At 54.6% G+C, this 243,793-nt stretch overlaps 3 protein-coding genes across 3 annotated transcripts in view; all 3 read right to left on the bottom strand.

Moving 5' to 3' along the window:
- Positions 1 to 341: 341 nt before the first annotated feature.
- gars1 (glycyl-tRNA synthetase 1) lies at positions 342 to 168,684 on the bottom strand. The gene is made up of 17 exons (XM_072508051.1): positions 168,444 to 168,684; positions 155,612 to 155,713; positions 149,487 to 149,589; positions 145,900 to 146,041; positions 143,641 to 143,729; positions 142,545 to 142,621; positions 141,680 to 141,825; positions 139,111 to 139,260; positions 134,663 to 134,825; positions 134,009 to 134,173; positions 131,294 to 131,406; positions 120,354 to 120,494; positions 113,782 to 113,867; positions 107,655 to 107,764; positions 14,734 to 14,827; positions 11,400 to 11,590; positions 342 to 650 (listed from the first exon to the last, which is right to left on the bottom strand). Exons 1-17 carry the CDS (start codon positions 168,660 to 168,662, stop codon positions 534 to 536), a joined length of 2,208 nt encoding a protein of 735 aa, XP_072364152.1. The 5' UTR covers positions 168,663 to 168,684; the 3' UTR covers positions 342 to 533.
- A 29,694-nt stretch (positions 168,685 to 198,378) lies between these two features.
- Positions 198,379 to 223,562, bottom strand: LOC140424724 (E3 ubiquitin-protein ligase TRIM7-like). The gene is made up of 6 exons (XM_072508050.1): positions 223,032 to 223,562; positions 219,393 to 219,488; positions 215,720 to 215,950; positions 214,066 to 214,088; positions 207,530 to 207,663; positions 198,379 to 199,480 (listed from the first exon to the last, which is right to left on the bottom strand). Exons 1-6 carry the CDS (start codon positions 223,518 to 223,520, stop codon positions 198,960 to 198,962), a joined length of 1,494 nt encoding a protein of 497 aa, XP_072364151.1. The 5' UTR covers positions 223,521 to 223,562; the 3' UTR covers positions 198,379 to 198,959.
- Positions 223,563 to 234,327: 10,765 nt separating this feature from the next.
- The window catches only part of cyldl (cylindromatosis (turban tumor syndrome), like), a 144,744-nt gene continuing 135,278 nt past the window's right edge, over positions 234,328 to 243,793 (bottom strand). Inside the window, 2 exon segments of the mRNA XM_072508049.1 lie at positions 234,328 to 235,708; positions 240,061 to 240,271. Coding sequence (XP_072364150.1) covers positions 235,524 to 235,708; positions 240,061 to 240,271 — 396 coding nt within the window. The 3' untranslated portion in view covers positions 234,328 to 235,523.

The raw sequence follows: 243,793 nt of genomic DNA, 5'->3' as shown, positions 1-243,793 counted from the left end.
ACTCCCGAGTATCCATTATTCTGTATATAAACCATCTAAATTGCTTGATTAAATGTATTATTCATCATTCTGTACGCATATGTATCAGTTTTAAAGGGGAACTTTGAAATATGAGCGCCCATTAGGGAGTGTTATTGTTGTGGTAAATGTGGAGTTTAAATTGAATGGGAGAAGTTTGTTCAGTTGGTTGGTGACCTTTTCTCCAATCATTTAGTAAATTGCTCAGAAAGTGCCTGTTACCAGAGTCATTAAACTGAACAGTGTTCCTGCAGAGCTGGTAATCCGTTGTAAAAGCAACTAGAGTTCAGGGTTGGCGGAGCAGAAAAAACACAAGCAGCCAGTTGATTATCAGGTTTTACTGTACAGAATCGTTTTTAATTCTTCCATAATGCTGCAGTGACGGGCTGGCGTTCCATGGGAAGAACAGTCACTGGTTCGTGAAGGTCCTTTCAATCAGGCCTGTGCGAGCAGAGCTCACTGTTCCCGGGCTGTATCGAGGACGGCAGAGAGGGGGAGTTCCTAGGAGACCCCATTCAAATTTCTTTCTTGCTTGTTTCCTGCCCTTCAAACAAAGGGTACTTGGCCTCGATATCAGCCCAGGTGAGGGAACCATTGGCTAAATCTCGGACAACTTGTGGCAGTTCCGAAACCTGCAAAGAAAAAGTAAAAACAATGAATAGTCCGAGTGGAGGGGCTCACGCTGAGATTCAATCCTCCAATGACAGCAAGCTCGGGGCTGGCTCATTCCGCGAAATAAATCATCCAGGTTGCAACTGAGGCAGGCCCGGCTCAGCTCGTGTGTGTGCCAACGACACCAGACCCCCGCCAAAAGGCAGCATTGCGAGCAGTCACTTCAACTATCTGATGCCTTATTATTTCACAGAGGCTTTTAGACAATCTTAAAGGTATAGGAAGTAAGGGCAGCACGGTGGCGCAGTGGGTTAGCCCTGTTGCCTCACGGCGCCGAGGTCCCAGGTTCGATCCCGGCTCTGGGTCACTGTCAGTGTGCCTTAATTGGAAAAAATGAATTGGATACTCTTAATTTTTTTTAAAAAGGTATAGGGAGCTGGAAAGGGAACACTGAACAAAGAACAAAGAACAAAGAAATGTACAGCACAGGAACAGGCCCTTCGGCCCTCCAAGCCCGTGCCGACCATACTGCCCGACTAAACTACAATCTTCTACACTTCCTGGGTCCGTATCCTTCTATTCCCATCCTATTCATATATTTGTCAAGATGCCCCTTAAATGTCCCTATCGTCCCTGCCTCCACTACCTCCTCCGGTAGTGAGTTCCAGGCACCCACTACCCTCTGCGTAAAAAACTTGCCTCGTACATCTACTCTAAACTTTGCCCCTCTCACCTTAAACCTATGCCCCCTAGTAATTGACCCCTCTACCCTGGGGAAAAGCCTCTGACTATCCACTCTGTCTATGCCCCTCATAATTTTGTATACCTCTATCAGGTCGCCCCTCAACCTCCTTCGTTCCAGTGAGAACAAACCGAGTTTATTCAATCGCTCCTCATAGCTTATGCCCTCCATACCAGGCAACATTCTGGTAAATCTCTTCTGCACCCTCTCTAAAGCCTCCACATCCTTCTGGTAGTGTGGCGACCAGAATTGAACACTATACTCCAAGTGTGGCCTAACTAAGGTTCTATACAGCTGCAACATGACTTGCCAATTCTTATACTCAATGCCCCGGCCAATGAAGGCAAGCATGCCGTATGCCTTCTTGACTACCTTCTCCACCTGTGTAGCCCCTTTCAGTGATCTGTGGACCTGTACTCCTAGATCTCTTTGACTTTCAATACTCTTGAGGGTTCTACCATTCACTGTATATTCCCTACCTGCATTAGCCCTTCCAAAATGCATTACCTCACATTTGTCCAGGTTAAACTCCATCTGCCATCTCTCCGCCCAAGTCTCCAGACAATCTAAATCCTGCTGTATCCTCAGACAGTCCTCATCGCTATCCGCAATTCCACCAACCTTTGTGTCGTCTGCAAACTTACTAATCAGACCAGTTACATTTTCCTCCAAATCATTTATATATACTACAAAGAGCAAAGGTCCCAGCACTGATCCCTGTGGAACACCACTGGTCACAGCCCTCCAATTAGAAAAGCATCCCTCCATTGCTACCCTCTGCCTTCTATGGCCTAGCCAGTTCTGTATCCACCTTGCCAGTTCACCCCTGATCCCGTGTGACTTCACCTTTTGTACTAGTCTACCATGAGGGACCTTGTCAAAGGCCTTACTGAAGTCCATATAGACAACATCTACTGCCCTACCTGCATCAATCATCTTAGTGACCTCCTCGAAAAACTCTATCAAGTTAGTGAGACACGACCTCCCCTTCACAAAACCGTGCTGCCTCTCACTAATACGTCCATTTGCTTCCAAATGGGAGTAGATCCTGTCTCGAAGAATTCTCTCCAGTAATTTCCCTACCACTGAAGTAAGGCTCACCGGCCTGTAGTTCCCGGGATTATCCCTGCCACCCTTCTTAAACAGAGGAACAACATTGGCTATTCTCCAGTCCTCCGGGACATCCCCTGAAGACAGCGAGGATCCAAAGATTTCTGTCAAGGCCTCAGCAATTTCCTCTCCAGCCTCCTTCAGTATTCTGGGGTAGATCCCATCCGGCCCTGGGGACTTATCTACCTTAATATTTTTTAAGACACCCAACACCTCGTCTTTTTGGATCACAATGTGACCCAGGCTATCTACACCCCCTTCTCCAGACTCAACATCTACCAATTCCTTCTCTTTGGTGAATACTGATGCAAAGTATTCATTTAGTACCTCGCCCATTTCCTCTGGCTCCACACATAGATTCCCTTGCCTATCCTTCAGTGGGCCAACCCTTTCCCTGGCTACCCTCTTGCTTTTTATGTAAGTGTAAAAAGCCTTGGGATTTTCCTTAACCCTATTTGCCAATGACTTTTCATGACCCCTTCTAGCCCTCCTGACTCCCTGCTTAAGTTCCTTCCTACTTTCCTTATATGCCACACAGGCTTCGTCTGTTCCCAGCCTTTTAGCCCTGACAAATGCCTCCTTTTTCTTTTTGACGAGGCCTACAATATCATTCGTCATCCAAGGTTCCCGAAAATTGCCGTATTTGTCTTTCTTCCTCACAGGAACATGCCTGTCCTGTATTCCTATCAACTGACACTTGAAAGCCTCCCACATGTCAGATGTTGATTTGCCCTCAAACATCCGCCCCCAATCTATGCTCTTCAGTTCCCGCCTAATATTGTTATAATTAGCCTTCCCCCAATTTAGCACATTCATCCTCGGACCACTCTTATCCTTGTCCACCAGTACTTTAAAACTTACTGAATTGTGGTCACTGTTACCGAAATGCTCCCCTACTGAAACATCTACCACCTGGCCGGGCTCATTCCCCAATACCAGGTCCAGTACCGCCTCTTCCCTAGTTGGACTGTTTACATATTGTTTTAAGAAGCCCTCCTGGATGCTCCTTACAAACTCTGCCCCGTCTAAGCCCCTGGCACTAAGTGAGTCCCAGTCAATATTGGGGAAGTTGAAGTCTCCCATCACCACAACCCTGTTGTTTTTACTCTTTTCCAAAATCTGTCTACCTATCTGCTCCTCTATCTCCCGCTGGCTGTTGGGAGGCCTGTAGTATACCCCCAACATTGTGACTGCACCCTTCTTATTCCTGATCTCTACCCATATAGCCTCACTGCCCTCTGAGGTGTCCTCTCGCTGTATAGCGGTGATACTCTCCTGAACAAGTAGCGCAACTCCGCCTCCCCTTTTACATCCCCCTCTATCCCGCCTGAAACATCTAAAACCTGGAACGTTTAGCTGCCAATCCTGCCCTTCCCTCAACCAGGTCTCTGTAATGGCAACAACATCATAGTTCCAAGTAGTAATCCAAGCTCTAAGTTCATCTGCCTTACCCGTAATGCTCCTTGCATTAAAACATATGCACTTCAGGCCACCAGACCCGCTGTGTTCAGCAACTTCTCCCCGTCTGCTCTGCCTCAGAGCCACACTGTCCATATTCCCTAGTTCTCCCTCAACGCTCTCACCTTCTGACCTATTGCTCCCGTGCCCACCCCCCTGCCATACTAGTTTAAACCCTCCCGTGTGACACTAGCAAATCTCGCGGCCAGGATATTTATGCCTCTCCGAGGATTAAAGTTAGAACAGAGAGCTGGTGGGATAGAGACATAGGCCGGGATTCTCCGAGCCGCAATCGGCGCGGGGATGGAGCGTCAGATCCGCGGTCGGGTCCGACGCATTCGCACAATTCTCCAGGGACCGAAGAATCGCTGCCCATCGCGTGTGTGCGGTTGACGCAGCGCCGGTTGGGGGCCATTGAAAGAGGCCCCCGCGGCGATCCTCCGCCGACAACTGGCCAAGTTCCCGCCGGCGTGGTTCACTCATGGTTCCACCCGGCGGGCACAAGAGTGTACGCACCCCCCCTGGTGGGGCCTCTGGGATGGCCAGGCTCACAATCGGGTGCCACCGATCGGCAGCCACGCGCAATCTGGGGGGGGGGGGGCTATATTGTCGGGACCAGCCCGCAGGAGCTCTCCGGGGCCCCGCGTGGTGCACTCCGGGGCCCCGCGTGGTGCTCTCCGGGGCCCCGCGTGGTGCTCTCCGGGGCCCCGCGTGGTGCTCTCCGGGGCCCCGCGTGGTGCACTCCGGGGCCCCGCGTGGTGCACTCCGGGGCCCCGCGTTGTGCTCTCTCCGGGGCCCCGCGTGGTGCACTCCGGGGCCCCGCGTGGTGCTCTCTCCGGGGCCCCGCGTGGTGCTCTCTCCGGGGCCCCGCGTGGTGCACTCCGGGGCCCCGCGTGGTGCACTCCGGGGCCCCGCGTGGTGCTCTCTCCGGGGCCCCGCGTGGTGCACTCCGGGGCCCCGCGTGGTGCTCTCTCCGGGGCCCCGCGTGGTGCTCTCTCCGGGGCCCCGCGTGGTGCACTCCGGGGCCCCGCGTGGTGCTCTCTCCGGGGCCCCGCGTGGTGCTCTCTCCGGGGCCCCGCGTGGTGCTCTCTCCGGGGCCCCACGTGGTGCACTCCGGGGCCCCGCGTGGTGCACTCCGGGGCCCCGCGTGGTGCACTCCGGGGCCCCGCGTGGTGCACTCCGGGGCCCCGCGTGGTGCTCTCCGGGGCCCCGCGTGGTGCACTCCGGGGCCCCGCGTGGTGCTCTCCGGGGCCCCGCGTGGTGCACTCCGGGGCCCCGCGTGGTGCACTCCGGGGCCCCGCGTTGTGCTCTCTCCGGGGCCCCGCGTGGTGCACTCCGGGGCCCCGCGTGGTGCTCTCTCCGGGGCCCCGCGTGGTGCACTCCGGGGCCCCGCGTGGTGCTCTCTCCGGGGCCCCGCGTGGTGCACTCCGGGGCCCCGCGTGGTGCACTCCGGGGCCCCGCGTGGTGCTCTCTCCGGGGCCCCGCGTGGTGCTCTCTCCGGGGCCCCGCGTGGTGCACTCCGGGGCCCCGCGTGGTGCTCTCTCCGGGGCCCCGCGTGGTGCTCTCTCCGGGGCCCCGCGTGGTGCACTCCGGGGCCCCGCGTGGTGCTCTCTCCGGGGCCCCGCGTGGTGCTCTCTCCGGGGCCCCGCGTGGTGCACTCCGGGGCCCCGCGTGGTGCACTCCGGGGCCCCGCGTGGTGCACTCCGGGGCCCCGCGTGGTGCACTCCGGGGCCCCGCGTGGTGCACTCCGGGGCCCCGCGTGGTGCACTCCGGGGCCCCGCGTGGTGCTCTCCGGGGCCCCGCGTGGTGCACTCCGGGGCCCCGCGTGGTGCTCTCCGGGGCCCTGCAAGCCCCCTTCAAAACGGAGAATCACTTTGGACTTTCTCCAGAGGAAATGGGCGAGGTACTAAATGAATACTTTGCATCAGTATTCGCCAAAGAGAAAGAATTGGTAGATGTTGAGTCTGGAGAAGGGGGTGTAGATAGCCTGGGTCACATTGAGATCCAAAAAGACGAGGTGTTGGGCATCTTAAAAAATATTAAGGTAGATAAGTCCCCAGGGCCTGATGGGATCTACCCCAGAATACTGAAGGAGGCAAGAGAGCAAATTGCTGAGGCCTTGACAGAAATCTTTGGATCCTCACTATCTTCAGGTGATGTTCCAGAGGACTGGAGAATAGCCAATGTTGTTCCTCTGTTTAAGAAGGGTAGCAAGGATAATCCAGGGAACTACAGGCCAGTCAGCCTTACTTCAGTGGTAGGGAAATTACTGGAGAGAATTCTTCGAGACAGGATCTACTCCCAATTGGAAGCAAATGGACGTATTAGTGAGAGGCAGCATGGTTTTGTGAAGGGGAGGTCGTGTCTCACTAACTTGATAGAGTTTTTTGAGGAGGTCACAAAGATGATTGATGCAGGTAGTGCAGTAGATGTTGTCTATATGGACTTCAGTAAGGCCTTTGACAAGGTCCCTCATGGTAGACTAATACAAAAGGTGAAGTCACACGGGATCAGGGGTGAGCTGGCAAGGTGGATACAGAACTGGTTAGGTCATAGAAGGCAGAGAGTATCAATGGAAGGATGCTTTTCTAATTGGAGGGCTGTGACCAGTGGTGTTCCACAGGGATCAGTGCTGGGACCTTTGCTGTTTGTAGTATATAAATGATTTGGAGGAAAATGTAACTGGTCTGATTAGTAAGTTTGCAGACAACACAAAGGTGGGTGGAATTGCGGATAGCGATGAGGACTGTCAGAGGATACAGCAGGATTTAGATTGTTTGGAGACTTGGGCGGAGAGATGGCAGATGGAGTTTAATCCGGACAAATGTGAGGTAATGCATTTTGGAAGGTCTAATGCAGGTAGGGAATATACAGTGAATGGTAGAACCCTCAAGAGTATTGAAAGTCAGAGAGACCTAGGAGTACAGGTCCACAGGTCACTGAAAGGGGCAACACAGGTGGAGAAGGTAGTCAAGAAGGCATACGGCATGCTTGCCTTCATTGGCCGGGGCATTGAGTATAAGAATTGGCAAGTCATGTTGCAGCTGTATAGAACCTTAGTTAGGCCACACTTGGAGTATAGTGTTCAATTCTGGTCGCCACACTACCAGAAGGATGTGGAGGCTTTAGAGAGGGTGCAGAAGACATTTACCAGAATGTTACCTGGTATGGAGGGCATTAGCTATGAGGAGCGGTTGAATAAACTTGATTTGTTCTCACTGGAACGAAGGAGGTTGAGGGGCGACCTGATAGAGGTCTACAAAATTATGAGGGGCATAGACAGAGTGGATAGTCAGAGACTTTTCCCCGGGGTAGAGGGGTCAATTACTAGGGGGCATAGGTTTGAGGTGAGAGGGGCAAGGTTTAGAGTAGATGTACGAGGCAATTTTTTTTACACAGATGGTAGTGAGTGCCTGGAACTCGCTACCGGAGGAGGTGGTGGAAGCAGGGACGATAGTGACATTTAAGGGGCATCTTGACAAATACATGAATAGGATGGGAATAGAGGGATACGGACCCAGGAAGTGTAGAAGATTGTAGTTTAGATGGGCAGCATGGTCGGCACGGGCTTGGAGGGCCAAAGGGCCTGTTCCTGTGCTGTACCGTTCTTTGTTCTTTGTTCTTTGATTCGCGCCCGTTTTCTCACGGGTGTGGGGACATAGCCCCATTATCAGAGAATTCCGCCAATAGGTTCAAAACCTCCATTCGGAGTCAGGATCCCTGTGCCCGACTCAGATCAGACAGAAACCACCGGCTTCTGCAGGACCTTGAAGCCTGTCCTGGAAGTTACGTTCGGTGTCTGACGATCCAGACACTGGAAAGGTTTGAACCATAATGGCTGATTTTGGGAGGTGCTGCCTGTTCCTCTGAAAACACCAGAGTTCTTGCTGCTGATCTAGAAGCTATCAGTAAAATAACCAAGCTGCTTGGTTAGAGGATCAATCCCACGACCCACAGTCTGAAATAGTCGCGCTGCACACTGGTAAAACCAGCTCTCTCACTCTCGTTACTGGGTCAGAAGAATAAGCTCAATACCTCATGCGGCATTTATTAGCCTCTCGGCACGCGGTCAGCGAGAACGTGGGAAAGTGGCGTGAGGGGCAGGTGAGAAAATCCAAGTGTAGAAGCACCCCCCCCCCCGCCTATCCTCCCTCCTCCCCCCCGCCTATCCTCCCTCCTGCCCCCCCCCATCCTCCCTCCTGCCCCCCACCCCCCCATCCTCCCTCCTGCCCCCCCCCCATCCTCCCTCCTGCCCCCCCCCCCCCATCCTCCCTCCTGCCCCCCCCCCCCCCATCCGAAACCATCAGCAGCCGAAGAGACGGCGGGAACGCAGCGGGACAACAGCGAGAAGCCGGGAAGGGAAGATTCCACAAATACCAGGATGGTTCAGGAGATCTCAAATGGCAACAGCCCAGCCGAGCTCCGGGAAATGTAACCTTCAACAGGCCTGTCTGCCTCAAATCACAACTGCTGAGAATCAGGGCGGATCGTTCTTTCTATCCATTCTGGGGAGGTGGGCACCATGGCCACAGCCAGCACTTGTTGCGCACTTTGCCGTGGGTCTGGAGCCACACGTGGGCCTGACCAGGTAAGGTCACTAGCGGCAAGATGGCTTGATGATGTTTCATGGTCACCATCACTGACATTAGCTTAAAATTCCTGATGTATTAATTTTATTTAAATTCCACCAGCTGCTGGGGGGATGGGGGGGGGGGGGGGGGTTGAACTCATTTCCGCAGTGTTTAGCCTGGGCCTCTTCATTACTTGTCCAGTGATATTACCGCTACACCACCATTTCCCCTAAACATCAGACTGGAGGCTTGTGTATCTGCCAGCCTCACTTACCCGGAGAGGCTGAGAATGATTGTGCGGCGGTGCAGGTTGTTTTGGATGATGGGATTTCCCACTCCACCATGCAGAGAGTCAGCAGGGAGCACATTGCTGCCAGTACGGGCAGCACGGTAGCATAAGTGGTTAGCACTGTCGCTTCACAGCGCCAGGGTCCCAGGTTCGATTCCCGGCTTGGGTCACTGTCTGTGCGGAGTCGGCACGTTCTCCCCGTGTCTGCGTGGGTTTCCTCCGGGTGCTCCGGTTTCCTCCCACAGTCCGAAGGCGTGCAGGTTAGGTGGATTGGCCGTGCTACATTGCCCTTAGTGTGTCCAAAAGAAAAAAAGTTTAAGAGGGGTTATTGGGTTACGGGAATAGGGTGGAAGTGAGGGCTTAAGTGGGACGGTGCAGACTCGACGGGCCGAATGGCCTCCTTCTGCACTGTATGTTCTATGTTCTAATACTGGTTGCCTGGCAGCCCTTTAACTCTCCAAGGAGCATTCATTGACTGGAGACGAAGTTCCTACCCCTCACTCGGGAAGAAGCCAGGACTACAAGCAGTCCCCAGGTCCAAAGTCCCGGAGTCCAGGACCAGGTAAATGGTGGGTGGTGGAGGGGGGGGGTCCTCACAATGGGGAGGGGACGCGAGGCCCAAAGCGGGGTGAGGAGAGTAAGGGGCTTCTTAATGGATGCCACTGAAGGAAGTGCAGCCCCGCGCAGTCTGAGCAAGGTGATTTTCCAGGCGTCTCACCAGCCCCAAAACACCTGCCGTCAGCCTCAAGATTGAGGCTGGGCAGGAAGCACTTCAGGCTTCATGTGGGGCAAGCGCCCTAGGCCTGGGCTTCATCTGTCACCTTGTAACATTACGGACAGGCAGGAGGGCGGTGCAAGCCAGCCAGGAATTTTACAGAATTTTAAAGCAATGATACACATCCGAATGAGAAAGGAACAGAGGGGTCAGGGGACAGGGTGTACACTAGTATAGAGAGTCATAGTGCTTTACAGCAGAGAAAGAGGCCCTTCAGCCCATCCTGTCTGTGCCAGCCATCAAGCACCAATCTATCTTCGTCCCATAAATCCAGCACTCTGTCCGTAGCCTTGTGCGCTACGGCATCTCAAGTGCTCATCAAAATGCTTCTTAAATGTTGTGAGGGTTCCTGCCTCTACCACCCTTTCAGGCAGCGAGTTCCAGACTCCCATCAGTCTCTGGGTGAAAAAGATTTTCCTCAAATCCCCTCTGAATCTCCTGCTCCAGCTTAAAACTCAGCCTCCTGGTTATTGACCCGTCCACTAAAGGGGAAATGTTCCCTCCTACCCACCCTGTCTATGTCCCTCATATTTTGTACACCTTGTCTAGTTGCCAGCAATGAGCAAGCAGCCCGCTCCTCTGTAAAGCAGTAATACTCTGCTTCCCACGCTCTGCAGTCAAAGCTTCCCATATCCGGACACCAATACTCCGCTTCCCACGCTCTGCAGCCAAAGCTTCCCATATCCGGACACCAATACTCTGCTTCCCAAGCTCTGCAGCCAAAGCTTCCCATATCCGGACACCAATACTCCGCTTCCCACGCTCTGCAGTCAAAGCTTCCCCATATCCGGACACCAATACTCCGCTTCCCACGCTCTGCAATCAAAGCTTCCCCATATCCGGACACCAATACTCCGCTTCCCACGCTCTGCAGTCAAAGCTTCCCCATATCCGGACACCAATACTCCGCTTCCCACGCACTGCAGTCAAAGCTTCCCCATATCCACACACCAATACTCCGCTTCCCACGCTCTGCAGTCAAAGCTTCCCCATATCCGGACACCAATACTCCGCTTCCCAAGCTCTGCAGTCAAAAGCTTCCCCATATCCGGACACCAATACTCCGCTTCCCAAGTTCTGCAGTCAAAGCCTCCCTATATCCGGACACCAATACTCCGCTTCCCACGCTCTGCAGTCAAAGCTTCCCCATATCCGGACACCAATACTCCGCTTCCCACGCTCTGCAGTCAAAGCTTCCCCATATCCGGACACCAATACTCCGCTTCCCAAGCTCTGCAGTCAAAAGCTTCCCCATATCCGGACACCAATACTCCGCTTCCCAAGTTCTGCAGTCAAAGCTTCCCTATATCCGGACACCAATACTCCGCCTCCCACGCTCTGCAGTCAAAGCTTCCCCATATCCGGACACCAATACTCCGCTTCCCACGCTCTGCAGTCAAAGCTTCCCCATATCCGGACACTAATACTCCGCTTCCCACGCTCTGCAGTCAAAGCTTCCCTATATCCGGACACCAATACTCCGCTTCCCAAGTTCTGCAGTCAAAGCTTCCCTATATCCGGACACCAATACTCCGCCTCCCACGCTCTGCAGTCAAAGCTTCCCCATATCCGGACACCAATACTCCGCTTCCCACGCTCTGCAGTCAAAGCTTCCCCATATCCGGACACTAATACTCCACTTCCCACGCTCTGCAGTCAAAGCTTCCCTATATCCGGACACCAATACTCCGCTTCCCACGCTCTGCAGTCAAAGCTTCTACATATCCGGACATCCTCAACTGTATTAGTAAAGTAGGTGTACACCCAGCGATGGAAGGGGGGGTGGGGGGGAATGTGAACAGTGAAGCTGCTCCTTGCACCTACCTCAGCACGGATCTGCCGCATTGAGTCGCGGTCCCTCAGTGTGGCTGTGTGGGGCACCTTGTTCACCGTGTCGAAGTCAATGGTTATGCCAAACGCCACACCAATCTCGTCTGTTCTGGCGTACCGTCTTCCAATGGAACCGGAGGAGTCATCCACTTTGTGGGAAACGCCATGTTTGGTGAGTGCTTCAGCTGCAGGGAGATGGGGGGGGGGGGGGGGTCATTAGGGGAGGGTAACAGACACAGTGAACACCACAGGCACCTCGTTATCTCCTTGGTAACATCCCCGCGGCCTCAAACTGTATCCCTCCCTCCCTCAATTATAATGTTCACAAATCAGGGCTAACTCGGCTGGCCCTCTCTGCCTCAGCGACTGAGCAAACTCTAGCCTCCATACAAATTCATTATGTCACAAAAATGATCACATTAAGCAGTTAAAAATATTAATTCTCAGGGCGTGGGTATTGCTGGCAATTGCCCATCCCTAATTGCCCCCGAGAAGCTGGTGGTGAGCTGCTTTCTTGAACCGCTGCAGTCCATGAGGTGTATGTACACCACTGTGCTGTTAGGGAGGGACTTCCAGGATTTTGACCCAGTGACAGTGAAGGAACGGCGATATTATTCTACGGCAGGACAGTGAGTGACTGGGAGAAAAGCTCCCAGGTGAGGGTATTCCCAGGTATCTGGAACATTCGCCTTTTTAAGCGACTGATGCTACGTGGAGCCTGTAAATAGTAACCAAGACTCACTTCCATTCACCAGCACTCTTTTTAAAAGGGACACTGGTTTATTCCCAGGGGCTACGTGTACAGTGGAAACAGCAGAAATCTTCAGTCAGATCTACCATAACATAAGAAATTATGGGATGGGCCAGCTGCCTCTTCGAGCCTGCTCCACCATTCAATAAGATGGTGGCCGATCGCACTGTGGTCTCAGCGCCACCTCCCTGTCTGCCTCTGCCACTGCAGCCCCCCCCCCCCCCCCTCCCCCCAATCCGGCCTCCCATAACCCTCAATCAACTCCCTTCTCCAGTGACCCAGTCTCCACTGCTCTCTGGCGAAATGTATTTGCCTAAACTAAAAGATCCCTTAAGTTTGAAACTGGGCCCACTAGTTCTCGGGCAGCACGGGAGCACAGTGGTTAGCACTGTTGCTTCACAGCTCCAGGGTCCCAGGTTCGATTCCCGGCTTGGGTCACTGTCTGTGCGGAGTCTGCACGTTCTCCCCGTGTCTGCGTGGGTTTCCTCCGGGTGCTCCGCTCTCCGACCACAAGTCCCGAAAGATGTGCAGGTTAGGTGGATTGGCCGTGCTAAATTGCCCTTAGTGTCCAAAAAAAAGGTTCAGTGGGGTTAGTGGCTTATAGGGATAGGGTGGGCTTGAGTAGGGTGCTCTTGCCAACGGCCAGTGCAGGCTCGATGGGCCGATAGACCTCCTTCTGCACCGTAAATTCTACGATACCCCAATGAGGGGTGTCATCCTCTCAGTGTCTACCTTGCCAGGGAAGAGATTGCTGGACCTTTGGCTTTGATTTTTATGTCATCATTGGCTACAGGAATAGTGCCAGAGGACTGGAGGATAGCAAATGTGGTCCCCTTGTTCAAAAGGGGGAGCAGAGACAACCCCGGCAACTATAGACCGGTGAGCCTCACGTCTGTAGTGGGTAAAGTCTTGGAGGGGATTATAAGAGACAAGATTTATAATCATCTAGATAGGAATAATATGATCAGGGATAGTCAGCATGGCTTTGTGAAGGGTAGGTCATGCCTCACAAACCTTATTGAGTTCTTTGAGAAGGTGACTGAACAGGTAGATGAGGGTAGAGCAGTTGATGTGGTGTATATGGATTTCAGCAAAGCGTTTGATAAGGTTCCCCACGGTAGGCTATTGCAGAAAATACGGAGGCTGGGGATTGAGGGTGATTTAGAGATGTGGATCAGAAATTGGCTAGCTGAAAGAAGACAGAGGGTGGTGGTTGATGGGAAATGTTCAGAATGGAGTTCAGTTACAAGTGGAGTACCACAAGGATCTGTTCTGGGGCCGTTGCTGTTTGTCATTTTTATCAATGACCTAGAGGAAGGCGCAGAAGGGTGGGTGAGTAAATTTGCAGACGATACTAAAGTCGGTGGTGTTGTCGATAGTGTGGAAGGATGTAGCAGGTTACAGAGGGATATAGATAAGCTGCAGAGCTGGGCTGAGAGGTGGCAAATGGAGTTTAATGTAGAGAAGTGTGAGGTGATTCACTTTGGAAGGAATAACAGGAATGCGGAATATTTGGCTAATGGTAAAGTTCTTGGAAGTGTGGATGAGCAGAGGGATCTAGGTGTCCATGTGCATAGATCCGTGAAAGTTGCCACCCAGGTTGATAGGGTTGTGAAGAAGGTCTATGGAGTGTTGGCCTTTATTGGTAGAGGGATTGAGTTCCGGAGTCAGGAGGTCATGTTGCAGCTGTACAGAACTCTGGTACGGCCGCATTTGGAGTATTGCGTACAGTTCTGGTCACCGCATTATAGGAAGGACGTGGAGGCTTTGGAGCGGGTGCAGAGGAGATTTACCAGGATGTTGCCTGGTATGGAGGGAAAATCTTATGAGGAAAGGCTGATGGACTTGAGGTTGTTTTCGTTGGAGAGAAGAAGGTTAAGAGGAGACTTAATAGAGGCATACAAAATGATCAGGGGGTTGGATAGGGTGGACAGTGAGAGCCTTCTCCCGCGGATGGAAATGGCTGGCACGAGGGGACATAGCTTTAAACTGAGGGCTAATAGATATAGGACAGAGGTCAGAGGTAGGTTCTTTACGCAAAGAGTAGTGAGGCCGTGGAATGCCCTACCTGCTACAGTAGTGAACTCGCCAACATTGAGGGCATTTAAAAGTTTATTGGATAAACATATGGATGATAATGGCATAGTGTAGGTTAGATGGCTTTTGTTTCGGTGCAACATCGTGGGCCGAAGGGCCTGTACAGCGCTGTATCGTTCTATGTTCTAAGTCCACTCAGAATCTCTCAGGCTTCAATAAGGTCACCTCTCATTCTTCTAAACTCCAAAGAGCAAAGACCCAACCTGCTCAACCTTTAACCCCTTCATCCCAGGAATCAACCGTGTGAACCTCCTCTGAACTGCTTCCAAGAATATCCCTTGTTAAATGAGACAACCCCAGAGTGTACGTGGAGAACAGGGCTCGAGCAGCTGACGTCTCTGCTCCCATCATTGAACTGCTTTACAACAACCTCAGTCAACATCAGAGACACCGAATAGATCAGAGGCTGATCGAACAGATTTGATTTGAGTCGTTTTCACTAGTTAATATCAATGTGCTCTTTAAACATTGACTACTCACCAAGCTCTTTCACAAACGGAGCAAACTCATGGTTCTGACTGAGGGGCAGAACAGAACATTTATAGGGAGCCACTGTTGCTGGGAAGCTGAAGTACTGTCAACAGAAATGGAAGGCAGGGTGTGAACATTACATCGGTAACAGAACAAGGAGCTGAATTCAGGCCTGTACTGGTGATATTCCAACAACCCCACATCACCAGCACATTTCTCGGTCTCACATTCCCCCCCAATCTCTATATTTTCTTGTTAAAAATCTACTGAAGTGTGATGCCTCTCACTGTGCCAGCCTGCCTCTCGCTCACTCTCTCGCAGTCTGCCCATCTCTCTCTCTATCGCTCTCCCTCCCGCAGTCTGCCTGTCTCTCTTTCTCACGCCTTCTCCCAGTCTGCCAGTCTCTCTTTCTCGGTCCTCCCGTCCCTCTCTGTCTGCCCGTCTCACTCTCTTTCTCGGTACATCTCTCTTTCTCTCTCGGTCTGCCCTTCTCTCTCTCGCTCTCTTTCTCTCTCTCTCTCAGTCTGCCCTTTTCTCTCTCTCTCGGTCTGCCCTTTTCTCTCTCTCTCTCTCTTACTCAGTCTGCCCGCCTCTCTCTCTTTCTCTCTCATTTACTCTGTCTGCCCGTCTCTCTGTCTCCCTGACACTCTCTCTTGGTCTGCCCATCTCTCGGTCTGCCCGACTCTTTCTCTCGCGGTCTGCCCGTCGCTCTCTCTCTCTCTCTCGGTCTGCCCGTCTCTCTCTCTCTCGGTCTGCCCATCTCTCTCGGTCTGCCCGTCTATCTCTCTCTCGGTCTGCCCGTCTCTCTCTCTCTCGGTCTGCCCGTCTCTCTCTCTCGCGGTCTGCCCGTCTTTCTCTCTTGCGGTCTGCCCGTGTCTCTCTCTCTCTCTCGGTCTGCCCGTCTCTCTCGGTTTGCCGTGTCTCTCTCTCTCTCGGTCTGCCCGTCTCTCTCTCTCTCTCGGTCTGCCCGTCTCTCTCTCTCTCGGTCTGCCCGTCTCTCTCTCTCTCGGTCTGCCCGTCTCTCTCTCTCTCTCTCGGTCTGCCCGTCTCTCTCTCTCTCGGTCTGCCCGTCTCTCTCTCTCTCGGTCTGCCCGTCTCTCTCTCTCTCGGTCTGCCCGTCTCTCTCTCTCTCGGTCTGCCCGTCTCTCTCTCTCTCGGTCTGCCCGTCTCTCTTTCTCTCGGTCTGCCCGTCTCTCTCTCTCTCGGTCTGCCCGTCTCTCTCTCTCTCGGTCTGCCCGTCTCTCTCTCTCTCGGTCTGCCCGTCTCTCTCTCTCTCGGTCTGCCCGTCTCTCTCTCTCTCTCTCGGTCTGCCCGTCTCTCTCTCTCTCTCTCGGTCTGCCCGTCTCTCTCTCTCTCTCTCGGTCTGCCCGTCTCTCTCTCTCTCTCTCGGTCTGCCCGTCTCTCTCTCTCTCGGTCTGCCCGTCTCTCTCTCTCTCTCTCGGTCTGCCCGTCTCTCTCTCTCTCTCTCGGTCTGCCCGTCTCTCTCTCTCTCGGTCTGCCCGTCTCTCTCTCTCGGTCTGCCCGTCTCTCTCTCTCTCGGTCTGCCCGTCTCTCTCTCTCTCGGTCTGCACGTCTCTCTCTCTCTCGGTCTGCCCGTCTCTCTCTCTCTCTCTCTCGGTCTGCCCCTCTCTCTCTCTCTCGGTCTGCCCGTCTCTCTCTCTCTCGGTCTGCACGTCTCTCTCTCTCTCTCGGTCTGCCCGTCTCTCTCTCTCTCGGTCTGCCCGTCTCTCTCTCTCTCGGTCTGCCCGTCTCTCTCTCTCTCGGTCTGCCCGTCTCTCTCTCTCTCGGTCTGCCCGTCTCTCTCTCTCTCGGTCTGCCCGTCTCTCTCTCTCTCGGTCTGCCCGTCTCTCCCTCTCGCGGTCTGCCCATCTCTCTCGGTCTGCCCGTCACTCTCTCTCTCTCTCGGTCTGCCCGTCTCTCTCTCTCTCGGTCTGCCCGTCTCTCTCTCTCTCTCTCGGTCTGCCCGTCTCTCTCTCTCTCGGTCTGCCCGTCTCTCTCTCTCTCGGTCTGCCCGTCTCTCTCTCTCTCGGTCTGCCCGTCTCTCTCTCTCTCGGTCTGCCCGTCTCTCTCTCTCTCGGTCTGCCCGTCTCTCTCTCTCTCTCTCGGTCTGCCCGTCTCTCTCTCTCTCGGTCTGCCCGTCTCTCTCTCTCTCGGTCTGCCCGTCTCTCTCTCTCTCTCTCGGTCTGCCCGTCTCTCTCTCTCTCTCTCGGTCTGCCCGTCTCTCTCTCTCTCTCGGTCTGCCCGTCTCTCTCTCTCTCGGTCTGCCCGTCTCTCTCTCTCTCGGTCTGCCCGTCTCTCTCTCTCTCGGTCTGCCCGTCTCTCTCTCTCTCGGTCTGCCCGTCTCTCTCTCTCTCTCTCGGTCTGCCCGTCTCTCTCTCTCTCGGTCTGCCCGTCACTCTCTCTCTCGGTCTGCCCGTCTCTCTCTCTCTCTCTCGGTCTGCCCGTCTCTCTCTCTCTCGGTCTGCCCGTCTCTCTCTCTCTCTCTCGGTCTGCCCGTCTCTCTCTCTCCCGGTCTGCCCGTCTCTCTTTCTCTCGGTCTGCCCGTCTCTCTCTCGCTCGGTCTGCCCGTCTCTCTCTCTCTCTCGGTCTGCCCGTCTCTCTCTCTCTCGGTCTGCCCGTCTCTCTTTCTCTCGGTCTGCCCGTCTCTCTCTCGCTCGGTCTGCCCGTCTCTCTCTCTCTCGGTCTGCCCGTCTCTCTCTCTCTCGGTCTGCCCGTCTCTCTCTCTCGGTCTGCACGTCTCTCCTTCTCTCGGTCTGCCCGTCTCTCTCTCTCTCAGTCTGCCCGTCTCTCTCTCTCTCAGTCTGCCCGTCTCTCTCTCTCTCGGTCTGCCCGTCTCTCTCTCTCGGTCTGCACGTCTCTCCTTCTCTCGGTCTGCCCGTCTCTCTCTCTCTCGGTCTGCCCGTCTCTCTCTCTCGCTCGGTCTGCCCGTCTCTCTCTCTCTCGGTCTGCCCGTCTCTCTCTCGGTCTGCCCCTCTCTCTCTCTCTCGGTCTGCCCGTCTCTCTCTCTCTCGGTCTGCCCGTCTCTCACTCTCTCTCGGTCTGCCCCTCTCTCTCTCTCTCGGTCTGCCCGTCTCTCTCTCTCTCGGTCTGCCCGTCTCTCTCTCTCTCTCTCGGTCTGCCCGTCTCTCTCTCTCTCTCGGTCTGCCCCTCTCTCTCTCTCTCGGTCTGCCCGTCTCTCTCTCTCTCGGTCTGCCCGTCTCTCTCTCTCTCTCGGTCTGCCTGTCTCTCTCTCTCGCGGTCTGCCCGTCTCTCTCTCTCTCGGTCTGCCCATCTCTCTCTCTCTCGGTCTGCCCGTCTCTCTCTCTCTCGGTCTGCCCGTCTCTCTCTCTCTCGGTCTGCCCGTCTCTCTCTCTCTCGGTCTACCCGTCTCTCTCTCTCTCGGTCTGCCCGTCTCTCTCTCTCTCTCTCTCGGTCTGCCCGTCTCTCTCTCGCTAGGTCTGCCCGTCTCTCCTTCTCTCGGTCTGCACGTCTCTCTCTCTCGCGGTCTGCCCGTCTCTCTCTCTCTCGGTCTGCCCATCTCTCTCTCTCTCGGTCTGCCCGTCTCTCTCTCTCTCGGTCTGCCCGTCTCTCTCTCTCTCGGTCTACCCGTCTCTCTCTCTCTCGGTCTGCACGTCTCTCTCTCTCTCGGTCTGCCCGTCTCTCTCTCTCTCGGTCTGCCCGTCTCTCTCACTCTCGCGGTCTGCCCATCTCTCTTTCTCTCGGTCTGCCAATCTCTCACTCTCGCGGTCTGCACGTCTCTCTCTCTCTCTCGGTCTACCCATCTCTCTCGGTCTGCCCGTCTCTCTCTCGGTCTGCCCGTCTCTCTCTCTCTCTCGGTCTGCCCGTCTCTCTCTCTCGGTCTGCCCGTCTCTCTCTCTCTCGGTCTGCCCGTCTCTCTCTCTCTCGGTCTGCCCGTCTCTCTCTCTCGCGGTCTGCCCGTCTCTCTCTCTCGCGGTCTGCCCGTCTCTCTCTCTCTCTCGCGGTCTGCCCATCTCTCTCGGTCTGCCCGTCTCTCTCTCTCTCGGTCTGCCCGTCTCTCTCTCTCTCGGTCTGCCCGTCTCTCTCTCTCTCGGTCTGCCCGTCTCTCTCTCTCTCGGTCTGCCCGTCTCTCTCTCTCTCGGTCTGCCCGTCTCTCTCTCTCTCGGTCTGCCCGTCTCTCTCTCTCTCGGTCTGCCCGTCTCTCTCTCTCTCGGTCTGCCCGTCTCTCTCTCTCTCGGTCTGCCCGTCTCTCTCTCTCTCGGTCTGCCCATCTCTCTCTCTCTCGGTCTGCCCGTCTCTCTCTCTCTCGGTCTGCCCGTCTCTCTCTCTCTCTCGGTCTGCCCGTCTCTCTCTCTGTCTCGCGGTCTGCCCGTCTCTCTCTCTCTCGGTCTGACCGTCTCTCTCTCTCTCGGTCTGCCCGTCTCTCTCTCTCTCGGTCTGCCCGTCTCTCTCTCGGTCTGCCCGTCTCTCTCTCTCTCGGTCTGCCCGTCTCTCTCTCTCTCGGTCTGCCCGTCTCTCTCTCTCTCTCGGTCTGCCCGTCTCTCTCTCTCTCGGTCTGCCCGTGTCTCTCTCTCCCGGTCTGCCCGTCTCTCTCTCTCTCAGTCTGCCCGTCTCTCTCTCTCTCGGTCTGCCCGTCTCTCTCTCTCTCGGTCTGCCCGTCTCTCTCTCTCTCGGTCTGCCCGTCTCTCTCTCTCTCTCGGTCTGCCCGTCTCTCTCTCTCTCTCTCGGTCTGCCCGTCTCTCTCGGTCTGCCCGTCTCTCTCTCTCTCGGTCTGCCCGTCTCTCTCTCTCTCGGTCTGCCCGTCTCTCTCTCTCTCGGTCTGCCCGTCTCTCTCTCTCTCGGCCTGCCCGTCTCTTTCACTCTCGGTCTGCCCGTCTCTCTCGGTCTGCCCGTCTCTCTCTCTCTCTGTCTGCCCGTCTCTCTCTCTCTCTGTCTGCCCGTCTCTCTCCCTCTCGGTCTGCCCGTCACTCTCTCTCTCGGTCTGCCCGTCACTCTCTCAGTCTGCCCATCTCTCTCTCTCTCTCGGTCTGCCCGTCTCTCTCTCAGTCTGCCCATCTCTCTCTCTCTCTCTCGGTCTGCCCGTCTCTCTCTCTCTCGGTCTGCCCGTCGCTCTCTCTCTCTCTCTCGGTCTGCACGTCTCTCTCCCTCTCGTTCTGCCCGTGTCTCTCTCTCTCTCGGTCTGCCCGTCTCTCTCTCGGTCTGCCCGTGTCTCTCTCTCTCTCGGTCTGCCCGTCACTCTCTCTCTCGGTCTGCCCGTCTCTCTCTCTCTCGGTCTGCCCCCCTCTCTCTCTCTCGGTCTGCCCGTCGCTCTCTCTCTCTCTCGGTCTGCACGTCTCTCTCCCTCTCGTTCTGCCCGTGTCTCTCTCTCTCTCGGTCTGCCCGTCTCTCTCTCGGTCTGCCCGTGTCTCTCTCTCTCTCGGTCTGCCCGTCACTCTCTCTCTCGGTCTGCCCGTCTCTCTCTCTCTCTCGGTCTGCCCGTCTCTCTCTCTCTCGGTCTGACCGTCTCTCTCTCTCTCGGTCTGCCCGTCTCTCTCTCTCTCTCGGTCTGCCCGTCTCTCTCTCTCTCGGTCTGCCCGTCTCTCTCTCTCTCGGTCTGCCCGTCTCTCTCTCTCTCGGTCTGCCCGTCTCTCTCTCTCTCGGTCTGCCCGTCTCTCTCTCTCGGTCTGCCCGTCTCTCTCTCTCTCTCGGTCTGCCCGTCTCTCTCTCTCTCTCGGTCTGCCCGTCTCTCTCTCTCTCGGTCTGACCGTCTCTCTCTCTCTCGGTCTGACCGTCTCTCTCTCTCTCGGTCTGCCCGTCTCTCTCACTCGGTCTGCCCGTCTCTCTCTCTCTCTCGGTCTGCCCGTCTCTCTCTCTCTCGGTCTGCCCGTCTCTCTCTCTCTCGGTCTGACCGTCTCTCTCTCTCTCGGTCTGACCGTCTCTCTCTCTCTCGGTCTGCCCGTCTCTCTCTCTCTCGGTCTGCCCGTCTCTCTCTCTCTCGGTCTGCCCGTCTCTCTCTCTCTCGGTCTGACCGTCTCTCTCTCTCTCGGTCTGACCGTCTCTCTCTCTCTCTCGGTCTGCCCGTCTCTCTCTCTCTCTCGGTCTGCCCGTCTCTCTCTCTCTCGGTCTGCCCGTCTCTCTCTCTCTCGGTCTGACCGTCTCTCTCTCTCTCGGTCTGCCCGTCTCTCTCTCTCTCTCGGTCTGCCCGTCTCTCTCTCGCGGTCTGCCCGTCTCTCTCTCTCTCGGTCTGCCCGTCTCTCTCTTGCTCGGTCTGCCCGTCTCTCCTTCTCTCGGTCTGCTCGTCTCTCTCTCTCTCGGTCTGCCCGTCTCTCTCTCTCTCGGTCTGCCCGTCTCTCTCTCTCTCGGTCTGCCCCTCTCTCTCTCTCTCGGTCTGCCCGTCTCTCTCGGTCTGCCCGTCTCTCTCTCTCTCTGTCTGCCCGTCTCTCTCTCTCTCTGTCTGCCCGTCTCTCTCCCTCTCGGTCTGCCCGTCACTCTCTCTCTCGGTCTGCCCGTCACTCTCTCAGTCTGCCCATCTCTCTCTCTCTCTCGGTCTGCCCGTCTCTCTCTCAGTCTGCCCATCTCTCTCTCTCTCTCTCGGTCTGCCCGTCTCTCTCTCTCTCGGTCTGCCCGTCTCTCTCTCTCTCGGTCTGCCCGTCTCTCTCTCTCTCTCTCGGTCTGCCCGTCTCTCTCTCTCTCTCTCGGTCTGCCCGTCTCTCTCTCTCTCTCTCGGTCTGCCCGTCTCTCTCTCTCTCTCTCGGTCTGCCCGTCTCTCTCTCTCTCGGTCTGCCCGTCTCTCTCTCTCTCTCTCGGTCTGCCCGTCTCTCTCTCTCTCTCTCGGTCTGCCCGTCTCTCTCTCTCTCGGTCTGCCCGTCTCTCTCTCTCGGTCTGCCCGTCTCTCTCTCTCTCGGTCTGCCCGTCTCTCTCTCTCTCGGTCTGCACGTCTCTCTCTCTCTCGGTCTGCCCGTCTCTCTCTCTCTCTCTCTCGGTCTGCCCCTCTCTCTCTCTCTCGGTCTGCCCGTCTCTCTCTCTCTCGGTCTGCACGTCTCTCTCTCTCTCTCGGTCTGCCCGTCTCTCTCTCTCTCGGTCTGCCCGTCTCTCTCTCTCTCGGTCTGCCCGTCTCTCTCTCTCTCGGTCTGCCCGTCTCTCTCTCTCTCGGTCTGCCCGTCTCTCTCTCTCTCGGTCTGCCCGTCTCTCTCTCTCTCGGTCTGCCCGTCTCTCCCTCTCGCGGTCTGCCCATCTCTCTCGGTCTGCCCGTCACTCTCTCTCTCTCTCGGTCTGCCCGTCTCTCTCTCTCTCGGTCTGCCCGTCTCTCTCTCTCTCTCTCGGTCTGCCCGTCTCTCTCTCTCTCGGTCTGCCCGTCTCTCTCTCTCTCGGTCTGCCCGTCTCTCTCTCTCTCGGTCTGCCCGTCTCTCTCTCTCTCGGTCTGCCCGTCTCTCTCTCTCTCGGTCTGCCCGTCTCTCTCTCTCTCTCTCGGTCTGCCCGTCTCTCTCTCTCTCGGTCTGCCCGTCTCTCTCTCTCTCGGTCTGCCCGTCTCTCTCTCTCTCTCTCGGTCTGCCCGTCTCTCTCTCTCTCTCTCTCTCGGTCTGCCCGTCTCTCTCTCTCTCGGTCTGCCCGTCTCTCTCTCTCTCGGTCTGCCCGTCTCTCTCTCTCTCGGTCTGCCCGTCTCTCTCTCTCTCGGTCTGCCCGTCTCTCTCTCTCTCTCTCGGTCTGCCCGTCTCTCTCTCTCTCGGTCTGCCCGTCACTCTCTCTCTCGGTCTGCCCGTCTCTCTCTCTCTCTCTCGGTCTGCCCGTCTCTCTCTCTCTCGGTCTGCCCGTCTCTCTCTCTCTCTCTCGGTCTGCCCGTCTCTCTCTCTCCCGGTCTGCCCGTCTCTCTTTCTCTCGGTCTGCCCGTCTCTCTCTCGCTCGGTCTGCCCGTCTCTCTCTCTCTCTCGGTCTGCCCGTCTCTCTCTCTCTCGGTCTGCCCGTCTCTCTTTCTCTCGGTCTGCCCGTCTCTCTCTCGCTCGGTCTGCCCGTCTCTCTCTCTCTCGGTCTGCCCGTCTCTCTCTCTCTCGGTCTGCCCGTCTCTCTCTCTCGGTCTGCACGTCTCTCCTTCTCTCGGTCTGCCCGTCTCTCTCTCTCTCAGTCTGCCCGTCTCTCTCTCTCTCAGTCTGCCCGTCTCTCTCTCTCTCGGTCTGCCCGTCTCTCTCTCTCGGTCTGCACGTCTCTCCTTCTCTCGGTCTGCCCGTCTCTCTCTCTCTCGGTCTGCCCGTCTCTCTCTCTCGCTCGGTCTGCCCGTCTCTCTCTCTCTCGGTCTGCCCGTCTCTCTCTCGGTCTGCCCCTCTCTCTCTCTCTCGGTCTGCCCGTCTCTCTCTCTCTCGGTCTGCCCGTCTCTCACTCTCTCTCGGTCTGCCCCTCTCTCTCTCTCTCGGTCTGCCCGTCTCTCTCTCTCTCGGTCTGCCCGTCTCTCTCTCTCTCTCTCGGTCTGCCCGTCTCTCTCTCTCTCTCGGTCTGCCCCTCTCTCTCTCTCTCGGTCTGCCCGTCTCTCTCTCTCTCGGTCTGCCCGTCTCTCTCTCTCTCTCGGTCTGCCTGTCTCTCTCTCTCGCGGTCTGCCCGTCTCTCTCTCTCTCGGTCTGCCCATCTCTCTCTCTCTCGGTCTGCCCGTCTCTCTCTCTCTCGGTCTGCCCGTCTCTCTCTCTCTCGGTCTGCCCGTCTCTCTCTCTCTCGGTCTACCCGTCTCTCTCTCTCTCGGTCTGCCCGTCTCTCTCTCTCTCTCTCTCGGTCTGCCCGTCTCTCTCTCGCTAGGTCTGCCCGTCTCTCCTTCTCTCGGTCTGCACGTCTCTCTCTCTCGCGGTCTGCCCGTCTCTCTCTCTCTCGGTCTGCCCATCTCTCTCTCTCTCGGTCTGCCCGTCTCTCTCTCTCTCGGTCTGCCCGTCTCTCTCTCTCTCGGTCTACCCGTCTCTCTCTCTCTCGGTCTGCACGTCTCTCTCTCTCTCGGTCTGCCCGTCTCTCTCTCTCTCGGTCTGCCCGTCTCTCTCACTCTCGCGGTCTGCCCATCTCTCTTTCTCTCGGTCTGCCAATCTCTCACTCTCGCGGTCTGCACGTCTCTCTCTCTCTCTCGGTCTACCCATCTCTCTCGGTCTGCCCGTCTCTCTCTCGGTCTGCCCGTCTCTCTCTCTCTCTCGGTCTGCCCGTCTCTCTCTCTCGGTCTGCCCGTCTCTCTCTCTCTCGGTCTGCCCGTCTCTCTCTCTCTCGGTCTGCCCGTCTCTCTCTCTCGCGGTCTGCCCGTCTCTCTCTCTCGCGGTCTGCCCGTCTCTCTCTCTCTCTCGCGGTCTGCCCATCTCTCTCGGTCTGCCCGTCTCTCTCTCTCTCGGTCTGCCCGTCTCTCTCTCTCTCGGTCTGCCCGTCTCTCTCTCTCTCGGTCTGCCCGTCTCTCTCTCTCTCGGTCTGCCCGTCTCTCTCTCTCTCGGTCTGCCCGTCTCTCTCTCTCTCGGTCTGCCCGTCTCTCTCTCTCTCGGTCTGCCCGTCTCTCTCTCTCTCGGTCTGCCCGTCTCTCTCTCTCTCGGTCTGCCCATCTCTCTCTCTCTCGGTCTGCCCGTCTCTCTCTCTCTCGGTCTGCCCGTCTCTCTCTCTCTCTCGGTCTGCCCGTCTCTCTCTCTGTCTCGCGGTCTGCCCGTCTCTCTCTCTCTCGGTCTGACCGTCTCTCTCTCTCTCGGTCTGCCCGTCTCTCTCTCTCTCGGTCTGCCCGTCTCTCTCTCGGTCTGCCCGTCTCTCTCTCTCTCGGTCTGCCCGTCTCTCTCTCTCTCGGTCTGCCCGTCTCTCTCTCTCTCTCGGTCTGCCCGTCTCTCTCTCTCTCGGTCTGCCCGTGTCTCTCTCTCCCGGTCTGCCCGTCTCTCTCTCTCTCAGTCTGCCCGTCTCTCTCTCTCTCGGTCTGCCCGTCTCTCTCTCTCTCGGTCTGCCCGTCTCTCTCTCTCTCGGTCTGCCCGTCTCTCTCTCTCTCTCGGTCTGCCCGTCTCTCTCTCTCTCTCTCGGTCTGCCCGTCTCTCTCGGTCTGCCCGTCTCTCTCTCTCTCGGTCTGCCCGTCTCTCTCTCTCTCTCGGTCTGCCCGTCTCTCTCTCTCTCGGTCTGCCCGTCTCTCTCTCTCTCGGCCTGCCCGTCTCTTTCACTCTCGGTCTGCCCGTCTCTCTCGGTCTGCCCGTCTCTCTCTCTCTCTGTCTGCCCGTCTCTCTCTCTCTCTGTCTGCCCGTCTCTCTCCCTCTCGGTCTGCCCGTCACTCTCTCTCTCGGTCTGCCCGTCACTCTCTCAGTCTGCCCATCTCTCTCTCTCTCTCGGTCTGCCCGTCTCTCTCTCAGTCTGCCCATCTCTCTCTCTCTCTCTCGGTCTGCCCGTCTCTCTCTCTCTCGGTCTGCCCGTCGCTCTCTCTCTCTCTCTCGGTCTGCACGTCTCTCTCCCTCTCGTTCTGCCCGTGTCTCTCTCTCTCTCGGTCTGCCCGTCTCTCTCTCGGTCTGCCCGTGTCTCTCTCTCTCTCGGTCTGCCCGTCACTCTCTCTCTCGGTCTGCCCGTCTCTCTCTCTCTCGGTCTGCCCCCCTCTCTCTCTCTCGGTCTGCCCGTCGCTCTCTCTCTCTCTCGGTCTGCACGTCTCTCTCCCTCTCGTTCTGCCCGTGTCTCTCTCTCTCTCGGTCTGCCCGTCTCTCTCTCGGTCTGCCCGTGTCTCTCTCTCTCTCGGTCTGCCCGTCACTCTCTCTCTCGGTCTGCCCGTCTCTCTCTCTCTCTCGGTCTGCCCGTCTCTCTCTCTCTCGGTCTGACCGTCTCTCTCTCTCTCGGTCTGCCCGTCTCTCTCTCTCTCTCGGTCTGCCCGTCTCTCTCTCTCTCGGTCTGCCCGTCTCTCTCTCTCTCGGTCTGCCCGTCTCTCTCTCTCTCGGTCTGCCCGTCTCTCTCTCTCTCGGTCTGCCCGTCTCTCTCTCTCGGTCTGCCCGTCTCTCTCTCTCTCTCGGTCTGCCCGTCTCTCTCTCTCTCTCGGTCTGCCCGTCTCTCTCTCTCTCGGTCTGACCGTCTCTCTCTCTCTCGGTCTGACCGTCTCTCTCTCTCTCGGTCTGCCCGTCTCTCTCACTCGGTCTGCCCGTCTCTCTCTCTCTCTCGGTCTGCCCGTCTCTCTCTCTCTCGGTCTGCCCGTCTCTCTCTCTCTCGGTCTGACCGTCTCTCTCTCTCTCGGTCTGACCGTCTCTCTCTCTCTCGGTCTGCCCGTCTCTCTCTCTCTCGGTCTGCCCGTCTCTCTCTCTCTCGGTCTGCCCGTCTCTCTCTCTCTCGGTCTGACCGTCTCTCTCTCTCTCGGTCTGACCGTCTCTCTCTCTCTCTCGGTCTGCCCGTCTCTCTCTCTCTCTCGGTCTGCCCGTCTCTCTCTCTCTCGGTCTGCCCGTCTCTCTCTCTCTCGGTCTGACCGTCTCTCTCTCTCTCGGTCTGCCCGTCTCTCTCTCTCTCTCGGTCTGCCCGTCTCTCTCTCGCGGTCTGCCCGTCTCTCTCTCTCTCGGTCTGCCCGTCTCTCTCTTGCTCGGTCTGCCCGTCTCTCCTTCTCTCGGTCTGCTCGTCTCTCTCTCTCTCGGTCTGCCCGTCTCTCTCTCTCTCGGTCTGCCCGTCTCTCTCTCTCTCTCTCGGTCTGCCCCTCTCTCTCTCTCTCGGTCTGCCCGTCTCTCTCTCTCTCGGTCTGCCCGTCCCTCTCTCTCTCGGTCTGCCCGTCTCTCTCTCTCTCGGTCTGCCCGTCTCTCTCTCGGTCTGCCCGTCTCTCTCTCTCTCGGTCTGCCCGTCTCTCTCTCTCTCGGTCTGCCCGTCTCTCTCTCTCTCTCGGTCTGCCCGTCTCTCTCTCTCTCGGTCTGCCCGTGTCTCTCTCTCCCGGTCTGCCCGTCTCTCTCTCTCTCAGTCTGCCCGTCTCTCTCTCTCTCGGTCTGCCCGTCTCTCTCTCTCTCGGTCTGCCCGTCTCTCTCTCTCTCGGTCTGCCCGTCTCTCTCTCTCTCTCGGTCTGCCCGTCTCTCTCTCTCTCGGTCTGCCCGTCTCTCTCTCTCTCGGTCTGCCCGTCTCTCTCTCTCTCGGTCTGCCCGTCTCTCTCTCTCTCGGTCTGCCCGTCTCTCTCTCTCTCGGTCTGCCCGTCTCTCTCTCTCTCGGCCTGCCCGTCTCTTTCACTCTCGGTCTGCCCGTCTCTCTCGGTCTGCCCGTCTCTCTCTCTCTCTGTCTGCCCGTCTCTCTCTCTCTCTGTCTGCCCGTCTCTCTCCCTCTCGGTCTGCCCGTCACTCTCTCTCTCGGTCTGCCCGTCACTCTCTCAGTCTGCCCATCTCTCTCTCTCTCTCGGTCTGCCCGTCTCTCTCTCAGTCTGCCCATCTCTCTCTCTCTCTCTCGGTCTGCCCGTCTCTCTCTCTCTCGGTCTGCCCGTCGCTCTCTCTCTCTCTCTCGGTCTGCACGTCTCTCTCCCTCTCGTTCTGCCCGTGTCTCTCTCTCTCTCGGTCTGCCCGTCTCTCTCTCGGTCTGCCCGTGTCTCTCTCTCTCTCGGTCTGCCCGTCACTCTCTCTCTCGGTCTGCCCGTCTCTCTCTCTCTCGGTCTGCCCCCCTCTCTCTCTCTCGGTCTGCCCGTCGCTCTCTCTCTCTCTCGGTCTGCACGTCTCTCTCCCTCTCGTTCTGCCCGTGTCTCTCTCTCTCTCGGTCTGCCCGTCTCTCTCGGTCTGCCCGTGTCTCTCTCTCTCTCGGTCTGCCCGTCACTCTCTCTCTCGGTCTGCCCGTCTCTCTCTCTCTCTCGGTCTGCCCGTCTCTCTCTCTCTCGGTCTGACCGTCTCTCTCTCTCTCGGTCTGCCCGTCTCTCTCTCTCTCTCGGTCTGCCCGTCTCTCTCTCTCTCGGTCTGCCCGTCTCTCTCTCTCTCGGTCTGCCCGTCTCTCTCTCTCTCGGTCTGCCCGTCTCTCTCTCTCTCGGTCTGCCCGTCTCTCTCTCTCGGTCTGCCCGTCTCTCTCTCTCTCTCGGTCTGCCCGTCTCTCTCTCTCTCTCGGTCTGCCCGTCTCTCTCTCTCTCGGTCTGACCGTCTCTCTCTCTCTCGGTCTGACCGTCTCTCTCTCTCTCGGTCTGCCCGTCTCTCTCTCTCGGTCTGCCCGTCTCTCTCTCTCTCTCGGTCTGCCCGTCTCTCTCTCTCTCGGTCTGCCCGTCTCTCTCTCTCTCGGTCTGACCGTCTCTCTCTCTCTCGGTCTGACCGTCTCTCTCTCTCTCGGTCTGCCCGTCTCTCTCTCTCTCGGTCTGCCCGTCTCTCTCTCTCTCGGTCTGCCCGTCTCTCTCTCTCTCGGTCTGACCGTCTCTCTCTCTCTCGGTCTGACCGTCTCTCTCTCTCTCTCGGTCTGCCCGTCTCTCTCTCTCTCTCGGTCTGCCCGTCTCTCTCTCTCTCGGTCTGCCCGTCTCTCTCTCTCTCGGTCTGACCGTCTCTCTCTCTCTCGGTCTGCCCGTCTCTCTCTCTCTCTCGGTCTGCCCGTCTCTCTCTCGCGGTCTGCCCGTCTCTCTCTCTCTCGGTCTGCCCGTCTCTCTCTTGCTCGGTCTGCCCGTCTCTCCTTCTCTCGGTCTGCTCGTCTCTCTCTCTCTCGGTCTGCCCGTCTCTCTCTCTCTCGGTCTGCCCGTCTCTCTCTCTCTCGGTCTGCCCCTCTCTCTCTCTCTCGGTCTGCCCGTCTCTCTCTCTCTCGGTCTGCCCGTCCCTCTCTCTCTCGGTCTGCCCGTCTCTCTCTCTCTCGGTCTGCCCGTCTCTCTCTCTCTCTCGCGGTCTGCCCGTCTCTCTCTCTCTCGGACTGCCCCTCTCTCTCTCTCTCGGTCTGCCCGTCTCTCTCTCTCTCGGTCTGCCCGTCTCTCTCTCTCTCGGTCTGCCCGTCCCTCTCTCTCTCGGTCTGCCCGTCTCTCTCTCTCTCGGTCTGCCCGTCTCTCTCGGTCTGCCCGTCTCTCTCTCTCTCTCTCGGTCTGCCCGTCTCTCTCTCTCTCGGTCTGCCCGTCTCTCTCTCGGTCTGCCCGTCTCTCTCTCTCTCGGTCTGCCCGTCTCTCTCTCTCTCGGTCTGCCCCTCTCTCTCTCTCTCGGTCTGCCCCTCTCTCTCTCTCTCGGTCTGCCCGTCACTCTCTCTCTCGGTCTGCCCGTCTCTCTCTCTCTCTCTCGGTCTGCCCGTCTCTCTCTCTCTCTCGGTCTGCCCCTCTCTCTCTCTCTCGGTCTGCCCGTCTCTCTCTCTCTCGGTCTGCCCGTCTCTCTCTCTCTCTCGGTCTGCCTGTATCTCTCTCTCTCGGTCTGCCCGTCTCTCTCTCGCTAGGTCTGCCCGTCTCTCTCTCTCTCTCGGTCTGCCTGTCTCTCTCTCTCTCGGTCTGCCCGTCTCTCCTTCTCTCGGTCTGCACGTCTCTCTCTCTCTCGGTCTGCACGTCTCTCTCTCTCTCGCTCGGTCTGCCCGTCTCTCCTTCTCTCGGTCTGCACGTCTCTCTCTCTCGCGGTCTGCCCGTCTCTCTCTCTCTCGGTCTGCCCATCTCTCTCTCTCTCGGTCTGCCCGTCTCTCTCTCTCTCGGTCTACCCGTCTCTCTCTCTCTGGGTCTGCACGTCTCTCTCTCTCTCGGTCTGCCCGTCTCTCTCACTCTCGCGGTCTGCCCGTCTCTCTTTCTCTCGGTCTGCCAATCTCTCTTTCTCTCGGTCTGCCCGTCTCTCTCTCGGTCTGCACGTCTCTCTCTCTCTCTCGGTCTGCCCATCTCTCTCGGTCTGCCCGTCTCTCTCTCGGTCTGCACGTCTCTCTCTCTCTCTCAGTCTGCCCGTCTCTCTCTCTCGGTCTGCCCGTCTCTCTCTCTCTCTCAGTCTGCCCGTCTCTCTCTCTCGGTCTGCCCGTCTCTCTCTCTCTCGGTCTGCCCGTCTCTCTCTCTCTCGGTCTGCCCGTCTCTCTCTCTCGCGGTCTGCCCGTCTCTCTCTCTCGCGGTCTGCCCGTCTCTCTCTCTCTCTCGCGGCCTGCCCATCTCTCTCTCTCTCGGTCTGCCCGTCTCTCTCTCTCTCGGTCTGCCCGTCTCTCTCTCTCTCGGTCTGCCCGTCTCTCTCTCGGTCTGCCCGTCTCTCTCTCTCTCGGTCTGCCCGTGTCTCTCTCTCTCTCGGTCTGCCCGTCTCTCTCTCTCTCAGTCTGCCCGTCTCTCTCTCTCTCGGTCTGCCCGTCTCTCTCTCTCTCGGTCTGCCCGTCTCTCTCTCTCTCGGTCTGCCCGTCTCTCTCGCTCTCTCGGACTACCCGTCTCTCTCTCTCTCGGTCTGCCCGTCTCTCTCTCTCTCGGTCTGCCCGTCTCTCTCTCCCTCGGTCTGCCCGTCTCTCTCTCTCTCGGTCTGCCCGTCTCTCTCTCTCTCGGCCTGCCCGTCTCTTTCACTCTCGGTCTGCCCGTCTCTCTCGGTCTGCCCGTCTCTCTCTCTCTCTGTCTGCCCGTCTCTCTCTCTCTCTGTCTGCCCGTCTCTCTCCCTCTCGGTCTGCCCGTCACTCTCTCTCTCGGTCTGCCCGTCACTCTCTCAGTCTGCCCATCTCTCTCTCTCTCTCGGTCTGCCCGTCTCTCTCTCAGTCTGCCCATCTCTCTCTCTCTCTCTCGGTCTGCCCGTCTCTCTCTCTCTCGGTCTGCCCGTCGCTCTCTCTCTCTCTCGGTCTGCACGTCTCTCTCCCTCTCGTTCTGCCCGTGTCTCTCTCTCTCTCGGTCTGCCCGTCTCTCTCTCGGTCTGCCCGTGTCTCTCTCTCTCTCGGTCTGCCCGTCACTCTCTCTCTCGGTCTGCCCGTCTCTCTCTCTCTCGGTCTGCCCGTCACTCTCTCTCTCGGTCTGCCCGTCTCTCTCTCTCTCGGTCTGCCCGTCTCTCTCTCTCTCGGTCTGACCGTCTCTCTCTCTCTCGGTCTGCCCGTCTCTCTCTCTCTCGGTCTGCCCGTCTCTCTCTCTCTCTCGGTCTGCCCGTCTCTCTCTCTCTCGGTCTGACCGTCTCTCTCTCTCTCGGTCTGCCCGTCTCTCTCTCTCTCGGTCTGCCCGTCTCTCTCTCTCTCGGTCTGCCCATCTCTCTGGCTCTCTCGGTCTGCCCGTCTCTCTCTCTCTCGGTCTGCCCGTCTCTCTCTCTCTCGGTCTGCCCGTCTCTCTCTCTCTCGGTCTGACCGTCTCGCTCTCTCTCGGTCTGCCCATCTCTCTCTCTCTCTCGGTCTGCCCGTCTCTCTCTCTCTCGGTCTGCCCGTCTCTCTCTCTCTCTCGGTCTGCCCGTCTCTCTCTCTCTCGGTCTGCCCGTCTCTCTCTCTCTCGGTCTGCCCGTCTCTCTCTCTCTCGGTCTGCCCCTCTCTCTCTCTCTCGGTCTGCCTGTCTCTCTCTCTCTCGGTCTGCCCGTCTCTCTCTCTCTCTCGGTCTGCCCGTCTCTCTCTCTCTCGGTCTGCCCGTCTCTCTCTCTCTCGGTCTGCCCGTCTCTCTCTCTCTCGGTCTGCCCGTCTCTCTCTCTCTCGGTCTGCCCGTCTCTCTCTCTCTCGGTCTGCCCGTCTCTCTCTCTCTCGGCCTGCCCGTCTCTCTCTCTCTCGGCCTGCCCGTCTCTCTCTCTCTCGGTCTGCCCGTCTCTCTCTCTCTCTGTCTGCCCGTCTCTTTAACTCTCGGTCTGCCCGTCTCTCTCTCTCTCGGTCTGCCCGTCTGTCTCTCTCTCTGTCTGCCCGTCTCTCTCTCTCTCTGTCTGCCCGTCTCTCTCCCTCTCGGTCTTCCCGTCACTCTCTCTCTCGGTCTGCCCGTCACTCTCTCAGTCTGCCCATCTCTCTCTCTCTCTCGGTCTGCCCGTCTCTCTCTCAGTCTGCCCATCTCTCTCTCTCGGTCTGCCCGTCTCTCTCTCTCTCGGTCTGCCCGTCGCTCTCTCTCGGTCTGCCCGTCTCTCTCCCTCTCGTTCTGCCCGTGTCTCTCTCCCTCTCGTTCTGCCCGTGTCTCTCTCTCTCTCGGTCTGCCTGTCTCTCTCTCTCTGTCGGTCTGCACGTCTCTCTCTCTCTGTCGGTCTGCCCGTCTCTCTCTCTCTCGGTCTGCCCGTCTCTCTCTCTCGGTCTGCCCGTCTCTCTCTCTCGTTCTGCCCGTCTCTCTCTCTCTCGGTCTGCCCGTCTCTCTCTCTCTCGGTCTGCCCGACGCTCTCTCTCTCTCGGACTGCACGTCTCTCTCCCTCCCGTTCTGCCCGTCTCTCTCTCTCTCTCGGTCTGCCCGTCTCTCTCTCGGTCTGCCCGTGTCTCTCTCTCTCTCGGTCTGCCCGTCTCTATCTCTCTCTCTCTCGGTCTGCCCCCCTCTCTCTCTCTCGGTCTGCCCGTCTCTCTCTCTCTCGGTCTGCCCGTCTCTCTCTCTCTCTCGGTCTGCCCGTCTCTCTCTCTCTCGGTCTGCCCGTCGCTCTCTCTCTCTCGGTCTGCACGTCTCTCTCCCTCTCGTTCTGCCCGTGTCTCTCTCTCTCTCTCGGTCTGCCCGTGTCTCTCTCTCTCTCTCGGTCTGCCCGTCTCTCTCTCGGTCTGCCCGTCTCTCTCTCTCTCCGTCTGCCCGTCTCTCTCTCTCGGTCTGCTCGTCTCTCTCTCTCTCGGTCTGCCCGTCTCTCTCTCTCTCTCTCGGTCTGCCCGTCTCTCTCTCTCTCCGTCTACCCGTCTCTCTCTCTCGGTCTGCCCGTCTCTCTCTCTCTCGGTCTGCCCGTCTCTCTCTCTCTGGGTCTGCCCGTCTCTCTCTCTCTCTCAGTCTGCCCGTCTCTCTCTCTCGGTCTGCCCGTCTCTCTCTCTCTCTCGGTCTGCCCGTCTCTCTCTCTCTCGGTCTGCCCGTCTCTCTCTCTCTCGGTCTGCCCGTCTCTCTCTCTCTCGGTCTGCCCGTCTCTCTCTCTCTCGGTCTGCCCGTCTCTCTCTCTCTCGGTCTGCCCGTCACTCTCTCTCTCGCTCTGCCCGTCTCTCTTTCTCTCGGTCTGCACGTCACTCTCTCTCTCGGTCTGCCCATCTCTCTCTCTCTCTCTCGGTCTGCCCGTCTCTCTCTTTCTCGGTCTGCCCGTCTCTCTCTCTCTCGGTCTGCCCGTCTCTCTCTCTCTCTCGGTCTGCCCGTCTCTCTCTCTCTCGGTCTGCTCGTCTCTCTCTCTCTCGGTCTGCCCGTCTCTCTCTCTCTCGCGGTCTGCCCGTTTCTCTCTCTCTCGGTCTGCCCGTCTCTCTCTCTCTCTCTCGGTCTGCCCGTCTCTCTCTCTCTCTCTCGGTCTGCCCGTCTCTCTCTCTCTCGGTCTGCCCGTCTCTCTCGGTCTGCCCGTCTCTCTCGGTCTGCCCGTCTCTCTCGGTCTGCCCGTCTCTCTCTCTCTCGGTCTGCCCATCTCTCTCTCGGTCTACCCGTCTCTCTCTCTCTCGGTCTGCCCGTCTCTCTCTCTCGCGGTCTGCCCGTCTCTCTCTCTCTCGGTCTGCCCGTCTCTCTCTCTCTCTCTCGGTCTGCCCGTCTCTCTCTCTCTCTCTCGGTCTGCCCGTCTCTCTCGGTCTGCCCGTGTCTCTCTCTCTCTCGGTCTGCCCGTCTCTCTCTCTCTCTCTCTCGGTCTGCCCCCCTCTCTCTCTCTCGGTCTGCCCGTCTCTCTCTCTCTCGGTCTGCCCGTCTCTCTCTCTCTCTCTCGGTCTGCCCGTCTCTCTCTCTCTCGGTCTGCCCGTCGCTCTCTCTCTCTCGGTCTGCACGTCTCTCTCCCTCTCGTTCTGCCCGTGTCTCTCTCTCTCTCTCGGTCTGCCCGTGTCTCTCTCTCTCTCTCGGTCTGCCCGTCTCTCTCTCGGTCTGCCCGTCTCTCTCTCTCTCCGTCTGCCCGTCTCTCTCTCTCGGTCTGCTCGTCTCTCTCTCTCTCGGTCTGCCCGTCTCTCTCTCTCTCTCTCGGTCTGCCCGTCTCTCTCTCTCTCCGTCTACCCGTCTCTCTCTCTCGGTCTGCCCGTCTCTCTCTCTCTCGGTCTGCCCGTCTCTCTCTCTCTGGGTCTGCCCGTCTCTCTCTCTCTCTCAGTCTGCCCGTCTCTCTCTCTCGGTCTGCCCGTCTCTCTCTCTCTCTCGGTCTGCCCGTCTCTCTCTCTCTCGGTCTGCCCGCCTCTCTCTCTCTCGGTCTGCCCGTCTCTCTCTCTCTCGGTCTGCCCGTCTCTCTCTCTCTCGGTCTGCCCGTCTCTCTCTCTCTCGGTCTGCCCGTCACTCTCTCTCTCGCTCTGCCCGTCTCTCTTTCTCTCGGTCTGCACGTCACTCTCTCTCTCGGTCTGCCCATCTCTCTCTCTCTCTCTCGGTCTGCCCGTCTCTCTCTTTCTCGGTCTGCCCGTCTCTCTCTCTCTCGGTCTGCCCGTCTCTCTCTCTCTCTCGGTCTGCCCGTCTCTCTCTCTCTCGGTCTGCTCGTCTCTCTCTCTCTCGGTCTGCCCGTCTCTCTCTCTCTCGCGGTCTGCCCGTTTCTCTCTCTCTCGGTCTGCCCGTCTCTCTCTCTCTCTCTCGGTCTGCCCGTCTCTCTCTCTCTCTCTCGGTCTGCCCGTCTCTCTCTCTCTCGGTCTGCCCGTCTCTCTCGTTCTGCCCGTCTCTCTCGGTCTGCCCGTCTCTCTCGGTCTGCCCGTCTCTCTCTCTCTCGGTCTGCCCATCTCTCTCTCGGTCTACCCGTCTCTCTCTCTCTCGGTCTGCCCGTCTCTCTCTCTCGCGGTCTGCCCGTCTCTCTCTCTCGCGGTCTGCCCGTCTCTCTCTCTCTCTCTCGGTCTGCCCGTCTCTCTCTCTCTCTCTCGGTCTGCCCGTCTCTCTCGGTCTGCCCGTCTCTCTCGGTCTGCCCGTCTCTCTCGGTCTGCCCGTCTCTCTCGGTCTGCCCGTCTCTCTCGGTCTGCCCGTCTCTCTCTCTCTCGGTCTGCCCGTCTCTCTCTCTCTCGGTCTGCCCGTCTCTCTCTCTCTCTCTCGGTCTGCCCGTCTCTCTCTCTCTCTCTCGGTCTGCCCGTCTCTCTCGGTCTGCCCGTCTCTCTCTCTCTCGGTCTGCCCATCTCTCTCTCGGTCTGCCCGTCTCTCTCTCTCTCGGTCTGACCGTCTCTCTCTCTCTCGGTCTGACCGTCTCTCTCTCTCTCTCGGTCTGCCCGTCTCTCTCTCTCTCTCGGTCTGCCCGTCTCTCTCTCTCTCGGTCTGCCCGTCTCTCTCTCTCTCGGTCTGACCGTCTCTCTCTCTCTCGGTCTGCCCGTCTCTCTCTCTCTCTCGGTCTGCCCGTCTCTCTCTCGCGGTCTGCCCGTCTCTCTCTCTCTCGGTCTGCCCGTCTCTCTCTTGCTCGGTCTGCCCGTCTCTCCTTCTCTCGGTCTGCTCGTCTCTCTCTCTCTCGGTCTGCCCGTCTCTCTCTCTCTCGGTCTGCCCGTCTCTCTCTCTCTCGGTCTGCCCCTCTCTCTCTCTCTCGGTCTGCCCGTCTCTCTCTCTCTCGGTCTGCCCGTCCCTCTCTCTCTCGGTCTGCCCGTCTCTCTCTCTCTCGGTCTGCCCGTCTCTCTCTCGGTCTGCCCGTCTCTCTCTCTCTCGGTCTGCCCGTCTCTCTCTCTCTCGGTCTGCCCGTCTCTCTCTCTCTCTCGGTCTGCCCGTCTCTCTCTCTCTCGGTCTGCCCGTGTCTCTCTCTCCCGGTCTGCCCGTCTCTCTCTCTCTCAGTCTGCCCGTCTCTCTCTCTCTCGGTCTGCCCGTCTCTCTCTCTCTCGGTCTGCCCGTCTCTCTCTCTCTCGGTCTGCCCGTCTCTCTCTCTCTCTCGGTCTGCCCGTCTCTCTCTCTCTCGGTCTGCCCGTCTCTCTCTCTCTCGGTCTGCCCGTCTCTCTCTCTCTCGGTCTGCCCGTCTCTCTCTCTCTCGGTCTGCCCGTCTCTCTCTCTCTCGGTCTGCCCGTCTCTCTCTCTCTCGGCCTGCCCGTCTCTTTCACTCTCGGTCTGCCCGTCTCTCTCGGTCTGCCCGTCTCTCTCTCTCTCTGTCTGCCCGTCTCTCTCTCTCTCTGTCTGCCCGTCTCTCTCCCTCTCGGTCTGCCCGTCACTCTCTCTCTCGGTCTGCCCGTCACTCTCTCAGTCTGCCCATCTCTCTCTCTCTCTCGGTCTGCCCGTCTCTCTCTCAGTCTGCCCATCTCTCTCTCTCTCTCTCGGTCTGCCCGTCTCTCTCTCTCTCGGTCTGCCCGTCGCTCTCTCTCTCTCTCTCGGTCTGCACGTCTCTCTCCCTCTCGTTCTGCCCGTGTCTCTCTCTCTCTCGGTCTGCCCGTCTCTCTCTCGGTCTGCCCGTGTCTCTCTCTCTCTCGGTCTGCCCGTCACTCTCTCTCTCGGTCTGCCCGTCTCTCTCTCTCTCGGTCTGCCCCCCTCTCTCTCTCTCGGTCTGCCCGTCGCTCTCTCTCTCTCTCGGTCTGCACGTCTCTCTCCCTCTCGTTCTGCCCGTGTCTCTCTCTCTCTCGGTCTGCCCGTCTCTCTCGGTCTGCCCGTGTCTCTCGGTCTGCCCGTGTCTCTCTCTCTCTCGGTCTGCCCGTCACTCTCTCTCTCGGTCTGCCCGTCTCTCTCTCTCTCTCGGTCTGCCCGTCTCTCTCTCTCTCGGTCTGACCGTCTCTCTCTCTCTCGGTCTGCCCGTCTCTCTCTCTCTCTCGGTCTGCCCGTCTCTCTCTCTCTCGGTCTGCCCGTCTCTCTCTCTCTCGGTCTGCCCGTCTCTCTCTCTCTCGGTCTGCCCGTCTCTCTCTCTCTCGGTCTGCCCGTCTCTCTCTCTCGGTCTGCCCGTCTCTCTCTCTCTCTCGGTCTGCCCGTCTCTCTCTCTCTCTCGGTCTGCCCGTCTCTCTCTCTCTCGGTCTGACCGTCTCTCTCTCTCTCGGTCTGACCGTCTCTCTCTCTCTCGGTCTGCCCGTCTCTCTCTCTCGGTCTGCCCGTCTCTCTCTCTCTCTCGGTCTGCCCGTCTCTCTCTCTCTCGGTCTGCCCGTCTCTCTCTCTCTCGGTCTGACCGTCTCTCTCTCTCTCGGTCTGACCGTCTCTCTCTCTCTCGGTCTGCCCGTCTCTCTCTCTCTCGGTCTGCCCGTCTCTCTCTCTCTCGGTCTGCCCGTCTCTCTCTCTCTCGGTCTGCCCGTCTCTCTCTCTCTCGGTCTGACCGTCTCTCTCTCTCTCGGTCTGACCGTCTCTCTCTCTCTCTCGGTCTGCCCGTCTCTCTCTCTCTCTCGGTCTGCCCGTCTCTCTCTCTCTCGGTCTGCCCGTCTCTCTCTCTCTCGGTCTGACCGTCTCTCTCTCTCTCGGTCTGCCCGTCTCTCTCTCTCTCTCGGTCTGCCCGTCTCTCTCTCGCGGTCTGCCCGTCTCTCTCTCTCTCGGTCTGCCCGTCTCTCTCTTGCTCGGTCTGCCCGTCTCTCCTTCTCTCGGTCTGCTCGTCTCTCTCTCTCTCGGTCTGCCCGTCTCTCTCTCTCTCGGTCTGCCCGTCTCTCTCTCTCTCGGTCTGCCCCTCTCTCTCTCTCTCGGTCTGCCCGTCTCTCTCTCTCTCGGTCTGCCCGTCCCTCTCTCTCTCGGTCTGCCCGTCTCTCTCTCTCTCGGTCTGCCCGTCTCTCTCTCTCTCTCGCGGTCTGCCCGTCTCTCTCTCTCTCGGACTGCCCCTCTCTCTCTCTCTCGGTCTGCCCGTCTCTCTCTCTCTCGGTCTGCCCGTCTCTCTCTCTCTCGGTCTGCCCGTCCCTCTCTCTCTCGGTCTGCCCGTCTCTCTCTCTCTCGGTCTGCCCGTCTCTCTCGGTCTGCCCGTCTCTCTCTCTCTCTCTCGGTCTGCCCGTCTCTCTCTCTCTCGGTCTGCCCGTCTCTCTCTCTCTCTCTCGGTCTGCCCGTCTCTCTCTCGGTCTGCCCGTCTCTCTCTCTCTCGGTCTGCCCGTCTCTCTCTCTCTCGGTCTGCCCCTCTCTCTCTCTCTCGGTCTGCCCGTCACTCTCTCTCTCGGTCTGCCCGTCTCTCTCTCTCTCTCTCGGTCTGCCCGTCTCTCTCTCTCTCTCGGTCTGCCCCTCTCTCTCTCTCTCGGTCTGCCCGTCTCTCTCTCTCTCGGTCTGCCCGTCTCTCTCTCTCTCTCGGTCTGCCTGTCTCTCTCTCTCTCGGTCTGCCCGTCTCTCTCTCGCTAGGTCTGCCCGTCTCTCTCTCTCTCTCGGTCTGCCTGTCTCTCTCTCTCTCGGTCTGCCCGTCTCTCCTTCTCTCGGTCTGCACGTCTCTCTCTCTCTCGGTCTGCACGTCTCTCTCTCTCTCGCTCGGTCTGCCCGTCTCTCCTTCTCTCGGTCTGCACGTCTCTCTCTCTCGCGGTCTGCCCGTCTCTCTCTCTCTCGGTCTGCCCATCTCTCTCTCTCTCGGTCTGCCCGTCTCTCTCTCTCTCGGTCTACCCGTCTCTCTCTCTCTGGGTCTGCACGTCTCTCTCTCTCTCGGTCTGCCCGTCTCTCTCACTCTCGCGGTCTGCCCGTCTCTCTTTCTCTCGGTCTGCCAATCTCTCTTTCTCTCGGTCTGCCCGTCTCTCTCTCGGTCTGCACGTCTCTCTCTCTCTCTCGGTCTGCCCATCTCTCTCGGTCTGCCCGTCTCTCTCTCGGTCTGCACGTCTCTCTCTCTCTCTCAGTCTGCCCGTCTCTCTCTCTCGGTCTGCCCGTCTCTCTCTCTCTCTCAGTCTGCCCGTCTCTCTCTCTCGGTCTGCCCGTCTCTCTCTCTCTCGGTCTGCCCGTCTCTCTCTCTCTCGGTCTGCCCGTCTCTCTCTCTCGCGGTCTGCCCGTCTCTCTCTCTCGCGGTCTGCCCGTCTCTCTCTCTCTCTCGCGGCCTGCCCATCTCTCTCTCTCTCGGTCTGCCCGTCTCTCTCTCTCTCGGTCTGCCCGTCTCTCTCTCTCTCGGTCTGCCCGTCTCTCTCTCGGTCTGCCCGTCTCTCTCTCTCTCGGTCTGCCCGTGTCTCTCTCTCTCTCGGTCTGCCCGTCTCTCTCTCTCTCAGTCTGCCCGTCTCTCTCTCTCTCGGTCTGCCCGTCTCTCTCTCTCTCGGTCTGCCCGTCTCTCTCTCTCTCGGTCTGCCCGTCTCTCTCGCTCTCTCGGACTACCCGTCTCTCTCTCTCTCGGTCTGCCCGTCTCTCTCTCTCTCGGTCTGCCCGTCTCTCTCTCCCTCGGTCTGCCCGTCTCTCTCTCTCTCGGTCTGCCCGTCTCTCTCTCTCTCGGCCTGCCCGTCTCTTTCACTCTCGGTCTGCCCGTCTCTCTCGGTCTGCCCGTCTCTCTCTCTCTCTGTCTGCCCGTCTCTCTCTCTCTCTGTCTGCCCGTCTCTCTCCCTCTCGGTCTGCCCGTCACTCTCTCTCTCGGTCTGCCCGTCACTCTCTCAGTCTGCCCATCTCTCTCTCTCTCTCGGTCTGCCCGTCTCTCTCTCAGTCTGCCCATCTCTCTCTCTCTCTCTCGGTCTGCCCGTCTCTCTCTCTCTCGGTCTGCCCGTCGCTCTCTCTCTCTCTCGGTCTGCACGTCTCTCTCCCTCTCGTTCTGCCCGTGTCTCTCTCTCTCTCGGTCTGCCCGTCTCTCTCTCGGTCTGCCCGTGTCTCTCTCTCTCTCGGTCTGCCCGTCACTCTCTCTCTCGGTCTGCCCGTCTCTCTCTCTCTCGGTCTGCCCGTCACTCTCTCTCTCGGTCTGCCCGTCTCTCTCTCTCTCGGTCTGCCCGTCTCTCTCTCTCTCGGTCTGACCGTCTCTCTCTCTCTCGGTCTGCCCGTCTCTCTCTCTCTCGGTCTGCCCGTCTCTCTCTCTCTCTCGGTCTGCCCGTCTCTCTCTCTCTCGGTCTGACCGTCTCTCTCTCTCTCGGTCTGCCCGTCTCTCTCTCTCTCGGTCTGCCCGTCTCTCTCTCTCTCGGTCTGCCCATCTCTCTGGCTCTCTCGGTCTGCCCGTCTCTCTCTCTCTCGGTCTGCCCGTCTCTCTCTCTCTCGGTCTGCCCGTCTCTCTCTCTCTCGGTCTGACCGTCTCGCTCTCTCTCGGTCTGCCCATCTCTCTCTCTCTCTCGGTCTGCCCGTCTCTCTCTCTCTCGGTCTGCCCGTCTCTCTCTCTCTCTCGGTCTGCCCGTCTCTCTCTCTCTCGGTCTGCCCGTCTCTCTCTCTCTCAGTCTGCCCCTCTCTCTCTCTCTCGGTCTGCCCCTCTCTCTCTCTCTCGGTCTGCCTGTCTCTCTCTCTCTCGGTCTGCCCGTCTCTCTCTCTCTCTCGGTCTGCCCGTCTCTCTCTCTCTCGGTCTGCCCGTCTCTCTCTCTCTCGGTCTGCCCGTCTCTCTCTCTCTCGGTCTGCCCGTCTCTCTCTCTCTCGGTCTGCCCGTCTCTCTCTCTCTCGGTCTGCCCGTCTCTCTCTCTCTCGGTCTGCCCGTCTCTCTCTCTCTCGGCCTGCCCGTCTCTCTCTCTCTCGGCCTGCCCGTCTCTCTCTCTCTCGGTCTGCCCGTCTCTCTCTCTCTCTGTCTGCCCGTCTCTTTAACTCTCGGTCTGCCCGTCTCTCTCTCTCTCGGTCTGCCCGTCTGTCTCTCTCTCTGTCTGCCCGTCTCTCTCTCTCTCTGTCTGCCCGTCTCTCTCCCTCTCGGTCTTCCCGTCACTCTCTCTCTCGGTCTGCCCGTCACTCTCTCAGTCTGCCCATCTCTCTCTCTCTCTCGGTCTGCCCGTCTCTCTCTCAGTCTGCCCATCTCTCTCTCTCGGTCTGCCCGTCTCTCTCTCTCTCGGTCTGCCCGTCGCTCTCTCTCGGTCTGCCCGTCTCTCTCCCTCTCGTTCTGCCCGTGTCTCTCTCCCTCTCGTTCTGCCCGTGTCTCTCTCTCTCTCGGTCTGCCTGTCTCTCTCTCTCTGTCGGTCTGCACGTCTCTCTCTCTCTGTCGGTCTGCCCGTCTCTCTCTCTCTCGGTCTGCCCGTCTCTCTCTCTCGGTCTGCCCGTCTCTCTCTCTCGTTCTGCCCGTCTCTCTCTCTCTCGGTCTGCCCGTCTCTCTCTCTCTCGGTCTGCCCGACGCTCTCTCTCTCTCGGACTGCACGTCTCTCTCCCTCCCGTTCTGCCCGTGTCTCTCTCCCTCTCGTTCTGCCCGTGTCTCTCTCTCTCTCGGTCTGCCTGTCTCTCTCTCTCTGTCGGTCTGCACGTCTCTCTCTCTCTGTCGGTCTGCCCGTCTCTCTCTCTCTCGGTCTGCCCGTCTCTCTCTCTCGGTCTGCCCGTCTCTCTCTCTCGGTCTGCCCGTCTCTCTCTCAGTCTGCCCATCTCTCTCTCTCGGTCTGCCCGTCTCTCTCTCTCTCGGTCTGCCCGTCGCTCTCTCTCGGTCTGCCCGTCTCTCTCCCTCTCGTTCTGCCCGTGTCTCTCTCCCTCTCGTTCTGCCCGTGTCTCTCTCTCTCTCGGTCTGCCTGTCTCTCTCTCTCTGTCGGTCTGCACGTCTCTCTCTCTCTGTCGGTCTGCCCGTCTCTCTCTCTCTCGGTCTGCCCGTCTCTCTCTCTCGGTCTGCCCGTCTCTCTCTCTCGTTCTGCCCGTCTCTCTCTCTCTCGGTCTGCCCGTCTCTCTCTCTCTCGGTCTGCCCGACGCTCTCTCTCTCTCGGTCTGCCCGTCTCTCTCTCGGTCTGCCCGTGTCTCTCTCTCTCTCGGTCTGCCCGTCTCTCTCTCTCTCTCTCTCGGTCTGCCCCCCTCTCTCTCTCTCGGTCTGCCCGTCTCTCTCTCTCTCGGTCTGCCCGTCTCTCTCTCTCTCTCGGTCTGCCCGTCTCTCTCTTTCTCGGTCTGCCCGTCGCTCGCTCTCTCTCGGTCTGCACGTCTCTCTCCCTCTCGTTCTGCCCGTGTCTCTCTCTCTCTCTCGGTCTGCCCGTGTCTCTCTCTCTCTCTCGGTCTGCCCGTCTCTCTCTCGGTCTGCCCGTCTCTCTCTCTCTCCGTCTGCCCGTCTCTCTCTCTCGGTCTGCTCGTCTCTCTCTCTCTCGGTCTGCCCGTCTCTCTCTCTCTCTCTCGGTCTGCCCGTCTCTCTCTCTCTCCGTCTACCCGTCTCTCTCTCTCGGTCTGCCCGTCTCTCTCTCTCTCGGTCTGCCCGTCTCTCTCTCTCTGGGTCTGCCCGTCTCTCTCTCTCTCTCAGTCTGCCCGTCTCTCTCTCTCGGTCTGCCCGTCTCTCTCTCTCTCTCGGTCTGCCCGTCTCTCTCTCTCTCGGTCTGCCCGTCTCTCTCTCTCTCGGTCTGCCCGTCTCTCTCTCTCTCGGTCTGCCCGTCTCTCTCTCTCTCGGTCTGCCCGTCTCTCTCTCTCTCGGTCTGCCCGTCACTCTCTCTCTCGCTCTGCCCGTCTCTCTTTCTCTCGGTCTGCACGTCACTCTCTCTCTCGGTCTGCCCATCTCTCTCTCTCTCTCTCGGTCTGCCCGTCTCTCTCTTTCTCGGTCTGCCCGTCTCTCTCTCTCTCGGTCTGCCCGTCTCTCTCTCTCTCTCGGTCTGCCCGTCTCTCTCTCTCTCTCGGTCTGCCCGTCTCTCTCTCTCTCGGTCTGCTCGTCTCTCTCTCTCTCGGTCTGCCCGTCTCTCTCTCTCTCGCGGTCTGCCCGTTTCTCTCTCTCTCGGTCTGCCCGTCTCTCTCTCTCTCTCTCGGTCTGCCCGTCTCTCTCTCTCTCTCTCGGTCTGCCCGTCTCTCTCTCTCTCGGTCTGCCCGTCTCTCTCGGTCTGCCCGTCTCTCTCGGTCTGCCCGTCTCTCTCGGTCTGCCCGTCTCTCTCTCTCTCGGTCTGCCCATCTCTCTCTCGGTCTACCCGTCTCTCTCTCTCTCGGTCTGCCCGTCTCTCTCTCTCGCGGTCTGCCCGTCTCTCTCTCTCTCGGTCTGCCCGTCTCTCTCTCTCTCTCTCGGTCTGCCCGTCTCTCTCTCTCTCTCTCGGTCTGCCCGTCTCTCTCGGTCTGCCCGTGTCTCTCTCTCTCTCGGTCTGCCCGTCTCTCTCTCTCTCTCTCTCGGTCTGCCCCCCTCTCTCTCTCTCGGTCTGCCCGTCTCTCTCTCTCTCGGTCTGCCCGTCTCTCTCTCTCTCTCTCGGTCTGCCCGTCTCTCTCTCTCTCGGTCTGCCCGTCGCTCTCTCTCTCTCGGTCTGCACGTCTCTCTCCCTCTCGTTCTGCCCGTGTCTCTCTCTCTCTCTCGGTCTGCCCGTGTCTCTCTCTCTCTCTCGGTCTGCCCGTCTCTCTCTCGGTCTGCCCGTCTCTCTCTCTCTCCGTCTGCCCGTCTCTCTCTCTCGGTCTGCTCGTCTCTCTCTCTCTCGGTCTGCCCGTCTCTCTCTCTCTCTCTCGGTCTGCCCGTCTCTCTCTCTCTCCGTCTACCCGTCTCTCTCTCTCGGTCTGCCCGTCTCTCTCTCTCTCGGTCTGCCCGTCTCTCTCTCTCTGGGTCTGCCCGTCTCTCTCTCTCTCTCAGTCTGCCCGTCTCTCTCTCTCGGTCTGCCCGTCTCTCTCTCTCTCTCGGTCTGCCCGTCTCTCTCTCTCTCGGTCTGCCCGCCTCTCTCTCTCTCGGTCTGCCCGTCTCTCTCTCTCTCGGTCTGCCCGTCTCTCTCTCTCTCGGTCTGCCCGTCTCTCTCTCTCTCGGTCTGCCCGTCACTCTCTCTCTCGCTCTGCCCGTCTCTCTTTCTCTCGGTCTGCACGTCACTCTCTCTCTCGGTCTGCCCATCTCTCTCTCTCTCTCTCGGTCTGCCCGTCTCTCTCTTTCTCGGTCTGCCCGTCTCTCTCTCTCTCGGTCTGCCCGTCTCTCTCTCTCTCTCGGTCTGCCCGTCTCTCTCTCTCTCGGTCTGCTCGTCTCTCTCTCTCTCGGTCTGCCCGTCTCTCTCTCTCTCGCGGTCTGCCCGTTTCTCTCTCTCTCGGTCTGCCCGTCTCTCTCTCTCTCTCTCGGTCTGCCCGTCTCTCTCTCTCTCTCTCGGTCTGCCCGTCTCTCTCTCTCTCGGTCTGCCCGTCTCTCTCGTTCTGCCCGTCTCTCTCGGTCTGCCCGTCTCTCTCGGTCTGCCCGTCTCTCTCTCTCTCGGTCTGCCCATCTCTCTCTCGGTCTACCCGTCTCTCTCTCTCTCGGTCTGCCCGTCTCTCTCTCTCGCGGTCTGCCCGTCTCTCTCTCTCTCGGTCTGCCCGTCTCTCTCTCTCTCTCTCGGTCTGCCCGTCTCTCTCTCTCTCTCTCGGTCTGCCCGTCTCTCTCGGTCTGCCCGTCTCTCTCGGTCTGCCCGTCTCTCTCGGTCTGCCCGTCTCTCTCGGTCTGCCCGTCTCTCTCGGTCTGCCCGTCTCTCTCTCTCTCGGTCTGCCCGTCTCTCTCTCTCTCGGTCTGCCCGTCTCTCTCTCTCTCTCTCGGTCTGCCCGTCTCTCTCTCTCTCTCTCGGTCTGCCCGTCTCTCTCGGTCTGCCCGTCTCTCTCTCTCTCGGTCTGCCCATCTCTCTCTCGGTCTGCCCGTCTCTCTCTCTCTCGGTCTGACCGTCTCTCTCTCTCTCGGTCTGACCGTCTCTCTCTCTCTCTCGGTCTGCCCGTCTCTCTCTCTCTCTCGGTCTGCCCGTCTCTCTCTCTCTCGGTCTGCCCGTCTCTCTCTCTCTCGGTCTGACCGTCTCTCTCTCTCTCGGTCTGCCCGTCTCTCTCTCTCTCTCGGTCTGCCCGTCTCTCTCTCGCGGTCTACCCGTCTCTCTCTCTCTCGGTCTGCCCGTCTCTCTCTTGCTCGGTCTGCCCGTCTCTCCTTCTCTCGGTCTGCTCGTCTCTCTCTCTCTCGGTCTGCCCGTCTCTCTCTCTCTCGGTCTGCCCGTCTCTCTCTCTCTCGGTCTGCCCCTCTCTCTCTCTCTCGGTCTGCCCGTCTCTCTCTCTCTCGGTCTGCCCGTCTCTCTCTCTCTCTCAGTCTGCCCGTCTCTCTCTCTCGGTCTGCCCGTCTCTCTCTCTCTCTCGGTCTGCCCGTCTCTCTCTCTCTCGGTCTGCCCGCCTCTCTCTCTCTCGGTCTGCCCGTCTCTCTCTCTCTCGGTCTGCCCGTCTCTCTCTCTCTCGGTCTGCCCGTCTCTCTCTCTCTCGGTCTGCCCGTCACTCTCTCTCTCGCTCTGCCCGTCTCTCTTTCTCTCGGTCTGCACGTCACTCTCTCTCTCGGTCTGCCCATCTCTCTCTCTCTCTCTCGGTCTGCCCGTCTCTCTCTTTCTCGGTCTGCCCGTCTCTCTCTCTCTCGGTCTGCCCGTCTCTCTCTCTCTCTCGGTCTGCCCGTCTCTCTCTCTCTCGGTCTGCTCGTCTCTCTCTCTCTCGGTCTGCCCGTCTCTCTCTCTCTCGCGGTCTGCCCGTTTCTCTCTCTCTCGGTCTGCCCGTCTCTCTCTCTCTCTCTCGGTCTGCCCGTCTCTCTCTCTCTCTCTCGGTCTGCCCGTCTCTCTCTCTCTCGGTCTGCCCGTCTCTCTCGTTCTGCCCGTCTCTCTCGGTCTGCCCGTCTCTCTCGGTCTGCCCGTCTCTCTCTCTCTCGGTCTGCCCATCTCTCTCTCGGTCTACCCGTCTCTCTCTCTCTCGGTCTGCCCGTCTCTCTCTCTCGCGGTCTGCCCGTCTCTCTCTCTCTCGGTCTGCCCGTCTCTCTCTCTCTCTCTCGGTCTGCCCGTCTCTCTCTCTCTCTCTCGGTCTGCCCGTCTCTCTCGGTCTGCCCGTCTCTCTCGGTCTGCCCGTCTCTCTCGGTCTGCCCGTCTCTCTCGGTCTGCCCGTCTCTCTCGGTCTGCCCGTCTCTCTCTCTCTCGGTCTGCCCGTCTCTCTCTCTCTCGGTCTGCCCGTCTCTCTCTCTCTCTCTCGGTCTGCCCGTCTCTCTCTCTCTCTCTCGGTCTGCCCGTCTCTCTCGGTCTGCCCGTCTCTCTCTCTCTCGGTCTGCCCATCTCTCTCTCGGTCTACCCGTCTCTCTCTCTCTCGGTCTGCCCGACTCTCTCTCTCTCGGTCTGCCCATCTCTCTCTCTCTCTCTCGCGGTCTGCCCATCTCTCTCGGTCTGCCCGTCTCTCTCTCTCTCGGTCTGCCCATCTCTCTTTCTCTCGGTCTGAACGTCTCTCTCTCTCGCGGTCTGCCCATCTCTCTCTCTCTCTCTCTCGCGGTCTGCCCATCTCTCTCGGTCTGCCCGTCTCTCTCTCTATCGGTCTGCCCGTCTCTCTCTCTCTCCGTCTGCCCATCTCTCTCTCTCTCGGTCTGCACGTCTCTCTCTCTCTCGGTCTGCCCGTCTCTCTCTCTCTCGGTCTGCACGTCTCTCTCTCTCTCGGTCTGCCCGTCTCTCTCTCTCTCGGTCTGCCCGTCTCTCTCTCTCTCGGTCTGCCCGTCTCTCTCTCTCTCTCGGTCTGCCCGTCTCTCTCTCTCTCGGTCTGCACGTCTCTCTCTCTCTCGGTCTGCCCGTCTCTCTCTCTCTCGCTCTGCCCGTCTCTCTCTCTCTCGGTCTGCCCGTCTCTCTCTCTCTCTCGGTCTGCCCGTCTCTCTCTCTCTCGGTCTGCCCATCTCTCTCTCTCTCGGTCTGCACGTCTCTCTTTCTCTCGGTCTGCCCGTCTCTCTTTCTCTCGGTCTGCACGTCTCGCTCTCTCTCTCGGTCTGCCCGTCTCTCTTTCTCTCGGTCTGCACATCTCGCTCTCTCTCTCAGTCTGCCCGTCTCTCTCTCTCGGTCTGCCCGTCTCTCTCTCTCTCTCGGTCTGCCCGTCTCTCTCGGTCTGCCCGTCTCTCTCTCTCTCGGTCTGCCCATCTCTCTCTCGGTCTACCCGTCTCTCTCTCTCTCGGTCTGCCCGTCTCTCTCTCTCTCGGTCTGCCCATCTCTCTCTCTCTCTCTCGCGGTCTGCCCATCTCTCTCGGTCTGCCCGTCTCTCTCTCTCTCGGTCTGCCCATCTCTCTTTCTCTCGGTCTGCACGTCTCTCTCTCTCGCGGTCTGCCCATCTCTCTCTCTCTCTCTCTCGCGGTCTGCCCATCTCTCTCGGTCTGCCCGTCTCTCTCTCTATCGGTCTGCCCGTCTCTCTCTCTCTCCGTCTGCCCATCTCTCTCTCTCTCGGTCTGCACGTCTCTCTCTCTCTCGGTCTGCCCGTCTCTCTCTCTCTCGGTCTGCCCGTCTCTCTCTCTCTCGGTCTGCACGTCTCTCTCTCTCTCGGTCTGCCCGTCTCTCTCTCTCTCGGTCTGCCCGTCTCTCTCTCTCTCTCGGTCTGCCCGTCTCTCTCTCGCTCGGTCTGCCCATCTCTCTCTCTCTCGGTCTGCACGTCTCTCTTTCTCTCGGTCTGCCCGTCTCTCTTTCTCTCGGTCTGCACGTCTCGCTCTCTCTCTCAGTCTGCCCGTCTCTCTCTCTCGGTCTGCCCGTCTCTCTCTCTCTCTCGGTCTGCCCATCTCTCTCTCTCTCTCTCGCGGTCTGCCCATCTCTCTCGGTCTGCCCGTCTCTCTCTCTCCCGGTCTGCACGTCTCTCTCTCTCTCTCGGTCTGCCCGTCTCTCTCTCTCTCTCTCTCTCGGTCTGCCCGTCTCTCTCTCTCCCGGTATGCACGTCTCTCTCTCTCGCGGTCTGCCCATCTCTCTCGGTCTGCCCGTCTCTCTCTCTCTCTCGGTCTGCCCGTCTCTCTCTCGGTCTGCCCGTCTCTCTCTCTCTCTCGGTCTGCCCGTCTCTCTTTCTCTCGGTCTGCCCGTCTCTCCCTCTCTCTCGCGGTCTGCCCATCTCTCTCGGTCTGCCCGTCTCTCTCTCTCTCTCGGTCTGCCCGTCTCTCTCTCTCTCGGTCTGCCCGTCTCTCTCTCTCTCTCGGTCTGCCCGTCTCTCTCTCTCTCGGTCTGCCCGTCTCTCTTTCTCTCGGTCTGCCCGTCTCTCTCTCTCTCTCGCGGTCTGCCCATCTCTCTCGGTCTGCTCGTCTCTCTCTCTCTCTCGGTCTGCCCGTCTCTCTCTCTCTCTCTCTCGGTCTGCCCGTCTCTCTCTCGGTCTGCCCGTCTCTCTCTCTCGGTCTGCCCGTCTCTCTCTCTCTCTCTCTCGGTCTGCCCGTCTCTCTCTCGGTCTGCCCGTCTCTCTCTCGGTCTGCCCGTCTCTCTCTCGGTCTGCCCGTCTCTCTCTCGGTCTGCCCGTCTCTCTCTCTCTCGGTCTGCCCGTCCCTCTCTCTCTCGGACTGCCCGTCCCTCTCTCTCTCGGTCTGCCCGTCCCTCTCTCTCTCGGTCTGCCCGTCCCTCTCTCTCTCTCGGTCTGCCCATCTCTCTCTCTCTCTCTCGCGTTCTGCCCATCTCTCTCGGTCTGCCCGTCTCTCTCTCTCCCGGTCTGCACGTCTCTCTCTCTCTCTCGGTCTGCCCATCTCTCTCTCTCTCTCTCGCGGTCTGCCCATCTCTCTCGGTCTGCCCGTCTCTCTCTCTCTCGGTCTGCCCGTCTCTCTCTCTCGCGGTCTGCCCATCTCTCTCGGTCTGCCCGTCTCTCTCTCTCTCTCGGTCTGCACGTCTCTCTCTCTCGCGGTCTGCCCATCTCTCTCGGTCTGCCCGTCTCTCTCTCTCTCTCGGTCTGCCCGTCTCTCTTTCTCTCGGTCTGCCCGTCTCTCTCTCTCACGCGGTCTGCCCATCTCTCTCGGTCTGCCCGTCTCTCTCTCGGTCTGCCCGTCTCTCTCTCGGTCTGCCCGTCTCTCTCTCTCTCTCGGTCTGCCCGTCTCTCTTTCTCTCGGTCTGCCCGTCTCTCTCTCTCAAGCGGTCTGCCCATCTCTCTCGGTCTGCCCGTCTCTCTCTCGGTCTGCCCGTCTCACTCTCTCTCGCGGTCTGCCCATCTCTCTCGGTCTGCCCGTCTCTCTCTCTCTCTCGGTCTGCCCGTCTCTCTCTCTCTCGGTCTGCCCGTCTCTCTCTCTCTCTCAGTCTGCCCGTCTCTCTCTCTCTCGGTCTGCCCGTCTCTCTTTCTCTCGGTCTGCCCGTCTCTCTCTCTCTCGGTCTGCCCGTCTCTCTTTCTCTCGGTCTGCCCGTCTCTCTCTCTCTCTCTCTCGGTCTGCCCGTCTCTCTCTCGGTCTGCCCGTCTCTCTCTCTCTCTCGGTCTGCACGTCTCTCTCCCTCTCGTTCTGCCCGTGTCTCTCTCTCTCTCTCGGTCTGCCCGTGTCTCTCTCTCTCTCTCGGTCTGCCCGTCTCTCTCTCGGTCTGCCCGTCTCTCTCTCTCTCCGTCTGCCCGTCTCTCTCTCTCGGTCTGCTCGTCTCTCTCTCTCTCGGTCTGCCCGTCTCTCTCTCTCTCTCTCGGTCTGCCCGTCTCTCTCTCTCTCCGTCTACCCGTCTCTCTCTCTCGGTCTGCCCGTCTCTCTCTCTCTCGGTCTGCCCGTCTCTCTCTCTCTGGGTCTGCCCGTCTCTCTCTCTCTCTCAGTCTGCCCGTCTCTCTCTCTCGGTCTGCCCGTCTCTCTCTCTCTCTCGGTCTGCCCGTCTCTCTCTCTCTCGGTCTGCCCGTCTCTCTCTCTCTCGGTCTGCCCGTCTCTCTCTCTCTCGGTCTGCCCGTCTCTCTCTCTCTCGGTCTGCCCGTCTCTCTCTCTCTCGGTCTGCCCGTCACTCTCTCTCTCGCTCTGCCCGTCTCTCTTTCTCTCGGTCTGCACGTCACTCTCTCTCTCGGTCTGCCCATCTCTCTCTCTCTCTCTCGGTCTGCCCGTCTCTCTCTTTCTCGGTCTGCCCGTCTCTCTCTCTCTCGGTCTGCCCGTCTCTCTCTCTCTCTCGGTCTGCCCGTCTCTCTCTCTCTCGGTCTGCTCGTCTCTCTCTCTCTCGGTCTGCCCGTCTCTCTCTCTCTCGCGGTCTGCCCGTTTCTCTCTCTCTCGGTCTGCCCGTCTCTCTCTCTCTCTCTCGGTCTGCCCGTCTCTCTCTCTCTCTCTCGGTCTGCCCGTCTCTCTCTCTCTCGGTCTGCCCGTCTCTCTCTCTCTCGGTCTGCCCGTCTCTCTCGGTCTGCCCGTCTCTCTCGGTCTGCCCGTCTCTCTCGGTCTGCCCGTCTCTCTCTCTCTCGGTCTGCCCATCTCTCTCTCGGTCTACCCGTCTCTCTCTCTCTCGGTCTGCCCGTCTCTCTCTCTCGCGGTCTGCCCGTCTCTCTCTCTCTCGGTCTGCCCGTCTCTCTCTCTCTCTCTCGGTCTGCCCGTCTCTCTCTCTCTCTCTCGGTCTGCCCGTCTCTCTCGGTCTGCCCGTGTCTCTCTCTCTCTCGGTCTGCCCGTCTCTCTCTCTCTCTCTCTCGGTCTGCCCCCCTCTCTCTCTCTCGGTCTGCCCGTCTCTCTCTCTCTCGGTCTGCCCGTCTCTCTCTCTCTCTCTCGGTCTGCCCGTCTCTCTCTCTCTCGGTCTGCCCGTCGCTCTCTCTCTCTCGGTCTGCACGTCTCTCTCCCTCTCGTTCTGCCCGTGTCTCTCTCTCTCTCTCGGTCTGCCCGTGTCTCTCTCTCTCTCTCGGTCTGCCCGTCTCTCTCTCGGTCTGCCCGTCTCTCTCTCTCTCCGTCTGCCCGTCTCTCTCTCTCGGTCTGCTCGTCTCTCTCTCTCTCGGTCTGCCCGTCTCTCTCTCTCTCTCTCGGTCTGCCCGTCTCTCTCTCTCTCCGTCTACCCGTCTCTCTCTCTCGGTCTGCCCGTCTCTCTCTCTCTCGGTCTGCCCGTCTCTCTCTCTCTGGGTCTGCCCGTCTCTCTCTCTCTCTCAGTCTGCCCGTCTCTCTCTCTCGGTCTGCCCGTCTCTCTCTCTCTCTCGGTCTGCCCGTCTCTCTCTCTCTCGGTCTGCCCGCCTCTCTCTCTCTCGGTCTGCCCGTCTCTCTCTCTCTCGGTCTGCCCGTCTCTCTCTCTCTCGGTCTGCCCGTCTCTCTCTCTCTCGGTCTGCCCGTCTCTCTCTCTCTCGGTCTGCCCGTCACTCTCTCTCTCGCTCTGCCCGTCTCTCTTTCTCTCGGTCTGCACGTCACTCTCTCTCTCGGTCTGCCCATCTCTCTCTCTCTCTCTCGGTCTGCCCGTCTCTCTCTTTCTCGGTCTGCCCGTCTCTCTCTCTCTCGGTCTGCCCGTCTCTCTCTCTCTCTCGGTCTGCCCGTCTCTCTCTCTCTCGGTCTGCTCGTCTCTCTCTCTCTCGGTCTGCCCGTCTCTCTCTCTCTCGCGGTCTGCCCGTTTCTCTCTCTCTCGGTCTGCCCGTCTCTCTCTCTCTCTCTCGGTCTGCCCGTCTCTCTCTCTCTCTCTCGGTCTGCCCGTCTCTCTCTCTCTCGGTCTGCCCGTCTCTCTCGGTCTGCCCGTCTCTCTCGGTCTGCCCGTCTCTCTCGGTCTGCCCGTCTCTCTCTCTCTCGGTCTGCCCATCTCTCTCTCGGTCTACCCGTCTCTCTCTCTCTCGGTCTGCCCGTCTCTCTCTCTCGCGGTCTGCCCGTCTCTCTCTCTCTCGGTCTGCCCGTCTCTCTCTCTCTCTCTCGGTCTGCCCGTCTCTCTCTCTCTCTCTCGGTCTGCCCGTCTCTCTCGGTCTGCCCGTGTCTCTCTCTCTCTCGGTCTGCCCGTCTCTCTCTCTCTCTCTCTCGGTCTGCCCCCCTCTCTCTCTCTCGGTCTGCCCGTCTCTCTCTCTCTCGGTCTGCCCGTCTCTCTCTCTCTCTCTCGGTCTGCCCGTCTCTCTCTCTCTCGGTCTGCCCGTCGCTCTCTCTCTCTCGGTCTGCACGTCTCTCTCCCTCTCGTTCTGCCCGTGTCTCTCTCTCTCTCTCGGTCTGCCCGTGTCTCTCTCTCTCTCTCGGTCTGCCCGTCTCTCTCTCGGTCTGCCCGTCTCTCTCTCTCTCCGTCTGCCCGTCTCTCTCTCTCGGTCTGCTCGTCTCTCTCTCTCTCGGTCTGCCCGTCTCTCTCTCTCTCTCTCGGTCTGCCCGTCTCTCTCTCTCTCCGTCTACCCGTCTCTCTCTCTCGGTCTGCCCGTCTCTCTCTCTCTCGGTCTGCCCGTCTCTCTCTCTCTGGGTCTGCCCGTCTCTCTCTCTCTCTCAGTCTGCCCGTCTCTCTCTCTCGGTCTGCCCGTCTCTCTCTCTCTCTCGGTCTGCCCGTCTCTCTCTCTCTCGGTCTGCCCGCCTCTCTCTCTCTCGGTCTGCCCGTCTCTCTCTCTCTCGGTCTGCCCGTCTCTCTCTCTCTCGGTCTGCCCGTCTCTCTCTCTCTCGGTCTGCCCGTCACTCTCTCTCTCGCTCTGCCCGTCTCTCTTTCTCTCGGTCTGCACGTCACTCTCTCTCTCGGTCTGCCCATCTCTCTCTCTCTCTCTCGGTCTGCCCGTCTCTCTCTTTCTCGGTCTGCCCGTCTCTCTCTCTCTCGGTCTGCCCGTCTCTCTCTCTCTCTCGGTCTGCCCGTCTCTCTCTCTCTCGGTCTGCTCGTCTCTCTCTCTCTCGGTCTGCCCGTCTCTCTCTCTCGCGGTCTGCCCGTTTCTCTCTCTCTCGGTCTGCCCGTCTCTCTCTCTCTCTCTCGGTCTGCCCGTCTCTCTCTCTCTCTCTCGGTCTGCCCGTCTCTCTCTCTCTCGGTCTGCCCGTCTCTCTCGGTCTGCCCGTCTCTCTCGGTCTGCCCGTCTCTCTCGGTCTGCCCGTCTCTCTCTCTCTCGGTCTGCCCATCTCTCTCTCGGTCTACCCGTCTCTCTCTCTCTCGGTCTGCCCGTCTCTCTCTCTCGCGGTCTGCCCGTCTCTCTCTCTCTCGGTCTGCCCGTCTCTCTCTCTCTCTCTCGGTCTGCCCGTCTCTCTCTCTCTCTCTCGGTCTGCCCGTCTCTCTCGGTCTGCCCGTCTCTCTCGGTCTGCCCGTCTCTCTCGGTCTGCCCGTCTCTCTCGGTCTGCCCGTCTCTCTCGGTCTGCCCGTCTCTCTCTCTCTCGGTCTGCCCGTCTCTCTCTCTCTCGGTCTGCCCGTCTCTCTCTCTCTCTCTCGGTCTGCCCGTCTCTCTCTCTCTCTCTCGGTCTGCCCGTCTCTCTCGGTCTGCCCGTCTCTCTCTCTCTCGGTCTGCCCATCTCTCTCTCGGTCTACCCGTCTCTCTCTCTCTCGGTCTGCCCGTCTCTCTCTCTCTCGGTCTGCCCATCTCTCTCTCTCTCTCTCGCGGTCTGCCCATCTCTCTCGGTCTGCCCGTCTCTCTCTCTCTCGGTCTGCCCATCTCTCTTTCTCTCGGTCTGCACGTCTCTCTCTCTCGCGGTCTGCCCATCTCTCTCTCTCTCTCTCTCGCGGTCTGCCCATCTCTCTCGGTCTGCCCGTCTCTCTCTCTATCGGTCTGCCCGTCTCTCTCTCTCTCCGTCTGCCCATCTCTCTCTCTCTCGGTCTGCACGTCTCTCTCTCTCTCGGTCTGCCCGTCTCTCTCTCTCTCGGTCTGCACGTCTCTCTCTCTCTCGGTCTGCCCGTCTCTCTCTCTCTCGGTCTGCCCGTCTCTCTCTCTCTCGGTCTGCCCGTCTCTCTCTCTCTCTCGGTCTGCCCGTCTCTCTCTCTCTCGGTCTGCACGTCTCTCTCTCTCTCGGTCTGCCCGTCTCTCTCTCTCTCGGTCTGCCCGTCTCTCTCTCTCTCGGTCTGCCCGTCTCTCTCTCTCTCTCGGTCTGCCCGTCTCTCTCTCTCTCGGTCTGTCCATCTCTCTCTCTCTCGGTCTGCACGTCTCTCTTTCTCTCGGTCTGCCCGTCTCTCTTTCTCTCGGTCTGCACGTCTCGCTCTCTCTCTCGGTCTGCCCGTCTCTCTTTCTCTCGGTCTGCACATCTCGCTCTCTCTCTCAGTCTGCCCGTCTCTCTCTCTCGGTCTGCCCGTCTCTCTCTCTCTCTCGGTCTGCCCGTCTCTCTCGGTCTGCCCGTCTCTCTCTCTCTCGGTCTGCCCATCTCTCTCTCGGTCTACCCGTCTCTCTCTCTCTCGGTCTGCCCGTCTCTCTCTCTCTCGGTCTGCCCATCTCTCTCTCTCTCTCTCGCGGTCTGCCCATCTCTCTCGGTCTGCCCGTCTCTCTCTCTCTCGGTCTGCCCATCTCTCTTTCTCTCGGTCTGCACGTCTCTCTCTCTCGCGGTCTGCCCATCTCTCTCTCTCTCTCTCTCTCGCGGTCTGCCCATCTCTCTCGGTCTGCCCGTCTCTCTCTCTCTCCGTCTGCCCATCTCTCTCTCTCTCGGTCTGCACGTCTCTCTCTCTCTCGGTCTGCCCGTCTCTCTCTCTCTCGGTCTGCCCGTCTCTCTCTCTCTCGGTCTGCACGTCTCTCTCTCTCTCGGTCTGCCCGTCTCTCTCTCTCTCGGTCTGCCCGTCTCTCTCTCTCTCTCGGTCTGCCCGTCTCTCTCTCGCTCGGTCTGCCCATCTCTCTCTCTCTCGGTCTGCACGTCTCTCTTTCTCTCGGTCTGCCCGTCTCTCTTTCTCTCGGTCTGCACGTCTCGCTCTCTCTCTCAGTCTGCCCGTCTCTCTCTCTCGGTCTGCCCGTCTCTCTCTCTCTCTCGGTCTGCCCATCTCTCTCTCTCTCTCTCGCGGTCTGCCCATCTCTCTCGGTCTGCCCGTCTCTCTCTCTCCCGGTCTGCACGTCTCTCTCTCTCTCTCGGTCTGCCCGTCTCTCTCTCTCTCTCTCTCTCGGTCTGCCCGTCTCTCTCTCTCCCGGTATGCACGTCTCTCTCTCTCGCGGTCTGCCCATCTCTCTCGGTCTGCCCGTCTCTCTCTCTCTCTCGGTCTGCCCGTCTCTCTCTCGGTCTGCCCGTCTCTCTCTCTCTCTCGGTCTGCCCGTCTCTCTTTCTCTCGGTCTGCCCGTCTCTCCCTCTCTCTCGCGGTCTGCCCATCTCTCTCGGTCTGCCCGTCTCTCTCTCTCTCTCGGTCTGCCCGTCTCTCTCTCTCTCGGTCTGCCCGTCTCTCTCTCTCTCTCGGTCTGCCCGTCTCTCTCTCTCTCGGTCTGCCCGTCTCTCTTTCTCTCGGTCTGCCCGTCTCTCTCTCTCTCTCGCGGTCTGCCCATCTCTCTCGGTCTGCTCGTCTCTCTCTCTCTCTCGGTCTGCCCGTCTCTCTCTCTCTCTCTCTCGGTCTGCCCGTCTCTCTCTCGGTCTGCCCGTCTCTCTCTCTCGGTCTGCCCGTCTCTCTCTCTCTCTCTCTCGGTCTGCCCGTCTCTCTCTCGGTCTGCCCGTCTCTCTCTCGGTCTGCCCGTCTCTCTCTCGGTCTGCCCGTCTCTCTCTCGGTCTGCCCGTCTCTCTCTCTCTCGGTCTGCCCGTCCCTCTCTCTCTCGGTTTGCCCGTCCCTCTCTCTCTCGGTCTGCCCGTCCCTCTCTCTCTCGGTCTGCCCGTCCCTCTCTCTCTCTCGGTCTGCCCATCTCTCTCTCTCTCTCTCGCGTTCTGCCCATCTCTCTCGGTCTGCCCGTCTCTCTCTCTCCCGGTCTGCACGTCTCTCTCTCTCTCTCGGTCTGCCCATCTCTCTCTCTCTCTCTCGCGGTCTGCCCATCTCTCTCGGTCTGCCCGTCTCTCTCTCTCTCGGTCTGCCCGTCTCTCTCTCTCGCGGTCTGCCCATCTCTCTCGGTCTGCCCGTCTCTCTCTCTCTCTCGGTCTGCACGTCTCTCTCTCTCGCGGTCTGCCCATCTCTCTCGGTCTGCCCGTCTCTCTCTCTCTCTCGGTCTGCCCGTCTCTCTTTCTCTCGGTCTGCCCGTCTCTCTCTCTCACGCGGTCTGCCCATCTCTCTCGGTCTGCCCGTCTCTCTCTCGGTCTGCCCGTCTCTCTCTCGGTCTGCCCGTCTCTCTCTCTCTCTCGGTCTGCCCGTCTCTCTTTCTCTCGGTCTGCCCGTCTCTCTCTCTCACGCGGTCTGCCCATCTCTCTCGGTCTGCCCGTCTCTCTCTCGGTCTGCCCGTCTCACTCTCTCTCGCGGTCTGCCCATCTCTCTCGGTCTGCCCGTCTCTCTCTCTCGGTCTGCCCGTCTCTCTCTCTCTCGGTCTGCCCGTCTCTCTCTCTCTCTCGGTCTGCCCGTCTCTCTCTCTCTCGGTCTGCCCGTCTCTCTTTCTCTCGGTCTGCCCGTCTCTCTCTCTCTCGGTCTGCCCGTCTCTCTTTCTCTCGGTCTGCCCGTCTCTCTCTCTCTCTCTCTCGGTCTGCCCGTCTCTCTCTCGGTCTGCCCGTCTCTCTCTCGGTCTGCCCGTCTCTCTCTCTCTCGGTCTGCCCGTCCCTCTCTCTCTCGGTCTGCCCGTCCCTCTCTCTCTCGGTCTGCCCGTCCCTCTCTCTCTCGGTCTGCCCGTCCCTCTCTCTCTCGGTCTGCCCGTCCCTCTCTCTCTCGGTCTGCCCGTCCCTCTCTCTCTCGGTCTGCCCGTCTCTCTCTCTCTCGGTCTGCCCGTCTCTCTCTCCCTCTCACTCTCTCGGTCTGCCCGTCTCTCTCTCGGTCTGCCTGTCTCTCTCTCTCTCTCGGTCTACCCGTCTCTCTCTCTCTCGGTCTGCCAGTCTCTCTCTCTCTCTCTCTCGGTCTGCCCGTCTCTCTCTCGGTCTGCCCGTCTCTCTCTCGGTCTGCCCGTCTCTCTCTCTCTCGGTCTGCCCGTCCCTCTCTCTCTCGGTCTGCCCGTCTCTCTCTCTCTCGGTCTGCCCGTCTCTCTCTCTCTCTCTCTCGGTCTGCCCGTCTCTCTCTCGGTCTGCCCGTCTCTCTCTCGGTCTGCCCGTCTCTCTCTCTCTCGGTCTGCCCGTCCCTCTCTCTCTCGGTCTGCCCGTCCCTCTCTCTCTCGGTCTGCCCGTCCCTCTCTCTCTCGGTCTGCCCGTCCCTCTCTCTCTCGGTCTGCCCGTCCCTCTCTCTCTCTCGGTCTGCCCATCTCTCTCTCTCTCTCTCGCGGTCTGCCCATCTCTCTCGGTCTGCCCGTCTCTCTCTCTCCCGGTCTGCACGTCTCTCTCTCTCTCTCGGTCTGCCCATCTCTCTCTCTCTCTCTCGCGGTCTGCCCATCTCTCTCGGTCTGCCCGTCTCTCTCTCTCCCGGTCTGCCCGTCTCTCTCTCTCTCTCTCTCTCGGTCTGCCCGTCTCTCTCTCTCCCGGTCTGCACGTCTCTCTCTCTCTCGGTCTGCACGTCTCTCTCTCTCGCGGTCTGCCCATCTCTCTCGGTCTGCCCGTCTCTCTCTCTCTCTCGGTCTGCACGTCTCTCTCTCTCGCGGTCTGCCCATCTCTCTCGGTCTGCCCGTCTCTCTCTCTCTCTCGCGGTCTGCCCATCTCTCTCGGTCTGCTCGTCTCTCTCTCTCTCTCGGTCTGCCCGTCTCTCTCTCTCTCGGTCTGCCCGTCTCTCTCTCGGTCTGCCCGTCTCTCTCTCTCGGTCTGCCCGTCTCTCTCTCTCTCTCTCTCGGTCTGCCCGTCTCTCTCTCGGTCTGCCCGTCTCTCTCTCGGTCTGCCCGTCTCTCTCTCGGTCTGCCCGTCTCTCTCTCGGTCTGCCCGTCTCTCTCTCTCTCGGTCTGCCCGTCCCTCTCTCTCTCGGTTTGCCCGTCCCTCTCTCTCTCGGTCTGCCCGTCCCTCTCTCTCTCGGTCTGCCCGTCCCTCTCTCTCTCTCGGTCTGCCCATCTCTCTCTCTCTCTCTCGCGTTCTGCCCATCTCTCTCGGTCTGCCCGTCTCTCTCTCTCCCGGTCTGCACGTCTCTCTCTCTCTCTCGGTCTGCCCATCTCTCTCTCTCTCTCTCGCGGTCTGCCCATCTCTCTCGGTCTGCCCGTCTCTCTCTCTCTCGGTCTGCCCGTCTCTCTCTCTCGCGGTCTGCCCATCTCTCTCGGTCTGCCCGTCTCTCTCTCTCTCTCGGTCTGCACGTCTCTCTCTCTCGCGGTCTGCCCATCTCTCTCGGTCTGCCCGTCTCTCTCTCTCTCTCGGTCTGCCCGTCTCTCTTTCTCTCGGTCTGCCCGTCTCTCTCTCTCACGCGGTCTGCCCATCTCTCTCGGTCTGCCCGTCTCTCTCTCGGTCTGCCCGTCTCTCTCTCGGTCTGCCCGTCTCTCTCTCTCTCTCGGTCTGCCCGTCTCTCTTTCTCTCGGTCTGCCCGTCTCTCTCTCTCACGCGGTCTGCCCATCTCTCTCGGTCTGCCCGTCTCTCTCTCGGTCTGCCCGTCTCACTCTCTCTCGCGGTCTGCCCATCTCTCTCGGTCTGCCCGTCTCTCTCTCTCGGTCTGCCCGTCTCTCTCTCTCTCGGTCTGCCCGTCTCTCTCTCTCTCTCGGTCTGCCCGTCTCTCTCTCTCTCGGTCTGCCCGTCTCTCTTTCTCTCGGTCTGCCCGTCTCTCTCTCTCTCGGTCTGCCCGTCTCTCTTTCTCTCGGTCTGCCCGTCTCTCTCTCTCTCTCTCTCGGTCTGCCCGTCTCTCTCTCGGTCTGCCCGTCTCTCTCTCGGTCTGCCCGTCTCTCTCTCTCTCGGTCTGCCCGTCCCTCTCTCTCTCGGTCTGCCCGTCCCTCTCTCTCTCGGTCTGCCCGTCCCTCTCTCTCTCGGTCTGCCCGTCCCTCTCTCTCTCGGTCTGCCCGTCCCTCTCTCTCTCGGTCTGCCCGTCCCTCTCTCTCTCGGTCTGCCCGTCTCTCTCTCTCTCGGTCTGCCCGTCTCTCTCTCCCTCTCACTCTCTCGGTCTGCCCGTCTCTCTCTCGGTCTGCCTGTCTCTCTCTCTCTCTCGGTCTACCCGTCTCTCTCTCTCTCGGTCTGCCAGTCTCTCTCTCTCTCTCTCTCGGTCTGCCCGTCTCTCTCTCGGTCTGCCCGTCTCTCTCTCGGTCTGCCCGTCTCTCTCTCTCTCGGTCTGCCCGTCCCTCTCTCTCTCGGTCTGCCCGTCTCTCTCTCTCTCGGTCTGCCCGTCTCTCTCTCTCTCTCTCTCGGTCTGCCCGTCTCTCTCTCGGTCTGCCCGTCTCTCTCTCGGTCTGCCCGTCTCTCTCTCTCTCGGTCTGCCCGTCCCTCTCTCTCTCGGTCTGCCCGTCCCTCTCTCTCTCGGTCTGCCCGTCCCTCTCTCTCTCGGTCTGCCCGTCCCTCTCTCTCTCGGTCTGCCCGTCCCTCTCTCTCTCGGTCTGCCCGTCCCTCTCTCTCTCTCGGTCTGCCCATCTCTCTCTCTCTCTCTCGCGGTCTGCCCATCTCTCTCGGTCTGCCCGTCTCTCTCTCTCCCGGTCTGCACGTCTCTCTCTCTCTCTCGGTCTGCCCATCTCTCTCTCTCTCTCTCGCGGTCTGCCCATCTCTCTCGGTCTGCCCGTCTCTCTCTCTCCCGGTCTGCCCGTCTCTCTCTCTCTCTCTCTCTCGGTCTGCCCGTCTCTCTCTCTCCCGGTCTGCACGTCTCTCTCTCTCTCGGTCTGCACGTCTCTCTCTCTCGCGGTCTGCCCATCTCTCTCGGTCTGCCCGTCTCTCTCTCTCTCTCGGTCTGCACGTCTCTCTCTCTCGCGGTCTGCCCATCTCTCTCGGTCTGCCCGTCTCTCTCTCTCTCTCGGTCTGCCCGTCTCTCTTTCTCTCGGTCTGCCCGTCTCTCTCTCTCACGCGGTCTGCCCATCTCTCTCGGTCTGCCCGTCTCTCTCTCGGTCTGCCCGTCTCTCTCTCTCTCGGTCTGCCCGTCTCTCTCTCTCTCGGTCTGCACGTCTCTCTCTCTCTCGGTCTGCCCGTCTCTCTCTCTCTCGGTCTGCCCGTCTCTCTCTCTCTCGGTCTGCCCGTCTCTCTCTCTCTCTCGGTCTGCCCGTCTCTCTCTCGCTCGGTCTGCCCATCTCTCTCTCTCTCGGTCTGCACGTCTCTCTTTCTCTCGGTCTGCCCGTCTCTCTTTCTCTCGGTCTGCACGTCTCGCTCTCTCTCTCAGTCTGCCCGTCTCTCTCTCTCGGTCTGCCCGTCTCTCTCTCTCTCTCGGTCTGCCCATCTCTCTCTCTCTCTCTCGCGGACTGCCCATCTCTCTCGGTCTGCCCGTCTCTCTCTCTCCCGGTCTGCACGTCTCTCTCTCTCTCTCGGTCTGCCCGTCTCTCTCTCTCTCTCTCTCGGTCTGCCCGTCTCTCTCTCTCTCTCTCTCTCGGTCTGCCCGTCTCTCTCTCTCCCGGTCTGCACGTCTCTCTCTCTCGCGGTCTGCCCATCTCTCTCGGTCTGCCCGTCTCTCTCTCTCTCTCGGTCTGCCCGTCTCTCTCTCGGTCTGCCCGTCTCTCTCTCTCTCTCGGTCTGCCCGTCTCTCTTTCTCTCGGTCTGCCCGTCTCTCCCTCTCTCTCGCGGTCTGCCCATCTCTCTCGGTCTGCCCGTCTCTCTCTCTCTCTCGGTCTGCCCGTCTCTCTCTCTCTCGGTCTGCCCGTCTCTCTCTCTCTCTCGGTCTGCCCGTCTCTCTCTCTCTCGGTCTGCCCGTCTCTCTTTCTCTCGGTCTGCCCGTCTCTCTCTCTCTCTCGCGGTCTGCCCATCTCTCTCGGTCTGCTCGTCTCTCTCTCTCTCTCGGTCTGCCCGTCTCTCTCTCTCTCTCTCTCGGTCTGCCCGTCTCTCTCTCGGTCTGCCCGTCTCTCTCTCTCGGTCTGCCCGTCTCTCTCTCTCTCTCTCTCGGTCTGCCCGTCTCTCTCTCGGTCTGCCCGTCTCTCTCTCGGTCTGCCCGTCTCTCTCTCGGTCTGCCCGTCTCTCTCTCGGTCTGCCCGTCTCTCTCTCTCTCGGTCTGCCCGTCCCTCTCTCTCTCGGTCTGCCCGTCCCTCTCTCTCTCGGTCTGCCCGTCCCTCTCTCTCTCGGTCTGCCCGTCCCTCTCTCTCTCTCGGTCTGCCCATCTCTCTCTCTCTCTCTCGCGATCTGCCCATCTCTCTCGGTCTGCCCGTCTCTCTCTCTCCCGGTCTGCACGTCTCTCTCTCTCTCTCGGTCTGCCCATCTCTCTCTCTCTCTCTCGCGGTCTGCCCATCTCTCTCGGTCTGCCCGTCTCTCTCTCTCCCGGTCTGCCCGTCTCTCTCTCTCTCTCTCGGTCTGCCCGTCTCTCTCTCTCTCGGTCTGCACGTCTCTCTCTCTCGCGGTCTGCCCATCTCTCTCGGTCTGCCCGTCTCTCTCTCTCTCTCGGTCTGCACGTCTCTCTCTCTCGCGGTCTGCCCATCTCTCTCGGTCTGCCCGTCTCTCTCTCTCTCTCGGTCTGCCCGTCTCTCTTTCTCTCGGTCTGCCCGTCTCTCTCTCTCACGCGGTCTGCCCATCTCTCTCGGTCTGCCCGTCTCTCTCTCGGTCTGCCCGTCTCTCTCTCGGTCTCGGTCTGCCCGTCTCTCTTTCTCTCGGTCTGCCCGTCTCTCTCTCTCACGCGGTCTGCCCATCTCTCTCGGTCTGCCCGTCTCTCTCTCTCTCGGTCTGCCCGTCTCTCTCTCTCTCTCGGTCTGCCCGTCTCTCTCTCTCTCGGTCTGCCCGTCTCTCTTTCTCTCGGTCTGCCCGTCTCTCTCTCTCTCGGTCTGCCCGTCTCTCTTTCTCTCGGTCTGCCCGTCTCTCTCTCTCTCTCTCTCGGTCTGCCCGTCTCTCTCTCGGTCTGCCCGTCTCTCTCTCGGTCTGCCCGTCTCTCTCTCTCTCGGTCTGCCCGTCCCTCTCTCTCTCGGTCTGCCCGTCCCTCTCTCTCTCGGTCTGCCCGTCCCTCTCTCTCTCGGTCTGCCCGTCCCTCTCTCTCTCGGTCTGCCCGTCCCTCTCTCTCTCGGTCTGCCCGTCTCTCTCTCTCTCGGTCTGCCCGTCTCTCTCTCCCTCTCACTCTCTCGGTCTGCCCGTCTCTCTCTCGGTCTGCCTGTCTCTCTCTCTCTCTCGGTCTACCCGTCTCTCTCTCTCTCGGTCTGCCCGTCTCTCTCTCTCTCTCTCTCTCGGTCTGCCCGTCTCTCTCTCGGTCTGCCCGTCTCTCTCTCGGTCTGCCCGTCTCTCTCTCTCTCGGTCTGCCCGTCCCTCTCTCTCTCGGTCTGCCCGTCTCTCTCTCTCTCGGTCTGCCCGTCTCTCTCTCTCTCGGTCTGCCCGTCTCTCTCTCGGTCTGCCCGTCTCTCTCTCGGTCTGCCCGTCTCTCTCTCTCTCGGTCTGCCCGTCCCTCTCTCTCTCGGTCTGCCCGTCCCTCTCTCTCTCGGTCTGCCCGTCCCTCTCTCTCTCGGTCTGCCCGTCCCTCTCTCTCTCGGTCTGCCCGTCCCTCTCTCTCTCTCGGTCTGCCCATCTCTCTCTCTCTCTCTCGCGGTCTGCCCATCTCTCTCGGTCTGCCCGTCTCTCTCTCTCCCGGTCTGCACGTCTCTCTCTCTCTCTCGGTCTGCCCATCTCTCTCTCTCTCTCTCGCGGTCTGCCCATCTCTCTCGGTCTGCCCGTCTCTCTCTCTCCCGGTCTGCCCGTCTCTCTCTCTCTCTCTCTCTCGGTCTGCCCGTCTCTCTCTCTCCCGGTCTGCACGTCTCTCTCTCTCTCGGTCTGCACGTCTCTCTCTCTCGCGGTCTGCCCATCTCTCTCGGTCTGCCCGTCTCTCTCTCGGTCTGCACGTCTCTCTCTCTCGCGGTCTGCCCATCTCTCTCGGTCTGCCCGTCTCTCTCTCTCTCTCGGTCTGCCCGTCTCTCTTTCTCTCGGTCTGCCCGACTCTCTCTCTCACGCGGTCTGCCCATCTCTCTCGGTCTGCCCGTCTCTCTCTCGGTCTGCCCGTCTCTCTCTCGGTCTGCCCGTCTCTCTCTCTCTCTCGGTCTGCCCGTCTCTCTTTCTCTCGGTCTGCCCGTCTCTCTCTCTCACGCGGTCTGCCCATCTCTCTCGGTCTGCCCGTCTCTCTCTCGGTCTGCCCGTCTCACTCTCTCTCGCGGTCTGCCCATCTCTCTCGGTCTGCCCGTCTCTCTCTCTCTCGGTCTGCCCGTCTCTCTCTCTCTCGGTCTGCCCGTCGCTCTCTCTCTCTCGGTCTGCCCGTCTCTCTCTCTCTCGGTCTGCCCGTCTCTCTTTCTCTCGGTCTGCCCGTCTCTCTCTCTCTCGGTCTGCCCGTCTCTCTTTCTCTCGGTCTGCCCGTCTCTCTCTCTCTCTCGCGGTCTGCCCATCTCTCTCGGTCTACTCGTCTCTCTCTCTCGGTCTGCCCGTCTCTCTCTCTCTCTCGGTCTGCCCGTCTCTCTCTCTCTCGGTCTGCCCGTCTCTCTCTCGGTCTGCCCGTCTCTCTCTCGGTCTGTCCGTCTCTCTCTCTCTCGGTCTGCCCGTCCCTCTCTCTCTCGGTCTGCCCGTCCCTCTCTCTCTCGGTCTGCCCGTCCCTCTCTCTCTCGGTCTGCCCGTCCCTCTCTCTCTCGGTCTGCCCGTCCCTCTCTCTCTCGGTCTGCCCGTCTCTCTCTCTCTCGGTCTGCCCGTCTCTCTCGCTCTCTCTCTCTCTCGGTCTGCCCGTCTCTCTCTCGGTCTGCCTGTCTCTCTCTCTCTCTCGGTCTACCCGTCTCTCTCTCTCTCGGTCTGCCCGTCTCTCTCTCTCTCTCTCTCTCGCTCTGCCCGTGTCTCTCTGTCTCTCGGTCTGCCCGTCTCTCTCTCTCTCGGTCTGCACGTCTCTCTGTCGCTCTCAGTCTGCCCACCTCTCTCTCTCGGTCTGCCCGTCTCTCTCTCTCTCTCGGTCTGCCCATCTCTCTCTCTCTCTCTCTCGCGGTCTGCCCATCTCTCTCGGTCTGCCCGTCTCTCTCTCTCTCGGTCTGCCCGTCTCTCTCTCTCCCGGTCTGCACGTCTCTCTCTCTCCCGGTCTGCACGTCTCTCTCTCTCTCGGTCTGCCCGTCTCTCTTTCTCTCTCTCTCGGTCTGCCCGTCTCTCTCTCCCGGTCTGCCCGTCTCTCTCCCTCTCGTTCTGCCCGTCTCTCTCTCTCTCTGTCTGCCCGTCTCTCTCTCCCGGTCTGCACGTCTCTCGCTCTCTCGGTCTGCACGTCTCTCTCTCTCGCGGTCTGCCCATCTCTCTCGGTCTGCCCGTCTCTCTCGGTCTGCCCGTCTCTCTCGGTCTGCCCGTCTCTCTCTCTCTCTCGGTCTGCCCGTCTCTCTCTCTCTCTCTCTCGGTCTGCCCGTCTCTCTCTCTCTCTCTCTCGGTCTGCCCGTCTCTCTCTCTCTCGGTCTGCCCGTCCCTCTCTCTCTCGGTCTGCCCGTCCCTCTCTCTCTCGGTCTGCCCGTCCCTCTCTCTCTCGGTCTGCCCGTCCCTCTCTCTCTCGGTCTGCCCGTCCCTCTCTCTCTCGGTCTGCCCGTCTCTCTCTCTCTCGGTCTGCCCGTCTCTCTCGCTCTCTCTCTCTCTCGGTCTGCCCGTCTCTCTCTCGGTCTGCCTGTCTCTCTCTCTCTCTCGGTCTACCCGTCTCTCTCTCTCTCGGTCTGCCCGTCTCTCTCTCTCTCTCTCTCTCGCTCTGCCCGTGTCTCTCTGTCTCTCGGTCTGCCCGTCTCTCTCTCTCTCGGTCTGCACGTCTCTCTGTCGCTCTCAGTCTGCCCACCTCTCTCTCTCGGTCTGCCCGTCTCTCTCTCTCTCTCGGTCTGCCCATCTCTCTCTCTCTCTCTCTCGCGGTCTGCCCATCTCTCTCGGTCTGCCCGTCTCTCTCTCTCTCGGTCTGCCCGTCTCTCTCTCTCCCGGTCTGCACGTCTCTCTCTCTCCCGGTCTGCACGTCTCTCTCTCTCTCGGTCTGCCCGTCTCTCTTTCTCTCTCTCTCGGTCTGCCCGTCTCTCTCTCCCGGTCTGCCCGTCTCTCTCCCTCTCGTTCTGCCCGTCTCTCTCTCTCTCTGTCTGCCCGTCTCTCTCTCCCGGTCTGCACGTCTCTCGCTCTCTCGGTCTGCACGTCTCTCTCTCTCGCGGTCTGCCCATCTCTCTCGGTCTGCCCGTCTCTCTCGGTCTGCCCGTCTCTCTCGGTCTGCCCGTCTCTCTCTCTCTCTCGGTCTGCCCGTCTCTCTCTCTCTCTCTCTCGGTCTGCCCGTCTCTCTCTCTCTCTCTCTCGGTCTGCCCGTCTCTCTCTCGGTCTGCCCGTCTCTCTCTCGGTCTGCCCGTCTCTCTCTCTCTCGGTCTGCCCGTCCCTCTCTCTCTCGGTCTGCCCGTCCCTCTCTCTCTCGGTCTGCCCGTCCCTCTCTCTCTCGGTCTGCCCGTCCCTCTCTCTCTCGGTCTGCCCGTCCCTCTCTCTCTCGGTCTGCCCGTCTCTCTCTCTCTCGGTCTGCCCGTCTCTCTCTCGGTCTGCCCGTCTCTCTCTCGGTCTGCCTGTCTCTCTCTCTCTCTCGGTCTGCCCGTCCCTCTCTCTCTCGGTCTGCCCGTCCCTCTCTCTCTCTCGGTCTGCCCATCTCTCTCTCTCTCTCTCGCGGTCTGCCCATCTCTCTCGGTCTGCCCGTCTCTCTCTCTCCCGGTCTGCACGTCTCTCTCTCTCTCTCGGTCTGCCCATCTCTCTCTCTCTCTCTCGCGGTCTGCCCATCTCTCTCGGTCTGCCCGTCTCTCTCTCTCCCGGTCTGCCCGTCTCTCTCTCTCTCTCTCTCTCGGTCTGCCCGTCTCTCTCTCTCCCGGTCTGCACGTCTCTCTCTCTCTCGGTCTGCACGTCTCTCTCTCTCGCGGTCTGCCCATCTCTCTCGGTCTGCCCGTCTCTCTCTCGGTCTGCACGTCTCTCTCTCTCGCGGTCTGCCCATCTCTCTCGGTCTGCCCGTCTCTCTCTCTCTCTCGGTCTGCCCGTCTCTCTTTCTCTCGGTCTGCCCGACTCTCTCTCTCACGCGGTCTGCCCATCTCTCTCGGTCTGCCCGTCTCTCTCTCGGTCTGCCCGTCTCTCTCTCGGTCTGCCCGTCTCTCTCTCTCTCTCGGTCTGCCCGTCTCTCTTTCTCTCGGTCTGCCCGTCTCTCTCTCTCACGCGGTCTGCCCATCTCTCTCGGTCTGCCCGTCTCTCTCTCGGTCTGCCCGTCTCACTCTCTCTCGCGGTCTGCCCATCTCTCTCGGTCTGCCCGTCTCTCTCTCTCTCGGTCTGCCCGTCTCTCTCTCTCTCGGTCTGCCCGTCGCTCTCTCTCTCTCGGTCTGCCCGTCTCTCTCTCTCTCGGTCTGCCCGTCTCTCTTTCTCTCGGTCTGCCCGTCTCTCTCTCTCTCGGTCTGCCCGTCTCTCTTTCTCTCGGTCTGCCCGTCTCTCTCTCTCTCTCGCGGTCTGCCCATCTCTCTCGGTCTACTCGTCTCTCTCTCTCGGTCTGCCCGTCTCTCTCTCTCTCTCGGTCTGCCCGTCTCTCTCTCTCTCGGTCTGCCCGTCTCTCTCTCGGTCTGCCCGTCTCTCTCTCGGTCTGTCCGTCTCTCTCTCTCTCGGTCTGCCCGTCCCTCTCTCTCTCGGTCTGCCCGTCCCTCTCTCTCTCGGTCTGCCCGTCCCTCTCTCTCTCGGTCTGCCCGTCCCTCTCTCTCTCGGTCTGCCCGTCCCTCTCTCTCTCGGTCTGCCCGTCTCTCTCTCTCTCGGTCTGCCCGTCTCTCTCGCTCTCTCTCTCTCTCGGTCTGCCCGTCTCTCTCTCGGTCTGCCTGTCTCTCTCTCTCTCTCGGTCTACCCGTCTCTCTCTCTCTCGGTCTGCCCGTCTCTCTCTCTCTCTCTCTCTCGCTCTGCCCGTGTCTCTCTGTCTCTCGGTCTGCCCGTCTCTCTCTCTCTCGGTCTGCACGTCTCTCTGTCGCTCTCAGTCTGCCCACCTCTCTCTCTCGGTCTGCCCGTCTCTCTCTCTCTCTCGGTCTGCCCATCTCTCTCTCTCTCTCTCTCGCGGTCTGCCCATCTCTCTCGGTCTGCCCGTCTCTCTCTCTCTCGGTCTGCCCGTCTCTCTCTCTCCCGGTCTGCACGTCTCTCTCTCTCCCGGTCTGCACGTCTCTCTCTCTCTCGGTCTGCCCGTCTCTCTTTCTCTCTCTCTCGGTCTGCCCGTCTCTCTCTCCCGGTCTGCCCGTCTCTCTCCCTCTCGTTCTGCCCGTCTCTCTCTCTCTCTGTCTGCCCGTCTCTCTCTCCCGGTCTGCACGTCTCTCGCTCTCTCGGTCTGCACGTCTCTCTCTCTCGCGGTCTGCCCATCTCTCTCGGTCTGCCCGTCTCTCTCGGTCTGCCCGTCTCTCTCGGTCTGCCCGTCTCTCTCTCTCTCTCGGTCTGCCCGTCTCTCTCTCTCTCTCTCTCGGTCTGCCCGTCTCTCTCTCTCTCTCTCTCGGTCTGCCCGTCTCTCTCTCGGTCTGCCCGTCTCTCTCTCGGTCTGCCCGTCTCTCTCTCTCTCGGTCTGCCCGTCCCTCTCTCTCTCGGTCTGCCCGTCCCTCTCTCTCTCGGTCTGCCCGTCCCTCTCTCTCTCGGTCTGCCCGTCCCTCTCTCTCTCGGTCTGCCCGTCCCTCTCTCTCTCGGTCTGCCCGTCTCTCTCTCTCTCGGTCTGCCCGTCTCTCTCTCGGTCTGCCCGTCTCTCTCTCGGTCTGCCTGTCTCTCTCTCTCTCTCGGTCTGCCTGTCTCTCTCTCTCTCTCGGTCTACCCGTCTCTCTCTCTCGCGGTCTGCCCGTCTCTCTCTCTCTCTCTCTCTCGCCCTGCCCGGGTCTCTCTGTCTCTCGGTCTGCCCGTCTCTCTCTCTCTCTCTCTCTCGGTCTGCCCGTCCCTCTCTCTCTCGGTCTGCCCGTCCCTCTCTCTCTCGGTCTGCCCGTCCCTCTCTCTCTCGGTCTGCCCGTCTCTCTCTCTCTCGGTCTGCCCGTCTCTCTCTCTCTCTCGGTCTGCCCGTCTCTCTCTCTCTCGGTCTGCCTGTCTCTCTCTCTCTCTCGGTCTACCCGTCACTCTCTCTCGCGGTCTGCCCGTCTCTCTCTCTCTCTCTCTCTCGCTCTGCCCGTGTCTCTCTGTCTCTCGGTCTGCCCGTCTCTCTCTCTCTCTCTCTCTCTCTCGGTCTGCACGTCTCTCTCTCTCGGTCTGCCGTCTCTCTCTCTCTCGGTCTGCCCGTCTCTCTCTCTCTCGGTCTGCCCGTCTCTCTCTCTCTCGGTCTGCCCGTCTCTCTCTCTCTCGGTCTGCCCGTCTCTCTCTCTCTCTCGGTCTGCCCGTCTCTCTCTCTCTCTCGGTCTGCCCGTCTCTCTCTCTCTCTCTGTCTGCCCGTCTCTCTCTCTCTCTCTGTCTGCCCGTCTCTCTCTCTCTCTGTCTGCCCGCCTCTCTCCCTCTCGGTCTGCCCATCTCTCTCGGTCTGCCCGTCTCTCTCTCTCTCTCGGTCTGCCCGTCTCTCTCTCGGTCTGCCCGTCTCTCTCTCTCTCTCGGTCTGCCCGTCTCTCTCTCTCTCGCGGTCTGCCCATCTCTCTCGGTCTGCCCGTCTCTCTCTCTCTCTCGGTCTGCCCGTCTCTCTCTCTATCGGTCTGCCCGTCTCTCTTTCTCTCGGTCTGCCCGTCTCTCTCTCTCTCTCGCGGTCTGCCCATCTCTCTCGGTCTGCTCGTCTCTCTCTCTCGGTCTGCCCGTCTCTCTCTCTCTCTCGGTCTGCCCGTCTCTCTCTCTCTCTCTCTCGGTCTGCCCGTCTCTCTCTCTCTCTGTCTGCCCGTCTCTCTCCCTCTCGGTCTGCCCATCACTCTCTCTCTCGGTCTGCCCGTCACTCTCTCAGTCTGCCCATCTCTCTCTCTCTCTCTCTCTCTCGGTCTGCCCGTCACTCTCTCTCTCGGTCTGCCCGTCTCTCTCTCTCTCGGTCTGCCCGTCTCTCTCTCTCTCGGTCTGCCCGTCTCTCTCTCTCTCTCGGTCTGCCCGTCTCTCTCTCTCTCGGTCTGCCCGTCGCTCTCTCTCTCTCTCAGTCTGCACGTCTCTCTCCCTCTCGTTCTGCCTGTGTCTCTCTCTCTCGGTCTGCCCGTCTCTCTCTCTTTCTCGGTCTGCCCGTCTCTCTCTCTCGGTCTGCCCGACTCTTTCTCGCGGTCTGCCCGTGTCTCTCTCTTTCGGTCTGCCCGTCTCTCTCTCTCTCTCGGTCTGCCCGTCGCTCTCTCTCTCTCGGTCTGCACGTCTCTCTCCCTCTCGTTCTGCCCGTGTCTCTCTCTCTCTCGGTCTGCCCGTCCCTCTCTCTCTCGGTCTGCCCGTCCCTCTCTCTCTCGGTCTGCCCGTCTCTCTCTCTCTCTCTCTCTCTCTCGGTCTGCCTGTCTCTCTCTCTCTCTCGGTCTACCCGTCTCTCTCTCTCTCTCTCTCTCTCTCTCGGTCTACCCGTCTCTCTCTCTCTCTCTCTCTCTCGGTGTACCCGTCTCTCTCTCTCTCTCTCTCTTTCTCTCGGTCTACCCGTCTCTCTCTCTCTCTCTCTCTCTCTCTCTCGGTCTACCCGTCTCTCTCTCTCGCGGTCTGCCCGTCTCTCTCTCTCTCTCTCTCGCTCTGCCCGTCTCTCTCGGTCTGCCCGTGTCTCTCTGTCACTCGGTCTGCCCGTCTCTCTCTCTCTCGGCTACCCGTCTCTCTCTCTCGGTCTGCCCGTTTCTCTCTCTCTCGGTCTGCCCGTCACTCTCTCTCTCGGTCTACCCGTCTCTCTCTATCTCGGTCTGCCCGTCTCTCTCTCTCTCGGTCTGCCCGTCTCTCTCTCTCTCGGTCTGCCCGTCTCTCTCTCTCTCGGTCTGCCCGTCTCTCTCTCTCTCTCGGTCTGCCCGTCTCTCTCTCTCTCTCGGTCTGCCCGTCTCTCTCTCTCTCTCGGTCTGCCCGTCTCTCTCTCTCTCTCGGTCTGCCCGTCTCTCTCTCTCTCTCTCTGTCTGCCCGTCTCTCTCTCTCTCTGTCTGCCCGTCTCTCTCCCTCTCGGTCTGCCCGTCTCTCTCTCTCTCTCTCTCTCGGTCTGCCCGTCACTCTCTCTCTCGGTCTGCCCGTCTCTCTCTCTCTCTCGGTCTGCCCGTCTCTCTCTCTCTCTCGGTCTGCCCGTCTCTCTCTCTCTCGGTCTGCCCGTCGCTCTCTCTCTCTCTCAGTCTGCACGTCTCTCTCCCTCTCGTTCTGCCCGTGTCTCTCTCTCTCGTTCTGCCCGTCTCTCTCTCTTTCTCGGTCTGCCCGTCTCTCTCTCTCTCTCGGTCTGCCTGTCTCTCTCTCTCTCTCGGTCTACCCGTCTCTCTCTCTCTCGGTCTGCCCGTCTCTCTCTCTCTCTCGGTCTGCCCGTCTCTCTGTCGGTCTGCCCGTCTCTCTCTCTCTCTCGGTCTGCCCGTCTCTCTTTCTCTCGGTCTGCCCGTCTCTCTCTCTCACGCGGTCTGCCCATCTCTCTCGGTCTGCCCGTCTCTCTCTCGGTCTGCCCGTCTCTCTCTCTCTCGCGGTCTGCCCATCTCTCTCGGTCTGCCCGTCTCTCTCTCTCTCTCGGTCTGCCCGTCTCTCTCTCTCTCGGTCTGCCCGTCTCTCTCTCTCTCTCTCGGTCTGCCCGTCTCTCTCTCTCTCTCGGTCTGCCCGTCTCTCTCTCTCTCGGTCTGCCCGTCTCTCTTTCTCTCGGTCTGCCCGTCTCTCTCTCTCTCTCGCGGTCTGCCCATCTCTCTCGGTCTACTCGTCTCTCTCTCTCGGTCTGCCCGTCTCTCTCTCAGTCTGCCCGTCTCTCTCTCGGTCTGCCCGTCTCTCTCTCTCTCGGTCTGCCCGTCCCTCTCTCTCTCTCGGTCTGCCCGTCCCTCTCTCTCTCGGTCTGCCCGTCCCTCTCTCTCTCGGTCTGCCCGTCCCTCTCTCTCTCGGTCTGCCCGTCCCTCTCTCTCTCGGTCTGCCCGTCCCTCTCTCTCTCGGTCTGCCCGTCCCTCTCTCTCTCGGTCTGCCCGTCTCTCTCTCTCTCGGTCTGCCCGTGTCTCTCTCTCTCTCTCGGTCTGCCCGTCTCTCTCTCTCTCTCGGTCTGCCCGTCTCTCTCTCTCTCTCTCTCTCTCGGTCTGCCCGTCTCTCTCTCGGTCTGCCTGTCTCTCTCTCTCGGTCTACCCGTCTCTCTCTCTCTCGGTCTGCCCGTCTCTCTCTCTCTCGCTCTGCCCGTGTCTCTCTGTCTCTCGGTCTGCCCGTCTCTCTCTCTCTCTCTCTCTCTCGGTCTGCACGTCTCTCTCTCTCTCTCAGTCTGCCCGTCTCTCTCTCTCGGTCTGCCCGTCTCTCTCTCTCTCTCGGTCTGCCCATCTCTCTCTCTCTCTCTCTCGCGGTCTGCCCATCTCTCTCGGTCTGCCCGTCTCTCTCTCTCTCGGTCTGCCCGTCTCTCTCTCTCCCGGTCTGCACGTCTCTCTCTCTCCCGGTCTGCCCGTCTCTCTTTCTCTCGGCTACCCGTCTCTCTCTCTCTCGGTCTGCCCGTCTCTCTCTCTCTCGGTCTGCCCGTCTCTCTTTCTCTCGGTCTGCCCGTCTCTCTCTCTCGGTCTGCCCGTCTCTCTCTCTCCCGGTCTGCCCGTCTCTCTCCCTCTCGTTCTGCCCGTCTCTCTCTCTCTCTGTCTGCCCGTCTCTCTCTCTCCCGGTCTGCACGTCTCTCGCTCTCTCGGTCTGCACGTCTCTCTCTCTCGCGGTCTGCCCATCTCTCTCGGTCTGCCCGTCTCTCTCGGTCTGCCCGTCTCTCTCTCTCTCTCTCTCGGTCTGCCCGTCTCTCTCTCGGTCTGCCCGTCTCTCTCTCGGTCTGCCCGTCTCTCTCTCGGTCTGCCCGTCTCTCTCTCTCTCGGTCTGCCCGTCCCTCTCTCTCTCGGTCTGCCCGTCCCTCTCTCTCTCGGTCTGCCCGTCCCTCTCTCTCTCGGTCTGCCCGTCCCTCTCTCTCTCGGTCTGCCCGTCCCTCTCTCTCTCGGTCTGCCCGTCCCTCTCTCTCTCGGTCTGCCCGTCTCTCTCTCTCTCGGTCTGCCCGTCTCTCTCTCTCTCGGTCTGCCCGTCTCTCTCTCGGTCTGCCCGTCTCTCTCTCGGTCTGCCTGTCTCTCTCTCTCTCTCGGTCTGCCTGTCTCTCTCTCTCGGTCTACCCGTCTCTCTCTCTCGCGGTCTGCCCGTCTCTCTCTCTCTCTCTCTCTCGCTCTGCCCGTGTCTCTCTGTCTCTCGGTCTGCCCGTTTCTCTCTCTCTCTCTCGGTCTGCCCGTCCCTCTCTCTCTCGGTCTGCCCGTCCCTCTCTCTCTCGGTCTGCACGTCCCTCTCTCTCTCGGTCTGCCCGTCCCTCTCTCTCTCGGTCTGCCCGTCTCTCTCTCTCTCGGTCTGCCCGTCTCTCTCTCTCTCTCGGTCTGCCCGTCTCTCTCTCTCTCGGTCTGCCTGTCTCTCTCTCTCTCTCGGTCTACCCGTCTCTCTCTCTCGCGGTCTGCCCGTCTCTCTCTCTCTCTCGCTCTGCCCGTGTCTCTCTGTCTCTCGGTCTGCCCGTCTCTCTCTCTCTCTCTCTCTCTCCCTCTCTCTCGGTCTGCACGTCTCTCTCTCTCGGTCTGCCCGTCTCTCTCTCTCTCGGTCTGCCCGTCTCTCTCTCTCTCGGTCTGCCCGTCTCTCTCTCTCTCGGTCTGCCCGTCTCTCTCTCTCTCGGTCTGCCCGTCTCTCTCTCTCTCGGTCTGCCCGTCTCTCTCTCTCTCTCGGTCTGCCCGTCTCTCTCTCTCTCTCGGTCTGCCCGTCTCTCTCTCTCTCTCTGTCTGCCCGTCTCTCTCTCTCTCTGTCTGCCCGTCTCTCTCCCTCTCGGTCTGCCCATCACTCTCTCTCTCGGTCTGCCCGTCACTCTCTCAGTCTGCCCATCTCTCTCTCTCTCTCTCTCTCTCGGTCTGCCCGTCACTCTCTCTCTCGGTCTGCCCGTCTATCTCTCTCTCGGTCTGCCCGTCTCTCTCTCTCTCGGTCTGCCCGTCTCTCTCTCTCTCTCGGTCTGCCCGTCTCTCTCTCTCTCGGTCTGCCCGTCGCTCTCTCTCTCTCTCAGTCTGCACGTCTCTCTCCCTCTCGTTCTGCCCGTGTCTCTCTCTCTCTCGGTCTGCCCGTCTCTCTCTCTTTCTCGGTCTGCCCGTCTCTCTCTCTCGGTCTGCCCGACTCTTTCTCGCGGTCTGCCCGTGTCTCTCTCTTTCGGTCTGCCCGTCTCTCTCTCTCTCTCGGTATGCCCGTCACTCTCTCTCTCTCGGTCTGCCCGTCTCTCTCTCTCTCTCAGTCTGCCCGTCTCTCTCTCTCGGTCTGACCGTCTCTCTCTCTCTCGGTCTGCCCGTCCCTCTCTCTCTCGGTCTGCCCGTCCCTCTCTCTCTCGGTCTGCCCGTCTCTCTCTCTCTCTCTCTCTCTCTCGGTCTGCCTGTCTCTCTCTCTCTCTCTCGGTCTACCCGTCTCTCTCTCTCTCTCTCTCTCGGTCTACCCGTCTCTCTCTCTCTCTCTCTCTCTCTCTCGGTCTACCCGTCTCTCTCTCTCTCTCTCTCTCTCTCTCGGTCTACCCGTCTCTCTCTCTCTCTCTCTCTCTCTCTCTCTCGGTCTACCCGTCTCTCTCTCTCGCGGTCTGCCCGTCTCTCTCTCTCTCTCTCTCGCTCTGCCAGTCTCTCTCGGTCTGCCCGTGTCTCTCTGTCTCTCGGTCTGCCCGTCTCTCTATCTCTCGGCTACCCGTCTCTCTCTCTCTCGGTCTGCCCGTTTCTCTCTCTCTCGGTCTGCCCGTCACTCTCTCTCTCGGTCTACCCATCTCTCTCTATCTCGGTCTGCCCGTCTCTCTCTCTCGGTCTGCCCGTCTCTCTCTCTCTCTCTCGCGGTCAGCCCATCTCTCTCGGTCTGCCCGTCTCTCTCTCTCTCGGTCTGCCCGTCTCTCTCTCTCTCGGTCTGCCCGTCTCTCTCTCTCTCGGTCTGCCCATCTCTCTCTCTCTCGGTCTGCACGTCTCTCTCTCTCGCGGTCCGCCCATCTCTCTCGGTCTGCCCGTCTCTCTCTCTCTCAGTCTGGCCGTCTCTCTCTCTCGCGGTCTGCCCGTCTCTCTTTCTCTCGGTCTGCCCGTCTCTCTTTCTCTCGGTCTGCCCGTCTCTCTTTCTCTCGGTCTGCCCGTCTCTCTCTCTCTCGGTCTGCCCGTCTCTCTCTCTCGGTCTGCCCGTCTCTCTCTCTCGGTCTGCCCGTCTCTCTCTCTCGGTCTGCACGTCTCTCTCTCTCTCTCTCAGTCTGCCCGTCTCTCTCTCTCTCGGTCTGCCCGTCTCTCTCTCGCGGTCTGCCCATCTCTCTCGGACTGCCCGTCTCTCTTTCTCTCGGTCTGCCCGTCTCTCTCTCTCTCGGTCTGCCCGTCTCTCTCTCTCTCGGTCTGCCCGTCTCTCTCTCTCTCGGTCTGCCCGTCTCTCTCTCTCTCGGTCTGACCGTCTCTATCTCTCGCGGTCTGCCCGTCTCTCTCTCTCTCGGTCTGCCCGTCTCTCTCTCTCGCGGTCTGCCCGTCTCTCTCTCTCGCGGTCTGCCCATCTCTCTCTCTCGGTCTGCCCGTCTCTCTCTCTCGGTCTGCCCGTCTCTCTCTCTCGGTCTGCCCGTCTCTCTCTCTCGCGGTCTGCCCGTCTCTCTCTCTCGCGGTCTGCCCATCTCTCTCTCTCGGTCTGCCCATCTCTCTCGGTCTGCCCGTCTCTCTCTCTCTCGGTCTGCCCGTCTCTCTCTCTCTCGGCCTGCCCGTCTCTCTCTCTCTCTCGGCCAGCCCGGCTCCCTCTCTCTCGGCCTGCCCGTCTCCCTCTCTCTCGGTCTGCCCGTAACTCTCTCAGTCTGCCCATCTCTCTCACTCTCTCTCTCTCTCGGTCTGCCCGTCTCTCTCTCTCTCGGTCTGCCCGTCTCTCTCGGTCTGCCCGTCTCTCTCGGTCTGCCCGTCTCTCTCTCTCTCGGTCTGCCCATCTCTCTCTCTCTCGGTCTACCCGTCTCTCTCTCTCTCTCGGTCTGCCCGTCTCTCTCTCTCTCGGTCTGCCCGTCTCTCTCTCTCTCGGTCTGCCCGTCTCTCTCTCTCTCGGTCAGCCCATCTCTCTCTCTCTCTCTCGCGGTCTGCCCATCTCTCTCGGTCTGCCCGTCTCTCTCTCTCTCGGTCTGCCCGTCTCTCTCTCTCTCGGTCTGCCCATCTCTCTTTCTCTCGGTCTGCACGTCTCTCTCTCTCGCGGTCTGCCCATCTCTCTCTCTCTCTCTCTCGCGGTCTGCCCATCTCTCTCGGTCTGCCCGTCTCTCTCTCTATCGGTCTGCCCGTCTCTCTCTCTCTCCGTCTGCCCATCTCTCTCTCTCTCGGTCTGCACGTCTCTCTCTCTCTCGGTCTGCCCGTCTCTCTCTCTCTCGGTCTGCCCGTCTCTCTCTCTCTCGGTCTGCCCGTCTCTCTCTCTCTCGGTCTGCACGTCTCTCTCTCTCTCGGTCTGCACGTCTCTCTCTCTCTCGGTCTGCACGTCTCTCTCTCTCTCGGTCTGCCCGTCTCTCTCTCTCTCGGTCTGCCCGTCTCTCTCTCTCTCGGTCTGCCCATCTCTCTCTCTCTCGGTCTGCACGTCTCTCTTTCTCTCGGTCTGCCCGTCTCTCTTTCTCTCGGTCTGCACGTCTCGCTCTCTCTCTCAGTCTGCCCGTCTCTCTCTCTCGGTCTGCCCGTCTCTCTCTCTCTCTCGGTCTGCCCATCTCTCTCTCTCTCTCTCGCGGTCTGCCCATCTCTCTCGGTCTGCCCGTCTCTCTCTCTCCCGGTCTGCACGTCTCTCTCTCTCTCTCGGTCTGCCCGTCTCTCTCTCTCTCTCTCTCTCTCGGTCTGCCCGTCTCTCTCTCTCCCGGTCTGCACGTCTCTCTCTCTCTCGGTCTGCACGTCTCTCTCTCTCGCGGTCTGCCCATCTCTCTCGGTCTGCCCGTCTCTCTCTCTCTCTCGGTCTGCCCGTCTCTCTCTCGGTCTGCCCGTCTCTCTCTCTCTCTCGGTCTGCCCGTCTCTCTTTCTCTCGGTCTGCCCGTCTCTCCCTCTCTCTCGCGGTCTGCCCATCTCTCTCGGTCTGCCCGTCTCTCTCTCTCTCTCTCGGTCTGCCCGTCTCTCTCTCTCTCGGTCTGCCCGTCTCTCTCTCTCTCTCGGTCTGCCCGTCTCTCTTTCTCTCGGTCTGCCCGTCTCTCTCGGTCTGCCCGTGTCTCTCTGTCTCTCGGTCTGCCCGTCTCTCTCTCTCTCGGTCTGCCCGTCACTCTCTCTCTCGGTCTACCCATCTCTCTCTCTCTCGGTCTGCACGTCTCTCTCTCTCTCGGTCTGCACGTCTCTCTCTCTCTCGGTCTGCCCGTCTCTCTCTCTCTCGGTCTGCCCGTCTCTCTCTCTCTCGGTCTGCCCATCTCTCTCTCTCTCGGTCTGCACGTCTCTCTTTCTCTCGGTCTGCCCGTCTCTCTTTCTCTCGGTCTGCACGTCTCGCTCTCTCTCTCAGTCTGCCCGTCTCTCTCTCTCGGTCTGCCCGTCTCTCTCTCTCTCTCGGTCTGCCCATCTCTCTCTCTCTCTCTCGCGGTCTGCCCATCTCTCTCGGTCTGCCCGTCTCTCTCTCTCCCGGTCTGCACGTCTCTCTCTCTCTCTCGGTCTGCCCGTCTCTCTCTCTCTCTCTCTCTCTCGGTCTGCCCGTCTCTCTCTCTCCCGGTCTGCACGTCTCTCTCTCTCTCGGTCTGCACGTCTCTCTCTCTCGCGGTCTGCCCATCTCTCTCGGTCTGCCCGTCTCTCTCTCTCTCTCGGTCTGCCCGTCTCTCTCTCGGTCTGCCCGTCTCTCTCTCTCTCTCGGTCTGCCCGTCTCTCTTTCTCTCGGTCTGCCCGTCTCTCCCTCTCTCTCGCGGTCTGCCCATCTCTCTCGGTCTGCCCGTCTCTCTCTCTCTCTCTCGGTCTGCCCGTCTCTCTCTCTCTCGGTCTGCCCGTCTCTCTCTCTCTCTCGGTCTGCCCGTCTCTCTTTCTCTCGGTCTGCCCGTCTCTCTCGGTCTGCCCGTGTCTCTCTGTCTCTCGGTCTGCCCGTCTCTCTCTCTCTCGGTCTGCCCGTCACTCTCTCTCTCGGTCTACCCATCTCTCTCTATCTCGGTCTGCCCGTCTCTCTCTCTCGGTCTGCCCGTCTCTCTCTCTCTCTCTCGCGGTCAGCCCATCTCTCTCGGTCTGCCCGTCTCTCTCTCTCTCGGTCTGCCCGTCTCTCTCTCTCTCGGTCTGCCCGTCTCTCTCTCTCTCGGTCTGCCCATCTCTCTCTCTCTCGGTCTGCACGTCTCTCTCTCTCGCGGTCCGCCCATCTCTCTCGGTCTGCCCGTCTCTCTCTCTCTCAGTCTGGCCGTCTCTCTCTCTCGCGGTCTGCCCGTCTCTCTTTCTCTCGGTCTGCCCGTCTCTCTTTCTCTCGGTCTGCCCGTCTCTCTCTCTCTCGGTCTGCCCGTCTCTCTCTCTCGGTCTGCCCGTCTCTCTCTCTCGGTCTGCCCGTCTCTCTCTCTCGGTCTGCCCGTCTCTCTCTCTCGGTCTGCACGTCTCTCTCTCTCTCTCTCAGTCTGCCCGTCTCTCTCTCTCTCGGTCTGCCCGTCTCTCTCTCGCGGTCTGCCCATCTCTCTCGGACTGCCCGTCTCTCTTTCTCTCGGTCTGCCCGTCTCTCTCTCTCTCGGTCTGCCCGTCTCTCTCTCTCTCGGTCTGCCCGTCTCTCTCTCTCTCGGTCTGCCCGTCTCTCTCTCTCTCGGTCTGACCGTCTCTATCTCTCGCGGTCTGCCCGTCTCTCTCTCTCTCGGTCTGCCCGTCTCTCTCTCTCGCGGTCTGCCCGTCTCTCTCTCTCGCGGTCTGCCCATCTCTCTCTCTCGGTCTGCCCGTCTCTCTCTCTCGGTCTGCCCGTCTCTCTCTCTCGGTCTGCCCGTCTCTCTCTCTCGCGGTCTGCCCGTCTCTCTCTCTCGCGGTCTGCCCATCTCTCTCTCTCGGTCTGCCCATCTCTCTCGGTCTGCCCGTCTCTCTCTCTGTCGGTCTGCCCGTCTCTCTCTCTCTCGGCCTGCCCGTCTCTCTCTCTCTCTCGGCCAGCCCGGCTCCCTCTCTCTCGGCCTGCCCGTCTCCCTCTCTCTCGGTCTGCCCGTAACTCTCTCAGTCTGCCCATCTCTCTCACTCTCTCTCTCTCTCGGTCTGCCCGTCTCTCTCTCTCTCGGTCTGCCCGTCTCTCTCGGTCTGCCCGTCTCTCTCGGTCTGCCCGTCTCTCTCTCTCTCGGTCTGCCCATCTCTCTCTCTCTCGGTCTACCCGTCTCTCTCTCTCTCTCGGTCTGCCCGTCTCTCTCTCTCTCGGTCTGCCCGTCTCTCTCTCTCTCGGTCTGCCCGTCTCTCTCTCTCTCGGTCTGCCCATCTCTCTCTCTCTCTCTCGCGGTCTGCCCATCTCTCTCGGTCTGCCCGTCTCTCTCTCTCTCGGTCTGCCCGTCTCTCTCTCTCTCGGTCTGCCCATCTCTCTTTCTCTCGGTCTGCACGTCTCTCTCTCTCGCGGTCTGCCCATCTCTCTCTCTCTCTCTCTCGCGGTCTGCCCATCTCTCTCGGTCTGCCCGTCTCTCTCTCTATCGGTCTGCCCGTCTCTCTCTCTCTCCGTCTGCCCATCTCTCTCTCTCTCGGTCTGCACGTCTCTCTCTCTCTCGGTCTGCCCGTCTCTCTCTCTCTCGGTCTGCCCGTCTCTCTCTCTCTCGGTCTGCCCGTCTCTCTCTCTCTCGGTCTGCACGTCTCTCTCTCTCTCTGTCTGCACGTCTCTCTCTCTCTCGGTCTGCACGTCTCTCTCTCTCTCGGTCTGCCCGTCTCTCTCTCTCTCGGTCTGCCCGTCTCTCTCTCTCTCGGTCTGCCCATCTCTCTCTCTCTCGGTCTGCACGTCTCTCTTTCTCTCGGTCTGCCCGTCTCTCTTTCTCTCGGTCTGCACGTCTCGCTCTCTCTCTCAGTCTGCCCGTCTCTCTCTCTCGGTCTGCCCGTCTCTCTCTCTCTCTCGGTCTGCCCATCTCTCTCTCTCTCTCTCGCGGTCTGCCCATCTCTCTCGGTCTGCCCGTCTCTCTCTCTCCCGGTCTGCACGTCTCTCTCTCTCTCTCGGTCTGCCCGTCTCTCTCTCTCTCTCTCTCTCGGTCTGCCCGTCTCTCTCTCTCCCGGTCTGCACGTCTCTCTCTCTCTCGGTCTGCACGTCTCTCTCTCTCGCGGTCTGCCCATCTCTCTCGGTCTGCCCGTCTCTCTCTCTCTCTCGGTCTGCCCGTCTCTCTCTCGGTCTGCCCGTCTCTCTCTCTCTCTCGGTCTGCCCGTCTCTCTTTCTCTCGGTCTGCCCGTCTCTCCCTCTCTCTCGCGGTCTGCCCATCTCTCTCGGTCTGCCCGTCTCTCTCTCTCTCTCTCGGTCTGCCCGTCTCTCTCTCTCTCGGTCTGCCCGTCTCTCTCTCTCTCTCGGTCTGCCCGTCTCTCTTTCTCTCGGTCTGCCCGTCTCTCTCGGTCTGCCCGTGTCTCTCTGTCTCTCGGTCTGCCCGTCTCTCTCTCTCTTGGTCTGCCCGACCCTCTCTCTCTCGGTCTGCCCGTCCCTCTCTCTCTCGGTCTGCCCGTCCCTCTCTCTCTCGGTCTACCCGTCCCTCGCTCTCTCGGTCTGCCTGTCTCTCTCTCTCTCTCGGTCTACCCGTCTCTCTCTCTCGCGGTCTGCCCGTCTCTCTCTCTCTCGCTCTGCCCGTCTCTCTCGGTCTGCCCGTGTCTCTCTGTCTCTCGGTCTGCCCGTCTCTCTCTCTCTCGGCTACCCGTTTCTCTCTCTCTCGGTCTGCCCGTTTCTCTCTCTCTCGATCTGCCCGTCACTCTCTCTCTCGGTCTGCCCGTCTCTCTCTCTCTCTCTCGATCTGCCCGTCACTCTCTCTCTCGGTCTGCCCGTCTCTCTCTCTCTCTCTCTCGCTCTGCCCGTCTCTCTCGGTCTGCCCGTGTCTCTCTGTCTCTCGGTCTGCCCGCCTCTCTCTCTCTCGGCTACCCGTCTCTCTCTCTCTCGGTCTGCCCGTGTCTCTCTGTCTCTCGGTGTGCTCGTCTCTCTCTCTCTCGGTCTCCCCGTCTCTCTCTCTCTCGGTCTGCCCGTCTCTCTCTCTCTCGGTCTGCCCGTCTCTCTCTCTCTCGGTCTGCCCGTCTCTCTCTCTCTCGGTCTGCCCGTCTCTCTCTCTCTCGGTCTGCCCGTCTCTCTCTCTCGGTCTGCCCGTCTCTCTCTCTCTCTCGGTCTGCCCGTCTCTCTCTCTCTCTCGGTCTGCCCGTCTCTCTCTCTCTCTCTGTCTGCCCGTCTCTCTCTCTCTCTGTCGGCCCGTCTCTCTCCCTCTCGGTCTGCCCATCACTCTCTCTCTCGGTCTGCCCGTCACTCTCTCAGTCTGCCCATCTCTCTCTCTCTCGGTCTGCCCGTCACTCTCTCTCTCGGTCTGCCCGTCTCTCTCTCTCTCTCTCGGTCTGCCCGTCTCTCTCTCTCTCTCGGTCTGCCCGTCTCTCTCTCTCTCTCTGTCTGCCCGTCTCTCTCTCTCTCTGTCTGCCCGTCTCTCTCCCTCTCGGTCTGCCCATCACTCTCTCTCTCGGTCTGCCCGTCACTCTCTCAGTCTGCCCATCTCTCTCTCTCTCTCTCTCGGTCTGCCCGTCACTCTCTCTCTCGGTCTGCCCGTCTCTCTCTCTCTCTCGGTCTGCCCGTCTCTCTCTCTCTCTCGGTCTGCCCGTCTCTCTCTCTCTCGGTCTGCCCGTCGCTCTCTCTCTCTCTCAGTCTGCACGTCTCTCTCCCTCTCGGTCTGCCCGTCTCTCTCTCTCTCGGTCTGCCCGTCGCTCTCTCTCTCTCGGTCTGCACGTCTCTCTCCCTCTCGTTCTGCCCGTGTCTCTCTCTCTCTCGGTCTGCCCGTCTCTCTCTCGTTCTGCCCGTGTCTCTCTCTCTCTCGGTCTGCCCGTCCCTCTCTCTCTCGGTCTGCCCGTCCCTCTCTCTCTCGGTCTGCCCGTCTCTCTCTCTCTCTCGGTCTGCCTGTCTCTCTCTCTCTCTCGGTCTACCCGTCTCTCTCTCTCTCGGTCTGCCCGTCTCTCTCTCTCTCTCCGTCTGCCCGTCTCTCTCTCTCTCGGTCTGCCCGTCTCTCTTTCTCTCGGTCTGCCCGTCTCTCTTTCTCTCGGTCTGCCCGTCTCTCTCTCTCTCTCGCGGTCTGCCCATCTCTCTCGGTCTGCTCGTCTCTCTCTCGGTCTGCCCGTCTCTCTCTCTCTCTCGGTCTGCCCGTCTCTCTCTCTCTCTCTCTCTCTCTCGGTCTGCCCGTCTCTCTCTCGGTCTGCCCGTCTCTCTCTCGGTCTGCCCGTCTCTCTCTCTCTTGGTCTGCCCGTCTCTCTCTCTCTTGGTCTGCCCGACCCTCTCTCTCTCGGTCTGCCCGTCCCTCTCTCTCTCGGTCTGCCCGTCCCTCTCTCTCTCGGTCTACCCGTCCCTCTCTCTCTCGGTCTGCCTGTCTCTCTCTCTCTCTCGGTCTACCCGTCTCTCTCTCTCGCGGTCTGCCCGTCTCTCTCTCTCTCTCTCTCACTCTGCCCGTCTCTCTCGGTCTGCCCGTGTCTCTCTGTCTCTCGGTCTGCCCATCTCTCTCTCTCTTGGTCTGCCCGACCCTCTCTCTCTCGGTCTGCCCGTCCCTCTCTCTCTCGGTCTGCCCGTCCCTCTCTCTCTCGGTCTACCCGTCCCTCTCTCTCTCGGTCTGCCTGTCTCTCTCTCTCTCTCGGTCTACCCGTCTCTCTCTCTCGCGGTCTGCCCGTCTCTCTCTCTCTCTCTCTCGCTCTGCACGTCTCTCTCGGTCTGCCCGTGTCTCTCTGTCTCTCGGTCTGCCCGTCTCTCTCTCTCTCGGCTACCCGTCTCTCTCTCTCTCGGTCTGCCCGTTTCTCTCTCTCTCGATCTGCCCGTCACTCTCTCTCTCGGTCTGCCCGTCTCTCTCTCTCTCTCTCGATCTGCCCGTCACTCTCTCTCTCGGTCTGCCCGTCTCTCTCTCTCTCTCTCTCTCGCTCTGCCCGTCTCTCTCGGTCTGCCCGTGTCTCTCTGTCTCTCGGTCTGCCCGCCTCTCTCTCTCTCGGCTACCCGTCTCGCTCTCTCTCGGTCTGCCCGTGTCTCTCTGTCTCTCGGTCTGCCCGTCTCTCTCTCTCTCGGTCTACCCGTCTCTCTCTCTCTCGGTCTGCCCGTCTCTCTCTCTCTCGGTCTGCCCGTCTCTCTCTCTCGGTCTGCCCGTCTCTCTCTCTCTCGGTCTGCCCGTCTCTCTCTCTCTTGGTCTGCCCATCTCTCTCTCTCTCTCTCGCGGTCTGCCCATCTCTCTCGGTCTGCCCGTCTCTCTCTCTCTCGGTCTGCCCGTCTCTCTCTCTCTCGGTCTGCACGTCTCTCTCTCTCGCGGTCTGCCCATCTCTCTCGGTCTGCCCGTCTCTCTCTCTCTCGGTCTGCCCGTCTCTCTCTCTCTCGGTCTGCCCGTCTCTCTCTCTCTCGGTCTGCCCGTCTCTCTCTCTCTCTCTGTCTGCCCGTCTCTCTCTCTCTCTGTCTGCCCGTCTCTCTCCCTCTCGGTCTGCCCATCACTCTCTCTCTCGGTCTGCCCGTCACTCTCTCAGTCTGCCCATCTCTCTCTCTCTCTCTCGGTCTGCCCGTCACTCTCTCTCTCGGTCTGCCCGTCTCTCTCTCTCTCTCGGTCTGCCCGTCTCTCTCTCTCTCTCGGTCTGCCCGTCTCTCTCTCTCTCTCTGTCTGCCCGTCTCTCTCTCTCTCTGTCTGCCCGTCTCTCTCCCTCTCGGTCTGCCCATCACTCTCTCTCTCGGTCTGCCCGTCACTCTCTCAGTCTGCCCATCTCTCTCTCTCTCTCTCTCTCTCGGTCTGCCCGTCACTCTCTCTCTCGGTCTGCCCGTCTCTCTCTCTCTCGGTCTGCCCGTCTCTCTCTCTCTCGGTCTGCCCGTCTCTCTCTCTCTCTCGGTCTGCCCGTCTCTCTCTCTCTCGGTCTGCCCGTCGCTCTCTCTCTCTCTCAGTCTGCACGTCTCTCTCCCTCTCGTTCTGCCCGTGTCTCTCTCTCTCGGTCTGCCCGTCTCTCTCTCTTTCTCGGTCTGCCCGTCTCTCTCTCTCGGTCTGCCCGTCTCTCTCTCTCTCTCGGTCTGCCCGTCGCTCTCTCGCTATCGGTCTGCACGTCTCTCTCCCTCTCGTTCTGCCCGTGTCTCTCTCTCTCTCGGTCTGCCCGTCTCTCTCTCGTTCTGCCCGTGTCTCTCTCTCTCTCGGTCTGCCCGTCCCTCTCTCTCTCGGTCTGCCCGTCCCTCTCTCTCTCGGTCTGCCCGTCTCTCTCTCTCTCGGCTACCCGTCTCTCTCTCTCTCGGTCTGCCCGTTTCTCTCTCTCTCGATCTGCCCGTCACTCTCTCTCTCGGTCTGCCCGTCTCTCTCTCTCTCTCTCGATCTGCCCGTCACTCTCTCTCTCGGTCTGCCCGTCTCTCTCTCTCTCTCTCTCGCTCTGCCCGTCTCTCTCGGTCTGCCCGTGTCTCTCTGTCTCTCGGTCTGCCCGCCTCTCTCTCTCTCGGCTACCCGTCTCTCTCTCTCTCGGTCTGCCCGTTTCTCTCTCTCTCGATCTGCCCGTCTCTCTCTCTCTCGGTCTGCCCGTCCCTCTCTCTCTCGGTCTGCCCGTCCCTCTCTCTCTCGGTCTGCCCGTCTCTCTCTCTCTCGGCTACCCGTCTCTCTCTCTCTCGGTCTGCCCGTTTCTCTCTCTCTCGATCTGCCCGTCACTCTCTCTCTCGGTCTGCCCGTCTCTCTCTCTCTCTCTCGATCTGCCCGTCTCTCTCTCTCTCGGTCTGCCCATCTCTCTCTCTCTCGGTCTGCACGTCTCTCTCTCTCGCGGTCTGCCCATCTCTCTCGGTCTGCCCGTCTCTCTCTCTCTCGGTCTGCCCGTCTCTCTCTCTCTCGGTCTGCCCCTCTCTCTCTCTCTCGGTCTGCCCGTCTCTCTCTCTCTCTCTGTCTGCCCGTCTCTCTCTCTCTCTGTCTGCCCGTCTCTCTCCCTCTCGGTCTGCCCATCACTCTCTCTCTCGGTCTGCCCGTCACTCTCTCAGTCTGCCCATCTCTCTCTCTCTCTCTCGGTCTGCCCGTCACTCTCTCTCTCGGTCTGCCCGTCTCTCTCTCTCTCTCGGTCTGCCCGTCTCTCTCTCTCTCTCGGTCTGCCCGTCTCTCTCTCTCTCTCTGTCTGCCCGTCTCTCTCTCTCTCTGTCTGCCCGTCTCTCTCCCTCTCGGTCTGCCCATCACTCTCTCTCTCGGTCTGCCCGTCACTCTCTCAGTCTGCCCATCTCTCTCTCTCTCTCTCTCTCTCTCGGTCTGCCCGTCACTCACTCTCTCGGTCTGCCCGTCTCTCTCTCTCTCGGTCTGCCCGTCTCTCTCTCTTTCTCGGTCTGCCCGTCTCTCTCTCTCGGTCTGCCCGTCTCTCTCTCTCTCTCGGTCTGCCCGTCGCTCTCTCTCTCTCGGTCTGCCCGTCGCTCTCTCGCTCTCGGTCTGCACGTCTCTCTCCCTCTCGTTCTGCCCGTGTCTCTCTCTCTCTCGGTCTGCCCGTCTCTCTCTCGTTCTGCCCGTGTCTCTCTCTCTCTCGGTCTGCCCGTCCCTCTCTCTCTCGGTCTGCCCGTCCCTCTCTCTCTCGGTCTGCCCGTCTCTCTCTCTCTCGGCTACCCGTCTCTCTCTCTCTCGGTCTGCCCGTTTCTCTCTCTCTCGATCTGCCCGTCACTCTCTCTCTCGGTCTGCCCGTCTCTCTCTCTCTCTCTCGATCTGCCCGTCACTCTCTCTCTCGGTCTGCCCGTCTCTCTCTCTCTCTCTCTCGCTCTGCCCGTCTCTCTCGGTCTGCCCGTGTCTCTCTGTCTCTCGGTCTGCCCGCCTCTCTCTCTCTCGGCTACCCGTCTCTCTCTCTCTCGGTCTGCCCGTGTCTCTCTGTCTCTCGGTCTGCCCGTCTCTCTCTCTCTCGGTCTGCCCGTCTCTCTCTCTCTCGGTCTGCCCGTCTCTCTCTCTCTCGGTCTGCCCGTCTCTCTCTCTCTCGGTCTGCCCGTCTCTCTCTCTCTCGGTCTGCCCGTCTCTCTCTCTCGGTCTGCCCGTCTCTCTCTCTCTCTCGGTCTGCCCGTCTCTCTCTCTCTCGCGGTCTGCCCGTCTCTCTCTCTCTCTCTGTCTGCCCGTCTCTCTCTCTCTCTGTCGGCCCGTCTCTCTCCCTCTCGGTCTGCCCATCACTCTCTCTCTTGGTCTGCCCGTCACTCTCTCAGTCTGCCCATCTCTCTCTCTCTCTCTCGGTCTGCCCGTCACTCTCTCTCTCGGTCTGCCCGTCTCTCTCTCTCTCGGTCTGCCCGTCTCTCTCTCTCTCTCGGTCTGCCCGTCTCTCTCTCTCTCTCTGTCTGCCCGTCTCTCTCTCTCTCTGTCTGCCCGTCTCTCTCCCTCTCGGTCTGCCCATCACTCTCTCTCTCGGTCTGCCCGTCACTCTCTCAGTCTGCCCATCTCTCTCTCTCTCTCTCTCTCTCGGTCTGCCCGTCACTCTCTCTCTCGGTCTGCCCGTCTCTCTCTCTCTCGGTCTGCCCGTCTCTCTCTCTCTCTCGGTCTGCCCGTCTCTCTCTCTCTCGGTCTGCCCGTCGCTCTCTCTCTCTCTCAGTCTGCACGTCTCTCTCCCTCTCGGTCTGCCCGTCTCTCTCTCTCTCGGTCTGCCCGTCGCTCTCTCTCTCTCGGTCTGCACGTCTCTCTCCCTCTCGTTCTGCCCGTGTCTCTCTCTCTCTCGGTCTGCCCGTCTCTCTCTCGTTCTGCCCGTGTCTCTCTCTCTCTCGGTCTGCCCGTCCCTCTCTCTCTCGGTCTGCCCGTCCCTCTCTCTCTCGGTCTGCCCGTCTCTCTCTCGGTCTGCCTGTCTCTCTCTCTCTCTCGGTCTACCCGTCTCTCTCTCTCTCGGTCTGCCCGTCTCTCTCTCTCTCTCCGTCTGCCCGTCTCTCTCTCTCTCGGTCTGCCCATCTCTCTTTCTCTCGGTCTGCCCGTCTCTCTTTCTCTCGGTCTGCCCGTCTCTCTCTCTCTCGCGCGGTCTGCCCATCTCTCTCGGTCTGCTCGTCTCTCTCTCGGTCTGCCCGTCTCTCTCTCTCTCTCGGTCTGCCCGTCTCTCTCTCTCTCTCGGTCTGCCCGTCTCTCTCTCGGTCTGCCCGTCTCTCTCTCGGTCTGCCCGTCTCTCTTGGTCTGCCCGACCCTCTCTCTCTCGGTCTGCCCGTCCCTCTCTCTCTCGGTCTGCCCGTCCCTCTCTCTCTCGGTCTGCCCGTCCCTCTCTCTCTCGGTCTACCCGTCCCTCTCTCTCTCGGTCTGCCTGTCTCTGTCTCTCTCTCGGTCTACCCGTCTCTCTCTCTCGCGGTCTGCCCGTCTCTCTCTCTCTCTCTCTCACTCTGCCCGTCTCTCTCGGTCTGCCCGTGTCTCTCTGTCTCTCGGTCTGCCCGTCTCTCTCTCTCTTGGTCTGCCCGACCCTCTCTCTCTCGGTCTGCCCGTCCCTCTCTCTCTCGGTCTACCCGTCCCTCTCTCTCTCGGTCTGCCTGTCTCTCTCTCTCTCTCGGTCTACCCGTCTCTCTCTCTCGCGGTCTGCCCGTCTCTCTCTCTCTCTCTCTCACTCTGCCCGTCTCTCTCGGTCTGCCCGTGTCTCTCTGTCTCTCGGTCTGCCCGTCTCTCTCTCTCTCGGCTACCCGTCTCTCTCTCTCTCGGTCTGCCCGTTTCTCTCTCTCTCGATCTGCCCGTCACTCTCTCTCTCGGTCTGCCCGTCTCTCTCTCTCTCTCTCGATCTGCCCGTCTCTCTCTCTCTCGGTCTGCCCGTCTCTCTCTCTCTCTCTCTCGCTCTGCCCGTCTCTCTCGGTCTGCCCGTGTCTCTCTGTCTCTCGGTCTACCCGCCTCTCTCTCTCTCGGCTACCCGTCTCTCTCTCTCTCGGTCTGCCCGTGTCTCTCTGTCTCTCGGTCTGCCCGTCTCTCTCTCTCTCGGTCTACCCGTCTCTCTCTCTCTCGGTCTGCCCGTCTCTCTCTCTCTCGGTCTGCCCGTCTCTCTCTCTCTCGGTCTGCCCGTCTCTCTCTCTCTCGGTCTGCCCGTCTCTCTCTCTCTTGGTCTGCCCATCTCTCTCTCTCTCTCTCTCGCGGTCTGCCCATCTCTCTCGGTCTGCCCGTCTCTCTCTCTCTCGGTCTGCCCGTCTCTCTCTCTCTCGGTCTGCCCATCTCTCTCTCTCTCGGTCTGCACGTCTCTCTCTCTCGCGGTCTGCCCATCTCTCTCGGTCTGCCCGTCTCTCTCTCTCTCGGTCTGCCCGTCTCTCTCTCTCTCGGTCTGCCCGTCTCTCGCTCTCTCTCTGTCTGCCCGTCTCTCTCTCTCTCTGTCTGCCCGTCTCTCTCCCTCTCGGTCTGCCCATCACTCTCTCTCTCGGTCTGCCCGTCACTCTCTCAGTCTGCCCATCTCTCTCTCTCTCTCTCTCTCTCGGTCTGCCCGTCACTCTCTCTCTCGGTCTGCCCGCCTCTCTCTCTCTCTCGGTCTGCCCGTCTCTCTCTCTCTCTCGGTCTGCCCGTCTCTCTCTCTCTCTCTGTCTGCCCGTCTCTCTCTCTCTCTGTCTGCCCGTCTCTCTCCCTCTCGGTCTGCCCATCACTCTCTCTCTCGGTCTGCCCGTCACTCTCTCAGTCTGCCCATCTCTCTCTCTCTCTCTCTCTCTCGGTCTGCCCGTCACTCTCTCTCTCGGTCTGCCCGTCTCTCTCTCTCTCTCGGTCTGCCCGTCTCTCTCTCTCTCGGTCTGCCCGTCTCTCTCTCTCTCTCGGTCTGACCGTCTCTCTCTCTCTCGGTCTGCCCGTCGCTCTCTCTCTCTCTCAGTCTGCACGTCTCTCTCTCTCTCGGTCTGCCCGTCTCTCTCTCTTTCTCGGTCTGCCCGTCTCTCTCTCTCGGTCTGCCCGTCTCTCTCTCTCTCTCGGTCTGACCGTCGCTCTCTCTCTCTCGGTCTGCACGTCTCTCTCCCTCTCGTTCTGCCCGTGTCTCTCTCTCTCTCGGTCTGCCCGTCTCTCTCTCGTTCTGCCCGTGTCTCTCTCTCTCTCGGTCTGCCCGTCCCTCTCTCTCTCGGTCTGCCCGTCCCTCTCTCTCTCGGTCTGCCCGTCTCTCTCTCTCTCTCGGTCTGCCTGTCTCTCTCTCTCTCTCGGTCTACCCGTCTCTCTCTCTCGCGGTCTGCCCGTCTCTCTCTCTCTCTCTCTCGCTCTGCCCGTCTCTCTCGGTCTGCCCGTGTCTCTCTGTCTCTCGGTCTGCCCGTCTCTCTCTCTCTCGGCTACCCGTCTCTCTCTCTCTCGGTCTGCCCGTTTCTCTCTCTCTCGGTCTGCCCGTCACTCTCTCTCTCGGTCTACCCATCTCTCTCTCTCTCGGTCTGCCCGTCTCTCTCTCTCTCGGTCTGCCCGTCTCTCTCTCTCTCGGTCTGCCCGTCTCTCTCTCTCTCGGTCTGCCCGTCTCTCTCTCTCTCGGTCTGCCCGTCTCTCTCTCTCTCGGTCTGCCCGTCTCTCTCTCTCTCTCGGTCTGCCCGTCTCTCTCTCTCTCTCGGTCTGCCCGTCTCTCTCTCTCTCTCGGTCTGCCCGTCTCTCTCTCTCTCTCTGTCTGCCCGTCTCTCTCTCTCTCTCTGTCTGCCCGTCTCTCTCTCTCTCTCTGTCTGCCCGTCTCTCTCTCTCTCTCTGTCTGCCCGTCTCTCTCTCTCTCGGTCTGCCCGTCTCTCTCCCTCTCGCTCTGCCCGTCTCTCTTTCTCTCGGTCTGCACGTCACTCTCTCTCTTGGTCTGCCCATCTCTCTCTCTCTCTCTCGCGGTCAGCCCATCTCTCTCGGTCTGCCCGTCTCTCTCTCTCTCGGTCTGCCCGTCTCTCTCTCTCTCGGTCTACCCGTCTCTCTCTCTCTCGGTCTGCCCATCTCTCTCTCTCTCGGTCTGCACGTCTCTCTCTCTCGCGGTCCGCCCATCTCTCTCGGTCTGCCCGTCTCTCTCTCTCTCAGTCTGGCCGTCTCTCTCTCTCGCGGTCTGCCCGTCTCTCTTTCTCTCGGTCTGCCCGTCTCTCTTTCTCTCGGTCTGCCCGTCTCTCTCTCTCTCGGTCTGCCCGTCTCTCTCTCTCGGTCTGCCCGTCTCTCTCTCTCGGTCTGCCCGTCTCTCTCTCTCGGTCTGCACGTCTCTCTCTCTCGGTCTGCACGTCTCTCTCTCTCTCTCTCAGTCTGCCCGTCTCTCTCTCTCTCGGTCTGCCCGTCTCTCTCTCGCGGTCTGCCCATCTCTCTCGGACTGCCCGTCTCTCTTTCTCTCGGTCTGCCCGTCTCTCTCTCTCTCGGTCTGCCCGTCTCTCTCTCTCTCGGTCTGCCCGTCTCTCTCTCTCTCGGTCTGCCCGTCTCTCTCTCTCTCGGTCTGACCGTCTCTCTCTCTCTCTCGGTCTGACCGTCTCTCTCTCTCGCGGTCTGCACGTCTCTCTCTCTCTCGGTCTGCCCGTCTCTCTCTCTCGCGGTCTGCCCGTCTCTCTCTCTCGCGGTCTGCCCGTCTCTCTCTCTCGGTCTGCCCGTCTCTCTCTCTCGGTCTGCCCGTCTCTCTCTCTCGGTCTGCCCGTCTCTCTCTCTCGCGGTCTGCCCGTCTCTCTCTCTCGCGGTCTGCCCGTCTCTCTCTCTCGCGGTCTGCCCATCTCTCTCTCTCGGTCTGCCCATCTCTCTCTCTCGGTCTGCCCATCTCTCTCGGTCTGCCCGTCTCTCTCTCTCTCGGTCTGCCCGTCTCTCTCTCTCTCGGCCTGCCCGTCTCTCTCTCTCTCTCGGCCAGCCCGGCTCCCTCTCTCTCGGCCTGCCCGTCTCCCTCTCTCTCGGTCTGCCCGTAACTCTCTGTCTGCCCATCTCTCTCACTCTCTCTCTCTCTCGGTCTGCCCGTCTCTCTCTCTCTCGGTCTGCCCGTCTCTCTCGGTCTGCCCGTCTCTCTCGGTCTGCCCGTCTCTCTCTCTCTCGGTCTGCCCATCTCTCTCTCTCTCGGTCTACCCGTCTCTCTCTCTCTCTCGGTCTGCCCGTCTCTCTCTCTCTCGGTCTGCCCGTCTCTCTCTCTCTCGGTCTGCCCATCTCTCTCTCTCTCTCTCGCGGTCTGCCCATCTCTCTCGGTCTGCCCGTCTCTCTCTCTCTCGGTCTGCCCGTCTCTCTCTCTCTCGGTCTGCCCATCTCTCTCTCTCTCGGTCTGCCCATCTCTCTTTCTCTCGGTCTGCACGTCTCTCTCTCTCGCGGTCTGCCCAACTCTCTCTCTCTCTCTCTCGCGGTCTGCCCATCTCTCTCGGTCTGCCCGTCTCTCTCTCTATCGGTCTGCCCGTCTCTCTCTCTCTCCGTCTGCCCATCTCTCTCTCTCTCGGTCTGCACGTCTCTCTCTCTCTCGGTCTGCCCGTCTCTCTCTCTCTCGGTCTGCACGTCTCTCTCTCTCTCGGTCTGCCCGTCTCTCTCTCTCTCGGTCTGCCCGTCTCTCTCTCTCTCGGTCTGCCCGTCTCTCTCTCTCTCGGTCTGCCCATCTCTCTCTCTCTCGGTCTGCACGTCTCTCTTTCTCTCAGTCTGCCCGTCTCTCTTTCTCTCGGTCTGCACGTCTCGCTCTCTCTCTCAGTCTGCCCGTCTCTCTCTCTCGGTCTGCCCGTCTCTCTCTCTCTCTCGGTCTGCCCATCTCTCTCTCTCTCTCTCGCGGTCTGCCCATCTCTCTCGGTCTGCCCGTCTCTCTCTCTCCCGGTCTGCACGTCTCTCTCTCTCTCTCGGTCTGCCCGTCTCTCTCTCTCTCTCTCTCTCTCGGTCTGCCCGTCTCTCTCTCTCCCGGTCTGCACGTCTCTCTCTCTCTCGGTCTGCACGTCTCTCTCTCTCGCGGTCTGCCCATCTCACTCGGTCTGCCCGTCTCTCTCTCTCTCTCGGTCTGCCCGTCTCTCTCTCGGTCTGCCCGTCTCTCTCTCTCTCTCGGTCTGCCCGTCTCTCTTTCTCTCGGTCTGCCCGTCTCTCCCTCTCTCTCGCGGTCTGCCCATCTCTCTCGGTCTGCCCGTCTCTCTCTCTCTCTCGGTCTGCCCGTCTCTCTCTCTCTCTCGGTCTGCCCGTCTCTCTCTCTCTCTCGGTCTGCCCGTCTCTCTTTCTCTCGGTCTGCCCGTCTCTCTCGGTCTGCCCGTGTCTCTCTGTCTCTCGGTCTGCCCGTCTCTCTCTCTCTTGGTCTGCCCGACCCTCTCTCTCTCGGTCTGCCCGTCCCTCTCTCTCTCGGTCTGCCCGTCCCTCTCTCTCTCGGTCTACCCGTCCCTCTCTCTCTCGGTCTGCCTGTCTCTCTCTCTCTCTCGGTCTACCCGTCTCTCTCTCTCGCGGTCTGCCCGTCTCTCTCTCTCTCTCTCTCTCTCGCTCTGCCCGTCTCTCTCGGTCTGCCCGTGTCTCTCTGTCTCTCGGTCTGCCCGTCTCTCTCTCTCTCGGCTACCCGTCTCTCTCTCTCTCGGTCTGTCCGTTTCTCTCTCTCTCGATCTGCCCGTCACTCTCTCTCTCGGTCTGCCCGTCTCTCTCTCTCTCTCTCGATCTGCCCGTCACTCTCTCTCTCGGTCTGCCCGTCTCTCTCTCTCTCTCTCTCGCTCTGCCCGTCTCTCTCGGTCTGCCCGTGTCTCTCTGTCTCTCGGTCTGCCCGCCTCTCTCTCTCTCGGCTACCCGTCTCTCTCTCTCTCGGTCCGCCCGTGTCTCTCTGTCTCTCGGTCTGCCCGTCTCTCTCTCTCTCGGTCTCCCCGTCTCTCTCTCTCTCGGTCTGCCCGTCTCTCTCTCTCTCGGTCTGCCCGTCTCTCTCCCTCTCGGTCTGCCCGTCTCTCTCTCTCTCGGTCTGCCCGTCTCTCTCTCTCGGTCTGCCCGTCTCTCTCTCTCTCTCGGTCTGCCCGTCTCTCTCTCTCTCTCGGTCTGCCCGTCTCTCTCTCTCTCTCTGTCTGCCCGTCTCTCTCTCTCTCTGTCGGCCCGTCTCTCTCCCTCTCGGTCTGCCCATCACTCTCTCTCTCGGTCTGCCCGTCACTCTCTCAGTCTGCCCATCTCTCTCTCTCTCTCTCGGTCTGCCCGTCACTCTCTCTCTCGGTCTGCCCGTCTCTCTCTCTCTCTCTCGGTCTGCCCGTCTCTCTCTCTCTCTCGGTCTGCCCGTCTCTCTCTCTCTCTCTCAGTCTGCCCGTCTCTCTCTCTCTCTCGGTCTGCCCGTCTCTCTCTCTCTCTCTGTCTGCCCGTCTCTCTCCCTCTCGGTCTGCCCATCACTCTCTCTCTCGGTCTGCCCGTCACTCTCTCAGTCTGCCCATCTCTCTCTCTCTCTCTCTCTCTCTCTCGGTCTGCCCGTCACTCTCTCTCTCGGTCTGCCCGTCTCTCTCTCTCTCGGTCTGCCCGTCTCTCTCTCTCTCTCGGTCTGCCCGTCTCTCTCTCTCTCGGTCTGCCCGTCGCTCTCTCTCTCTCTCAGTCTGCACGTCTCTCTCCCTCTCGGTCTGCCCGTCTCTCTCTCTCTCGGTCTGCCCGTCGCTCTCTCTCTCTCGGTCTGCACGTCTCTCTCCCTCTCGTTCTGCCCGTGTCTCTCTCTCTCTCGGTCTGCCCGTCTCTCTCTCGTTCTGCCCGTGTCTCTCTCTCTCTCGGTCTGCCCGTCCCTCTCTCTCTCGGTCTGCCCGTCCCTCTCTCTCTCGGTCTGCCCGTCTCTCTCTCTCTCTCGGTCTGCCTGTCTCTCTCTCTCTCTCGGTCTACCCGTCTCTCTCTCTCTCCGTCTGCCCGTCTCTCTCTCTCTCTCCGTCAGCCCGTCTCTCTCTCTCTCGGTCTGCCCGTCTCTCTTTCTCTCGGTCTGACCGTCTCTCTTTCTCTCGGTCTGCCCGTCTCTCTCTCTCTCTCGCGGTCTGCCCATCTCTCTCGGTCTGCTCGTCTCTCTCTCGGTCTGCCCGTCTCTCTCTCTCTCTCGGTCTGCCCGTCTCTCTCTCTCTCTCTCTCTCTCGGTCTGCCAGTCTCTCTCTCGGTCTGCCCGTCTCTCTCTCGGTCTGCCCGTCTCTCTCTCTTGGTCTGCCCGACCCTCTCTCTCTCGGTCTGCCCGTCCCTCTCTCTCTCGGTCTGCCCGTCCCTCTCTCTCTCGGTCTGCCCGTCCCTCTCTCTCTCGGTCTACCCGTCCCTCTCTCTCTCGGTCTGCCTGTCTCTCTCTCTCTCTCGGTCTACCCGTCTCTCTCTCTCGCGGTCTGCCCGTCTCTCTCTCTCTCTCTCTCACTCTGCCCGTCTCTCTCGGTCTGCCCGTGTCTCTCTGTCTCTCGGTCTGCCCGTCTCTCTCTCTCTTGGTCTGCCCGACCCTCTCTCTCTCGGTCTGCCCGTCCCTCTCTCTCTCGGTCTGCCCGTCCCTCTCTCTCTCGGTCTACCCGTCCCTCTCTCTCTCGGTCTACCCGTCCCTCTCTCTCTCGGTCTGCCCGTCTCTCTCTCGGTCTGCCCGTCTCTCTCTCTCTTGGTCTGCCCGACCCTCTCTCTCTCGGTCTGCCCGTCCCTCTCTGTCTCGGTCTGCCCGTCCCTCTCTCTCTCGGTCTGCCCGTCCCTCTCTCTCTCGGTCTACCCGTCCCTCTCTCTCTCGGTCTACCCGTCCCTCTCTCTCTCGGTCTGCCTGTCTCTCTCTCTCTCTCGGTCCACCCGTCTCTCTCTCTCGCGGTCTGCCCGTCTCTCTCTCTCTCTCTCTCACTCTGCCCGTCTCTCTCGGTCTGCCCGTGTCTCTCTGTCTCTCGGTCTGCCCGTCTCTCTCTCTCTTGGTCTGCCCGACCCTCTCTCTCTCGGTCTGCCCGTCCCTCTCTCTCTCGGTCTGCCCGTCCCTCTCTCTCTCGGTCTACCCGTCCCTCTCTCTCTCGGTCTGCCTGTCTCTCTCTCTCTCTCGGTCTACCCGTCTCTCTCTCTCGCGGTCTGCCCGTCTCTCTCTCTCTCTCTCTCACTCTGCCCGTCTCTCTCGGTCTGCCCGTGTCTCTCTGTCTCTCGGTCTGCCCGTCTCTCTCTCTCTCGGCTACCCGTCTCTCTCTCTCTCGGTCTGCCCGTTTCTCTCTCTCTCGATCTGCCCGTCACTCTCTCTCTCGGTCTGCCCTCTCTCTCTCTCTCTCTCGATCTGCCCGTCTCTCTCTCTCTCGGTCTGCCCGTCTCTCTCTCTCTCTCTCGCTCTGCCCGTCTCTCTCGGTCTGCCCGTGTCTCTCTGTCTCTCGGTCTACCCGCCTCTCTCTCTCTCGGCTACCCGTCTCTCTCTCTCTCGGTCTGCCCGTGTCTCTCTGTCTCTCGGTCTGCCCGTCTCTCTCTCTCTCGGTCTACCCGTCTCTCTCTCTCTCGGTCTGCCCGTCTCTCTCTCTCTCGGTCTGCCCGTCTCTCTCTCTCTCGGTCTGCCCGTCTCTCTCTCTCTCGGTCTGCCCGTCTCTCTCTCTCTTGGTCTGCCCATCTCTCTCTCTCTCTCTCGCGGTCTGCCCATCTCTCTCGGTCTGCCCGTCTCTCTCTCTCTCGGTCTGCCCGTCTCTCTCTCTCTCGGTCTGCACGTCTCTCTCTCTCGCGGTCTGCACGTCTCTCTCTCTCGCGGTCTGCCCATCTCTCTCGGTCTGCCCGTCTCTCTCTCTCTCGGTCTGCCCGTCTCTCTCTCTCTCGGTCTGCCCGTCTCTCTCTCTCTCGGTCTGCCCGTCTCTCTCTCTCTCTCTGTCTGCCCGTCTCTCTCTCTCTCTGTCTGCCCGTCTCTCTCCCTCTCGGTCTGCCCATCACTCTCTCTCTCGGTCTGCCCGTCACTCTCTCAGTCTGCCCATCTCTCTCTCTCTCTCTCTCTCTCGGTCTGCCCGTCACTCTCTCTCTCGGTCTGCCCGCCTCTCTCTCTCTCTCGGTCTGCCCGTCTCTCTCTCTCTCTCGGTCTGCCCGTCTCTCTCTCTCTCTCTGTCTGCCCGTCTCTCTCTCTCTCTGTCTGCCCGTCTCTCTCCCTCTCGGTCTGCCCATCACTCTCTCTCTCGGTCTGCCCGTCACTCTCTCAGTCTGCCCATCTCTCTCTCTCTCTCTCTCTCTCGGTCTGCCCGTCACTCTCTCTCTCGGTCTGCCCGTCTCTCTCTCTCTCGGTCTGCCCGTCTCTCTCTCTCTCGGTCTGCCCGTCTCTCTCTCTCTCTCGGTCTGACCGTCTCTCTCTCTCTCGGTCTGCCCGTCGCTCTCTCTCTCTCTCAGTCTGCACGTCTCTCTCCCTCTCGTTCTGCCCGTGTCTCTCTCTCTCGGTCTGCCCGTCTCTCTCTCTTTCTCGGTCTGCCCGTCTCTCTCTCTCGGTCTGCCCGTCTCTCTCTCTCTCTCGGTCTGCCCGTCGCTCTCTCTCTCTCGGTCTGCACGTCTCTCTCCCTCTCGTTCTGCCCGTGTCTCTCTCTCTCTCGGTCTGCCCGTCTCTCTCTCGTTCTGCCCGTGTCTCTCTCTCTCTCGGTCTGCCCGTCCCTCTCTCTCTCGGTCTGCCCGTCCCTCTCTCTCTCGGTCTGCCCGTCTCTCTCTCTCTCTCGGTCTGCCTGTCTCTCTCTCTCTCTCGGTCTACCCGTCTCTCTCTCTCGCGGTCTGCCCGTCTCTCTCTCTCGCTCTCTCGCTCTGCCCGTCTCTCTCGGTCTGCCCGTGTCTCTCTGTCTCTCGGTCTGCCCGTCTCTCTCTCTCTCGGCTACCCGTCTCTCTCTCTCTCGGTCTGCCCGTTTCTCTCTCTCTCGGTCTGCCCGTCACTCTCTCTCTCGGTCTACCCATCTCTCTCTCTCTCGGTCTGCCCGTCTCTCTCTCTCTCGGTCTGCCCGTCTCTCTCTCTCTCGGTCTGCCCGTCTCTCTCTCTCTCGGTCTGCCCGTCTCTCTCTCTCTCGGTCTGCCCGTCTCTCTCTCTCTCGGTCTGCCCGTCTCTCTCTCTCTCGGTCTGCCTGTCTCTCTCTCTCTCTCTCTCGGTCTGCCCGTCTCTCTCTCTCTCTCGGTCTGCCCGTCTCTCTCTCTCTCTCGGTCTGCCCGTCTCTCACTCTCTCTCGGTCTGCCCGTCTCTCTCTCTCTCTCGGTCTGCCCGTCTCTCTCTCTCTCTCTGTCTGCCCGTCTCTCTCTCTCTCTCTGTCTGCCCGTCTCTCTCTCTCTCTCTGTCTGCCCGTCTCTCTCTCTCTCGGTCTGCCCGTCTCTCTCCCTCTCGCTCTGCCCGTCTCTCTTTCTCTCGGTCTGCACGTCACTCTCTCTCTTGGTCTGCCCATCTCTCTCTCTCTCTCTCGCGGTCAGCCCATCTCTCTCGGTCTGCCCGTCTCTCTCTCTCTCGGTCTGCCCGTCTCTCTCTCTCTCGGTCTGCCCGTCTCTCTCTCTCTCGGTCTGCCCATCTCTCTCTCTCTCGGTCTGCACGTCTCTCTCTCTCGCGGTCCGCCCATCTCTCTCGGTCTGCCCGTCTCTCTCTCTCTCGGTCTGCCCGTCTCTCTCTCGCGGTCTGCCCATCTCTCTCGGACTGCCCGTCTCTCTTTCTCTCGGTCTGCCCGTCTCTCTCTCTCTCGGTCTGCCCGTCTCTCTCTCTCTCGGTCTGCCCGTCTCTCTCTCTCTCGGTCTGCCCGTCTCTCTCTCTCTCGGTCTGCCCGTCTCTCTCTCTCTCGGTCTGACCGTCTCTCTCTCTCTCGGTCTGACCGTCTCTCTCTCTCGCGGTCTGCCCGTCTCTCTCTCTCTCGGTCTGCCCGTCTCTCTCTCTCGCGGTCTGCCCGTCTCTCTCTCTCGCGGTCTGCCCATCTCTCTCTCTCGGTCTGCCCGTCTCTCTCTCTCGGTCTGCCCGTCTCTCTCTCTCGGTCTGCCCGTCTCTCTCTCTCGCGGTCTGCCCGTCTCTCTCTCTCGCGGTCTGCCCGTCTCTCTCTCTCGCGGTCTGCCCATCTCTCTCTCTCGGTCTGCCCATCTCTCTCGGTCTGCCCGTCTCTCTCTCTCTCGGTCTGCCCGTCTCTCTCTCTCTCGGCCTGCCCGTCTCTCTCTCTCTCTCGGCCAGCCCGGCTCCCTCTCTCTCGGCCTGCCCGTCTCCCTCTATCTCGGTCTGCCCGTAACTCTCTCAGTCTGCCCATCTCTCTCACTCTCTCTCTCTCTCGGTCTGCCCGTCTCTCTCTCTCTCGGTCTGCCCGTCTCTCTCGGTCTGCCCGTCTCTCTCGGTCTGCCCGTCTCTCTCTCTCTCGGTCTGCCCATCTCTCTCTCTCTCGGTCTACCCGTCTCTCTCTCTCTCGGTCTGCCCGTCTCTCTCTCTCTCGGTCTGCCCATCTCTCTCTCTCTCTCTCGCGGTCTGCCCATCTCTCTCGGTCTGCCCGTCTCTCTCTCTCTCGGTCTGCCCGTCTCTCTCTCTCTCGGTCTGCCCGTCTCTCTCTCTCTCGGTCTGCACGTCTCTCTCTCTCGCGGTCTGCCCATCTCTCTCTCTCTCTCTCTCGCGGTCTGCCCATCTCTCTCGGTCTGCCCGTCTCTCTCTCTATCGGTCTGCCCGTCTCTCTCTCTCTCCGTCTGCCCATCTCTCTCTCTCTCGGTCTGCACGTCTCTCTCTCTCTCGGTCTGCCCGTCTCTCTCTCTCTCGGTCTGCCCGTCTCTCTCTCTCTCGGTCTGCACGTCTCTCTCTCTCTCGGTCTGCCCGTCTCTCTCTCTCTCGGTCTGCCCGTCTCTCTCTCTCTCGGTCTGCCCATCTCTCTCTCTCTCGGTCTGCACGTCTCTCTTTCTCTCAGTCTGCCCGTCTCTCTTTCTCTCGGTCTGCACGTCTCGCTCTCTCTCTCAGTCTGCCCGTCTCTCTCTCTCGGTCTGCCCGTCTCTCTCTCTCTCTCGGTCTGCCCATCTCTCTCTCTCTCTCTCGCGGTCTGCCCATCTCTCTCGGTCTGCCCGTCTCTCTCTCTCCCGGTCTGCACGTCTCTCTCTCTCTCTCGGTCTGCCCGTCTCTCTCTCTCTCTCTCGGTCTGCCCGTCTCTCTCTCTCCCGGTCTGCACGTCTCTCTCTCTCTCGGTCTGCACGTCTCTCTCTCTCGCGGTCTGCCCATCTCACTCGGTCTGCCCGTCTCTCTCTCTCTCTCGGTCTGCCCGTCTCTCTCTCGGTCTGCCCGTCTCTCTCTCTCTCTCGGTCTGCCCGTCTCTCTTTCTCTCGGTCTGCCCGTCTCTCCCTCTCTCTCGCGGTCTGCCCATCTCTCTCGGTCTGCCCGTCTCTCTCTCTCTCTCGGTCTGCCCGTCTCTCTCTCTCTCTCGGTCTGCCCGTCTCTCTCTCTCTCTCGGTCTGCCCGTCTCTCTTTCTCTCGGTCTGCCCGTCTCTCTCGGTCTGCCCGTGTCTCTCTGTCTCTCGGTCTGCCCGTCTCTCTCTCTCTTGGTCTGCCCGACCCTCTCTCTCTCGGTCTGCCCGTCCCTCTCTCTCTCGGTCTGCCCGTCCCTCTCTCTCTCGGTCTACCCGTCCCTCTCTCTCTCGGTCTGCCTGTCTCTCTCTCTCTCTCGGTCTACCCGTCTCTCTCTCTCGCGGTCTGCCCGTCTCTCTCTCTCTCTCTCTCGCTCTGCCCGTCTCTCTCGGTCTGCCCGTGTCTCTCTGTCTCTCGGTCTGCCCGTCTCTCTCTCTCTCGGCTACCCGTCTCTCTCTCTCTCGGCTACCCGTCTCTCTCTCTCTCGGTCTGTCCGTTTCTCTCTCTCTCGATCTGCCCGTCACTATCTCTCTCGGTCTGCCCGTCTCTCTCTCTCTCTCTCGATCTGCCCGTCACTCTCTCTCTCGGTCTGCCCGTCTCTCTCTCTCTCTCTCTCTCGCTCTGCCCGTCTCTCTCGGTCTGCCCGTGTCTCTCTGTCTCTCGGTCTGCCCGCCTCTCTCTCTCTCGGCTACCCGTCTCTCTCTCTCTCGGTCCGCCCGTGTCTCTCTGTCTCTCGGTCTGCCCGTCTCTCTCTCTCTCGGTCTCCCCGTCTCTCTCTCTCTCGGTCTGCCCGTCTCTCTCTCTCTCGGTCTGCCCGTCTCTCTCTCTCTCGGTCTGCCCGTCTCTCTCTCTCTCGGTCTGCCCGTCTCTCTCTCTCGGTCTGCCCGTCTCTCTCTCTCTCTCGGTCTGCCCGTCTCTCTCTCTCTCTCGGTCTGCCCGTCTCTCTCTCTCTCTCTGTCTGCCCGTCTCTCTCTCTCTCTGTCGGCCCGTCTCTCTCCCTCTCGGTCTGCCCATCACTCTCTCTCTCGGTCTGCCCGTCACTCTCTCAGTCTGCCCATCTCTCTCTCTCTCTCTCGGTCTGCCCGTCACTCTCTCTCTCGGTCTGCCCGTCTCTCTCTCTCTCTCGGTCTGCCCGTCTCTCTCTCTCTCTCTGTCTGCCCGTCTCTCTCTCTCTCTGTCTGCCCGTCTCTCTCCCTCTCGGTCTGCCCATCACTCTCTCTCTCGGTCTGCCCGTCACTCTCTCAGTCTGCCCATCTCTCTCTCTCTCTCTCTCTCTCTCGGTCTGCCCATCACTCTCTCTCTCGGTCTGCCCGTCTCTCTCTCTCTCGGTCTGCCCGTCTCTCTCTCTCTCTCGGTCTGCCCGTCTCTCTCTCTCTCGGTCTGCCCGTCGCTCTCTCTCTCTCTCAGTCTGTACGTCTCTCTCCCTCTCGGTCTGCCCGTCTCTCTCTCTCTCGGTCTGCCCGTCGCTCTCTCTCTCTCGGTCTGCACGTCTCTCTCCCTCTCGTTCTGCCCGTGTCTCTCTCTCTCTCGGTCTGCCCGTCTCTCTCTCGTTCTGCCCGTGTCTCTCTCTCTCTCGGTCTGCCCGTCCCTCTCTCTCTCGGTCTGCCCGTCCCTCTCTCTCTCGGTCTGCCCGTCTCTCTCTCTCTCTCGGTCTGCCTGTCTCTCTCTCTCTCTCGGTCTACCCGTCTCTCTCTCTCTCCGTCTGCCCGTCTCTCTCTCTCTCTCCGTCTGCCCGTCTCTCTCTCTCACGGTCTGCCCGTCTCTCTTTCTCTCGGTCTGCCCGTCTCTCTTTCTCTCGGTCTGCCCGTCTCTCTCTCTCTCTCGCGGTCTGCCCATCTCTCTCGGTCTGCTCGTCTCTCTCTCGGTCTGCCCGTCTCTCTCTCTCTCTCGGTCTGCCCGTCTCTCTCTCTCTCTCTCTCTCTCGGTCTGCCCGTCTCTCTCTCGGTCTGCCCGTCTCTCTCTCGGTCTGCCCGTCTCTCTCTCTCTTGGTCTGCCCGACCCTCTCTCTCTCGGTCTGCCCGTCCCTCTCTCTCTCGGTCTGCCCGTCCCTCTCTCTCTCGGTCTACCCGTCCCTCTCTCTCTCGGTCTGCCTGTCTCTCTCTCTCTCTCGGTCTACCCGTCTCTCTCTCTCGCGGTCTGCCCGTCTCTCTCTCTCTCTCTCTCACTCTGCCCGTCTCTCTCGGTCTGCCCGTGTCTCTCTGTCTCTCGGTCTGCCCGTCTCTCTCTCTCTTGGTCTGCCCGACCCTCTCTCTCTCGGTCTGCCCGTCCCTCTCTCTCTCGGTCTGCCCGTCCCTCTCTCTCTCGGTCTACCCGTCCCTCTCTCTCTCGGTCTGCCTGTCTCTCTCTCTCTCTCGGTCTACCCGTCTCTCTCTCTCGCGGTCTGCCCGTCTCTCTCTCTCTCTCTCTCTCGCTCTGCCCGTCTCTCTCGGTCTGCCCGTGTCTCTCTGTCTCTCGGTCTGCCCGTCTCTCTCTCTCTCGGCTACCCGTCTCTCTCTCTCTCGGTCTGCCCGTTTCTCTCTCTCTCGATCTGCCCGTCACTCTCTCTCTCGGTCTGCCCGTCTCTCTCTCTCTCTCTCGATCTGCCCGTCACTCTCTCTCTCGGTCTGCCCGTCTCTCTCTCTCTCTCTCTCGCGCGCTCTGCCCGTCTCTCTCGGTCTGCCCGTGTCTCTGTCTCTCGGTCTGCCCGCCTCTCTCTCTCTCGGCTACCCGTCTCTCTCTCTCTCGGTCTGCCCGTGTCTCTCTGTCTCTCGGTCTGCCCGTCTCTCTCTCTCTCGGTCTGCCCGTCTCTCTCTCTCTCGGTCTGCCCGTCTCTCTCTCTCTCGGTCTGCCCGTCTCTCTCTCTCTCGGTCTGCCCGTCTCTCTCTCTCTCGGTCTGCCCGTCTCTCTCTCTCTTGGTCTGCCCATCTCTCTCTCTCTCTCTCGCGGTCTGCCCATCTCTCTCGGTCTGCCCGTCTCTCTCTCTCTCGGTCTGCCCGTCTCTCTCTCTCTCGGTCTGCCCATCTCTCTCTCTCTCGGTCTGCACGTCTCTCTCTCTCGCGGTCTGCCCATCTCTCTCGGTCTGCCCGTCTCTCTCTCTCTCGGTCTGCCCGTCTCTCTCTCTCTCGGTCTGCCCGTCTCTCTCTCTCTCGGTCTGCCCGTCTCTCTCTCTCTCGGTCTGCCCGTCTCTCTCTCTCTCTCTGTCTGCCCGTCTCTCTATCTCTCTGTCTGCCCGTCTCTCTCCCTCTCGGTCTGCCCATCACTCTCTCTCTCGGTCTGCCCGTCACTCTCTCAGTCTGCCCATCTCTCTCTCTCTCTCTCTCTCTCGGTCTGCCCGTCACTCTCTCTCTCGGTCTGCCCGTCTCTCTCTCTCTCTCGGTCTGCCCGTCTCTCTCTCTCTCTCGGTCTGCCCGTCTCTCTCTCTCTCTCGGTCTGCCCGTCTCTCTCTCTCTCTCGGTCTGCCCGTCTCTCTCTCTCTCTCTGTCTGCCCGTCTCTCTCTCTCTCTGTCTGCCCGTCTCTCTCCCTCTCGGTCTGCCCATCACTCTCTCTCTCGGTCTGCCCGTCACTCTCTCAGTCTGCCCATCTCTCTCTCTCTCTCTCTCTCTCGGTCTGCCCGTCACTCTCTCTCTCGGTCTGCCCGTCTCTCTCTCTCTCGGTCTGCCCGTCTCTCTCTCTCTCGGTCTGCCCGTCTCTCTCTCTCTCTCGGTCTGCCCGTCTCTCTCTCTCTCGGTCTGCCCGTCGCTCTCTCTCTCTCTCAGTCTGCACGTCTCTCTCCCTCTCGTTCTGCCCGTGTCTCTCTCTCTCGGTCTGCCCGTCTCTCTCTCTTTATCGGTCTGCCCGTCTCTCTCTCTCGGTCTGCCCGTCTCTCTCTCTCTCTCGGTCTGCCCGTCGCTCTCTCTCTCTCGGTCTGCACGTCTCTCTCCCTCTCGTTCTGCCCGTGTCTCTCTCTCTCTCGGTCTGCCCGTCTCTCTCTCGTTCTGCCCGTGTCTCTCTCTCTCTCGGTCTGCCCGTCCCTCTCTCTCTCGGTCTGCCCGTCCCTCTCTCTCTCGGTCTGCCCGTCTCTCTCTCTCTCGGCTACCCGTCTCTCTCTCTCTCGGTCTGCCCGTTTCTCTCTCTCTCGATCTGCCCGTCACTCTCTCTCTCGGTCTGCCCGTCTCTCTCTCTCTCTCTCGATCTGCCCGTCACTCTCTCTCTCGGTCTGCCCGTCTCTCTCTCTCTCTCTCTCGCTCTGCCCGTCTCTCTCGGTCTGCCCGTGTCTCTCTGTCTCTCGGTCTGCCCGCCTCTCTCTCTCTCGGCTACCCGTCTCTCTCTCTCTCGGTCTGCCCGTGTCTCTCTGTCTCTCGGTCTGCCCGTCTCTCTCTCTCTCGGTCTCCCCGTCTCTCTCTCTCTCGGTCTGCCCGTCTCTCTCTCTCTCGGTCTGCCCGTCTCTCTCTCTCTCGGTCTGCCCGTCTCTCTCTCTCTCGGTCTGCCCGTCTCTCTCTCTCTGTCTGCCCGTCTCTCTCTCTCTCTCGGTCTGCCCGTCTCTCTCTCTCTCTCGGTCTGCCCGTCTCTCTCTCTCTCTCTGTCTGCCCGTCTCTCTCTCTCTCTGTCGGCCCGTCTCTCTCCCTCTCGGTCTGCCCATCACTCTCTCTCTCGGTCTGCCCGTCACTCTCTCAGTCTGCCCATCTCTCTCTCTCTCTCTCGGTCTGCCCGTCACTCTCTCTCTCGGTCTGCCCGTCTCTCTCTCTCTCGGTCTGCCCGTCTCTCTCTCTCTCTCGGTCTGCCCGTCTCTCTCTCTCTCTCGGTCTGCCCGTCTCTCTCTCTCTCGGTCTGCCCGTCGCTCTCTCTCTCTCTCAGTCTGCACGTCTCTCTCCCTCTCGGTCTGCCCGTCTCTCTCTCTCTCGGTCTGCCCGTCGCTCTCTCTCTCTCGGTCTGCACGTCTCTCTCCCTCTCGTTCTGCCCGTGTCTCTCTCTCTCTCGGTCTGCCCGTCTCTCTCTCGTTCTGCCCGTGTCTCTCTCTCTCTCGGTCTGCCCGTCCCTCTCTCTCTCGGTCTGCCCGTCCCTCTCTCTCTCGGTCTGCCCGTCTCTCTCTCGGTCTGCCTGTCTCTCTCTCTCTCTCGGTCTACCCGTCTCTCTCTCTCTCGGTCTGCCCGTCTCTCTCTCTCTCTCCGTCTGCCCGTCTCTCTCTCTCTCGGTCTGCCCGTCTCTCTTTCTCTCGGTCTGCCCGTCTCTCTTTCTCTCGGTCTGCCCGTCTCTCTCTCTCTCTCGCGGTCTGCCCATCTCTCTCGGTCTGCTCGTCTCTCTCTCGGTCTGCCCGTCTCTCTCTCTCTCTCGGTCTGCCCGTCTCTCTCTCTCTCTCTCTCTCGGTCTGCCAGTCTCTCTCTCGGTCTGCCCGTCTCTCTCTCGGTCTGCCCGTCTCTCTCTCTCTTGGTCTGCCCGACCCTCTCTCTCTCGGTCTGCCCGTCCCTCTCTCTCTCGGTCTGCCCGTCCCTCTCTCTCTCGGTCTACCCGTCCCTCTCTCTCTCGGTCTGCCTGTCTCTCTCTCTCTCTCGGTCTACCCGTCTCTCTCTCTCGCGGTCTGCCCGTCTCTCTCTCTCTCTCTCTCACTCTGCCCGTCTCTCTCGGTCTGCCCGTGTCTCTCTGTCTCTCGGTCTGCCCGTCTCTCTCTCTCTTGGTCTGCCCGACCCTCTCTCTCTCGGTCTGCCCGTCCCTCTCTCTCTCGGTCTACCCGTCCCTCTCTCTCTCGGTCTGCCTGTCTCTCTCTCTCTCTCGGTCTACCCATCTCTCTCTCTCGCGGTCTGCCCGTCTCTCTCTCTCTCTCTCTCGCTCTGCCCGTCTCTCTCGGTCTGCCCGTGTCTCTCTGTCTCTCGGTCTGCCCGTCTCTATCTCTCTCGGCTACCCGTCTCTCTCTCTCTCGGTCTGCCCGTCTCCCTCTCTCGATCTGCCCGTCACTCTCTCTCTCGGTCTGCCCGTCTCTCTCTCTCTCCCTCTCGCTCTGCCCGTCTCTCTCGGTCTGCCCGTGTCTCTCTGTCTCTCGGTCTGCCCGCCTCTCTCTCTCTCGGCTACCCGTCTCTCTCTCTCTCGGTCTGCCCGTGTCTCTCTGTCTCTCGGTCTGCCCGTCTCTCTCTCTCTCGGTCTACCCGTCTCTCTCTCTCTCGGTCTGCCCGTCTCTCTCTCTCTCGGTCTGCCCGTCTCTCTCTCTCTCGGTCTGCCCGTCTCTCTCTCTCTCGGTCTGCCCGTCTCTCTCTCTCTTGGTCTGCCCATCTCTCTCTCTCTCTCTCGCGGTCTGCCCATCTCTCTCGGTCTGCCCGTCTCTCTCTCTCTCGGTCTGCCCGTCTCTCTCTCTCTCGGTCTGCCCGTCTCTCTCTCTCTCGGTCTGCCCATCTCTCTCTCTCTCGGTCTGCACGTCTCTCTCTCTCGCGGTCTGCCCATCTCTCTCGGTCTGCCCGTCTCTCTCTCTCTCGGTCTGCCCGTCTCTCTCTCTCTCGGTCTGCCCGTCTCTCTCTCTCTCGGTCTGCCCGTCTCTCTCTCTCTCTCTGTCTGCCCGTCTCTCTCTCTCTCTGTCTGCCCGTCTCTCTCCCTCTCGGTCTGCCCATCACTCTCTCTCTCGGTCTGCCCGTCACTCTCTCAGTCTGCCCATCTCTCTCTCTCTCTCTCTCTCTCTCGGTCTGCCCGTCACTCTCTCTCTCGGTCTGCCCGTCTCTCTCTCTCTCTCTCTCGGTCTGCCCGTCTCTCTCTCTCTCTCGGTCTGCCCGTCTCTCTCTCTCTCTCGGTCTGCCCGTCTCTCTCTCTCTCTGTCTGCCCGTCTCTCTCCCTCTCGGTCTGCCCATCACTCTCTCTCTCGGTCTGCCCGTCACTCTCTCAGTCTGCCCATCTCTCTCTCTCTCTCTCTCTCTCGGTCTGCCCGTCACTCTCTCTCTCGGTCTGCCCGTCTCTCTCTCTCTCGGTCTGCCCGTCTCTCTCTCTCTCGGTCTGCCCGTCTCTCTCTCTCTCGGTCTGCCCGTCTCTCTCTCTCTCTCGGTCTGCCCGTCTCTCTCTCTCTCGGTCTGCCCGTCGCTCTCTCTCTCTCTCAGTCTGCACGTCTCTCTCCCTCTCGTTCTGCCCGTGTCTCTCTCTCTCGGTCTGCCCGTCTCTCTCTCTTTCTCGGTCTGCCCGTCTCTCTCTTTCGGTCTGCCCGTCTCTCTCTCTCTCTCGGTCTGCCCGTCGCTCTCTCTCTCTCGGTCTGCACGTCTCTCTCCCTCTCGTTCTGCCCGTGTCTCTCTCTCTCTCGGTCTGCCCGTCTCTCTCTCGTTCTGCCCGTGTCTCTCTCTCTCTCGGTCTGCCCGTCCCTCTCTCTCTCGGTCTGCCCGTCCCTCTCTCTCTCGGTCTGCCCGTCTCTCTCTCTCTCTCGGTCTGCCTGTCTCTCTCTCTCTCTCGGTCTACCCGTCTCTCTCTCTCGCGGTCTGCCCGTCTCTCTCTCTCTCTCTCTCGCTCTGCCCGTCTCTCTCGGTCTGCCCGTGTCTCTCTGTCTCTCGGTCTGCCCGTCTCTCTCTCTCTCGGCTACCCGTCTCTCTCTCTCTCGGTCTGCCCGTTTCTCTCTCTCTCGGTCTGCCCGTCACTCTCTCTCTCGGTCTACCCATCTCTCTCTCTCTCGGTCTGCCCGTCTCTCTCTCTCTCGGTCTGCCCGTCTCTCTCTCTCTCGGTCTGCCCGTCTCTCTCTCTCTCGGTCTGCCCGTCTCTCTCTCTCTCGGTCTGCCCGTCTCTCTCTCTCTCTCGGTCTGCCCGTCTCTCTCTCTCTCTCGGTCTGCCCGTCTCTCTCTCTCTCTCTCGGTCTGCCCGTCTCTCTCTCTCTCTCGGTCTGCCCGTCTCTCTCTCTCTCTCGGTCTGCCCGTCTCTCTCTCTCTCTCTGTCTGCCCGTCTCTCTCTCTCTCTCTGTCTGCCCGTCTCTCTCTCTCTCTCTGTCTGCCCGTCTCTCTCTCTCTCGGTCTGCCCGTCTCTCTCCCTCTCGGTCTGCCCATCACTCTCTCTCTCGGTCTGCCCGTCACTCTCTCAGTCTGCCCATCTCTCTCTCTCTCTCTCTCTCTCTCGGTCTGCCCGTCACTCTCTCTCTCGGTCTGCCCGTCTCTCTCTCTCTCTCGGTCTGCCCGTCTCTCTCTCTCTCTCGGTCTGCCCGTCTCTCTCTCTCTCGGTCTGCCCGTCGCTCTCTCTCTCTCTCAGTCTGCACGTCTCTCCCTCTCGTTCTGCCCGTGTCTGTCTCTCTCGTTCTGCCCGTCTCTCTCTCTTTCTCGGTCTGCCCGTCTCTCTCTCTCGGTCTGCCCGACTCTTTCTCGCGGTCTGCCCGTGTCTCTCTCATTCGGTCTGCCCGTCTCTCTCTCTCTCGGTCTGCCCGTCGCTCTCTCTCTCTCGGTCTGCACGTCTCTCTCCCTCTCGTTCTGCCCGTGTCTCTCTCTCTCTCGGTCTGCCCGTCTCTCTCTCTCGGTCTGCCCGTCTCTCTCGCGGTCTGCCCGTGTCTCTCTCATTCGGTCTGCCCGTCTCTCTCTCTCTCGGTCTGCCCGTCGCTCTCTCTCTCTCGGTCTGCCCGTCTCTCTCTCTCGATCTGCCCGTCTCTCTCTCTCTCGGTCTGCCCGTGTCTCTCTCTCTCGGTCTGCCCGTGTCTCGCTCTCTCTCGGTCTGCCCCCCTCTCTCTCTCTCGGTCTGCACGTCTCTGTCTCTCTCCGTCTGCCCGTCTCTCTCTCTCGGTCTGCCCGTCTCTCTCTCTCTCGGTCTGCCCGTCTCTCTCTCTCTCTCGGTCTGCCCGTCTCTCTCTCTCTCGGTCTGCCCGTCTCTCTCTCTCTCGGTCTGCCCGTCACTCTCTCTCTCGCTCTGCCCGTCTCTCTTTCTCTCGGTCTGCACGTCACTCTCTCTCTTGGTCTGCCCATCTCTCTCTCTCTCTCTCGCGGTCTGCCCATCTCTCTCGGTCTGCCCGTCTCTCTCTCTCTCGGTCTGCCCGTCTCTCTCTCTCTCGGTCTGCCCATCTCTCTCTCTCTCGGTCTGCACGTCTCTCTCTCTCGCGGTCTGCCCATCTCTCTCGGTCTGCCCGTCTCTCTCTCTCTCGGTCTGCCCGTCTCTCTCTCTCTCGGTCTGCCCGTCTCTCTTTCTCTCGGTCTGCCCGTCTCTCTTTCTCTCGGTCTGCCCGTCTCTCTCTCTCGGTCTGCCCGTCTCTCTCTCTCGGTCTGCACGTCTCTCTCTCTCTCAGTCTGCCCGTCTCTCTCTCTCGGTCTGCACGTCTCTCTCTCTCTCAGTCTGCCCGTCTCTCTCTCGCGGTCTGCCCATCTCTCTCGGTCTGCCCGTCTCTCTCTCTCTCGGTCTGCCCGTCTCTCTCTCGCGGTCTGCCCATCTCTCTCGGTCTGCCCGTCTCTCTCTCTCTCGGTCTGGCCGTCTCTCTCTCTCTCGGTCTGCCCGTCTCTCTTTCTCTCGGTCTGCCCGTCTCTCTTTCTCTCGGTCTGCCCGTCTCTCTCTCTCGGTCTGCCCGTCACTCTCTCTCGGTCTGCCCGTCTCTCTCTCTCTCGGTCTGCCTGTCTCTCTCTCTCGCGGTCTGCCCGTCTCTCTCTCTCGCGGTCTGCCCATCTCTCTCTCTCTCGGTCTGCCCATCTCTCTCGGTCTGCCCGTCTCTCTCTCTCTCGGTCTGCCCGTCTCTCTCTCTCTCGGTCTGCCCGTCTCTCTCTCTCTCTCGGCCTGCCCGTCTCTCTCTCTCTCTCGGCCTGCCCGTCTCCCTCTCTCTCGGCCTGCCCGTCTCCCTCTCTCTCGGTCTGCCCGTAACTCTCTCAGTCTGCCCATCTCTCTCACTCTCTCTCTCTCTCGGTCTGCCCGTCACTCTCTCTCTCGGTCTGCCCATCTCTCTCTCTCTCTCTCTCACTCGGTCTGCCCGTCTCTCTCTCAGTCTTCCCATCTCTCTCTCTCTCTCGCTCTCTCTCTCTCTCTCTCTCTCTCGCTCTCTCTCTCTCTCTCGGTCTGCCCGTCTCTCTCTCTCTCGGTCTCCCGTCTCTCTCCCTCTCGGTCTGCACGTCTCTCTCTCTCTCGTTCTGCCCGTGTCTCTCTCTCTCTCGGTCTGCCCGTCTCTCTCTCTCTCGGTCTGCCCGTCTCTCTCTCTCTCTCGGTCTGCCCGTCTCTCTCTCTCTCTCGGTCTGCCCGTCTCTCTCTCGGTCTGCCCGTCTCTCTCTCGGTCTGCCCGTCTCTCTCTCTCTCGGTCTGCCCGTCTCTCTCTCTCGGTCTGCCCGTCTCTCTCTCTCGGTCTGCCCGTCTCTCTCTCTCGGTCTGCCCGTCTCTCTCTCTCGTTCTGCCCGTCTCTCTCTCTCGGTCTGTCCGTCTCTCTCTCTCGTTCTGCCCGTCTCTCTCTCTCGTTCTGCCCGTCTCTCTCTCTCGGTCTGCCCGACTCTTTCTCGCGGTCTGCCCGTGTCTCTCTCTTTCGGTCTGCCCGTGCCTCTCTCTCTCTCGGTCTGCCCATCTCTCTCTCTCTCGGTCTGCCCGTCGCTCTCTCTCTCGGTCTGCCCGTCTCTCTCTCTCTCTCGATCTGCCCGTCTCTCTCTCTCGATCTGCCCGTCTCGCTCTCTCTCTCTCGATCTGCCAGTCTCTCTCACTCTCTCGGTCTGCCCGTCTCTCTCTCTCGGTCGGCCCGTCTCTCTCTCTCGGTCTGCCCGTCTCTCTCTCTCCCGGTGTGCCCGTCGCTCTCTCTCTTGGTCTGCCCGCCTTTTTCTCGCAGTCTGCCCGCCTCTCTCGTGCTCTCTCTCTCTCTCGGTCTGCCCGTCTCTCTCTCGCTCTCTCTCCTGGTCTGCCCGTCTCTCTCTCTCGGTCTGCCTGCCTCTTTCGTGGTCGCTTGGTCTCTGATATTAAAGATTGTGCAGAGAGAATGTCTGGACTTACTGTTCTCTGCTCGTCCCCATCTCGGATGTGAAAGGTGTGCTCAAAAACCGAGTACATGATCCTGCCGATTCCGAAGGACGGCTCAATCACACTGGGAGTAATTTCCTCAACTGAAGCACCAGGAACAAAAAGTAAGATTCATTAGTGCGAGAAAGTAGGAAAAAGTGAATTTGAGGAGAGTGGGTAAAACTTGCTTCCCTCCCACAGAACCTCTGAAAATATTCCCTACTGCCCCAGTGTCACCAGGGCCATTTTAGATTCAGCTTCAGACAAAGTCCCACTCCTGATGCTATATCTGAACACGGTCCACCCATCTCATTCATATTTGTGGAGTCTCGCTCCGCACAAATTGTCATTTGCCTGTGGAGCTTCTACATATACTTTTAAAAAAAAAAAGAATTTTAGAGTACCCAATTTATTTTTTTTCCAATTAAGGGGCAATTTAGCGCGGCCAATCCACCTAACCTGCACATCTTTGGGTTGTGGGGGCGAATGTGCAAGCTCCGCACTGCACAGTGACCCAGGGCCGGGATCGAGCTTGGGACCTGTGCTAACCACTGCGCCGCCCTGAGCTTCTTACGTTTACAATCCAACTGGTTGTGCACAAAGTTCCGGATAGAAGCACGAGTCTCTCAGTCTGGCGACTGTGTTAACCGTATGTGTGAGGCTTTTACAAATATATGGAAACCAAGCCACAGCACAAAGATTAATTATTTTACATTGTGTCATTTATCAAAAACAAAGCCATCAGTGATCATAATGTTGGGGAGCGGCAGCCTGACATCTCCCCATCTTTAGATAACTCTGAACTGGGGGTGTACGTGTATAAAGGACAAGTTGATAAGAGGCAGCTACTGACCATAAATTTATATCAATCGCAAGAAAATCCAGCGCAGGAATTCTCACTTTAAGTTTCTATGTCCCAGAATATATTTTAAATGACTATCTTATTACCTAGATTAATATTGTGGTATATCTGGAGCCTGTCACCTGAAGATTGACATCTACTGGAAGGTTATTCAGTGTGTCAGACTTGGGGTATAACTGACCGGTTTGGAAGCAGAGATGGTTTCAAATATTTACCAGCAAAGGATTACAGAGCTACTAAGGAACAAAGAAGAAAGAAGAAAGAAAAGTACAGCACAGGACAGGCCCTTCGGCCCTCCAAGCCTGCGCCGACCATGCTGCCCATCTAAACTAAAATCTTCCGCACTTCCTGGGTCCGTATCCCTCTATTCCCATCCTATTCATGCATTTGTCAAGATGCCCCTTAAACGTCACTATCGTCCCTGCTTCCACCACCTCCTCCGGCAGCGAGTTCCAGGCACCCACTACCCTCTGTGTAAAAAACTTGCCTCGTACATCTACTCTAAACTTTGCCCCTCGCTCCTTAAACCTATGCCCCCTAGTAACTGACCCCTCTGCCCTGGGAAAAAGTCTCTGACGATCCACTCTGTCTATGCCCCTCATAATTTTGTAGACCTCTATCAGGTCGCCCCTCAACCTCCTTCGTTCCAGTGAGAACAAACCGAGTTTATTCAACCGCTCCTCATAGCTAATACCCTCCAAACCAGGCAACATCCAGGTAAATCTCTTCTGCACCCTCTCTAAAGTCTCCACATCCTTCTGGTAGTGTGGTGACCAGAATTGAACACTATACTCCAAGTGTGGCCTAACTAAGGTTCTATACAGCTGCAAAATGACTTGCCAATTCTTAAACTCAATGCCCCGGCCAATGAAGGCCAGCATGCCGTATGCCTTCTTGACTACCTTCTCCACCTGTGTTGCCCCTTTCAGTGACCTGTGGACCTGTACTCCTAGGTCTCTCTGACTTTCAATACTCTTGAGGGTTCTACCATTCACTGTATATTCCCTACCTGCATTAAACCTTCCAAAATGCATTACCTCACATTTGTCCGGATTAAACTCCATCTGCCATCTCTCCGCCCAAGTCTCCAAACAATCTAAATCCTGCTGTATCCTCTGACAGTCCTCATCGCTATCCGCAATTCCACCCACCTTTGTGTCATCTGCAAACTTACTAATCAGACCAGTTACATTTTCCTCCAAATCATTTATATATACTACGAACAGCAACGGTCCCAGCACTGATCCCTGTGGTACAGCACTAGTCACAGCCCTCCAATTAGAAAAGCACCCTTCCATTGCTACTCTCTGCCTTCTATGACCTAGCCAGTTCTGTATCCATCTTAGCAGCTCACCTCTGATCCCGTGTGACTTCACCTTTTGTACCAGTCTGCCATGAGGGACCTTGTCAAAGGCCTTACTGAAGTCCATATAGACAACATCTACTGCCCTACCTGCATCAATCATCTTAGTGACCTCCTCGAAAAACTCTATCAAGTTAGTGAGACACGACCTCCCCTTCACAAAACCATGCTGCCTCTCACTAATACGTCCATTTGCTTCCAAATGGGAGTAGATCCTGTCTCGAAGAATTCTCTCCAGTAATTTCCCTACCACTGACATAAGGCTCACCAGCCTGTAGTTCCCTGGATTATCCTTGCTACCCTTCTTAAACAGAGGAACAACATTGGCTATTCTCCAGTCCTCCGGGACATCACCTGAAGACAGTGAGGATCCAAAGATTTCTGTCAAGGCCTCAGCAATTTCCTTTCTAGCCTCCTTCAATATTCTGGGGTAGATCCCATCAGGCCCTGGGGACTTATCTACCATAATATTTTTCAAGATGCCCAACACCTCATCTTTATGGAACTCAATGTGACCCAGGCCACCTACACACCCTTCTCCAGACTCAACATCCACTAATTCCTTCTCTTTGGTGAATACTGATGCAAAGTATTCATTTAGTACCTCACCCATTTCCTCTGGCTCCACACATAGATTCCCTCCCCTGTCCTTCTGTAGGCCAACCCTTCCCCTGGCTACCCTCTTGCTTTTAATGTACGTTTAAAAAGCCTTGGGATTTTCCTTAACCCTATTTGCCAATGACTTTTCGTGACCCCTTCTAGCCCTCCTGACTCCTTGCTTAAGCTCCTTCCTACTTTCCTTATATTCCACATAGGCTTCGTCTGTTCCCAGCCTTCTAGCCCTGACAAATGCCTCCTTTTTCTTTTTGACGAGGCCTACAATATCTTTCGTTATCCAAGGTTCCCGAAAATTGCCGCATTTATCCTTCTTCCTCACAGGAACATGCCGGTCCTGTATTCCTTTCAACTGACACCTGAAAGCCTCCCACATGTCAGACGTTGATTTGCCCTCAAACATCCGCCCCCAATCTATGTTCTTCAGTTCCCGCCTAATATTGTTATAATTAGCCTTCCCCCAATTTAGCACATTCACCCTAGGACCACTCTTATCCTTGTCCACCAGCACTTTAAAACTTACTGAATTAGAACATGGAACATAGAACGATACAGCGCAGTACAGGCCCTTTGGCCCACGATGTTGCACCAAAACAAAAGCCATCTAACCTACACTATGCCCTTATCATCCATATGTTTATCCAATAAACTTTTAAATGCCCTCAATGTTGGCGAATTCACCACTGTTGCAGGTAGGGCATTCCACGGCCTCACTACTCTTTGCGTAAAGAACCTACCTCTGACCTCTGTCCTATATCTATTACCCCTCAGTTTAAAGCTATGTCCCCTCGTGCCAGCCATTTCCATCCGCGGGAGAAGGCTCTCACTGTCCACCCTATCCAACCCCCTGATCATTTTGTATGCCTCTATTAAGTCTCCTCTTAACCTTCTTCTCTCCAACGAAAACAACCTCAAGTCCATCAGCCTTTCCTCATAAGATTTTCCCTCCATACCAGGCAACATCCTGGTAAATCTCCTCTGCACCCGCTCCAAAGCCTCCACGTCCTTCCTATAATGCGGTGACCAGAACTGTACGCAATACTCCAAATGCGGCCGAACCAGAGTTTTGTACAGCTGCAACATGACCTCATGACTCCGGAACTCAATCCCTCTACCAATAAAGGCCAACACTCCATAGGCCTTCTTCACAACCCTATCAACCTGGGTGGCAACTTTCAGGGATCTATGTACATGGACACCTAGATCCCTCTGTTCATCCACACTTCCAAGAACTTTACCATTAGCCAAATATTCCGCATTCCTGTTATTCCTTCCAAAGTGAATCACCTCACACTTCTCTACATTAAACTCCATTTGCCACCTCTCAGCCCAGCTCTGCAGCTTATCTATGTCCCTCTGTAACCTGCTACATCCTTCCACACTGTCGACCACCACCCTCTGTCTCCATTCAGCTAGCCAATTTCTGATCCACATCTCTAAATCCCCCTCAATCCCCAGCCTCCGTATTTTCTGCAATAGCCTACCGTGGGGAACATTATCAAACGCTTTACTGAAATCCATATACACCACATCAACTGCTCTACCCTCATCTACCTGTTCAGTCACCTTCTCAAATAACTCGATATGGTTTGTGAGGCATGACCTACCCTTCACAAAGCCATGCTGACTATCCCTGATCATATTATTCCTATCTAGATGATTATAAATCTTGTCTCTTATAATCCCCTCCAAGACTTTACCCACTACAGACGTGAGGCTCACCGGTCTATAGTTGCCGGGGTTGTCTCTGCTCCCCTTTTCGAACAAAGGGACCACATTTGCTATCCTCCAGTCCTCTGGCACTATTCCTGTAGCCAATGATGGCATAAAAATCAAAGCCAATGGTCCAGCAATCTCTTCCCTGGCCTCCCAGAGAATCCTAGGATAAATCCCATCAGGCCCTGGGGACTTATCTATTTTCAGCCTGTCCAGAATTGCCAACACCTCTTCCCTACGTACCTCAATGCCATCTATTCTAATAGCCTGGGTCTCAGCATTCTCCTCCACAACATTATCTTTTTCCTGAGTGAATACTGACGAAAATTATTCATTTAGTATCTCGCCTATCTCTTCAGACGCCACACACAACTTCCCATCCCTGTCCTTGACTGGTCCTACTCTTTCCCTAGTCATTCGCTTATTCCTGACATACCGATAGAAAGCTTTTGGGTTTTCCTCGATCCTACCTGCCAAATACTTCTCATGTCCCCTCCTTGCTCGTCTTAGCTCTCTCTTTAGATCCTTCCTTGCTACCTTGTAACTATCCATCGCCCCAACTGAAACTTCACACCTCATCTTCACATAGGCCTCCTTCTTCCTCTTAACAAGAGATTCCACTTCTTTGGTAAACCACGGTTCCCTCGCTCTACGCCTTCCTCCCTGCCTGACCGGTACATACTTATCAAGAACACGCAGTAGCTGATCCTTGAACAAGCTCCACTTATCCAGTGTGCCCAACACTTGCAGCCTACTTCTCCACCCTATCCCCCCAAGTCACGTCTAATGGCATCATAATTGCCCTTCCCCCAGCTATAACTCTTGCCCTGCGGTGTATACTTATCCCTTTCCATCATGAATTGTGGTCACTGTTCCCTACTGAAACTTCTACCACCTGGCCGGGCTCATTCCCCAATACCAGGTCCAGTACAGCTCCTTCCCTAGTTCGACTATCGACATATTGCTTTAAGAAGCCCTCCTGGATGCTCCTTACAAACTCTGCCCCGTCTAAGCCCCTGGCACTAAGTGAGTCCCAGTCAATATTGGGGAAGGTGAAGTCTCCCATCACAACAACCTTGTTGCTTTTACTCCTTTCCAAAATCTGTCTACCTATCTGCTCCTCTATCTCCCACTGGCTGTTGGGTGGCCTGTAGTAAGCCCCCAACATTGTGACTGCACCCTTCTTATTCCTGATCTCTACCCATATAGCCTCGCTGCCCTCTGAGGTGTCCTCCTGCAGTACAGCTGTGATATTCTCCCTAACCAGTAGCGCAACTCCGCCACCCCTTTTACATCCCCCTCTATCCCGCCTGAAACATCTAAATCCTGGAACATTTAGCTGCCAATCCTGTCCTTCCCTCAACCAGGTCTCTGTAATGGCAACAACATCATAGCTCCTAGGAGACTATGTGATGCTGCGCCCAGACACTATTTACAATCAAAGGAATTTACGCCATTGTCTGTGAGGAGTGGGCGAGAAAGAAATGGTGAGGTAAAGTGTAGGACAGCCCAAGGGTTAATTTGGAAGTAAGAACACAACAGTTCAACAAGACAAAGACACTGACCGTGCACAGTCTTCTGAAACCTTTTCACCCCAACCATGTTCTTCTTCAGCGTGAAGCTTTTCCCTTCTGACTCAAAGGTGAACGCCCTGGAAAGAGAGATAATGGAAGATAAAGCACCACCAGTCGCACACACTGCAAACCCCTGCAACAAGTTCGCTAGCCCAGGATGAAAAATATTTCACACTGCTTAGCCAACTAGTGTGTGCTGTGTTGAACTTGGCAGTTCAAGCTCTAGCGATATGGGGGGGGTGGTGAATACAGTTATATCTTTCCCCGCTCCGTGCTGGGGAGGAGAGTTTTTTTTTGGAGTAAGTTATCACAGAAAGAGTGGGATGGACATCTGAAATGGACAGTCAAGGGCTGATCACAATGGTTATTTTGAGAGGAAGTCTGGGACAGGCATCAGATACGAAAACTAACGGGAGGGCTTTTTAAAAATTCATTCCTGAATGTGGGTAACACTGGCACGGTCAGTATTTATCGTCCATCCCTATCACGGCTGAGTGGCTTGTTTAACCATCTCTGTGACAATAGCTTGGATATACATAGCACCTTTAACATAATAAACTGGGCAGCACGGTAGCACAAGTGATTAGCACTGTGGCTTCACAGCGCCAGGGTCCCAGGTTCGATTCCCCGCTGGGTCACTGTCTGTACGGAGTTTGCACGTTCTCCCCGTGTCCGCGTGGGTTTCCTCCGGGTGCTCCGGTTTCCTCCCGCAGTCCAAAGACGTGCAGGTTAGGTGGATTGGCCATGATAAATTGCCCTTAGTGTCCATAAGGGTTGGGAGGGGTTATTGGGTTGCGGGGATAAGGTGGAAGTGAGGGATTAATGTGGGTCGGTGCAGACTCGATGGGCCGAATGGCCTCCTTCTGCACTGTATGTTCTATGTATGTTCTATGTAATCTATGTAAACCTCCCAATGGCCTGCACCACAGTGCGACAAAGCAACATTTGACACATTTTGGTAAAAGAGAAGCCTGTTAAAGGATGAATGTAAAGGTGTAGCCAGGGAATTCCAGAGCTTAGGCTCAGGCAGCTGAAGCCACGGATAGGCTGGGTACAGGCTGACAAGAGGGAAGTGGACAAATAGGCCGAAAACGGGAAATATTAGATACGGCCCTGGCTGGAATCGATATTGGCTGTCTGCCAGATCACCCAAGTCAGCACAGAAACTTATTATCGCTAAACAGGAGGCAGCACGGTGACGCAGTGGGTTAGCACTGTGGCCTCACGGTGTCGAGGTCCCAGGTTCGATCCCGGCTCTGGGTCACTGTCCGTGTGGAGTTTGCACATTCTCCCCGTGTTTGTGTGGGTTTCGCCCCCATAACCCAAAAATGTGCAGGCTAGGTGGATTAGCCACGCTAAATTGCCCCTTAATTGGAAAAAATGAATTGGGGACTCAAATTTTTTTTTTTTTTTTTTTTTTTTTTTAAATCGCTAAACAGAACTTTATGATTACCCAATTACAGTATTTATCACATTAATACAAAAGGACAAAAGACCACGCTATGAACCTGTAACTAACTTAGAGACAGTAAAGATCAACTTTGCAACAGGAAAGATGACAAACAAAGAGGCCATCAGACTCCATAATGGGCTAATAGCTGGTCGGACAAGAGTGTTTCAGTGGATCTTTATCAAATGGGCAGCACGGTAGCACAAAGGTTAGCACAGCGGCTTCACAGCTCCAGGGTCCCAGGTTCGATTCCCGGCTTAATAAGAACATAAGAACTAGGAACAGGAGTAGGCCATCTGGCCATTCGAGCCTGCTCCACCATTCAATGAGATCATGGCTGATCTTTTGTGGACTCAGCTCCACTTTCCGGCTCGAACACCATTACCCTTAATCCCTTTATTCTTCAAAAAACTATCTATCTTTATCTTAAAAACATTTAATGAAGGAGCCTCTACTGCTTCACTGGGCAAGGAATTCCATAGATTCACAACCCTTTGGGTGAAGAAGTTTCTCCTAAACTCAGTCCTAAATCTACATCCCCTTATTTTGAGGCTATGCCCCCTAGTTCTGCTTTCACCCGCCAGTGGAAACAACCTGCCCGCATCTATCCTGTCTATTCCCTTCATAATCTTATATGTTTCTATAAGATCCCCCCTCATCCTTCTAAATTCCAATGAGTACAGTCCCAGTCTACTCAACCTCTCCTCGTAATCCAACCCCTTCAGCTCTGGGATTAACCTAGTGAATCTCCTCTGCACACCCTCCAGTGCCAGTACGTCCTTTCTCAAGTAAGGAGACAAAAACTGAACACAATACTCCAGGTGTGGCCTCACTAACACCTTATACAATTGCTGCAGAACCTCCCTACTTAAACTCCATCCCTCTAGCAATGAAGGACAAAATTCCATTTGCCTTCTTAATCACCTGTTGCACCTGAAAACCAACTTTTTGCGACTCATGCACTAGCACACCCAGGTCTCTCTGCACAGCAGCATGTTTTAAGATTTTATCATTTAAATAATAATCCCTTTTGCTATTATTCCTACCAAAATGGATAACCTCACATTTGTCAACATTGTATTCCATCTGCCAGGCCCTAGCCCATTCACTTAGCCTATCCAAATCCCTCTGCAGACTTCCAGTATCCTCTGCACTTTTTGCTTTACCACTTATCTTAGTGTCGTCTGCAAACTTGGACACATTGCCCTTGGTCCCCAACTCCAAATCATCTATGTAAATTGTGAACAGTTGTGGGCCCAACACTGATCCCTGAGGGACACCACTAGCTACTGATTGCCAACCAGAGAAACACCCATTAATCCCCACTCTTTGCTTTCTATTAATTAACCAATCCTCTATCCATGCTACTACTTTCCCCTTAATGCCATGCATCTTTATCTTATGCAGTAACCTTTTGTGTGGCACCTTGTCAAAGGCTTTCTGGAAATCCAGATATACCACATCCATTGGCTCCCCGTTATCTACCGCACTGTTAATGTCCTCAAAAAATTCCACTAAATTAGTTAGACATGACCTGACCTTTATGAACCCATGCTGCGTCTGCCCAATGGGACAATTTCCATCCAGATGCCTCGCTCTTTCTTCCTTGATGATAGATTCCAGCATCTTCCCTACTACCGAAGTTAAGCTCACTGGCCTATAATTACCTGCTTTCTGCCTACCTCCTTTTTTAAACAGTGGTGTCACGTTTGCTCATTTCCAATCCGCCGGGACCACCCCAGAGTCTAGTGAATTTTGGTAAATTATCACTAGTGCATTTGCAATTTCCCTAGCCATCTCTTTTAGCACTCTGGGATGCATTCCATCAGGTCCAGGAGACTTGTCTACCTTTAGCCCCATTAGCTTGCCCATCACTACCTCCTTGGTGATAACAATCCTCTCAAGGTCCTCACCTGTCATAGCCGCATTTCCATCAGTCACTGGCATGTTATTTGTGTCTTCCACTGTGAAGACTGACCCAAAAAACCTGTTCAGTTCCTCAGCCATTTCCTCATCTCCCATTATTAAATCTCCCCTCTCATCCTCTAAAGGACCAATATTTACCTTAGCCACTCTTTTTTGTTTTATGCATTTGTAGAAACCTTTACTATCTGTTTTTATATTCTGAGCAAGTTTACTCTCATAATCTATCTTACTCTTCTTTATAGCTTTTTTAGTAGCTTTCTGTTGCCCCCTAAAGATTTCCCAGTCCTCTAGTCTCCCACTGATCTTTGCTACTTTGTATGTTTTTTCCTTCAATTTGATACTCTCCCTTATTTCCTTAGATATCCACGGTCGATTTTCCCTCTTTTTATCGTCCTTCCTTTTCGTTGGTATAAACCTTTGCTGAGCACTGTGAAAAATCACTTGGAAGGTTCTCCACTGTTCCTCAACTGTTTCACCATAAAGTCTTTGCTCCCAGTCTACCTTAGCTAGTTCTTCTCTCATCCCATTGTAATCTCCTTTGTTTAAGCACAAAACACTAGTGCTTGATTTTAACCTTCTCACCCTCCATCTGTATTTTAAATTCCACCATATTGTGATCGCTCCTTCCGAGAGGATCCCTAACTATGAGATCCTGAATCAATCCTGTCTCATTACACAGGACCAGATCTAGGACCACTTGTTCCCTTGTAGGTTCCATTACATACTGTTCTAGGAAACTATCGCGCTCCTCAAGGCTGCCTTGACCGACCTGGTTAAACCAATCGACATGTAGATTAAAATCCCCCATGATAACTGCTGTACCATTTCTACATGCATCAGTTATTTCTTTGTTTATTGCCTGCCCCACCATAATGTTACTATTTGGTGGCCTACAGATTACTCCTATCAGTGACTTTTTCGCCTTACTATTCCTGATTTCCATCCAAATGGATTCAACCTTATCCTCCATAGCACCGATGTCATCCCTTACTGTTGCCCGGATGTCATCCTTAAATAACAGAGCTACACCACCTCCCTTACCATCCACTCTGTCCTTCCGAAAAGTTTGATACCCTCAGATATTTAACTCCCAGTCGTGACCATCCTTTAACCATGTTTCAGTAATGGCCACTAAATCATAGTCATTCACGATGATTTGCGCCATCAACTCATTTACCTTATTCCGAATACTACGAGCATTCAGGTAAAGTACACGTATGGTGGCTTTTTTACCTCTGTTCTGAATCTTAACACCTCGATCAGTAACCTCTCCTAAGTTATATTTCCTCTTAACCTTTCTCCTAATTTTCCTTGCCGTTGAACCCATATCTTCATGTAACAACCTGCCGCGTCGCTTACCATTAATGTTTTCACCTCCCGTTTTATTTCTTTTAGTATTCCTGGTCCTATTCACTGAGCTCCCCTCAGTCACTGTACCTTGTACTGTCGCCCTTTTGATTTTTGACTATGGCTTCTCTGCCTTACACTTTCCCCCTTACTGCCTTTTATTTCTGTCCCTGTTTTACTACCTTCCAACTTCCTGCATCGGTTCCCATCCCCCTGCCACATTAGTTTAAACTCTCCCCAACAGCTCTCGCAAACACCCCCCCCCCCCAAGACATCGGTTCCAGTCCAGTGGCTTGGGTCACTGTCTGTGTGGAATCTGCACGGTCTCGCCGTGTCTGCGTGGGTTTCCAACCGCGCAACCTCAAACAACAAACCATTGTTTGGAGCAAACTACCCAGCCCACCATCTGGCCTGGGGTTGCAAAATCCTACCAACTGTCCCGACTTGAGACAATTCACACCTCTTTAACCTGTGATTATCCCGCTCTCCAGTTGCTCTGTCTGGACCTGCAAAGACTTAATTACCTGCAAAGACTCGCATTCAAAGTATTGTCTGGCATCTTTGACTTTGTCTATATATATGTTTCTCGAACCCACCTCTTCATTCTCCTGAGGAAGGAGCTGTGCTCCGAAAGTTAGTGATTCGAAACAAACCTGTTGGACTTTAACCTGGTGTTGTAAGACATCTTACTGTCATCACCCCAGTCCAACGCCGACATCTCCATATCAGTTTTTTTTTTTTAAATGTTTAGAAGAATAAGAGATCTCATGGAAATATTCAAGATTCTGAAGGAGCTTTCGCGAGTGGGCAATCTAAAACACAGCGGACAGTCTGGGGATATGGGGACAATCGTTTATGAGTGAGATGAGGAGAAATTACTTCACTCAAAGATTTGTGAATCTTTGGAATTTACCCAGAGGCTTGTGGATGCCACATCGTTGACTATATTTAAGGCTGTAACAAACAGATTTTGTTCTCCCAGGGAAACCAGGGATATGGGGAGCAGGCGGGAAAACAGAGTTGAAGATCAGACATAGACTTCCTGAAAGGCAGAGCAGGCTTGATGGACCGAATGGTCTCCTCCTGCTTCTATCTCTTGTGTTAACTCAGGCACGGGTGGGAAAGTTGCCAGGGGTTTAATGACAGGCTTGATGCTAGTTGGACCCTGATATGTAAATGAAAAGGCCCAAACTGGTAGCTCAACACTGGAACATCCCATCCTCGCTGTCTCAAGCTCAATAACAAACCTCGCAGCTTTTTCTTTTCAACCTTTATGGCGCCAAGCCAAAGATCATTGTGCTTGGAACATAGTGCGTTTAACCTAGTGGCCTGGACGGAGGCCAGCAGCTATACAACGCCATTCCCTGCTCTGTGTTCCTTATTACTCTGGAGAAAAACAAGAGGATTTAGATTTGCCACATACATTTATTCCATCGAGAACCCGAATCAGCCAAGAAATTTACAGAATCAGGGAACCATCGATTCCCTAGTGCAGGCGGCCATTCGGGCCATCGAATCTGCACTTACCCAGGCCCAATCCTCCACCCTATTCCTGCAATCCCACCCGAAGGGCAATTTAGCATCGCCAATCCACCTAACCTGCACATCTTTAGACTGTGGGCGGAAACCAGAGCACCCGGAGGAAACACACGCAGACACGGCGAGAACGTGCAGACTCCACACGGACAGTCACCCGAGGCCAGAATTGAACCCAGTTCCCTGGCGCTGAGGCAGCAGTGCTAACCACTGTGCCACCCCCTGGGTGTATTCCAGGTGATAGGTCCCCAAACTAACCCAGTCCTTGCCATGCCAGTTATCCAAATAGATTTGGGAGACTTACCCCTTTTCATTCAGCTCTTTCTCTATATCTACGATGTAACATTCGTCACAGATATTCAAGTACTCCATCACAATTTTGGCCTCCTTCTTGAACTCCTTGCCAATGGCACCCTTGTTGGGTTCGAACTGAACTATGTTGACAGTTTTGTGTACAGAAGTTAAGGAGAAAGCATCGTGAATTCCGAATGGACGTCCGCTGCTCAAACAATTAACCGGTTCCTTCACCTTTCGTCAAAGGGAGCTTTTGAAAAAAATTAATTTTGAGATTTCAGGTATCGCGCACCCACTGGGTGGGGTGCAATTTCATCAGTCGTGGAACAGCATGTGCTGTTTAGCACAGGTCTAAATCGCTGGCTTTGAAAGCAGACCAAGGCAGGCCAGCAGCACGGTTCAATTCCGGTACCAGCCTCCCCGAACAGGTGCCGGAATGTGGCGACTAGGGGCTTTTCACAGTAACTTCATTTGAAGCCTACTTGTGACAATAAGCGATTTACATTTCATTTCATTTCTACACTGCCCCAGGCAAGGCACCCAGGGGCTGCCCCACACGCAGCCAGATAACATACAATTCTCCCAAACAATGCTGCATGGCTGTGAGTGAGATTGCTGAATTAATACCAATCCAGAGACAGTATCCTGTGGGTAATCATAGAATTTACAGTGCAGAAGGAGGCCATTTGGCCCATCGAGTCTGCACCGGCTCTTGGAAAGAGCACCCTCCCCAAGGTCAACACCTCCACCCTATCCCCATAACCCAGTAACCCCACCCAACACTAAGGGCAATTTTGGACACTAAGGGCAATTTATCATGGCCAATCCACCTAACCTGCACATCTTTGGACTGTGGGAGGAAACCCACGCACACACGGGGAGAACGTGCAGACTCCGCACAGACAGTGACCCAAGCCGGAATCGAACCTGGGACCCTGGAGCTGTGAAGCAATTGTGCTAAGCACTATGCTACCGTGCTGCCCAATAGGAACTGGATGGACACACAAATTCAATGAAAGGACCTTGTTGCCAGTAATCACTGGCAGACTGGCACAGCTAGAGGGTGAATTAACCAATGAGTAACTGACCAATCACACACACGCACACAGTCTGCCATAAGAATGGCAGCATCATGCATCTTGGACATCCAATAGGAGTCCAGGCAGAATATAGAAGTCCTCAATTATGAACACTGTTGACTCTGACGTGGAAAGTAATGGTCATTTGCGGAGGACGGCGCCAAGTTGGCTTGTTCCTCACAGTATCAGTAAAGGACTCCTCAGAGTTGGAACATTGTTGGTTCTAGTCCCACCCCAGAGACCTGAGCACAAAGTCCAGGCTGACCACTGCAGTACTGCGGGAGTGTTGCGCTGTCGGACATGCCACCTTTACGGTGATACGTCAAACCAAGGCCTGCTCTGCCCTATCAGGTGATGTAAAACTCCTCTATTTGAGATCAATTCTTCTCAGTTTCCTGACCAATGTTTATTCCGCAAAGAACTGCACTAAAAACCGGATATCTGCTCATTTATTTCACTTTATGGGAGCTTCCTGTCCGCAAATTAGCTGTTGAATTTTCTATAAAGTGATTTGGGACTGCTTGCGGGCGTGCAGGACATTAAAGAGATGCCAGTAAATTCATGACTTTCTCCGGGGTGAAGGGAAGGTTGGAAGCATACACCAGGACGTTCAAATCCAGCATTTCTCATGACCTGGACCCATTGTTTAAATATTACCCGAGTCTAACTGTTAAAATACGATCGATGAGGGCGAAACGGGAGAGGGGCACAGTCACTGTCGTCTCTCACACACACTGTAATGAGAGGGGCACAGTCACTGCGATCTCTCTCACACACACACACTGTAATGAGGAGACGGGCACAGTCACTGCGATCTCTCACTCACACACACTGTAATGAGGAGAGGGGCACAGTCACTGCGATCTCTCTCTCACACACACTGTAATGAGGAGAGGGGCGCAGTCACTGCGATCTCTCTCTCACACTCTATAATGAGAGGGTCACAGTCACTGCGATCTCTCTATCACACACACTGTAATGAGGAGAGGGGCACAGTCACTGTGATCTCACACACACACTGTAATGAGGAGAGGGACACAGTCACTGTGATCTCTCTCACACACACTGTAATGAGGAGAGGGGCACAGTCACTGCGATCTCTCTCTCACACACACTGTAATGAGGAGAGGGGCACAGTCACTGCGATCTCTCTCTCACACACACTGTAATGAGGAGAGGGACACAGTCACTGCGATCTCTCTCTCACACACACTGTAATGAGGAGAGGGGCACAGTCACTGTCGTCTCTCACACACACACTGTAATGAGGAGAGGGGCACAGTCACTGCGATCTCTCTCTCACACACACTGTAATGAGGAGAGGGGCGCAGTCACTGCGATCTCTCTCTCACACTCTATAATGAGAGGGTCACAGTCACTGCGATCTCTCTCTATCACACACACTGTAATGAGGAGAGGGGCACAGTCACTGTGATCTCACACACACACTGTAATGAGGAGAGGGACACAGTCACTGTGATCTCTCTCACACACACTGTAATGAGAGGGGCACAGTCACTGCAATCTCTCGCTCACACACACACACTGTAATGAGGAGAGGGACACAGTCACTGCGATCTCTCTATCACACACACACTGTAATGAGGAGATGGGCACAGTCACTGCGATCTCACACACACACTGTAATGAGGAGAGGGGCACAGTCACTGCGATCTCTCTCTATCACACACACTGTAATGAGGAGAGGGGCACAGTCACTGCGATCTCTCACACACACACTGTAATGAGGAGAGGGACACAGTCACTGTGATCTCTCTCACACACACTGTAATGAGGAGAGGGGCACAGTCACTGCGATCTCTCTCTCACACACACACACTGTAATGAGGAGAGGGACACAGTCACTGCGATCTCTCTATCACACACACACTGTAATGAGGAGAGGGGCACAGTCACTGCGATCTCACACACACATTGTAATGAGGAGAGGGGCACAGTCACTGCGATCTCTCACACACACACTGTAATGAGGAGAGGGGCACAGTCACTGCGATGTCTCTCTCTCTCACACTATAATGAGGAGAGTGGCACAGTCACTGCGATCTCTCTCTCACACACACACTGTAATGAGGAGAGGGGCACAGTCACTGCGATCTCTCTCTATCACACACACTGCAATGAGGGGAGGGGCACAGTCACTGCGATCTCTCTCTCACACTCTATAATGAGAGGGTCACAGTCACTGCGATCTCTCTATCACACACACTGTAATGAGGAGAGGGGCACAGTCACTGTGATCTCACACACACACTGTAATGAGGAGAGGGACACAGTCACTGTGATCTCTCTCACACACACTGTAATGAGGAGAGGGGCACAGTCACTGCGATCTCTCTCTCACACACACTGTAATGAGGAGAGGGGCACAGTCACTGCGATCTCTCTCTCACACACACTGTAATGAGGAGAGGGACACAGTCACTGCGATCTCTCTCTCACACACACTGTAATGAGGAGAGGGGCACAGTCACTGCGATCTCTCTCTCACACACACACTGTAATGAGGAGAGGGGCACAGTCACTGCGATGTCTCTCTCTCTCACACTATAATGAGGAGAGTGGCACAGTCACTGCGATCTCTCTCTCACACACACACTGTAATGAGGAGAGGAGCAGTCACTGCGATCTCTCTCACACACACTGTAATGAGAGGGGCACAGTCACTGCGATCTCTCTCACACACACTGTAATGAGGAGAGTGGCACAGTCACTGTGATCTCTCTCTCACACACACACTGTAATGAGGAGAGGGGCACAGTCACTGCGATCTCTCTCTATCACACACACTGCAATGAGGGGAGGGGCACAGTCACTGTCGTCTCTCACACACACACTGTAATGAGAGGGGCACAGTCACTGCGATCTCTCTCTCACACACACACTGTAATGAGGAGACGGGCACAGTCACTGCGATCTCTCACTCACACACACTGTAATGAGGAGAGGGGCACAGTCACTGCGATCTCTCTCTCACACACACTGTAATGAGGAGAGGGGCGCAGTCACTGCGATCTCTCTCTCACACTCTATAATGAGAGGGTCACAGTCACTGCGATCTCTCTATCACACACACTGTAATGAGGAGAGGGGCACAGTCACTGTGATCTCACACACACACTGTAATGAGGAGAGGGACACAGTCACTGTGATCTCTCTCACACACACTGTAATGAGGAGAGGGGCACAGTCACTGCGATCTCTCTCTCACACACACTGTAATGAGGAGAGGGGCACAGTCACTGCGATCTCTCTCTCACACACACTGTAATGAGGAGAGGGACACAGTCACTGCGATCTCTCTCTCACACTCTATAATGAGAGGGTCACAGTCACTGCGATCTCTCTCTATCACACACACTGTAATGAGGAGAGGGGCACAGTCACTGTGATCTCACACACACACTGTAATGAGGAGAGGGACACAGTCACTGTGATCTCTCTCACACACACTGTAATGAGGAGAGGGGCACAGTCACTGCAATCTCTCTCTCACACACACACTGTAATGAGGAGAGGGACACAGTCACTGCGATCTCTCTATCACACACACACTGTAATGAGGAGATGGGCACAGTCACTGCGATCTCACACACACACTGTAATGAGGAGAGGGGCACAGTCACTGCGATCTCTCTCTATCACACACACTGTAATGAGGAGAGGGGCACAGTCACTGCGATCTCTCACACACACACTGTAATGAGGAGAGGGACACAGTCACTGTAATCTCTCTCACACACACTGTAATGAGGAGAGGGGCACAGTCACTGCGATCTCTCTCTCACACACACACACTGTAATGAGGAGAGGGACACAGTCACTGCGATCTCTCTATCACACACACACTGTAATGAGGAGAGGGGCACAGTCACTGCGATCTCACACACACACTGTAATGAGGAGAGGGGCACAGTCACTGCGATCTCTCACACGCACACTGTAATGAGGAGAGGGGCACAGTCACTGCGATGTCTCTCTCTCTCACACTATAATGAGGAGAGTGGCACAGTCACTGCGATCTCTCTCTCACGCACACACTGTAATGAGGAGAGGAGCAGTCACTGCGATCTCTCTCACACACACTGTAATGAGAGGGGCACAGTCATTGCGATCTCTCTCACACACACTGTAATGAGGAGAGTGGCACAGTCACTGTGATCTCTCTCTCACACACACACTGTAATGAGGAGAGGAGCAGTCACTGCGATCTCTCTCACACAAACTGTAATGAGAGGGGCACAGTCACTGCGATCTCTCTCACACACACTGTAGTGAGAGGGGCACAGTCACTGCGACCTCTATCACACACACTGCAATGAGGAGAGGGGCACAGTCACTGTCGTCTCTCACACGCACACTGTAATGAGGAGAGGGGCACAGTCACTGCGATCTCTCTCTCACACACACTGTAATGAGGAGAGGGGCACAGTCACTGCGATCTCTCTCTCACACACACACTGTAATGAGGAGAGGGGCACAGTCACTGCGATCTCTCTCTATCACACACACTGCAATGAGGGGAGGGGCACAGTCACTGTCGTCTCTCACACACACACTGTAATGAAGAGAGGGGCACAGTCACTGCGATCTCTCTATCACATACACTGTAATGAGTAGAGGGGCACAGTCACTGCGATCTCTCTCTCACACTGTAATGAGGAGAGGGAGACAGTCACTGTCGTCTCTCACACACACACTGTAATAAGGAGAGGGGCACAATAACTGCGATCTCTCTCTCTCACATACACTGTAATGAGGAGAGGGGCACAGTCACTGCGATCTCTCTCACACACACACTGTAATGAGGAGAGGGGCACAGTCACTGTGATCTCTCTCTCACATACACTGCAATGAGGAGAGGGGCACAATCACTGCGATCTCTCTCTCTCACACACACTGTAATGAGGAGAGGGGCACAATCACTGCGATCTCTCTCTCTCACACACACTGTAATGAGGAGAGGAGCAGTCACTGCAATCTCTCACACACACTGTAATGAGGAGAGGGAGACACAGTCACTGTCGTCTCTCACACACACACACTGTAATGAGGAGAGGGGCACAGTCACTGTCGTCTCTCACACACACACACTGTAATGAGGAGAGGGGCACAGTCACTGCGATCTCTCTCACACACACACTGTAATGAGGAGAGGGGCAGTCACTGTGATCTCTCTCTCACATACACTGTAATGAGGAGAGGGGCACAATCACTGCGATCTCTCTCTCTCACATACACTGTAATGAGGAGAGGGGCACAGTCACTGCGATCTCTCTCACACACACACTGGAATGAGGAGAGGGGCACAGTCACTGTGATCTCTCTCTCACATACACTGTAATGGGGAGAGGGACACAGTCACTGCGATCTCTCTCTCACACACACTGTAATGAGGAGAGGGGCACAGTCACTGCGATCTCTCTCTCACAGACACTAATGAGAGGGGCACAGTCACTGCGATCTCTCTCTATCACACACACACTGTAATGAGGAGAGGGACACAGTCACTGCCATCTCTCTCTCACACACACTGTAATGAGGAGAGGGGCACAGTCACTGCGATCTCTATCACACACTGTAATGAGGAGATGGGCACAGTCACTGCGATCTCTCTCTATCACACACACACTGTAATGAGGAGAGGGGCACAGTCACTGCGATCTCTCTCTCCCACACACTGTAATGAGGAGAGGGGCACAGTCACTGCGATCTCTATCACACACTGTAATGAGGAGATGGGCACAGTCACTGCGATCTCTCTCTCACACACACTGTAATGAGGAGATGGGCACAGTCACTGCTATCTCTCTCACACACACTGTAATGAGGAGAGGGGCACAGTCACTGCGATCTCTCTCTCACACACTCTGTATTGAGGAGAGGGGCACAGTCACTGCGATCTCTCTCTCACACACACTGTAATGAGGAGAGGGACACAGTCACTGCGATCTCTCTCTCTCACACACACTGTAATGAGGAGAGGGAGACACAGTCACTGCGATCTCTCTCACACACACACTGTAATGAGAGGGGTACAGTCACTGCAATCTCTCTCACACACACTGTAATGAGGAGAGGGAGACACAGTCACTGCGATCTCTCTCACACACACACTGTAATGAGAGGGGTACAGTCACTGCAATCTCTCTCACATACACACTGTAATGAGGAGAGGGACACAGTCACTGTCGTCTCTCACACACACACTGTAATGAGGAGAGGGGCACAGTCACTGTCGTCTCTCACACACACACTGTAATGAGGAGAGGGGCACATCACTGCAATCTCTCACACACACACTGCAATGAGGAGAGGGGCACAGTCACTGCGATCTCTCTCTCACACTGTAATGAGGAGAGGGAGACACAGTCACTGTCGTCTCTCACACACACACTGTAATGAGGAGATGGGCACAGTCACTGCGATCTCTCTCACACACACTGTAATGAGAGGGGCACAGTCACTGCGATCTCTCTCTCACACACACACTGTATTGAGGACAGGGGCACAGTCACTGCGATCTCTCTCTCACACACACTGTAATGAGGAGAGGGACACAGTCACTGCGATCTCTCACACACACTGTAATGAGGAGAGGGGCACAGTCACTGCGATCTCTCTCTCTCACACACACTGTAATGAGGAGAGGGAGACACAGTCACTGCGATCTCTCTCACACACACACTGTAATGAGAGGGGCACAGTCACTGCGATCTCTCTCTCTCTCACACACACTGTAATGAGGAGAGGGGCACAGTCACTGCGATCTCTCTCACACACTGTAATGAGGAGAGGGGCACAGTCACTGTGATCTCTCTCTCACACACACACTGTAATGAGGAGAGGGGCACAGTCACTGTCGTCTCTCTCACACACACTGCAATGAGGAGAGGGGTACATCACTGTCGTCTCACACACACACTGTAATGAGGAGAGGGGCACAGTCACTGCGATCTCTCTCTCACACACTGTAATGAGGAGAGGAGCAGTCACTGCGATCTCTCTCTCACACTCTGCAATGAGGAGAGGGAGACACAGTCACTGTCGTCTCTCACACACACACTGTAATGAGGAGAGGGGCACAATCACTGCGATCTCTCTCTTTCACATACACTGTAATGAGAGGGGCACAGTCACTGTGATCTCTCTCTCACATACACTGTAATGAGGAGAGGGGCACAATCACTGCGATCTCTCTCTCTCACACACACTGTAATGAGGAGAGGGTGACACAGTCACTGTCGTCTCTAACACACACACTGTAATGGGGAGAGGGACACAGTCACTGGGATCTCTCTCTCACACACACACTGTAATGAGGAGAGGGGCACAGTCACTGGGATCTCTCTCTCACACACACACTGTAATGGGGAAAGGGACACAGTCACTGGGATCTCTCTCACACACACTGTAATGAGGAGAGGGGCACAGTCACTGGGATCTCTCTCTCACACACTGTAATGGGGAGAGGGACACAGTCACTGGGATCTCTCTCACACACACTGTAATGAGGAGAGGGGCACAGTCACTGCGATCTCTCTCTCACAGACACTGTAATGAGAGGGGCACAGTCACTGCGATCTCTCTCTCACACACACACTGTAATGAGGAGAGGGACACAGTCACTGCCATCTCTCTCTCACACACACTGTAATGAGGAGAGGGGCACAGTCACTGCGATCTCTCTCACATACACACTGTAATGAGGAGAGGGACACAGTCACTGCGATCTCGCTCTCTCACACACACTGTAATGAGGAGAGGGAGACACAGTCACTGCGATCTCTCTCACACACACCCACTGTAATGAGGAGAGTGGCACAGTCACTGCGATCTCTCTCACACACACTGTAATGAGGAGAGGAGCAGTCACTGCGATCTCTCTCTCACACTCTGCAATGAGGAGAGGGGCACAGTCACTGCGATCTCGCTCTCTCTCACACACTGTAATGAGGAGAGTGGCACAGTCACTGCGATCTCTCTCACACACACTGTAATGAGGAGAGGAGCAGTCACTGCGATCTCTCTCTCACACTCTGCAATGAGGAGAGGGGCACAGTCACTGCGATCTCTCTCTCACACACACACTGTAATGAGGAGAGTGGCACAGTCACTGCGATCTCTCTCACACACACTGTAATGAGGAGAGGAGCAGTCACTGCGATCTCTCTCTATCACCCACACTGCAATGAGGAGAGGGGCACAGTCACTGCAATCTCTCTCTCACACTCTGCAATGAGGAGAGGGGCACAGTCACTGCGATCTCTCTCTCACACACACTGTAACGAGGAGAGGGGCAGTCACTGCAATCTCTCTCACACTCTGCAATGAGGAGAGGGGCACAGTCACTGCGATCTCTCTCACATACACTGTAATGAGGAGAGGGGCACAGTCACTGCGATCTCTCTCTCACACACACACTGTAATGAGGAGAGTGGCACAGTCACTGCGATCTCTCTCACACACACACTGTAATGAGGAGAGGAGCAGTCACTGCAATCTCTCTCTCACACACTTTAATGAGGAGAGGGGCACAGTCACTGCGATCTCTCTCTCACACACACACTGTAATGAGGAGAGTGGCACAGTCACTGCGATCTCTCTCACACACACACTGTAATGAGGAGAGGAGCAGTCACTGCAATCTCTCACACACACACTGTAATGAGAGGAGCAGTCACTGCGATCTCTCTCTATCACACACACTGCAATGAGGAGAGGGGCACAGTCACTGCGATCTCTCTCTCACACACACACTGTAATGAGGAGAGGGGCACAGTCACTGCGATCTCTCTCTCACACTCTGCAATGAGGAGAGTGGCACAGTCACTGCGATCTCTCTCACACACACTGTAATGAGAGGGGCACAGTCACTGCGATCTCTCTCACACACACACACTGTAATGAGGAGAGGAGCAGTCACAGCGATCTTTCTCACACTCTGCAATGAGGAGAGGGGCACAGTCACTGCGATCTCTCTCACACACACACACACTGTAAAGAGGAGAGGAGCAGTCACTGCGATCTCTCTCTCACACTCTGCAATGAGGAGAGGGGCACAGTCACTGTGATCTCTCTCTCTCTCACACACTGTAATGAGGAGAGGAGCACAGTCACTGCGATCTCTCTCTCACACACACACTGTAATGAGGAGAGGGGCACAGTCACTGCGATCTCTCTCTCACACACACTGTAAAGAGAGGGGCACAGTCACTGCGATCTCTCTCTCACACACACACTGTAATGAGGAGAGGGGCACAGTCACTGCGATCTCTCTCTCACACTCTGCAATGAGGAGAGGGGCACAGTCACTGCGATCTCTCTCTCACACTCTGCAATGAGGAGAGGGGCACAGTCACTGAGATCTCTCTCTCTCTCACACACTGTAATGAGGAGAGGGGCACAGTCACTGCGATCTCTCTCTCTCACTCTGCAATGAGGAGAGGGGCACAGTCACTGCGATCTCTCTCTCACACTCTGCAATGAGGAGAGGGGCACAGTCACTGAGATCTCTCTCTCTCTCACACACTGTAATGAGGAGAGGGGCACAGTCACTGCGATCTCTCTCTCTCACAGTCTGCAATGAGGAGAGGGGCACAGTCACTGCGATCTCTCTCTCACACTCTGCAATGAGGAGAGGGGCACAGTCACTGCGATCTGTCTCTCTCTCACACACTGTAATGAGGAGAGGGGCACAGTCACTGCGATCTCTCTCTCACACTCTGCAATGAGGAGAGGGGCACAGTCACTGCGATCTGTCTCTCTCTCACACACTGTAATGAGGAGAGGGGCACAATCACTGCAACCTAACTCTGCTGAACCCTCAGTCTGGGTTCCTTGCTGTGTGAAGGATATGGGCTCCTTCAGAGCCTTTTCAGCCACAAGAGGCACTTTGGTTGCTCTGGAATGACAGGCAAGGTCGTAGCACGATCGATCAGCACAGCCAACTATCTCGATCCAGCCCTGCAGAGAGAGAGTGGAGGAGGAGACAGGAAGAGAGAGAGAGGGGGGAGGAGAAAGGAAGAGAGAGCGTGTGAGAGGAAATTAGAGCGCAGTGGGTGTCCCTACCCCACATGGACAGACTGCAATGGTTCAGGAAGGCGGCTCACCACCACCTTCTCAAAGACAATGAGGGAAGGGCACCAAATGCTGGCCTAGCCAGCGACACCCACACCCCATGAACAAAATGTTATAAAAGTTATTGTAATGATGGCTGCCTGGGCGGAATGTACTTATATTCATTGAGGGCCAGGGTAGGTCGGGGTAGGCTGTTCAGTTCTATGGGTCTATTCCTCTGCTCAGTCAGGTGGTGGCTGGCCAGTACCTACCTCCATTTACCCTACTCTGGCCACTGAGAGCTTCGCCCAAAAAGAAAATCTATTGGTCACCGTCTTGAAACTCAGTGCTGGGTTCCATCCAGCTGGGACGGCATGGTAGCACAGTGGTTAGCACTGTGGCTTCACAGCTCCAGGATCCCAGGTTCGATTCCTCTCCCCGTGTGTGCGTGGGTTTCCTCCGGGTGCTCCGGTTTCCTCCCACAATTCAAAGCTGTGCAGGTTAGGTGGACTGGCCATGATAAATTGCCCGCAGTGTCCTAATGGGTTGGGTGGGGTTACTGGGTTACGGGGATGGGGCGGAGGTATGGGCTTAAGTGGGGTGTTTTCCAAGGGCCGGTGCAGATTCGATGGGCCAAATGGCCTCCTTTTGCACTGTAAATTCTATGTCTATCCCGGACTGGGGAATGCGGTAGCGAGTCATGGTTACTGCGGTTAAGTTACAGCAAATAGATACTGGGGCAGCCAGTCCCAATAGGGAAACCCGCACAGTTCTGGGGTGGGGGCAATGTCAAACCTCCACGGCTGCCCTGAATCTCCAAGCAGTTCAAGATGAAACCCTGGGAGCAATTCAGGGTGGGGTTTGGAGAGGGCAAGTATAAAAAAAGACAGCGCCAGGGACCCAGGTTTGATTCCCGACTTGGGTCACTGTCTGTGCGGAGTCTGCACGTTCTGCGTGGGTTTCCTCCGGGCGCTCCGGTTTACTTCCACAAGTCCCGAAAGACGTGCTTGTTAGGTGAATTGGACATTCTGAATTCTCCCTCTGTGTGCCCGAACAGGCGCCGGAATGTGGCGACTAGGGAATTTTCACAGTAACTTCATTGCAGTGTTAATGTCAGCCTACTTGTGACACTAATAAAGATCATTATTATTCTCCACCAATTTCCTTTCAACATTTCAATACCGACGATTGGGGTAAATAGCCATCTGACGTTTCTTCGGGGTCGATTTGCAGGACTGAAGGAGCTGGAAGCGAAGTATGGGCTGGAGCAGGGGGAAATGTTTAGATACATGCAGGTTCGAGATTTTGCCAGAAAGGAGATACAGAGCTTCCAGTGGAGCCGGCCTCCACATTGCTGGAGGAGGTGCCGACGACAGGGGGACTGGAGAAGGGCGTTGTGTCAGCGATTTACGGAGCTATTTTGGAAGAGAAGGTACCACTGGAAGGGATCAAAGCAAAGTGGGAGGAAGAGTTGTTAGGGGATATGGAGGAGGGGTTCTGGTGTGAGGTGCTCCGGAGAGTGAATGCCTTCACCTCGTGCGCGAGGTTGGGGCTGATACAGCTGAAGGTGGTATATAGAGCGCACCTCACGAGGGCGAGTATGAGCCGATTCTTTGAAGGAGTAGAAGATGTGTGTGAGCGTTGCGGGTGGGGGGCCGCTAATCACGTTCATATGTTTTGGTCCTGTCCAAAGCTAGAGGATTACTGGAAGGAGGTTTTTAGGGTAATTTCTAAAGTGGTGCATGTGAAGCTGGACCCGGGCCCCCGAGAGGCCATATTCAGGGTATCGGACCAGCCAGGGTTGGAAACGGGTACAGAGCAGACGTTGTCGCCTTCGACTCGTTGATCGCCCGAAGGTGGATCCTGATGGGATGGAGAGCAGCCTCTCCACCCTGTGCCCTGGCGTGGCGGGGGGACTTGTTGGAATTCTTGACTCTTGAGAAGGTTCAGTTTGAACTGAGGGGAAGGACGGAGGGGTTCTACAATTGTTGGGCATTATTCATTATGCACTTTCAAGAACTGGATAACATTGAACATTAGTTGGGGTGGGAGGGTTGGGGGGGGGCTGTGTGTGTTAATGGCGACTATGGGTGACCCCTGATTCCTTTTGTCATTTGTTTATGTGAACATGCAGGCTAATGTTTGGGGGTTTGGTGGGAGGATGGGATCGTTGTTATTGATGTGGGGATTGACATATTTGTAACTGATTATTGTTTATTGTTGGCGGGTGCAAATTTGGGAGAAAATGTGAAAAAGGAGAATTAAAAACATATTTTTTTTAAATAGCCATTTGACCGACTGGAGGCCGCAGCCAACAAAGGGTTAAACCTTCAGGAGGTGATGGTGAGGTTTTTTTTAAAAATGGAAATGGTTAGCTCGCAAAAGGTGAGATGGTTAAGGGGCATTTGCTTACAGAGACACCAAAAAGAATCAAAACTCTTCTGTGGCCCACCCTCAGGGTCCTCTCTCAAAGGCTCAGCTTGGCTGCACCAACAGCAACAGTGCTTACGTAAGAGGTTTTGGCCTCCGCGTCCCAGCAGTCACAGGCGTAGTGCGCCATCTCATTTTCCATGTGCTGCCGAAACCGCAGCTTCTCCGCAGACAATCCCACCTTGACCAGGAAGAGGTAAATCCTTCCGATGAAGTATCCGAGCACAGTGTTGTTGATGATTCCCTGCAGTGGGAGACAAGAAGCCCGCTTCTGGTTAGTATGCGAGTGAAGCAATGCAGGGGGGTCATTCCAATGCATCTAGTGGACCAATCCCACACCTTCCCAACACCTATCCAATCCTCCCAGAACTTCCGACCCTGCACTCCCCTCCCCTCCAACACTACATTCCCAGGGTCCGTCCAGGACATCTTCTGTCGGCCTCGAGTCTATTCTGCCATTCAATTAGTTTGTGACTAATCTGTACCAAATTCCCCCCCCCACCCCCACCCCACCACCCCCATTTCTACACCTTCCGTCCCTTGATCCAGGGCTGGTGACAATCACAATACCTGAACCTCAGATCTATTCTCCCGCTTCAACATTCAGCTGTTGTCGGAAGGAAGGAGTCTTCATCACTTTCCAATCTAAAAAACACTGACCCTTTTTCAGGGCCCAGTTCAGAGCGTGCGTCGCCCGGACCTGAACACACACGTGTTCAGAAACAAACCTCACCTGTTCCACAGCAGTGCCAAGCCGCTGTTTTTGTGCCGACTGCCCGCTGGTCTGGGCTTGGCCGGAGTAGAGCAGTATCTGCAGATCAGCCACAGCGCTGAACTTGGGGTGAATCTTCTCATTGGGATCCACAAAGTGTTCGATTTCCGCCATCGTGAATTCCCTGAAAAGTAAGAGGGATATTTAGTCATTACTCAGGAATTCTCTTTGTAAACTTCAACACGATTCAGTCTCGTTCTCTCTCCAATAAAACTCAATCACATTGTGTGGGATTGGTGCAGCCCAGATCATAGAATCGCCACAGCCCAGGAGGCTGCCATTTGGCTCATCGAGTCTTCACCAACCCTCCAAAAGTGCACCCTATCTAAGCCCACTCCAATGCCCTATCTCTGTAACTCCACCTAACCACTGGACACTAAAGGGCAATTTAACATGGCCAATCTACCTAACCTGCACATCTTTGGACTGTGGGAGGAAACCGGAGCACCCGGAAGAAACCCACGCAGACACGGGGAGAGCGTGCAAACTCCACGCCAGTGACCCAAGGTCAAAATTGAACCTGGGTCCCTGGCGCTGCCATGCAGCAGTGCTAACCATTGTGCCACCGTGCCACCAACAGGACAGGCCTGTTGAATTTACCTGGGCAACTAACAAATCACCAGATTACAGACCTTAGTTTCACAGTCAGAGCACGATGGGTTTTGAGTTCAGTACTAGAACCATTAGGCTGCCATAAGGGTAAGTAACATAGAAATAGGAGTAGGCCATTCAGCCCATTGCGACTGTTCCATTAATTGAATAGCTCGTGCTTTGCATTGGGATCAGCCACATAATAGCAACCATTTATTTAAATAGCAATTCATTTTTTTTCATTTAAGGGGCAATTTAGTGTGGCCAAGCCAGCTAGCCTGGACATCTTTGGGTTGTGGGGATGAAACCCACACAAACACGGGGAGAATGTGCAAACTCCACACGGACAGTGACCCAGAGCCGGGATCGAACCCGGGACCTCGGCGCCATGACGCCGCAGTGCACATAATATCAACCAGAAGAGCATTTTGCAGGTAGTTGGAGGGGGAAGAGCAGGGTGGGATGAAGAGAAGGGGGGAGGAAGAGAAGGGGGGAGGAAGAGGAGAAGGGGGGAAGAGAAAGGGGGAGAGAAGAGGGGGGAAGAGAATGGAGGGAAGAGAATGGAGGGAAGAGAATGGAGAGAAGAGAATGGAGGGAAGAGAATGGAGGGAAGAGAATGGAGGGAAGAGAATGGAGGGAAGAGAATGGAGGGAAGAGATGGGGAGAGAGATGGGGAAAAGAGCTGGGGAAAAGAGCTGGGGGAAAGAGCTGGGGGAAAGAGCAGGGGGAAAGAGCTGGGGGAACATAGAACATAGAACAATACAGCGCAGTACAGGCCCTTCGGCCCACGATGTTGCACCGAAACAAAAGCCATCTAACCTACACTATGCCATTATCATCCATATGTTTATCCAATAAACTTTTAAATGCCCTCAATGTTGGCGAGTTCACTACTGTAGCAGGTAGGGCATTCCACGGCCTCACTACTCTTTGCGTAAAGAACCTACCTCTGACCTCTGTCCTATATCTATTACCCCTCAGTTTAAAGTTATGTCCCCTCGTGCCAGCCATATCCATCCGCGGGAGAAGGCTCTCACTGTCCACCCTATCCAACCCCCTGATCAAGAGCTGGGGGAAAGAGCTGGGGGAAAGAGCTGGGGGAAAGAGCTGGGGGAAAGAGCTGGGGGAAAGAGCTGGGGGAAAGAGCTGGGGGAAAGAGCTGGGGGAAAGAGCTGGGGGAAAGAGCTGGGGGAAAGAGCTGGGGGAAAGAGCTGGGGGAAAGAGCTGGGGGAAAGAGCTGGGGGAAAGAGGAAAGAGCTGGGGGAAAGAGCTGGGGGAAAGAGCTGGGGGAACATAAGAACATAAGAACTAGGAGCAGGAGTAGGCCACCTGGCCCCTCGAGCCTGCTCCACCATTCAATGAGATCATGGCTGATCTTTTGTGCACTCAGCTCCACTTTCCGGCCCGAACACCATACCCCTTAATCCCTTTATTCTTCAAAAAGCTATCTATCTTTATCTTAAAAACATTTAATGAAGGAGCCTCTACTGCTTCACTGGGCAAGGAATTCCATATATTCACAACCCTTTGGGTGAAGAAGTTCCTCCTAAACTCAGTCCTAAATCTACTTCCCCTTATTTTGAGGCTATGCCCCCTAGTTCTGCTTTCACCCGCCAGTGGAAACAACCTGCCCGCATCTATCCTATCTATTCCCTTCATAATCTTATATGTTTCTATAAGATCCCCCCTCATCCTTCTAAATTCCAACGAGTACAGTCCCAGTCTACTCAACCTCTCCTCGTAATCCAACCCCTTCAGCTCTGGGATTAGCCTAGAGAATCTCCTCTGCACACCCTCCAGTGCCAGTACGTCCTTTCTCAAGTAAGGAGACCAAAACTGAACACAATACTCCAGGTGTGGCCTCACTAACACCTTATTCAATTGCAGCAGAACCTCCCTAGTCTTAAACTCCATCCCTCTAGCAATGAAGGACAAAATTCCATTTGCCTTCTTAATCACCTGTTGCACCTGTAAACCAACTTTTTGCGACTCATGCACTAGCACACCCAGGTCTCTCTGCACAGCAGCATGTTTTAAGATTTTATCATTTAAATAATAATCCCTTTTGCTGTTATTCCTACCAAAATGGATAATCTCACATTTGTCAACATTGTATTCCATCTGCCAGACCCTAGCCCATTCACTTAGCCTATCCAAATCCCTCTGCAGACTTCCAGTATCCTCTGCACTTTTTGCTTTACCACTTATCTTAGTGTCATCTGCAAACTTGGACACATTGCCCTTGGTCCCCAACTCCAAATCATCTATGTAAATTGTGAACAGTTGTGGGCCCAACACTGATCCCTGAGGGACACCACTAGCTACTGAGTGCCAACCAGAGAAACACCCATTAATCCCCACTCTTTGCTTAATTAACCAATCCTCTATCCATGCTACTACTTTCCCCTTAATGCCATGCATCTTTATCTTATGCAGTAACCTTTTGTGTGGCACCTTGTCAAAAGCTTTCTGGAAATCCAGATATACCACATCCATTGGCTCCCCGTTATCTACCGCACTGTTAATGTCCTCAAAATTCCACTAAACTAGTTAGGCACGACCTGCCCTTTATGAACCCATGCTGCGTCTGCCCAATGGGACAATTTCCATCCAGGTGCCTCGCTATTTCTTCCTTGATGATAGATTCCAGCATCTTCCCTACTACCGAAGTCAAGCTCACTGGCCTATAATTACCCACTTTCTGCCTACCTCCTTTTTTAAACAGTGGTGTCACGTTTGCTAATTTCCAATCCGCCGGGACCACCCCAGAGTCTAGTGAATTTTGGTAAATTATCACTAGTGCATTTGCAATTTCCCTAGCCATCTCTTTTAGCGATCTGGGATGCATTCCATCAGGTCCAGGAGACTTGTCTACCTTTAGCCTCATTAGCTTGCCCATCACTACCTCCTTGGTGATAACAATCCTCTCAAGGTCCTCACCTGTCATAGCCTCATTTCCATCAGTCACTGGCATGTTATTTGTGTCTTGCACTGTGAAGACCGACCCAAAAAACCTGTTCAGTTCCTCAGCCATTTCCTCATCTCCCATTATTAAATCTCCCTTCTCATCCTCTAAAGGACCAATATTTACCGTAGCCACTCTTTTTTGTTTTATATATTTGTAGAAACTTTTACTATCTGTTTTTATATTCTGAGCAAGTTTACTCTCATAATCTATCTTACTCTTCTTTATAGCTATGGGAAAGAGCTGGGGGAAAGAGCTGGGGGGAAAGAGCTGGGGGGAAAGAGCTGGGGGGAAAGAGCTGGGGGGAAAGAGCTGGGGGGAAAGAGCTGGGGGGAAAGAGCTGGGGGGAAAGAGCTGGGGGGAAAGAGCTGGGGGGAAAGAGCTGGGGGGAAAGAGCTGGGGGAAAGAGCTGGGGGGGCGGGGGGAAGTGATGGGGGATAATCCTCCGGGTGCTCCGGTTTCCTTCCACAAGTCCCAAAAGGCGTGCTGTTAGGTGAATTGGACATTCTGAATTCTCCCTCTGTGTTTCCGGACAGGCGCCGGAATGTGGCGACTAGGGGCTTTTCACAGTAACTTCATTGCAGTGTTAATGTAAGCCTACTTGTGACAATAAAGATTATTATTTTATTATTAAAATTATTATTATTATTCGAGAAAAAGGGGGAAAAGATGGGGAAGAGATGGCAGGAAAGGGGAAAGATGTGGGACAAAGAGAACAGGGGAGGAATTGGGGGGGGGGGAAGAGAAGGGGGCAGTGACGGGGTGGCATGGTTAGCACTGCTGTCTCACAGGGAGTCTCTGAGATGAAGGCGAGAGCAAAAAGCCAACAACAGATGAGAAGGAGCTTATTTACCTGACACGGATGAGGCCTGATCGTGGGGAGATCTCATTCCGAAATGAATTCCCTATCTGAGCAGCAGCAAAGGGAAGCTTTCCCTGATTGAATTCCAGCAGTCGTTTAAAGTTGAGGAAGATTCCCTGAGCTGTTTCCGGCCTGAGGTATCTGAAAATGTAACGTGGGTGATTTTAAAATCGTTTTTTACATGACGACTCTACTAAAAGAAACCCAGCGTGTTGGAAGAGAAAGATGAATTGACATAAACACGCCTCCAGTTTCTGATGCATTGTTCCAAGGTTTTCCCGGCAATATGTTCAATACAACCTTTAGTCATCGGCAAGAGAGACTGGGTGAATGTACAGTCCTTACACTGTACACAGCGAGTATATGGAATTGTACAGTCCTCACACGTACACAGTGAGTATACTGAAATGCACAGTCATTACACTGTACATAGTGGGTATATGGGATTGTACAGCCCTTGCATGCTACATTGAGACTATATGGGAATGTACAGTCCTTACACTGTAGACAGTGAGTATAAGGGAATGTACAGTCCTTATACTGTACACAGTGAGTATATGGGAATGTACAGTCCTTATACTGCACACAGTGAGTATAAGGGAATGTACAGTCCTTATACTGTACACAGTGAGTATATGGGAATGTACAGTCCTTATACTACACACAGCGAGTATATGTGAATGTACAGTCCTTACACTGTACACCGAGTATATGGGAATAATTGGAGGGCTGTGACCAGTGGTGTTTCACAGGGATCAGTGCTGAGACCTTTGCTCTTTGTAGTATATATAAATGATTTGGAGGAAAATGTAACTGGTCTGATTAGTAAGTTTGCAGACGACACAAAGGTTGGTGGAATTGCGGATAGCGATGAGGACTGTCGGAGGATACAGCAGGATTTAGATTGTCTGGAGACTTGGGCGGAGAGATGGCAGATGGAGTTTAATCCGGACAAATGTGAGGTAATGCATTTTAGAAGGTCTAATGCAGGTAGGGAATATACAGTGAATGGTAGAACCCTCAAGAGTATTGAAAGTCAAAGAGATCTAGGAGTACAGGTCCACAGGTCATTGAAAGGGGCAACACAGGTGGAGAAGGTAGTCAAGAAGGCATACGGCATGCTTGCCTTCATTGGCCGGGGCATTGAGTATAAGAATTGGCAAGTCATGTTGCAGCTGTATAGAACCTTAGTTAGGCCACACTTGGAGTATAGTGTTCAATTCTGGTCGCCACACTACCAGAAGGATGTGGAGGCTTTAGAGAGGGTGCAGAAGAGATTTACCAGAATGTTGCCTGGTATGGAGGGCATTAGCTATGAGGAGTGATTGAATAAACTCGGTTTGTTCTCACTGGAACGAAGGAGGTTGAGGGGAGACCTGATAGAGGTATACAAAATTATGAGGGGCATAGACAGAGTGGATAGTCAGAGGCTTTTCCCCAGGGTAGAGGGGTCAATTACTAGGGGGCATAGGTTTAAGGTGAGAGGGGCAAGGTTTAGAGTAGATGTACGAGGCAAGTTTTTTACGCAGAGGGTAGTGGGTGCCTGGAACTCGCTACCGGAGGAGGTGGTGGAAGCAGGGACGATAGGGACATTTAAGGGGCACCTTGACAAATATATGAATAGGATGGGAGTAGAAGGATACGGACCCAGGAAGTGTAGAAGATTGTAGTTTAGTCGGGCAGCACGGTCGGTACGGGCTTGGAGGGCCGAAGGGCCTGTTCCTGTGCTGTACATTTCTTTGTTCTTTGAATGTACAGTCCTTACACTGTACACAGTGAGTATATGCGATTGTACAGTCCTTACACTGTACACAGTGAGTATATGCGAATGTACAGTCCATACACTGTACACAGTCGGTATATTGGAATGTACAGTCCTTACATGGTACACAGCAAGTACATGGGAATGTACAGTCCGCACACCTACACAGTGGGTATACTGAAATGCACAGTCCTTATACTGCACACAGTGGGTATATTGGAATGTACAGTCCTTACACTGTGTACAGTGGGTATATTGGAATGTACAGTACTTATACTGTACACAGTGGGTATATGGGAATGTACAGTCCTTACGCTGTACACAGTGGGTATATGGGAATGTACAGTCCTTACGCTGTCAACAGTAGGTATATGGGAATGCACAGTCCTTACGCTGTACACAGTGAGTATATTGGAATGTACAGTCCTTATGCTGTACACAGCGAGTACATTGGAAAGTACACACCTTACACTGTACACAGTGGATATACTGGAATGTACAGTCCTTACACTGTACACAGTGGATATATTGGAATGTACAGTCCTTATGCTGTACACAGCGAGTACATTGGAATGTACACACCTTACGCTGTACACAGTGGGTATTATATATCACATAGCATAAGTGACACAGGGGCAGGACATTTGGCCCAACCAATGTTGGTATTTATGCTCCACTGGAGCCTCCTCCCTTCTTTCCTCATCCACGTCTATCCGTCTAGCCACCTATTCCTTTCTCCCTCATGTGCCTGATAAGACTCCCCTTGAATTGATTGATATTATCGCCCTCTATTCTTACCCTGGCATGTTGCCTCCTGGTCCAATGGATGTCTGGAACATCAGATTGAAGGAGATGGGAGGAGAAAGATCATTCCCGGTGACTGGGGACTTGACGTTGTACCTCACAAACAAATCCGCCAACTCCTGCTGACTGTAATTATCCAGCTAATAAGGAAAATAAATACAATTAATCACCACTCCTCTGTGGTACCGATTTGACTGAGGAAGTAATCATGCCCAGAGCTCAGAAATGAAGTCTGGAATTCATTTCCCCCAAAGGCTGTAGTTGCTGTGATAACTGAAGCTTTCAATATTGAGGCCGGTGTGCTTGTGTTGGGTAAGGGCAATAGGGATATGGGGTAAAGTAATTGAGATTAACAGATTGTTCACGGTCCAACTGAATGGTACAGCAGATCTGAAGGCGCTGAACGGTCTCCTTCTGTTCCTCAGGCATGGGGTGGACCCCTTGTTCTTCGAACACTAGGACCTTTAGAGACCATGTAAATCAATGGAGCAGGAAAGCTGCACCCCAGTGCAAGTGTACCCCTTCATAGTAAGGGCAGGGCAAGAGAAACAAAGGAAATTAGTGAACCCCACCCTCCAACAACACAGCCTTCAATCAGCCACAATCTTACTGAATGGCGGAGCCAGCTCGAGGGGCCGAATGGCCCACTGCTGCTCCTAGCTCTATCTTCGTAAAGCCAAACTGTGCTGCGCTGGCACCCGATAACGGCATGTGGCTCTCGGTGCACCTTGGATGAGAGGGTTCATGCGATGGACTAACAGGAATGGACGGCGCTGAGTGGTGTCGGAGTAAAATAACAGGGTAAATAGCGGATGAAACAAAGGTGAGAGGTGAAGGTGAGCGAAGCAGTTCCTGGTACCTGAGTGATGATGCTTTCCATCTCGGCTTTCTTCTCGGCTGAGCATTTCTTGTCAGACATCAGTTTCTGCAAATGAGCTTCAACGGAAGATGATTAAGGAGCGTCAAGCATGGGCTGGCAACTTCGCTTTTACACATAAACACTGGATCATCTAACCACACATGATAGAAACCTGCTGCCAGTGGGTGGCACAAATGTCTCTCGGCCTTCTTTCAATGGTGCATTGATAGCACATTCCACCTCGATTGTCTGTGCACTCGGCACCAAGACACCAGTCCAAAGTCCTGTAGCGTTTATATTTAGGAACATGGCTTAGGAGCAGCTGTAAACCATTTGACCCTTCAAGCCTGCTCCCACATAATGGGAAACATCCTCTGGGTGTCCACCCTGTCAAGCTCCCTCAGGATCTTCTATGTTTCAGTGAGATCACCTCTCATTCTTCTAAACTCTTCTAGTCCCAGCCTGCACAACCTTTCTTCATAAGATAACCTCTTCATCCCAAGAATGAGCTGAGTGAACCTTTTATGAACTGCTTCTAAAGCAGTTATATCCTTTGTCAAATAAGGAGACCAAAACTGTACACAGTATTCAGGATGTGGTCAACCCAAGACCCTGCACAACTGCAGTAAAACTTCTCCGCTTTAATATTTCATTCACCCTGCAACAAACGCCAACAATCCATTGCCCTTCCTAATCACCTTCCTGGGGCTGGACGGAGTGGGAAGAGGTGGCTCTTTGGGGTAAGGGAAGGGGAGGAGAGGCGAGGTCTTCAAGGAGGGGGATGGATATGGCTGGGCATTTGGGAAGGTTGTGGATGTGGGGAGAAAGAGGCTGGCCAACGGCGAACGCATGGGCCAGATGTTGAACTGCTCTAGCAAAGGATCATGACCGACCAAACTGGCTTCATTCTGGTCCATATTATTGAGAAATTCATGAAGGCAGGGAGAGTGCCGACAATTTTCTGCTGCATCTCCCATTACCAGAGTCAGCCAGGGCCCAGTGCTGCTTTCAAGCACCAGGAAGGTGGATTGTGGTGATTAGACAAGCAGAGCATTCATAGCCTGACATAACCCGCACACAAAATGGAAACCATTACCTTTCAACAGATGGTCAGCACGGAAACATTCTCCGTTCTTCAGGTCCTTCACCATGTAGTCAGCAAACTTATCCACATGTCCCGATGTTCTGCAACACAGGTCACAAAAGTTCAGCGCCAGAAAGTTTGCAAAACCTCAGGCAGGATCTTCCAACCCTCCCTCCCGCGACATGTATTGCAGCAGTGTCCGTGGCCTGCCATTGGCCGGCGGGGAGATCTCCCGATTCCACGGCAGGGGGTCGCCGTCGGAGGAAACGAACAATCCCTCCGGCGGGACGGGACGGAAAATCCCACCCCACACTTCCTTTCATAAAACCCACCTGCCTTCTGAACCTACAAACATAGCCCTTCTTGAAAGCAATGGGTTAGATGCAAGCATGTACTAACTCTATCAATGCCCATAGATTAATCTATTAAAAACCAAATCTACGCCTCCTGCACGCTATCTTTGCAATTCAGATATAAAATGCTACAGACCAGAGTGGCAGCCGTGCTCAGTGGGTTTCACTCTTGCCCCGGGTCAGAGGTGTGCGTTCAAACGGGGGCCGGTTTAGCTCGGTTGGCTGACCAGCTGGTTTGTGATGCAGAGCAAGGCCAGCAGCGCGGGTTCAATTCCCGTACCGGCTGAGGTTATTCATGTAACCCCGCCTTCTCAACCTCGCCCCTTGCCTGAGGTGTGGTGATCCTCAGGTTAAATCACCACCAGTCAGCTCTCCCCCCTCAAAGGGGAGAGCAACCCATGGTCATCTGGGACTTTGCCGACTTTACTTACTTACTTGTTAACTTGTGGGTTCAAGTCTCACTCTGGAACTGAGCACAGAATCTAATCGGACACCCCAGTGCAGTACAGATGGAGTGCTGCACTGCCTGAGGCACAGGTCCTTTCGATGAGATGTTAAACTGAGGTTCCCAACGGCCCCCTCAAGTGGATGTAAAAGATTCCACAGAGCTGTTTCGAAGAATGGCAGGGGAGATATCCTGACGAATAATTATCCTTCAATCAACAGCTCCAACAAAAGCAGATTACCTGGTGAAATTTTCATTTCTGTTTGTGGAAGCTTGCTGTGCATAAATTGACTGCTGCATTTCCCTCATTACAAAGTAATCAAAGGACATCACCGGCTGTATAGGGCTTTGAAAGGCTCGGTGTGGTGAAAGGTGCTATAGAAATGAAAATACATTTCTTTAGCACTTCTCATTTATATATAAACGGTAAGAGAGAGGCGAAAGTAGACATTGGACCAGTGGATGAGGATAGATTGGAGAGGTTGGGGCTGTTTCCCTTCGAGAAATTAAGGCAGAGAAGGGACTTGATAGAGGTTTTCTGAGGGATATGAACAGGGCAATTAGTGAGAAACTGTTTCGATTCAAGAGAGCATCAAGAACTAGAGGGCACAGATTCAAAATAATGGGCAAAGGGGGTAAATGTGATGTGAGGAAACATTTTTCCACCCAGCAGGTAATTGGAGTCTGGAGCAAACTTGCTGAGAGAGTGGTTGGGGGCAGGTTCGATCGTATTCAAAAGGGAATTGGATTCCCGTACCAGCCTCCCCGAACAGGCGCCGGAATGTGGCGACTAGGGGCTTTTCACAGTAACTTCATTTGAAGCCTACTTGTGACAATAAACGATTTTCATTTCATTTCATCTCCGAAAAGAGGGAATGTTATGGGAATAAGGCAGGGGAGTGGGACTTGGTAGAATGCTCTTTCAGAGAGCCACGGCATACTCGATGGACCGAATGACCTTCTTATGCACTGTAAAGATTCTATGATCACCACCCCCCCTTGCCTTGTAGCATTATCCCTTCTGTTCTCCAATCGAATTAAAGATTGGAGAAGCTGGGACTATTTTCCTCGGAGGGGAAGGTTGAGAAGAGATCTGATAGAGGTCTTCAAAATCATGAGGGGTCTGAACAGGGTAGATATAGAGAAACTGTTCCCATTGGTGAAGGATCGAAAAAGAGGACACGGATATAAGGTAATTGGGCAAAAGGAGCAATGGCGACACGAGGTAAAATCTTTTGATACAGCGAGTGGTTTGAATCTGGAATGTGCTGCCTGATAGTGTGGTGGACGTTGGTTCAATTAGGACTTTCAATAAGTGGATAACTGTCTGAAGAGAAAACCTTTGCAGGTCTACAGGGAGAAGAGGGGGAAGTGGGATTAGTGGAGTTGCCCTTGCAAAGAGTCGGCACAGACGCAATGGCCTAAAGGCCCCCCCCATCTTCCGTCTTCTTATCATTCTATGAATCTACTTACTTCAGGACAGGTTCGGGAGTCAGCATCGTGCAATCAATCTCCAGGATCTGCTCCTCCTGGATGAAGTGCTGCCGCCAGGTCTGGAGGATGTTGTTCTTCAGAGCACAGCCAACAGGACCAAAGTCGTACAGTCCACTCACGCCTGACCAAAGAACAATGAGATCCCGTTTATCCCACTGGCGCAGGTTCCCCCCCCTCACCGCGCACCATGTTTTCTCCCACACCCTTCCCAGAGATGGGGTTCTGGTGAGGTCCACACTGCAGAATTCCCAGCCTCTGTTTCCCTACTCCTGCTGTTTGATATGGTTGATCAAGTTCAGCTTCTGATCAATGGTAGTTTAGACGGGCAGCATGGTTGGCACAGGCTGGAGGGCCGAAGGGCCTATTCCTGTGCTGTACTTTTCGTTGTTCTTTGTAACCCGCAGGATTTTCATAGTGGGAGATTCAGTCAATGAAGATGTAATTGAACGTCAAGGAAAGATGGTTACTCTCCCTGTGGGAGATGGTCATTGCCTGTCACTTGTGTGACACGATGTTACTTGCCATTTATCAGCCCATGCCCGAATGTTGTCCAGGTCTTGCAACATGTGGACACAGACCTCTTCAGTACAGTATCTGAGGAGTCTCAAATGTTACTGAAAGTCTGCAATCGTCCATTTTCTAAACTTACAATGGAAGTAAGTTCATTGATGATGCAGCTGAAGATCATTGGGCTGAGGACACTATCCTGAGCAACCTCTGCAGCGGTGTCCTGGAGCAGAGATGAACAACCTCCAACACCCACAGGCATTTTCCTTTGTGCCAGGTATAACCCCAACCAATGGAATTTCCCCCGATTCCCACTGGCTCCAGTTTAGCCATGGCTCTTTGATGCCATACTCGGTCAAATGCTGCCTTGATGTCATGGGAAGTCACTCCAACCACAGCACTGGAGTTCAGCTCTTTTACCCATGTTTGGACTGAGGCGGTAATGGGGTCTCTGATCAGCTGAGGAAGTGGATCCTGGGTCAAAGAGGAAGCTTTCCTGGTCTCTCGAGTGCAGTGCCACCCCCGGGCAGATTATTTACCCCAAGCTTTCAGGGTAATATGTAAATCTGGCACCAGGTGGCAAAACAAAAGCCATGAAAGCCGCTGGCGTACTGCCCATCGGGGAAGGGATTGGCCACAGCAGCCAGGTCTGGCCTACACGTGCCCGCTGTCCCACACCCGATGGTTGACTCTGTGTCCTCAAACCAACAAGGGAGAAGCAATGGCTACTGTCCTCAGCCTTGCTACCCACACTCTTAGCTGGTCACAGGTGAATAGTCAGCCCTGTTGTCCCTTCAGGGACCTTACTTTGTTACTCTTGGAGCAACAAAGAGCTGATATCCACCAGAAGGAATTGAAGGATTGAATATTTGCCTATTGATAGATTTTTATATCATATGAACAAGGTTCATATATCACACAAACTGGTTCAGTGAATGCTGACTCCCTGCATTATCTTTAAGAGGGAGTTGGATTTGGATTTGTTTATTGTCACGTGTACCGAGGTAAGTGAAAAATATTTTTCTGCGAGCAGCTCAACGGATCATTAGGTACGTGAAAAGAAAAGGTAATAAAAGAAAATACATAATAGGGCAACACAGGGTCCACAATGTAACCACATAACACTGGCATCGGGTGAAGCATACAGGAGTGTAGTGTTAATGAGGTCAGTCCGTAAGAGGGTCATTTAGGAGTCTGGTAACAGCGGGGAAGAAGCTGTTTTTGAATCTGTTTGTGCGTGTTCTCAGACTTCTGTATCTCCTGCCCGATGGAAGAAGTTGGAAAAGTGAGTAAGCCGGGTGGGAGGGATCTTTGATTATGCTGTCCGCTTTCCCCAGGCAGCGGGAGATGTAGATGGAGTCAATGGATGGGAGGCAGGTTTGTGCGATGGACTGGGCGGTGTTCACGACTCTCTGAAGTTTCTTGCGGTCTTGAGCCAAGCAGTTGCCATACCAGGCTGTGATGCAGCCCGATAGGATGCTTTCTATGGTACATCTGTAAAAGTTGGTAAGAGTCAATGTGGACATGCCGAATTTCCTTAGTTTCCTGATGAAGTATAGGCACTGTTGTGCTTTCTTGGTGGTAGCGCCGACGTGGGTGGACCAGGACAGATTTTTGGAGATGTGTACCCCGAGGAATTTGAAACTGCTAACCATCTCCACCTCGACCCCGTTGATGCTGACAGGGGTGTGTACAGTACTTTTCTTTATGAAGTCAATGACCAGGTCTTTAGTTTTGCTGGCATTGAGGGAGAGATTGTTGTCGCTACACCACTCCACTAGGTTCTCAATCTCCCTCCTGTATTCTGACTCGTCGTTATTCGAGATCAGGCCCACTATGGTCGTATCGTCAGCAAACTTGTAGATGGAGTTGGAACCAAATTTTGCCAGGTAGTCATGTGTGTTCAGGGAGTATAGTAGGGGGCTAAGTACGCAGCCTTGCGGGGCCCCGGTATTGAGGACTATTGTGGAGTAGGTGTAGTTTTTTATTCTTACTGGTTGTGGTCTGTGGGTTAGAAAGTCGAAGGTCCAGTTGCAGAGTGAGGAGCCAAGTCCTAGGTTTTGGAGCTTTGATGTGAACTTGGCTGGGATTATGGTGTTGAAGGCGAAGCTGTAGTCAATAAATAGGAGTCTAATGTAGGAGTCCTTGTTGTCGAGATGCTCTAGGGATGAGTGTAGGGCCAGGGAAATTGCGTCTGATGTGGACCGGTTGCAGCGGTATGCGAATTGCAGTGGATCAAGGCATTCTGGGAGTATGGAGGTGATGCGCTTCATAACCAACCTCTTGAACCTTCATTACGACTGAAGTCAGGGCCACTGGTCGGTAGTCATTGAGGCACATTGCCTGGTTTTTGTTTGGCACCGGGATGATGGTGGTCTTATTGAAGCAGGTGGGGACCTTGGAGCAGAGTAGGGACAAGTTAAAGGTGTTCGCACATCTGACAGCTGGTCCGCGCAGGCTCTGAGTGCCGACCAGGGATTCCGTCCAGACCTGTCGCTTTCCGAGGGTTCACTTTCAGGAAAGCCGATCTGACTTCGGAAGCTGTGATGGTGGCTATGGGTGTGTCATGGGCTGCTGGGGCACTCGACAGCGGATCGTTGCTTTCCTGCTCAAACCAAGCATCGAGTTCATCGGGGAGGGGTGCGCTGCTGCCGGAGATACTGCTCGGCTTCGCTTTGTAGCCCGTTATGTTGTTTAGGCCTTGCCACAACCGCCGAGAGTCTGTAACGAGAGTCTGTGACTCTAGCTTGGGTTGGCTGCTGACTGTGACAGAATGCCATTACAGAGGAGGTGAGTGGCTTTATAGAGAACACTTAGTCAATATGATCTCATTGCCTGAAGGTTGATGGGGGGGGGGGGCAGCGCAACAGAAATGTAACAATCTTTTTCCCCTTATTGGCCCTTGATTATTTCTCTCCTAGGGGACTGCATTGTAGCGGGGAAAAGGATCTCTAGTCACTATAGTCTGAGGCAGGCTCGTCGGCTAACTGCCCTTTCCCTGTCTACCAATTTTGCACGTTTGTACAAATATCCAATTGCCCGGCGATTGGCCCTCCTACCTCCATATATAGCAAAAGCCTGATCGTAGAAGAACCTCCTCTTTAGTGTGTCCTCCATTTTCCCTCGGTCAACGATGTCATCCTTTGGCTGCAGAGCCAGCTCCTGTGGAGAAAAGGACGGATGGAGAGCAGTTTGCAGATGACTGAAATACGAATTAGTCAGTGAGGCAAAACAATCGCTGTGATTGTAGGATGTTTCTCTCTGAGTCACGCAGGGTAGAAAACACATCAAATACTCAGATCGGTTTGTTTAGAACTGACAGAAGTGAAAACTGCACACCAGTGAGAGTGTACCACGCGGCAGTGAGCGTACTCAGTGATTCTCATATACCACGCGGCAGTGAGCGTACTCATTGATTCTCATATACTACATGGCAGTGAGTGTACACTCATTGATTCTCATATACCACACGGCAGTGAGCGTACTCAGTGATTCTCATATACCACGCGGCAGTGAGCGTACTCAGTGATTCTCATATACCACGCGGCAGTGAGCATACTCAGTGATTCTCATATACCACACGGTAGTGAGTGTACACTCAGTGATTCTCATATACCACACGGCAGTGAGCGTACTCAGTGATTCTCATATACCACACGGCAGTGAGTGTACACTCAGTGATTCTCATATACCACACGGCAGTGAGTGTACACTCATTGATTCTCATATACATTGATTCTCATATACCACACGGCAGTGAGTGTACACTCAGTGATTCTCGTATACCACACGGCAGTGAGTGTACACTCATTGATTCTCATATACCACATGGCAATGAGTGTACACTCAGTGATTCTCATATACCACACGGCAGTGAGCGTACTCAGTGATTCTCATATACCACACGGTAGTGAGTTTACACTCAGTAATTCTCATATATCACACGGCAGTGACTGTACACTCATTGATTCTCAAATATCATACGGCAGTGAGTGTACACTTAGTGATTATCATATACCACACGGCAGTGAGCGTACAGTCAGTGATTCTCATATAACCACACGACAGTGAGTGTACACTCCGTGAATCTCATATACCACACGGCAGTGTGTGCACACTCATTGATTCTCATATACCGCATGGCAATGAGTGTACACTCAAGTGATTCTCATATACCACACGACAGTGAGTGTACACTCAAGTGATTCTCATATACCACACGGCAGTGAGTGTACACTCATTGATTCTCATATACCACACGACAGTGAGTGTACACTCAAGTGATTCTCATATACCACACGGCAGTGAGTGTACACTCAAGTGATTCTCATATACCACATGGCAATGAGTGTACACTCATTGATTCTCATATACATTGATTCTCATATACCACACGGCAGTGAGTGTACACTCATTGATTCTCATATACCACACGACAGTGAGTGTACACTCAAATGATTCTCATATACCACATGGCAATGAGTGTACACTCATTGATTCTCATATACCACACGGCAGTGAGTGTACACTCATTGATTCTCATATATCACAGCAGTGTGTGTACACTCATTGATTCTCATATACCACATGGCAATGAGTGTACACTCAATGATTCTCATATACTACATGGCAGTGAGTGTACTCATTGATTCTCAGGTACCACACGGCAGTGAGTGTACACTCATTGATTCTCATATACCACACGGCAGTGAGCGTACTCATTGATTCTCATATACCACACAGTAGTGAGTGTACACTCATTGATTCTCATATACCACACGGCAGTGAGCGTACTCATTGATTCTCATATACCACGTGACAGTGAGTGTACACTCATTATCATATACCACACGGTAGTGAGTGTACACTCAGTGATTCTCATATACCACACGGCAGTGAGCGTACTCATTGATTCTCATATACCACACGGCAGTGAGTGTACACTCATTGATTCTCATATACCACATGGCAATGAGTGTACACTCCTTGATTCTCATATACCACACGGCAGTGAGTGTACACTCATTGATTCTCGTATACCACACGGCAGTGAGTCTACACTCATTGATTCTCATATATCACAGCAGTGTGTACACTCCTTGATTCTCATATACCACACGGCAGTGAGTGTACACTCCTTGATTCTCATATACCACACGGCAGTGAGTGTACACTCATTGATTCTCATATACTACATGGCAGTGAGTGTACACTCATTGATTCTCATATACCACACGGCAGTGAGCCTACTCATTGATTCTCATATACCACACGGCAGTGAGCGTACTCATTGATTCTCATATACCACACGGCAGTGAGTGTACACTCATTGATTCTCATATACCACATGGCAATGAGTGTACACTCATTGATTCTCATATACCACACGGCAGTGAGTGTACACTCATTGATTCTCATCGCCGAATACACCAAATCAGCCACCCCCGCCAGCAGCACCTTGTCCATCACGAAAAAATGCGTGATGGTGGATTGTGTGAGGGGTGAGGGCCGTTATTCGAGGGTATGAAATGAAATGAAAAAATGAAAATCGCTTATTGTCACAAGTAGGCTTCAAATGAAGTTACTGTGAAAAGCCCCTAGTCACCACATTCCGGCGCCTGTTCGGGGAGGCTGGTACGGGAATCGAACCGTGCTGCTGGGAGAGGGTGGAGCGAGAGGAGAGGGCAAGGCTAGTGGATGAGGTTTTGAGGATGGATCGGAGGTACTCGGTTGTGTCAGAGGAGGGGCAATTAAAGGACAGGAAGAGGCTCCAGATGAAGTTTGGATTGGTGTCCACGGGGAAGGCGGTAGGGCAATTGCGGAGGGTCAGAGGGGCAGTGTACAAGCACAGGGAAAAGGCGAGTCGCATGTCGGCCCACCAACTGAGGAAGCAGGCAGCGATGAGGGAGATTGGTAGGGTGAGGGATGAGAGGGGCAAGGTGGTGGGGTATTTGAGGCCTTCTACAGAAGGGAGGAGGATATGAGGAGGTTCTAGGACGGGTTGGAATTCCCTATAGTGGAGGAGGGGAGGGTGCAGAGATTGGGGGCCCCAATTGAGCTGAGGGAGGTGATGGACTGCGATGGATCGATGCAGGTGGGAAAGGCCCAGGGGCCGGACTGGTTCCAGCAGAGTTTTACAGGAAGTTTGGTGCGGCACGGTGGCACAGTAGTTAGCTGCCTTACTGCGCCAGCGAGCCGGGTTCAGTTCCTACCTTCGGCGACAGTCTGCGCGGAGTCTGCACGTTCTCCTCGCGTCTGCCTGGGTTTCCTCCGGGTGCTCCAGTTTCCTCCCACAGCCCAAAGATGTGCAGGTTAGGTTAACTACTGCCTTAAGCTATGTTGACATTGCCCTTAGTGTCCAGAGTTACAGGGATCGGGCGGGGGAGTGGTCCTAGGTAGTGCTCTTTCAGAGGGTTAGTGCAGACTCGATGGGCCGATTGGCCTCCTTCTGCACTGTAGAGATTCTATGAGTTGGGGCCTCGGCTAGTGGGGGTGTACAATGAAGTGAGGGGTAGGGGCGAGCTCCTCCCCACATTGTCACAGGCGTCCATTTAGCTGATTTTGAAGAAAGATAAAGACCCGGAGACGTGTGGTTGTACTACCTGATATTACTGCTGTTAGCGACGGTGTTAACTTCATGCTCAGAGGATTTGCGCCGGGGGGGGGGGGGGGGGGGGGGGGGGGGGGGGGGGGTGATAGGTGAGGACCATACGGGATTTGTGAAGGAGTGGCAGTTGTCAGCGAGTGTGTGTAGGCTGCTTAATGTCATTATAATCCCTCGGAGGGGCAGGAGGGAGTAGAAGGCTTTTGATCGGGTGGAGTGGGTGTCTCTGTTGGAGAGCTGGGTCGGTTCGGGTTTGGTCAGGGGTTCGTGCACTGGGTTCACCTCCTGTACAGGCGCCGATGGCTAGTGTCCGGGCAAATAGGACAAGCTCAGGGTACTTCGGGCTGCATCGGGGGACGAGGCAGAGGTGCCTGCTCTCCCCGTTGCTTTTCGCTTTGGCGATAGAGCCGCTGCCAATGGCACTCAGGGCATCGCGTCGAGGGGTTGGAAAGGGATTGAGCGGGGCGGGTTTGATGAACTACTATTGGGCGGCGAATATCACAATGGTGAGGAAACGGGCAGTGGAGGAGGGAACGGTGTGGGGGCAGGTGGAGGCAGCATCATGTAGGGGGATGTGTTTGAGGGCACTGTTGTTGCCGCCCCTTTCGTTCTCGCCAGTCCGGGACTCTAAGCCCAGTGGTGATCTCAGCATTGCGGGTTTGGAGCCAGTGCAGGCAACACTTGGGGTTAGAGTGCATGTCGATGTGGGCACCGATACGTGACAGCACAGGTTTGTGTTGGCGGGGCTGGATACGAGGTACAAGGGGTGACACCAGGTGGGGATAGAGTATTTTAGGGACTTCTTTGTGGGGAACAAGTGTGCCGGTCTGGAAGATTTGGAGGAAACGTATGAGCAGCCTAAAGGGAATTATCATAGATTATCATAGAATTTACAGTGCAGGAGGCCATTCAGCCCATTGAGTCTGCACCGGCTCTTGGAAAGAGCACCCTACCCAAGGTCGACACCTCCACCCTATCCCCATAACCCAGTAACCCCACCCAACACTAAGGGCAATTTTGAACACTAAGGGCAATTTATCATGGCCAATCCACCTAACCTGCACATCTTTGGACTGTGGGAGGAAACCGGAGCACCCGGAGGAAACCCACGCAGACACGGGGAGGATGTGCAGACTCCGCACAGACAGTGACCCAAGCCGGAATCGAACCTGGGACCCTGGAGCTGTGAAGCAATTGTGCTATCCACAATGCTACCTGCAGGTGAGGGATTTTGTGAGGAGAGGGGTGCCATCTTTCCCAGGGCTGCCGCCTCCAGTGCTGCAGGATAAGCTGTTAGAGGATGATATTGGAGAAGAGGTTCGTGTCAGAGACATTTATGGAGAGCTGATGGAGAGGGAGGAGATCAAGCGCAAATAGGAGGAGGAGCTGGGATGGGAGGTACAGGCCGGGACATGGGTGGAGGCTTTGCGGAGGGTGAACATGTCCTCGTCGTGTACGCGATTAATCATCGTCCAGTTTAAGCTGGTGCATGGGGCCCACATGATGTTATGAGGATGAGCTGGTTCTTTGCGAGGGTGGAGGATCGGTGTGGGCGGTGTGCGGGGGGGCCCGGGAATCACATCCACATGTTCTGGACGTGTCGGAAGCCGGGGGGGGGGTTCTGGCAGGAGTTCTCAGATGTCATGTCCGAGATTCTGGGTGTGGGGCCGGCCCCGGGTCTGGAGGTGTGCCGATATTTGGAGTGGCGGAAGGTCCGGGAGCCCAGGTGGGGAGAGAAGCCGGTGTCTTGGCCTTTGTCGCCCTGATAGCCCGGAGACGGATCTTGTTGTGCTGGTGGGACTCAGAGCTGCCGAAGGCGGGGTGTGGGAGAGTGACCTGGCAGAATTCCTGCATTTGGAGACGGTCAAGTTAGCCTTATGGGGGGGCGGAGGAGGAGTTCATCTTGAGGGTTGGGAGTGAGGGAGATAAGGGGGTAGAATTAAGAGGACGGGGTGTGTTGGGGTGTTGGAATTAGGGGATGTTTAGCACAGGGCTAAAGAGCTGGCTTTTAAAGCAGACCAAGGCAGGCCAGCAGCACGGTTCAAGTCCCGTACCAGCCTCCCCGAACAGGCGCTGGAATGTGGCGACTAGGGGCTTTTCACAGTAACTTCATTTGAAGCCTACTTGTGACAATAAGCGATTATTATTTCATTTTGATGTTGGGGTCTGTGTTCTCTGTTCCTGCTGATGTTTGGTCTTCTGATATTTTCATGTACAAATGGAAAACGTCTTTAACAAAAATACTTACTTAAAAAAAAGTTCATGATGGGGACTGAAACCAACGTCTTTGCTCTTCCTCATGATTAATTGGTGGAAACTGCAGCTTGTCCGAGATCGGAATGCTGGGAAGCAATGTAGAACATCAAAGACGATGAAAGGTCTAGAGAGGGGGCGGCAAGATGAAGCTGGATGTGGTCAGTGCAGAAATGGGGCCTAACGGGGTGTGTTCAGGTGAAGTTGCCAAGGTAGATAAGAAACGAGGGATGGGGGGTAGCACGGTGTGAGATTTATTACAGGGCTTTCTCTGGCTACGGTTAGGTATGTAAGAATAGTGTCATGCAGGCAGACTGTGGTTCATACCTTAGCCTCTAGGATTCTTTTACGGGTCTTGAGCTCTGCCACAGCTTTATCGACATCCACCTGTGGAGAATTCTCTGCTTTCAGCTTCCGAACAAGTTCTCCCTGGAAAGCAACAATAGAGAGCTGAATGAGAACATGTTAGATCTATCTGCGCAGACCCGCAGCTGGAGGCTGCGGATTTCAACAATAACTCTTCCTCCCCGGCGAGAGCAACAACGTCACTAGGGGCAGCATGGTAGCATTGTGGATAGCACAATTGCTTCACAGCTCCAGGGTCCCAGGTTCGATTCCCGGCTTGGGTCACTGTCTGTGCGGAGTCTGCACATCCTCCCCGTGTGTGTGTGTGTGTGGGTTTCCTCCGGGTGCCCCGGTTTCCTCTCACAGTCCAAAGATGTGCAAGTTAGGTGGATTGCCCATGATAAATTGCCATTAGTGTCTAAAATTGCCCTTAATGTTGGGTGGGGTTGCTGGGTTATGTGGATAGGGCAGAGGTGTGGACCTTGGGTAGGGTGCTCTTTCCAAGAGCCGGTGCAGACTCGATGGGCCGAATGGCCCCTCCTTCTGCACTGTAAATTCTATGATTTACAGAGAGCCAAGACTGATACACACTGTGCGCGGGTAGTGGAAGGAATGAATGCTCAATGTGCCGATCAAGTTTACAACTGTTTTAAGGGCAGTTCTTTTGGAGAGGAGGTTCTGAAAAAATCCAGTTAATCTTGGGAATGAGGGGGCAGCACGGTGGCGCAGTGGTTAGCACTGCTGCTTCACGGCGCCGAGGTCCCAGGTTCGATCCCGGCTCTGGGTTACTGTCCATGTGGAGTTTGCACATTCTCCCCGTGTTTGCGTGGGTTTTGCGTCACAACCCAAAGATGTGCCGGGTAGGTGGATTGGCCACGCTAAATTGGCCCTTAATTAGAATTTTCTTTTCAAAATCTTGGGTTGAGGTGGGCCGAATGGATCAAGTGTCAGTATGGGAACATTTAGGAAACAGTGATCATTGTATCATAAGAGTTAGGTGACAAGGACAGGACAAGGGATGAGCAATAAATGCTGGCCTAGCCAGCGACGCACACATCCCGTAAATGAGGGTTTAAAAAATCTAGAGTAAGAATAATTAACCGAGGAAAATCCAACTTCAACCAGGTCATAATGGAAACCCACACAGACAATGGGAGAACGTGCAGACTCCACAGACAGTGATCCCAAGCCGAGAATCGAACCTGAGACCCTGGAGCTGTAAGACCAGAAGACATAGGAGCAGAATTAGGCCACTCGGCCCATCGAGTCTGCTCCGCCATTCAATCATGGCTGATATTTTTCTCATCCCCATTCCCCTGCCTTCTCCCCATAACTCCTGATCCCCTTATTAATCAAGAACCTATCTATTTCTGTCTTAAAGACACTCAGTGATTTGGCCTCCACAGCCTTCTGCGGCAAAGAGTTCCACAGATTCACCACCCTCTGGCTGAAGAGATTCCTCCTCATCTCTGTTTTAAAGGATCGTCCCTTCAGTCTGAGGTTGTGTCCTCCGGTTCTAGTTTTTTCCACTCAGTGGAAACATCCTCTCCACGTCCACTCTATCCAGGCCTCTCAGTATCCTGTAAGTTTCAATAAGATCCCCCCTCACCCTTTTAAACTCCAATGAGTACAGACCCAGAGTCCTCAAATGTTCCTCATACGACAAGCTCTTCATTCCAATGAACCTCCTCTGGGCCCTTTCCAAGGCCAACACATCTTTCCTTAGATACGGGGCCCAAAACTGATCACAATACTCCAAATGGGGTCTGACCAGAGCCTTATATTTCCTCAGATGTACATCCCGGGTCTTGTATTCTAGCTCTCTCGACATGAATGCTAACATTGCATTTTCCTTCCTAACTGCCGACTGAACCTACACATTAACCTTGAGAGAATCTTGACAAGGACTCCCAAGTCCCTTTGTACTTCTGATTTCCTAAGCATTTCCCCATTTAGAAAATAGTCTCTGTCTCAATTCCTCCTTCCAAAGTGCACAACCTCACACTTTTCCACATTGTATTTCATCTGCCACTTCTTTGCCCACTCTCCGAGCCTGTCCAAATCCTTCTGCAGCCCTGTTATAACCTGCCTGCTTACCATTGGCTGGGGACTAATGACAATCCCACAATCCTGTGGGAGTATGAGCTTCCCCAATGAGGGGGGCGGAGAAACCATTAGTAAACTCCAAGTATAAATAAAGCTGGATATTGGAACCAGCAGGAAGGAGTGTGCAGCAAGGGAAGTTGCTGCTGCTGTTATATATATAGATATATATATATATATGTTATTGTAAATAAATGTTATTACTTTGTATCCTTAAAACTCGTGCTGGATTCTTCGTGGCCCTCACAAAAAGCCCCCTTGCTTCAATACTACCTGTACCTCTGCAAACTTAGCAACAGTGCCTTCAGTTCCTTACTCAGATTATTAATGTACATTGTGAAAAGTTGTGGTCCCAGCACAGGCCCCTGAGGCACACCACTAGTCACCGGCTGCCATCCTGAAAAATACCCCTTAATCCCCATTCTTTGCCTTCTGCCAGTCAGCCAATCCTCTATCCATGCCAGGATGTTACCCTTAACACCAGGAGCTCTTAACTTATTTAACAGTCTCCTGTGCGGCACCTTGTCAAAGGCCTTCTGGAAATCTAAATAAATCACGTCCACTGGTTCTCCTTTGTCTAACTTCCTTGTTACCTCCTCAAAGAACTCTAACAGATTTGTCAGACATGACCTCCCCTTGACAAAGCTGTGCTGACTCAGTCCTATTTTACCATGCACTTCCAAGTACTCTGCGATCTCATCTTTAATAACGGACTCTAAAATCTTGCCAATAACCAAAGTCAGGCTAACCGGCCTATAATTTCCCGTCTTCTGCCTCCCTCCCTTCTTAAACAGTGGAGTTACTTTAGCCACTTTCCAGTCCTCTGGACCCTTCCTGCCTCCAGTGATTCCTGGAAGATCATCACTAATGCCTCCACAATTTCCTCAGCTATCTCTTTTAGAACCCTGGGGTGTAGTCCATCCGGTCCAGGTGACTTATCCACCTTCAGACCTTTCAGGTTCCCCAGAACTTTCTCCTTAGTGATGGCCACTGCACTCACCTCTGCCCCCTGATTCTCCTGGAGCTCTGGCATCCCTCTGGTGTCTTCCACCGTGAATACTGATGCAAAGTAACTATTCAGTTCGTCTGCCATTTCTTTGTTTCCTATTATTACTTCTCCAGCCACATATTCCAGTGGTCCAATGTCTATTTTTGCTTCTCTCTTATCTTTTATACGTTGAAAGAAACTCTCTTATCTTCTTTATATTACTAGCGAGCTTGTACTCATATTTCACCTTCTTCCCCCCCCTTATTGCTTTTTAAGTTATCTTCTGCTCATTTTAAAAGGATTCCCATCCTTTGGCTTCCCACTAATCCTCGCCACTTTGTATGCTTTTTCTTTTGCGTTTATGCTGTCCTTGACTTCTCTCGTCAGCCATGGATGCCTTGTCCTCCCCTTAGCAAGTTTCCTCCTCCTTGGGATGAATTTCTGTTGTGCCTCCCAAATAACCCTCAAAAACTCCTGCCGTTGCTGTTCCACTGTCTTCCCTGCATGTTCTATGTACAGCACAGTGTAACTGGGAACACAGAGGAGATGATATTACAGCACACTGTAACTGGGAACACAGAGGGGATGATATTACAGCACAGTGTAACTGGGAACACAGAGGAGATGATATTACAGCACACTGTAACTGGGAACACAGAGGGGATGATATTACAGCACACTGTAACTGGGAACACAGAGGAGATGGTATTACAGCACACTGTAACTGGGAACACAGAAGAGATGGTATTACAGCACAGTGTAACTGGGAACACAGAGATGATATTACAGCACAGCGTAACTGGGAACACAGAGGAGATAATATTACACATTAGCACTGTGGCTTCACAGTGCCAGGGTCCCAGGTTCGATTCCCTGCTGGGTCACTGTCTGTGCGGAGTCTGCACTTTCTCCTCGTGTCTGCGTGGGTTTCCTCCGGGTGCTCCGGTTTTCTCCCACAGTCCAAAGACGTGCAGGTTAGGTGGATTGGCCGTGATAACTTGCCCTTAGTGGCTAAAAAAAAGGTGAGGAGGGGTTACTGGGTTACAGGGATAGGGTGGAAGTAAGGGCTTAAGTGGATCGGTGCAGACTCGATGGGTCGAATGGCCTCCTTCTGCACTGTATATTCTATGTACAGCACAGTGTAACTGGGAACACAGAGGAGATGATATTACAGCACACTGTAACTGGGAACACAGAGGAGATTATATTGCAGCACACTGTAACTGGAAACACAGAGATGATATTACAGCACATTGTAACTGGGAACACAGAGGAGATGATATTACAGCACACTGTAACTGGGAACACAGAGGAGATGATATTACAGCACACTGTAACTGGGAACACAGAGGAGATGATATTACAGCACACTGTAACTGGGAACATAGAGGAGATGATATTACAGCACACTGTAACTGGGAACACAGAGGAGATGATATTACAGCACACTGTAACTGGGAACACAGAGGAGATGATATTACAGCACACTGTAACTGGGAACACAGAGGAGATGATATTGCAGCACACTGTAACTGGAAACACAGAGGAGATGATATTACAGCACACTGTAACTGGGAACACAGAGGAGATGATATTACAGCACACTGTAACTGGGAACACAGAGGAGATGATATTACAGCACACTGTAACTGGGAACACAGAGGAGATGATATTGCAGCACACTGTAACTGGAAACACAGAGGAGATGATATTACAGCACACTGTAACTGGGAACACAGAGGAGATGGTATTACAGCACACTGTAACTGGAAACACAGAGGAGATGATATTACAGCACACTGTAACTGGGAACACAGAGGAGATGATATTACAGCACACTGTAACTGGGAACACAGAGGAGATGATATTACAGCACACTGTAACTGGGAACACAGAGGAGATGATATTACAGCACACTGTAACTGGGAACACAGAGGAGATGGTATTACAGCACACTGTAACTGGAAACACAGAGGAGATGATATTACAGCACACTGTAACTGGGAACACAGAGGAGATGGTATTACAGCACAGTGTAACTGGGAACACAGAGATGATATTACAGCACAGCGTAACTGGGAACACAGAGGAGATAATATTACACATTAGCACTGTGGCTTCACAGTGCCAGGGTCCCAGGTTCGATTCCCTGCTGGGTCACTGTCTGTGCGGAGTCTGCACTTTCTCCTCGTGTCTGCGTGGGTTTCCTCCGGGTGCTCCGGTTTCCTCCCACAGTCCAAAGACGTGCAGGTTAGGTGGATTGGCCGTGATAACTTGCCCTTAGTGGCTAAAAAAAAGGTGAGGAGGGGTTACTGGGTTACAGGGATAGGGTGGAAGTAAGGGCTTAAGTGGATCGGTGCAGACTCGATGGGTCGAATGGCCTCCTTCTGCACTGTATATTCTATGTACAGCACAGTGTAACTGGGAACACAGAGGAGATGATATTACAGCACACTGTAACTGGGAACACAGAGGAGATGGTATTACAGCACACTGTAACTGGAAACACAGAGGAGATGATATTACAGCACAGTGTAACTGGGAACACAGAGGAGATGATATTACAGCACACTGTAACTGGGAACACAGAGGAGATGGTATTACAGCACACTGTAACTGGGAACACAGAGGAGATGGTATTACAGCACACTGTAACTGGGAACACAGAGGAGATGGTATTACAGCACACTGTAACTGGGAACACAGAGGAGATGGTATTACAGCACACTGTAACTGGAAACACAGAGGAGATGATATTACAGCACACTGTAACTGGGAACACAGAGGAGATGATATTACAGCACACTGTAACTGGGAACACAGAGGAGATGGTATTACAGCACACTGTAACTGGAAACACAGAGGAGATGATATTACAGCACACTGTAACTGGGAACACAGAGGAGATGATATTACAGCACACTGTAACTGGGAACACAGAGGAGATGATATTACAGCACACAGTAACTGGGAACACAGAGGAGATGGTATTACAGCACACTGTAACTGGAAACACAGAGGAGATGATATTGCAGTACACTGTAACTGGGAACACAGAGGAGATGGTATTACAGCACAGTGTAACTGGGGACACAGAGATGATAACACAGCACACAGTAACTGGGAACACAGAGGAGATGGTATTACAGCACAGTGTAACTGAGAACAGAGAGGAGATGGTATTACAGCACACCTTAACTGGGAACACAGAGGAGATATTACAGCACATTGTAACTGGGAACACAGAGGAGATGGTGTTACAGCACACTGTAACTGGCGACACAGAGATGATATTACAGCACACAGTAACTGGGAACACAGAGGAGATGGTATTACAGCACAGTGTAACTGAGAACAGAGAGGAGATGGTATTACAGCACACCTTAACTGGGAACACAGAGGAGATATTACAGCACACTGTAACTGGGAACACAGAGGAGATGGTATTACAGCACAGTGTAACTGGGAACACAGAGGAGATGGTATTACAGCACAGTGTAACTGAGAACAGAGAGGAGATGGTATTACAGCACACCTTAACTGGGAATGCAGAGGAGATGGTATTACAACACTGTAACTGGGAACGCAGAGGAGATGTTACAATACAGGGCGGCACAGTGGTTAGCACTGCTGCATCCCAGTACTAAGGACCCGGATTGAATTCCGGCCTCGGGTTGCTGTCTGTGCAGAGTCTGCACGTTCTCCCCGTGTCTGCGTGGGTTTCCTCCGAGTACTCCAGTTTCCTCCCGCACTCCAAAGGTGTGCAGGTTAGGTTTTGCCCCTTTGTGTCCAGGGTTATGGGGATGGGGCAGTGGTGTGGCTCTAGGTAGAATGCTCTTTCAGAGGGTCAGTGCAGGCTTGATGGGCCGAATAGCCTCATTCTGCACTGTAGGGAGTCTATGAATCTACAGTGTAACTGGGAGCACAGGGGCCATGATGTTACAATATCTCAAAAAACAGATTTCCTAATCATTGCCACAGTGCTATTTGTGGGAGCTTGGTGTACATCGACTGGCTGCTGTATTGCCAACATTACAACAGTGACTACACTTCAAACACACTTCACTGGCTGTAAAGCACCTTAGGTGGTCATGAAAAGCACCACAGGAATGCCAGACTTTCCTTTTGGATTAAACAGCCTTCACAAAAAGATTGAAAGGAAGAGAACGCGAAGGTGCAGAAGACGCATCACTGAAATGGGCAGGCAGACAGCGGTTGTGTGTGATCACTGATGAGGGAGTGCAGTAAATACAGAAAGCAGTCTGTGTCATTGAGCAGGGCGAGGCTGCAGCTCTCTGCTGAAGGAGGGAAACGTGGCAGGGGGGAGGGAGGGAGGGAGGAATCTGCAAAAGGAGACTGCAGCAGGCAGGATGTGCCGATACCCTCCTCCATCTGTGTTCACATTGCACTGAGGACTACAGGAGCAGCAGTATAACCTCAGGCACACCCGGCTAGCTCCGACGCAGGTCTGAAGGAGAAGAGGGTGGGCAGAGTCTGATCTCGAACAAGAATCTGAGCTCCTCGCTTAAAATGTGGGAGACAACTACTTGGCGGGACTTCAACACCCGGGCTGGGTTTAAAATATTGCCTCGATCAATCTGAAGAGACATGTTGCACTCTCACGATGAGCTGAATGGATCGATTCCAAACAGTACGACAAAATCACAATGCCCCTAATCACTGCGAACAAGTGTTCTGACGCTTTGCTTATTCCCACTCAGATAGGAGACTGCTCTGAACTCATCTTTCACTCCCATTACGCAGAAAAGGAACAAGGAGCGGTAAAGCACGGTGGCGCAGTGGTTAGCATTGCTGCCTCACTTGGACGTGGAGAGGATGTTTCCACTTGTAGGAAAAACCAGAAGCAGAGGACACCATCTCAGACTAAAGGGACAATACTTTAAAACAGGGATGAGGAGGAATTTCTTCAGCCAGAGGGTGGTGAATCTGTGGAACTCTTTGCCGCAGAAGGCTGTGGAGGCCAAATCACTGAGATAGATAGGTAATTGATTAATAAGGGATCAGGGGTTATGGGGAGAAGGCAGGAGAATGGGGATGAGAAAATATCAGCCGTGATTGAACGGCGGAGCAGACTAATTCTGCTCCTATGTCTTATGGTCTCACGGTGCCGAGGTCCCAGGTTCGATCCCGGCTCTGGGTCACTGTCCGTGTGGAGTTTGCACATTCTCCCCGTGTCTGTGTGGGTTTTGCCCTCACAACCCAAAGGTGTGCAGGGCAAGTCGATTGGCCACGCTAAAATTGCCCCTTAATTGGAAAAAATGAATTGGGTACTCTAAAATTTATTTTAGAAAAAGAAAAGAGTGGATGAAGACAAATGTTAAAATCATTAATGCCAGAAGGAAAAGACTTTTGCCCCTAAAACTTATAACAAAAAACAGCAAAATGTGCCACTGCAGAACCAACATTTCTAACAACTGAATACATCAATGTCACTGTGAGCAGATGAGACTGTTGTTATATTAAGGGAGATAGTTGTCTGGTCAGGTTTACAGTGGATAGGGGCACAGACAGTTCACTCCTGTGTCTGGCTCAGCAGGCTGGTAATCCACTCCAGAGACTGGAGCACAAAATCCAAATTGACACCGCAGCGCAGTGCTGAGGAAGTGCGGCACTGTCTTTCCAATGAGAATTTAAATCTGCCTCTCAGGGGGACTCGAAAGGTTCAGTGGTACCACGGCACAATGCAGAGAGCAAAGGAGCCCTCCGCAGTGTTGGGGGTGAATATTTATCCTTCAGTCGAAATGAAATGAAATGAAAATCGCTTATTGTCACAAGTAGGCTTCAAATGAAGTTACTGTGAAAAGCCCCTAGTCGCCACATTCCGGTGCCTGTTCGGGGAGGCTGGTACGGGAATTGAACCGTGCTGCTGGACTGCTTTCAAAGCCAGCGATTTAGCCCTGTGCTAAACAGCCCCTACAGATCATCACACATCTGTGCGTGGAAGCTTGGTGTGCACAAAACTGGCTGTCACATTTCCTGCATTACAAGTGTTATGGGCCAGGGTTTAGAGAACCCCAAAGTATATCATGGAGTTCACCTGACCCACAACCTTTAATAGATTGTGGTATGGGGAGCACACGGCCCACTCTACAGGTGTGGTACAGCAGAAATGGAAAAGTATTTTTTAAAGCAAAACAATGTTTATTCTATGAACTCAAATTAAACTTTTTAAATCAGTGAACATCTTAGCAACCATTAATTCAAATACAACCCCCAAAGAATACAACACTAAGTAATCCGTAAGCTGTCCTTTTAACATCCAGAAGACTTTAAAAAAACCTTTAAACAGAAGCACATCAGGTTAAAGTCACTACTAAGAGTAGTTGTTAGTTTTAAATCACCAAAGGATCGATTTACAGTCTTTAGATTACAGAGGGAGACGCGAATACATCTTCTGGCTGTGACTGCAGCTATCCAGCTCTGAAAACGAAACTAAAACACACCCTGCAGCAAACAGCCTAAAACGAAAGTAAAAAGCTGACAGACAGCCCAGTCCACCCACTCACTGAAGTAATAAGCACCCATTTCTTAAAGGTCCTCTCACTACAGATATTTATATACACACCCATTTATAAACACCCATTTCTTAAAGGTCCTCTCACTACAGATATTTATATACACACCCATTTATAAACACCCATTTCTTAAAGGTACTCCCACATGAAACAATAGTGATTACGCTTCAAGAATACTTCATTGCCTGTCCAGCTTTATAGAACATCCTCAGGTTGTCAAAGGCACGGTATAAATAAAAGCAAGTATTTTATTTCATGTTATATCAAAATGCAAGAATTTGCATTTATTCTCTAACTCTGATTACTGGTTGAATATTACAAATAGAAAAATAAATAAGCAGCTATTATTGCAATGGCTTTGTATTTTTTTTCCATGATAATCTTTATTGCCACAAGTAGGCTTACATTAACCCTGCAATGAAGTTACTGTGAAAATCCCCTCGTCGCCACATTCCGGCGCCTGTTCGGGTACACAGAGGGAGAATTCAGAATGTCCAATTCACCTAACAACACGTCTTTCGGGACCTGTGGGATGAAACCGGAGCGCCCGGAGGAAACCCACGCAGACACGGGGAGAACGTGCGGACCCCGCACAGACGGTGACCCAAGCCGGGAATCGAATCCGGGCCCTTGACACCTTGAAGCAACAGTGCTAACCATGGTGCTACCGTGCTGCTCCTTCTTTCGCGGGATGTGGGCCTCGCTGGCTGGGTCAGCATTTGCTGTTCATCCCTAATTGCCCTTGAACTGAGTGATTTGCTCGGTTATTTCAGAGGTGGTTAAGAGTCAGCCATGATGCTGTCGATCTGGAGTCACATATAGGCCCAGACCGGACAAGGGTGGCAGATTTCCTTCCCTGAAGGTCAATAGTGAACCAGGTGGGCTTTACAACAATCGACAATGGTTTCATGGTCATCATTACTGAGACTAACTTTAGATTCCAGATTTGCTAATTGAATTTAAATTCCACCAGCTCCAGACTGGGATTTGAACCCGTGTACTGGGCTTTACCCAGGGTCTCTGGTTAACTGGTCCAGTGACAATGCCGCAATGTCACCATCTCACGATTAAGGACTCAGCAATCCAGCATCAAGTGATAAAAGGTAAATGTGTGTTAGATTCATTTCAGTGAATGGGTTTTTATACCACACTCAGGAATCATCAAAATTAGATTAACTGATAAGAGTCGTCACCGGACAGGGCAGAACGTTCATTGTCAAAGAGTCACAGGATCATTCAACCCTTCGAACCCACGTCAGCTCTCTGTGGAGCAAACCAATCTGTCCCACATCCTATTCTACCCCCCTAGCCCTGTCTCAAGTCTCCATCCAGTTTGATCCTGAAATTATTGATCTCCTCCTGTGTAGGGTAGGTCATTATCATCATGTCGAAATAGTTCTTGCTCAAGTCTGCCACACACGCTTCCTCAAAATCTTAAATCTGTGCCTCTGGGTTTGTACCACTAGCCGATAGTAGTAGTGTTTCCTTGTCCCAATCTGTCATAATCTTGTCTGTGCCGATCAAATCTCACTTAATAATAATCTTTATTATTGTCACAAGCAGGCTTACAAAAGCCCCTAGTCGCCACACTCCGGCGCCTGTTCGGGTACACTGAGGGAGAATTCAGAGTGTCCAAATTATCCAACAGCACATCTTTCGGGACTTGTGGGAGGAAACTGGAGCACCCGGAGGAAACCCACGCAGACACGGGGAGAACGTGCAGACTCCGCACAGACAGTGACCCAAGCTGGGAATCGAACCTGGGACCATGGAGCTGTGAAGCAACAGTGCTAACTACCACCTTCTCCCGATGTAACCCTGTGCCTGGATTCCCCCATTCCTGGAAGCATACTGAATGAATCTCCAGTGTGGGTCCGGTGCCCACTCCACTCCAGGGGCCCCGTGCCCACTGCCCGGCCCCGTTTCACAGGCATCATGCCCACTCAGGGCCCCGTGCCCACTCCCTTGGCCCCCATGTCCACTCTCCGGGTCACATGCCCTCTCTCCGGACCCCCAGCCCACTCCCCAGGCACCGTTCCCCACTCTCCGGCCCATTCTCCACTCCCCACTGCCCCGGTGCCCACTCTCCAGGTCCCGGTGCCCACTCTCCAGCCCATTCCCCACTCTCCAAATCCCGGTGCCCACTCTCCGGGGGCCGGTGCCCACTCTCCGGGGGCCGGCGCCCACTCTCCGGGGGCCGGCGCCCACTCTCCGGGGGCCGGCGCCCACTCTCCGGGTCCCAGTGACCACTCTCCGGGGGCCGACGCCCACTCTCCGGGGGCCGGCGCCCACTCTCCGGGTGCCGGTGCCCACCCTGCGAGCCCGGTGCCCACCCCGCGGGCCCCATCCCACCCCGCGGGCCCCGTGCCCACCCCGCGGGCCCCGTGCCCACCCCGCGGGCCCCGTGCCCACCCCGCGGGCCCCGTGCCCACCCCGCGGGCCCCGGGCCCACCCCGCGGGCCCCGGGCCCACCCCGCGGGCCCCGGGCCCACCCCGCGGGCCCCGGGCCCACCCCGCGGGCCCCGTGCCCACCCCGCGGGCCCCGGGCCCACCCCGCGGGCCCCGGGCCCACCCCGCGAGCCCCGGGCCCACCCCGCGGGCCCCGGGCCCACCCCGCGGGCCCCGGGCCCACCCCGCGGGCCCCGGGCCCACCCCGCGGGCCCCGTTCCCACCCCGCGGGCCCCGGGCCCACCCCGCGGGCCCCGTGCCCACCCCGCGGGCCCCGTGCCCACCCCGCGAGCCCCGGTCCCACCCCGCGAGCCCCGTGCCCACCCCGCGGGCCCCGTGCCCACCTCGCGGGCCCCGGGCCCACCCCGCGGGCCCCGTGCCCACCCCGCGGGCCCCGTGCCCACCCCGCGGGCCCCGTGCCCACCCCGCGGGCCCCGTGCCCACCCCGCGAGCCCCGTGCCCACCCCGCGGGCCCCGGGCCCACCCCGCGAGCCCCGGGCCCACCCCGCGAGCCCCGTGCCCACCCCGCGGACCCCGTGCCCACCCCGCGAGCCCCGGGCCCACCCCGCGGGCCCCGGGCCCACCCCGCGGGCCCCGGGCCCACCCCGCGCGCCCCGTGCCCACCCCGCGGGCCCCGGGCCCACCCCACGGGCCCCGGGCCCACCCCGCGGGCCCCGTGCCCACCCTGCGGGCCCCGGGCCCACCCTCAGGCTCTCTCACCATCCCCGGACTCTCCTACCTGCTCCCGCACCGCCTGTCTCAGCGGCGCCAAGACCTGCTCCTCGCTGCCCGCGTCTCCTTCCATCCCGGGAGCCATGCGCTGCCACAGCGGCTTCAGCTTCTGCTTCTGGAGGCCCGGGACTGACACACACACCGTCCGGCACCACGTTCCCGGCAACAGTGAGTACCAAGCGGCGGCGGCGGCGGCGCGACTGCGGGCAGCCAACCTGAGCAGCATGAGCCGGGGCCGAGGAGAGAACAAGGGGGCGACAGCGCTACTGCTGGAGGGAGGCTGCACTGCAGCAGCTGGCTGATGTAATCTGGGAGTGGGGAGAGGGGAAACAGCGCTGCCGCTGGAGGGACAGTGAACTGCAGCAGCAATCTGGGAGTGGGGAGAAACAGCGCTACTGCTGGAGGGACAGTGAACTGCAGCAGCTGGCTGATGTAATCTGGGGGGGGGGCGGAACAGCGCTGCCGCTGGAGGGACAGTGAACTGCAGCAGCTGGTTGATGTAATCTGGGGGGGGGGGGAACAGCGCTGCCGCTGGAGGGACAGTGAATTGCAGCAGCTGGCTGATGTAATCTGGGAGTGGGCGGAGGGGAAACAGCGCTGTCGCTGGAGGGACAGTGAACTGCAGCAGCAATCTGGGAGTGGGAGAAACAGCGCTGTCGCTGGAGGGACAGTGAACTGCAGCAGCTGGCTGATGTAATCTGGGAGTGGGCGGAGGGGAAACAGCGCTGTCGCTGGAGGGACAGTGAACTGCAGCAGCAATCTGGGAGTGGGGAGAAACAGCGCTGCCGCTGGAGGGACAGTGAACTGCAGCAGCTGGCTGATGTAATCTGGGAGTGGGCGGAGGGGAAACAGCGCTGTCGCTGGAGGGACAGTGAACTGCAGCAGCAATCTGGGAGTGGGAGAAACAGCGCTGTCGCTGGAGGGACAGTGAACTGCAGCAGCAATCTGGGAGTGGGGAGAAACAGCGCTGCCGCTGGAGGGACAGTGAACTGCAGCAGCAATCTGGGAGTGGGAGAAACAGCGCTGTCGCTGGAGGGACAGTGAACTGCAGCAGCAATCTGGGAGTGGGAGAAACAGCGCTACTGCTGGAGGGACAGTGAACTGCAGCAGCAATCTGGGAGTGGGAGAAACAGCGCTGTCGCTGGAGGGACAGTGAACTGCAGCAGCAATCTGGGAGTGGGAGAAACAGCGCTGTCGCTGGAGGGACAGTGAACTGCAGCAGCAATCTGGGAGTGGGAGAAACAGCGCTGCCGCTGGAGGGACAGTGAACTGCAGCAGCAATCTGGGAGTGGGGAGAAACAGCGCTGCCGCTGGAGGGACAGTGAACTGCAGCAGCTGGCTGATGTAATCTGGGAGTGGGCGGAGGGGAAACAGCGCTGTCGCTGGAGGGACAGTGAACTGCAGCAGCAATCTGGGAGTGGGCGGAGGGGAAACAGCGCTGCCGCTGGAGGGACAGTGAACTGCAGCAGCAATCTGGGAGTGGGGAGAAACAGCGCTGTCGCTGGAGGGACAGTGAACTGCAGCAGCAATCTGGGAGTGGGAGAAACAGCGCTGTCGCTGGAGGGACAGTGAACTGCAGCAGCAATCTGGGAGTGGGAGAAACAGCGCTGCCGCTGGAGGGACAGTGAACTGCAGCAGCAATCTGGGAGTGGGAGAAACAGCGCTGCCGCTGGAGGGATGAGCTGGCCTTGGAAAGGGTCCAGAGGAGGTGCACAAGAATGATCCCTGGAATGAAGAACTTGTTTGAGGATTCTGGGTCTGTACTCGTTGGCGTTTAGAAGGGTGAGAGGGATCCTATTGACACTTACAAGATACTGCGAGGCCTGGATAGGGTGGACGTGGAGAGGATGTTTCCACTTGTCGGAAAAACTCGAGCCAGAGGGCACCATCTCAGACTAAAGGGAGTACACCATCTCAGGGTACACCATCTCAGAGTACACCACCTCAGACTAAAGGGAGTACACCTTCTCAGAGTACACCATCTCAGACTAAAGGGAGTACACCATCTCAGAGTACACCATCTCAGACTAAAGGGAGTACACCATCTCAGGGTACACCATCTCAGAGTACACCACCTCAGACTAAAGGGAGTACACCACCTCAGAGTACACCATCTCAGACTAAAGGGAGTACACCATCTCAGAGTACACCATCTCAGGGTACACCATCTCAGAGTACACCACCTCAGACTAAAGGGAGCACACCACCTCAGAGTACACCATCTCAGACTAAAGGGAGTACACCATCTCAGGGTACACCATCTCAGGGTACACCATCTCAGACTAAAGGGAGTACACCATCTCAGAGTACACCATCTCAGGGTACACCATCTCAGAGTACACCACCTCAGACTAAAGGGAGTACACCACCTCAGAGTACACCATCTCAGACTAAAGGGAGTACACCATCTCAGGGTACACCATCTCAGGGTACACCATCTCAGACTAAAGGGAGTACACCACCTCAGAGTACACCATCTCAGAGTACACCATCTCAGACTAAAGGGAGTACACCATCTCAGAGTACACCATCTCAGACTAAAGGGAGTACACCATCTCAGGGTACACCATCTCAGACTAAAGGGAGTACACCATCTCAGGGTACACCATCTCAGAGTACACCATCTCAGACTAAAGGGAGTACACCATCTCAGGGTACACCATCTCAGAGTACACCATCTCAGACTAAAGGGAGTACACCATCTCAGAGTACACCATCTCAGACTAAAGGGAGTACACCATCTCAGAGTACACCATCTCAGAGTACACCATCTCAGACTAAAGGGAGTACACCATCTCAGGGTACACCATCTCAGAGTACACCATCTCAGACTAAAGGGAGTACACCATCTCAGAGTACACCATCTCAGGGTACACCATCTCAGAGTACACCACCTCAGACTAAAGGGAGTACACCACCTCAGAGTACACCATCTCAGAGTACACCATCTCAGACTAAAGGGAGTACACCATCTCAGGGTACACCATCTCAGACTAAAGGGAGTACACCATCTCAGGGTACACCATCTCAGAGTACACCATCTCAGACTAAAGGGAGTACACCATCTCAGGGTACACCATCTCAGAGTACACCATCTCAGACTAAAGGGAGTACACCATCTCAGAGTACACCATCTCAGACTAAAGGGAGTACACCATCTCAGAGTACACCATCTCAGAGTACACCATCTCAGACTAAAGGGAGTACACCATCTCAGAGTACACCATCTCAGAGTACACCATCTCAGAGTACACCATCTCAGGGTACACCATCTCAGAGTACACCATCTCAGACTAAAGGGAGTACACCATCTCAGGGTACACCATCTCAGAGTACACCATCTCAGGGTACACCATCTCAGGGTACACCATCTCAGAGTACACCATCTCAGACTAAAGGGAGTACACCATCTCAGGGTACACCATCTCAGAGTACACCATCTCAGAGTACACCATCTCAGACTAAAGGGAGTACACCATCTCAGAGTACACCATCTCAGACTAAAGGGAGTACACCATCTCAGAGTACACCACCTCAGAGTACACCACCTCAGACTAAAGGGAGTACACCATCTCAGGGTACACCATCTCAGACTAAAGGGAGTACACCATCTCAGAGTACACCATCTCAGACTAAAGGGAGTACACCATCTCAGGGTACACCATCTCAGACTAAAGGGAGTACACCATCTCAGGGTACACCATCTCAGAGTACACCATCTCAGAGTACACCATCTCAGACTAAAGGGAGTACACCATCTCAGAGTACACCATCTCAGACTAAAGGGAGTACACCATCTCAGAGTACACCACCTCAGAGTACACCACCTCAGAGTACACCACCTCAGACTAAAGGGAGTACACCATCTCAGGGTACACCATCTCAGACTAAAGGGAGTACACCATCTCAGAGTACACCATCTCAGACTAAAGGGAGTACGCCATCTCAGAGTACACCATCTCAGAGTACACCATCTCAGACTAAAGGGAGTACACCATCTCAGAGTACACCATCTCAGAGTACACCATCTCAGACTAAAGGGAGTACACCATCTCAGAGTACACCATCTCAGAGTACACCATCTCAGACTAAAGGGAGTACACCTTCTCAGAGTACACCATCTCAGACTAAAGGGAGTACACCATCTCAGAGTACACCATCTCAGAGTACACCATCTCAGACTAAAGGGAGTACACCTTCTCAGAGTACACCATCTCAGAGTACACCATCTCAGAGTACACCATCTCAGACTAAAGGGAGTACACCTTCTCAGAGTACACCATCTCAGAGTACACCATCTCAGAGTACACCATCTCAGAGTACACCATCTCAGAGTAAAGGGAGTACACCATCTCAGAGTACACCATCTCAGAGTACACCATCTCAGACTAAAGGGAGTACACCATCTCAGGGTACACCATCTCAGAGTACACCATCTCAGACTAAAGGGAGTACACCATCTCAGAGTACACCATCTCAGACTAAAGGGAGTACACCATCTCAGGGTACACCATCTCAGACTAAAGGGAGTACACCATCTCAGAGTACACCATCTCAGACTAAAGGGAGTACACCATCTCAGGGTACACCATCTCAGACTAAAGGGAGTACACCATCTCAGGGTACACCATCTCAGAGTACACCATCTCAGACTAAAGGGAGTACACCATCTCAGGGTACACCATCTCAGAGTACACCATCTCAGACTAAAGGGAGTACACCATCTCAGAGTACACCATCTCAGACTAAAGGGAGTACACCATCTCAGGGTACACCATCTCAGAGTACACCATCTCAGACTAAAGGGAGTACACCATCTCAGGGTACACCATCTCAGAGTACACCATCTCAGGGTACACCATCTCAGACTAAAGGGAGTACACCATCTCAGGGTACACCATCTCAGAGTACACCATCTCAGACTAAAGGGAGTACACCATCTCAGAGTACACCATCTCAGAGTACACCATCTCAGACTAAAGGGAGTACACCATCTCAGAGTACACCATCTCAGACTAAAGGGAGTACACCATCTCAGAGTACACCATCTCAGACTAAAGGGAGTACACCATCTCAGGGTACACCATCTCAGAGTACACCATCTCAGACTAAAGGGAGTACACCATCTCAGAGTACACCATCTCAGGGTACACCATCTCAGACTAAAGGGAGTACACCATCTCAGGGTACACCATCTCAGACTAAAGGGAGTACACCATCTCAGGGTACACCATCTCAGAGTACACCATCTCAGACTAAAGGGAGTACACCATCTCAGAGTACACCATCTCAGACTAAAGGGAGTACACCATCTCAGGGTACACCATCTCAGAGTACACCATCTCAGACTAAAGGGAGTACACCATCTCAGAGTACACCATCTCAGACTAAAGGGAGTACACCATCTCAAGAGTACACCATCTCAGACTAAAGGGAGTACACCATCTCAGAGTACACCATCTCAGAGTACACCATCTCAGACTAAAGGGAGTACACCATCTCAGAGTACACCATCTCAGAGTACACCATCTCAGACTAAAGGGAGTACACCATCTCAGACTAAAGGGAGTACACCATCTCAAGAGTACACCATCTCAGACTAAAGGGAGTACACCATCTCAGAGTACACCATCTCAGACTAAAGGGAGTACACCATCTCAGGGTACACCATCTCAGAGTACACCATCTCAGACTAAAGGGAGTACACCATCTCAGGGTACACCATCTCAGAGTACACCATCTCAGACTAAAGGGAGTACACCATCTCAGAGTACACCATCTCAGACTAAAGGGAGTACACCATCTCAGGGTACACCATCTCAGAGTACACCATCTCAGACTAAAGGGACGACACTTTAAAACAGAGATGAGGAGAATTTTGTAAAAAGTTCTCCGGGATGTTGGGGCCGCTGCTGGTCAAGGTTTTTAATGAGGCAAGGGACAGAGGGGTGCTGCTCCAGACGATGTCGCAGGCTACCATCTCCTTGATTTTAAAACGGGACAAGAACCCGGAGTCGTGTAGGTCTTATCGGCCGATGTCCCTTCTTAACGTGGATGCCAAACTGCTGGCAAAGATTTTGGCCACTCGGATTGAGGGCCGAGTTTTATTCGGGAGGACCAAACAGGGTTCGTTAAAGGTAGGCAACTGGTGGCGAATATAAGAAGGTTACTCAATGTGATCGTGATGCCCCCAGAGGGAAAGGAGGTGGAGGCAGTGGTGGCAATAGATGCGGAGAAGGCATTTGACCGGGTAGAGTGGGACGACTTATGGGAGGTGCTGGGACGGTTTGGATTTGGAGTGGGTTTCATCGACTGGGTCAGACTGCTATATCAGGCCCCGGAGGCGAGTGTGAGGACAAACAGGACGACATCCGACTATTTCAGACTGCACCGTGGGACGAGACGGGTGCCCCCTCTCCCCACTGCTGTTTGCGCCAGCTATAGAGCCGCTGGCAATTGCTCTGAGGGCTTCAAGAGGTTGGAAGGGGCTGGTTCGGGGCGGGGGGGGGGGGGGGGGAGCATAGAGTTTCATTGTATGCAGATGACCTGCTTTTGTACATTTCGGACCCGATGGCGGGGATGGATGGAATCATGGCGACCCTGGGGGAATTCAGCCGGTTTTCGGGGTATGACAAAAAGTGAAATGTTTGTAGTTCAGGAGAGGGGTCAAGGGGACCGGCTGAGGGAGCTGCCGTTCCGGTTAGTTGGGGGCAGTTTCAGGTACCTGGGAATACAAGTGGCGCGGGATTGGGATCAAATACACAAGCTGAACCTGTCCCGGCTGGTAGATCAAATGCGAGGGGACTTCCGTAGGTGGGATGCGCTCCTGCTGTCGTCAGCTGGGAGAGTTCAGACAGTTAAAATGACGGTCCTCCCGAGGTTCTTATTCGTGTTCCAGTGTCTCCCCATTTTCATTCCACGTTCCTTTTTTAAGAGGGCAAGCAAGATCATTTTGGGCTTTGTATGGGCGGGCAAGTCCCCGCGGGTGAAGAGGGTGACGCTCGAGCGGAGCCAGGGGGATGGGAGGCTTGCACTACTGAATTTTAGCAACTATTATTGGGCGGCTAACATAGCCATGATAAGGAAGTGGGTGGTGGGGGGGGTCGGCTTGGGAGCGGGTGGAGGCAGCCTCATGTCGGGGCCCCAGTCTGGGGGCGTTGGTGACAGCGCCTCTGCCATTCCCGCCGGCGCGCTTCTCCACCAATCCTGTAGTGGTGGCGGCCCTTCGGATCTGGGGACAGTGGAGGAGGCACGTGGGAGCAACGGGAGCATCGGTCTGGTCTCCGATATGTGACAACCATCGATTTGCTCCGGGGAGGTTGGACGGGGGGTTTCGGGCATGGCGGTGCGCGGGGATTGAGCGGATGGGAGATTTGTTCTTGGAAGGGAGCTTCCCTAGCTTGAGGGCGCTGGAGGCCAAGTTTGGGTTGACGAGGGGGAATGAATTCCGGTATATTCAGGTGCGGGACTTTTTGCGCAGTCGGGTGCCATCTTTTCCACTCTTGCCACTCAGGGGGATCCAAGATAGGGTCTAGAGGATGGGAGGGGGAGGGAAGTGTCTCGGATATTTACAAGGAGCTCATGGGGGCGGAGGAGGCACAGACCGAGGAGCTGAGGCATAAATGGGAGGAGGAGTTGGGAGGGGAGATTGGGGAAGGCCAGTGGGCGGACGTGCTGAGCAGGGTTAATGGGACTGCAACATGTGCCAGGCTCAGCCGGATTCAGTTTAAGGTCATCCACCGGGCCCACATGACAGTGTCCCGGATGAGCAGATTCTTTGGCGTGGAGGACAGGTGTGTAAAGTGTCTGAGAGGACCGGCAGACCATGTCCACATGTTTTGGGCGTGTGATGCACGATCAATGGCTACCGAAGCGAGATTGTAGTCCAATTGAAGGCTTTAATGAACAAGTAGTTACCCCAGCAGCTCCGGGACAGAATGGGCAGCACGGTAGCATTGTGGATAGCACAAATGCTTCACAGCTCCAGGGTCCCAGGTTCGATTCCGGCTTGGGTCACTGTCTGTGCGGAGTCTGCACATCCTCCCCGTGTGTGCGTGGGTTTCCTCCGGGTGCTCCGGTTTCCTCCCACAGTCCAAAGATGTGCGGGTTAGGTGGATTGGCCATGCTAAATTGCCCATAGTGTCCAAAATTGCCCTTGGTATAGGGTGGGGTTACTGGGTTGTGGGGATAGGGTGGAGGTGTGGACCTTGGGTAGGGTGCTCTTTCCAAGAGCCGGTGCAGACTCGATGGGCCGAATGGCCTCCTTCTGCACTGTAAAATTCTATGACTGCTGTGGGTAAAACACAGACTCTTATGCTCCGCCTGCTGGGCGGAACCAGCAGGCAGGTTCTACCACTCATACTACAGTATAAGGTACATCCCACCTAGGTTACCGCGATACCCCTAATATAGCCTACCACATTCACCCCCTGTTTAAAAAAGTCCGGCGGGGGTGGTGGCCTTGCTTTTACAGTGGTAGAGGTTACAGCGGTACCCTTCGGTGCCTTTACATGCAATACACATATTTACAGACAATTATTTACAAGTTCATTTTACAATGAAACTATCAGCCCGTCGGGCGCCCTGGTCGTCCTCTGCGATCGTCGCAGTCCCGGCGGTGATGCAGGCGTCGGCTCGGGCATCTATGGCTCTGGGAGCATGTCGTCTTCAGCTTCATCAGATCCGGATGGGGGGGTGAGGGTGGGGATCCAGCGGGGGCCAGATCCCGGAGGGAGACCGTGTCTTGTCTGCTGTCGGGATGCGCCACATAGGAGTACTGGGGGTTAGCATGGAGGAGATGTACCCTCTCGACCAGTGGGTCCGACTTGTGGGCTCATACGTGTTTGCGGAGTAGGACGGGTCCGGGGGCTGCCAGCCATGTTGGGAGCGAGGGCCCCGAGGAGGACTTCCTAGGGAAGGCAAGGTGACGTTCATGAGGTGTTTCATTGGTAGTAGTGCACAGTAGTGATCGGATGGAGTGAAGCGCATCAGAGAGGACCTCCTGCCATCGGGACACTGGGAGATTCTTGGATCGTAGGGCTAGTAGGACGGCCTTCCAGACCGTTGCGTTCTCCCTCTCTACCTGCCCGTTTCCCCGGGGGTTGTAACTGGTCGCCCAGCTGGAGGCAAAGCCCTTGCTGAGCAGGAATTGACGCAGCTCGTCACTCATGAAGGAGGACCCCCTGTCGCTATGGATGTAGGTGGGGAAAACAAACAGGGTAAAGACGCTGTGGAGGGCTTTAATGACGGTGGCAGCCATCATGTCGGGACAGGGGATGGCGAAAGGGAACCAGGAGTACTCATCAATCACGTTTAAGAAATACGTGTTGTCACTTCCGGGTGCGGCGATGACCAGCTGAGTCGCACGTTTCGGCAGCTCCCGGTGGAACGGACTTTTGGGCTCTTAATAGGAGCCCCATCGGCAATTTTAACGACAAATAACACTGTGCGGTAATCCAGAAGGGAATCCCCCCTGGACACGGATGGAAAAAAGAGAGGAAAGTAGCCGGATTGCGGTGGATCCTCTAGAGCAGCGGCCAGGAAGGCAGGCACAAAGCAAGATGGCTTCGGAAGGAGGCAGTTTAATATGGGGCCCTGACCAACAAGAGTTCCTGCAGCGTTGCGTAGATGAACTCAAAAAGGAGATGAAGAAGGAGCTGTTGGCCCCGATATTACAAGCGATTGAGGGGCTAAAGGAGGAGCAAAAGACCCAGGAACAGGAGCTTCGGGTCGTGAAGGCAAAGGCTGCTGAGAATGAGGACGACATACAGGGCCTGGTGGTGAAAACGGAGATCCACGAGGCACAACACAAAAGATGTGTGGAAAGGCTGGAGGTGCTGGAGAATAATGCGAGGAGGAAGAACCTAAGGATTCTTGGTCTTCCCGAAGGTGCAGAAGGGGCGGACGTCGGGGCATATGTGAGCACAATGCTGCACTCGTTAATGGGATCGGAGGCCCCGATGGGTCCGCTGGAGGTGGAGGGAGCCTATCGGGTTATGGCGCGAAGACCGAGGGCTGGAGAAATTCCTCGAGCAATAGTGGTGAGATTTCTCCGATATAAGGACAGAGAGATGGTCCTCAGATGGGCAAAGAAAACTCAGAGCAGTAGGTGGGAGAATGCGGTGATCCGCGTATATCAAGATTGGAGTGCGGAGGTGGCGAGAAGGAGGGCAAGCTTTAATCGGGCCAAGGCGGTGTTGCATAAAAGGAAGGTCAAATTCGGAATGCTGCAACCGGCAAGACTGGGTCACACATCTAGGGAAACACCACTACTTCGAAACGGCAGATGAGGCGTGGACAGTTATTGTCGAGGAGAAGCTGGAGTGAGCGGGCCAGAAGAAAAAGAACGTTTGGGACAAAAGGGGGGGGGGGGTGAATTTGTGGGATGAAGGGGGGAAAAGGGGGAAGAGAAGACTTCCCAGATTGTTAAACCTGCGACCCTGTAACTTTTCTCTCTTCCCCATGTCGTGGGGGAGGGGGTGAGGGAGGATGAGGAGCTGAGGGTGCCGGCCATTGGGGGCGGGGCCAAAAGGGGAAGCACGGGCTTTGTCCCCGCGCTATGGTAATCATGGCGGGAACAGGGAAGCAGGAAGGAGGGGGCCTCGCACAGTGTGAGCCGAGGTCACGGGGGGAAGCCGAGGTCGGCCAGAGTTTGCTGACTTCTGGGAGTAACATGGGGGGTGCAATTACGCTAGCTTGGGATCTAGCGGGGCGGGGGGGTTAACTGGGTTGCTGCTGCTGGGGAGAAGGGGGAGCTGGTATGGAAGGGGGGGTCGGGGCGGGGGGGGGCGCCGCCTGGGGGGGATACAGCTACGTGGGAACCGGGTGAGGAGCTGGATTGAAAAAGGAAATGGCTAGTCGTCAAGGGGGCGGGGGGGGGGGGGGGGTAAAGAGCCCCCCAACCCAGTTGATCATGTGGAATGTGAGAGGGCTGAACGGGCCGATTAAGAGGGCACGGGTACTCGCACACCTAAAGAAACTTAAGGCAGATGTGGTTATGCTTCAGGAGACGCATCTGAAGCTGATAGACCAGGTTAGACTTCGCAAAGGATGGGTGGGGCAGGTGTTTCATTCGGGGCTAGATGCTAAAAACAGGGGGTGGCCATACTAGTGGGGAAGCGGGTAATGTTTGAGGCAAAGACCATAGTGGCAGATAGTGGGGCAGATACGTGATGGTGAGTGGCAAACTGCAAGGGGAGGCGGTGGTATTAGTGGACGTGTATGCCCCGAACTGGGATGATGCCAATTTTATGAGGCGTATGTTAGGACGAATCCCGGACCTAGAAGTGGGGAAGTTGGTAATGGGTGGAGACTTTAATACGGTGCTGGACCCAGGGCTGGACAGATCGAGGTCCAGGACCGGAAGGAGGCCGGCTGCAGCTAGGGTGCTTAAGGATTTTATGGAGCAGATGGGAGGAGTAGATCCCTGGAGATTTAGTAGACCTAGGAGTAAGGAGTTTTTGTTTTTCTCCTATGTACACAAAGTATTTTCACGAATAGATTTTTTTGTTTTGGGAAGGGCACTGATCCCAAAGGTGTCGGGGACGGAGTACACGGCTATAGCCATCTCAGATCATGCTCCACACTGGGTGGACCTGGAGATAGGGGAAGAAAAACAACAGCTTCCACCCTGGAGAATGGACATGGGATTATTGGCAGATGAGGGGGGGTGTTTAAGGGTGAGGGGGTGTATTGAAAGGTACTTGGAACTCAATGATAATGGGGAGGTTCAGGTGGGAGTGGTCTGGGAGGCACTGAAGGCAGTGGTTAGAGGGGAGCTGATATCTATTAGGGTACATAAAGGAAAGCAGGAGGGTAGGGAAAGGGAGCGGTTGTTGAAAGAACTTCTGAGGGTGGACAGACAATATGCGGAGGCACCGGAGGAGGGACTGTACAGGGAAAGGCAAAGGCTACATGTAGAATTTGACTTGTTGACTATGGGTAATGCAGAGGCACAATGGAGGAAGGCACAGGGTGTACAGTATGAATATGGGGAGAAGGTGAGCAGGTTGCTGGCCCACCAACTGAGGAAAAGGGGAGCAGCGAGGGAGATAGGGGGGGTGAGAGATGAGGAGGGAGAGATGGAGCGGGGAGCGGAGAGAGTGAATGGAGTGTTCAAGGCATTTTATGAAAGATTATATGAAGCGCAGCCCCCGGACGGGAAGGAGAGAATGATGTGCTTTCTGGATCAGCTTGAATTTCCTAAGGTGGAGGAGCAGGAGAGAGTGGGGATGGGAGCACAGATTGAGACGGAGGAAGTAGTGAAAAGGATTGGGAGCATGCGGGGAAGGCCCCGGGACCAGACGGATTCCCAGTTGAATTCTATAAGAAATATTTGGACTTGCTGGCCCTGCTACTGATGAGAACCTTTAATGAGGCGAGGGAAAGGGGGCAACTGCCCCCGACTATGTCAGAGGCAACGATATCGCTCCTCCTAAAGAAGGAAAAAGACCCGCTGCAATGCGGGTCATACAGGCCTATTTCCCTCCTGAATGTGGATGCTAAGATTCTGGCCAAGGTAATGGCAATGAGGATAGAGGATTGTGTCCCGGGGGTGGTCCATGAGGACCAAACTGGGTTTGTGAAGGGGAGACAGCTAAATACAAATATACGGAGGCTACTAGGGGTAATGATGATGCCCCCACCAGAGGGGGAAGCGGAGATAGTGGTGGCGATGGATGCCGAGAAAGCATTTGATAGAGTGGAGTGGGATTATTTGTGGGAGGTGTTAAGGAGATTTGGCTTTGGGGACGGGTATATCAGGTGGGTACAGTTGCTGTATAGGGACCCGATGGCAAGCGTGGTCACGAATGGACGGGGGTCTGACTATTTTCGGCTCCATAGAGGGACGAGGCAGGGATGTCCTCTGTCCCCGTTATTGTTTGCATTGGCGATTGAACCCCTGGCCATAGCATTGAGGGGTTCCAAGAAGTGGAGGGGAGTACTTAGGGGGGGAGAAGAACACCGGGTATCTCTGTATGCGGATGATTTGTTGCTATATGTGGCGGATCCGGCGGAGGGGATGCCAGAGATAATGCGGATACTTGGGGAGTTTGGGGATTTTTCAGGGTATAAACTGAACATGGGGAAAAGTGAGTTATTTGTGGTGCATCCGGGGGAGCAGAGCAGAGAGATAGAGGATTTACCGTTGAGGAAGGTAACAAGGGACTTCCGGTACCTGGGGATCCAGATAGCCAAGAATTGGGGTACATTACATAGGCTCAATTTAACACGGTTGGTGGAACAGATGGAGGAGGATTTCAAGAGATGGGACATGGTGTCCCTGTCATTGGCAGGTAGGGTGGTTAAAATGGTGGTCCTCCCGAGATTCCTTTTTGTGTTCCAGTGCCTCCCGGTGGTGATCACGAAGGCTTTTTTCAAAAGAATTGAGAAGAGCATTATGAGTTTTGTGTGGGCTGGGAAGACCCCGAGAGTGAGGCGGGGATTCTTGCAGCGTAGCAGGGACAGGGGGGGCTGGCACTACCGAGCCTAAGTGAGTACTACTGGGCCGCCAATGTTTCAATGGTGTGTAAGTGGATGGGAGAAGGGGAGGGAGCGGCGTGGAAGAGATTGGAGAGGGCGTCCTGCAGGGGGACTAGCCTGCAAGCAATGGTGACGGCGCCGTTGCCGTTCTCACCAAAGAAATACACCACAAGCCCGGTGGTGGTGGCTACATTGAAAATTTGGGGGCAGTGGAGATGGCATAGGGGAGGGACGGGAGCTTCGGTGCGGTCCCCGATAAGAAACAATCATAGGTTCGTTCCGGGGAGAATGGATGGGGGATTTGGAGCATGGCAAAGAGCTGGGGTAGTACAACTAAGAGATCTATTTGTAGATGGGACGTTTGCGAGTCTGGGAGCGCTGACGGAGAAATATGGGTTGCCCCAAGGGAATGCATTTCGGGATATGCAATTGAGGGCTTTTGCGAGGCAACAGGTGAGGGAATTCCCGCAGCTCCCGACGCAGGAAGTGCAGGATAGAGTGATCTCAGAGACATGGGTGGGGGACGGTAAGATAGCGGACATATACAGGGAGATGAGGGACAAGGGGGAGATCATGGTAGATGAGCTGAAAGGGAAATGGGAAGAAGAACTGGGGGAGGAGATTGAGGAGGGGCTGTGGGCTGATGCCCGATGTAGGGTAAACTCATCGTCCTCGTGTGCCAGGCTAAGACTGATACAATTTAAGGTGCTACACAGGGCGCATATGACTGGAGCACGGCTTAGTAAATTGTTTGGGGTAGAGGATAGGTGTGCGAGATGCTCGAGAGGCCCAGCGAATCATACCCATATGTTTTGGTCATGCCGGGCACTACAGGGGTTCTGGGTGGGGGTGACAAAGGTGCTTTCGAAGGTGGTGGGGGTCCGGGTCGAACCAAGCTGGGGGTTGGCTATATTTGGGGTTGCAGAAGAGCCGGGAGTGCAGGAGGCGAGAGAGGCTGACGTGTTGGCCTTTGCGTCCCTTGTAGCCCGGCGCAGGATATTGTTAATGTGGAAGGAAGCCAAACCCCCGGGGGTGGAGACCCGGATAAACGATATGGCAGGGTTTATAAAGTTAGAACGGATTAAGTTTGTGTTAAGGGGTTCGGCTCAGGGGTTCACCAGGCGGTGGCAACCGTTCGTCGACTACCTCACAGAAAGGTAGAGGGAATGGAAAAGAAGTAGACAACAGCAGCAACCCGGGGGGGGGGGCGGGGGGGGAAGGGCGGGGGGGAGGAATCGGACGGACTCTCAGGGATGTTATTGTATATGTATAGGTATTTGGTATATGTAATTGTATATTGGATTATTGGATTGTATTTTTGGAGAGTATTTATTTTGGACAAGGCAGTTGCCATTTAGTTTTGTTTTTTTGTTTTGTTTATATATTACTTATTTATTTGTTTAAAACTGGCCACGGTTATTTATATTGCTTTATTGTTGTGTAAAAGAAACACTACGTATTGTTATGTTCGGCCAAAAAACTTGAATAAAATATATTTTTTTTTAAAAAGAAATACGTGTTGTGGTCGGTGGAGGGAAGGGGCCCTTTGAAATCCACGCTGAGGCGTTCAAAGGGGCGGGAATCCTTCACCAGGTGCGCTTTCTCTGGCCTGTAGAAGTGCGGCTTGCACTCCGCGCAGATTTGGCAGTTTCTGGTTACGGCCCTGACCTCCTCGATGGAGTAGGGCAGATTGCGGGTTTTAACAAAGTGGAAGAACCGGGTGACCCCCGGGTGGCAGAGGTTTTCGTGGAGGGTCCGGAGTCGGTCTATTTGTACACTGGCACAAGTGCCGCGGGACAGGGCGTCAGGCGGCTTGTTGAGCTTCTCGGGACGATACAAAATCTCGTAATTATAGGTGGAGAGCTCGATCCTCCACAGTAAGATCTTATCATTCTTTAATTTTGCCCCGCTGTGCATTGTCAAACATGAAGGGTACCGACCGTTGGTCAGTGAGGAGTGAATCTCCTGCTGGCCAGGTAATGCCTCCAATGCCGCACAGCTTCGTCGAAGGCCTGGGCCTCCTTCTCGACGGAGGAATGGCGGATTTCTGAGGCGTGGAGGGTGCGTGAAAAGAAGGCCACGGGTCTGCCCGCCTGATTGAGGGTGGCAGCCAGAGCTACGTCTGATGCGTCGCTCTCGACCTGGAAGGGGAGGGACTCATCAATTGCGTGCATCGTCGCCTGGCGATGTCTGCTTTGATGCGACTGAAAGCCTGGCGGGCCTCTGCCGATAGGGGAAAAACCATGGACTTGATTAGTGGGCGGGCCTTGTCCGCAGAATTGGGGACCCAGTGGGCGTAATAAGAAAAGAAGCCCAGGCAACATTTCAGGGCCTTGGAGCAGTGGGGGAGGGGAAACTCCATGAGGGGGCGCATGCGTTCGGGATCTGGGTCTATGATTCCATCATGCACTACGTAGGCGAGGATGGCTAGGCGATCGGTGCTAAACACGCATTTGTCCTTGTTATAGGTTAAGTTAAGGATTTTTGCGGTATGGAGGAATTTGCGGAGGTTGGTGTCGTGGTCCTGCTGGTCGTGGCCGCAGATGGTGACATTGTCGCGGTACGGGAACGTGGCCCGCAGACCGTACCGGTCAACCATTCGGTCCATCTCCTGTTGGAAGACTGAGACCCCATTTGTGACACCAAAGGGAACCCTTAGAAAGTGGTAGAGCCGCCCATCTGCTTCGAATGCAGTGTACTTGCGGTCGTCCGGGCGATTGGGGAGCTGGTGGTAGGCTGATTTAAGGTCTGCTGTGGAGAAAACCTTGTATTGCGCTATCTGGTTGACCATTTCAGATATGCAGGGGAGAGGGTACGTGTCGAGCTGCGTATACCTGTTGATGGTCTGACTGTAGTCTATGACCATCCTGTGTTTCTCCTCGGTCTTTACAACCACCACTTGAGCTCTCCAGGGGCTGTTGCTGGCCTCGATAATGCCTTCCTTTCGTAACCGTTAGACTTCCGACCTGTTGAAGGCCCAGTTCTGGGCACTGTACCTCTGCTCCTGGTGGCGATGGGTTTTCAATCGGGGGTAAGGTTTACAAACAGGGAAGGCGGGTCGACCTTGAGGGTCGCGAGGCCGCAGACAGTGAGGGGGGGTATGGGGCCGCCGAATTTGAACGTTAAACTTTGCAGGTTACACTGGAAGTCCAATCCCAGGAGTGTGGCAGCGCAGAGATGGGGGAGGACGTAGAGTCGGAAGTTATTGAACTCCACGCCCTGGACCGTGAGGTTGCCTATGCAGTTTCCCCGGATCTCCACAGAGTGGGACCCAGAGGCCAGGGAGATCTTTTGTTTAATCGGGTGTACAGTGAGGGAGCAGTGTCTTACCGTGTTGGGATGGATGAAGCTCTCCGTGCTCCCAGAGTCGATCAAGCAGGATGTCTTGTGCCCGTTGATGAGTATCGACGTTGTAGCGGTTGAAAGCGTTCGGGGCCGAGACTGGTCCAGTGTCACTGAGGCAAGTTGTGGCAGAAGCTGAGAGATCTCGTCGGGCTATACACAGCCACCCGAGTCGGGGGCCTGAGACGTCATCCCAGATGGCTGTCCCATGAATCGCACGCACATGGCTGGCTGGGAGATCTCATCAGGCGATACATGGCCAGCCGAGCCGGGGTCCTGAGACGTCATCCAAGATGGCTGCCCCCATGAATTGCACATTGCCTGTGAGGAGAGGAATGGCAGCTGGCCCGGTTCGCCTGTGGAGACAGCGGCGGCCGACCGGGCCTGGCATACTACCATGAGGTGCCCCTTCTTCCCGCAGCCCATGCAGATTGCGGATCTGGACGGGCAGCGTTGCCGGGGGTGTTTGTTTTGCCCGCATAAATATCATCAGGCCCCCCCCCCCCCCCCGGGGTTTCCTGGCTGCCGCACTGCACAAGCTTATGGGGAATTTAGGGGTGCTTTGGAATCGGCTGCGGGTGGGGTCCACCCTGTCCATGCGGGTACCACGCGGTCGGGAACGTAAGCCAGGGCGTTGCGGGAGGCTACATCTAGGGAGTGCGCAAGTTTCCGTGCCTCTTTAAGCCCTAGTGTGTCATTTTCCAGCAGTCGTTGGCGGATTTTAGAGGACAGCATGCCCGCAACAAAAGCATCCTGTATTAAGAGTTTGGTGTGATCATTGGCTGAGACTTGTGGATAGTTACAGTTTCTACCTAACACTAACAATGCGCGGTAAAAAATCGTCCAGTGATTCCCCTGGGATCTGCCGTCTGGTAGCTAAAAGATGCCGAGCGTATACATGATTCACAGTGCGGACGTAAAGCTCGTTTAACAAAGTCATTGCGTCCTCGAAACCGTCCGCGTCTTCGATAAGCGTGTAGATTTCTGGGCTCACCCTTGAGTGGAGGACTTGCATTTTCTGTTCCTCTCTGGGGGTAGTCGGGGCCGTCCTGATGTACCCACTGAAACATGCCAGCCAATGTTTAAAAGTTGCTGTAGACACTCTGGCTTGATGCGGAGAGCAGCCATTCTTCAATTTTGTTCATTAAATTGATGCACAATCAATCACTACTGAAGCGAGATTGTCGTCCAATTGAAGGCTTTAATGAACAAGTAGTTACCCCAGCAGCTTCGGTACAGAATGACTGCTGTGGGTGAAACACAGACTCTTATGCTCCGCCTGCTGGGCGGAACCAGCAGGCAGGTTCCACCACTCATACTACAGTATAAGGTACATCCCACCTAGGTACCGCGATACCCCTAATATAGCCTACCACAGCGTGTCCGAAATTTAGGAGAAACTGGCGGGGGTTTGACACTAAAGGACAGATTATCGTACGAGATGTTAAACCAAGATAGTTACAGACACTATGCTTGTTTCCACAGAACCCCAGAAGCTCCAGGACCGGAGAAGAGAAGGAAAGAAAAGAAGAAGCACCATGAGGACTTCCTCCACATGGATCAGCATCATGTTTATGGACATTTGGTTGCGAGTGAACGTGAACCCCATGACCTCAAGCCCCCCAGCCGTTAATGTTTCACTTCCCCACAGTCCCCAGAGACCAGTCACCAGCGACACCGCACCATCTTGGTGTGCCAGGTTTATAACCTGGTACTCTGTCATATGTAATAGAAACCTTACTAGTATTGGCGATACTCTGCTGCATCGTGCAGACTATGCGTCTACGGAAATGGAGACGGAGAGCCTACCGCTCTCGAACCCCGGTATATAGGATCAGATCCCCTATTTTCGGATACGACCATAGAACATAGAAAAATACAGCACAGAACAGGCCCTTCGGCCCACGGTGATGTGCCGAACCTTTGTCCTAGATTAATCATAGATTAGCATAGAATTTACAGTGCAGAAGGAGGCCATTCGGCCCACCGAGTCTGCACCGGCCCTTGGAAAGAGCACCCTACCCAAAGTCAACACCTCCACCCAACACTAAGGGCAATTTTGGACACTAAGGGCAATTTATCATGGCCAGTCCACCTAACCTGCACATCTTTGGACTGTGGGAGGAAACCGGATCACCCGGAGGAAACCCACGCAGACACGGGGAGGATGTGCAGACTCCGCACAGACAGTGACCCAAGCCGGAATCAAACCTGGGACCCTGGAGCTGTGAAGCAATTGTGCTATCCACAATGCTACCGTGCTGCCCTTAAGAACAAATAAATCTACACTATATAATTTTACCCTAATCCATGTACCTATCCAATAGCTGCTTGAAGGTCCCTAATGTTTCCCAACTACTTCCACAGGCAATGCAATCCATGCCCCCACTACTATCTGGATAAAGAACCTACCTCTGACATCCCCCCTATATCTTCCACCATTCACCTTAAATTTATGTACCCTTGTAATGGTTTGTTCCACCCGGGGAAAAAGTCTCTGACTGTCTACTCTATCTATTCCCCTGATCATCTTATAAACCTCTATCAAGTCGCCCCTCATCCTTCTCCGTTCTAATGAGAAAAGGCCTAGCACCCTCAACCTTTCCTCGTAAGACCTACTCTCCATTCCAGGCAACATCCTGGTAAATCTCCTTTGCACCTTTTCCAAAGCTTCCACATCCTTCCTAAAATGAGGCGACCAGAACTGTACACAGTACTCCAAATGTGGCCTTACCAAAGTTTTGTACAGCTGCATCATCACCTCACGGCTCTTAAATTCAATCCCTCTGTTAATGAACGCTAGCACACCATAGGCCTTCTTCACAGCTCTATCCACTTGAGTGGCAACTTTCAAAGATGTATGAACATAGACCCCAAGATCTCTCTGCTCCTCCACATTGCCAAGAACTCTACCGTTAACCCTGTATTCCGCATTCATATTTGTCCTTCCAAAATGGACAACCTCACACTTTTCAGGGTTAAACTCCATCTGCCACTTCTCAGCCCAGCTCTGCATCCTACCTATGTCTCTTTGCAGCCGACAACAGCCCTCCTCACTATCCACAACTCCACCAATCTTCGTATCGTCTGCAAATTTACTGACCCACCCTTCAACTCCCTCATCCAAGTCATTAATGAAAATCACAAACAGCAGAGGACCCAGAACTGATCCCTGCGGTACGCCACTGGTAACTGGGATCCAGGCTGAATATTTGCCATCCACCACCACTCTCTGACTTCTATCGGTTAGTCAGTTCGTTATCCAACTGGCCAAATTTCCCACTATCCCATGCCTCCTTACTTTCTGCAGAAGCCTACCATGGGGAACCTTATCAAATGCCTTACTAAAATCCATGTACACTACATCCACTGCTTTACCTTCATCCACATGCTTGGTCACCTCCTCAAAGAATTCAATAAGACTTGTAAGGCAAGATCTACCCCTCACAAATCCGTGCTGACTATCCCTAATCAAGCAATGTCTTTCCAGATGCTCAGAAATCCTATCCTTCAGTACCCTTTCCATGACTTTGCCTACCACCAAAGTAAGACTAACTGGCCTGTAATTCCCAGGGTTATCCCTAGTCCCTTTTTTGAACAGGGGCACGACATTCGCCACTCTCCAATCCCCTGGTACCACCCCTGTTGACAGTGAGGACGAAAAGATCATTGCCAACGGCTCTGCAATTTAATCTCTATTGCTTCCCATAGAATGCTTGGATATATCCCGTCAGGCCCGGGGGACTTGTCTATCCTCAAGTTTTTCAAAATGCCCAACACATCTTCCTTCCTAACAAGTATTTCCTCGAGCTTACCAGTCTGTTTCACACTGTCCTCTCCAACAATATGGCCCCTCTCATTTGTAAATACAGAAGAAAAGTACTCGTTCAAGACCTCTCCTATCTCTTCAGACTCAATACACAATCTCCCGCTACTGTCCTTGATCGGACCTACCCTCGCTCTAGTCATTCTCATATTTCTCACATATGTGTAAAAGGCCTTGGGGTTTTCCTTGATCCTACCCGCCAAAGATTGTTCATGCCCTCTCTTAGCTCTCCTAATCCCTTTCTTCAGTTCCCTCCTGGCTATCTTGTATCCCTCCAATGCCCTGTCTGAACCTTGTTTACTCAGCCTTACATAAGTCTCCTTTTTCCTCTTAACAAGACATTCAACCTCTCTTGTCAACCATGGTTCCCTCACTCGACCATCTCTTCCCTGCCTGACAGGGACATACATATCAAGGACACGTAGTACCTGTTCCTTGAACAAGTTCCACATTTCACTTGTGTCCTTCCCTGACAGCCTATGTTCCCAACTTGTGCACTTCAATTCTTGTCTGACAACATCGTATTTACCCTTCCCCCAATTGTAAACCTTGCCCTGTTGCACGCACCTATCCCTCTCCATTACTAAAGTGAAAGTCACAGAATTGTGGTCACTATCTCCAAAATGCTCCCCCACTAACAAATCTATCACTTGCCCTGGTTCATTACCAAGTACTAAATCCAATATTGCCCCTCCTCTGGTCGGACAATCTACATACTGTGTTAGAAAAGCTTCCTGGACACACTGCACAAACACCACCCCATCCAAACTATTTGATCTAAAGAGTTTCCACTCAATGTTTGGGAAGTTAAAGTCACCCATGACTACTACCCTGTGACTTCTGCACCTTTCCAAAATCTGTTTCCCAATCTGTTCCTCCACATCTCTGCTACTATTGGGGGGCCTTTGGAAAACTCCTAACAAGGTGACTGCTCCTTTCCTATTTCTGACTTCAACCCATACTACCTCAGTAGGCTGATACTCCTCGAACTGCCTTTCTGCAGCTGTTATACTATCTCTAATTAACAATGCCCCCCCCCCACCTCTTTTACCACCCTCCCTAATCTTATTGAAACATCTATAACCAGGGACCTCCAACAACCATTTCTGCCCCTCTTCTATCCAAGACCCCGACCCCCGCGATCTATAATAAAGAGCATTCATTTGCGGTTTTATTGTAAATAAAGAAATGTAAAGAACTGTTCATGAGCAAATTGTACGATCCTGAGCTTGACTGCCAAGCCAGGAAAACTGTGTATAAACTGCTATCATTTTGTTGTATGGTTGAGGAAGTTAGGATAATGAAATGTTTAAGTGAGTGTAGTGTATTAAGAATAGTTAGAGGTTCCCATTTTTTATTGTTTTGTAATGCATGTCCCTGTTTGACATAACGCCCCTTAGAATTGCCAGTTAAAAATTTTTTGCATAGTTATGGTCAGTGTAGAGGCCATGAAAGAAGTGCCCCCCAGGTCAGGGAATGGAAAGCAACATAGTTATGTGATCCTTCACACTTCGCGTTAGGATCACAAGGAGGGCCTGTAGCCACCTAAAGTGGCCAACTCCCAATTTAAAATGGCGAACGGCAAAGGCTGATGGGAAAATCAGCCAACAAGACAGAAACCAGCGGCTGCAGGTTTGCTGTGTATTTACCTCTGCAAAAAACCAGACAACATCGATACCAGCGACCATCAGCATAACAAAGTAACAGCCATCTGCACTGATGAGCAATCCCCGGGAACAATAAGTAACATTTTGACACACAAAGCAAAGCCAGACTCCTCGGCGCCAGCAGGAGCCAACACAAAGGAGGTGAACGAGCACCTCAAGACCGCCCATCGATCAGGGAACCGCTCCAGTATTGGAGAAAATCGAACCAAGCGATTGGGACCAGGTACAGGATCCGCCCCGAAAGGCGGGAAGCCCCTGGGGACTATAAGAGTTGAGCCCCGAGTTCAAATTGCTCTCTTCACTCTTCAGCAGCTCCTCTTCACTCTCTTCTTCCTGCCCGGGTCACCCAGCAACACGAACCAACATTGACCGTGACCGGTGTAGTGAAGATCGATAATCGTAAGTCTTAATTCAACGCTCGCTACGGGATAGGCGCTCCTCGCTACCAATCCGTACCAACTTCGAATCCCGCAGACTCAGAACCCGAACGAAAGGCCATTTGTTCCCCTGACCTGGTGGGCCAGTCCAAAGTTAAGTATCGGCCTGTTAGTTGTAGAAGTAGCTTAGACGTAGAATTTGTGCATGAGTAGCAATTACTGTGTATAATAAATGTGCTTTGATTTAAATCTTACTAACCGGTGCATTGGGTTATTGATCATTACTCCGACTTGAACCTCGTGGCGGTATCATAAAGATACCTGGCGACTCGAGCAAAGGTAATAAAACAGAGCAATTGAACCAAGGAGAAAATCAGCAAAAGGGTGGCATTAGGTCCGGAGGTGGCGATTATTGGGGTTTCTGAGGAAGTCCAGGGGGAGAAAGAGGCCGACGTTTTGACCTTTGCTTCCCTGGTAGCCCGGAGACGGACACTTCTAGCTTGGAGGGACTCAACCCCCCCCCGAAGTCGGAAGCCTGGCTGTCAGACATGGCGAGTTTCCTGGGCTTGGAGAAAATCAAATTCGCCTTGAGAGGGTCGTTGTTAGGGTGCACCTGGAGGTGGCAACCATTCATTGACTTCTTAGAACATAGAACATTACAGCGCAGTACAGGCCCTTCGGCCCTCGATGTTGCGCCGACCTGTGAAACCACTCTAAAGCCCATCTACACTATCCCCTTATTGTCCATATGTCTATCCAATGACCATTTGAATGCCCTTAGTGTTGGCGAGTCCACTACTGTTGCAGGCAGGGCATTCCACGCCCTTAGTACTCTCTGAGTAAAGAACCTACCTCTGACATCTGTCCTATATCTATCTCCCCTCAATTTAAAGCTATGTCCCCTCGTGCTAGACATCACCATCCGAGGAAAAAGGCTCTCACTGTCCACCCTATCCAATCCTCTGATCATCTTGTATGCCTCAATTAAGTCACCTCTTAACCTTCTTCTCTCTAATGAAAACAGCCTCAAGTCCCTCAGCCTTTCCTCATAAGATCTTCCCTCCATTCCAGGCAATGTTCTGGTAAATCTCCTCTGAATGCTTTAAATGTTTCCACATCCTTCCTATAATGTGGCGACCAGAATTGCACGCAATACTCCAAATGCGGCCGCACCAGAGTTTTGTACAGCTACAACATGACTCATGGTTCCGAAACTCAATCCCTCTACCAATAAAAACTAACATACCGTACGCCTTCTCAACAACCCTCTCAACCTGGGTGGCAACTTTCAGGGATCTATGTACATGGACACCGAGATCTCTCTGCTCATCCACACTGCCAAGAATCTTACCATTAACCCAGTACTCTGTCTTCCTATTATTCCTTCCAAAATGAATCACCTCACACTTTTCTGCATTAAACTCCATTTGCCACCTCTCAGCCCAGCGCTGCAGCTTATCTATGTCCCTCTGTAACTTGTAACATCCTTCCGCACTGTCCACAACTCCACCGACTTTAGTGTCATCTGCAAATTTACTCACCCATCCTTCTACGCCCTCCTCCAGGTCATTTATAAAAATGACAAACAGCAGTGGCCCCAAAACAGATCCTTGTGGTACGCCACTAGTAACTGGACTCCAGTCTGAACATTTCCCATCAGCCACCACCCTTTGTCTTCTTCCAGCTGGCCAATTTCTGATCCAAACTGCTAAATCACCCTGAATCCCATGCTTCCGTATTTTCTGCAGTAGCCTACGGTGGGGAACCTTATCAAATGCTTTCCTGAAATCCATATACACCACATCAACTGCTTTACCCTCATCCACCTGTTTGGTCACCTTCTCAAAGAACTCAATAAGGTTTGTGAGGCACGACCTATCCTTCACAAAACCGTGTTGATTATCTCTAATCAAATTATTCCTTTCCAGATGATTATACATCCTATCTCTTATAAACCTTTCCAAGATTTTGCCCACAACAAAAGTAAGGCTCACTGGTCTGTAGTTACCGGGGTTGTCTCTACTCCCCTTCTTGAACAAGGGGACAACATTTGCTATCCTCCAGTCTTCTGGCACTATTCCTGTAGACAAAGATGACTTAAAGATCAAAGCCAAAGGCTCAGCAATCTCCTCCCTAGCTTCACAGAGAATCCTAGGATAAATCCCATCCGGCCCAGGGGACTTATCTATTTTCACACTTTCCAGAATTGCTAACACCTCCTCCTTATGAACCTCAAGCCCTTCTAGTCTAGTAGCCTGAATCTCAGTATTCTCCTCGACAACATTGTTTTTTTCCTGTGTGAACACTGATGAAAAATATTCATTTAGCACCTCTCCTATCTCCTCGGACTCCAAGCACAACTTCCCACTACTGTCATTCGTTTATTCCTGACATATCGATAGAAAGCTTTAGGGTTATCCTTGATCCTACCTGCCAAAGACTTCTCATGTCCCCTCCTGGCTCTTCTTAGCTCTCTCTTTAGGTCCTTCCTAGCTAACTTGTAACTCTCGAGCGCCCTAACTGAACCTTCATGTCTCATCTTTACATAAGCCTCCTTCTTCCTCTTGACAAGTGTTTCGGCTGCTGTAGTAAACCACGGTTCCCTTGTTCGACCACTTCCTCCCTGCCTGACAGGTACATACTTATCAAGGACTCACAGTAACTGTTCCTTGAACAAGCTCCACATTTCCATTGTGCCCATCCCCTGCAGTTTTCCTCTCCATCCGATGCATCCTAAGTCTTGCCTCATCGCATCATAATTGCCTTTCCCCCAGATATAATTCTTGCCCTGCAGTATATACCTATCCCTTTCCATCACTAAAGTAAACTTAATCGAATTGTGGTTACTATCACCAAAGTGCTCACCTACCTCCAAATCTAACACCTGTCCTGGTTCATTACCCAGTACCAAATCCAATATGGCCTCGCCTCTCGTTGGCCTATCTACATACTGTGTCAGGAAACCCTCCTGCACACATTAGACAAAAACAGACCCATCTAAAGTACTCGAACTATAGCGTTTCCAGTCAATATTTGGGAAGTTAAAGTCCCCCATAACAACTACCCTGTTGCTTTCGCTCCTATCCAGAATCATCTTTGCAATCCTTTCCTCTACATCTCTGGAACTTTTCGGAGGCTTATCGAAAACCCCTAACAGGGTGACCCCTCCTTTCCTGTAATCTGGGAGTGTGGAGAAACAGCGCTGCCGCTGGAGGAAGGCTGAACTGCAGCAGCTGGATGATGTAATCTGGGAGTGAGGAGAAACAGCACTGCCGCTGGAGGGAGCCTGAACTGCAGCAGCTGGATGATGTAATCTGGGAGTGGGGAGAAACAGCACTGCCGCTGGAGGGAGGCTGAACTGCAGCAGCTGCCTGATGTAATCTGGGAGTGAGGAGAAACAGCGCTGCCGCTGGAGGGAGGATGGACTAATGTGATGATAATAATCGCTTATTGTCACAAGTAGGCTTCAATGAAGTTACTGTGAAAAACCCCTAGTCGCCACATCCCGGCGCCTGTTCGGGGAGGCCGGTACGGGAATTGAACCCGCGCTGCTGGCCTTGTTCTGCATTACATAGAACATAGAACATTACAGTTTTGTTCTGCATTACAAGCCAGCTGTTTAGCCCACTTTGCTAAACCAGCCCCCAATGTCATTGAGCTTGAGAGCAGAAAGAGTCCATTCGGCCCATCGTGTCTGTACCGCCATCATGCACCTATCAACTCTATTCCCATTTTCGAGCACTTAGCCCATAGCCATGTATGCTGTGGTGTTTCAAGTGCTCAAACAGACATTTCTTCAATGTTGTGAGGCTTCCCGGCTCGACCACCCTTCCAGGCAGTCAGTTCCTAACACCCACCACGCTCTGCGTGAAAAAGCTTTTCCTCAAATCCCCTCTAACTCTCCTGCCCCTTACCTTAAATCTGTGCCACTGTTTTTTTTATTTATTTGTTCATGGGACATGGGCTTGGCACCAGCAGTTAAGTGGGCCTGGAGTCACATGTAGGCCAGGCCGGATAAGGACAGCAGATTTCCTTCCCTCAAGGATCAGAGTCCTGGGTATTTAATAATAATAATCTTTATTGTCACAAATAGGCTTACATTAACACTGCAATGAAGTTACTGTGAAAAGCCCCTGGTCGCCACATTTCGCCGCCTGTTCGGATGCACAGGGACAATTCAGAACGTCCAAATTACGTAGTTTACCTAGTTTTACGACAATCAGCAATGGTTTCATGGTCACCTTTAGATCTTTAATTCCAAATTTTTATTGAATTCAAACATCACCATCAGCCCCCATCAGGATTCGAACCCCACACACATGGCAACTACCTCACATGCCCCAATGAAAATACTACACTATGGGGTCCCTGTGGATCCACCCTCTTCAGGCCCTCCCAAGCTCCCTTCCAGGACCTCCTACCATCACACCCCCAACATCCCAGAGGCCCCTACTTACCTGCCCTGCACACCCGCACACTTCAAACCCCTTTGCAACCCTTCTTTCGTAGGCATGGTCCCCCTCGCCCTGGCCCTTGGCACTGGCACCCAGGCAGTGCTCCTGCCAGCCTGGTAATGCATGCTGTGTTCCAGGGAGAGGGCCAAGGAGCCACGCTGTACTGACCCTGACCACCCAGGGATCTCCGATGGCCCGGGAGACACCCCCCACCCCCCCCCCCCACCCCCACACCGAGCGCTGGGGAGGCCGATGGATCCCGCGATGCCGGTCGATACTTGGGTACGTTCGCCCAAGTCGGTTTAAAACCGTGTACCATTTGGTCCCGCCACTTGTGGGCGGGATTCTGACTCCGACGCCTCACAGGGCCTTTTTTAAAATAATATTTATTGTCACAAGCAGGCTTACATTAACACTGCAGCGAAGCCCTCGAGTCGTGAAGACTGCCAGGAAGCCCACGAGATCAAGGAGGTAGCGCTGGATGCAGGGAAGGCATTTGATCAGGTGGAGCGGAGCTATTTGTTTGTGGCGTTGGAGAGGTTTGGGATTGGGCCAAGGTTTGTGGCGTGGGTGAGGTTGTTGTACAAGGACCAGAGGACGAGTGTGCGAACGAATGAGATGAACTCAGGTTACTTTCTTTTGCTGTATGCCTTCTTGACCACTCTAGTGACCTGCGCAGCCACCTTCAGGGTACAATGGACCTGAACACCCAGATCTCTCTGTACATCAATTTTCCCCAGGGCTTTTTCATTTACCGTATAGTTTGCTCTTGAATTGGATCTTCCAAGATGCATCACCTCACATTTGCCCGGATTGAACTCCACCTGCCATTTCTCCGCCCATCTCTCCAATCTATCTATATTCTGCTGTATTCTCTGACAGTTCCCTTCACTATCTGCAACTCCACCAATCTTAGTGTCATCTGCAAACTTGCTAGTCAGAACACCTATACTTTCCTCCAGATCATTTATGTATATCACAAACAACAGTGGTCCCAGCACGGATCCCTGTGGAACACCACTGGTCACAGTTCTCCATTTTGGTGGTAGAGGGGGGCACGATAGCGTCATTTAAGATGTATCGAGACAGATACATGAATGGGCAGGGAGCAGAGGGATACAGATCCTTAGAAAATAGGTGACCGTTTTAGATAGAGGATCTGGATCGGCGCAGGCTTGGAGGGCCGAAGGACCTGTTCCTGTGCTGTAATTTTTCTTTGTTCTTTGACACTGTGGGTGAAGTTGGAGTCTGGATTCTGTAAGGGCCGGAGTTTCGGGCGCTGACAATGGCGCCCCCTCCCGTTTACCCCAGGGAGGTACAGAGGAAGCCCAGTGGTGGTGGCCATGTTGGGAATTTGGAGGCCGATTCAGCAGCAGTTTAAATTGGGGGCGGGGTCGAAGATGATGCCGATCCGAGGGAACCATGGATTTGAGCCTGGGATGATGGATACAAGGTTTCAGGATTGGGAGGAACAAGGGCTGGCGGAAGTGATGGATCTGTTTTTGGAAGATCGATTTGCAAACTTGGAGGAGCTGGAGACGAAGAATGGGGTACCCCGGGGCGGGGGGGGTGTTCAGGTATATGGAGGTGCGCGACTTTGTAAAAAAGGTCTGCCCGACCTTCCCGGTGCCACTGCCCTCCTCGTTGTTGGAGGGGGTGTTGTCAGTGGGGGGGGGGGGCTGGGCAGGCAGGGTTGTCTCGGCAATTTACGTGAGGATATTGGAAGACGGGCTTCTCTGGATGGGGTCCAAGTGGGAAGAGGAATTGGGGATGGAGCTGGAGGGATTGTGATATGAGGTGCTGTGGAGGGTGGGCAGAGGGTGAATGCTTCAACCTCGCGAGCGAGGTAGGGGCTGATTCAGTTAGAAGTGGTACATAGGACGCACCTGACAAAGGCAAGGGTGAGCCGGTTGTTTGAAGGGTGGAGGATGTGTGTGAGTCCATGTGTGTGTGGGAGGGGCCCAGCCAATCATTTTTCTTTTATTACTTTATCAGAGTTACAAAGCCTGAGCTCAGAGTGTGGACAGGAGCCAACCCCTAATCCAGCTCCTTGCCTGCTCCAAAAAACAATTCAAATTGAATCCAATCATGGTCCCCACAAGGGAGACATACCAGATCCAGGCATTACAGTTGGCCTCACGTTCATCTTAGCCAAAAGGCCGAGAAGCGCTAAGCTTGATCTTAGCCAAAAGGCCGAGAAGCGCTAAGCTTGATCTTAGCCAAAAGGCCGAGAAACGACCACCCAACTAATCATGTGCATATGTTCTGGTCCTGCCCGAAGTTGGGGAAGTTTTGGGGGTCGTTCTTCGTCGCCATGTCGGCGATCTGACAGGGGGACTTGGACCCCAATCCCCCGGTGGCCATATTCGGGGTATCGGGCTCTGTGGAGCTGCCGACGGGTGCGGGGGCAGATGCGTTAGCCTTTGCCTCATTGATCGCTCGCTGGCGGCTCCTATTGGGGTGGAGGTCAGCTTGTCCGCCCTCGGCCACCGTGTGGCTGGGGGATTTAATGGAGTTCCTGTGTTTGGAAAGGGTGAAATTCGCCTTGAGGGGGACGAGTGAGGGGTTCCACAAGAGACGGAGTCTGTTATATTACATTTTGAAGAGCTGGGTGGGGGAGGGTTGGACTGGGGGGGGGGGGGGCTTGTGGGACTGCTTTGGGGTCATTTCAGTTGGAAATGTTATATTGTGCGACCATTAAAATGTTAAAACTTGAATAAAAATATTTTTTTCAAAGTATATTTTTGGTGAAAAAATGTTGGCAGTGAAGATGGACCATTTCTCGACAAAGTACTCGTGCAACTTTGAAGCTTTAATAATGTTTGGATGCAAACTGTAAATGACATACGAAAGCATAATTCATAAAATTCCGCACAGTACAGTTCAAATGTCTAAGCTTCCAAATAACCCCCAGACTTTGTGACGCACTGTTTAATCTTGTTGAAAACATCCTGCAGTTGTAACTGAGTAAGCTCGTGAGCTACTCTTAGTAAGTTACAGCTTTAATCAGCTCCATTAGGGATGTGTGAGAAACGCTGATCTTGCCAGTGATGTTCCCATTCCAAGAACACTTTTTAAAAATCCTTAAACTTAAGAAATAAAACATTAATGGGATTGATGTGGAGAGGGTGTGGTGGAGGCCAATAGCAGACGTGCCTTGCGGAGCATTACTCAAACCATAAGTATAAGCTAATCGCTAGTAAATCCCCGCGAGTGACACGGAGTGATTGAGATGATAAGCATAGATGCATCTAAGAGGAATCTAGATAAGCGAAAGATGGCAGAAAGATATGCTGAGGTGGAAGGAGGTCCATGTGGAGATTAACCACCAGCATTGATCTGTTGGGCCGAATGGGTGTCTATGTAATAATCCACCTAGCAGAGTTTTATGGAGGAAATGTAGAAACAAGAAAATGCTGGAAACACAGGCTCGAGGAAGTCGGTTCTGAATGTATACAAGTGTTGGAGATTGTCGGCAACCTGGTAAAATGACACATAACCTGACTCATAGTCTAACTCAACCTGGAACCTGGTGTATACTGGTTCCTTGATGATGTCTATATGGAACCCGTTGTGACTGGCTGTGAGCGTGCCGTGGTTCAGGTGAATGCACCAGGCTTTGGCCGAGTTGGTCAGGTCGGAACGCTCGCCCTCCCTCGCAATGCTGCCGTACGCGATCCCGATCCCCCAGGCGATCCCTTCAGCCTGCACCACCCAAGAGTGGTAACCCGAGGTGAAACTCTGGCAGCAGAGGATCTGGCGGTGGGTCCGGAACCTCTCGGGATTGGACGGGTAAGGCTGCAAATCGTATCCGAACGACAGCGAGCGGGCGTCTTCAGAGACGGTCAAGAACCAGTATGCGGTTTTGGTGTCCAGGGTGAGGCGTGCCCATTCACCTGGAGGAGAGAGAGGTAGATGATTATCTTTCCATTAAAACAGTAAAAAAATATATACAAGGCCAAACGGTACAAACACTCATTTTGTGTTGGAGGACCAGGGTACCCTCCCCTCAGTACCAATGTACGGGGAGGGGGGGGTGGATACTCTGATTACTAAAACAGTTCACAACACATTTCTACAAACAAAAACAAATGGTACAGGCACTAAACTTTGCGCTAGAGAGACCAGATACCCTGGCCTCTGTACCAGCAGAAGGGAAAGGAAGGGGGGGGGGGGGAGTGAGAGGAAAGGAGGGTGGTGGGGAAGGAGGGAGTCGGAGTGTTGGCGAAGGGGGGGCCCAATAGGCCTACAGAGGCAGAAAAACAAAAGAACCTTCAATTATGATGTGCCAGATTCCGGGAGACCCCCAGAGGGGGTGAGGGGCGACACAGTGTCAGCACGAGTGAGACCCGCTACAGAGCGTCTCGTGCACCCTGCGCTCCCGACACTGGGCGGCTGACGGCCTTCGGACAGTCGCCCTCCGGGCCCGAATCCTCCACTACACTGAGTGCGGCGGGCGACACGGGCCCACCAACCGACCCAGGGCCTGCCTTGATCCCGCCACCGGGATCATCGACAGGCGGGATCCCCTCAGGCTCCTCCCGGAACCCCGAGCCAGCGGGAGGCGGTGGTGCAGATGCCTGCTCCACTCCCGCCGCCTGGTCACTGGAAGGCCCCGAAAATAACTCCAACAACTTCAGGGTAGGGGTCACAGTCTTTACCAGTGTTGGGCCTGCAACCCACCACCACCAACAACAACAACCTGTATTTATAGAGCAGCCTCGATGCAGTCAAACATCCCAAGATGCTTCACAGTTCAGGTGACCAGACAACTGATTAGATCTTTTTTATCGATTCAAGGAATGTGGGCATTGTTGGCTCGGCAACCATTTACTGCCCATCCCTAATTGCCTTCGAGAAAGTGGGGGTGAGCTGCCTTCTTGAACTACTGCAGTCCATGTGGTGTAGGTACTCCCACAGTGCTCTTAGGGAGGGAGTTCTGGGAAGTGTTGTAATTGAATTTGAAGCTTAGGTCCTGAATCTAAATAAAGGAAACTACGAAGGTATGTGGTGCGAGTTGGCTATGATGGATTGGGGGATGTTAATTAAAAGGGTGATATGACCATAGTGGGCCGGATCTCGAATAACGACGAGTCAGAATACACGAGGGAGATAGAGAACCTAGTGGAGTGGTGTAGCGGCAACAATCTCTCCCTCAATGCCAGCAAAACTAAAGAGCTGGTAATTGACTTCAGGAAGCAAAGTACTGTACACACCCCTGTCAGCATCAACGGGGCCGAGGTGGAGATGGTTAGCAGTTTCAAATTCCTAGGGGTGCACATCTCCAAAAATCTGTCCTGGTCCACCCACGTCGACGCTACAACCAAGAAAACACAACAGCGCCTATACTTCCTCAGGAAACTAACCCTTACCAACTTTTACAGATGCACCATAGAAAGCATCCTATCGGGCTGCATCACAGCCTGGTATGGCAACTGCTCGGCCCAGGACCGCAAGAAACTTCAGAGAGTCGTGAACACCGCCCAGTCCATCACACAAACCTGCCTCACATCCATTGACTCCATCTACACCTCCCGCTGCCTGGGGAACGCGGGCAGCATAATCAAAGATCCCTCCCACCCGGCTTACTCACTCTCCCAACTTCTTCCATCGGGCAGGAGATACAGAAGTCTGAGAACACGCACGAACAGATTCAAAAACAGCTTCTTCCCCACTGTCACCAGACTCCTAAATGACCCTCTTATGGACTGACTTCATTAACACTACACCCTGTATGCTTCATCCGATGCCAGTGCTTTGTAGTTACATTGTATATGTTGTGTTGCCCTATTATGTATTTTCTTTTATTCCCTTTTCTTCTCATGTACTTAATGATCTGTTGAGCTGCTCGCAGAAAAATACTTTTCACTGTACCTCGGTACACGTGACAATAAACAAATCCAATCCAATGATGGATAGGCAACGGTAATCATTCAAAGAGCGCGTTGGTGAACTGCAACAATTGTTAATTCCTGTTTGGCGCAAAAAAATAAAACAGGAAAGATGACCAAACCATGGCTTACAAGAGAAATTAGAGATAGCATTAAATCCGAGGGAGAGACGTACAAATTGTCCAGAACAGGAGTCCTGAGGATTGGGAACATCTACATCCCAGAATACCTAATCTGTATCCCAGAATATGGGCGGCACGGTGGCACAGTGGTTAGCACTGTTGCTTCACAGAGCCAGGGGTCTCCGGTTCGATTCCTGGCTTGGGTCACCGTCTGCACATTCTCCCCGTGTCTGCGTGGGTTTCCTCCGGGTGCTCCGGTTTCCTCCGGGTGCTCCGGTTTCCTCCTATAAGTCCCGAAAGATGAGCTTGTTGGGTGAATTGGACATTCTGAATTCTCCCTCTGTGTCCCCGAACAGGTGCCGGAATGTGGCGACTAGGGGCTTTTCACAGTAACTTCATTGCAGCGTTAGAGTAAGCCTACTTGTGACAATAAAGATTATTATTATTATTATTATTATTATTAATAAGGAAGTGGCCCTAGAAATAATGGATATGTTGGTGGTCATCTTCCAAGATTCTATAGACTCTATAACAGTTCCTGCAGATTGGAGGGTAGCTAATGTCACCCCAATATTTACAAAGAGAGATAGAGAGAAAAAACAGGGAATTATAGACCAGTCAGCCTGACGTCAATAGTGGGGAAAATGCTGGTGTCCATTGTGAAAGATTTAATAAGGAGGGGCTGTGGGCGGATGCCCTAAGTAGGGTAAACTCGTCGTCCTCGTGTACCAGGCTAAGCCTGATTCAGTTTAAGGTATTACACAGGGCGCATATGACTGGAGCGCGGCTCAGTAAATTTTTTGGGGTGGAGGATAGGTGTGCGAGGTGCTCGAGAAGCCCAGCGAATCATACCCATATGTTTTGGGCATGCCCGGCACTACGGGGGTTTTGGATGGGGGTGACAAAGGTGCTTTCAAAAGTAGTGGGGGTCCGGGTCGAACCAAGCTGGGGGTTGGCTATATTTGGGGTTGCACAAGAGCCGGGAGTGCAGGAGGCGAGAGAGGCCGATGTTTTGGCCTTTGCGTCCCTAGTAGCCCGGCGCAGGATATTGCTAATGTGGAAAGAAGCCAAGCCCCCGGGGGTGGAGACCTGGATAAATGACATGGCGGGGTTTATAAAGCTAGAGCGGATTAAGTTCGTCCTAAGGGGGTCGGCTCAAGGGTTCACCAGGCGGTGGCAACCGTTCGTCGAATACCTTGCGGATAGATAGATGGAAGGGGAAAAAGAAGGCAGCAGCAGCAGCCCAGGATTTGGGGGGGGGGGGGAAAGGGGTGGGGGGGGGGGTGGGCGGGGGGGGGTGTAACTTGTGACAAGGCAGTTGCCAATTAGGGCTAGTTTTCATTTTTGTTATTTAATATTTATTCATTTTTTGTTTTTTGTTTATATAAAATAGGTCATTGTTATTTGTGTTGTTATAATATTGTGTAAAGGATGCACAATGTACTGTGTTGGTTGACCAAAAATTTTCAATAAAATATTTATTTTAAAAAAAAGTGAAAGATTTAATAGCAGAGCACTTGGCAGGATTGGACAGAGTCAACACAGATTTACGAAAGGGAAATCATGCTTGACAAATCTACTGGAATTCTTCGAAGATGTAACTAGTAGAATTGATGAGGGGGATAAAAGCAAATTACTGCGGATGCTGGACTCTGAAACCAAAAAGAAAATGCAGGAAAATCTCAGCAGGTCTGGCAACATCTGGGCAGCACGGTAGCACAACTGATTAGCACTGTGGCTTCACAGCGCCAGGGTCCCAGGTTCAATTCCCCGCTGGATCACTGTCTGTGCGGAGTCTGCACGTTCTCCCCGTTTCTGCGCGGGTTTCCTCCGGTTTCCTCCCACAAGTCCCGAAAGACATACAGGTTAGGTGGATTGGCCGTGTTAAATTGCCCTTAGTGACCAAAAAAGGTTAGGAGGGGTTATTGGGTTAGGGTGGAAGTGAGGGCTTAAGTGGGTCGGTGCATACTCGATGGGCCGAATGGCCTGCACTGTATGTTCTATGTTCATCTGTAGGGAGAGAAAAGAGTTAACGTTTCGAGTCCGATGACCCTTTGTCAAAGCTAAAGACAGAGACAGTGGAGGGGAGCCAGCGGATGTGGTTTATTTGGACTTTCAGAAGATTTTTGACAAAGTCCCACATAAGAGGTTAGCGTGTACGGAATTGAGGGCCGTGTATTGAGATGGATAGAAAACTGGTTGGCAGACAGGAAACTAAGATTTGGAATAAACGTGTCTTTTTCCAAATTGTGGGGTATCACAGGGATCAATGATACAACCCAGCTATTCACGATACAAATTAATGATTTAGATGAGGGAACTAAATGATTTATCTCCAAATTTGCCGATGACGCATTGCTGGGTGGGAGGGTGAGCTGTGAGGAGGATGCAGAGATACTTCAGAGATGCATGGCAATACAACATAATGTGGATAAATGGGAGGTTTTCTGCTTTGGTAGCAAAAACAGGAAGGCAGATTATTATCTGAATGGCTATAGATTGAGAGAGGGGAATGTACGAGACCTGTCTGTCCTTGTACACCTGTCGCTGAAGGTAAGAATGCAGGTACAGCAGGGGGGCAAAAAATTCAAGTGATATATTGACCTCCATTGCGAGAGGATTCGCGTACAGGAGCAGGGATGTTTTACTGCAATTATACAGGGGCTCGGTCAGGCCACACCTGGAGTATTGTATGCAGTTTTGGTCTCCTTATGTAAGGAAGGATGTTCTTGCTACGGAGGGAGAGCAATGAAGGTTTACCAGACTGATAGACATATGGACGATAAGGGAATAGTGTAGATGGGCTTTAGAGTGGTTTCACAGGTCGGCGCAACATCGAGGGCCGAAGGGCCTGTACTGCGCTGTAATGTTCTATGTTCTATGATTCCTGGGATGGTGGGGCTGACATATGAGGAGCGATTTAGTTGGTTAGGATTATATTCACGCTGGAGTTCAGAAGAATGAGGGGGGATCTCAGAGAAAGCTATAAAATTCTAACAGGACTGGACTGGGTGGATGCAGGAAGGATGTTCCCGATGGTGGGGGTGTCCAGAACCAGGAGTCACAGTCCGAGGATACGAGAGAGACCATTTCGGACAGAGGTGAGGAGAAATGTCTTCACCCTGAGAATGGGTGAATCTGTGGAGTCCGTTCCCACAGGAAGCAGTTGAGGCCAAAACATTGTGGGCGGGATTCTCCGTTTCTGAGACAGAGTGTTGACGCTGACGCAGAATCCGTGGACTTTTACGACAGAGAATCTGGCGCCGCACCTGGATCGATTCCGCTACCGCCGAGGGGCCGGCACCGGAGCCGCGTGGAACACAATCCGTTCCAATGAGGAACGGTGCGGGATTCGCCGGGTCCGTGATCGACACTCGGGAGGCTGACAAGCTGCAGCCGCACAGACACATTACACTCCCCACACACACTCATCCCGGCCAATAAGATGGCACTGGCTGTGCTGGAGCGCGCCCGTACAGCTGATGGGTCGGCTGGGGCCAGAGGGCACCTAGAGGGTGCCCTGGGGGGTCACCTATACGACCCGTGGCACTAAGTTCACAGTGGGCAGTTAGCCGTGTGCGCAGCCGCGTGGCTGCCTTATCGGCTGCGGCAATGGTGTTCCGTGCCCGTCCACCCCGACCCCACAACCCACCTCCTCACCACCCCCCACTACTCCCCCCGGCCCTGGCAGAAGCCCCCCCCCCCACGGCCAGCGGCACAACTGTCAGCAACTATGGCGAAGTTTGACCCTCTCCGTACCCCCTCTCCCTCCCTCAGCAGCCGCCACACCGGTTTCACGATTTTAAAAAGCACAAGAGGAGCCCACCAGGTTCCAGTACAATACCTGGAAGGAGATCACATTACCATTGGGCCACAGTGCTACACAGACAGCTTATACTATGGTGAATACATTCACCACAGCGCTTTACATCAAATGAAAGACTTTTGATGTGTACTCACTGTTGTAATGGAGGAAATGCAGCAGCTAATACATGCACAGCAAGATTCCACAATTGTGACCTGATACAATCAGTAAGACCATATGAGCAGGATCAGGCCACTCGGCCCATCGAGTCTGCTCCGCCATTCAATCATGGCTGATATTTTTCTCATCCCCAATCCCCTGCCTTCTCCCCATAACTCCTGATCCCCTTATTAATCAAGAACCTATCTATCTCTGTCTTAAAGACACTCAGTGATTTGGCCTCCACAGCCTCCTGCGGCAAAGAGTTCCACAGATTCACCACCCTCTGGCTGAAGAAATTCCTCCTCATCTCGGTTTTAAAGGATCGTCCCTTCAGTCTGAGGCTATGTCCTCTGGTTCTAGTTTTTTCCACTCAGTGGAAACATCCTCTCCACGTCCACTCTATCCAGGACTCTCTCAGTATCCTGTAAGTTTCAATAAGATCCCCCATTCTAAACTCCAACGAGTACAGACCCAGAGTCCTCAACCGTTCCTCATACGACAAGCTCTTCATTCCAGGGATCATTCTTGTGAACCTCCTCTGGACCCTTTCCAAGGCCAGCATATCCTTCCTTAGATATAGGGCCCAAAACAGCTCACAATACTCCAAATGGGGTCTGACCAGAGCCTTATACAGCCTCAGAAGTACATCCCCGGTCTTGTATTCTAGCCCTCGCGACATGAATGCTAACATTGCATTTGCCTTCCTAACTTCTGACTGAGCCTGCACGTTAACCTTGAGAGTCTTGAACAAGGACTCCCAAGTCCCTTTGTGCTTCTGATTTCCTTAGCATTTCCCCATTTAGAAAATAGTCTATGCCTAGATTCCTCCTTCCAAAGTGCATAACCTCACACTTTTCCACATTGTATTCCATCTGCCACTTCATTGCCCACTCTCCTAGTTTGTCCAGGTCCTTCTGCAGCCCCCTTGCTTCCTCAATACTACCTGTCCCTCTACAGATCTTTGTATCATCTGTAAACTTAGCAACAGTGCCTTCAGTACCTTCTTCCAGATCATTAATGTATATTGTAAAAAGTTGTGGTCCCAGCACAGACCCCTGAGGCACACCACTAGTCACCGGCTGCCATCCTGAAAAAGACCCCTTTATCCCCACTCTCTGTCTTCTGCCAGTCAGCCAATCCTCGATCCATGCCAGGATCTTACCCTTAACACCAGGAGCTCTTAACTTATTTAACAGTCTCCTGTGCGACACCTTGTCAAAGGCCTTCTGGAAATCTAAATAAATCACATCCACTGGTTCTCCTTTGTCTAACTTCCTTGTTACCTTCTCAAAGAACTCTAACAGATTTGTCAGACACGACCTCCCCTTGACAAAGCCGTGCTGACTCAGTCCTATTTTACCATGCACTTCCAAGTACTCCGCAATCTCATCTTTAATAACGGACTCTAAAATCTTACCAGTGACCGAAATCAGGCTAACCGATCTAGAATTTCCTGTATTCTGCCTCCCTCCCTTCTTAAACAGCGGTGGACTCCAGGCCCACGGCAATGTGGTTGACCCCTAACTAACCTCTGAAATAGTCTAGCGAACCACTCAGCCCAAGGGCAATTTGGGGTAGGCAACACCCACGCACGCCCCCTGAACGAATACGAAGAGCAGCAGCCTTCAAAAGGCAATTGTATAAATACCAGAAGGAAACATAGGGAAAGAGTGGGGAAGTGGGGCTAACTGACCAACCCATTGAAAAAGCCAATTTCAACATCTGGAGCTGAATAGCTTCTTTCCGCTGTTCTTTGATGCTCTGATCTATGATCTGTTTGTATCTCTGTCTGACTGCCTGCCTCCAATTGTGCTTTTAGTCTCTGCCAAAATATGCCTCCTTTCTTTCAGACAGTCACCCGTGGCCGGAATCGAACCTGGTACCCTGGGGCAGTGTTTAAGGACACAGTCCAGCTGTACACAAGGTTGGCTGTGGTGTATATTCACAGGACTTGAACCTTCTTACCGATCATGTTCAGTATAATCGAGTAGTATACCATAGATTTATCAATCAGCTCCTTGACTTGTTCAGATATAGAACGTACATTAAACATATCCTTGTGGACAACTGGTATTGCTTCCATCTGAAGCTCATTTGCCCTGGAATGAAAAACAAAAAAATAATTTTTAAAAATAATAAAATAAAGACCACTCTCATTTGCACCTTTTTGAAGGTGATTCACAGAATGTGGTCAGGCTGAATTTGACACTGAGTTACCTTGGGAGTTTAAGGATCACAGAATGCTAATGACCCGTAGGGACTTTTGAAAGGGGTGAATTACATTGCTCTTTCCCCAGAGCAGATTATTGCCGAGTAAGTGCCGCTTGATGGCACTGTTGATGACTCCTTCCATCACTTTGCTGATGATGGAGAGTAGACTGATGAGGCGGTAATTGGCTGGGTTGGATTTGTCCGGTTTCCTGTGTACAGGACACACCTGGACAATTTCCCACATTGCCGGGTCGATGCCAGTGTTGTAGCTGTACTGGAACGGCTTGGCTAGGGGTGTGGCAAGTTCTGGAGCACAAGTCTTCAGTACTATTGCCGGAATATTGTCATATATAGCCTTTGCAGTATCCAGTGCCTTCAGCCATTTCTTGATGTCACGTGGAGTGTGTGGTGATGTGCATCAATGTAAATGCATGTAGGCTAGCTAGACACTAGAGGGAGCACAAGAGATATCACACACACACACTCAACCAATAGATCAGTTAGATAGGACACAACCAATGAACATTCACGATACACACAGAGGTGACACCACCACAGGAGGGCATTACACCAACCCATATATAAAGGACACCACACACATGATCTGCCTCTTTCCAGTGGAGACAGTCAGTGAGTAGAGACACAGGGTTGATTCAATATCACTCCCACCACGTGGATTGCGGCAACTGGTTAGTCAGTCTGGGTAGCTATAGTAGGATTAGCAGTAGTGTCGAACCCGAGTAATAGAAGTGTAAATAGTTTAATAAACGTGTTGAAGTTATCTCCACGTCTGAACCTTCCTTTGTCAAGTGCACCACAAGGAAGCCGCTTCTGTTACACCTACAACATAACAAATCAGAGTGAATCGTATTGGCTGAAAACTGATCTCTGTGATGCTGGGGACCTCCGGAGGAGACCGAGATGGATCATCCACTCGGCACTTCTGGCTGAAGATTGTTGTGAATGCCTCAGCCTTGTCTTTTGCACAGATGTGCTGGGCTCCTCCATCATTGAGGATGGGGATATTCGAGGAGCCTCCTCCTCCAGTGAGTTGTTTAATTGTCCACCAACATTCACAGCTGGATGTGGCAAGACTGCAGAATCTGATGTATTTGCTGTGGAATCGCAGAGCTCTGTCTATTACTTGCTGCTTATGCTGTTTGGCACATGTAGGCCGTGACCCGGCGGGGCGGGGGGTCCCGGCGGGATGGAGTGGCGTGAACCACTCCGGCGTCGGGCCGCCCCAAAGGTGCGGATTTCTCCGCACCTTTAGGGGCCAAGCACTCACCGTGAGGGGCTAGGTCCTTGCCGGAGTTTTTTCCGCTCCACCGGCTGGCGTGGAAGGCCTTTGGCGCCACGCCAGCTGGGGCCGAAAGGACTTCGGCGGGTGGTGGAAGTCCGCGCATGCGTGAGAGGGTCAGCGGCCGCTGACGTCACCCCGCGCATGCGCAGGGGGGGTGTCTCTTACGCGTCGGCCATCGCGGAGGCTGTGGCCGAGACGGAGGGAAAAGAGTGCCCCCCGTGGCACAGGCCCGCCCGCAGATCGGTGGGCCCCGATCGCGGGCCAGGCCACCCTGAGGGCACCCCCCGGGGCCAGATAGCGCCCCCCCCCCCAGGACCCCGGAGCCCGCCTGCGCCGCCTCGTCCCGCCGGTAAGAGTGGTGGTTTGATTCTCGCCAGCGGGACAGGCATGAAAATAATACAATATTTTATTATATTATTATTATTTTTTAATAAAAATTTAATTTAGTTGTTAGCCAGATCTTGGTAGAAAGTTAGAGGAATGGCAGGGAAGGGAGTGCAATGTTCCTCCTGCAGGATGTTTGAGGTGAGGGATGCAGTTAGTGTCCCTGCTGATTTTACCTGCAGGAAGTGCTGCCATCTCCAGCTCCTCCAAGACCAAGTTAGGGAACTGGCGCTGGAGTTGGAAGAACTTCGGATCATTCGGGAGGCAGAGGGGGTCATAGATAGCAGCTTCAGGGAATTAGTTACACCAAAGATTGGAGATAGGTGGGTAACTGTAAGAAGGACTGGGAAAAAGCAGTCAGTGCAGGGATCCCCTGCGGTCGTTCCCCTGAGAAACAAGTATACCGCTTTGGATACTTGTGGGGGGGACGACTTACCAGGGGTAAGCCATGGGGTACGGGCCTCTGGCACGGAGTCTGTCCCTGTTGCTCAGAAGGGAAGGGGGGAGAGGAGCAGAGCATTAGTAATTGGGGACTCTATAGTCAGGGGCACAGATAGGAGATTTTGTGGGAGCGTGAGAGACTCACGTTTGGTATGTTGCCTCCCAGGTGCAAGGGTACGTGATGTCTCGGATCGTGTTTTCCGGGTCCTTAGGGGGAGGGGGAGCAGCCCCAAGTCGTGGTCCACATTGGCACTAACGACATAGGTAGGAAAGGGGACAAGGATGTCAGGCAGGCTTTCAGGGAGCTAGGATGGAAGCTCAGAACTAGAACAAACAGAGTTGTTATCTCTGGGTTGTTGCCCGTGCCACGTGATAGTGAGATGAGGAATAGGGAGAGAGAGCATTTAAACACGTGGCTACAGGGATGGTGCAGGCGGGAGGGATTCAGATTTTTGGATAACTGGGGCTCTTTCTGGGGAAGGTGGGACCTCTACAGACAGGATGGTCTACATCTGAACCTGAGGGGCACAAATATCCTGGGGGGGAGATTAGTTAGTGCTCTTTGGGGGGGTTTAAACTAATGCAGCAGGGGCATGGGAACCTGGATTGTAGTTTTAGGGTAAGGGAGAATGAGAGTATAGAGGTCAGGAGCACAGATTTGACGTCGCAGGAGGGGGCCAGTGTTCAGGTAGGTGGTTTGAAGTGTGTCTACTTCAATGCCAGGAGTATACGAAATAAGGTAGGGGAACTGGCAGCATGGGTTGGTACCTGGGACTTCGATGTTGTGGCCATTTCGGAGACATGGATAGAGCAGGGACAGGAATGGATGTTGCAGGTTCCGGGGTTTAGGTGTTTTAGTAAGCACAGAGAAGGAGGCAAAAGAGGGGGAGGTGTGGCGCTGCTAGTCAAGAGCAGTATTACGGTGGCGGAGAGGATGCTAGATGGGGACTCTTCTTCCGAGGTAGTATGGGCTGAAGTTAGAAACAGGAAAGGAGAGGTCACCCTGTTGGGAGTTTTTTATAGGCCTCCTAATAGTTCTAGGGATGTAGAGGAAAGGATGGCGAAGATGATTCTGGATATGAGCGAAAGTAACAGGGTAGTTATTATGGGGGACTTTAACTTTCCAAATATTGACTGGAAAAGATATAGTTCGAGTACAATAGATGGGTCGTTTTTTGTACAGTGTGTGCAGGAGGGTTTCCTGAAACAATATGTTGACAGGCCAACAAGAGGCGAGGCCACGTTGGATTTGGTTTTGGGTAATGAACCAGGCCAGGTGTTGGATTTGGAGGTAGGAGAGCACTTTGGGGACAGTGACCACAATTCGGTGACGTTTACGTTAATGATGGAAAGGGATAAGTATACACCGCAGGGCAAGAGTTATAGCTGGGGGAAGGGCAATTATGATGCCATTAGGCGTGACTTGGGGGGGATAAGGTGGAGAAGTAGGCTGCAAGTGTTGGGCACACTGGATAAGTGGGGCTTGTTCAAGGATCAGCTACTGCGTGTTCTTGATAAGTATGTACCGGTCAGACAGGGAGGAAGGCGTCGAGCGAGGGAACCGTGGTTTACCAAGGAAGTGGAATCTCTTGTTAAGAGGAAGAAGGAGGCCTATGTGAAGATGAAGTGTGAAGTTTCGTTTGGGGCGATGGATAGTTACAAGGTAGCGAGGAAGGATCTAAAGAGAGAGCTAAGACGAGCAAGGAGGGGACATGAGAAGTATTTGGCAGGAAGGATCAAGGAAAAGCCAAAAGCTTTCTGTAGGTATGTCAGGAATAAGCGAATGACTAGGGAAAGAGTAGGACCAGTCAAGGACAGGGATGGGAAATTGTGTGTGGAGTCTGAAGAGATAGGCGAGATACTAAATGAATATTTTTCGTCAGTATTCACTCAGGAAAAAGATAATGTTGTGGAGGAGAATGCTGAGCCCCAGGCTAATAGAATAGATGGCATTGAGGTACGTAGGGAAGAGGTGTTGGCAATTCTGGACAGGCTGAAAATAGATAAGTCCCCGGGACCTGATGGGATTTATCCTAGGATTCTCTGGGAGGCCAGGGAAGAGATTGCTGGACCTTTGGCTTTGATTTTTATGTCATCATTGGCTACAGGAATAGTGCCAGAGGACTGGAGGACAGCAAATGTGGTCCCTTTGTTCAAAAAGGGGAGCAGAGACAACCCCGGCAACTATAGACCGGTGAGCCTCACGTCTGTAGTGGGTAAAGTCTTGGAGGGGATTATAAGAGACAAGATTTATAATCATCTAGATAGGAATAATATGATCAGGGATAGTCAGCATGGCTTTGTGAAGGGTAGGTCATGCCTCACAAACCTTATTGAGTTCTTTGAGAAGGTGACTGAACAGGTAGACGAGGGTAGAGCAGTTGATGTGGTGTATATGGATTTCAGCAAAGCGTTTGATAAGGTTCCCCACAGTAGGCTATTGCAAAAAATACGGAGGCTGGAGATTGAGGGTGATTTAGAGATGTGGATCAGAAATTGGCTAGCTGAAAGAAGACAGAGGGTGGTGGTTGATGGGAAATGTTCAGAATGGAGTACACACAAGGATCTGTTCTGGGGCCGTTGCTGTTTGTCATTTTTATCAATGACCTAGAGGAAGGCGCAGAAGGGTGGGTGAGTAAATTTACAGACGATACTAAAGTCGGTGGTGTTGTCGATAGTGTGGAAGGATGTAGCAGGTTACAGAGGGATATAGATAAGATGCAGAGCTGGGCTGAGAGGTGGCAAATGGAGTTTAATGTAGAGAAGTGTGAGGTGATTCACTTTGGAAGGAATAACAGGAATGCGGAATATTTGGCTAATGGTAAAGTTCTTGAAAGTGTGGATGAGCAGAGGGATCTAGGTGTCCATGTACATAGGTCCCTGAAAGTTGCCACCCAGGTTGATAGGATTGTGAAGAAGGCCTATGGAGTGTTGGCCTTTATTGGTAGAGGGATTGAGTTCCGGAGTCGGGAGGTCATGTTGCAGCTGTACAGAACTCTGGTACGGCCGCATTTGGAGTATTGCGTACAGTTCTGGTCACCGCATTACAGGAAGGACGTGGAGGCTTTGGAGCGGGTGCAGAGGAGATTTACCAGGATGTTGCCTGGTATGGATGGAAAATCTTATGAGGAAAGGCTGATGGACTTGAGGTTGTTTTCGTTGGAGAGAAGAAGGTTAAGAGGAGACTTAATAGAGGCATACAAAATGATCAGGGGGTTGGATAGGGTGGACAGTGAGAGCCTTCTCCCGCGGATGGAAATGGCTGGCACGAGGGGACATAGCCTTAAACTGAGGGGTAATAGATATAGGACAGAGGTCAGAGGTAGGTTCTTTACGCAAAGAGTAGTGAGGCCGTGGAATGCCCTACCTGCAACAGTAGTGAACTCGCCAACATTGAGGGCATTTAAAAGTTTATTGGATAAACATATGGATGATAATGGCATAGTGTAGGTTAGATGGCTTTTGTTTCGGTGCAACATCGTGGGCCGAAGGGCCTGTACTGCGCTGTATTGTTCTATGTTCTATGTTCTATGACAGCAGCAGGACTTCGGCCCATCGCGGCCGGAGGATCGCTGGGGGGGGGGGGCCCGCCAACCGGCGCAGCGCGATTCCCGCCCCGGCGAATATCCGGTGCCGGAGAATTCGGCAACCGGCGGGGGCGGGATTCACGCCAGCTCCTGGCGATTCTCCGACCCGGCGGGGGGTTCTACAATCCCGCCCGTAGTCCTGTGTTGTAGCTTCACCAGGTTGACACATTTTTAGGTATGCCTGGTGTTGCTCCTGGCGTGCCCTCCTGCACTCTTCATTGAACCAGGGTTGATCTCCTGGCTTGGTGGTAATGGTAGAGTGCAGGGATTGAAATGAAATGAAAATGAAATGAAAATCGCTTATTGTCACCAGTAGGCTTCAAATGAAGTTACTGTGAAAAGCCCCTAGTCGCCACATTCCGGCGCCTGTTCGGGGAGGCTGGTACGGGAATTAGGGAGGCTGGTACGGGAATCGAACCGTGCTGCTGGCCTGCCTCGGTCTGCTTTCAAAGCCAGCGATTTAGCCCTGTGCTAAACAGCCCCTGATTGCTAACCTGAATAACCAATTCTGATAACCAAGAATGCAGGTTCCTGAGCTGCAGCAATTATTTGCAGGACGACAGAATGAAACTTACTTGGAAAGGAGTTGTCTAGATTTCTGTGGGGACAAAAAGAGAGAGAGAGGCAAGTTAGACAATTGAGTTGATATCGTGAAATAAAACAAAGTTAGACTGTTATTAGAGTGTATGTATCATGGTTTATCATGGGCTGGTTTAGCTCAGTGGACTAGACAGCTGGTTTGTGATGCAGAACAAGGCCAACAGCGCGGGTTCAATTCCCGTACCAGCTTACCTGAACAGGTGCCGGAATATGGCGACTAGGGGTTTTTCACAGTAACTTCATACTTGTGACAATAAAAGGTTATTATTATCCGTGTGAGTCGGGAGGCCCAATCATCAAAGTTTCTTCTTAATCAGTCACAGGATGTGGACATCACTGGCAACCCCAGCATTTGTTGTCCATTCCTAATTGCCCTTGGAGTGAGTTGCTGGACTATCACAAGGGACAGTTAAGAATCAACCGCATTGCTGTGGGTCTGGGGTCACATGTAGGCCAGACCAGATAAGGATGACAGATCTCCTTCTCTGAAGGACATTAGTGAACCAGATGGATAAACCGGAGGTGACACCAGTGTACCTGGGTCAGGTGTGAGGACCCATCATCACTCACAAGAGCAATACAGGCACTTAGTGGAGTCACCTACCAGCCTCAGCTTGTAACCATAGGGGTCACTGTCCGTGTGGAGTTTGCACATTCTCCCAGTGTCTGCGTGGGTCTCACCCCCACAAACCTAAAGAGGTGCAGGGTAGGTGAATTTGGCTATGCTAAACTGCCCCTTAATTGGAAAGAAAAAAGAATTGGGTAAAAACTTGTAACCATAGCAACACTGCCTGTTAATATAAAAAAAGGTTTGACCATAAAAAGTCATGACCATAGAACACTAATGCAGGAAATGTGTGCACACCCTTGATGTTGAATATACCAATGGTTTGTACATATGGACCAACACCATGGACAATATTCAGGTAAAAGCAGATTAACAGATATAATTCAGGCTCCATGTTAGATACATTGTGTTCTTAATTTTTAAATGAATTTTTGCATTTTCTTTAGAGTTAAATACGGAAAATTAACAGCAATTTGGAAAACAGAATTGGTTAGAATGGAGGAATCTCTCTGCTGTACGCACCGAGGAACCAGGAAATGCACAAACTGCGCAGCAACAGCACCACCAGGGGTAGGTGGCTGTAATTACAATGTGACATGTTTACATAGTCTGTTTCCATTATAAATATGGACAGAGGAATTTATGATGGGACCAAATGGTGACACAAAAGCGTGACAGCAAGGTTTTTGTATTTCGAAAGAGAGCACAGCTCCAGGATTTTCAATTTGCGACATGCCGACCACCCACAGAGTTATATTTGGGAAGACAAGACCAGGTATAATCTTCAGGTGAGGGTTACAGGCCAGCGTGTGCAAATCAGATCACATTTTGCAATAATTTGTGTCCTTACTGCGTATAATTCCATTATAAACTCCCACATCCACAATTCAGCTCAATTTGTCCTGCTGTAATTGCTTCATCCAACCAGTGATGGCAGTACAGGGCTACCACTGGGACAAGTTTGCAGAGACAGGATTCCATTCTGAATATGGACCTGGCGATTAATAATGTTAAAAAAAAAGTCGACCTGAAGTATCTAAACGTATTGTTGTCTGATATACCTCAAGAAATTCTAGACGATCGCATTTTGTCAGATCCTGTGCTGCATCGTCTATCTGTCTGATCAAGTCCATCTTGTCGTTTAATGTTTTTGAACAGGAGCTACTCTTGGATGTCAACCGGTTTGCTTCCTCATCAATCATTCTCAGCACATTTTCTTCATCTTCCTCCAGGCTGCTCCTCCAGGCCATAAACTTCTTCGATAGGTTTCCTTGCAGTCGACCGACCTGCATCTGAAAGATCAACTCATGGTCAGATAGAGACTCTATTACCTGGTGGTCAGGGAAGAGAGTCGGGGGGGGGGGGGGGGGGGGGGAGGGGGGCGGGCGGAGGGGGGGAGGGGGATGCAGTCCAGAACACGGGGGGGGTGGTCAGCATACCCTTAAAATTAGAGGTAGGTTGTTCGGGGGTGACATCAGATTTCCAACATCTGCAGTATCGTGCGAGGAGGGCAATTAGAAAGTTGGTCTTTATTGCAAGGGGCTGGGGTAAATAAGCAGGCACGTTTTTCAGATTAGTCAGCTCTTCTTCCAATTTAATAAAATACACCAAGGCAAAAGCATTCAATAAACACCAGTGTCGCATCTTTGATAAAAAGATTCGGAATGGGAATCACAAAGGCAAAGGAGGTGCCCTGTGGCAGTGACAAAACATAAAGATAGTCATTCAAGCTACAAGACCATTTGTTTCCAAGACAGTTGTGTCAACAATCTTTCTCCCCAAGGACAATCCCACAGTGGAACAAGGTTGAAGGAAATAATCACAGGCTCATCATTGGAACTCCTCAAGACCCATCTTTTGCTTATTTCTGCTGAGGTGCTTTCATTATCAGGACAGCCACTTCAGCAGATTACCACTGTAATCTCTACCACCGGGTGGCTCTGCATTCAGCTGCTTGGACCCAAGTTATGGAATATCCTCCCTAAACCTCTCAGCTTCGTGATCTCACTTTCTTCCATTAAGACACTCCTTAACACCCACCTATTTGTCCGAGCTGTTGGTGTGGCCATCTAAAATGGCCGCCCGCAAAGGGTGATGGGAATTTTGGCCAAGGCCGAGCACTGCAAATATGCAAAAGCTGCAATCTCTGATTTATGCAGAAACCAACAGGAGAAAGGCCATTAAGAGGTCTTCCAGGGACAAACTAGCACGGTTTAGCTAGTGCTACCCATTTAGATGTTGGCAACCATCAGCAATTGTTGTAAAACCCGGCTGGTTCACCAATGTCCTTCAGGGAAGGAAATCTGCCGTCCTTACCTGGTCTGGCCTACATGTGACTCCAGACACACAGCAATGTGGTTGACTCTTAATTCCCCTCTGCAATGGCCGAGCAAAACACTCAGTTCAAAGGCAATTAGGGACGGGCAACAAATGCTGGCCCAGCGATGGCCTCATCCTATGAAATAATAATTTAAGGTATCCTACTGCTATATCCTAACCAGCTCCACAACAACAACTTATATTTATCTAGCACCTTTAATGGCATGTAACATCCCCAGGCCCATCGCAGGAGATCATAAAGCACAGTATGACACCCAGCCCCATGAGGAGATATTAGGCCAGACTTTGTCAAAGCTTTTGGGGAGGGTCTTAAATCAGGATGGAGAAATGTAGAGAGAGTGTTCCAGAACTTGGGGCCAGCCAACTGAAGGCAAGGCCACCAACGCTGGAGCGATTAAAATCAGGCCTGCACAATCGGCCAGAATTGGAGGAGCACAGATATCTCCGAGGGTTGTTGGGCTGGAGGACATTACAGTGATACCAAGATCCTGGTCTTCAACTCCCTCCAATGGCCTCAACACTTGCTGTCGCTGTAATCTCTACCACCGGGTGGCTCTGCATTCAGCTGCTTGGACCCAAGTTATGGAATATCCTCCCTAAACCTCTCAGCTTCGTGATCTCACTTTCTTCCATTAAGACACTCCTTAACACCCACCTATTTGTCCGAGCTGTTGGTGTGGCCATCTAAAATGGCCGCCCGCAAAGAGTGATGGGAATTTTGGCCAAGCCTGAGCGCAGACAGGCTACAGCCTGCAAATATCCAAAAGCTGCAGCTCAGACTTATGCAGAAACCAACAGGAGAAAGGCCATTAAGGGGTCTTCCCGGGGCAATGGGCTCCAGGTAGAAACTGACAATAAATGGCAGACTCAGCAGCGCCTGCTTTCCTTATTAGGGAAGGCCTATGTGCCTCGGACACTAACGACCGGGACCCGCCCAGCCATCAAGGTGTCCGTCCCCAATTGGTCAAGATCGATCAGGGTGATCAAGACCCTATCGATTCATTGGACCATCACCTGGGACCGCCCAAAAGGGCGCGAAAGCTAGAAAGATAAAAGGTGCTGCATAGCCCACCACTCGCTCACTCGACTGCAGCCTTCCCGACGACAGCTTCAGCAGCCAACAACAACGGTGAACCCATCGCCAGCCAGGTGGAAGGCCATCCATGCCATCCACTGAGGGACCAGGCCAGAGGACACAGACGACCAGCTACAAGAACTCCAGCACTGCCATACTACCAGATCCCCGATAAGGCCTTATCTGCTCTGTACTTGCCAGTCACTTGGAAGTTAAGGTCGTTTTAAGTGGATTAGTTTATAGTCCAATGTGCATGAACGTTTGATTAAATATTTAACTTTGTGTATTAATAAACAATTATTGTACTAAACAACTTGTGGTGATCATTTGTCCACCGTATACAGGTTAAATACACACTGTAGTTTATAAAGGCACAACATTGGTCATCTGACCTAATATCTCCTCATATGGCCCAGTGTCAAACATGGTTTGATAATGCTCCTACAAACACCTTGGGAGCTTGTTGTGTTAAAGGTGCTCTATAAATATAAGTTGTTGTTGTATTCCCCCGTTGCTTTTGCGGAGGTGAAGGTGCGTTGGGCCTCCTTCCTGAGCCGTTACAGGTGTGATAAAATGGTGGCATCAGCAGGCAGTTCAGAGTCAGTCACATTTATTGGCGACTGGAGTCAGGTCTAGGCGCAGGCCAGGTAAAGACGGCAAATTTCCTTCCTCAAAGGGTCTTTCCCGAATGGGTTGGGCTTTTAACGAGAATCTAACGGATCCGCCATCATTTTTACCGCTACCCTCTTTTTTTTTTATTCCCAGACCTCGAGCAAAAACTGAGATCAAATGCTCAAACTGCCATCGTGGGATCGGAACTCCCGATCTCGAGGTGATGGCCGGGATTCACCGTTCTGGAGGCTAATTGCTCCCGGTCAGTGGAGATTCGGGACTGTTCTCCACTCGTGTTGGGAGCAGCGCCCGGCTGTGAGTCTCACTCCTTAAACATGCAAAAATATGATCCGGGGAGAGCTTGCCGGATTCCATTGGAATCTTGGTATTGGGTCCCCATTTTGTGCAGGCCGCCCAGTCCCAAGGTGTAGCGGTGGTCTCCGCCCCCCCCCCCCCCCCCACGCACACTGACAAGGAGGGACATCCTACCCCCACGACCGCCCCGCTCCCCCACCAAGCACACGAGGGTGATCCGAAACCCCTACTCCCCCCATCATTGGGCAATGGAGAATCCGCCTCTATTAGGCCAGTCACACAACCACTTTTGTCACTGAACCCACCCCGCAGAGAGAGAGAGAGAGAGAAAGGGAGAAAGAAAGAAAATGTCCCTCCAAGAGAAACGCGGAACCAGCGAGAGCGTCTTCAACCTTTAGTTCCTCTTCTGATTTTTGAAGATCTTGGTATTTGAAGTGGTAACCCTGTTGAGTTTGGAGAAGACTCTTGACACTGTTTAACACTTTGTCCTGTAAAAACAGTAAATAACACTTCAGTGTGAATTCAAATGTGGGACTTGATTCATCAGTCAGTGCCGAATCTACAAGGTGTGAGTTGGTAGATGGCCCCACAGTAACCCTGCCCTCCAGGATCGGCCTGGAGACCCCAAGATATCCCAGTGAAAATCCTTAAGGGCAACAGCTGAGATTTTGCAAGAATATTGGAGCATGAGATGGCTGAAAGGACCTTCGAGCCTGTTCCACCATTCAATAAGATCATCATAGATTATCATAGAATTTACAGTGCAGAAGGAGGCCATTCGGCCCATCGAGTCTGCACCGGCTCTTGGAAAGAGCACCCTACCCATGGCTGATTGGTTGTGGCCTCAGCTCCACTCTGCTGACTGTCCCCCAATAGTCATTGACTCCGTTGTCTATCCAAAATCTGTCTATCTCTGCCTTGAATAGATTCTTTTTTTTTTTTAATTTTAGAGTACCCAATTCATATTTTCCAATTAAGGAGCAATTTAGCGCGGCCAATCCACCTAGCCTGCACATCTTTGGGTTGTGGGGGCGAAACTCACGCAGACACGGGGAGAATGTGCAAACTCCACACGGCCAGTGACCCAGAGCCGGGATTGAACCTGGGACCTCAGCGCCGTGAGGCAGCAGTGCTAACCCACTGCGCCAGTGAATAGATTCAATGACCCAGCCTTTACTGCTCTCTGAGGAAGAGAATACTATACATTAGTGATTCTTTGGGAGAAATCATTCTCATCTCAGCCGCAAAAGGAGACCTCTTATTTTTAAACTATATCCCCTCATTTTATGCTCCCCATATAAGGAAACATCCTTTCAGTATCCACTCTATCAAGTCCCCTTTGAATCTTATTCAGGAGGATCACCTCTATTCTTGAATCTCCAATGGTTAGGGGCCCAGCCTGTTGAACATTTCTTCATAGGACGACCCCTGTGGGGGTTTTGTTTTTCCATTTTCGTTGATCGCCTTCTGCTCACGGAGATGGGAGGCAGTCTGATTGACAGTCAAGATTCAGCTAATCGAGAGGCAAAGCGGTTTTTCACTCCCCAATTGGCCATGGCAAGGCAGACTAACAGGCCAGGTGGCCAACAGCAGGTACATGGGAATGGGGTAACTCAGGGCAGGGAGTCACGTGACCAAGCCTCCTGGAATATTCCCACCCGGAAGATTGGGAATTAGCAACTGACAAAAACTCAGGAGGTTCAGGACTTAAGAGGGTCACCCAACCCTATTGTGCCAGTTCACCAATGGACTCGGGTTTTTCTCAAGCTTATACCTCTTGCGTATTCCTGTTTTTAATCATTCCGCCATTGGCTGCCATGCCTTCAGCTTCCTGGGGCCCAAACTTTGGAATTCCCTCCCAACACCTTCTGCCTTTCCATCTCTGGTACGACCGCATTTGGAGTATTGCGTACAGTTCTGGTCACCGCATTATAGGAAGGACGTGGAGGCTTTGGAGCGGGTGCAGAGGAGATTTACCAGGATGTTGCCTGGTATGGAGGGAAAATCTTATGAGGCTGATGGACTTGAGGTTGTTTTCGTTGGAGAGAAGAAGATTAAGAGGAGACTTAATAGAGGCATACAAAATGATCAGGGGGTTAGATAGGGTGGACAGTGAGAGCCTTCTCCCGCGGATGGAAATGGCTGGCACGAGGGGACATAGCTTTAAACTGAGGGGTAATAGATATAGGACAGAGGTCAGAGGTAGGTTCTTTACGCAAAGAGTAGTGAGGCCGTGGAATGCCCTACCTGCAACAGTAGTGAACTCGCCAACATTGAGGGCATTTAAAAGTTTATTGGATAAGCATATGGATGATAATGGCATAGTGTAGGTTAGATGGCTTTTGTTTCGGTGCAACATCGTGGGCCGAAGGGCCTGTTCTGCGCTGTATAGTTCTTTGTTCTATGTTCTATCTCTCTTTCTGCTTTAAGGTTAGTCCTTAAACCTTCAGTTTTACATGTTTAGTCTTATAAATTTCAATTTATATTACCTCTTATTCTTTTAAACCCTAGAATATATACCATCATTTGGCGTGTACATGTTGACCTGCTACAAGGCCATAAGACCATAAGATACAGGAACAGAATTAGGCCATTCAGCCCATCGAGTCTGCTCCGCCATTCAATCATGGATGATATGTTTCTCATCCCCATTCTCCTGCCTTCTCCCCGTAACACCTGGTCCCCTTATTGATCAAGAACCAACCTAACTCTGTCTTAAAGACACTCAGTGATTTGGCCTCCACAGCCTTCTGCGGCAAAGCGTTCCACAGATTCACCACCCTCTGGCTGAAGAAATTCCTCCTCATCTCGGTTTTAAAGGATTGTCCCTTTAATCTGAGATGGTGTCCTCTGCTTCTAACTTTTCCTACAAGTGGAAACATCCTTTCCACGTCCACTCTATCCAGGCCTCTCAGTATCCTGGAAGTTTCAATAGGATCCCCCCTCATCCTTCTAAACTCCGAGTACAGACCCAGAGTCCTCAACCGTTCCTCATACAACAAGCCCTTCATTCCAACAGTCATTCATGTGGTATCTAGGACAAGCCACTTTCTGGCCACAAATATCATATCTTTACACACACTCTGTGTATACATCGCCCATCATTTACAGCCACCTGTAAATTACATTCTATTTACTGGTACCTTATAACTGACACAAAGGATTAATAATGATAATCTTTATCGTCACAAGTGGGCTTACATTAATACTGCAATGAAGTTACTGTGAAAATCCTCTAGTCGCTACACTCCGACGCCTGTTCGGGTACACGGAGGGAGAATTCATTATGACCAATTCGACCCCCACATCTCTCCCCCCCCACCACTTCTTCCCTGCTGCCATCAGACTTTTGAATGGACCTTCCTCGTAATAAATTGATCTTTTCTCTATACCCTATGACTGTAACATTACATTCTGTAGTCTCTCCTTCCTTCCCTATGTACGGTATGCATTGTCTGTATAGCGTGCAAGAAACAATACTTTTCACTGTATCCTAATACGTGTGAAAATAATAAATCAAATCAACTCCCTCAAAATCCTTGACCTTGTCCCAGCCCAGCAATAGCATTTTAAATATTTCCTTAAATCCTTTGATTTTGTGCCATGCAATCATGGAATGATTGAGATAGGTGCAGACGGAGGCCACTCGGCCCGTTGTGCCTATCCTGGCTCTTTGCAAAGACATTCCAATTGTCCCTTGTTCCCTACAGATATTTCCTTTCCAAACTCCTATCCAATCTCTGGGGAAAGCACTATTGAATCTGCTTCACTGATCTTTCCGATCGTAGCTTTCTAGACCACAATAACCCAATGTATAAACTGCAGTCTCCAAATCCTGCCTCTGGCTGTTTTGCAAGACTATCTTCACTCTGGTTATAACCCTCCTGTGTGAAATTAGTTTCTCCTAATTCTCATTGTCAGGAATTTGAACACCCCCCTCCCCCCCCCAAACCCCCTCCTTCCCTGCTCAAGGAAGACCAATCCCAGTTTCTCTATAACGTCAAAGTCCCCCTCGTCCCCCTGCCACTCACCTTAATCTGAGCCGCTGCCTTCTCGAAGCTCATCAGTGAGTGAGATTTGTGGTTGCCTGTTGTTGTACAGGGGCCGCACACGCATTCTCCGTCATCTTCACAGTAAAACTCCAGGGCCTCGTTGTGTTCCTGGCACCGTTTCTCGGCGAGGTCGGGCGAGGGCTTCCCCAGGAGGGGGTCGCACACCTTGCCTTCCGTTGCGTCGTCTCCGCATGACGGAGGCCCAGCGGCGGGGCCCGGGAAGGCGGCAGCCTCCTCCAGCTTGTCCGGACTGGGGACACCGGGAGTGAGGACCTGGCTGGGATCGAGGGGGAACATGCTGCTGCACAGGGGGCAGTCCACTACACCCTGGCCTGCCCCCTTGCTCTGGATGTCCTCAATGCAGTTAGAACAAAGGTAATGCTTGCAGAGCAACTGCTCCGGGAGGGTAGCTGGGCAGAAACACAGAACACAGGTCGGTCCGTGCTTACTTAAAACTATGTTCTCCATCCTCGCCACGATGTTGAGAAAGAGCTTTTGACACGGCAGGGAGGTGAAGAGTGGAGAGGCGTTGAAGATTAGTTGTTACTGTTTCAAGGTTCACTCTGGCTGGAGATTAACCCTTCGTGTACCACAGCGGGAGATTAAGTGGGTTTGGAGTCACATAGATAGAATCACAGAATGGTCACAGCTAGGCCATTTAGACCCAGCATGGCTGAGCGAGCTCTCTTCAAGAATAATTCACCCATTCCAATCTCCGCCCTTTCCTTGGAGCCCCACAGCTATTCCCCCTTCGGATGATAATCCAATTCCCTTTGGAAAGCCTGGACTGAATCGGCCTCCCCCGCGCACTCAGGCAATGCATTCCAGGCCTGAACCATTCACTGCGGGCCTCACCTCATCCCCTGGTTCTTTTGCCAATCACTTTAAATCTGATTGTGTACTCTGGTTTCACCAATGGCAGTCATTTCTCATAGTCATAAGAGGTATACAGAACAGAAAGAGGCCCTTCGGCCCATAGTGTCTGTACTGGCCATCAAGCACCTACCTACACTAATCCCATTTTCCAGCACTTTGTCCATAGCCTTCTACGCAAGACATTTCTTTTTAAAAAAAATAATATTTTAATTCAAATTTTTACATATTTTCAACAACCCCCCCTTACAGAAATAAGAAAAAACAAAGAACACATAAATAAACATCTTATAGCTATGTCATGTATTCCCCCAATATACAAGCCCCCCATCAAACGATAATAAACACAGTAGTAAACACAAAGTACCCCCCCGCACCCCCCCCTCTCCCCCCGGGTTGCTGCTGCTGCTGACCACCTCCTAACGCTCCGCTAGAAAGTCAAGGAACGGTTGCCACTGCCTGAAGAACCCTTGCACAGATCCTCTTAAGGCAAGTTTTACCCTCTCCAATTTTATGAACCCTGCCATGTCGCTGATCCAGGCTTCCAAGCTTGGGGGCCTCGCATCCTTCCACTGTGGCAGAATCCTCCGCCGGGCTACCAGGGACGCAAAGGCCAGAATACCAGCCCCTTTCGCCTCCTGCACTCCCGGCTCGTCCGATACCCCAAATAGTGCGAGCCCCCAACTCAGCTGAACCCGGGTGTTTACCACCCTAGACACCGTCCTCGCAACGCCCCTCCAGAACCCATCCGGCGCTGGGCACGCCCAGAACATGTGGGCGTGATTTGCTGGGCTCCCCGAACACCTCACACACCTGTCCTTTACTCCAAAAAACCGACTCAGCCTTGCCCCAGACATGTGCGCCCTGTGCAGAACCTTAAATTGTATCAGGCTAAGCCTGCCGCAAGAGGAGGAAGAATTTACCCTACCCAGGGCGTCCGCCCACATACCCTCGTCTATCTCCTCCCCCCAGCTCCTGCTCCCATTTACCTTTCAGCTCCTCCACCGAGGCCTCCTCCTCCTCCTGCATCTCCTGGTAAATCGCCGAGACCTTGCCTTCTCGAACCCACACTCCCGAGAGCACCTATCCTGGATCCTACGTGCTGGCAGCAGCGGAATTCCCTCACCTGCCGTCTTACAAACGCCTTTACCTGCATGTACCTGAAGGCATTTCCAGGGGGGAGCCTGAATTTTTCCTCCAACGCCCCAAGGCTCGCAAACGTCCCATCTATAAACAGGTCCCCCATCCTTCTATTACCTGCCCTGTGCCAGCTCAGGAACCCCCCTTCCATTCTCAACGGGACAAACCGATGGTTCTCTTGGATTGGGGACCTCACCGAAGCCTCTGCCTCCCCCCCTGTGGCGTCTCCACTGCCCCCAAATTTTGAGGGTCGCCGCCACCACTGGACTCGTGGTGTACCTTGTCGGCGGGAGCGGCAGCGGTGCCGTCACCAGTGCCCTCAGGCTCGTGCCCACACAGGACGCCATCTCCAGCCTCTTCCACGCCGCCCCCTCCCCCTCCATTACCCACTTGCGTATCATCGCCACATTGGCAGCCCAGTAGTACCCCCCACAGATTAGGCAACGCTAGCCCTCTGTCCCTGCTCCGTTCCAGAAACACCCTTCTCACCCTCGGGGTCTTTTTCGCCCATACAAACCCCATGATGCTCCTGCTGACCCGCTTAAAAAAGGCCTTAGGGATCAGGATGGGGAGGCACTGGAATATAAAAAGGAACCTCGGGAGCACCGTCATCTTCACCGACTGTACACTACCCGCCAAGGAGAGTGGCAGCATATCCCACCTTTTAAAATCCTCCTCCATCTGCTCCACCGGCCTCGCCAAGTTGAGCTTGTGCAGGGCCCCCCAGCTCCTGGCCACCTGGATCCCTAGGTACCGAAAACTCCTTTCCGCCCTCTTCAGTGGATGCTCGTCTATCCCCCTTCCCTGGTCCCCTGGGTGTACCACGAAGAGCTCACTCTTCCCCATGTTGAGTTTATACCCGGAAAAGTCCCCAAACTTCCTGAGGATCTGCATCACCTCCGGCATCCCCCCCACCAGGTCCGCCACATACAGTAACCGGTCGTCGGCATACAGCGATACCCGGTGTTTCTCCCCCCCCCCCCCCCCCCCCCCCCACCCCGGACCAGCCCCCTCCAGTTCCTGGACTCCCTCAAAGCCATCGCCAAAGGCTCAATTGCCAATGCAAATAGCATGGGGGATAGGGGGCACCCCCTGGTGGCGACACGATGGTGCAGACATCGGGGAACCACCAAGGCTGGCAGAACCAGATGATGCAGAGGCAGCCGGGGCTCAAACCAGCTGCCCTATGAGCACCGACCAGGAGGAGGGACCACTGAGTGTGAACCGGGACCCGTCCCATGGAGTGATGACAGTGGCCACCAGCTTCCCCCGGGCTCCACCCCTCTGATGAGGCCGCGTCTCGGGGTCAGCACACGGGACAGGGTGGCACGGCTGGGCATGTGCCGCCCGCAAGTGAGCCAGGGCCCTCCAGCCTCACAGCCCCCAGAGGACGCCCGCCAGGGGTATCGAAGGCCACGGGACGAGGTAAGCAGCTGGCTGCCTCCATCTCAGATGTGCATCCTGGGAAAACACCTAGACGTAGCGGTAGAGCTCGGAGGGCCAAGCACATCGAGGATCACTGAGGGCACCGGGGGAGGAGGGAAGAGGATGGGGGACGTAGGTAGGGGTTGAGGGGTGGGGAATTGTCAAATACAATAAACACCCTTGAGCACAACCAGTATGATGCCTCTGACACCTTCTTCGACAATCTGGGCCGACCCCCGAACCCTTGGCCCATCTCTCCAGGCATCTCCCCCTCCCCGTGGCACCCTCCGGCCGTGTCCCCGGGGCTGTGTCCCATCCCCTGGGTGTTCGGATGCTGCGTGTGCGATGTTGCCTCCCACAGTGTTCAGGCACAGTGTCGAGGCATGAAGGTGTGATTGCGAGGCAAGGCAATGACTTCCACATGCTGCATGGCTCACCAACCAAGGGAATCCACTTGGGTTGTGTGAAGTGTTCACTTAACCAAGATTGCCAATTCCCTCTCAGCAACAGCCGCAAGGCCAGAGACCTCAGCAGTCGGTTGGGGTTATGGGTAGTTGGCGGGGCAGGCGGGCAGGGACAAGGGGCGCCCCTGGAACGGGTACACAATCCATGGGTTGGCATGTTGGTGCCTTGAGCGGTTGCCCGCCAGTTGGCCCCCCACCCTCCCATGGCAGCCCACTCCTGCGGAGGGTCCCCCACCCCCACCGAGCACAGGAGTGGCAATCTCAGCACCCCAGGGCTCTTTGTCCGTGAGCAAAGATGGCTGCTCCCCTCCTCCGCTCGCCACAGAAGCCCGTCCGCCAGGTTCAAGTTTTTCAAATGGAGTACTTATCGGCTCCAGCGTGAACACTCGCTGGGGAGGCCGCTGGATCATGGGAGGCCACTGGATATGGAGCGGCCCACGTTAATTGCATGGAAATTGGGCTTAAGTGGTGATAATTGGTTTCACGGCACGCTACGGCGAGATCCCGATTTCACCTACGGGAGCGGGCCGGTGGCATCGGCAAGTGTTTGGCGCCTGGCGCGGTTCTCGTTTTTGGCCTCTCCCGTTATTACCGGCCTCGCTTCGCTTGAGCACGAGTGTAACGAGGCCGGAGAATTGCGCCCATTGTTTCCAACCCCCAAGGGTGTGAAAGCCTTCAGCGGTCGAGCCTCTGATCTCCGGGAAATCTCTCCCTGAACGCCTGCGGTTCCGGGCCTGGTGGGGTGCAACGACCGGGGAGGGACGTTTACGGGCCAAACGCTTGGGTGGTCCCACTGTGCTTGGCCGGTGGTCGATGCTGGACCCGTTTCGACTTCTGTTGGGAAAGTCTCCATTCCTGATTCTGGGTCAGGTGAGTCATCTCCAAGTCGAGGGGCTCAGGGAATGAAAACAGAGAATGCGGGGAAAAAAAATCAGCAGGTCTGGCAGCATCTGTGGAGAGCGAAAAAGAGATTGAGTCTCTTCAGAGCCGCTGTGTTTTGTTTCTATTTCATGGTTTAGTCCCCTAGGAACATGGGTTCAAATCCCACTACCAACCGCCGAGAGAAAATTAAATTGAGACAATTAAATAAATCAATCATAAAAAGTTAGTGCCATTAATGGTGACCATGAAACTACTGGATCGTCATAAAACCACATCTGGTTCACTAATGTCTTTTCGGGAAATAAATCTGCCGTCTCTACCTGGCCTGGTCTCAACTGGAGTATTGTTTTCAATCCCAAAGGATTGGGAAGCTGACGAGGCTTTCAGGATGAGATTACATGGACAGATTGGAGATGCTAGATTTGATTTTAGTTTCAGACTAGTTCGGCACAACATCGTGGGCCGAAGGGCCTGTACTGTGTTGTACAGTTCTATGTTCTCTGCTGAGATTATCTTCCATGAGGAAGAGGAGATTTGAGAGAAGGGTTTGAAATGATGAGGGGTCCGGTTAGAATAGATAGAAACGTAAGGAGAGAAAGGCAAGGATGTTTTGCACAGCCTGCAGTATGTGGGAATTCCTGGACGCTCCGTGCGGTCTGGATGACCACATTTGCAGGAGGCGTCACCGGTTTGACCAGTTTGAGAGCCGGGTTTCTGAGCTTGAGCGTCGGCTGGAGGGAGAGCGGTGCGTCCGCGAGGCTGAGAGGCTCACGGATAACACGTTGTTAGGTGTGGTCACCCAGCAGCCTCAGGAAGTGAAGTCGGAGAGGGAATGAGACATCACGGGCGGGATTCGCCGACCCCCCCCCCCCCCCCGATGGGCCGGCGTGAATCCCGCCCCGCCCCCCCGGACGGCGGCTGCCGAATTCTCCGGCGCCGGATTTTTGGCAGGGGTGGGAATCGCGCCGGTCGGGGGCCGTTGGCAGCACCCCCCCCCCCCCCCCCAGTGATTCTCCGCTCCGCGATGGGCCGAGCGGCCAGTCCCGCCAGCGTAAATCACACAAGGTTCTTACTGGCGGGACCTGGCTCTGCAGGCGGCCTGGGGAGTGCTCGGGGGGGGGGGGGGCGCGGGCCGATCTGGCCCCCGGGGGGGGGGGGGGGGGGCCCAAAGGTGGCCTGGCCCGCGATCAGGCCCCACCGAACTGCGGGCGGGCCTGTGCCATGGGGGCACTCTTTCCCTCCGCGCCGCCCGCTGTGAAGCTCCGCCATGGCCGGCGTGGGGCGCACGCGCAGGAATCACGGCAGCGGTTCTGAGAACAGGCTGGCGCTCCCGCCCATGCGCCAACCACTCCAGCACCGGCCTAGCCCCCGAAGGGCTGGCGCCGGGGTGGTGCACGCCACTCTTTGGCGCCGGTACTGCCCGCCCGCCGGATACCGGAGAATTCCGCCCCACCCGTCAGAAGAATGGGAGGCAGACAGGTAGTCAAGAAATCCCCAGAGTGCATCTCACTCAAGAACCGGCTTTCTGTGCTGGAAAACGGTGGGAGTGACGGTTCCTCTGGGGAGCGCAGCCAGAGCTAGGTTCACGGCACTGTGGGTGGCTCAGCTGCAGGGGCGAGGGGGGGGGGGGGGGAGGAGTAAGAGTGGAACAACAATAGCGGTAGGAGATTCGATAGTGAGGGGTGCAGACAGGCATTTCTGTGCCCGCTTTGCCCTCTTCCAGACCCTTCCATCAGGCAGAAGGTACAGAAGTCTGAAGACCCGCACATCCAGACATAGGAACAGCTTCTTCCCCACAGCTACAAGACTCCTCAACGACTCCCCCTCGGACTGATCTGTTCCCTGCAGCAACATTATTCACCATGTCCTATGCTGCTCTTGCTCATGTAATTGCTTTGTTTGGCCCCTTGTTCCGCACTGTAACCAATCACTGTTTGTCGATGTACTATGTTGATTATTCTTTTTGGTTACTGTGTACGTACTGTGTACGTTCCCTAGGCCGCAGAACAATGCTTTTCATTATACTTCGGTACACGTGACAATAAATCAAGCAAGCAGGCGTGACTCCATGGTGGTGTATTGCTTTCCTGGTTCCAGGACCAAGATTGTCACTGAACTGCTGGGGGGGCGTTCTGAAGGGGGAGGGTGAACATTCCGAGGTCGCGGTCCAACCAACGACATAGAGAGAAAAGGGGATGAGGTCCTGCAGCAAGAATTTAGGGAGCTGGGTAGCAAATTAAAAAGTAGGATCTCAAAGGTTGCAATATCTGGATTACCCCCCCCCCCCGGTGACACATGCCGGTGAGTATTGCGGATAGGAGGATGGAGCAGATCAATACATGGCTGAGGAGGGAGCTTTCGGTTCCTGGGTCTGTTTCTGGGGAAGGTGGGACCTGTACAAGTCGGGCAGGTTGCACCCGAACTGAAACAAGTCCAACATCCTTCTGGGTACGACTGTTGGGGTGGGGGGTTTGAAACTAATTTGGCAGGGGGATAGGTCACATTGTGGAGGGACAGAAGGGGGTGATACAGAGCCGAATATAGAAGAAAAACCAAGTCAGTCAGGAAGGAGAAGGTTCTAGATGTCCACTACCCTGTACCTGATCTCCCTGAAGAGCCTAGCTCGAATTGGAAGGTTATCTCCCTGGTTGAGGACTCCCCCCACCAGAGGAAATAGTTACTCTCTCTACCCTACAAAATCCTATCAACCCCTAATCTTCTGGACTCCAGGGGAATAAGCACCTTGTCTGAGAAATCTCGCCTCATCACGTGTCCATCGAAGCCCTTCTCGTCTTTGAGGTGTAACCAAGAGCTTAATGCGGGCCAGGGGGCTGCCTGTGAGAACTGACAATCAGAACTGTTAGCTGGTCCCATTCGTGAAGATGATGCCCTTTCAACGCGAGCAGGGACATTCAGTGTTAATCCTCACACGGAGAGTTCAAGGTTACGATTACAAAGGCAATGTCTTTCATTTCGCAGAAGTCAGCGTAAAACTGGACGAAGTAACTCTCTGCTCCGAGATACTATCGGAGTCTCTGGAACAACAGCAGCAGCTGACAGCACAATGAAACATTTATCAGCTCGAACAATGTCCTGACACTGATCTCCTCCAGCCTACAACTCTGATAAGACACCCAGAGATTTAGTTTGTAACGTGCGAGCGGACACACAACACTCCCCACATTCTTCATCCTTATCGATGTTCAGCGGCTCGCCAGAACTGGCTAATACCAGGACCGGAACAGCTCCAGTGTTAGGGCCCTGGTGGCAATGTGGTAGGTGCCAGCCACAGCTCCTTTAGCGCTGCACTCTCATCTCCCAGTCCAAAAGTTGTGCTTTCAAGTCTCTGGGGATTGGAGTGAAAGATCTAGGTTGAAGTACAGTGCAGTACCTAGGGAGTGCTGCACTGTCAGATGAGGCACCTTTTGGGTAAAACATGAACCCCACAGCCCCGCCTGCTGTCTCAGGTGCCACACTCTTCTGGTCAGTCGTTTGTGCATCAACCAACATTGCTAAAACCGCTCCGGGATCTTGCTGTTCCCAGATTGGTAACCAAATGGTCATGCATGTGTGACCTAACCCGTGTGACCGTCATGACGATCATTATTTTGTTGTTTCTGGGCAGCACGGTGGCGCAGTGGTTAGCACTGCTGCCTCACGGCGCCGAGGTCGATCCAGGCCCCGGGTCACTGTCCGTGTGGAGTTTGCACAATCTCCCCGTCTCTGCGTGGGTCTCATCCCCACAACCCAAAGATGTGCAGGTTAGGTGGATTGGCCACGCTAAATTGGAAAAAAAAAATGGTTACTTTTAATTTTTTTTAAATTGTTTTTTTTTTGCTCCATCAGCCGACATTGGTAAAACCGCTTCCTTCAAGGTGGACAGACGGCTGTTTTTAAAAAAAAAAAAATGATCTTCAGCTACTGGCTGCCATGATTTGTTTTAAATTTTCTGCCCAGTTAAGAATATAAGTAGGAGCCAGACTACGCTGTATGGCGATACAGCCTGCAATATGATAATCTATAATCTTTATTATTGTCACCAAGTAGGCTTACTTGTTTGTAGACTTACAAATCCCCTCGTTGCCACATTCCGGCGCCTGTTCGGGTACACAGAGGGAGAATTCAGAATGTCCAATTCACCCAACAAGCACGTCTTTCGGGACTTGTGGGAGGAAACCGGAGCACCCGGAGGAAACCCACACAGACACGGGGAAGACGTGCAAACTCCGCACAGAGAGTGACCCAAGCCGGGAATCGAACCTGGAACCCTGGCGCTGTGAAGCAACGGTGCTAACCATTATCCCACGACCATGGCTGATCTGATCATGGCCTAAACGTCACTTTCCTGCCTGTTCCTCCCCCGAACATTTTAACTTGACCAGACTGCTCATCTCACTGAACCCTGACCTTTCACCAGCATCCTTATCATTGCCTCCTTATCTTGTTCTGTTCTTATATTCAATCTAGTGATGCTGTGGTTACTATTTCCCAATTACCTTCCTCATCTCGTTCTAGTTATTAGGCCTTCCTTTATTTCCCAGAACTGAAACAAGTCATTGATTTTTTTTTTTCAATGCTGGATTGGAACCAGACTGAAGTACAAAGAATTATTGGATGAATTCTGAAAAATGCCCCTCACTGCAGTTGAATTTTTGCCGATGCTGGTCGGGCCAGGATTTATTGTCCCCTCCTGGTTGCCCTCGGGAAGGTGCCTGTGAATCTTCCTTTTGAGTCACGGTAGTTTAAATGGTGGAAACACAGCCACAGTGATGTTGGCAATGAACGACCAGCGATATATTCCCAATTTACAATGCCAGGTGACTTGGAGAGGAACTTGGTGATGTTTCCTACAGCCTTGCTGCTTCACCATTCTCAGTTGTTGAGTGTACAGTGTTTAGGGGGTGATGTTAAAATCCCTCCGTCATCTGCCAAGCACAAGTCAGGAGTGCGATGGAATTCTCTCCACTTGGCTGGATGAGAGCAGCTCCAACAACACTCAAGAAGCTCGATACCATCCAGGACAAAGCAGCCCCGCTTGATTGCTCCCCCTTCCACAAACATTCAAACCCTCCACCACCGACGAGGAGTGGCAGCCGTGTGTACCATCCACAAGATGCACTGCAGTAACTCACCAAGATCCCTAGACAGCACCTTCCAAATCCATGAAAGAGTGCAAAAAAGCTTTACTAGGATGTTACCGGGACTTGATGGTTTGAGTTATAAGGAGAGACTGGATAGACTGGGACTTTTTTCCCTGGAGCGTAGGAGGCTTAGGGGTGAACTTATAGAGGTCTATAAAATAATGAGGGGCATAGATAAGGTAGATAGTCAACATCTTTTCCCAAAGGTAGGGGAGTCTAAAACTAGAGGGCATAGGTTTAAGGTGAGAGGGGAGAGATTCAGAAGGGCAATTTCGTCACTCAGAGGGTAGTGAGTGTCTGGAATGTGCTGCCAGAGGTAGTAGTAGAGGCGGGTACAATTGTGTCTTTTAAAAAGCATTTAGATAGTTACATGGGTAAGATGGGTATAGAGGGTTATGGGCCAAGTGCGGGCAACTGGGACTAGCTTAATGGTAAAAACTGGGCGGCATGGACTGGTTGGGCCGAAGGGCCTGTTTCCATGCTGTAAACTTCTATGATTCTATGATACTGCCATTTGAAGGACAAGGCCAGCAGATACCTGGGAACCCCACCACCTGGAGGTTCCCCTCCAAGTCACTCACCAGCCTGACTTGGAAACATATCGCTGCCATTTGGGCAAAATCCTGGAACTCCCTCCCTAACAGCACGGTGGATGTACCTACACCTCAAGGACTGCAGCGGTTCAAGAAAGCAACTCACCACCACCTTCTGAAGGGCAACAGATGCTGGCCTCACCAACGACGACCAAATCCCGTAAATGAATTTTTAAAAAAACGGCGGCACAGTGGTTAGCACTGCTGCCTCACAGCACCAGGGATCCGGGTTCGATTCCGGCCTCAGGCTGTCTGTCTGTGCGGAGTCTGCACTTTCTCCCCGTGTCTGCGTGGGTTTCCTCCGGGTGCTCCGATTTCCACCCACAGTCCAAAGATGTGCAGGTTAGGTGAATTGGACATGTTAAATTGCCCCTTAGGATGAGGTTACAGAGTGGGGGGGATAGGGCCTAGGTAGGGTGGTCTTTCAAAGGGTCGGTACAGACTCGATGGGCCGAATGGCCTCTTTCTGTACACCTGTATAAAGCACAGATTCATCCCAACCCGACTTATTGCAGGTTCAATCGAGGCATTCAGAGGGGAGTTAGGTCGTTATCTGGAGGGTAAGGATTTGCAGGGTTACTGGGAAAAGCGAGTGGCCACGGGGCGGGGGCGGGGGGGGGGCAATTTGCTCCTCAAGAGAACCGGGATGGGCCGATGACTTCCTTCTGTTCCTGTCACCATTCTGTGCCTCAAAACAGTGACCCGAAGCCCGATTTCAAATGATTCGTCCTCCAGCAAGCCCCACAAAAATGCAAAATTAGATACATCTTTTTATTTTATAAAGATAAAATTATTCGCAAAATACAAATCTGACAAAACTCAGCAACAAGAAACAAAATAGCAAAACCCGAAGAGTCACGAGATTGGGAAACAGTCACTAGCTGCCAGAGCAGAAACCGAGTTCCTTGCACTGTAGCAATTAGAAAATAAAATATGATGCAGCTAGCATACATGTGTATAACGAGAGGCAGACAAAAGTAAAGATATATACCTTCTGTGTCTCAATCACCTATATATCGGGCATTTCTTCAATATTGATGTGTCAAAATCATGGAACTCCCTCTCAAACGGCATTGTGGGAGCATCTTCACTACACATTGCAGCAGTTCCAGAAAGTGACTTCCCCCAGTTAATTGGATTTTAATTGAGTATTTGACTGTCTTTCAGGAGTGGGCATTAACTGGTGCTACTATAAATAGGAGCCAATGGAAACTATGGTTGTTGGGTTCGGAGGGGTGTACTTGTACGGTGTAACTCTGTAAATAAATGTTCATAGAAGTGTGCAAAGATTGGGTCCAGTTCTATCCTTCTCTGTCTGGCTTTCTGGAATAGAACAGCCGACACCTCAAGGGCAACTAGAATGGGCGCCAATGCCCACATTCCGTGAACGAAGTGGGAGGGGAAAGCGTGATCGAAATTGGGGCTGCCGCAAGCTTTCAACGTTCAAAGTTCTGTGGGGCGAGAGTAAAATATTATTCAGTCCTGGGGAAGGAAGGGCAGCTTTTCCAGGGAGTACGAGGCGGGAAGCATAAATCAGGATGTCCAAGTGTGACTCCTAACCGAGAGACTGGGGGGAGAATATCACCAAGACTACGATGTCAGCTCCACTGTGACCCAGTCACGCATCAAACCTCCTGGCTGAAGGTCAGGTGAAAGACAAGTAAATAACAGGGTGGGGGGGGGGGGGGGGTCAGTCATCCCCACTTGGGTGGGGGGGGGGGGGGAAAGAGGGGGGTAGGCCCAGTCATCCCCACTCCAAGCCTCACTTGACCCCCTACCTTCTAATCTCCCTCAGTGACTGATAATCGCTAACATATGGTCATTTGAACAGCCGTTTCATTTTAATTTGTTCTTCTTCTAAAGTATGTTGCCCACCCCCTCCTCCTCCTGATCTTTGCCAGTCACCGTTTTTGTTGGAGGGGAGGAAGGGGTGGGCGGGAGGGGGGGGGGGGGTTACTTGTACACGGCCATCCGAGGGTTCTCGTACAGGTACATGTAAGCGTCACACAGCTGCCGCTTGGCCACTCCTTCCATGTCACGTGGTTGCTCTTTGATCAGCTTCGCCGCTGAATAGTTGGCATATTTCGCCACTTCGGGGCAGTGCGTCACCGTGGGGATATTATACCCACTCTCCCCACCTGTAGGGTCACACCAACAGGACAAGCAAAAAAAAAATTTTTTTTTAATCTGTCAATAAAGACTTGCATTTATATAGCGCCTTTTGCCACCTCAGGACACATTATAAAGAAGCACAAGTATTTTAGAATAAAAATTTGGAGTACCCAATTCATTTTTTCCAATTAAGGGGCAATTTATTGTGGCCAATCCACCTGCCCTGCACATCTTTGGGTTGTGTGGAGACCCACACAGACACGGGGAGAATGTGCAAACTCCACACGGACAGTGATCCGGCACCTACACCTTCTGTTCGAAGTGCTTTATGGCCACGCAATACTTTCCTGACACTGTCGTCATGTACGCAACGTGGCAGCCATTTGGCGCACAGGAGGATCCCGCAGGCTGCAATGAGATAATGACCACCTGGCTTTGGCGATGTCGCCTGAAGGACAAATATCAGCCCGGCACAGCGCATGGTATGGACAGGATTGTGGAGCACTTTACCTCATGAATCAAGGTGCTGCCCCCCAGTGGGTGCCAGTGCGACATAGGAAGAGGGAGAGGTCCTACAGCCCTCGGCCCAGCTCCACCAATTAATACACTTACTGAAAAATCTATCGGTCTTGGCCCTGAAAGATCCAATTGACTCCCACAATCAGGGTGAAGAATGTTCTAGATTTCAATTGAATCTCGTGTGGCAGAAGCGCTTCTTGATTTCATTCCTCAAAAGGCCCAGCTCTAATTTTAACCTTGGGCGGGATTCGCCGACCCCCCCCCCGCCGGGTGGGAGAATCGCCGGGGGTCGGCGTGAATCCCGCCCCCGCTGTCCTCCTAATTCTACCACCCCCCCCAAACATTGCCCCGGCGTGAGTTGCGCCGCCCGCCTCGGAGAATGGCGGGGTCCGGCGCGACTCAATGGGCCCCGGGGCTGACCGGATTCTCCGGCCCGCGATGGGCCGAAGGCCCGCCCGTCCTTTGCCAGTCCCGCCGGCGTAAATTAGAGTAGGTCCCTTACCGGCGGGACCTGGCGGCGCGGGCGGGCTCCGGGGTTCTTGGGGGGGGTCGAGGGGGGGGGGATCTGGCCCCGGGGCCCACCGATCCGCGGGCGGGCCTGTGCCGTGGGGGCACTCTATCTTTCCGCACCGGAGGCTGTACCGGTCCGCCATTCCCGGTGCGGAAGCGAAGCCCTCTGCGCATGCGCGGGGATGACGCCGACATGTGCTATGTCTCGGTACCCATCTAATTGAATCCTTCCACCTAAAGTTGATCTCAGCGATGGTGACCGGGAAACTATCATCGATTGTTGTTAAAAACCCATCCGGTTCACCTGTGTCCTTTAGGGAAGGAAGTCTGCCCACCTTACCTGGCCTGGCCTACGTGTGACTCCAGACCCACAGCAATGTGGTTGACTGTTTTTTAACTGCCCCTCCAAAATGGCCGAGCAAACCACTCAGTTCGAGGGGCAACTAATACCGACGTTGGCAGCGACACCCACATCCCTGGGCAGCACGGTAGCACAAGTGGATAGCACCGTGGCTTCACAGTGCCAGGGTCTGCGTGGGTTTCGCCCCCACAAACCCAAAGATGTGCAGGGTAGGTGGATTGGCCACGCTAAATTGCCCCTTAATTGGAATAAAAGGGTATCGGTTGGAAGTGAGGGCTTAAATGGGTCGGTGCAGACTCGATGGGCCGAATGGCCTCCTTCTGCACTGTATGTTCTATGAAAGAATAACAGGGTTAATGGCCCCTTTTGAGGCAGGTCTCCACCATCCTTGGACGGAATAAATGCAACCCCTCAGATCGCCTCCAAACCGCCACCCTCTCCCCCTAAACCCTTTGATTACGCGGACCTCACACAAGGGCCTTTCTGTCGAACCTACTTGGGCACCTCATAGTTTTACACACTTCAATTTGTTCGCCTCTCAGCCTCCCCATTTCATAAATAACAATGCAACAGGTTCTTATCATTTAACCCCCTAAAATCCCAATATAATTCCAGAGTCGGGCAGCACGGTAGCATAGTGGATAGCACAATTGCTTCACAGCTCCAGGGTCCCAGGTTCGATTCCGGCTTGGGTCACTGTCTGTGCGGAGTCTGCACGTCCTCCCCGTGTCTGCGTGGGTTTCCTCCGGGTGCTCCGGTTTCCTCCCACAGTCCAAAGATGTGCAGGTTAGGTGGATTGGCCATGATAAATTGCCCTTAGTGTCCAAAATTGCCCTTAGTGTTGGGTGGGGTTACTGGGTTATGGGGATAGGGTGGAGGTGTGGACCTTGGGTAGGGTGCTCTTTCCAAGAGCCGGTGCAGAGTCAATGGGCCGAATGGCCTCCTTCTGCACTGTAAATTCGATGAAATCTATGCCGTGAGGTGAGGCCTTGCCGGAGTCAAATTTGCTGATTTTAATTGCGGACAGTTTTGACAGAACTTGCGTGTTCCTTTCAGAGGGCAGTTGAGATTAAGGCACATTAGTGTGGGAGGGGGGAGATTTTACCTCAAACAACGGTGTCACAGTCGCTTCTTGCTGATCCCAGCTTTTTATTTCCAAATTTTCTTGAAAACGGAATTGAGATTCTCAAACTGCCTACGGTGGGATTTGAACCCTCGTCCTCTGGCTCATAGATCCAGGCTGCCGGCATATTCCTTCGCTGTACCGCCAGACAGCAGCACGGTCACCGCTACGGGACTCAGCGCCTCTGGCTAGTCGCGGAGGAGGCAGCTCCAGATGATGATGCAGTGACCCCTGCTGGAGATGCGCTGTAGAGCAGCTTAGGAAAACAGGGAAAGGCCATTCAGCCCCTCGAGCCTGTTCCGTCTTTCAACAAGATCGCAGGTGCTCTGTATCTCAACTCCATATCCTTTTGTAACCCCGTCGAGCAAAAATCTATCAATCAATCTCGGATTGAAATGTATTAGTGGAGTGGTTCTCTGAGGGAGGCAGGTGCGTATTCCCACCCACTCATCAAGAATTGATTCCTAACTTCACCCAGAAAAGGCCCAACTCGGAGTTTAAGTTTATGTCCGTCCCAGTGTCTGAAAGCTGATCGAGGACGGCAAGTTGAAATGAGGTAGACAAAGATAAAACCTCCTCGTTAGCTGACGGTACAATGGATGAGTGGGGGTCACAGATTTAAAGTTCTGGGCAAGAGATGTGGGAAGGTGATAGCGCAATGGTATTATCACTGATCTAATAATCCACTGCACTGGTCATCCAGAAACCCAGGGACCATGTTCGAATCCCACCAGGGCAGATGGTGAAATCTGAATTCAATTCAAAAAAAATCTGGAATTAAAATTATAATGATGACCATTGTCGATTGTCGTAAAACACCATCTGGAGGGCAGCAGGGGGGCGCAGTGGGTTAGCCCCTGCTGCCTCACGGCGCCGAGGTCCCAGGTTCGATCCCGGCTCTGGGTCACTGTCCGTGTGGGGTTTGCACATTCTCCCCGTGTTTGCGTGGGTTTCACCCCCACACCCCAAAGATGTGCAGGCTAGGTGGATTAGCCACGCTAAATTGCCCCTTAATTGGAAAAAAATAATTGGGTACTCTAAATTTATTTTTAAAAACCCATCTGGTTCACGAATGTTCCTTTAGGGAAGGAAATCTGCCGTCCTTACCCGGTCTGGCCTACATGTGACTCCAGACCCACCGCAATGTGGTCGACTCTTGACTGTCCCCCTCTGCAATGGCTGAAGGGCAATTAGGGTCGGGTAATAAACGGGGACAGGTGAGCGTCGGTGCAGACCCGATGGGCCGAATGGCCTCCTTCTGCACTCTAGGGATTCTATTGTTCTATGAAATACTCCTCACCGGACAATCCGCTCATCCCGGGAATCAGTCCGGTGAACATTTGTTGCACTCCCGGGAAGTCCAGCAAAAGTGAGAAGGTGGCTCCCCCTGGCTGAGGGATGCCCAACGCGGGGTCACAGTCTTAGAATGAAGGGTTGACCATCTAGGGCCAAGATGAGGAGAACTTTCTTCACTAAAAGCGTCACGAATCTTTGGAATTCTCTATCCCGGAGAACTGTGGATACTCAGTTTCTGGGTATATCCAAGGTTGATAGATTCTTGGGTAGTAAAGGAGCTAAGGGATTATGGGGATAGCACAGAAGGTGAACTTAGGTAGAAGATCAATACTCTGGGTGCGGCCTCACCAATGCCCTGAATAATTGTAGTAAGACTTTACGTTATCTGTTTTGCATTTTGTTATTGTCTATCCCGGCAATCAATTCCACAGTCCTCACCGTGTCTGTCGGACATGCTGTCGAAGAACATCCACTGATGGTCTTCAGGCCCGTATTTGATGAACGACACGTAATGACTTGTTTTGCATTTTGTTATTGTCTATCCCGGCAATCAATTCCACAGTCCTCACCGTGTCTGTCGGACATGCTGTCGAAGAACATCCACTGATGGTCTTCAGGCCCGTATTTGATGAACGACACGTAATGACTGGTCTCGATGCAGAGCACAGCGAAGAGCTGCATCTTCTCCCGCGGCACCATCGCCTTCCCAGTGCGTGCAAACTCGACCGGGCAATCGAGCTTCATGGACCCGTGGCTTCGTCTGGAGGAATGGTAATGTACCTGCGTTATTCGGTGGGGGGGGGAGGAAATAAAAAAAAAAACAGGAGGGAACGTTAGATCTAGGAATTCCGTTGTCCTCGGAGGAATAAAATGGCTGACAGAGTTTTAAACCAAGGCTGGACTCAACCAAAACGGTTGTGGTGTGGTTGCTATGGCGATGAGGGTGCTTCCAGCAGCCTGTCACCCACCTTCGCAGGTTAAGGTTCAATGATCTCCACACCTCTGCTACCAATCTATCCAGTAAGAAGTCTTACAACACCAGGTTAAAGTCCAACAGGTTGGTTTCGATGTCACTAGCTTTCGGAGCGCTGTTCCTTCCACAGGTGACATTGAAACAAACCTGTTGGACTTTAACCTGGTGTTGTAAGACTTCTTACTGTGCTCACCCCAGTCCAACGCCGGCATCCCCACATCAAATCTATCCAGTGTTTAATTCTGTTCATTGGCGATATTCATTGGGGGTTCACTTCTGTTCCTGTGCACATGAGCAGTGTGGTTATTGGCTTTGGAGCTGCACGATTATAATGTGCATCTGTGGTTTAATTCAGGCAAACTGAAAGGCCCCCAAAAAAGGCCCAATTTGACAGAACCTTCCCCCCGCCCCGCCCCCCCCCCCCCCCCCCCCCCCCCCCCCCCACCGCTAAAAATACCCAAGGCGCTGACAATCAGAAATAAGGGGGAAAAAACTCAGAAATACTCTGGCAGTATCTGTGGAGAGAGGAACAGAGTTCACGGCCGTGATTTAACCAAATGGGAACTATGTCCCATGGCGAGCACGTTTAGCTGCGTGTTTCCCGGTGCTCACAGCGGCAAGAAACACAACGCTATCTAACGTGACTCAGGTTAGATACAGGGCCTCAGTGGGGAATGGGCCAAGGGGATAGATCCCAACACCTTGGTTACCTGAGGGAATTGCATATTGGAATGTTCACAAAATAGCTGCCTCACTGCCTACAGGTACAAAGTAAAGTCGCCATAGTTCCAGATGACCATAGGCTGCTTTCCCCTTTGAGAGGCGGGGAAAGAGAGAGAGCGAGAGCGAGAGAGAGAGAGAGAGAGCTGACTGGGGGTGATTTAACCTGAGGATCACCACACCTCAGGCGAGAGGGTGAGAAGGCGGGGCCTTCACCCGGTACGGGAATTGAACCTGCCCTGCTGGCCGCCCTCTGCTTCATGAACCAGCTGTCTAGCCAACTGAGCTAAACCTGCCCCCTACATTATATAAAATAACTACATTAGTTATTTAATTCGTTGCAGACTGCTTCGCAATATCCAGAAACCACAGTAGGGACAAGTCAGGAGTGTGATGGGACACTCTCCACTTGCCTGGATGAGTGCAGCTCCAACAACACTCAAGAAACCCAACACCAAGGGGCGGCATGTGGCGCAGTGGTTAGCATTGGGACTGCGGCGCTGAGGTCCCAGGTTCGATCAAGGCCCTGGGTCACTATCCGTGTGGAGTTTGCACATTCTCCCCGTGTCTGCGTGGGTTTCACCCCCACAACCCAAAGCTGTGCAGGTTAGGTGGATTGGCCGCGCTAAATTGCACCTCAATTGGGAAATAAAAAAAATAATAATTGGGTACTCTAAATTTAAAAAAAAAGAAACTCAACACCATCCATAGTGTCAGAGTTTTACAGCATGAAAAGAGGCCCTTCAGCCCATAGTGTCTGTGCTAGCCATCCTGCACCTAACTATTTGAATCCCATTTTCCAGCACCTGGTCCGTAGCCTTGTATGCGAGGACGTTTCAAGTGCTCATCTAAATACTTCGTAAATGTTGTGAGGGTTCCCGTATCCACCACCCTTTCAGGCAGCGAGTTCCAGACTCCCACCACCCTCTGGGAGAAAATATTTTCCTCGCATCCCCTCTAAACCCCCTGCCCCTTACCTTAAATCTGGTTACTGGCCCCTCTACTAAGGGGAAAGGTTTCTTCCTATCTACCCAATCTATGTCCTTCATAATTTTGTACACCTCAACCCCCTCAGCCTTCTCTGCTCCAGGGAAAACAACCCCGTCCTAACCCAGCCTCTCTTCACAGCTGAAACCCCCCCAGGCAACATCCTGGTGAATCCCCTCTGCACCCTCTCCAGTGCAATCACATCCTTCCTATAGTGTGGTGACCTGCAGACAGCACTCTAGCTGTGACTTAACCAGCGTTTTAAACAGCTGCAGCATAACTTTATTGTTCTTTATTATTCTTAACCATCTTAACTTAACTGGGCAGCACGGTAGCATGGTGGATAGCACAATTGCTTCACAGCTCCAGGGTTCCAGGTTCGATTCCCGGCTTGGGTCACTGTCTGTGCGGAGTCTGCACGTTCTCCCCGTGTGTGCGTGGGTTTCCTCCGGGTGCTCCGGTTTCCTCCCACAGTCCAAAGATGTGCAGGTTAGGTGGATTGGTCATGCTAAATTGCCCTTAGTGTCCAAAATTGCCCTTAGTGTTGGGTGGGGTTACTGGGTTATGGGGATAGGGTGGAGGTGTGGGCCTTGGGTGGGGTGCTCTTTCTAAGAGCCGGTGCAGACTCGATGGGCCGAATGGCCTCCTTCTGCACTGTAAATTCTATGATTCTAAGATTCTATGATTCCTGTCCTGCTGCCTTCAGGGCTCTTCGGACACGCACCCCCAAGGTCCCCCTGGTCCTCTGTCCTTCCTCATGACCTAACCTTTCATTGTGAATGCCCGTGCCTTGTCCGTCCTCCCAAAATGCATCACCTCACACTTTTCAGGCTTCAATTCCATTTGCCGCTGTTCTGCCCCTCTGACCAGCCTGTCCATATCGTCCTGTAATCTAAGGCTTTCCTCGTCGCTATTTACCACACCACCAATTCTATCGGCATCTGCGAACTTACTGATCGGTACACTGCAAACAGCAAGGGACCAGCACCAATCGCAGCTGTACACCACTGGACACAGACTTCTAGTCACAAACATAATCTCCGACCATCACCCACTGCCACTAAGCCAATTTTGGATCCTGCCCTGGACCCTATGGGCTCTTACCTTCTTCATCAGTCTCCCACGCGGGACCTTTTCAAAAGCCTTACTGAAGTCCATGTAGACTACATCAACCGCACTGCCCTCATCTACACACCCAGTCAGCTCCTTGACAGATTCGGTCAAATTTGTTAGACATGATCTCCCTCTGACAAAACCATGCTGACTGTCCTTGTTTAACCTTTGCCTCTCCAAGTGGAGATTGATTCTGTCCCTCAGAATATTTCCCAAGAACTTCCCTACCGCTGATGTTGGACTCACTGGTCTATAATGGCTTGGTTTTTCCCTACTTCCTTTCTTGAATGATGATACCACATTACCTCTCCTCCAGTCCTCTGGAACCTCACCTGTGGCCAGAAAGCAATAAAATTAACATCAGAGCTCCTGCCATCTCCTCCCTTGCCTCACAGGGCGGCCGAGGATACATCTCATCTGGGCCTGGGGATTTATCCACTCTCAAGCCTGCTAAAACCGCTAACACCTCCTCCTTCTCAATGCTAATTCAGTTATATCGCAGTCCCCCT

The sequence above is a fragment of the Scyliorhinus torazame genome, chromosome 6, assembly GCF_047496885.1.
Source record: "Scyliorhinus torazame isolate Kashiwa2021f chromosome 6, sScyTor2.1, whole genome shotgun sequence".
Taxonomy (NCBI): domain Eukaryota; kingdom Metazoa; phylum Chordata; class Chondrichthyes; order Carcharhiniformes; family Scyliorhinidae; genus Scyliorhinus; species Scyliorhinus torazame.
Note: the sequence above shows the minus strand (reverse complement) of the source record. Positions and strands in the feature narration are given on the sequence as shown.

Bases quoted from the DNA above. Each gene is read 5' to 3' on its own strand.
- gars1 (XM_072508051.1), bottom strand. From the start codon at position 168,662: ATGCTGCTCAGGTTGGCTGCCCGCAGTCGCGCCGCCGCCGCCGCCGCT. The intron at 139,261-141,679 runs GTAAGAATAGAG...TTACATTTTCAG, and splicing joins CCAGGAGGCAACATGCCAGG to ATACCTCAGGCCGGAAACAG. The intron at 134,174-134,662 runs GTGAGGTTTGTT...CTCCCACTGCAG, and splicing joins TTGGCACTGCTGTGGAACAG to GGAATCATCAACAACACTGT.
- LOC140424724 (XM_072508050.1), bottom strand. From the start codon at position 223,520: ATGGAGAACATAGTTTTAAGTAAGCACGGACCGACCTGTGTTCTGTGT. The intron at 219,489-223,031 runs GTGAGTGGCAGG...CTGTTTTTACAG, and splicing joins AGGCAGCGGCTCAGATTAAG to GACAAAGTGTTAAACAGTGT. The intron at 215,951-219,392 runs GTTGAAGACGCT...TTGATCTTTCAG, and splicing joins AATCAGAAGAGGAACTAAAG to ATGCAGGTCGGTCGACTGCA.